This window comes from Vulpes vulpes, chromosome 8 (genome assembly GCF_048418805.1).
Source record: "Vulpes vulpes isolate BD-2025 chromosome 8, VulVul3, whole genome shotgun sequence".
Lineage (NCBI taxonomy): Eukaryota > Metazoa > Chordata > Mammalia > Carnivora > Canidae > Vulpes > Vulpes vulpes.
Window position 1 is genome coordinate 14461865 of NC_132787.1, and position 288358 is coordinate 14750222.

Genomic DNA, 288358 nt, shown 5'->3' on the forward strand with positions numbered 1-288358 from the left:
TTTAGTACATAGTTAGCAAAGGCATTTTTTTTTTTCTTCAGAGAGGGAGAGAGAAAGGCAGGAAAGGAGCAGAGGGAGAAAGAATTTTAAGCAAGCTCTCTGCCCATTGTGGAACCTTATGCACAATCCTGGATCTCACAATCCTAAAACCAATCCTGAGATCAAGACCTGAGTTGAAATTAAGAGTTGGATGCTTAACTGACTGAGCCACCCAGGTGTTCCTCAAAGGCATTCTTTTTTTTTTTTTAATTTTTTTTTAAATTTTTTTAAATTTATTTATGATAGTCACAGAGAGAGAGAGAGGCAGAGACACAGGCAGAGGGAGAAGCAGGCTCCATGCAGGGAGCCCGACGTGGGACTCGACCTGGGGTCTCCAGGATCACACCCTGGGCCGAAGGCAGTGCTAAACTGCTGGGCCACCAGGGTTGCCCCCTCAAAGGCATTCTTAAAGACAAATCCTTGCTTACTACTGTGATCCTGTTCATCACAAGGTATGTTATGAGATTTTTGGTTCCTTGTATTTATTTTTTTCAAACAAAACAAATTTAAAGTGGTGAAAAAATTAGATCAGCGTTTTGGTTTTTATTTTTTTTAAATGAGAGATCTATGATCATTTAAGCCTTCCCTGTATTGACTATTTTTCGTGGGTAGTCCCCAAAGATGACTTATGTCTATTCCTTCCTTCCAAATGTGTTCATGCTGCTCTACCCTTTACATCACTCAGCTACCTCCCTGCCCCTTTGAATCTGGGGTGGCCTTATGACTTGCTTTGGCAAACAGAAACCAGTGCAAGTGACACTGTGCCAGTTCCAGACCTAGCCTTTTAGAGTTCTGGCAGCTTCCACTTTGGCTGTAGGAAAGCCAGTCACCATGCTGTGCAGTTTGGGCTAGACTACTGAATGAGGAGAAACTACAGAGCATCCACTTTTAGGAAGGGCACTGAGCTGCCAGACGTGGTAATGAAGCCTTCTTGGATTTTCCAGGCCAGCTAGCCTCTAGCTGAATGCATCCTATGTGCATGACCCAAATTGACACTACATCGAGCAGAACTGCCCGACTGAGGCTACCCTAATTGCTGACCACAGAATCATGAAAACTAGTATAACTGCTGTTGTTTTGAGTTGGGTTTTGGACTGGCTTGTTACACAGCAATAAATAACTGAAATATTATCATTTAATCATAGTAAGATAGCTAACCCCAGTGTGATCACTTTCCTGATCCACCCCTCCCCTCACCCCAAGTTTAGGGCATCTCTTTAAGGAATAGGCAATGTAAGAGTCAAGTTACTTTGTGATAATGGAACACCAAATGTTATTCAAACCAACCTGAGACTTTCGACACAAAAACTTAAATATGTTCCACTGCATGTTTAAATATTAACTGTGAAATTCTGAAATTGAAATTTTCCTGTATTCTAAATGCTCTCTTGAGTGTAAAATTTATTTATCAAACGTGAAGAAATTATTTGCTTCAGGGGCGCCTGGGTGGCTCAGTTGGTTAAGCATTTATTTGCCTTCAGGGTTCTGGGGTTGAGTCCCTCATCCCAGGGAGTCTGCTTCTCTTTCTTCTTTTGCCCCTCCTCCCCTTGTGCATGTTCTCTCTCTCTCTCTCTCTCTCTCAAATAAATAAATAAATAAATAAAATCTTAAAAAATTTTCTTTTGCTTGAGAATACGTTTTCCTAAGTAATTATCCAAGATCCCTTACAAAGGTGTTACTTGATTGAAATATTGGGTTTAATGTTCCTAGACACTTATTTATGACATATCTTAATTTTGTATTATTTGTAAGATTTTAGAAACTGTTATCTTTCTATGTGCCTTAACCAGTGAAAAAGTGGTATTTATAGGACTGGTGAAATACTGATCTTTAGTCACAAAGGTAACTTCAAACTAAAGTTGGTAATATTGTTTTAATGTCTGAAATGATTTGAATTATCTGTAGATTTATCATTTTGAATAAATCATCTTCAAATGGTTAGCAAGTCAGAGAAAAGGTAAGTACTCAGAGAACACATTTTGGCCACTCATCATAATGTCTTCCCCGAGCTTCCATTTTTCCATAATTAAACAGTTAGTTGATTCTTTGCTATTATATGTTTAATTTTTAAGCTGTACTTTCATAGAGCAGGTCAAGTGGCCAAAGTGACTATACAGCTATCCAGAAGGGTTAAGTAATGACATAGCTATCTATTTTCTTCAATTTCCCAATGACATTTTGAAAGGGAGTACGTGGTAATGCTGGTATTTTTTTTTCTTTTTAAAAGATTTTATTTATTTATTTGAGAGAGTGTGCATAGTGCGGGGAGGAGTAGAAGGAGAAAGACAAGAGCTCTGAGCACAGAGCCCAAAGTGGGACTTGACCCCATGACTCTGAGATCATGACTTGAGCCCAAATCAAAAATCAGATGCTTAACCAACTGAGCCACCCAGGCACCACATTAATGCTGGTATTTCTGACTTATCCTAAGGTGCAATAGTTGTTGGGTCTGATAGAGCAAATTCTCCACTGATGTAGTCACAGTCTCTAGAACTGCCTGGTCCAGTTTGTTTTGGACTTCTGCATGAGCTGATATGCCACTTGCCAGATGAAGTAAATTAACTTTGTCTTATTATTATGAAAATACACTCTTTCAGGCTAGGTGATTCTTTTAATGCTATTTTATAAGTAAATGCTTCTTAAAAATAAGGTACAATGACAACTTAATTTACAAACTGAAGTCTTCTCTAATTTTGTGGAATAATAAAATCCCAGAAATGAAAAGAATTTGATGATTCATTCAGTAATATCTCTATGCGGTCATGCATCTCCTTGCCAGAAGGAGCTTTACGTCCTAGATGTAGCTCAGTGCGTAGCACACAGTAAACATGCAACTAATGTTTACTAAATCACTAACTTGGTGAGTAATGGCCTCTCACAGATTTTAGTAAATGAAATTTACCTTTGGCTTTTAGCAATTCTAAAGTCATTCATATTATTTAAATACACTTCAATAAGTATAAACTTTTTATTAAAAATTCTCCAAAATAAAAGTTTAAGGAAATAGACATGCCATATTTCAGGATGTTTATTAGGTTATTAAAAATATTTTTTAAGTTGCAGTTCTTTAAGTACCATGCTGACTATATTAACACAAAGTTTGAATATACTTTAAAAATTGTGTCATTTAAAGCTTGCTTCAATGGGATGAATTTCCAAATACTGAACTTGAAAAAAATCAGCAAAATTGAAATAATTAGTGTTATAATCATGCATTGGTTTTCTTAGGGCTGCTGTAACAAATTACCACAAGTTAGTTGGGTTAATACAACAGAAATTTATTCTCTCATGGTTTTGGGATCAAGGTGTTGGCAGGACCATGCTCTCCCCAAAGGCTCTAGGGAAGATTCCTTACCCAACTTGTGTAGTCTCACACAAGACTGGTTACCAACAACCCTTGGCATTCTTTGCTTTGTGGTAGCGTAATTCCAATCTTTGTCTCTGTCTTTACATGGCTTTCTTCCCTGTGTGGCTGTGTGTCTCCACATCTTTCTCTTTGAAGGACACGAATCCATTACTGATAGACATTAAAGAAAATCTAAATAAATGGACAGATGTATAATGTTCATGGATCAGAAGACTAATTTTCCACTCTTCTTTAAGTGGTCTATAGAAGCCATACAATCCTAATCAAAATCTTGATCATATTTTTTGGGTAGACATTGCTCAGCCGATTCTAAAATTTACACGGAAATGCAAAGAAACAAAAATGACAAAAGAATTTTTAAAAAATATTTATTTATTTATTTATGAGAGAAACAGAGAGAGAGCCAGAGACACAGAAGGAGAAGCAGGGTTCTCGCAGGGAGCCTGATGTGGGACTCGATCCCTGGACCCGGAATCATGCCCTGAGCCAAAGGCAGATGCTCAACTGCTGAGCCACCCAGGCATCCCTGACAAAAGAATTTTTAAAAAGATTGAAGTTGGTGAAGTTATACTACCTGATTTCACAAGATATTATAAAAGCTGCAGTGATTAAGACTGTGGAATTGGTTTAAAGAAACATAAATAGATCAATGGAGTAGGATAGAGTGAAGAAATGGACTCGTTTATGATGAATTGATTTTTGATAAAAGTACAAAGACTAGTTAATAGAGAAAGATTTGTCTTTTTAACAAAGGTGCCAGAACAATCTGATATTGATGTGCAAAAAAGAGAATTTTGATTAAAAAAAAAAACCCTCAAATTAATCATAGGTTTAAATGCAAAACCTGAAAGTTAAAAGCTTCTAGAAGAAAACATTTAAGATCATTTTTGTGACCTCAGATTGGGCAAAGATTTCTTTGATTCAACACCAACATTATAATCAATAATAGATAAAGTTGAATAACTAGATTCATCAGAATTATAAATTTCTACTCTTTGATAGACTGTTAAGAAAATGAAAAGACAAGCCACAGGCTGACAGAATTTATTTTGTAAATTGTATGTGATAAAGGATTTGTATACAGAATATTTAAAGACCTCTCAAAACTCAGGAATAATAAAACTAATAACCCAATAAAAATGGGCAAAAGATTTGAATGGACACTTTACCCAAGAAGATATCCAGGTAGCAAATAAGCACATAAAAATAAGTCATCAATCCACAGACACCTATAATGACAACATCATTAGTCATTAACCTACTCCAACACACCTATTTCAACTGGCTAAAATTTCAAAGAGTAACAACAATAAGTATTTTTTTTAACAACAAGTATTGATAAGGATATGAAGCAACTGAAACTCATATAATGCTGTGGGAATGGAAAATAGTAGAACTATCTTGGAAAACAGTTTAGTAGTTTCTTAAAAAGTTAAACATTCACACTCCTTTTGGCTCAGCTATTCTACTTCTAGGTATTTACCCAAAAGTAATGAAAGCATATGTCCACATAAAGACTTGGGCATAAATGTTCACAGCAGTTTTATTCGTAATAGTTCAAACTGGGAAGAAACTAAAATGTCCACTAACATGCAGATGGGTTAACAATTTGTGGCACATGTGTACAATGGAATACTAGTCAACAACGAAAAAGAAATGCACTACTGATGCACTCCCCAATGTGGGGATAAACCTCAAAAGAATTTTGCTTAGTGGAAGACGCCACACAAAAAAGAGTACATGTTATATGATTTCATATAACATTACAGAAAATGCAAACTTATCTATAATGATATAAAGATTTTAAAGTCCTCAACTTTTATTTATTTATTTTTAATTTTTATTTATTTATGATAGTCACAGAGAGAGAGAGAGAGGCAGAGACATAGGCAGAGGGAGAAGCAGGCTCCATGCACCAGGAGTCCCACGTGGGATTCAATCCCGGGTCTCCAGGATCGCGCTCTGGGCCAAAGGCAGGCGCTAAACCGCTGCACCACCCAGGGATCCCTCAACTTTTATTTCTTCAGTAGGTTTCTATGAAATAAAATCTGGCTACCTTAAAATATATATATGTAGGTTTAATGCCCCAAATTAATTTTGGGCAGCAGAAGAGAATGTCTGGAGTTACTATTTTAAAGTTCTCAACTTTTATTTCTTTTTTTTATTTTTATTTTTTATTTTTTTTTCAACTTTTATTTCTTCAGTAGGTTTCTATAAAATAAAATCTGGCTACCGTAAAAAAAAAAAAAAATATATATATATATATATATATATGTAGGTTTAATGCCCCAAATTAATTTTGGGCAGCAGAAGAGAATGTCTGGAGTTACTATTTTAAAGTTCTCAACTTTTTTTTCTTCAGTAGGTTTCTATGAAATAAAATCTGGCTACCTTAAAATATATATATGTAGGTTTAATGCCCCAAATTAATTTTGGGCAGCAGAAGAGAAATGTTGGGAGTTACTATTTTACAGTTCTCAACTTTTATTTCTTCAGTAGGTTTCTGTGCAATAAAATCTAGTTACCTTAGAAAATATATATATGTGGGTTTAATCCCCCAAAGTAATTTTGGGCAGCAGAAGAGAAATGTCTGGAGTTTCAGGACATTTCCAAAGAGTAATAAACTACAGGTTCATCAGTGATAGAAAAAGAGAAACCGAGAACCTCTGGATTTAAGGGATGACAAGGGGGGTGGGCTGGAGACCTGGAAAGATCCCCCAGAGTGACCCGAGGGCAGGATCTCTCCCGAGAGGCAAGGCAGTTGCCCACCCGTCCTCCGGGCCCCCCCGCGGATGCTCTAGTCAGGTGGCTGCAGGTGGGTTACCAGGTCAGCAGCGGCCGGCAGGTTCTTGGGGGGTAGGGGGTGGGGGGTGGGGGGTGGGGGGACACAGCTCCTGTGTGAGCTGGGCGGGCGCCTTAGGGAAGGTCCCCCTCCCACCCCCTCCCACCCCACCCCCCCCCCCCCCCCGTCTCCACGCCTCTGCCCCGTTCTCCGTCGCCGCCTGGTGGCAGGTGCCTGGGGACCCGCAGGCGCGCGGGGGCGGGGGGGTGGGTGCCGCCGGTCGGGACCTCCCCGGCCCCCTCGGGCTCCTGTCTCTGCTCCCGTCCGCCCCGTTTCATTGGGATCTTACCTGCTGGGAGTCGGGGTGCGCGAGCTGCGTTAGATGGCGGTGACCTCCGGGTTTCAGGACCTCCACGCATCTGCAAACGGGGGGCGGGGGGGGGGGGGCAGAAGAGTCCTGACCGTAGGACGACGGCCCCAGTTAGTTAGACCCGGTGTTTCGAGGACCTGAGGGGCGAGGGAGACCAGGTGGCCCTCCTAAATCCGGAATAGCACCCCCACCCCCACCCACCCGTTAGGGTCCGTCCTGTGCCCGCCTTGTCCCGGATACTGATGTGTCCCTTTACCACCGCGCACACAACCCTGGAGGTCGTCCTCGCGTCCCATGGTCCCAGGGAGAGGGCAGCCCAGGAGAGGAGCCCCCCGCCCCCCAGCCCGGCTCACCTGCCCGAGGGCAAGGTGGGAGGCCGCTCCGCGGGCTGCGGTGGGGACCAGCGGGGCGACGAGGGGTGCACCTGCCACGCGGGGCTCAGGAACACGCGGAGGCGCCCACACCTCCAGCTTCCAGCCGGGGCGGGCGAGCTGCGTGACATTCCCGTCCACACCTGATTGACAGGAGGAGGGGAGTCGAGGCCCTGGGGGCGGGAGGGGGTGTGTAGAGGCGGAGACACCCCCCCCACCCCCCCAAAAAATACCCCTAGCGGCGCGCAGAGCCCGGCTGTCCTAGACGGTGGGGCCGCCTGGAGACCCGCAGGCTCCTCGGAGCCCGGCCCCAGGGCCTGGGAGGCTGCACCAAGTGGCCCCCCCCGGGGCTGCCGCCCGCCGGCGGGGGAGGGGGAGAGGGAGAGGGAGGGGGCAGGGAAGCGGGGAGCCCCGCGCGCCACTTCCCCGCAGCCTCGGCCTGGGCCGGGACTGGCTCGCGGCTCCCCCGCCCTCCCCTCCCCTCCCCTCCCGTCCCCTCCCCTCCCCGCGAGCTGCCTCCGCCCTCCTTCCTCCGCCTCCACCCCGAGCCCCAGCCCCGTCTGTCGGGCGCTGGGCTCGGATCCCTCAGTCCCCGGGCTCTGGATGTGGGCGCCGGACGGGTCGGCGGCGCCCCGGGCCGCGATGGACAGCCGCTACACCAGCGCTGCGGGCCTCGGGGACCTGCACCAGCTGAGCGCCGCCATCCCCGCCACGCGCGTGGAGGTGTCCGTGTCCTGCAGGTGAGCGCGCCGCGCTCGCGTCCCTCCTCCCGCTCGCCCGGGCGCCCCGGGGGGGGTGGGGTGGGGGTGGGGGTGGGGGGCGAACGCTCGGGCGACCCCGAGGCTTTGCCGGCGCGCGGAGTTGCGAGGCGACCGGGAAGCCGTTGGGGGCGCCCCCAGCTCCGGGGGCACGGGGCGGCTGCTGCGCCTCGGAGCCCAGACTTTGCATTTTCTTTCTGGGAAACGCTGCAAAAGTTGCTGGCTGGGCTGTGACTCAGCGGCGGGAACCCCGGCCGCCGCCCACTTTGCAAGCCCGTGTTGCGTCCCCAACCCCGAGCTGTGCGGTTGGGCGACGGCGGGAATCCAAGGGGCCAGCGCTGCCCAAGGCGCTGGTGCGCGCGGCGCGCGGCGGCCCGGGACTCCCTCCGCCCCGCGCGTGCAAGCCCGGGGTTGCCGCCGTCCGCTCGCACCCGCCAGCCTCCTCCCCACCCACTTCCTGGAGCCCTCCAGCTGGCCTTCCCTCCTCCCTCCACCCTTCCGGGCTTCTCGCCTTCCCTCTGATAGGTAGAGCTTTCGGCTCCAGCCCTCTTTGCAGGCGACTGCGTGCCTGACCCCCAAAATCTGGGAAGTCACGACTTTTCTGCCTGCGAGTAGCCCCAGTCTGAGCGCTTATGAGAACTGACAGTCCGCCCGAGGTCTGTAAATTTCAACCCCTTTGCCTCACGTTGTTTGGGTCAGTTTTCCAGTAAAGAAGGCAGCATAATTGCTATATCGCGGAAGATTTTGAAAAGGAGATGGGCGGACCATACTAAATGGATAAGGGCCACGGGAGAGGGAGAATTTGCATGATACCGACTCTGAGTCCACTCCCTTGTTTGCATACTTGGATCTGTCCCAGCGGAGAACTCTCTTCTCTCTTGCTCCAAGATCGCGCTCAGTGCCCCGAATTGCCACCCTGCCCCCATTCCTTTCCTTAGCAAAATGTGCCCTGAAAGAAACGAACCTGGGGAATCTTGGATGTAAAGAAACCCCGAAACTGACAATGCTGTCACCCCAGTTGGATTCGATTTTTGCATTTTCAGAAGACGGAGTCTACAGCCTAAGGAATGGAATTTTCTTTTTTGTGTGTGTGTGGAAATTCAAGCACCGACAACCTCAGCAGAGGTGTTAATTAGGGGACAGCCTTCAGCTATCCCTGAAACCGTGTCCTCTGATCGCTTGCTTCCCCTTAAGGCTGACCTCAAACTGTGGAAACAGTGCTGATAAGGATAGCTAAGCCTGAGCTCTTGCCTTACCCGTGTTCATTGCCTTAAGGGCTGCCTGAGATTTCTTCCTGTCAATTGAACAGGTGAAGCTATATGGAAAACTCTCTGCAGACACTAATTTCTAGGCCTTTTTCTATTCTCTGAAGCTGCCTTTGGATGCTCAAGGGAGGTCCTTACTATCCACACATACTGCATGGCCAAAGTCCTACAATAAAAGCATTTTCTAGAGTTCTTCTCCTCTGCTGAACATGCTGCAAAGCTTGAATGCCATGTGGCGTGTTCCTGGAATGAATATAAAAATGTTACAAATTAAATCTGAATTTCCCAAAAGCTCTTTAGGACTGATGGGGATCAATTATGCCTTCCCTGGTCTTTCTACCAATGGGATCCACATTTAACCACTTTTGTGTGTGTGTGTGTGTGTGTGTGTGTGTGTGCACGCCCGCGTGCTTGCCGAGTGTGCTAGGAATCTTGTAGTTAATTGGCTTTAAGCCAGTTTGTTTTAACTTGATATCTTGGACTCGGGACATTCCCTTGTTTTAGCCTTTTCTTCATACCATTGATTTGTTGTCTTGTTTTTTGACTTTTAATTTTCCGAATTAAGAAAAATAAAGTCCTGAAATAGAACCCAAGTACTTAGAGTACTTACGTTGCTGGGAATTGAATCTTGTAAACATAGATGATGTCCTTTGGGCTTTGGCGTGAGGGGCCCAGTTACAGATTCTGGCTCTGTGTTACCTTGGAGTTTGTACTTACGCTGAGCTTCCTCTTCTCCAAAATGAGGAAAATTATGGTATTTATCTCATATAGAATGATAGCAGAGTTTAATACGAAGATGTCTGAAAAGTGCTCACACAATTGTAGGACACAAAGTGTTAAGAAATGTTAGCTATTGTGATTTGGACATAGTATTTATGGAATAAATGTATTATATATGCTTCAGGTGGGAATTCTGAAAATAGTCCTTCTCTTTCGTACTTTAGTAAGTTGGTAAAGAAGACAGGGACAGAGTCAGCCTTGGGAAGCCTGTTCTCTCTTTCTTCTTTGAGGAGGATAAAGAGTTTATATTCTAGGATGTTTTAGGGAACATTTCAGTTAGCAACAAGGCTTCATTGTAGGCCCCCCCTGTCTTACTGTGGGCAAGCAGAATGAGGAATTCCCTTGCCTTTCTATGTTAGAGACCTCTGATGATTTGCTGACACTTAAAAAGCAATCAGGAATAGAATCCCTTTTGATAACCTCCTTTCATTGTCCCCAATCTGAGACCTTTAAAAATCTTTATGACGTTTTCATCTTCATTTTGGGAGAGGCGAGAAAATCAACAATTGAAGCTTGAACCTAAATATAATTCATGGAGATCATTTAGTCTATTCACTCACCAAGTGTTTAATGTCTTTTATATGCCTAGCATTAAGCCATGCTCCATGACAAATGCAAGAGAAGTTCTCTGAAAATGTGAAGTGTGGTTGAGAGATGAGTTATTACCTAACACGTGATTATGTAGGACTGAATCCAAAGTTGAGGTTCATGCACTGAGAATCACTGTGCAGTGGGGTGCTTAGAATGTACCACAAAGAGGAGATGGGGCTTGAGGGGAGGCAGGATGGATGGGCATGGTTTGCAATAGGGAAGAGACAGTATGACATGGAGGTGGCTACAGGCTTGGTGTGTTAGGGTGACAAATCCACTTTTCTAGCTGTTTATGTAGAGACAAGCTCCTACTCTACGACTTCCCCTCAACCCATCGTTTCGTTCTCCTAGCATTCATTTTTCTTCGTTATGTTAATTCATCGATTTTTTTTTAAGTTAATTGGGTTACCTAATTAAAATGCCAGTAGCTGAGATGGTACAACTTGAGGAAATAAAATAACATTTACAACATTCTCATTATATTCTGAAGACAAGTTAATTAGAATGAGGTAAGACCAATGGGAAAAATAATATGTAGTAATCACCCATTTCCCTGGAACTTTGGTTTGGGGAACTATTTCTAACACATTATCCTGGTCATTTTCTCTGATTGAGAATGTAGTTTCTCCATTGAAAAAAGCTGTGAGAGCATTCTGTATTTCTAGATTTTGTAGGTTAGTCATCACATGTAAATCCTTTCACAGCAGTAATCTTATAAAGGTGGTAAAAGCAACTTTAAACACTCACATTGAAGGAAGAACACACAATGGGAGCTACTTTGTGCTGGACATTCTGTAAAGTCCCGCCTGACCTGGCCATGACTCTTGCCTAATTTACCACCACTCCTCACATGAACACTGTGACTGAACATGGTCTAACATGTTCTTTATATGCTAAGACTGATGACAGATAAATGTGGCTGCAAAACACAAGTAAGTGGTACAGTCCCAAAGCATGTGTTGCCATCCCAGTGGACTGAATCTTCTTTTCCTGTGGCGCTACACACGTGCCAGTCTCTGCCCTGAACCACCCCTTCCTCCCTTCCCCCTTGTCTTTTTTATTAGTTTGTGCTGCTTCTTCAAGACTCAAGTCAAACATTTCTCTTTCTCCCAAAGTGGATTTTGTTTTTCCAAAACAGCTCGTTTGTACCAGTATTATAGTTAGATTATAATTCTTGGTCTCTGATTTCACCTTGAGGGCAAGTTTTGTTTCTTTCATGTCCATGTTTTCTGAGCCTGGCACAGAATATGCAGTCAACAAATGCTGGATGCTGAATAAATCATCTGGCATGGGGAGGGTTGCTTGCCTATTAAAATACACAGACCTCTAGGTCCCCATACTAGATCTGCTCTCAAAATCTCTGGGACTGGGACCCAAGAATCTGGACTTTTAACAAATTTATCATGTGCTGATAATACACATTAAACTGGTTACCTGTTTAATGAGGAAATGACTGACTAGTTACTCAATCTGAACTAGCAATACCTGCCTTCCTCAGGTATTAGGAAATACTTTTCAGGGGTGTGCTGGAGCTGTCCTAAATGAGCTTGAGACTGGAATTTGCACACCGGTTGTTAAATAAAGCAATTATTAAAAATTAAATTATATAAACCTAAATTTAGATACATTACCTTTTTTTTAAATTAATTTTTATTGGTGTTCAATTTACTAGATACATTACTTTTTTTTGATACATTACTTTTTATTTTTTTTTATTTTTTTTATTTTTTATTTATTTATGATAGTCACAGAGAGAGAGAGAGAGGCAGAGACACAGGCAGAGGGAGAAGCAGGCTCCATGCACCGGGAGCCTGACGTGGGATTCGATCCCGGGTCTCCAGGATCGCGCCCTGGGCCAAAGGCAGGCGCCAAACCGCTGCGCCACCCAGGGATCCCGATACATTACTTTTTAAAACAAAGTTAAAACATACTCAAAAGTTGTCACTTCCTAATTATTTTACTACATTTTACTAATATCTATATTATCTATATTAATATAATCATATTATATTATCTTTATTGTCATCTGTGCTCCGTCTTTTTAATCAGTAAGGTGACAATATTATGCAGTCATGTTCTACTGCTCATCCCTTCAATTCCTGTTCAGTGAAGTCACATTGGTAGATGGAAGTTGGCCGTGGTGGGAATATTTACACCATGGAAACTGGCAAAAAACACTAAAAATCAGGGCTTGTTTTGTTGTTGTCTGCACTTAAGACATTCTGTGGGCATCAATTGGCTCTATGGAATTTACAGTAAAAATATGTACTATTATTATCCAGAAGTTGTGTGCTCAGCAACACATCCTTGATGTCAGTAAAATTTATAACAAATTATTCACACATGAACACACACATCTATGCTTTCAGCATTTTTTTGGAGAGCTCATTGTTAAGCATATATTGCTTGCATACACATTACTGTTGATAGGCTTTTTGTAAAAGATTATACAAAGGAAAAAGCTTGCTCCTCTTGGACTCTCACTGTTAGAAATGACAGTGTCAAGGTCAGCACAGTTGTGGTCTTGCTTCTCTTTTTGGAATAAGTGAGGCTGTCTGGTTTCATAATCCATGAAAAGTTGTGACAGCTTGTATTATTGTGAATGAAACAGGACGATAACTGAAGTTCTATATGCTCTTTGCCTTCTCCTTTTCACTTTTCTTTCCGCTTCCTTATTCTCTCTTACCTTGAAGACTTTTTTTTTTTTTTTTTCTGTTTCTCCATCCGCTGGTGGCATATACTTTGCCAGTTTACATGTTACAGTTCCAGTTCCAGACCACCTGGGAAAGCAAATGGGTATTGCAAGAGAGAGAGAGAATCTGCTTGGTCCGGCGGGGATTGGCCCAGTTTGAAGCAGATGCATTCACTGTTCTGATTATCTATGGTGAAAAAATGAAAGAGCTCAAATACAGCAATTGGGGTTTCCACCCCAGTCCCTGATGGTTTATCTCTTAGATGTAATCTACTTTTTAGTTGTTGTTTTTTTTTTTAAGATGTTATTTATTTATTCATGAGAGCCACAGAGAGAGGGGCAGAGACATAGGCAGAGGGAGAAGCAGGCTCCCTGTGGGGAGCCTGATGAGGGACTTGATCCCAAGATCCCAGGATCACGCCCTGGGCCAAAGGCAGACACTCAACTACTGAGCCACCCAGCTACCTCTCTACCCTTCTTTAAAAAAGACAAGAAGTTGGAGTTAGTGTGTAAATAGGTTTCAAATGATGCTGTTAACTGAAAAATTATATTGTTGCTATAAGCTTGGGAAACTAGGATGCCTGTTATCATGTTAATAATAGGTAAACTGAGGACCAAGTGTGGCATGACCTATTGGCCTATTCTTCTGGCTCTGTCATTCCCGAGGTCTTGTGGTTCAAAACTGTAGTGAACCTGCGGTACTTTTTCAGCCATTTGAGTCTGTCTTAGCCCCAGCCTTTCAGGAATATTTGTACTAGGGCACTTCTGGACTTAAAGCTTAAAGTCTCAATCTGAGAGTTGCTCAGGTAAGACGAAAGCATTACTCATGCTGTTGTTCCACCAATAGTGTGGTCTGCTCTGTGTTTTTTAGCATTTGAGGCCTGTGTTGTTCTAAAACAGCCCTGGGATATAAAGAATGTGAGTCTAGAAGCAATTCACAAAGCAAGGCCCTGAGAGAGGGTGTAAACGGATGTGCTCTTTTAGGTGATTTTTGTGGCATAACATTAGGCAGAAGCCTGCCTTTCTAATTTGTGTTTACTCAGAGCAAGGAAGAAAAACAGTTCCTCTCAAAGGGGTTTTATTCAGTTGTTGCCCTGTTTTATAATAATAATATTTGCTTATTAGAGCCAGTTTTACTTAGTCTTGAAGAGCATGGGTGTGGAACTAGACCAGTTCAACCACTACTAGTAGTGAAGCCTTGGAAAGTCACTTAATCTCTCTGTTCCTCAATTTCCTCATCTGTAAAGTGGGAGAACAACAGCCCCTATGTCTTGTATTTGTTTTGAGTGTCAAGTAAGTTAATATATCTATAGGAGTGAAAATACTACTTTTCGTTTTAGTTAAGCACTCAGAATTACAAATGAATATATATACAAAATAAAAATCACCCACTGTTCCATTAAACTGTGAATATTTAGTTCATTTCTCTTGTATTTACAAGGTCACATTTATAGTCCTCCCTTGTGTGTGTGTGTGTGTGTGTGTGTGCGCGCGCGCGTATACTCACACACATTATATAAAGGAATCATACTATATTTTTTTACAATTTATCTTCTGCACTTTTCGTTTTTTTTTAAAGATTTTATTTATTTATTCATGAGAGACACAGAGAGAGGCAGAGACATAGCTAGAGGGAGAAGCAGGCTCCCTGCAGAGAGCCCAATGTGGGACTCAATCCCTGGACCCTGGGATCCAGCCCTGAGCCAAAGGCAGACCCTCAAACCCCTGAACCACCCAGGCGTCCCTATCTTCTGTACTTTTCTGTTTGTTTTAAATTATGTATATGTAATGTCATTAGGTTTTGGAAAAATAACCCTCTATGTCTGTGAAGTAGTCTATTTTATGGGCATACTGTATTTATTTAACTTATCTCTTATTTTCCAAAATTTATTTCGAAAAGTTAACTATTCAGAGTCATGCTAATGAGCCTTCTTATTCATGAACACTTAACAACAACTATGTTTTTTTTTTTTTCCTGGGGATAGTTTTCTAGAGCTGCAGTGATTAATAAGCTATCTTCTCAAGGGGATTGTAATAGCTTATTTTGGTTGTTTTCCTCCTATTCCTCTTTAAATAAGCAGAGTCAAGTCTAAACTCCTGGCTGTGCCTTTCTAAATACTTTTATTCCCATGAGGAAGTTGCACTTAAAGATTAATGAGAATTTGGGGCAGCAGAGTATAGCGGCAAGAAAATGGAATTAGGAGTCAGACAAATGTCTTTAAATCCCATTTTTATCCCTTTTTGGAATGTTATTTTGGGTAACTTATTTCAACTTTTGGAATCTCATTTCCTAATCAGTAATACAGAAATGACTTAAAAACCAAATTTATAGGATTATTGGAGAAGTAAATGAAATAAAGTTTATGAAGTGCCCAGTATTGTGCCTGTCCCAAGAAAAGCCCGTAATAGCTGTTAGTTTTGTTTCAGTTTTTTTTTTTATAAATATATTACCAGGTGGCATATAAGCCACATAGAATACAGGATATCTCTATTTTGGACAAATTTATAATTAATTTGGGGAGTCATAGAAACATGAAATCCAAGGTGACATAAAACTGCATATTCAAGATGTTACGTTATAGTGCAGCCCCTGTACCTACATGTGGAGAAGGTACAGAAGAAGAGTGTGGATTTGGAAATTCATAGGACGTTTCTACAGATTCTACTACATGGCTCCCCCCACCAACACACCCAATTGGTCACATGGACCCAATGGGATTTGACAGATAAGAAGTAGTGTTTAACAACAAAGTTTATTTTATTTTATTTTATTTTATTTTATTTTATTTTATTTTATTTTATTTTATTTATTTTATTTTATTTTATTTTATTTTTTATTATTTTATTTTATTTTATTTATTTATTTTTTAAAGATTTTATTTATTTGAGAGAGAGTGAGAGAAAGAGCAAGCATGAACAGGGGAGGGGCAGAGGAAGAGGAAGAGGAAGACTCCCTGCTAACTGACTCTGGGCTCTATTCCAGAACCCTGAGATCATGACCTGAGCTGAATGCAGACGCTCAACTGGCTCAGCCACCCAGGCGCCCCAACAACAAAGTTTTAGAATAAAAGCACGTTCTAGCACATTCTTGTATCCACCAATAAAATCAACAAACTGACATCTAGACAGTTCTTTCATGTTGGACATGTGATAAAACATCCAAGTAGATGAGAACACCGGCTGAAGGAGGATGAAGCTTTTATTGCCAGTCATTAAGTAAGATGTATTTTTTTTAAGTTTTTATTTATTTATTCATGAGACACACACACACACACACACACAGAGAGAGAGAGAGAGAGAGAGAGAGAGAGAGGGGCAGAGACACAGGCAGAGGGAGAAGCCTGATATGGGACTCGATCCTGGGACTCCAGGATCACATCCCAGACTGAAGGTGACACTAAACCACTGAGCCACCGGGGCTGCCCTAAGTAAGATGTATTTAAAAGGTGCCCTGCCTCAAGGGCACTCAGTGTTCGTGACCTGACACACAATACCTTGATGTTTTCAAATGAATGACAGACATCAATGTTAATGCCTCTTCAGCCAGGGACATTAGCTCTTGGGTATTCTTGTTCAAATTATGAGACATTTTGTCTATTGTTTATTGTATAAAGAATAATACTTCAAACATTGAGGGAATTGTCAGTTAACTTTGTGAAACCCTGGGGCACTTGGGTGGCTCAGTGGTTGAGCATCTGCCTTTTGCTTAGGTCGTGATCCCGGTGTTCTGGGATCGAGACCTGCCAAAGGCTCCCTGCCTCTCTGTGCCTCTCATGAATGAATAAATAAAATCTTAAAAAAAAAACCCTCGTGAAACTCTAAAGAAACAAAATATCAGTGACAGTCCCCAGGAAGTATTTCTATTTCTTAGACTGTACAACGATTCAATCATAAGCTGTACTAATGAAGTCAAGACACAGGAAGGCCCTGGACCTTCGCTCTGTATTTTAATTAAAGTCAAAATCTAAATCTATGTGAGACAACCTGGAAAACACTTAACATGTGCTAATTTACTCAGCCCTCCCAACAGTTCTCTGAAACAGGTGATTTATGTCCTATTTTATGGGTGAGGAGATTGAGGTTCAGCCAGAGTTTAAATAATTTGGCCTAAATCCCACATCTAAGCCTGGCAAGGTTGAGTTTGCAATCCATGTATGCCTAATTCTTAGGTATGTACTTCTGTCCACTAGCCATACTCTGGCATCCTACTGTAAGTTATGTCTTTTAGGCTTTAAGGGTGGGATTCTTTTTTATCGGTATCGGTGTATTGGTGACTGAAGAGAAATGGGAACATCGAGAAACACGATTAGAACAGGTGACATAAATATCATCACAAAGAGGAATACATAATTCTTCTGTGCTTTTTCTATCTCCAGGTGGGGAAAGCTGTGGATAGAACAGTTCAGATGAGTGGCATAAGCCCTAACAATTTGATGTTTAATTTCCAGGTATTGATTCTTACCTCTTTTCTGCCGCTGAGTTACCTAATGAAGCTGTGGGAAATTAAGTAATGAGCGGACTATTTAACTAGGAATCAGCAGGCAGGGTGAGATGAAAGCTAAATGCCGGACAAAGGTGACGGACCAGGTAAATGAAAAGTAGAGGGAGATTAATTGAATTGACTATGTGACATTCATACTTACTGCTGGAATTGAGAACTGACTGCAGGCTCTGTGTCATTTCAGCCCTCGGCTTTCTTAGTAATGAGGAAGTCACCACTTAACTTGCTGGCTTTTCAGTAATAAATTCCAGGGTTCCTTTCGTGACAAACATGCTCCTTAGAATTCCACGTAAATAAAATAAGTATTTAGGTAGTGAAAACGTCAGCATGGTAGTCTAACTGAATTGTGATGTGACTTTGTACAGGTCAGTATTTTCTACTTTGCTAATTAGCTGCACATACTCTATATTTAAATAAAACAAGTGACACATTAATTTTATTAGGAATAATCTCAACTGGCAGAGAGTGCAGTCAACTAGGTATGATTATAATTGTCATACCTGGTTGAAACCAACACATTTCTCAGCCTTAGTAAGTCTAATAGTGGTTTTAGAATCATTTTGAGGATTTTGTTTCTCACTGCTCACAGATCCTCATTATTGTGTCTTCTTGAAGTGTATAATGCTGTGGGCATTCTTACAAATCTTTTTTTTTTTTTTTTTATCTAAATGTACTCCTGTAAAGGGAATATCACATTATTTGTGGTTGTCTAGGTAATTGAAAGCTCAATCATTCTTCTTTAATGTCTTCAATAGGTTTTTATGTTTCCCAGCTATAAAGCAAAGAATGACAGAGAGAGAGAGAGAGAGAGAGAGAGAGAGTTTTGAGCATAGCTCATTGTCTGACTTATCTGGATATCTCAACTTTCAAATTAATTGTGGAAGCTGGAATGCTAGAAAGTTGATTGCAATTGATTTTCATGTTAGAGGTTTCACCTAAAAGCTCTTTGTAGGCATTGGGAAAAGGAGGCCTAATCAATATTAAGCTGATAGTGAATGTTTCTCTTAACTGGTAATTTAAATTAGTGAGAATTTAAAATTGTTTTTGGAGAGAAGTTTGAAGTATACTAGCTAAAAGATGATTGATTTTCAACTCAGGGTTTGTCTTACAATGTAAATCAAATGGTTTTCATTTCTTTGTTTCACTTAGGTCATTTTATCATTTGAATGTCATTTGTGTGACGTCTTTCTTTTTTGTGTAATGTGTCAGTGAAGCATGGTGGGAATCCCCGAGAGCTTTCATTCTGTTTCTGACACTGGCTGTGTGACCTTTGACAATTCTGGCAGTTGTCTGGGCATAGCTTCCTATGAAAGGTTGAGTCCCTGATCTAGTTGACCAGGGATGTCACTCAGAGCTTGATAATTTAGTGACATTAGAAGTAGGACCTTGAAATACAATGTAAACATGCTTAGATTTAAGGAAATCTTGTGGTTGTCAATGCCTGTTTGAAAACTTAGACTTGAATTTCAGTATCTGAGTTTTTACAGGGATATTAAGGTAGACGATTTCTAATGCCAGTCACTTCCTACTTCAAAGTCCTCATTTCACTTCATATTCTCCCAAAGGGATGTCAACTTCTACTACTGCTGTTCTAGTTTTCCCTTTCAATAGAGATCTATAGTTCGCCTTCTTTATCTTGAAAATGAATAATGTTTGATATTAATAGATATCTCTGCCTTTCTTCCAATTCGCTTTTGTAATATGTTACCCCCCCCCCCCCCATCATTTAAATCTTAGCAAATATAGAGCTTCTAGTGGAGATGGCACATGGATTCGATTTTGTGTTTCCTGATTAGTTGTTACTAAGTGCTGGCTGCCTGCAGTAGCACCTGGAAAGGTTTGTAAGTTTTGTAGGAAGCATGTTATATTTGACTTTTGAAATAAAGTAACCCAATACCAGGTGACATGCATACTATTCATTTTCTTTCTTTTTTTTTTAAGATCTTATTTATTTATTCATGAGAGAGAGAGAGAGAGAGAGAGAGAGAGAGGCAGAGACACAGGCAGAGGGAGAAGCAGGCTCCATGCAGGGAGCCTGATGTGGGACTCGATCCTGGGTCTCCAGGATCACGCCCTGGGCTGAAGGCACTTCTAAACCGCTGAGCCACCCGGGCTGCCCTACTATACATTTTCTAATGTTACCTCCTTTAGCCTACTTACACGGTCTGATCAGTCACTGAAACTTTGCATTTGCCTCGGCTCTCCAGAATGTTTGCTGCATCCTTCTCCATCCCTGCTGCCAGCTTTCCTGTTCAGGAAGTTGTACTTTCCCCCAGAATATGAAAATATCCTCTGAACTACTCTTTATGACTCCAGGATTCATGTTTTTGGTCTATTCTTCACATATTGTGTAGGTAGCTTCCTAAAGACAGGTTGACTTGAGTGATTTTCCTTCATTTTTCTCTTTTCCTCACAAAATCAAATGCAAGCACCTTCACCTGGTGTTCAGGGTCTTCCCTCATCCTGGATGGACATCCCCTGCCAATCACATCTCAGACCTGGGATCCAACCAAAGTGGAGTACTTGCCAATCTCTAAATCTTTTGTGTAGACTGTGGCATCTCACCATTGTGGGTGCTTTCCTTCAGACAGAAAAGGCTCCCCCAACCCCTACCCCCCACCCAACCCACCCAGTTTCTGTGCCTGTCCTTGGCTGTGAACCTATACCTCAGAGATATAGGTTGAGTTTCAGACCACTGCAATAATGGGAATGTTGCATTCAAATGAGCATATAGATTTTTTTGGTTTCTCAGTACATAATGAAGTTATGTTTCTATAATCCTGTAGTCGATTCAGTATGCAATAGCATTATGTCTCACAAAATGTACATATCTTAATTAAGAATTTTTTATTGCTAAAAAATGCCACCCATCATCTGAGTTTTCAGCAAGTTGTCATCTCTTTGGTGGTGGAGGGTCTTGCCTTGATGTTGATGGCTGCTGACTGATCATATCAGGGTGGTGGTTGCTGAAGATTGGGGTGGATCTAACAATTTCTTAAAATAAGACAGTGGTGAAGTTTGCCACGTGGGTGATCTCTTGCCTCATTAATGATATCTCTCTAGTCGGTGCTGCTGTTTGATAGCATTTTATCCACAGTAGAACTTCTTTAAAAATTGAAGGCAATCGTCTCAAACCCTGCCACTGCTTTATCAACTAAATTTATGTAATATTCTAAATCTTTTGTTGTCATTTTAAGAGTCTTCACAGTATCTTTACTAGGAGTAGAAGTCATCTCAAGAAGCAACTTTCTTTGCTCATCCATGACAAGCAACTCCTCATCCATTCAACTTTTATCATGAGATTACTGCAATTCAGTCACATCTTCAGACTCCATTTCTAATTCTAGTTACTATTTACACCACATCTGCAGTTACTTCCACACTGGAGTCTTTAAACCTTCAAAGTCATCCATGAGAGTTGGAATCAACCTCTTTCAAACTCTAGCTAATGCTAATACTTTAACCTCTTTTCATAAATCACAAATGTTTTTAATGGAGGTTAAAGGAGGTTTTCGGTTTCCTCTGCCCAAATCCATCAGAGGAATCACTGTCTATGGCAGCTATCACCTTATGAAAGGCATTTCTTAAATAATAATTATTGAAAGTCAAAATCACTCTTTGATTTATGGGCTGCAGAGTGGGTGTTGTGTTAGTGGATGTGAAAACCACATTAGTCTCATTGTACCACTTTATCAAAGCTCTTGGATGTCCAGGTGCATTGTTAATAAGCAGTAATATTTTGAAAGAAAGCTTTTTTTAAGTGATTTTATTTATTCATGAGACACACACACACACACACACACAGAGAGAGAGAGAGAGGCAGAGACATAGGCAGAGGGGAGAGCAGGCTCGCTGTGGGAAGTCTGAATTAAGACTTGATCCCAGGACCTCAGGATCATGACCTGAGCTGAAGGCAGACACTCAACCACTGAGCCACCCAGGCATCCCGAAAGCTTTTTTTTTTCTGAGTAGTAGCTCTCAACGGTGGGCTTAGAGTACAAATAGCCATCCAGGCTTTTCTGTTCCTTACATAGAGCACAGAGTAGATTTAGCATAATTCTTAAGGGCCTTAGGTTTTTGGGAATGGCCCATGAACATGGGCTTCAAGTCACCAGCTGCATTAAAACCCCAATAAGGGAATCTACCCATCCTTTCAAGTTTTAAAGCCAGACAATGGCTTCCCTTCTCTACCAACAGAAGCCTAAATAGCATCTTCTAATAGAAGGCTGTTTCATCTACATCGAAAATCTGTTTTTTAGTGTAACCACCTTCATTAATTATCTTAGTTGGATCTTCTGGGTAACTTGCTACAGCTTCTACATTAGCTCTTGCTGCTTCACCTTGCACTTGAATGTTATGGAGACAGTTTCTTTCCTCATTAACCAATCTCTGCTAACCTCTAAAGACTTCTTCTTCAGCTTCATCATTTCTCTTCACCTTTATAGAATTGAAGAGAGTTGGGGCCTTGTTCTGGATTAGGCTTTGGCTTAAGGAAATGTAGCTGGTTTGATTTTTTTTTTAATCCAGACCTCTCAAACTTTCCCCATATCAGCAATATAGCTTTTATTGTTTCTTATATTTGTGTGTTCACTGGAGTAGCACTTTTAATTTCCTTCAAGAACTTTTTCTTTACATTCACAACTTGGCTAACTGGCTTCAGAGGCCTAGCTTTTGGCCTGTCCTGGCTTGACATGCCTTTCTGACCAAGCTTTATCATTTCTAGCTTTTGCCATAAAGTAAGAGATGTACAACTCTTCTTTTCACTTGAACAATAATAAACTTGCTGCCATTTGCTGCCTTATGGACAGATTGGAAGAATGAATCTGGATGCACATGAATTTGTGTAGGTCTATACTTTTTAAAATACTGGTTTGGATATTCAGTAAGCATTAAAATGACTCATTTTACTAGTACAATTTTATAAAAGCATTTAATTACTCAGTTTATGTAAGACATCCAATAAAGTTTTATTTGTGAATAAATGAGAGACAAATGAATAATTTTAAATGAATTGACTTTGCCTCTAAGTAACAAAACTAGTTTTAGAAGGGGACACGTAGGAGCACCTGGGTGGCTCAGTGGTTGAGCATCTGCCTTTGGCTCAGGTTGTGATCCCAGGGTCCTGGGACCAAGTTCCCAATCATGTTCCCCACAGGGAGCCTGTTTCTCCCTCTGCCTGTGTCTCTCCCTCTCTCTCTCTCTCTCTCTGTCTCTCGTGAATAAATAAATAAAATCTTAAAAAGAAGTGGACACTTAGTACATTTTTAACAGTAGCAGATGACTTGCTTATTTAATCTGGGATGAATAATATGCCAAAAAAGAGAAAAATGATTGAATTTGTATATATGATGATATCCAGTATAACATATCTAAACAAGAAGATGAGTGACCATATCTTTGACCTAAGGAAGAATTTGTTTGAGGAGAGATATTTATAATAAATTACTTGGTGAACTGATAAGTATAGCAGGACATGATGGTTTTACCTGGGTATAATCTAGGGTATGAAGAGCTGTTTAGTGGCCTAGCCTCTTCAAGAAGCAATAGGTTTTTTATCTGCTACTGTACTTTCTGTCTGACCATTGTGTTTTTGTTCCACCAATTTTAATTTTGGATCATAAAGTGGTAAAACAAAATTTTAGAAAAATCTAAATTCAGCTAAAAAAAAAGTGTTAAGAATGGGAAGATGGAACAGGAAACAGTAACTTCTTTTTATGTGCACAAGTAAAAAATGAGCATGTTTACTTAAATCAAGTCAGTGTCCATAAATCATGTTGTTTCTACCCTTGTTGGTTATAAAGTTTTGTTGGATGGGCTAAATAATTTCTGAAGTGCTTGTGACACAGCTGAACTATGTCAGTGTTCCAACTGATAGTATTTTGCTCAAAATGTTATATCCTGCCTAATTACACTGACTCTTTCCAGAGACACAGACCTCAATAGTGGTTCTTACTTGAAAAAAAAAATTTTTTTTTTAACTACTTTGAGCTACTTTGTTTCAGTGAGGGCCATATGTGGATTGAATTAGTTTAATTCGTGGTGGAATGATGATAATTGAGGAACATTTCTAGCATACATATAAAAAGCTGTGATTAAAAAAAATATTGGGTGGTTGTATCACTTTCATCTGGGGGGCATGATTTACACCAGCTATTCTAAACAAGGGTTATCATCATCAGAATTGCTTCAGAGATTTTTCAATCCCTGAGAATTCCAATTTGCTTCCCTTATGGGAATGAGTCCTCCCCACCATTTTCTCTATTCCCCCAAGCCCTGAAGAATTTCTACCAGTTGAGCCTCAAGCCTGGATCTACTTCTATGTCTATATCAGCCCTTTAGCCTACCTGACTTCTCTGAGTCTGACTGGGTCCAGGCCTGTCTGACTCCTGTGGACACTGTGGCCAAAGTTCTTTGACTCTCCCAACCCCACATCTTGCTCTGGTCACCCTCCTCCTTCTTGCCATTAATCCTGCACATTGGGCTGCTAGAGGCCTTTTCAGAAAGAGCAAATACCATCAGACTCTTATTCTCTTGTTTAAAAAACTTTAACTACTTGGGGCGCCTGGGTGGCTCAGTGGTTAAGCATCTCTGCCTTTGGTCGTGATCCTGGGGTCCTGGGATCAAGTCCCGCATCAGGGTCCCCATAGGGAGCCTGTGTTCTCCCTCTGCCCATGTCTCTGCCTTTCTCTATGTGTCTCTCATGAGTAAATAAATACAATCTGTAAAAACAAAACAAAACAAAAAAACAAACAAAAAACAAACCTTTAACTGCCTTTGAATCAAGTCCCTGAGAACCTTAGAAAACTTGACCTAGCTTTTCAGCCTCATCTCTTTCCCTTCATGTCCCATTGCCCTTTTCCTCCTCACCACTGGCCTCTGAAAACTCCCTCCCAAACTCTAAGTCTTTTCAGACCATCTGCATTTCTTGAGAGAACTGTGAGGCTCAAGCCTCAGTTCTTGCAGGAATAATTGTGCCTCACTTTGTTGTCTCAGGTTGTAGATCACTGATGGTTCAGGCATGACTCTCACTGTGAAGACTTGCCCGGATCCTTCAAATAGAACTCACTATCCCTCCCTTTCTGTCATCTGTAATGAATTCATTATACACATTCCACATTCTACTGTGCATATTTGTTTACAAATTTGTCCCCTTAATAGAATATAAATAATCTAGCGTCAGGAGCGCATGTGTTCACATCATAGTCTCCAGCACCAAATCTTTTTTTCTGTCACTTAGTAACTTAATGCTTGCTGAATAAACATTTGAAAGAATATCAGACAATTATTAAATTATAAGTTCCTGTAAGACAGGACCTGTGTCTTATACACCTTTCTGTCCATTTAGTATCTAGTCCAATGTTTTGCATATAGATAGTGTTTAATAATTGTTTTTTCAAGGTATAATTGAAGAAAGGAAGGTAGTGCCTCCCAGATGAATGGGAACCATGACTGGAAGGCATAAATACAGGGAAGAGTGTGACACCAGTTGATCTGAGGAAAAAATCAGTTGTATAAAGGCAGGAACAAGGAGACGTAGCTCAACAATTGCCTATACTTGTTTCATTCTGTTGTTTTTTAGGATTTGTAAAATATTGTAGGTAGCATGGGTTCATAATTGCTAATGAGCTATATTTGTTTATTTACTTATTTTTTTTGGACCCTAAACGATTGTTTTGGAGTCAGGGACAAATTTCTGGTCTAATCATTAGTGTCAAGGATAACAAATGCATATTAAAAAATTATTTTCAGTCTGCCTATCTCAAAGCTGGTCATTTATGTTTACAAAAAAATTTCCTTCCAGAATAATTCCTTCTGTTTAAACTCTGTTGTTGATTCTCAGGTTACTCTTAAGGACATTTCAGTGGTTCAGTGATCCGTGATCCAAAGAAATTGCAGAAGATGTTACTTAAAATCTGGAGGACCAATCAAAACAAAATGCTTCCAACCTAGTCTTACATTCATAGGCATGTTATTTTTTCTCATTGGCACAGCCTGTGCTTTGATTGATAAGTCTTAAAGAGAGCTGACTCAAGACAACCTTGCATATAAAGATTTTTCTTTTTTTGGAATGTTGAGCCTGAAGACACATTACTCTTTCCCTACATAGAAGCAATATGTTGCTCAACAACTAATAGTCAAAGAAATAGAGAGTTAGAAAACCTAGTCATGTGACCAGTATATTTATGAAGTGGTGCAGAAGGCAGCTACCCCTGAGCTGATGTTGACAGAGTAGTGTTAGCCTTCAGCTTTCTACTTAGGAGTGATTTGTGGACCTAACACAGCCACAAGCTCTGGTATTTGGACAAGTGATTGTCACCTGCAAACATGCTTCATGCAAGGACTCTGGGAGAAGTAATAAACCCTGAAAATTGTTTAAAATATGTGCAAGGTCATTTCCCACCTAGCTGAAAGCTGTTACTGCTTTTAGAGCAGGCAGGAGGAAGGATTGAGGGAAATGATGATACAAGGTCTCAAGTGTTGTATCATAATAAGGGAAACGGTGTAATGTATTAGGGAGCAGAGCACAAGCTTAGAGATTGAAATATCTGGATTTAAACTGCAGCTCCATGTACTGCTAACTAAGTTTAGATAAATTAGTCTCTCTCTCTCTGCTTTGGTTTATAAATCAAGATAGACGTTCCTTCTCAAATAGTTGCTATCAGGATTGTGTGGTATAAAATCATTAAAGTATGTCGAAAGTTCTTGTCACTTAGCAAGGGACTCTGATTTTTATACTGGCATTCAACAGGAATAGTTAAAAAACAATGGATCACCTCATGAAGATAGTGAAGGCTCTCTAAAAAAAAAGTCTAGAATTTTAAGAAGAGTGCTGTATGCTGATGTAAACACACACACACACACACACACAACCAGACATCATTGGAAAGAACAAAGGAAAATGTATAAAGCCAGAGCATATCTCTTTGTGCCTTTATTTAGATATATTTAAGGCATGTATCTATTAACATCCATATTCTGTTGACTTAGACAAAATGATAGTCCAGTTTTTCCTTGGACTTTCCATTCCAGATATCAATATAAGCCTGGTACCCCCTTGCCTAGAGAGGAACTCAGAGCACACATCTCCAAGTGGATGACCTCAGCTGCTTTTCTTTCTCTGCCCCCTCCACAGAGTCCTCTCTGATATTGTTAACATTCTGCTGTTGATATGGCCTTGGGAAGTTGCAACTTGCCCTTTTTGCTGCAGGGCTGGCATGTGGTCTTGCTGCCTGTTTGACCCCGGAGTCCTGCTTATTGCCTCATGGTACTGGTCTCTGTTGATTTGTTAGGGCTTTGTGGTTCTGTTCTTCCATAGCGTCAGCTACATTCCTGCCTCTTGGTTCCATAAAACATCTCCATATTTTCATCATAAATTTCCCTCATTTATGACACTTACAACCACATGAGCCTTGATTCGTACAAATATTTATTTATCTATATCACAGGAGAAAAGTATCCTATTTACTTTATTTGCACGTCATTACTCTTGAGTGTGAACTTCATTTAATCCGTTTATGAGTAAATGCCTATTCACTTCTTTAGCCCATTATTGAGAGATTGCTTTGTATATATTTATAGCTTTAACATTTTATCCAGCATATATGTAACTTTAATTATTGTATCATTTCTGTCTAGAAGTTGAAAATGCATTCATTGTCAAATAAGTCAGTCTTTTCTCTGAGCTTTGTGTAAAGCTTAGAAAGTATTCTTCTTGCCAACATTTTAAAAATAGTATGTTACATTTTCTTCCAGTCTTTTCTAATTGATTCTGGCTGATGTTATATTTTCCATAATTTGCTTTAAAATATTTCAGCAGAGACAGTATCATATAGATGTGTGTGTTAGATTGTAGAGTTTAATCTAAAATATCTTAGTCAGAACTACGTACTTTGGATGTGATCCATTAGTATCTGAGATTAATCAGAAGTCCACACTCCAGAAATGCCTACTCTGACCTGTTATACTGGTCAACCTCAGAGGATTCTATAATTACTGTGTATGTCAGAAATGGCTTTTTTTTTTTTTTTACTGGAATAATACATGGTGATCAGATTTGATTGGCCACTTTACCACTAGATGATTATAATGAAAAAAGACAGACAGTAATAGCACTGGAGAAGAAATGGAGAAATTGGAGCCCTCACCCATTGGGAATGTAAAGTGGTATGGCCATTTTGAAAAATAGTTTGGCAGTTTTCCAAATGTTAAAAATAGAGTTACCCTCTGAACTAGAAATGCTGCTCCTCAGTATATAGCCAGGAGAAATGAAATGATGTGCTCACACAAAAACTCATGTACAAATGTTCACGACAGCATTGTTGTTAAAAGCCAAAAAAGTAGAAACAGGCCCAAATGTGTATGATCCAATGAGCATATGGTATACCCATATCATGGAATATTATTGGGCATTAAAAAGGAATAAAGCACCGATACTTGTTGCAACATGCATGAACCTTAAAAACATTAGGCTAAGTGAAATAAACTAGTCACAGGAGACCATATGTTATATGATTCTATTTGTATGACATGTCCAGGATAGCCAAATGCATGGAAAGTGGATGATGAGTGGTTACCAGAAGCTGTGGAAGGTGGAATAGGGACAGACTGCTATTGGGTAGAGGTTTAATGAGGAGTGTAGGTGTGGGCCATGCCAATGTTTTCACCTTAGATAGTAATGATGATTGCAGAACTCTGTGAAATATACTATAAACCACTGAATTGTGCACATTAAAAGAGTGAACTTTCCAGTTTGGGAATTATATCTGAGTAAAGCTGTTATAAAAGAAAGATATGCATGTTAGCTAGAAATATCACACAAGTGAACAGGTCACACATACCTGGCATATCCTGTGATTCTCCCATTTGTAGTAGTGCTCTAGGCCTAAGGACTTTCTTGGTCATGGGCACAGAATGTTTAGATGATTCTCTAGACAGATTTGACCAGAAGGTTAGATGACTCTTGCTACCAGAATATTATCACATACGCCTTATGATTCAGCTTGGAATGCCTGAAAGCAGTGGAGAGCTGGAACTTGCTTAAAGATATAGAGCATATTGTGTGGCTGTTTTGAGTCCTGCTTGGTAACAAATGTTTCTTGGGCAATAATTTGATCTGAGACTTGGTAGCAAGGTTATCCTATAGCAAAAGAATTGCAGAGCCTGCATATTACTGCAGCAACTGAAGGCAACAGTTAACTACCAAAATCTACAATGGATAGGAGAACTATTAACAATTGATGTGTAAGACAATTATTGCCTTTTATGTATTCAACATGCCTCCAATTGAATTGCCTTATTAATTTTACTGAATTACCTTACTAATTTTGAAAGATTTTATTAATTATTTCTCTTGTTTTTTTTTTCTAGGTACAAAATTAAATCTACGAGTAATGATAATTTGCAGTACCATGTCTCATTTTCACTTTGTATCTTATTCCCTAGAGCTTCCAAAGTGATGAATGGGAGTTACTGTTCATTTCATTTTATTCTCAGGAATATCAACAGTCAATAGAACCAATACGAAAATAAAAAATCAAAATCAAAATTATAAAACAATAAAAAAATTTTACAAAAATGTACAGTAAGGGCTTACTATTCTTGTGACTTTAACCAGTTTATTTAACATCTCTAAATTTTGTTATCTACTCTAGAATATGGAGTCTGATAGTAATTGCTACTTTTTAGGATTATGTTCAGGGTTAAATGAAATGATTTCTTCAAAATGCTCAGCATAAAGACTGGCACGCGGCTCATTAAATAAATAAATAACAGGCACAGAATTGGTGTTTCAGGTTCAGGTTGGGTATGATGGGACACACGGGAGGGAATAATCAGTTCTACTTTGCCAGAGCACAGTCGTGGGAAGAGGCTGAGAAGGAGGAATGAGATTGATGAAGGAATTTTGGGAAAGAGGATGTTGTGGGTAAAATGTGAGTATAGAAACGTGAGTCAGTATTAGTTTAAGGAACTGCAAAAAAATCTGAAATGTCTGGAGCAGAGTCTGTGATATGGAAGATGGATAGAGGTACAGCTGGAGATAAAGCCATGTTCAGAATGTAACAGGTGTTTAGTACTATGTTAAGGAGTTTGGAGTTTCTGTAGGTAATGGGTTTTTATGCAGTGGGGCCATTTGATTAGGTTTTATGCAAAGAACTTTCTCTTGGAGGCATCTTGAATGAGCTGGGACATGGGGAACAAAAAGACCACTTAAGAGCTCTAACTAAGGTCTGGGAAGTAGTTGGGACTTGGAAGCAGAAGCCAAGGTGGAGGGAAGCATTAGGGTAGAGAAGGATAGGAAAAAAGGATTGGGGGGATGACTCTGGAGTCTGGCTTGGAAGAGAGAGAGGTGGTTGGACCATGTTGCTGTGTTAGGATCCCTAACTGTTGTGATAAATGACCACAAACTTGTTGGCTCACAGCAATGGAAATTTATTCTTTCACAGTTCTGGAGGCCAGAAATGTGAAATCAGTAGCAGAAACCAAGATGCTGGCCAGGCTGCTCTCCTTCTGGGGCTGTGACGGAGAATCTGTTCCTTGCCTTTTCCAACCTCTGGTGGCTGCTGGCATGCCTTGGCTTGTGGCTACATCACTTCGGTCTCCAAGGCTAGAGTCTTCTAATAGCTCTCTGCTTTGTTCACATCATTGTCTCCTGTCTGTGTCAGATCTCCCACTGGCTTCTTATAAGGATATATGTGATTGCATTTAGGGCTCACTCACATAATCCAGGATAATCTGCTCATCTCAGGATCCATAATTTAATCATGTCTGCACAGAATTTAGGTATGTATGTATATATGTATGTGTTTATTTGAGAGAGCAAGAACAAGAGAATTGAGAGCAAGAGTGGGAGTGAGAGAGAGAGCATGAGCAGAGGGAGGAGTAGAGGAAGAAGGAAAATCCCCCCTGAGCTTGGATCCTGATGCAGAACTTGATCCCAGGACCCTGGGATCATGACCTGAGCCAAAGGCAGACGCTTAACTGACTGAGCCACCCAGGTGTCCCTGCACAGAACATTTTTTCCCCCTCAAATAAGGTCACATTTAGGTTCTAGGGATGAGGACCTGCCTGATATGTTTGGGAGGAGGCATTATTTTGCCTTCCATAATTGCGCTATGAAATGGAGCTGCAAGATTGGGGAAAATATGGGATTAGCTTTGTGCATGAGATTTTGGTTTTTAAGAAGCCCCATATCCTGTTTTCGGTGTCTTTTTAATCCTGCCATTTTTTGTTAAATGTTACATACCTCTTCTCCACTTGAAAGAAGGGATTGGGTTTTGTACCTTTTTCTGAAAGCTTGTATTACCCCGAGTTAACCTTACATTACTTCAGACCAGTGGGTTCTTCTGTTTACCTTAATTTAGGCAAACCAGAGCTCTGACATGTCACATTCTGAAAAAAGTCTGGGTTTTCTTTTAAGTAATTTCCAAAAATATCAATCCTACTGAATGCCTTAAGAGAAACATAGAAGTTTTCACCATTAATTACCTGCCCCTATAATTTCTTTTTAAAATCTAAACTGAGTTCAACTCATGCAAGGTTGAAAATATATTTACTGACTCTTTCAGCTCAGCAGTACTAATATATAAATACTTTAAGCGACCAATTTTGGCAAAACTGAAAAGCAACTTAAAGTTTATTTTATTTCCAGTTTTTGTGGGGTAATGTGTATCACATATGACAGAGTTCTTGGTTGCTCAGGTTACAAGAGACAGCTGCTGAGCTGAATTTTTAGTTGATTTGCACAACTTCAAACCTGAAAGTCTATTCTTATTTTCTTGAAAGCCAGATAATCTTGTTAAGTACTTTCAATGACCCTATCCTTCAGAATTACTTGGTATCTTAGATTCTAGCTGACTTCGACTTTTTGGTAAGCTTCAGTTTCAAACTACTTCATTTTTTTTTCATTTCTAAAAGCTTTACTTCTTGCCTGGGCATAATTTGTTTCCCCTTTGCCATACAAATTGTAGTTTCAGGAAAAATGTTTTTTTGCCTTAAATTTCTGTGCTAAACTTCCAGTAATGATACTTGTTCAATGGATAATAATAATAAAAAGAATTGAATAAATGAGTCAAAGATGATTAAATACTATATTCAAATCACTTCAAAGATGGGATAAATTTCCTTTCATTTGCTCAAAAAGGTTTTGATTTCCTTGTCTTTGTATAAAAAAAGTCCTAAAAAAAAAAGTCCTCTGAAAACCATTTTGTGTGTATGTGCATTAAAATACATAAATGTATATATATGTGTTTTGTACATTAAAATACATATATGTGTATATTTATCTATATATACGTGTACAGATACACATATATTTATATGTATATAGAGGTACATGTATATAGATATATATCTCTATGTATATAGATATATATATGTCTATACAGACCCCCAAGAACTTCCTCATTTTAGTCTATAAGACAATATAATGCCCAAAGGAGGGGCTCTGGGCATGGCCTAGTGACATGGAACATGTTTATGATGCCAGTAAAGCAGCCGCTCTCATGTTTTTTCAGTTAATGGATTACTTATTAGGGCAAAGGCCCTAAATGCCACCTCTTCTTCTATTCTTTCCATGATAAGATACTCCACCATATGTACAGTGAAAAAAAGCTGATGCTTTTGACTAGATACTAAAACCATTCATTCATTCAGTGGGCGCTGGTTGAGCCTTTACTTGGATGCTTGGTTGGTTCTGTGGCTGCCTAAGCAGTAGTTCATAAAGACCTCCCAGGCATTCAGTGATGCTGAGACTACACTGAAAAACAGGTCAATAAAGGGCTCTGAATAATTTCTTAAATTTTCATGAAACCCAGAATCATTCTGTTCATAGATACAGAACAACTTTTAAGGGGGGAGACTGTATGATGCAGAGATGGGGTTCACTGCCCACATGTGGAAAATTTATACTGGGCTCTGTAAAGGGATTAAGCATTTTTAGGCTCTATAGGCTATATTTTTGCTCCTATGGAAAATTAAATAGAACAGTATCTTATTTGGCTCTATTTATAAGTTTCTGTTTTGTTCTTATTTAAAAATTAAACAATTCTGATCAGGTCCAGCAGTAGAGCCCCTTTAAATGTTTAAGCTTTGTTGACCACAAGTAGCAGTATGTTTTAGAACTCACTTCATATCTTCAATTTGAAGACCTATTTCCTAAAACAATGACAGTGTTTGCTTTGTTAAATTAGCACTTTAAAAGGTTACACGTAATAAAATTGTTTTTTTTTCTGTGAAACTATTAACTTTAAAATTCATAATACTTATCAAGTAGATTTTCTTTTCCAAATTACATCTGTGTTAGGATAATGATATTTGTTTGCCTTTGAAAATTTTTTTTAAAAATTCAACGTTTACCACACTATCAAAGAAGGATATTTATTGGTTATTTCATTTCCTGAATGGGAAAGAGAGCAGCAAGCCTAGAACCTTTGGGTTAACTCAGATCACTTTTACCTTAATAGTTTATGTTATTGTATGCTCACTATAGACATGAAGAATTAGAAGTTTTAATATTCTTTTTTTTAAATTAATCTCAGGATTAGTTTATTGTGTGAACAGTTTATTGTGTGAAAATCCTTTCCTTACTGTCACTTAACTTTCTTTAGAAGTTTTAATATTCTATTCATAAATCTTCATTATATATAAATATGGCAGAGAAGGATATTTGAATTTTTTAAAAATAAAATACTTATTTCAAGATATTTGTTTAGTTTTCAATTATAGAGACATACCTATACATTGTTTTTTTTCTTTAGTATATTTTCAAAAATAGTTAAGAGCTAAGCATTATACTTGATTTTTTTTAAACATTGTATCTTAATCAAATTGACTTTGTTTTTAGGTTACTGTTCTTTCTCTCCATAATAAACTGATATTTTATATATATTCCAATATTGCTATTTAGTAAGTTAGTTCATTTTTTTGAGGAGAAGGAGAGAGAGAGAGAGAAAATCTTAAGCAGGTTCCATGCCCAGCACAGAGCCCAATGTGGGGCTCAGTTTCACAACCCTGAAATCATGACCTGAGCCTAAATCAAGTTAGAAGTTTAACTAGCTGAGCCACCCAGGCACCTCTGCTACTTAGTTATTTCCGTGAGTTTGTCTACCCAGTACAGTTCAGACTTTTTCAAATAAGAGAACATGTCTTTAATATTTATTCTATCTTTGGTAGTGTTTAATTAGGTCTTGAGCTAGGGGATCCCTGGGTGGCGCAGCAGTTTGGCGCCTGCCTTTGGCTCAGGGCGCGATCCTGGAGACCCGGGATCGAGTCCCACATCCGGCTCCCGGTGCATGGAGCCTGCTTCTCCCTCTGCCTGTGTCTCTGCCTCTCTCTCTCTCTCTGTGACTATCATAAATAAATAAAAATTAAAAAAAAAACCCTTTAAAAAAATTAGGTCTTGGGCTAGAGTATTTGCTTGAAAAATACTTTAAAAAAATTGCACTGAAGTTTAAAGGGAATTGCTGTTTTCCAGTTAGAGAAAGACACAAGTCTTTAGCTTAGAGGTCATTTTTTTAAAAGATTTTATTTATTCACGAGAGGCACACAGAGAGAGGCAGAGGGAGAAGCGGGCTCCCTGTAGGGAGCCTAATGTAGGACTTGATCCCAGGACCCTGGGATGACCATCAGAGCTAAAGGCAGATGCTCAACCACTGAGCCACCAAAGTGCCCCAGTAAGAGGTCATTTTAAGGGTTTAACCAGCTGTTTAATATGAGTCTTAGAATGACATTTGAGAATAAAAACTATGATGGCCAAGAAAATGGTAATATTCATGACGGCCATTCAGTACAGTTCTGTCCTAATGATGATATGAGAACTATCTTAAAATCATTTATTTCCAATCACTTGGAAATAAAATGAGAGCAGGCAGGGTTATAGGCTGAGCTAACTATTGTCATCAAGGGAGGTTAGCTTGATGCATCAGTTTCTGTTATGAGGATTAAATAGTTAAGGGGGGAGTCAGGGAAGCCTTTTTCCTAGATGGTCCTGGAAAGGTGTTACTAAATTCTCGCTTATCTACATTCCTATTTCAGGTTTCTTGTAAAACACACCTCTTCCATTAACCTGGTATCTTCCTGTGGATTAGGGTTTAATTAATTGGGCCTCAGCTTTAGTGATGCTATTTCAATTGTATTCTTTTAAATCCAGGAATTTTTTTTAAAAGATTTTTTTATTTATTCATGAGAGACACAGAGAGAGATAGAGAGAGAGAGAGAGAGAGAGAGAGAGAGAGAGAGGGGCAGACACAGGCAGAGAGAGAAGCAGGCTCCATGCAGGGAGCCCGATGTAGGGCTTGATTCTGGGTCTCCAGGATTACGCCTTGGGCCAAAGTTGGAGCTAAACCGCAGAGCCATCCAGGCTGCCCTAAAAACAGGAATTTTAACTGAAATATGAGGATGAGTGATTACTAGAACAACTCAGGCAATTCACAGATTATAATTTTGATTAGGTTTCTTCTTCCTGTAAATTTTCTTACTCATATACAGTATTTTTCCATAATTTCTTTTCAGGACTGTACTCTCTTCCTTGTTTTGGCTGCAGATTTACAGAATAGAAAGATGCATTCAGGATTTCTAACCTACTGTTGAAGTACAACATCACATTATAAAATTATAGGCATCCTGGCTCTGGCAAATGACAACCCCCCTGGAAGGAAGAGTAACTTTCCCACATAAAAGCTAATGAGTGGTGTGTGTGTGTGTGTATGTGTGTGTGTGTGTGTGTGTGTGTGTGTGTTTACAGTGGCTCATGTAGGAAACAAAGATATTTTTCTGTGAATATTTACAGTTATGTTTGGTCTTCTATTTGTCCTGTAGTCAGGATTGCTCTTAGTATTGGTCTTTGGATGGGAATTTTATTTTATACTCTAGTGACTTAACCAATAGGTATAATGGGGTGGGAGGAGGCTTTCCATATTTCCAACACTTACAGGAAAATAAGTTGTTTTTTCTGGACTTTTCCAGACAGTGTGGCATTTTGTGAAGAACGGAGAAGTTAGGTTCATAAGGGCTGACTCTACTGGATGAATCTGTACTGGGATGAGCGTGTTCTTACTCATTTATTCAGTCTCTGATCCTCAGCTTCGTTTCTTGTTTATAAAACAGCCTTCACAGTAAGACCTGTCTTATTTTACTTAATGTGAATGTGCTGTATTCCTACTAGAATGTTGAAAAAGTAAAAATCTTCATTTCTATCATCAACCCAAACTTTATGACGCATTTTGATAATCACTGGTCTTTGATAGTATATATACTATTAAAGGATGTTTGCCTTTCCAAACTTCGACGTTTGAATTTTATTGATGAAATTTGTTGTCAAGCGGCAATGAGGAAGTTTAATTACAGATTTCACAGGCTAATTTATAAAGAGATTATGGAGTTTTATTTCCTGTCATATATAGGATCTAAGGGTTTTTTTTTTGTTTATTTTTCACCTTACCATGTATATTATGGGTCATAATGGTTATAAGAAACGATGTGACCTGTAGAGTCTATATGGTTAAAAATATTTATCTTTATTGTTGATAGAAATCCATTATTCCTTATTTGAGGTTAAAAATTATAGGTCTTTAAAAAAAAGATATATAGGCACTGCAATCACATTGTTTTTCTTTTAAATATGTGTATAACAAAATAGTTTTTAAGTCCAACTACATTGCAGTATTTTGCACTGTTATCTTCTAGATTATCATGAACTCTGAGAGAAAGAGCTGAATTACATTTTGTAAGGACACTAATGAGCAAGAGGCTGGGGATATGGGAGGGGTGAAGAACTTCCACTTAAATGTATAACCACCCTTGTAAATATATATTGGAGCAACTTTCCAAATGGAAATGCCTTAATTTACTGCTTGCTAACCATTGCTGGAGTCATAGTGTCTGCTTAGGGTACAGAAGGATTATTTTAATTTGATTTCTGACTAGTGGTCTTTGAAGCTGACTTAATTCCAAATATAAATATGTCTGATATTTTCTCTTCTTTTTAGTAATATTTCAAGACAGAATGTCATTTAAAACTTTTTTTTGGTCTGTGCTGCATTGTTCTGTTGACTATTTTTATTTTCTTACTGTATAGTGATTCCAGGGAAGCAGTAACTTTTGAGAACCTGAAGTAAGAAAGGATATCACATTGATATTAAAAAAAGCCTTTCAGGGATGCCTGAGTGGCTCAGTGGTTGAGCACCTGCTTTGGGCTCAGGTCATGATCCTGGGGTCCTGGTATCGAGTCCCCCATTGGGCTCCCTGCAGGGAGTTTATCCCTCTGCCTATGTCTCTACCTCCCTCCTCTGTCTCTCATGAATAAATAAATAAAATCTTTAAAAAGAAAAAAAGGCCTTTCAAATACCATGGGCAGTCCAGATAAGTGCACATGAGCAATAGTCCTGGGTGGAGGAATAAGACAGTTTAAACATGAGATTTTTAGTATAAGTATTATGCATAAAAATGTAATTTGTTCTTACAAGTTATTACTAATTAATAAAGGATGAATAAGGAGGACAAATTTAACTTTCGGAACATTCAAGTCATCATTCTAGGTTGCCAAATTTTTTCATACGAGGGTATAGCCTCAAATTATCACTTTTTAGAAAAAAAATCTGTCTTAGATGGAAATTTTTCCAATTGTCTTATTAATCAGGGCATACTGAATTAATTTTTTTGATTACTCAGGGTTATTGTTATGAGCATAAAGCGTAGGACTGCATTACTAGCATTGAAGGTCAACAGGATACCCCAATACCAGAGGAATCCAGACTTTCACAGCTTCTGATTTTCCATTTTTATTCTGGTTTAGATATGGGACTATCTGTAAATGAGAATAAATAGATGCTAATAATGGCCTCGTCTACCTTTTAAATTTTTCTTCCGCTGAAAAAAATCTTAAATAAAGATATGTAGGTTCATTTTAAATTCCCAAACCACAGTAGCAACATAAAACTCCTCCAAATTGATATCACAGAAATGTCAATAGATATTGGTGCTTCACTGCTGCCTTCTAATTGTGTGGACTAATGTGATCATGGGCTCTGAATCTCAAAGAATTTTGCATCAGCAACAACCCACAATTCAATTCAGGAAACATTTCTGACCATCTGTATACTGATTAATGAAGGAATAAAAGGAAACTTGAAACAGTTAAATCTCTCAGATTTTAATCTTAGAATGTGGAGAGTCTTGTCATCACCCAGCTGCAGTACAAGGCTGAGCAAACAGGCCTCCGTCACCCGGGCTTCCTAAACCTAAGTGATATGTACTTAGAATAAGTATAAGCAGATCTTTAACAAATTTTTATTTAGTCATGTATATATAATATGCATATATAACACATATAATACACAATCCAGACATCTATCACAGATATAATATATACTGTACATATATATTAAATGTATAATATATACAAAGTTGTATGTATATTTATGTATTTATAGAAATATTTTGTTCTTTTATTCATCTAACATTTTCCTTTATTCAACAGGAATCTTCTTGACAGAGACACATTCTCTAAATCTGATCCAAGTAGGTATCTATTACTTGCTTTTTGAAGCAGTCTACTTATTTTTCCTACTTGAGTTTTGCAAAAATTGTATGAAACTTACAGTCTTTGCTTAAATACTTGTTTTAAAGCACAGGAAGCAAGATGGGATGGTCTCAAGCCCTGCATTCTCATCTACGTGGGCAGTAGTCTAGCTAAGGAGAGGGAATCGCTTAGCACTTTGAGAATAAGATGGAAATGCAAATGTAAGACAGTTCACTTTGAAATTAAAACTTCATGGTATGGCTATCTGATAGAAATTATATTTGAAAGGTGATCACAATAGGCTATCATTTTAAGTGATTTAGCCCCAGTGTTAAACTTTTCCTTCTTTTTTGTAAATAAAAAGAGTATATAAAGGCATGCATAACTAAGGAAGTATATATCATCTTGGATGAACTGAATTTTTTTGATTCCTAATTATGTATATTAAAAAATTGGAGATAACCTGTAAAATAAAAAAGTTTAAATTAGAAAACAGCAACAGTAATGTGTAAATCAACAAAGTGTTTCAAATCTTCTAATAGTTAGAAATTTATATCCTGCCGCTCTCCATCCCCACAAATATGTGGGCAGATGTGGTTTAATTAGAGGGGGAGGTTTTGGGAGATGTTAGCATTCTTGAGGTAGTCACTGGGGAAAAGGCATTACAATTTGTGAGTTTTTAAAATTCCTGGGGCTCACTTGACAAATGAGTGGGACTTTTTTAAATCCCTTAATCTTTACCCTAAAGACTTCATTTATCTTTTTGTGAGTTCCTCTTGAGGTTGACAGGATTTCTTATGTGTTTACAGATATTGAGGGAGGGAGTTGCAAATATTAAATGTAGAGTATGATATACTCCATCCTCCTCGTTGTGATGGCTTTGTGCATTATGGATATCTTAGGAAGAGACTGACTTATGTCTAATTACATATTGAAATATTTCAAACTGTTAAATTATAGTTAAAAAGTTTATATATATATATGTAGCATAATGTAGATGAAGAAATTAGCAAATAATTATCATATGTTTTTGTGCCTAGGTCTATACATGTTAGGCTCTAAAGATCTGATGTAATTTTTTGTTTCTTTACACATTTTTTAGTTATTTCATGTTTTACTAGTGATTTTCTTACAAGAGTAAGGCTAGGAATTAGGAAATCATTTTGATGTCTCTTTTAGCTGAAAAATAAATTGTATCCATTCATATATTTATAAAAAGATATTCATATATTTACTTTTTGATCTTTTGTAGTTTGTGTCTTATATGTACAAGGAGTTGGAAATAAAGAATGGAGAGAGGTAAGCATTAAAAATTTTTAACATATCATTGTGCTGGAAAATATGGTATAAGTTACAATTTGGTCAGGATGGTACTTCCATGATTTTTAGTCTTCTTTAACACAAAGATTGCATTTTTTTTAGTTTATGAAAGTAATCTTTGTGTTTGTTTTTAATAACCCTCAATGTTTGTATGATTTATGACCTTCCTTTAGAATATTCTGGCCTTGAAACTTCTATTTTCCTCAGTCTAAAGTAAATGTAATGTGTTGCAATCCTTACAAAATTGAAGTCTAGACTTAGTCTCACTTTTAGAGGTCAACTGCTGATTTTTATGAAATATTGTGTTGTTTTAAGAGATTTTATTTATTATTCATGAGAGACACACAGAGAGAGGCAGAGACACAGGTAGAGGGAGAAGCAGGCTTCGTGCAGGGAGCCTGATGTGGGACTTGATCCCGGGACTCTGGGATCACACTCTGAGCTGAAGGTAGAAGCTCAACCACTGAGCCACCCAGGCTGCCCTAAATATTGCTTTAAAGGGTTTTAAGTGTGGTATTTGATATCAACTATCGCCTGAATTTTGACAGTTAGTAACTTATTATTTGAAAATAAAGTAGAAACGTAGTTTCCTAATACAAGCATATTTTGTTTAATGAAATAAAAGAAATAAAAGCAAGGAGGCAGAACCGTTATTTCAGTTAATTTATATTCTAGGATATCTCCATGTTCTTCAAATGGAAGGATGATTACCAAAGGGGAGGGGGACATATTAAAATAGGAGGTATTTCTATCTGCTTGTAGTTGCTGGTTATCCCAGGAAGTTAGTACATTGTTTTAATGAGGTTACAGTTTCTGGTGAGATTTCCCCAGTGAGATTTGTGCTATTTGTTGCCATAGATTGCTTTGCAGCCAGCCATCTTACCAGTGTGCCTCAACTGTGAGATAGAGGTAAGAATAGGTCATTGTAATTTATTCTCAAAACCAGCAGAGTAAACCAATTCAAAAATTGTCCCTACTGATAATGGGTCAGTGGGTACTGAGTACCAGCTTCCCATATTTAATTGCTTCTAGACATTTCCATATGGTTATTTGAGCTTTATGTCAAATTCGACATATCCGAATGTAAACTCAGCTCTACCCTATGGCTGTTGCTTCTTTGTTCCACGTATAGCTAATAATATCACCAGCCAAAATACCAAACTGCGACTTTTGCAGCCATCCTTGACTTTTTTCCCTTACCTTCCTTATTGATCAGTTTTCCAGGGGTGTGAATTCTCTTTGGTTAAAGAAAAAAAATCTCAAATGAGCCACCTCTTTCACCCAGACCTATGTTATCTTTTGTCCTCTCTGTTAGAACATTCTCTTGAGTCCATACTCCTCTCTCTTGTTTCTCTAATTATTCCTTTGATTATTTTTCAAAACAATATGGTGTCTCTTGTCATTTGCTCTAAAATTTCCTTTCTCTAAGCCCTGGGGCAATCCAGTGCAACTCCTGACTGACCATAGGGGTCAGGCTAGCTGGGAATGGACACTTGCTAGAAGTGTTCAGAAAATAACATTACTTGAGGGACCAATAAAGGAACTGAGATAAATATTCATAAGGTACTGGACCAGGCCTCTGGACCAACACAGATCCCTAGTGATGAGGTTTTCCTATCACCTACACAAGATCTTTGATGATAATAATGACTAACTACTATTCTCAGCCTTTTAGACATATTGACTAATTTCTTGTTTGCACAATAACCTTAAGAGAGGATGCTATTGCAATCCTAATTTTACACTTGAGGAAACTGAAGCACAGAAAGCTTAAATGACAGGATGAAAGTTACCCAGTTATCACTAACAAAGTGGGGATTTTAACCCCAACCATCTGGCTCCAGAGCTATTGCTGTTAGATCACCTTGCTTTGCAGACTTCTGATCTGATCCCAACATTCACATTCTGGTTTTATTAATGGAAGGAAATTCTGTAAATTGATTTTTGGGCTTTATTCTTACTTATTTAAGCTTGTCTCTGAATGATATAGGAAAGAAGGCCTATTGTGTAGGGAAAACAGCATAATAATAAAACAGAAAACAATATTCTGCTTGTTTATTTATTTTTTCTTCTCGAAGGAGTAAAAAGAGCTAGTAAGGGGGAATAATACTCAAAGAGGGTATAAAAACAAAGTAGAAATTGAGAAAGCAATGAGAAATAGGACCCAGAGTTATATAGTGTGGATAGGAACAGATGGATGAAGATGAAGAGAAACCAGTTAAGAGGCAATTTCAATAGACAGCATTTCAGAGGAATTAAAAGTGATAAAAACTGGAGCATAGTCTGGAAGAATAGAAAGAAAGTGGCAGATGTAAGAGACAAGCATTTAGGAACTAAATCCATTGTATTTAGCAGCTAATTGTGCTTGCTGGATGAAGGATAGGTGTGAAAAAAATTAAACACATTATATATATTGTTAAATCACCACAAAACCATTTGAGAAAGACAGTTTCCTTAGTTTTCTTTAAAGGCTTTATTTATTTATTCACGAGAGACACACAGAGAGAGGCAGAGACATGGGCAGAGGGAGAAGCAGCCTGCAGGAGCCTGATGCAGGACTCCATCCAGGGACCCCAGGACTACGCCCTGAGCCAAAGGCTGATGCTCATCCACTGAGCCACCCAGGTTCCTGACAATTTCCTTATTTTTAAAAAACTTATTTTTATTTTGATTCAGTTTGCCAACACAGAGTGTAACAACCAGTGCTCATCCTATCAAGCCGACAGTTTCCTTATTTTGAGACAAGTGATGTAGTAGTTAAAGGAATGCACTCGACCTCTCAGTGTCTGTTTCCTCATCTGCGGTGTGGGCAATGATATGATTTTAGCTCATATAGTGGTTGTAAAGATCCAGTATGAACCCTCTGATAACAGTGTCTGGCACACAGGAAACATTATATGATTAAGGATAGAGTGGGACTCTAAGACATCAAAAAACTTGTACAAGGATAACAAAACTAGTCAGGTAAGTAAATTCCTGCATTGTAAAATTCTGTAAAATTCATTGCACAAGCCCAGCAGTTGATGGGAAAATGACCTATGGGATTTACTTGGCCTCAAACCTAATATGAAGCAGTGGTGTTACACAGCTGCTAAAAAGCTAATGCAATCTGAGGATGCATTGATGGATGTGCAGTGCTTACATCAAAGGAGATAATGCTATTATGTTGAACTACATGAAATTGTCATTTTTGTAGGTCAAAAATGGTTGAGTGTTGGCAGTTTCACGTGATTCAATCAAATGCTATTGTATTTTGCTCTGGTGTGAGCAGATCTGCAGTGTGACTTGTTTAGTTCTTGAAGACCATCAAAACGCCAACCGTGTATTTTAGGAGGGCTAGCATCTTGAAGGGAGGGATAGAAGCTATCCCACATGAATAAAGGAATGTTGAATCTAAAAAAATGCAAAGACTCTGACTAGTCATAATAAATGTCTTCAAACTCTTAACGGTATTTTCAGTTAGAAACGGGAGTACACTCACTTGATATTGAAACAAAAAAGGAGGAAACAAAAAATGTGGCTGAGAGGATGAAGAGATAAAGAGATGTTGTTTTATCCACTGTGAGGAAGACCTTTGTAACATTTAGCATATTCCACGGTGGAATGGGTTTCCTGGAACTGTGTGCTGTTCCAGGATGTCCTGTTTCTGAAAGTATCCAAACAGGAGCCAGACTAATTAATCAGGAGTGAAACTGGACTCAATAACTCCTAATTTCCTTACAACCTGCTTTTTTTTATGAGTCTATAGAGTTCAAAAGAGTTTTCTAGTTGTTTTATCAGCTCTTCCAACTATTTTTCAAGTATTGAACATTATTTTACAAGATAACAGCAAAAAACCACTCTGGTAACTATGCTCAGGATATTTGGAATCAGACAAGTAAAACTATTATTAATACTTTATTAATAGCTTTAAATATATCCACCCATTTATCAATTTGATATTTTTTTGGGTACCTGTTATGTAGCTGCACTGGTGGAAAATGTTTTAAAACAGTATTCTTCCTCAAGGAGCATCTAATATATTTGAAGAATGTCACCAGCAACTCCTGTGTGTCTACACTATCACTGCACTGATTTAGGTTTCAACACTATGTCAGTAATAGAGTGGTTGGTTGTCTTTGTGTTTGAATTTAGTTGTATTCTGGAAAAGTATGTGGTAACGAGCTATATGATTTTATGTTCTGGGATAAATTACCTTTAGATAGTAAGAAGTAATAAAAAAAAGAAAAAAAAGAGCTGAAATTGTGTTGAAACAAAGGCTCCAAATGAAGAGGTAGAAAAAAATATTTAAAATTGATCTGTTGAAATCTGCAATTTTAAAATTATATCTGACACTGTTAGAATTACCTGCATGTCTTCTATAAATTCTAATGATTGTGAATTATCAAAAGCTCTTGAAGTAATTGATCTTTTAAAACTAAAATTATATTTCAGTCCCTAACAATTTTGGTGCTAAAAATGATACTTAAGTGCCACAAATCATGAAAATATGAAAACCTCTTAGTGGCAAGTGGAAATGGGAAAGTATTATCCCTGAGGATGCACACTTCACTTTGAGAGGTTCTGAAAATGTTGCAATTAACGTATTTGAGTTAAATTTTAGTTGTCCATAGGCACTCTATTTTGTGAATTACTCTTAAACATTGAAAATTATAGAGTTGGTTTTAGATTCTCTAAGTTAGTATGTGATGACAAAAAGGAAAGTGAAGTTTATATAATTCACAGCGATCATGGTTTGACGGTAAATCTACTGCCACTTGTTGATTACTGTAGTTTGACATTGTCTCTGCTTCTGAGCCATTCCTCTCCATACTGAATCATATATGTATAATATATAAACACACAAACATATTCAGAAAGGATGAGAATATTGTTCACAGTCCAGCTTAAATGGTACCTTACCTCTTAGACTTTTCTGTTTCGCGACTAGAACTTCCACCTTGCACCATTAAAATCCTATAATTTCTATATCTTTCTCATAGTCCTTGTCACTTTCTACTTTATATCATTCAACACACATCAAGGTCTTTTTTGTGAACTTATTCCCTTAACTTAGTGCTCCGTTAAGGTCAACCTCCTGCACTATAGCATTTAAGATAGGGCTTTGTTCTTAGAAGGTGCCAGTTAATATTTGTTGGAAGGATAAATTTGAGGAGACCCTCAAATTTAGGCACACACTTAACTCTCATGGTTTCAGAATTAGGAGTTGGAAGAAGGTCATTTGGTATGAAGGTCACGTTTTTCAAATGAGAACATATGTGTGGTATACTAACTAGTTATGAGAGCCCAGGATTTATTCTGCAGCTCCTTATCATGACTTTTAACTACATATTTTGGAACTTGAATTAAACAGCATCCATGTAAAATATATACAGTCCTTGAAGCTTAAGGGGCACTGATTTCATTCTATCCTCTTTGTCTTATAGGAATACTAGAGTGAGGGATCCCTGGGTGGCGCAGCGGTTTGGCGCCTGCCTTTGGCCCAGGGCGCGATCTTGGAGACCCGGGGTCGAATCCCACGTCAGGCTCTCGGTGCATGGAGCCTGCTTCTCCCTCTGCCTGTGTCTCTGTCTCTCTCTCTCTCTCTCTCTGTGTGACTATCATAAATAAAAAAAAAAAAAAAAAAAAAAAATTAAAAAAAAAAAAAAAAAGGAATACTAGAGTGAACCATCTAAGGTTATTGATACAGGACAGAAAACTCCCCACAATCTTAGGCAGGCACTGTTGCTCAGCCTCGGAGGAGGGTCCTGTATGACACTGCCTTCCCATATAGGATTCATGATGCAGAGCAAATGAACATGTCTGTTTTGTTTAGTTTGCTTTTCTCTTTTTTAAAAGAAATATCTTAATGACTGAATACTGTGAAACATTCAATCTGCAGGGATTATATTCTTCTCATAGACATTTAAAGGATTCTCACAATATATATCTTGACTTCACTGCAATTCACTGAGGCGATTGTAACAGGCTGGAGCTGGGCTGCAATAGAACACGCCAGTACCAGTGCTGACAAGAGCCTAACAAGTGCCAACTTATAGAGGATTACGCATTTTGAATTCTAATGAACTGTTTTAACCTTCAGGAAGAATTGTAAAGACCTGTACATAGCACAGCATGATCCCGATAATATATATACATGTACATCCACAAATACACCTTGTACCAAATAATGCTTTCTTGTAGTAGAATAAGAATCGTGTAAATTCTAAAAGATCTTAGCAGGTTTTCTTTCCCTATTCATTGTTTCTTATCAGTTTAAAAAGACTCCTTCAAGCATGTCAGATGAAAAACAATTAGGATTAAAAGTTTCCATTTAATTTCCTTTAAACCATTGAGGCTTCATTAAACTCTTTTCACTTATTTAAAAAAAAAAAAAGTTTGAAGTTCTCTTACAAGAACACTTGTGTGGCCTGTGGTTGAAAGAATTTTGTAATACCAATATCTTCTGTGATACATGTAGTCAGTCTTAAGGCATTACTATTTTAGCAAAAATATTTTGTGTGCCCCTCAGGAAAATACTCTATACATTTGCGTTGCCAGAGTCAGACATACTAGTTTTGGAAAGAGATCTTTGAGCCTTGAAGTCTCTTTGTTTAGAAAAGGACATGAAGTAGTTTTACAAATATTCCTGGCTACAGATGATTAGAAGCCGTGGCTTAATTTAAGTTGTCCTTTCTTTATATGACTCAGTTAAAGTCTTTTAACTCTATGAATATACTGTGACTAATTGAATGAGAATCATACTTTCAATAGAATTTTGCTGGTTATTACTTGAAAAACAAATCCAGAATAATTTTGGTCTCTTGAATTATTTTTTTCAGGAAAGAAATTATTGAGATATAATTGATGTGTAACATTATATAAGTTTAGAATGTACAATGTAGTAATTAGATATATGTATATATTGCAAAATGATTACTAAAATGAGTTAACCCATCTATCATCTATCATCTATCTATCTATCATCTATCATCTATCTATCTATCTATCTATCATCTATATTTTTGTGTGTGTTGTGGTGAGAACTTTAAAAATCTATTCTCTTAGCAGCTTTCAGATATTTAATATAGTATTATTAACTACAGTCACTATGTTGTACATCACATTTTCAAAACTTATTCATTTTATGACTGGAACTCTGCACCCCTTAGACCACTTTTGTCCATTCCTGCTTCCCCTGACAACTGCAAATCTGTCCTGTTTCTATGAGTTTAGTTTTTTTTAGATTCCACATGTAAATGAGATCACATAGTATTTATCTTTTTCTGACTGACTTATTTCACTTAGAATAATGCCCTTAAATTTCATCTATGTTGTTTTGCAAATGGCAGAATTAATTCCCTTTTTATTATGGCTGAATTTCTGTTCTGTTTTTAATATACCTTTTTATTGAAATTAAAACATGCCCAAATAAGGGGGAAAATAATACAACACAATAATTTATTAAATGTGAATACATAATGTAACCACCACCTAGAGCAATAAATAGAACCTTCTAGCAATCCAGCAATTCTGATTGTGCCCTTCTCTTCTCCCAAATTAAATCACTATCTTGGCTTCTAACACTATAGAGTAATTTTTTCCATTCTTATGCCTTATATAAATAGAATGACGTAGTATATATTTATTTGTGTCTAGTTTCTTTAACTCACAATTATGCTTTGATAGTCTTTCCATGCATGTGGTAATAAATACTTTGGTTTTATTTTTTGCCGTATGGTTTTCTATTTTATGAATATACCCCAATTTATTTATCCTTTCTACTCTGGATAGACATTTGGGTCGTTCCCAGTTGTTGCATATTATGATTAACTGATTAGAACATTCTTGTGCTTCTCTCTCTCTCTCTTTTTTTAAAGATGTTTATTTATTTATTCATGAGAGACACACAGAGAGAAGCAGAGACATAGGCAGAGGGAAAAGTAGGCTCCCTGTGGGGAGCCTGATGTGGGACTCAAATCAATCCCTGGAGGCTGGGATCATGCCCTGAGCCAAAGGCAGATGCTCAACCACGGAGCCACTCAGGCATCCCTATTTATATATTTCTTCTTCTTTTTTTTTAAAAAAAGATTTTATTTATTTATTCATGAGACACACAGAGAGAGAGAGAGAGAGAGAGAGAGAGAGAGAGAGTCAGAGACGCAGGCAGAGGGAGAAGCAGGCTCCATGCAGGGAGCCTGACGTGGGACTCGATCCTGGGTCTCCAGGATCATACCCTGGGCTGAAGGCAGTGCTAAACCCTGAGCCACCCGGGCTGACCTATATTTATTATTCTTATTGTTTGTATATGTAGGAGTAAAATTTCTAAGCCATAGGTTATATATATTTTCATTTTTAAAAAATTTAGATATAATTGACATATAACATTATATTAGTTTAAGGTACAGCATAATACTATTTTTATATATATTGTGAAACGATTACCACGATAAATCTCATTAACATCTGTCACCACATATAGCTACAATTTTTTCCCTTGTGATAGGAACTTTTAAGATTTACTCTTTTAGCAACTTTCAAATACACACATTTTTTTTGTTACTAACTATAGTCACCATGCTGTGCATTATATCCCATATCTATTTATTTTGTAACTAAAGTTGATACCTTTTGACCTCCTTCACTCTTATTTTTTCACACCCCACCCTTGCCTCTGCCAGCAACCACCAATGTGTTCTCTGTACCTATGAGTGTTTTTTAAAAATTTTAATTAATTAATTATTTTTTACATTTTTAAAATTTAAGCTCAGTTTGCCAACATACAGTGTAGCACCCAGTGCTCATCCCATCAAGTGCCCTCCTGAGTGCCCAGTACCCAGTTTACCCCATCCCCCCATCCTTCTCCCCTTCTACAATTCTTTGTTTCCCAGAGTTAGAAGTCTCTCATGGTTACCTCCCTCTCTAATTTTTCTCACTCAGTTCCCTTCCCTTCCCTTATAATCCCTTTCACTATTTCTTATATTCCACGTATGAGTGAAACCATATGATGATTGTCCTCTTCCGATTGACATATTTCACTCAGCATAATACCTATGGGCTTTTAAAGTTTATTTAAAAAATATTCTACATATAAGTGAGATCATACAATATTTGTCTTTGGCTTATTTAACTTAATATAATGCCCTCATGGTCCATTCATGTTGCCACAAATGGCAGGATTTCCTTCTTTTTTTATGGCTGAATAACATTCTAATACATGTAAATTAGAATATTATATATAGAGAGATATATACTATTATATGTAGAATAGTATAATATTAGATATAGAATATACAGATATATAGAGATGTCACTTCTTTATCCCTTCATTCATTGATGGACACTTATGTTGTTTTCATATCTTGGCTATTGTAAATAATCCTGCAATGAACATATCTTTTTGAGTTAGTATCTTTGTTTCCTTTGGGTAAATACCCAGAAATAAAATTGCTGCATCATATGGTAGTTCTGTTTTTAATTTCTTGAGGACCTTACATATTGTTTTCCCATAGTGACTGCACCAGTTTACAGTCCTACCAACGATGCGCAAGGGTTCCCCTCTTATCCACGTCCTCCCCAATACTAGCAATTTCTTAACTTTTTGATAAGACCATTCTGACAGGTGTAAAGTGATACTTGTTGTAGTTTTTATTTGCATCTCCCTGATGGGAGCCTTTTTTTGCACCTATTGGCCATCTGTATGTCTTTGGAAAAAATGTCTGTTTAGATAGATCCTCTGCTTATTTTTTAATTGGGTTAATTTTTTTTCTTTTTTACTATTGAGTTAAATGAGTTCTTTATATGTTTTGGATCCTAGTCACTTACCAGGTACATGATTTGTAAACATTTTCTCCTATTCAGTAAGTTGTCTTTTCAATTTCTTGATGGCTTCCTTTGCTGTGCAGAAACTTTTAAGTTTGATGCATTCCCATTTGTTTATTTTCGATTTTTTGTTTGATTCAAAAAATTATCACCAAGACCTGTGTCAGGTTGCTTACTGCCTCTATTTTCTTCTAAGAATCTTATGGTTTCAGGTCTTTACATTCAAGTCTTCAACTATTTTGGATTAGTTTTTGCATACGGTATAAGAGTTTCATTCTCTTGCATTTGACGGTCCAGTTTTCCCATGGTTTATTGGAGAGACAATTCTTTCCCCATTGTTTATTCTTGGCTCCTTTGTTGTAAATTAATTGATACACATAGGTTGATTTCTGGGCTCTTTATTCTGATCTATTGGTTTTTGTATCTGTTTTTATGCCAGTACTATACTGTTTTGATTACTAACTCGGTAATACAGTTTGAAATCTGGGATTGTGATGCTTCCATTGGTGTGCATATTTTCATTTTCAGTACATACCGCCAAATCATTTTCCATCTGCCATTCTCATGGTGGAGCATTCTTGTTAATGCTTTCTATTGTTAAGTTTTTTTTTTTTTAAATGTTTCCATTCTGGTTAGTGTGCAAAGGTACCTTGTTTGAATTTTAACTTCCTGCTATCTGACTGAGCATCGTTTGGTATACCTAGTGATCATTTGGCTATTTTTTATGATAGGCATGCTCAGCTGTTTTTCCAATTATTGATTTTTAGGAGTTATTTATATCTTTAGGATAGGAATTTTTGTTGCTAATATGTCTGGCAAATGTCTTGTCTCCTTTTGTAGCATTGTTTTTTACTCTCTGAGCTCTGTATTTTGGTGAACAGAAGTTCTTTTTTAAAAAAACATATTTTATTTATTTATTCATGAGACACACACACACACACACAGAGAGAGAGAGAGAGAGAGAGAGAGAGAGGCAGAGACATGGTCAGAGAGACGCAGGCTCCATGTAGGGAGCCTGATGTGAGACTCCATCCTGGGATTCCAGGATCACGCCCTGGGCCGAAGGCAGGCACTCAACCGCTGAGCCACCCAGGCATCCCAGAAGTTCTTAATTTTAATTTAGGTCAACATAGTAGTCTATTCCTTTATGAGCTGTGCTTTTGTTTTGTTTTAGAATACTTTCTTATTTGAAGGCCATGAAGATGTTCCTCAATGTTATATTCTAGAAGTTTTATTGTTTTAACTTTCATATTTAGATTTATACTTCCTCTGAGATTAATTTTTGGGTATGGCTTGAGGTAAAATTTACTTTGATTCCATGTGGTATCTAATTGACCCAGGAGCATTTATTAAAGAGATTTCCTTTTCCTACTGTGCAATCATATCACCATTATCATAAATGAAAATGACTATATGTGAGGGCCCTTTTTGATTTCTATTACGGTATACTTTGTTTTAATAACTAAATCTGGTGGTTGGTGCTTTGTAGTTTTTTTTTTTCAAGATTTTCAATGCCAAGGGTTAGCATTTTTTTTTCTTGTAAAGGACCAGATATAAATAAGAGATGCATAAATATTTTAGGCTAGATGGCCCTATGGTCTCTCTAGCCAATGTAGCATGAAAGCAGCCATGGACAATACATGAATGCTTGACTATGGCTATGCTTCAATGAATCTTAATTTATGAAACAGGCAGCAGGCCAGATTTGGCTCAGGGGCTGTAATTTTCTGAACCCTGCTCTAGGATATTCTTAGGTTTTTACCTTTCTACAGAAATTTTGGAATTTATTTCCTACTTCATACATACATATGCACATGAGCATGCACACACACAGAGACACACTGAGATCTAAGATTGTTTTGAAACTGTAGATCAAGTTCAGAGAATTGAAATATGTAAAATAGTATGCCTTATGATGTATGAAAATGGATATCCCTCTAATTATTTTTCTTTAGTTCTTTTAATATGTTATAGTATTTTTATGTAGAGCTCTTGTATATCTTTAGTTGGACTTCATTTTAGTAACTTAATATTTTTTATTTTAATGTAACAGCATTTTTTATTTTTTTATTGAGATATATAAAATATAATTTGTTTTTTGGGTAATAACTGAAGTGACATTGCTCAATTTACTAATGATAGTTTGTAGAGTCTTAAAAATTTTCTGCATAAATTATGCTGATCTGCACATTAGTTTTATTTTTCCCTATCTAATCATGATATTTATTGCACTATAAGTACTTCTTGTACAGTGTTGAATAAAGGTGGTATTAGGAAGCATCCTTGTTTTATTCCTGATCTTAAGGGTCAAGTTTTCATGTATGCATCTTTTGAGATGCTTATATGATTTTTCTTTATTTTGTCAATGTGGTGAATTACATGTTGGGTTTTCAGTTAAAATAAATATTATTTCTGGAATAAAACCCATTGATTCATAATGTTTTACCTTTTAAATATATTATGTGCTATGCTTTGCTAATATGTATTAGAATTTTGAATTTATGCTATGAGTGTTACTGATCTATAAATTTCCTTTCTTGTCATAGACTTCAGATTTTATTACTTAGGTTAGGCAGGCTTCATTAAATGTGCTTGAAAGTATTTCCACTTTTTCTGTTCTCTGAGAGAATATATGAAAGGTTAATGTCATCTTAATTAAAATGTTTAGAACATTTTGCTGTTAAAGCTTTCTTAGCCTAGATATTTCTTTGTGGGATATTTTAACTTCAGATTCATTTCCTTTCTTACGTGTATGTTTACTCAAGATCTCCATTTCCTCTTCTGTCAGTTTTGTATGCTATGTTCTTCCACGAATTCATTAGTCTTGCCCAAATTCTCAAATTTATTGGCACAGTTTCTTTTTTTTTCAAAGTTTCTTATAATATACTGTTATGTTTAATTTCTGTATGATTTATAATGATGCTCTTTTTATTTTCTGATATTGATAATTTGCATTTTCTCTCTCTTGATTAAAGTTAAGGTTTATCAGTTTTATTAGTCTTCTCAAAGAATCTACATTTGCCTTTATTGATTATTTTTTTTTAGTTTTTTTAAAGTTTATTGATTATTGCAATAATCTTTGTTACTTTTCCCCACATTTTGGGGATTTAATTTGTTGTTCTGTTTCTAAATTCTGTTTCTAAACATTTATTTTTAGTCTTCTGTCTTTTCTATTAAATGCATTTTAGGCTACAATTTTTTTGGTATGTTGTACTTTTGTTAACTTTTAGATTCAAACTTTTTAAAATTTTGAAACTATCTTATATTTATAGAAAGTTGCAAATATAAAAATGTTTTTTCCTTTGGACTATTTGAGAATAAGTTGCCAACATGATGACCCATAGCCCTTGAATACTTTTTTGCACAAAGAATATTCTCCTACATAGCCATAATATAATACTGAGACATAGGGAATTAACATTGACATGTTACTACCATCAAATCATAAGATCAGTTTTCAGCATTTGTCCCAATAATATGTTTTAAAGCAGACGGATTCCATTCAGAATTACATGTTGCAGTAGTTGTCATTTTTTGGGGTTTCTTTTGATCTTGAATACTTCTCTCATCTTTCCTTACCTTTGTTGACCTTGACACTTTTTTGAAAATGAAATGTCCCCTACATTATAGAATTTCTCTTATTTTGATTTTGTGGAATATTTTCTCTCATGTGCAACTTTGGATGAAATATCACAGAGGTGATAACTGTGTGCTCTTCTTGTTGTATCATATCTGGTGGCACAGGATTTTGATATGTCCCAGTTTTGGTTAGGTTAATTTTGCTCACTTGATTAAAGTAATGTCTGCTAGCCTTCTCCACCAAAAAGTTACAGTCCTTTTTCGTAGTTAATATTTTGGGGGAAGACTGGGAATTATGTTAGGAAAGTAGTTGATGAGTGTGTGGGGAGATGGGTTTGAGAGTATATAAATATCTCCTTCCTCATTAGACTTTTAATTTATTAATTTATTTTATAAGCATAGACTCACTGTTTATTCTTTTTCAATGGATTTTTATATATTACTGTTTATTTGGGAGTTCAAATTTTCACAAATTTGACAAATTGGAGCACCTTCAAGTGGGCTTCTCTGTGTTTTAAAAAATGCCACTAAAAAAAAAAAAATAAAATAAAAATAAAAAATGCCACTGTCAAAATACAAATCAAAACCAGTGGGATACCACTTCACACTGGTTAGATTGGCTAAAATGAACAATTCAGGAAACAACAGATGTTGGCGAGGATGTGGAGAAAGGGGAACCTTCTTCCACTGTTGATGGGAATGCAAACTGATGCAGCTACTCTGGGAAACAGTATAGAAATTCCTCAAAAAGTTAGAAATAGAGCTACTTTACAACCCAGCAATTGCACTACAATGTATTTATCCAAAGGATACAAACACATTGATTCAAAGGGGTACATGCACCTCAGTGTTTGTAGTGGCAATGTTCACAATACCCAAAATATGGAAAGAGTCCAGATGTCCAGTGACAGATGAATGGATAAAGAAAATGTGATATATCAAAAAAGAATGAAATCTTGCCATTTGCAAGGATATGAATGGAGCCAGAGTGTATTCTGCTAATTGAAATAAGTCAGTTAGAGAAAGACAAATACCATATGATTTCATGGATATGTTGAATTTAAGAAACAGAACAGATGAACATAGAGGAGGGAAGGAAAAATAAAATAAGATGAAAATTCAGAGGGAGGCAAACCATAAGAGATGCTGAACTCTAGGAAAAACTGAGGGGTACTGGAGGGGAGGTTGTAGGGGAGAACAGATAACTGGGTGATGGACACTAAGGAGGGCACTTGATGTAATGCACATTGGATGTTATATGCAACTGATGAATCACTACATTATACCTCAGAAACTAATAAAAAAAAAGATAAAGTCTACTTAATAAATAAATAAATAAATAAATAAATAAATAAACCCCTGTCATTCTTTCGGCAGTTCTTTACTTCCAGAAGCAGGATGTTTAGGACTTTTACTCTTTCTCTGGAACTATTTCCCAAATTCTACTTCACATGATATTTGAATAGTTAATCTGGCTTTCTTTTCTTTAATGTTTGCACAGTTAGTCTTTTTTCTCCTGGATTTACTTTTTAGTTTCTTGTGTTTTTGTACTTAAAGTGTGTTTCCAGTAAGCAGCAGACACTTGGGCTTAAAAATAAATCTACACCAATAATATTTATTTTATTGGAAGTGTTAGGTTATTTACAATTAGTGGGATTGCCAATATATTTCAGTTTATTTATTAATTTTTAATTTTTATTTACTTATGATAGTCACAGAGAGAGAGAGAGAGAATGGCAGAGACACAGGCAGAGGGAGAAGCAGGCTCCATGCACCGGGAGCCCGATGTGGGATTTGATCCCGGGTCTCCAGGATCGCGCCCTGGGCCAAAGGCAGGCGCCAAACCGCTGCGCCACCCAGGGATCCCTATATTTCAGTTTAAATCTGCCTTTTATTGTTTCTTTTTTACTTTTTAAATTTTATTCATGTCTTAAATTCCTTATCCCTCATTTTTTTTCTTCTTTGGATTTGACAATAATTTTTTAGCATTACTTGTTTTTCCCAATATTAGGCTGTTAGTTTTACGTTCTTTTACTATTTTTAGTAGTTACTCTAAAGATTTCAACATGTGCATAAAAGTTTCTTGATATTTTAGAATCTGATAAGTTAATTTTGTTACAGATTTCCAGAAAATGCTTAGTCCTAATACATTTTAACTTGCCTCTATTCCCATGTTTGGTATCATTATTGTGAATGTTAATTTTGTATGTGATGTAAACACACAGGATAGTTTATTATTATTTTACATCATCAATATTCTTTTTTTATTTTCCATGTATTGACTGTATGAGGTGCTCTTCATTTCTTTGTGCATTTGTGTGTTTCCTTCAATAATCATTTTAATTCTGTATGAAGAATTCCCTTTAAAATTTATGTTGGTGCAGTTTTGCAGTCATGTTGTCAATAATTGTCTCAGTTTTCTTTACAGGGAGGTGCCCTTATTTGACATTCACTTTTCTCTTTTGTTTATTGGGAACAAATAAAACCATACAAAAAATAAAAACCTTGGTGAATTATTAGAAGGCAAACACCCATCTAACCATTAACAAGGTCAAGAAATAGAACTTTGCCAGCACCCTAGAATTTTTTTTCATCGACCTTCCCAAACAGAGCACTCTGTTTTCAAAGAGTAATGATCCATGTGTGTGTGCATGTGTTTATGGTTTTATTATCCAAGTGTGCATTTTTCAGCATTATAGTTTAGTCACGCACATTTCAAAAAAATGGTATGTATTTTCTGTTTCTTTTAGTCTACAGCTTTCCCTCTGTTCCTTTGTTTTTCTTATAACTTTGCTTACAACTTAGAAACTGACCATTTTACCTATAGATTTCCACAGTCAGGATCTTATTGACTACATGCTAATGGTGCAGTTCATCATGCTTTTGCTATTCTCTGTATTTCTATAATTTGACAGTTGTATTAAGAGGTTGATCAGACATAAGTTCAATTCTTTTAGCAAATGTGTTAGTGATGGTGTGAACTTTCCATAGGACGCAAATGATGTCTTGTGTTCTCTCTATTTTGGTGTAGTACCCATTGATGCTTAGGACCTGGATCTTTGGGGGTTTTCCACTTCTTAGTTGGAATAATGTTGCATTCTGTCAGCATTATCAGATCATATCAATTATGTTGACATTGAATGCTTTATTTTCTCTCTTTTAGCCCCAGTGGGGTCTTAGTTCTATAAGTAATGCTTACCACCACTCCATACGTCAATATTTCTGTAGTAATTTTGGTTATCTAAAGCTCAGTCTCTAGTAGATTTTTTAGAAGAGCTCATGGGACCAATATTCATGTGGTTTCATTATGTCAACAACAATTTGTGCCCTTTGAATATGAAGAATATACAATTTTTTTGATTATATTTCTTTTGTTAGGTATATTAAATGTTATTCATTTTTTTGTCATAAAACATTTCTGTCAAAAACTCTGAAGAAAATCTAGTTTTGTCTTTCTTTAAGCCATGTGATGATGAATTGCAGTTTTTAATCCTTGTCTGTTCTTTGTTATGATTTTCTTCTTTGTGAACTTCTGTTATTATATGATGGGTCCAGTTTGCCTGTACTCAGTATTTGATACTTTCTCTCCTTTTTTTTCCCATTTATTTTTGGTTCTTAAAAACAAAAATATTTCTTTCCAATTTCTGTTAAGGTTTTATCTCTTGTGATTATTCTTGTGTCCTTACTAGTTTATTTCAGTTCTAAGATGCTGTTTTATTTATTTTACCTTCAGTTCCTCTTTGATTTATTTCACCTCCTTTCTCTGTGTTACTAATTCTGATTTATGCAATTGTTTCATGTCAGTATGTGTTTTGGCTCTACTTGAGATACTACAGTTTTAGTTTGGCTTTTGATTGTATCTTTTGGCATTCTTTCATTTCCTGTAGAGAAATTATTCTCTCTAATCTCTCTTTTTTTAATGGTAATTTCGTATGTAATTGGACCTTGACACCTTTAGTTTCCCTGAAATTTTAGTGAAATCTGGGTTCAGACAGTTTTTCTAACTTCACTAAGCTCCTACCTCTTCGGTTGTGTAGTCTTCAAAAGTATGGCTCATCGTTGTTGAGATTTTCTGGCTTTGCTTCTCTCTCCATTTTTATATGAAGTTGATCTTTAATTTGTCACTGTTTGTTCAAAGCAAAAGTTGGGGTCACATTAATTAACTTCCCTTCTCTCTAGAATTGGGCTTGTCAGCTCGTGGGTGCCTTTGCATCTCTACAATAATATCAAACATATTTTTGTATTTTATATACTACCTTTTCTGGTTCTCCACTGGAATGTTGGTCTGTTACAAGTGACTGCATTAGAACTAGAGGCAGAAGTCCTCATGCCTGTTAATAATTGCTGAATATTATGTAAGAAAATTTAGCCATATACTTGAGACTTTGGATGATTTTATATTTCTCCAGAGTGGGTTTACTTTTGCTTCTGGAGAGATAACTAGGCTAGAAAAAGTTTATCTTAATTCAGTTAAAGATTTCACTCACTCTGAGCTGAGCTTCATTCTTCTTAAGGATTGCTCTTCTGATTCATCTAGTGTAGCCTCTTAGGATTTCAACTTAAAATCTTTGCTTTTGTATTTTTTAAATCCCTCAATTAAAAAAAAAACCTTAAACATATTGACAAGTGGGAAGAAATATAGTGAACATGCATATAACTCCTTTGATGATTTTTAAAAACTTCATTGTCTTCTTCAGCTTGATGAGATTGCTAAAATCAGTTTAGTTTGCTTCTTTTTCAAATCCAGGGCCTCCTTTTTGGCTCCTCTTTCCTCCAGGTTTTTGGTTTCACATCTATAACTTTTTAGCTCTCTAGTAACTCTAAAAAGATTATTTTTAATTTTGTCAGATTTTTCTAGTCGTTCTCAGGGGAAAAAGTTGGTCTGAAACAACCTAATTTGCCATTGGCAAAAGCAAAAGTTGGTTCTGATCATTTTTGAGTGAAAATAATTCTCAGTCTTAGCTTTGCAATGTTTCCATTTTCCTTCTAAGCTCTCGAAACAATAACAACAACAACAACCCCCTCCCAAAAAACCCTAAAGTGAATAAAACTCACAAAAACAAACATTGAGAATTTAAAAATATCAGTGCTAAAATTATATCTAAAGGTGTATCATATAGAATTTTAGGAAGGAGAGAAAGTGTGTTGCAAAAGCTTATGAAAGACAGTAATAGAATATAATAATTCTTAAAAAAAATCTAGGAATTATTCCTTTGGAGGATTTTTAAGATAATAATCAAAAGTTAGTTTTGAGTATATGAAGTTAATAATTGCCTACTTTCTAATGAATGTGAGTCAACAGCATTCATTGTGCATCTGTGGTGTAGAACTGCTTTTAAATATTTAGAAATTTCAGGGCTAGTATGATTACATTTTCAAGTTCATTTTCAATTAAATTTAGATAACCTAAATTTAAAAATATAATTTAAAATAACAAGGTAAATTAAAATAATAATCTGCTCAATTCATTTAATAATATTTTGCATCACATATATGGAAATCTAACTGATACAGGATAAAAATTAACCCATATTCCCCAATAAAGACCTCTTTGATAAATTGACTTCATTTTTTTTCTCTTTAGATGATAAAACATGTCATTAATCACAGAATTAATAACAAGCAATGACATGGTTAACAGTTTCTTGAAATATTGTTATTTTTAGAGCATATTAAAATGTTTTAATTAAGATTTTAAAATACTATAATTTTAAAAATTGGTGGAGTTTAGTCCTTTATTTTATATGTGATCTTTATAGGGATGTGATCAAGGTGTCCTTTTTTTGATGGTTAATGATTTATGTTCATTCCTTAAGATTGAACACCCTAAAAAAGTGAATAAAAGCCACTTATGTGAAATATCCATTTTAAACAAAGGCTACTAGAAGAAAGTGGCTTTTCTTTCTTTCTGTGTGTATATGTATTTATATTCACATTTACATCTATAGATATGTCTCAGTGATGTATAATAATGTAAGACCTAGATAAAGCCTTCAGATTTTCCACTTGTCTTTTTATCATTAAGTGAATTTCAGACCTTTGATCCAAGAAAAAAAATAATCTTGGATAATAAGATACATGACCAAACCATATCTCTTTCCCTTGGAGGAAGAGGTTCATGGATTTTTTGGTAATCCAAGTATTTAACTTTCAAGAGGAAATGTGTACAAATAGTGTTGTATGTGCACATGTGTGTATGTGTGCACGTGCATGCTTGTACTTTGTAAAATCTTTATGCAAATTGGGTATGTATAGTGCTAAAGTGAGCTTTTTAAGTTGAATTTATCTTAATATTGTCTTTCAATACTCAATTTATTTAGTATTCTTGTCTACTTTCTGGAGACCATGCTCTGTATATCACTACCACTAAGATAGAATTGTAATATCAAATTATAAATGTGCACATCTGGACAAGTGCACATTGTCCAGATGACGTCTTTCTTTATCATTTTGACTTCATTTGACACATGAATATGACCTGTGTGGCTGTTCTGGGCCTTCACAATAAACTAAACCTTTCTGAACATTTTTATCAAAAACAGAATTCATCTGGTTGGTGCCATAAATAGATGAATGTTCTACTAGCACTGCTCCTTCAAAGCACTTTAACAATTAGTTGATTTAGAAATCAGGAATATTTCCATTCTATCATTTTCTGCAGGACTTGTTCCTAAATTGGAAAAGTAGGCATTTATCCGATTAGCTCAAGCATAAAATAGAGGAAAACTTTCAAAGACTTGATTGTGAATTTTTTTTGCCTTAAGTTTTAAAAGAAACAGTGTTTTGTGTTCCAATAAAAGTAATGTTTACATACTTTTTTCAAATGACTGAAAACTTTCATACTTGTTGAGTAAAAAAAAAACTTGCATACATTTTTCCTCACATTTTTCTAATTATGGGGTAATAAAACTTAATACAGTATAATTATGTAAAGATGCTTGATTGTCCACTTATTGGGATATATTCATTGTGCCAGAGATTATTGTAATCAGGTTTGTAGGTGCTTCTGACAATCCAGGATAGTTGATACTCAGAAGAAGACTTTTTAGGATATGAGTAGTTGTTTCTGGGTGTATGCCATGGATAAATGTGATTAATATTTGTCTTTACTTAAAATTTTAATCCTTTCTGATCCACATAGAATTATATGCAACTATACATTATCCAAGGAATTAGAAATTTATTTAGTAGTCTAAGGCATTAGCTGAGACAAATTTCATTTCAAGTCAAAAAGATTAATCACTTGGTTGATAGCTAATATATTCCAGCCTCTGGGAAAGAACCAACATATTTCCCATGAGCTTAACTAGTCATAATGTGATTTCTTATTATTGCCAGATTTCACTTTTCATAATAGAATGGATTAAAAACAGTAACACTGTTTAAAAGTTTTGTTTCTATTTTTTTTAAATATTTTATTTATTTACTTGAAAGAGAGATAAAGAGAGAGACAAAGTGTGCAAACAAGAGGGAGGGGAAGAAAGGGAAAGAGAGCAGGAGGGAGAGAGAATCTCAAGCAGACTGCATGAGCACGGATCCTCATGTGGGGCTTGATCCCATAATCCTGAGATCATGATCCTAGCCAAAACCAAGAGTCAGATGCCCAACCAGCTGAGCCATCCAGGTGCCCCTGTTTCTGATTTTAAAAATAAAACATACTCATTGTGAGAAATTAGGAAAGTCCAGAAATATATAATAAAAAAAACAATTAGAAGATAATTTTTACATTCTAGTAGATCTTCCTCTATTTTTATCTCTCTATGTATAAACATATATTTGCATCAAAATTGGTATTATACTATACATGATCTTTGATTCTTTTTTCTCTGAAAAATATAGATCTCCTTTAGTTAATCATTTGTTCAGTTTTGTACAAGTGTAGGTTAAAGAGGTATGTATGTCTTGTAATCTTCATGGAGCATACAATCTAGGGAGGGAAATATAAAACAAATAAATAAAAGTATAATTATAACAGGTAATTTTTTTAAGGAAAAAACAAGTGCTGTGAAGGAGAATAATTTTAGGAGTAGGGGGCCAACATCAGTATGAGTATTTAGCCCCAGAATGCTGACACTTAAATAGGGGCTTAAAAGATGAGAAAAATTCAGCCATGCCAGGATGGAGTTATGCACATACTAGAAAGAATAAATAACAGGTGCAAAGGCCGTAGGATGGAAAGGATTTGGTGAGTAAAGGGATCTAAAGGAAGGCCAACTGGCTTGGGTGAAGAGGAAGAGTAGATATTGGCCCATGATGAAGTCCAAGATGTAGAAAGGAGCCAGTCCTGCAGGTAAAAGAAAAGAGGTTTTATTTGAAGTATTATGGGAAACCATGAAATACTCTTTGGGAGGTTAAATTGCATGTCTGTGTTTATACTTTTTCAAAAGATTATTCTGGATCTTGTATGGAGGAAGAATTGAAGGGTAGTCCAAGAGGTAGAAAGGAGCCAGTCTTGAAGACAAAAGAAGTTTTATTTGAATTATTAAGGGAAGCCATTAAATACCTTTTGGGAGGTGAAATTGCATGAATGTGTTTACACTTTTTCAAAAGATTATTCTGGATCTTATATGGAGGAAGAATTGGAGGGAGACCAAGAGTACACAAAGATATGATTTAGGAGGGCCCTTAGATGGTCCATGATAAAACTGAAAAGCTTGAATGAAGCTGTGGACAGGAGATACAGAGAGAAGGAGATAGCTGGGAGATGTGTTTGAGGTTGGAATTGCCAGTGTATGAAGTGGTGATGGAATAGGAGTCGTGTTAAAAAGAACTCCCATTGATGGCCAAAGGAACCAAGGGGATGATGGTGTCATTTATTGACAAGGGGTAGAATTGGTAAGGACCAGGATTGGAGTGCTGGTTGTGGTATAAAATAAATATTTCAAGTTCTGTGATAATTCTGAGGGGCCTATTAGACAACCGCATGAATAAGCCAAGAAGGCAGTTGTGTGCATGAGCGTACCAGGGGTGTGTCTGGACTGATGGTTGCATTCATCATCATGTAGATGGGATTTAAAGCCAAAGGAACAGATAAAATAATCTAACAGGAAAGTGAAGCTAGGCAGATGAAGAGGGCCTAGAACTGGCTCTGACAATGAGAAATTGCAAGCCTGAGAATCTAGGATGGGAAGAGAAACAGGAGTGTGGTGTCAAAACCAAGAAAAGACTGCTTCAGAGAGGATAAAATGGATAGCCATGTCCCATGCTGCTGAGCAGTTTAGTGTGAGGGCCAAAGATTTCACAAGGTGAATGTTACTGGTGATGTCAAAAGCAATTTCAGAGCTATGTGTAGGAAGGCATATTGTAATAAATGTTCATAATATATAGATGATTAGCTAAAATTTTAATGACTGCCTATTAATCTTCGCTTGAGATAGCAGAGTATAAGCAGCCACCCATGTTGCTGACAAGCCAACAGTCCCTAGGGAAACAGGCTTGTGGGTGTTTTAATGACTCACAGGCCCTGGAAAATTGTCGGCTTGCAACTCATGGAGCTCACCCTGGGAAATTTCATTCTGTCTTCTCTGAGTGTGGGTTTGGGTTCAAATCCACAAGAGGGTCTTATGTGCTAGGGAATATAGATCTTGGCTGACTTTCTGTTGGAGAGTGTTGAGCATTTACTGGTTTGGTACTCTCTGTTCTCTGCAAACCAATAGGGAGCTTCCAGGCAGTAGAAAGGCTGGGAGGGCGTAGCTGTGTTTGGTTCAGACTCAAGCTTCTTGACCTCTGCACAGCTCTTTTGGGGTGCATGGCACTGCCAGCATATGTTTATTTGGGACATTCCCACCTTTTAAACATTAGTAATCATGGATAAGCTCATTGGTGGATCTTCTCAGGGCCTCACATGTTTTATTCTGAAATAGAGGTGAGTCCAAAAAAGAATGTAGGTTTTTTAGCCAAAGTGAATGTAGATTTTATAGCCAGAGGTTGTGAATCCTCTGCTTCAATTTCTTCATCTTTATTTATGTATTTTTTAAAAAAATTCTCATCTTTAAAATATGATTAATAATACTTACCTTTCATGGTTATGATTAAGATTTAAAGTAATTAGTGAAGGGATCCCTGGCTGGCGCAGCGGTTTAGCGCCTGCCTTTGGCCCAGGGCGCGATCCTGGAGACCTGGGATTGAATCCCACGTCAGGCTCCCGGTGCATGGAGCCTACTTCTCCCTCTGCTTGTGTCTCTGCCTCTCTCTCTCTCTCTCTGTGTGACTATCATAAAAAAAATAATAAAATAAAAATAATAAAAAATGAAATAAAGTAATTAGTGAAAAGCGCTTGAAACTAAGTACTCAATAAATGGTGGCTGTAATTATTATTATTCAAAGTAAATGTTGAATATTTTTTAAACATTGAATTAATTACCTCAGTTGCCTGTATGATTTTGGTCCATGACATAAAGCATTTTCAGATACATAAGCCTCTGCAAACTAGTTCTTTTTTGGATAATTAGTTAGCAATAACCATGGTAAATCCTTTGTCATCAGTATTTTGTACCATAGTTTTATTTTCAAAATTTATGTAAGCATGATCTTCACTTTTTAGTGGATTACCACAGTTCTCTTATTCCTATTAAAAAATAATATCCCCTTGAACTTTAATAAAAGTTGGTTCTCTGATAAGATGGTATGCATAATGCTGTTCAGAATCAAAGGTTAAAATTCCCTTACTAGAATTCCATAGCAGTAGGAGGGGAGGAGTGTAAGCCAAAGACAAAAAAAAAAAGGAGTTGTAAAATTTATATTACTGATATGACTTTGGAAGCAGACGCTGGTGGCCTTCCTTCACATTGAACAACTAGAAAATTTTATTTCTTGGTTTCCACTTTCCCTAAGACGGAGAAACTTATTTTTTTAAGCAAAAGTACAATTTACTAGCTTAAAAACTGTATGTATTATAGATCTTATCTTGGCTGTCTAGATACCATGAGAGTTAAAGTAAAGCAAAGCAAAACAAAACAAAAACCAAACGATTGAAGTGTGTAACAGATTATGAGAAACTTCTCCTCAAAATATGGCTACTAAACTATTTTATGTAGAGGACTTCTTGATCATGAATACTTGGACCCCCAGTTTTAAGATTGTACGTTGCTTGGCCGAGTTATACACTAGCTTAGGAAAAAATATTTGTGATACACTAAAATTTAAGGGAGAAATAACTTCCTTTGACTCGAATGGGATTTGGCTTTTAAGTGGGGCAAAGAGAAAATGTGGCTCAGCTTGTTAGAAGAATTTACAGAAGCTGCTTTTCTAATAATTTGAATGAACTCAGTGCTTCTTTTCAGATTTCCCTGAGTGAATAAAGGCAATGATATAGTCTCCAAAAACTTTTCTGCAAGGCTTTATTTTATCAATTATTTAGATATTTAGTGCTTATGTTTTCAAGGAACTATATTAATACTAAGTACAATGCTGTACAATAACTAACCATGGAGAGCCTGATTTTAACCTCTCTCTCTCTTTTTCTCTACAGTTTGGAAGGACTGAAGTGATTGATAATACTTTAAATCCTGATTTTGTACGAAAATTTATTCTGGACTACTTTTTTGAAGAAAGGGAGAACCTTCGTTTTGACTTGTAAGTTCTAGTATAACTTGCATTGTTAAAAAATTGATCTTTAAAGGGAAATTTTTAACATAAGGCTGGGTCTGGTTGCACGAATACTAGATGACATTCGTAGGAAACCAGACTAATTCTATGACCTCAGTGGCCTGAGCACTATCCCTAGCACATTTTGCATTTTATAGGTTTTTCACTGTATGTTTATTGAAAAAATTAGTGAGCAATTTAACTATGAGGAAATTTGTGGTGGTATATATGGATATTCTTTCAAACCATCTTTGACCTCAGTGGTTTCTTTACCATTTACCCCCATGGCTCATATCCCCAAGATCTTTAAGTTTCTCTCAGCTGTGTCTTTGTGTAGTATATGGATCTCTGCCTAACTATAGCTTCCTTTTATCTCTTGGTGGCCTCATATTTCCAAGACCGAGGAAGCTAGAGCCAGAATTTTTGATATTTTTAATATTCTTGTGATTTTGATGCTGAATTGGGCATATCATAATATTATCATTAAATTCAACTTCTTGTCTGCAGAGAATCTGAAGTCAGTTTGTTTGCAAGATATTACTTGTTATTGATTTTTTGTTTCACAGATGTAAACTCTGGTGATTGTTGAAGTATCGGTATGTTGTTCAAAGGAAATCTGTTGAGAGGGAAAAGTATAACATTATATAAAGTGTGTACTTAATAAATTAAAATGGAGTTTATGAACATTGCAAGTCATTAAACATTGTAAGAACATTAAAAATGTACATGTCTTTAAATAGCTGGAAACAATAAAATGTGCCAGGCTGTCACAATTTATAAATACTTTTTGATAAAAGCTAATCAATATCTTATTTGAAAAAAAAAATCTTATTTGAAAAAAATCCTAACTTGCTTCCTAATGTAAAAAGAAAGTTATTTAGCATTAACAGCAATTCTCATTTTCCTCTAAAATTGTACAATAAAATAACCTGCAGTGTTTTCATTTAAAAAAGGAGAATTTTATACCAGGCCCTTTCCTTCAAGAATTATAGGAGTTCTAAATATTCATTATATTTATCAAGCAAAATTTATTATGCCCTGTTTGTTTTTTATGTCCTTTGAAACTCCTTTTCAAACAATAAAAATGTTACTTCTGCGAAAAAACCCTGAAGTGGAATATAATGATTCCCTGACCATGTTTATCATGGATATTGCACATAGTGTTGTTATTTAGAAGTGACATAAATCTTGTTCTTTTTATTTCTCCTTCTCTCTCCCTTTCTTATTCATTTGCATTGTTTTCAACTTAAGAATGGCATATGCTTTTTAAGTTTCTATTTTAATTCCTGTTAGTTAACATATAATGTTATATTAGTCTCAGGTGTACAATATAGTGACTGAACACTTCCATACATCACCCGGTGCTCCTTATAACTAATGCACACCTTAATCCCCATTATCTATTTAACCCATCTTCCCATGTACCTCCCCTCTGGTAACCATCAGTTTGTTTTTTATAATTAAGAGTCTGTTTCTTGATTTATCTCCCTCTCTCTCTTATTTCTTTAACTTAGCTCATTTGTGTTCTTTCTTAAATTCCACATGTAAGTGAAATCGTATGATGTTTCTGATGTTTCTCTTACTGACTTATTTCACTTAGCATTATACTCTCTAGCTCCATCCGTGTTCTTGCAGATGGCAAGATTTCATTCTTTTTCTTGGCTGAATAATATTCTGTTTGATATATATGTATATATCACATCTTCTTTATCCATTCATAAATCCATGGACATTTGGGCTACTTCCATAATTTAGCTATTATAAATAATGCTATATCCTTTTGAATTAGTGTTCTTGTATTCTTGGGTAAATACCCAGTAGTGGGATAACTGGATAATAAGGTAGTTCTATTTTTAACTTTTTCAGGAACCCCCATACTGTTGTCCCCAGTGATTGCACCAGTTTGCATTCCCAGCAGTGCATGAGGGTTCCTTTTTCTTCACAACCTTTTCAACATCTGTTGCTTCTTGTATTATTGATTTTAGCCCTTCTGACATGTGTGAAGTGATACCTCAATGTAGTTTTGATTTGCATTTCCCTGGTGGTAGGTGATGGTGAACAATATATTTTCATGTGTCTGTTGGCCATATGGATATCTTCTTTGGAAAAGTATCTATTCATGTCTTCTGTCCATTTTTAATTAGATTATTTGGGTGTTGAGTTTTATAAGTCTTTAGTTATTTTGCATACCAACCCTTTATTGGATATTGTCATTTGCAAATACCTTCTCCCATTAAATAGGTTGCCTTTTAGTTTTGTTGATTATTTCCTTTGCTGCGCAGAAGTTTTTTGTTTTGATGTAGTCCCATTAATTTTTGCTTTTGTTTTCCTTGCCTCAGGAGATATATCTAGAAAGAAGTTGCTATGTCAAAGTCTGATGTTAAAGAAGTTATGGCCTGTGTTCTCTTCTAAGTCTTTATGGTATCAGGTCTCACATTTAGGCCTTTAATTCATTTTGAATTTATATCTGTGTATGGTGCAGGAAAACAGTTCAGTTTTATTATTTTGCATGTGACTGTCCAGTTTTCCCAACACCATTTGTTGAAGAGACTGACTTTTTCCCATTGGATATTCTTTCCTGCTTTGTCAAAGATTAATTGACCATGTAATTGTGGGCTTATTTCTAGGTTTTCTGTTCTGTTCCATTGATCTATATGTCCATTTTTGTACCAATTCCATACTGTTTTGATTCCTATATCTTTGTAATATAGCTTGAAGTCCAGAAATGTGATGCCTCCAGCTTTACTTTTCCTTGTCAAGATTGCTTTGGCTATTTGGGATCTTTTGTGGTTCTATAAAAAATTTAGGACTCTTTGTTCGAGCTTGTGAAAAGTGCTGTATTTTGATAAGGATTGCATTAAATATGTAGATTGCTTTGGGTAGTATAGACATTTTAACAATATTTGTTCTTGCAATCTATGACCAGGGGATATTGTTGCATTTCTTTGTGTCATCTTCAATTTCTTGCATCAATGTTTTATAGTTTTCCAAGTGCAGATCTTTCTGCACTTTCATCAGTGTTTTATAGTTTTCCACGTGCAGATCTTGGTTAGGTTTATTTGCAGGTATCTTATTATTTTGGGTGCAATTATAAATGGGATTGTTTTCTTAATTTCTTTTTTGGCTGTTTCATTATTGGTGTCTAGAAATGCAAGATTTCTGTACATTGATTTTGTATTCTGCAACTTTACTGAATTCGTTTATCAGTTCTAGCAGTTTTTTGGTAGAGTCTTTCGGATTTCCCATATAGAGAGTATCATGTCGTTTGCAAATAGTGAAAGTTTTACTTCTTCCTTACCAATTTGGATGCTTTTTATATCTTCTTTTTCTCTGATTGTTGTGGCTAGGACTTCCAATACTATGTTGAATAATAGTGGTAAGAGTGGATATCCTTGTCTTATTTCTGACCTAGGGAAAAGCTCTAAGTTTTCCCCCCTAAAGGATGATATTAGCTGTGGGTTTTTTCATATATGGCCTTTATTATGTTGAGCTTTGTTCTCTGTAATCTTACTTTGTTGAGGGTTTTTATCATGAATGGATGTTGTAGTTTGTCAAATGCTTTTTCTGCATCTATTGAAATGATCATGTGGTTCTTATCCTCTCTTATTGATGTGATATATCACGTTGGTTGATGTGCAAGTATTGAACCACCCTTGCAACCTGGAATAAATTCCACTTGATCATGGTGAATGATTTTTTTTTTTTTTAGTGTATTGTTGAATTCAATTTCATAGTATTTTGTTGCAAATTTTTGCCGGTATATTCATCAGGGTTTTTGGCCTGTAATTCTCTTTTTTGGTGTGATGTCTATCTGGTTTTGATATCAGGGTAATGCTGGCCTCATAGAATGAATTTGTAAGTTTTCTTCCCCTTTCTATCTTTTGGAATAGTTTAAGAAGAATAGGCATTAATTTTTCTTTAGAGTTTTATAGAATTCACCTGTAAAGCCAAGATCCTGTATGATTTGTTCTCTGAACTTGTTGCCTGTATGTTAGCCATGATTTTCAGAACTATTTTTATTTTGTTTTGGTTGCTATCTGCCAAAAGGCCCCTGCCACCATCACAAGCAGTTGCTACCAGGTGACTATCACTGTCCCTGCTTGGCCCTGGTTTCTTAAGCCTATGTCTTACTCATCCCTTACTGCCTATGTCATAACTGTGGCTGTTACAGAATTTCACAAGTGGAATAAAAAGAAGGGTACTTTCATTTTTTTTTAAATATTTTTTTAAAAATTCATTGGAGACAGAGAGATATGGAGGAGGGGTGGTGAGAGAGAGAGAGAGAGAGAGAGAGAGAGAGAGAGAGAGAATGAGCAGGGAGGGGGAGAGGCAGAGGCAGAGGCAGAGGGAGAAGCAGGCTACCTGCTGAGCCAGGAGCCTGACATGAGGCTTGATCTCAGGATCTGGAGATCACGACCTGAGCTGAAGGCAGATGCTTAAACCATCCGAGCCACCCAGGTGCTCCAAAGAAGGGTGCTTTCAAAAGGATGACAGCGATCAAATATCTGATTGACTTAGTCTTCAAATATTATGCCTGTTGGAATAGGTAGCATTTCAAGAATCACTCTGACAAATTAGTGAGTCCAAATGAGAATGTATTCGGTGAGGGAGGCACCTGATACTTATGTCATGTTTGTGAGCTTACTAGGTCTGCTTTGCATGAACAAGGGAACACTTAAAGGGAGGGAGAAGTTAGGGCATTGCTAGAACTTCACATACTTCTCTAGTATTTGATGATAAATCAATAATATTGTTTAATTTCACTGTATGTATTTCAGGCAATTGGAAAAAAGAAAACAAAACTTGAGTACATTTGCTGACAGAAACACAAGAGGAAGGAATGATAAGATGGTTTAATATGTTCGTTACTCATATATTCCAGTTACTTACAAAGGAGATAAATTTTTTTTTTTAGGAGATAAAATTATTATAGAAGCTCATGGAGTTTGAGAGTTAGTACGTTTTGTAGGCACAGACAAAAAGAGGTTATTTTTTGTTAGTAATACTACTACTCTTATTCACAGTTTGTTATATACACATTATAACTTGAACCCACCCAACAAGTTTCTGAGGTAGATTTAATCCATTTTTGTAAATGAGAAAACCAAGGCTCAGAAAATGTAATATGTTCAAAGGATCAGATTTTGCCTAAAATAGTTTCTAGTTAAATGCTACAAATCCTGAATTTCTAAAATTTTATGAAGTTTAAAATATCTAAACTGGAATATTTTTATTTTTGCCTTGGTTATTTAATACAGATGAAAGTATATGTTTAAAGTATTCTGCTGCACATTGAATATAATAATATGATAGAATATATTTAATCTGAGTAAACAAAAGTAAGACTGTGTAGGAAATTGTTATGTTTGATTGAAATGGGAGCATGTTATATTATTTTATCTCAGTGTGACAAGAAGAAATAAAGTGACAGAAATTAGTGCAGGTAAATTGGCGTGATTTAACTTCTTCAGCTTTCTCTTTTCTTCTAAAAATTATAGTAATTTTCACAGAAATTGTATAATGTTCAACATGTGAAAGCATATTGCAAAATTGAATTATGTATCATTTTGCCTTTGAATGCATTTGGTTAATTTCAGCAATTTGATTCAAAGAACTTTATTTCAATAGTAGAGCATCTCTGAAGAATTCAAACAATTAGGGCCAGAGAAAGGATACTTGGAGAAGATTACCAAGAAAAGCAACAAGAGTATTCTCTTAGTTCATGTAGTATTTTTGATATCACTTTAACTAATTCCTTTTGATTTATGATGTATTAGAATATCTCGCAAAACACCTTTAACTTGTGAGAGCAAGTTTTCTTTTTCTTCTTCTTTTTTTTAACTTTGTGATTTTTCCAGCATATCTACCCAAATAAGTGTGGAAAACAATGTATTTGTTCACTAGTTATGTGTATCTATTTATTCATTAGTATACCTAATTGGTTTTTAAATTTTGTCCTAGCACAAGCAATGTGTTATTCCTAGGAAAAATATTCATTGTAGGATATTTGGAAAATAAAAACAGGATCAAGTAGGCAATAAAATCATTCATAACCCCAACCTGCATCTTCCAGAGAACTACAGTAATATTCTAATGCATTTCTGATAACATGTCCCCTGGAGAGAACAACAGTGTTGAAGAATACAGTAGTCTAAATTGGCCAACAGATAGATATAAATGGTTTTCAGAATTGTGTTTTATTTAATCTGTCCATTGATTTATAAAATTCTAAAGAACAAATTAAGAACAAGCTGTGAAAGTGTATGATATAAAGAATTACCTATTATGGAGGATTTGAAAAATGGTTTTCAGGAGCCTTTTTATTTAAGTTTCAATGCTGATAGAAAATTATAATGACAGAGAAAGAGAGGGAGAGACAGAATGAATATGTCTTCCTGTCACAACTTGACCAAATTCCTATAAGTTCTGATTAATCCATAGTAATGATTACTGTTCCTGTAATATGCCTGAAATACATACTTGATTAGTTTATCAACTATGAATTTTAAAATTCTCCTGCCCTTTTGATTTGATGTGTACTTCTTTGTTTAAGAGATATGGTCTCTGTCATCATGCTGTGTATGTATTGCAGATAAAATTCTAAACTCTGGCATTTATTATATTGTTACAATTATCATGCTGATAATAGCATAGGTACCTATAAATCACTTTTTTATTCACAGCTGAAAACTATTATTGACAGAACAGCTGCACAAAAAATACCTTTGAGTGGGGCAGCCTGGGTGGCTCAGTGGCTTAGCGCTGCCTTCAGCCCAGGGCATGATACTGGAGACCCGGGATCGAGTCCCACGTTAGGCTCCCTGCGTGGAGCCTGCTTCTCTCTCTGCCTGTGGCTCTGACTCTCTCTCTCTGTGTCTCTCATGAATAAATAAATAAAATCTTTTTTAAAAAATGCCTTTGAGCAAGAGGTGTGGGTAGTCACATCACTAAATGGCATGAGCTGAAGAATAGGAGAAATGAGATACACTTTTTTCACTCCTGCTTTTCCACTTAGACTGGAACATCAATAAGATAGTTATGAGTGTAGGTCTAACTTACCTGGCAAATTATTTTCCTTCTTGATAAATCAAATGGTGATAATTGTGGAATGTATAATGTTATTGTATTTTATTTTTGAAGCATCTCAACACTGAGGAAAGTAAGTTTTTAAAAATTTCTTCCCAACATGGTTAATTCTAGTTTTTCCCATTGGTTAAGGACTCCCTTAACAATGTCAAGGTCTAATTTTGAGAGTTTTCAGGCACTTTTGTTTATTAGAATCATTTATTTTGTTTATCAAATGTACTCTTCTCTTTAAAACTTTAATCTCAAACTTCAAAACTTCACCTCCTCTACCCTCAAATCTATTGTTTTAGCTACTTGCAGAAGAGCAGGGGCTGGAAGAGGGGAAGGTAGATGAGCAGAAGGGGAACATGTGGATCCCTTATTTTCTGAAAAATCGACACCTTAAAGGTTGCACTGATCATGCACTCTGCTTGCTCCTCAGTTCTCAAAAGGCATTTCTGAGGACTGTCACCTGACATTGTCTTTTATTGGCAGCCACAGGCTGGACCTGTAGGCAGGTTCTGTAGCCCAGCAGCATCTTATGCTGTCTTCTTCAGGCACTTCAGATTTTGGAACTCCCCTTCACTTGGCTGCCCAAGAGGTAGGAATAGCCTATCACTTTTATGGGTCAGTTTGTGGGGAAGGATCTGACCCTCATGAGAGTGACCCTTGAGCACCTCTGAGCCAATCATAAGGGATATGTAACATCTTTGGTTTTCAGTTTGGAGTCTTAGTTCCAATTGCAGAGGTATAGGAACAACTCTGGTCAATATCTTTACTTCTAATTGAAAACGTGATCCTTGGGATCCACCCAAATCAGTTACTACCAATTTAGTACTTTGGTAATAATAATATTTCAGTAGTGGGATACCTGGTTGGCTCAGTGGTTGAGCGTCTGCCTTCAGCTCAGGTCTTGGTCCTTGGGTCGTGGGATGGAGTTTTGCATCAGGCTGCCTGCAGGGAGCCTGCTTCTCCCTCTGCCTGTGTCTCTGTCTCTCTCTGTGTGTCTCTCATGAATAAATGAATAAAATCTTTTTAAAAAATAATATTTCAGTAGCAGCTTCAAGTTTACAAAATTGACATGGGTAAATTTAGGTAGTGAGATGCACCCTCTTAGGGGTAAACTACTTCCTTCCTGCTTTCCACGTAATCTCTCCTCCTTAATGAAAGTATGACACTTATACACATAGACACACACACACACACACACACACACACATTCATTTTAAGTATTTAGAATGTCATGTTTATGTCTGTCCTCTAAAGGTGAGGACCAGAGTAGTCTTGATACTTTTATAAAAGTTAGAAGGAAAATTGCATGAAAGGGAAACTCATGGTAATTTCAAATGGATTATAATCAATGCATACCTAAAGCCCTTAGAAGTATGCTGTAAATTGCACATTTTTGAAATATTAGCATTAAAAAAAAGCTTTGTTAAAGGCAATGAAAGGGGATTAGATTTGAAGATACTTAAACTTTTTGTGGTGAAAACATCACCTCCTTTTCTTTTTGCTTCTTTTTACAGAACTGAACACACCATGTTATTTCTCCCCAGTCCACAGTAGACTCTTTATAGAAAGCAGTTTCTGATTCTTGAGAAGCCAGCACAGTTATTTTTCACCTTTGATACACTGTAGTTGCTAATTTCAATCTTACTCTTAAAAAATTGTTGTGAATAAGAAATATTTTTTTGTACTAACATCTGTAGGTTTTCAGTAGATGTTGGCAATTAGCCGATTGAAAATTCTAGGTTACAGCTGTTCAGAATGATCAGAATGCCCTGATGGGAAGGAGAGTATTTTGTAATTCTTTTGAGGCAGGTATTTTTGCATTGCACAATTTTGAAGCCAGTCTGTGGTAAACATACTTTGCTAAGGAGTAAGTAAGTGAACCTCTGGCCAGCATTGGTACATTCTATGAACTCTGTCTTTTATTGATTGAGATGCTTTGTTTCTTTGTAAAAGCATTCTTGCTATGTGAGAACGAAGACTTTAATTAATTAACCTTAAAAAAAGACAGTGGAATTTTGGTAGGAAGCTATGTACAAGGTGTGTGAAAGGAATATGATTTGGGACAAACACTGGAGCTGGTACAAATATTTCCCTACTGAAGACCTCAGTGATTTGAGGTTGTTTTGGCTGTTAGAGATCTTACTCTTCCTACAAATTCTTTAAAATGAGGAGCTCAAGTGATAGTGAGTGATATTTTCCCAGGATCTTTCTAAGAAATCATTTATTTCCAGTACCAACTGGTCAAAAACAGGATAGAATTAGTTCTACATGAATGCATTTCTCTTTCTGTAAAAAAAAAACCATGGCTTCCCTAACTCCAGTGATTGGGGAAAGGTAATGTCTCATTACTTTCACCAAATTTCAAAGTTAATGGTAGCATTTAAAATACTAAATAAAAATTAGAATATACACAAATGACACTTGCTTATTTTTAATGGTATTCTGTGGAGAGGAATTGCAGTTGTTGGGGAATTTTGAACAGCACTGGGATACTGCTGATTCACACAAAGAGAAGGCTCTTTTTGTTTTATTTTATTTTATTTTATTTTATTTTTAATTCTTAAACTTTTTAAATGATGGTACAAAAGAGAAGTTTTAAACTTTCTTTTCAAGTGCAGAATTGATGACTAAAAATATCGGGACCTCTACTTAGGTGTGGAAATAAAAGGACCCAGAGACTGTGAATTCGACCATTGGCATATATGTAACAGATTATAAGACACTTCTAAATTTGCTAGTTTTTCATAACTGATTTGATTTATATTATTTACGTTCTTTTGGTGAAATTCTGATATTTTTCTGTAGCTCTATTTTGTGGAAATAATTTGAGTTTTATATTTTAATCTTTTAGGTATGATGTTGATTCAAAGAGCCCCAACTTATCCAAACATGTAAGTTTATATTTTATGTTTTTATGATGATTACATAATATAAATTACGATCTCATGATTCATGATTTATATTTGTGTTGGCAGATTAATATTAAAGGTATATGTCCCTAACTGTTCATGTACTAATTGTCATAGAAAATAAATAACATTTTTAAGGGCTCCTAGAATAACATTTAGAGGAACTTATTAAAGCAAAGATACCTTCAGTATGTGAAAAGGATTAATCTTATTTATTATTTATTTACATACTTTTGAAAAGAAATGCTGTCAGTTCTCTGCAGTGTTTGGAGTTGGATCAGGTTAAGTAAGATGAAATAGTGAGCCCGTGTCATTTGGAATGGCTTCACTTCTAAGAGACTGAGAAGTGCTTGGGTGTAGGTAGTGTGATTTGCTATTCTGCTATGGTCCACTTGGTCAACAATATTTTCTACGTACCTCCTCCTGCTGGCACCATGTCAGTTTCTGAGGGTATAGTATGAGAAATAAGGATGGACATATAGAGTCCATCCTCAAGTTCACTTACAGTGTTTTTTTTTTTTCCTTTTGGGTACTGATCTTCCCGTCATCTACTCAGTGCTCTGAGTAGAATGCTACTTCTAAGGCCACAACTGTTCCCTAGGGACATTTCCAGGTTCAGGAGCAGCATGGGCATCAAAACTAGGCAGATATGGAGGTAGAGGTCTGGAGGGAGAGATGAGAGTGAGATTCTCTGCCCAAGCACCTGTGATCTGATCAGCTTGCTTATTGGACTATGGGAATGGAATTAGACCAAGCTAGTAGGAAGGGTTGAATGGAGGGTATATAGGGGGAGTGAATACAGCATTCTGAAAGGAGTTTAACTAGGTTCCAAGTGGAATTCTATGTGGATGTAGAATTGGCAGCTGCTGGGGTTGAGAGGTGAGAGGCTGGATGGAGTCCTAGTCATGCCCAGAGGGTTAAGGTGGGTAAGATTTTTCACTTCTCCATTTTTTTAAGCCTATTGACTAGAATAGATGGATATGATTCCAGGTCGTTTGGAGAGTGGTAGTGTCATAATTAAGAGAAGAGAGGATGCATGAGAGGTTATTCCAAGCTAAGAGGCTGATTTGAGGACACTAGAAAGCTAGTAAAAATGATGGTAAAAATCACAATATACTGTTCTTGTCCTTCATTGTAAGGAAGCTATAATATTTATTTCTGTTGTTAAGCATAGAGCAGAATCATTGAAGAAGCAAAGAATAGTTGTTCTAATTGACTTTTCTACAAATTGAAAACAAATAGTGTAATAAGCTCATAACTCTCCATATGTAAAGTTCATTTCAGTGGCCATGTCACCTTCTTGCTCTTCGTAAGACTTACAGGATTGTAGTTGTACATTTAAAACTTATTTGCTTAGCTTTGTATTGGAAGTTTTCCAAATTCCACTGGAAGATCAGAGAAAGAATTCCATTTTGTAGTCAAAATTTTGTTGCAAGAAAGAAAATGCATTCATTGATCTCACATGTAGGTGGTTAATATTAGAGATTTAGGAGCATCTCATAAATGTGATGTGTAGCTTGCCCTTAGAGGAACTCCAGCTGGAAACAGGCATGTGGATTGGGAGTGAGACAATTATTTTCTCAATTTCCCTCTCTGAAGGGCCCTGAATTTGCATTACGATTCTTCTCTGAGCTTCTGTTTCTTTCCAAAGACCAAGTCTCTGATTATTCATCTTGGTGCACAATTGAACTCCCTAAATCCTGAGTGGACACAGATTTTCAAGTGTTCACTCTCCCTGAATATAATTTCTGTTTCCCAGTTAAAACTACTCTTTAGAGGACATGGTAGTTGGGTAGAGGACTGGGTAGTTCAGGACTTTCCTATCAAGTGGGATATATTGAGGGTAAGTGTGAAGGTGGTAAGATGTGGTCCTTACCATTGTAGTTGCCTTGCATTCAGGACAAAGAGCAGTATATGGGATAGGAAAGTACCCTAAAACACGATTAATTATATTTTCCTTAAAAAATCCATAATTATTATTATATATGACTTTATGTACTACAGGAGTCCTGGATGTGTACATATCTTTTAAAATCTTTTTCTTCTGCAGAATAGCTTTTTATAATTTTCCATAAGACATATTTCTTGTCTTCCTCCTGATACCTTGACCCTGCTTTATCTCCATGCTCTCTTCTTTACCAGCTTCTTATCACCACAGTTCTTTTAAGAACAGCCTAAGTTTTTACCATCTTGCTTTACTGGATTCTATTTTTCATTTGTGCTTGAACTATTCTGTCATAGATTAGAGAAAAATTTTTGTGGCTTCTCTTCACTTTCTACTTTACTTGACCTCTCTTTTATTTTGGACGAAGTTGACTGCTGTGTTCTTGAAATCCTCTTATCCTCTGACCTCTCCAGAAATGTCTCTCTTGCCAAAATACCTTGTGGCTCAGTTGGTTGAGTGTCCAACTCTTGATTTGGCCCAGGTCATGATCTCAGGGTCATGAGATTGAGTCCCTCATAGGGTCTCACAGCTCAGTGAGGAGTCTGTTTCTCTCTCTTGCTCTCTCTCTCTCCCCTCCCACACACACCCCTCCTCCTGTGCACTCTCTCTCTCAAATACATAAGTTAATCTTAAAAAAAAGAAGAAATGTCTCCCTTGCTTCTTTTTCTACCTCTGTGTTTGCTCATTATTGATCTTTTTTTTTAAGTTTCTCTTCCTCTTCCTATTCCTTATTATTAGTGTTTCTCCTGGTTCTGTTTTCAGTTTTCATCTCATCTCTGTATCAGCTCTCCCTGGGAAATCTCAATCATTTCTATGCCTTACCCTGATAACTCCCAAGTGTCTGTCCCTCTGTGTACCTCAGCAAATGCAAGTTTCTGTTTGTTAGATACTGACTGGTAGATGTTCTGCCAAAGCCTAAAATGCAAACATATAAAAAAAATGTATGGCCTTTTCCATTTCAGTTCTCTGCTTGTATTATCTATTGCAAGAATTATCATCAATATAGTGTACTTAGTTAGAAAACTTGGTTGTATCCTTAACCTCTTTCTGGCTCACATACCACATCTTGTGAATGACCAAATCATGTTCATTCTAATGAAGTATTATTTCTCTTCTGTCTTCCTTCCTTTCTTACTGTTAGTTAATTCAGATTCTCATCACCTTCTCCTAAGGTGTTGCATGGCTTCCTATAGTTCCCATGCTTGTATTTCCTTACATTTTAGTATATTCTTTACATTACTCTGTGTTGTATTTCTTACATATCTTTAGTAAGCAATACAAATTACTAAGTGCCTGGGTTTATAAATGGATGAGGTGTCAGAAGAAGGAGGAAATGTGTTTTTGAATTGTTACAAGAATTGTTAGAGATTACTATCTTGAATTTCTGTTCAAAATGGAAAACAAGAGCCCTTCTTAATTTGAAAGCATCCAAGTATAGATTTTGAGTGGAAGAGCGTATAACTCATTCGACCCAAAAAGAGTTCAGGAGGCATTTAGATCAGAGGAGCCAATAAACAAACTAGGTCTACTCCCTGAGGATACAATTGTTTAAAAGTGTGGTTGTCTACCTGCCAAATTCGGAAAGTGAATAAAAACTGGAACCTTTTAGGAGAGACTGCTAAGTGCATGGGCTTGTGTGTGGAGAGCAGGCACTTACCTTTCTTAAGGGGATTTAGTAGCAAGAGACTCCTTGAGTCAATAATAAGAAAATCTTTTTTTTCCCCATTCTCATTTCTGATAATTTTGCCAGAAACCCCTTTCAGGATGGCTTTATTTGATTTCCAGTACTTAAGGATCTTGGGTCAAATTCTTATATTTTCAGAATGAATAAGAAAATGGAGATATAATACAGAATTTTACCTTAGATTTCTAACATTGCAAATGAATACAAGATGAGTGGATAAAGAATCAGTATCCTTTTAACTGATTTTATTGGTGGTAGAAAAGTTCTCAGTGGAGAAACATGCTCCGGGTGACTTAGGGAATCCAGGGACATTTTCCTTTGCAGGATTTATCCTTTCTATGATTCTCTAAGGAAATTACTGAAATACTATCCCCCTCAAATGTTAGATCCTATGAACAGAATCTGGCATTTTTAATTCTAGCTTTGTTCCCTAAGTTGCTGTTGAACCCACTAATCTTAATATCATTAGCAGAACTACATAGCATACTTTCATTTGCATAATTTAATTGCACCAGCCAAATCATTAATGAAAAGATTAATAACAGGCCCATAATTAGTGAATCTAGGATTCTGCTTGGTGTTCTGGACCAGATGATATCCAAACTGTACTTTGTGTACTAAATTTTGATACCCACCAGGCAATCCAAAATACATTTATTCATTTGGTTACTCTCAGAAGGTACCCAGTAAAATCTTTGTTTTAGACATGTTTAGACATGTTAATGGCTCACTGGATTATTTTGGCCACCTTCAGTGAAGGTGTGTATATTTTTAAATATATTTTCTAAGTATCATCTATATAAGCTTCCACATGTAGTAGATCAGTTGTATTTGAAAATTTCATTTGAAAGATAATTGTTTGTGGGGCAAGATTTTTTTCAGTGGAAGAAAAACCAGTTTAATCCATACATAATTGAACCGAATTCTAATGTATTTTTCATAAAATCAGGCAAGAAATAAATGTATTTCAGGTGGTGTTCCAAGTGCCGAGGAATGCAGCAATGGATAAGACAAACTAGGTCCCCGTCCTAAAACAGCTTACACTTTGGAATTGGGGAAGTAGAGTGGGCAAATTTATTTAAAAGAAACAAATACAAAATGATTAAGATAGCTTACTTCTTTATACACTTCTAAGCTATTGATACAGAGAGAGAGTGACTAATGAAGACCACTAGTTAGAAGCTTTGGTTTCTTTCATCCAGGATATTCTGTACCAGTTCTCATCCTGGGTATACTTATGAAAGAGAAGGAAGGAACTACTGAAAATCTAGAGGGAGAACATTCTGGGCAAAAAAGAACAGCAGTGCAAGGACTTTGAGTCAAGAAAGAACTTGGAGGGACGCCTGGGTGGCTAAGAGGTTGAGCGTCTACATTTGGTTCAGGACGTGATCCCCGAGTTCTGGGATCAAGTCCCACATGGGGCTTCCTTCATGGAGCCTGCTTCTCCCTCTGCCTATGTCTCTGCCTCTTTCTGTGTCTCTCATGAATAAATAAATAAAATCTTAAAAAAAAAAAGAGAGAACTTGGAATGATGATGCGACTGGAAGATAGCTATCATATAGAGAGCACTGTGAATTATGAGAGTGGAATTAAATAGTTTGAAAAAGTGCATAGAATTCAGATGATGTGAACATTTGTAGGCCATGGCTTACAAAGAACATTTTTTAAAAAATGGATTTTACCGGAGGATGATGTAATCTGATTTATACATTTAAATAACAAACAACTGGCAGCTGAAGTGGAGGATGGGGTTGGGAAGCAAGACTGGAATTAAGGAGACTGTTAGAGGAGGTCATTGAGAAGACATGACTGCGGGTTGACCCATGAGCTGGACCTGATCCCTCCCTCTCCTGACCTTGAAATGTATGTTCTACTCACTGTCCTGTTTCAAGGATATAGTCCTGAAAGGGTCATGTATTGTTGAGAACATCTGGACTGAATAGATGACTGAACCCTATTAAGGCCTCTATAAAAAAGTTTTAAGATTTTGGTAGGCTGGTGTGGAGATCTACTCACCCTGCAGCTACCCAAGATGAGTCTCATAAGCTAGTTCCTTTGCTTATGAAACTTGCTGTTTACTCAATCTGGAGTGGCCTGACATTTCTTCAGTCTTTCCTTGCTTTCCCTGTTTGGAGACCAGTTTCAGATTTCACCTGGGGAACACCCCTGACTGTGAATCAAAAGAGACCAGTTGTAAGGCTGCTATAATTTAGCTAGATGAACAGTATTTCGTGGGTATAGCTCTTGAAGGGCTAAGAAATAGGTTGATATGATTACTGATGAATTGGACATTTGGTGAGAACATAAAGGAAGTTAGAGTGACTCTTAGGTTATTGGCAAGAGCCACTGGGTAAATGGTTTAATTTATTGCAAGGAGCACATGGAGGAGGAAGAAATTGAAGTGATGGAGTGAAAAAAGACAACTCAGTGATCAGGGTGGGTTTACATTGTTTGAGACGCCAATAAGCATCCAATTGGAGATACTGACTAGGCCATGTCTGAAGAATAGAAAGATTGCTATGGGAACCATCATCCTATAAGGTTGGAACTCAGTAAAGTTTTTAAAAAAATTATATATAGGGCAGCCTGGGCAGCTCAGCAATTTAACGCCGCCTTCATTCAGCCCAGGGCCTGATCCTGGAGACCCAGGATCGAGTCCTATGTCAGGCTCCCTGCATGGAGTCTGCTTCTCCCTCTGCCTGTGTCTCTGCCTCTCTCTCACTCTCTCTGTGTCTATCATGAATAAATAAATAGAATCTTTAAAAAAATTATATATAATATGGAGAATCTATAGATAGATTTTAATCTATAGATAGATAAAATCTATAGATAGATTTTAAAGTATTATCATTGTTTTTTATTAATTTAATTGGGAATATTTTGCAGAATAGAACCAAAGCTAGAAACTTTGGTGAACTGAAGCATTTAGAAATTGGGGGGAAGAACATTAGGCAGAATTATCTTTTTTAGAAGCTGGTCAGGAGATGTCACTTTCCAATTCAAACTTTCCAGTAGGTTCTCTACTCACGATGGAATTCATAGTGCTTCAGGGGCCCCTAGTTCCCTCCCCTCCTTCTCTTCTCTTCCATGCTCATTCTGCTCCAGCCCCACTGGCCATCTTGCTTTTCCTTAAACACCCCAAGTATATTCTTATCTCAGAGACTTTGTTTTTGTTTTTTCTCCAACCTGGAATTCTTTCATGCCAAATAGTCACATGGTTCTTTTTCTCACATTATTTAGATTTCTACTAAATTATCACCTACTGAAAAGCCTTTTCAATAATAACTTTCTTTTTCTATGTAATATACTTTCAGATCCTTAATAGATGGTGAAAACTAGCCATATATGCATATTCAAGCTGAAGTATTTATGATTGATGTTTTATAAATGGATTATGTTTTCGTATGCATTTTCAGCAGGGTCTTGTGAATATTAGACTTTAAGACAGAGAGATAGGACAATGCCTGAATTAGGTTTGATGGCCATATCTTCAGCAATCATTAAGTTATGTTAGGTATGATTGTTTGCATGCAAAACTGGCCCTTATTCGGGATTCAGTATTTAATAGTGATCTTGACTGATAATATTACATTACATTTAATAGTATTATATAATATCTAATTATCTAATAATGCTATGATATACTTTATACTATTTAATAGAATATGTAGTAAATTTTCTTTTTACTTGACCTGTCAGCTATCTCACCATGAGTAATGGCTGTGAGAATATTTAACTTACTTTCTGTAAGCATATTAGATTTCTCATTCCTTTGCTGATGAGAATATTCTACATAAAGTGATGTGCCTCCAAACCTAAATATTTTGCAAACATTTGTTTTACCTTTGAATAGTATAGCTTTATTTTTTAATCTATATAATATGGTTTTCAATTACTAAATATATATGTTGTGGATAATTTAAAATAATTGGTTAATTTAGATCAATGATCACCCACTCGTTGGAAGCTTAATTTTCATTTAGTGACTTACTGAACTGCTTTCATTTGGACTCTTAGCACACAAAACCTATTTTGAAAATCAACATTTGTGCTGGGGGAAAAGAAATGAATACATTCAGCTTTAGAGTATAATTTTGAAATTGTATTTGTTTCTTAACCACTGATGTCTAAGTTTAGGAATTTTATTAATCTCTTGGAGGTAAATTAGCATTTTTGGTGTGTGGATGGATCCATCCATTAAAAAAGAAAAATCCCTGCTTTAAAAAAAGTTGTATTATTATGTTAAGATGTGACAAATTGTTTCTACTAAAATATTGAATCCAGTTGTTTCATTTGAGCTTGCCTTATTTCAAAATAGCATTCAGATGCGTTAACAACCATAAAGAAAGTGGAAATCATTATTGGAGCACAGAAGCACCATGTTTAGTTATTATAAATGATTGGCATATTAGTATATAGCTCATAACATAATTAAGTCACACCTTAATCTTTATAGTTGATGTGATTAGATGTGATTAGTATGAATTAATTAAATAAAAGGAAGTCAGCAATATTAGCAGAGTGTCAGCAATAAAATAGATAATTCTGACGATAAAATTTCACAAGTGATATAAGCTTTCCTCACCAATATTTTTCTACAATGGTCAAAATATTGTAAAAGCAAGACATTTTTTATCACTTAATTTCTCTTGCTCTTACTGGTTTAGCATGAATGTACTTAAGATTAGTTAAATGATCACAAATGGGCACAGGCAATAAATAGAGGCAAATCATGAGTCTGTCTTTTCAAGAAATAGGATGATTAACTACTGAACAGTTGACTGCACTCAATTACTATGCTGTGTTAAAATTTAGCTATCAATAAATCTACTTAATGTCTCTTAATCTAAATTATATATTAATTAGAGATATTATAGTTTTAGATACTCCTTGATCACTTCGTAAAACAGGAAAGCCGCATATAGATTATCTTTGTAGACCTTTTAGAAAAAAGATGCCACACTATTGAATACTTATAAAATTGTTTATGATGATGCTAATAATCAACTACAGTTAACTTTGTGACAGTATAGAAATCAAAATGTTCACTTACCATTAATGCCTCCTGATCACTATATCATTGTTTTAATAATGTCATTCTTTTACATATGTATGTTTATACGTATACTACTTAATATGTTAAGATGAGTGGGATAAAAGACAAATTTTATAATGACACATAAAATGAGCATCTGAATTGGCCATGAGTGCAAAGGAGACATAAAATATTTTATACAAGTAATTACAGTATCTGCAGTTCTGGAATCTAGTGGAAAGGGATAAGTTTTGAGTATAACCGCAAGGAAGTAGGGAGGAGAAGTATATATTTATCAAATGTTTACCATGTTGCAAGCATCTCTTCTAAGTGTTTTGCTTATATTATCTGTATATATTATCTTTTTAAGTGCTTTGCATATATTATCTTGTTTAGTTTTCCCAACAACTTAATATGTAGGCATTATTTATTATGTCTATTTTATAGATCAGGATACTGAGACATAGAGTCACTAATAAGACATAGTAATCAGTGGTCATTAGTAGGACTTGAATTAGTAAGTGGTTCAGCCAGAGCATAAACATGAGTAATATAGACACTCATAATTCTCACTCTTAAGGAATATGTTACACTGCTTTGCTGAATAAATAAATAAATAATAAATAAATACATGTATGCAAGTATGTAAAAGGTCTTTGAAAAAAGGTAAATCAGAATTAATACTGGTACCTAGCTAGCAAGCAAATAAACCAACAAACAAAACCACTTCATTTATTGCAAAGCAAACTACCTTTTTAATATGTGTGGGATTATTAAAGTACATAGTATTAATGTAACTTCTATGAATATAGATAAGTAGCTAGCTTCAGTATAATATAGAATGTAAATAGAGGAATTGATCAGTAAAAAATGTAATGAAGAAATAATGCAGTAATAAGTTTGAAGGAATTAGAATATTATGCTCATGCATGCAGTTAAAGAAGACACTCTCCTGAACATTAAAAAGAAAAAGAAAATAAATAACAATTGATCCTTGAACAACATGGGGGTTAGAGGTGCCAACCCCCGTACAGTTGAAAGACTGTGTATAACTTTTGACTCCCCCAAAACTCAACTGCTAATAGGCTCTGTTGACTGGAAGCCTTACTGATAACATAGTCAATTAATAAATATTGTGTATGTTATATACATTACATGCTGTATTTTTACAATGAGGTAAGCTAGAGAAAAGAATATTTTATTAAGAAAATCATGAGGAAGAGAAGAATAAATTTATAGTACTATATTTATTGAAAAAAATCCATGTAAAACCACACAGTTTAAACCCATGTTGTTCAAGAGTCAACTGTATTTGCATAATAATCAGGTAGAATGTGATGGTACTACAGTGCTTCCTTAGATTTTGAGCTACATTATATTAGTAATAAAACTAGATTTAGGTAGTTAATGGGAACAAGCCAGACTCCCTCTGATGTGCTGATAACTTTTTTAAACTACCTATGTATTACACATGCAAAACTCATAATATTGTTATAATGCTTTGTGTGCTGTGCTTTCTGCTGTTTTCTTGTCTCCTTTATTTTGTATTGCTTGGTCTTTCAGATTTAATAACAGCCTACTATATTCAGAATAATATTTGGATACTTTTAAAGAGGGTAGAATGTATCCTATATACTAACAACATGGTTTGTGTTCATTTAAATAGATTTCAAAACTAAGTTATATCTGTATCATTTAGATTATAAAATAATTAACTGATTCGGCAAATATTTATTGATCTCTTGGTCATTTTGAGGAAAGCCCAATAGTTAATGTGATTGAATAAAATGAAGCATTTCTCAACTGCCAGACACCATAAACTAGATTTGGTCTTTGTGTGTGGTAAAGCTGTGGAAACATGCCTGGATTTATTACTGGAAGTTCTATTGTGACGTAATTATAATGACTCATCAACTGGAACACAACACCGTAGTAAGAAACAATAAAGCAGTTCGTGTTAAAGGTAATTTTTATTTCTATCTTTAACTACACATCAGAATATCTAAAAATATCCACTAAAGGACATGTATTCTATTACTTTGTTTAAAATGCACAGAAGATGGGAAGCATTGAGAGAACTGAAAAATAGATTCAGTAGAAATTTCCAGTGCACGGCATAGTTGACAATCACTGTAAGCTTATTTTTCTACTGTGAGTGGTAAATGTGCTGCTCGATAGGGAATACATAAACACAGGTAAAACAACTACATAAATGCTGTAAATACTTAGGGGCAGAGTGTGCAATAACTCCAGAGATAATATGTATAGATGTGTACCATATCTTTTTGGTACACATTTTATTGATTTTATTGTTTTAATTTCCTTTTTGTTCAGCAATGATGATATCTGTTTGCTAATATGTCTACCCTAATGTGGATATACTCAATACTTTTGTTTTGTTTTCTTGTGTAATGACAGCACAGAACAGCTCTTAGCATGCACAGCTACCTACCAAATTTTTTAAAATTATTTATTTATTCACAAGAGACACACAGAAAGAGAGAGAGAGAGGCAGAGACACAGGTAGAAGCAGAAGCAGACTCTCTGCGGGGAACCTGATGCTTGACTTGATCCCGGGACCCTGGGATCACAACTTGAGCGGAAGGCAGACAGTCAACCACTGAGCCACCCAGGTGCCCCTACCTTATCAGTATCTTTATTTATTTTATTTATTATTTATTTTTTTTAAGATTTATTTATTTATGATAGAGAGAGAGAGACAGAGACACAGGAGGAAGGAAAAGCAGGCTCCATGCAGGGAGCCCGACACGGGACTCCATCCCGGGGCTCCAGGATTGCGCCCTGGGCCAAAGGCAGGAGCTAAACCGCTGAGCCACCCAGGAATCCCCCTATCAGTATCTTTAGAAAAGAGTTCTAGAATCCCTCATGTATTTTTCACTGCTTATCTCTTTCCAATAGGCAAACATCACCTGATGGAAGCCAAAACTACCCCTCAAGCTTTAATGACTGCTCTGATAAAGAATTCCAGAGTCCCAGACCACTCAGAAGAACAATGATCTATTCCAAATCTTTAGTATTCAGCACTGACTTTCTGCCATGAGACTTAGAGAAATTTGCGTTTTTTAACTCATAAACATATCTGTAATATCTGTTTTGAAATTGGGAAAGATATGTTGCTATTAAAGATATTTAATTTAAATATGTCAAAGTTTACCTAACATACTTTTTACCTACTTGGAAGCACAATTTAAAATAATATGCACTTTTATGAAGATCTCATAACTGAACTAACGTGAATTCACTCTTTGGTGAATCACAGATACACCCAAGGGGGGTTGTCACACAAAGGAAAATTTCTTTGCAGCAAATCAGGGGATCACAGGGAGTAAGAGCAAGGGTGGCTGGTTTCCTTCTATTTAGGGTTAGAGTGAATATTTAGAAAAGGGAACCTTGTCATCATATGTAGAAGTAGGCATAAAGTTTCATATGTACCTTAAGGAACTGTGCTTTAAACATACATCATATAGGGACCCCTTGGTGGCTCAGTGGGTTAGTGCCTGCCTTTGGCCCAGGGCATGATCTTGGAGTCCCAGGATCGAGTCCCACATCAGGCTCCCTGCATGGAGCCTGCTTCTCCCTCTGCCTGTGTCTCTGCCTCTCACTCTCATGAATAAATAAATTTTACAAATCTTTAAAAAAAAACAACAACAACAAAAAACCCATACATCATATGTTGTGTTAATGATGTTTGCGCTCTTCCTTGGGTGAAAGTTTTAGCATTATAATGAGGGAGAAGTTACTGTCCTTCACTCCATGGTCCATTTGCACATGTGTGAGTTCAGTGGTTAAGCTTAAACTGGTCTGGATGGTCTGGGCCTCTGGATTTCTTTGCCAGAGCAGTCATTAAAGCTTGAGGGGTAGTTTTGGTTCCTATCAGGTGATGCCTGCCTGTTGGGTCTTTTTTGCCTACATTACATAAGAGATAAGCTAGAAAGCACTTAAGGAAAAACCTGGGACAAAGGTTAATGAGTACAAGTAGGAGAGCAGTAAAGGTCAGGTCTTGGGTTTAGCTGGTGACATTTCCTTCTGTAAGCCATCAAGTTTCAGATCTAGAGTTATTTTCTTTTTTTTTTTTAAATTTTGTATTTATTTTTATTATTTTTATTTTTTTTTTATTTTTAATTTTTAGAGTTATTTTCTGTTTCACTCTTCCTGTCTCTACTGTACCCCCTGCACATCGTTCCATTGACGTAGGAAAAATGTTAGGGTTCAAAGCCAAGGGTCAAGAAAAAATTCTTGAGATGTCTTTGGTGCAAAGAGGTGGTCTTATTTATTAAAGCATGGGGACAGGACCTGTGGGCAGAAAGAGCTGCACTGGGGTAATGAGGAGTGGCCCATTATATACTTTAAAGGTGGGTGGAGTTAAGGAGAGTGTAAGTCTCTAAGGAATTTTGGAAGAAAGGTTTCCAGGACCTTGAGAGGGCTAGCTATTGTTGGGAAAAGTTCGCTTGTAAAACCTTAGTCATGAGACCCTTCAGATGTATATCGATGGGCCATATGCTTAGGGGATGGTGGCCAACATGTATCTTGGGGAGTAGAGAGATAAAGGAAGTTTTCAAAGGAATTTTTATATGTTAAAGTAGACTTACAGGATCCTGGGGGTTGGGCTAAGATTGCTGTTTGCCCTTAGCAAAGTGTTAACATCCAGGCACCTGAGTCCCAAGGGGAATGTTGCTCTGCCTATTTCAAGGATTTGTCAATGGGCTGTAACTAGTAAGGAAATTTGACAATTTTACTTCTGCCTTTCTTTCCCACATCACCACCATGTGCAAGTATAGTTGACACCAAATCCTGTCACTTTTCCCTGCACTATTTTGTGTAACTTGCTACAGCTGTAGTTTGGATCTTAGCACTTGGCTTGTTAACTACTGTAGCCTTCTGACTGATCCCTTTCCAGACTTTTCATCTTCCCTCAGTCCATTCTGCACACTGCTACCTGAGTGATCTTCTAGATGAAGAAGGAGAGCGAAGTTCTTGTCTCATGGAGTTGAAGAATGAATCTCATGGACAAAGGAAAATGAGCAAAGTGATAGAGTTTTATTAAGCAACGATACAGAAAAAGTTCTAAGAAGTGAGAGGGGTCCCAATTAGATTGCCAGTGAGCCCTTTTCATCTCTGGTCTTTTATTGGGACTTTATCAGGAAACTTGCCAGTGGTTAGGTCAGGGGTCTGGAACTAGACATGATGCTTACACATTGTGTGAGAGTTTTTGTTTCTGGGGCATCTATGATCTATAAATACGTATTGGTAGGTCTGGTTAATCTTCATAGTGAACTTTTCCTTTGAAGCCTGATTAGTTTTTGTGGTTATTTTTATTTTCTGTGCTTAACAATGTAATTATTAGGAAAACATTTTAACCTTAGTAACTGGAGTAGGAAGGGTCTAAATTTTCCTGATCTCTGTCTTTGTTCTGTCTCAGCATCTGAAGTACGTGAAATACCCTTGGAGCCTGGGTAGGGCCCCTATTCTTTTCCTTACCTAAAGTCCTATCCTTTCACTATTCATGAATGCACTATTCTTTTTTTTTTTTTTTTTTTTTTTTGAATGCACTATTCTAATGGTATCCTTGAATTACTAACAGGCTTCCAGTTGCTTCTGATTAGGGAAAGGCAACTTTTTTGTTTATTTGTTTTTGCCCAGCTAACTGGACCTTTCACCCTCCTGGGTCTTCATCTTCAATTCTGCCCTTTACTTGATGCCAGCTCTTTTCTCATTACATTCTTGCCTGATCTATTCTTTAGAACTATGTCAGGGAGGAAAAATAATTCTCCCTCTACCCGTCAAGATTCTTGGCTGACAACCCTCTGTAATGAAAAAGACAGATTAACAGGAGAAAAACAAATGAAAGTTTAATAACATAGTATACTTCTTGTAAAATGCCAGGAACAGCTGAGTAATTCCCTGAAATGGTCCAAATCTTATACCATCTCTACCTAAAGACAAAAGATGTTGGTGGGTGGGAAACCAGTTATGGGAGGTTTTCAGGCAAAGCATATTAGAGAGGGCATGATTTATGCAGATTTAAGTCTCTGCCTTCTCTGCTCAGATGAGTTCCTAGAGATTTAGTGACCCCCCCCCCCCACTTCCTAGTACAGTGAGGGAGACACAAATGCAAATTTCTTTTTAATGTAAATATCTCCTACAAAAGGGTAACTTCTAATCTGGTTTTCAGGGTTTCTGCTGTGTCTGCTGCTTCTTCAAAATATAATCCTTCTGCCAAGGAGGCCTATTTTGGGGTAGCCAATTCTGCTTTTTTAACTGAAATTGTAAATGAACTCCAGGGCTTCACTCCTTGGCATTCATTAAATTGAACACAACCCAAGAAAGTGTTGAAAGCATAGAAATTTCTATTACTTTTTACAAGTGAGAAGATGGAGGCAGCTGTCAAAGCCCTGTCTCCCTCTGGTGTAAGTATAGGAACCCTTTATTCAGTGTTTTGGGGGGCAGGGAACTTGCATATGCATTACATACACATTAAGGAGTTATAGATATTCTATTATTTAGGCACTTTGGTTCAATTAAACATCTCTAGCATGTCAACATGCTAGTACATGAATCTATTTTCAAAAACTGGCAGAAAATCCCACCTGTAGGAAGAGATCTGAGTTTTATAATGCGTTGAAGGTAACTATAGGAAAACTTAGGGAGGCTCAAGTCCTCAGCTCCAAAATGGCCCAAACTGGCTCAGACTGGCTCATGTAAGGTGAAAGAAACACCTACTAAGGGGCTAACAGATGAGACTCCTAGCCGATGTGTCTAAATGGTGTCTCTTGATTGGATTGGGGCCCCCAAATGTGGGCCTATTTTTGGTGGAAGCTGGTAGTAATGGGGCACTGGAGGTGAAAGAATGGACCTGAGGCAGAACAAAGGAGGTAGAAGTTTATTGAAAACACTGCAAGGGAGCAAGCGGCCTGATCAAGAGGAGAGGCTGTCTGCCAGGAGGCAGTGGGAAGGGGCTGTTTTTAAAGGGGGAAGATGAGGAGGTATGATGAGGTGTGAAATTCTCCCTTTTTTGGCAGCTGTGCCTGTTGTAAGTAGCCCATTGGTCAGTTAGGGCTTATGGATATTTTTAGGGGGGGGTCCTCTGTTAAGCCTGGTGGTCTCTGCAAGCCCTTTCTACATTCCATTGCTCAAAGTGGCCTCCTTGGTGGGAATGACTGGTTTTGCTAAACAAAACACATTCCTTCCTTGCTTTTGTCCATTACCCCTCTTCCCTTCTCCTATCTTTCAGCCCTGGGATCTGAGTAACTTCCCATTGCATCCTAGCCGAAGAATGTCCAACTCTCTTCTCTCCTCTGATCAGATTCCTACTTGACTCTCAAGGCTTACTTCCTTTGGGAAATGTTACCATGACTATCCTAGTCTGCAGTGTGGACTTTTTTTCTTCATGAGAGTTAGAACACTCCTCCTTAATTTTTTTAAAATGGAAGACATTGTTTTTACTTTTGTGACTTATTAGACATTGAAACATTTTATTTATTAAATACTTTAAAACAACATTTTGTTTGCCTTCATTCCTGTCCATCCTTCTTAGGGCTTCTCCTGGGCCAGTTCACTGGAGATCTTCCACCTTCTCTTTTAGGGGATTGAAATCATATACAAGCTAACCTGGAGGGTGTGTCTTTCTGAACTACTCTGAACTACTTCCGTATTTTCTTCATTCACAAAGATGTCGAAGCTCTGATTTTATGGGCATATGAAATTGCATTGTATTTACAATGTTTAAATTCTTAGTCAGCATATTATTCTAGAATCAGAACATCTGGGTTAGTCTTGACCGTGCTGCTTACTGACTGCTTTACAACATGAAAAGGTCAACCTCCTATATGATTAGGAGTTTCTTTATATGTGAAATGAAGATTAATAACAGACCTTACATTTTGCAAGGTTATCCTGGGTCTTGGAAATAAGTATACAGTTGTACTCAAATAAGATTCATCTAATTGTACATTAATGAACTTTATAATAATACTTTACCTATTTTTACGTGGTCAGTATATGCTAATATTAACTCATGTGATAACTCCTTCATCCTCAAAACAACTCTGAGGAGGACCAGTACATGTTAGCAAGGAGGAAACTGGAGAACTTAATTAATTGCCCCATCCCTGGTAATCAGTGGCAGTAGTGGAATACACAGACACCTGGTAGTGTGGTTTGGGGCCCCACCTGTAGCCACATCTCACAATCTTTCTGTAGGTAGTGCTGCTGTTTGTTAACCACCACTGCTCTGTGCTTGCACAGATTGCCTCAGCCCAAAGTTTACTAGGTTCAGAAATATCCAAAATCAAGCCAATTGTGAAATCAAATCCTGGAACTTTCCCCCATTTTTGTTGTATTTTCAAAGAGAAAAAAGAAAAAGAAAAGAATGCCTTGCTTACTTGCAAAAACAAGCCTGCTGTGATAAAAGGACAAAGGGTTTTGCAAACTTGCAGGAAAATCACATGCTAAAATTAATGCATATTGAGCTTAGTTTACTTACTATTAGAGGTTAGAGTATTCCAGCAATGAAAACAATGCAAATATGTTGTACAAAATATGTAGTGTAAAGACAGTTTGAGAACTTATGAGCTTTAATCCTCTTATCTATTTTAGGACTTTCTGGGACAAGTGTTTTGTACATTGGGGGAGATTGTTGGTTCTCAGGGAAGTCGCCTGGAAAAGCCAATAGTGTAAGTATTTTTTAATCCAGACAATGAAATGTTAACTCTTCAGTTTTCATTTTGGTAGTTTGGATTTGATGAATACATGGTTGTAGACCAAAGTGGTTTTAAAAATCTTATTGAAGTTTTTTTCTAACAAAGAGTTTTGACATGTTTGTAAAGAATCATTTCTATTTCAGCTGACATATGCCATGCTGTAAAATGTTCACAAAATGAAATAAGATTTTAAAAAGGAAATGTATTGTTTTCCTTTTTGGTTATAAGCATTAATTCTTAGATTTAAGAAACATTTTGAAAAGAGACTTTCCTACTTTGGGCCAGGGGCTACATATAGCACCATTCTTTATACCATATGCTTAATTATATGCATTTTTAGTGATTGGGATTTTAATAATGATTTTTACTACAATATTGGTTTGTAAAACACAAACGAAGTCTATAAATGTTAAGAGAAGGTAGTATCTCAGAATTTTGTATTCTTACTTCACTTTCAATCACTGGGCTCATGTTCCATTTTCAGATCATTTGTGTAGCGTGATCCTGTTTTCTCCAGTTCCAAATGAGATAGAAAACTGACTTTAGATATTTTTCCCCTAAATCTTCCCCCTCACTGTCTTCCTTCTTCTTCCCCTTACCCAATCTCAATTATTTGGATTCAATTAACTGTTCATAAAAATCAAATGATCTAGAGAGAATACTGAGAAGATTGCAGAGCTAACCACAATATCAAAAGGCTTGGGGAATTTTGAAGTGAATATCTTCAACAGTCTTTTAAGAATCTCAAATTCATAAAATAAATGTGTCAAAACTCTTCAAATCTATTCACCTTTGATATCCAAATACTTGAAATGTCCAAGGCATCATTCTCACATTATCGCTATAAAATTGAACTTCATACTGACTGTGTTCTTGTTACACTAATAAGAAATCTATGAATTCTTACTTCTTTTATTTAACTTGGTTTTCTTAGAAAATTATTACTGAGTGCCAATTTGAAGACTTTTGCATATCAATGCCTTTTCAACACTACTTTCACATATAATTTGTTTTCATATTTTTGTAAGATATATAAGCATATGATTCAAATATGTTTATGCTCACTTTAATATGTCAGTGATAAGTAATCTGTAAGGCAAATGTAAATATTTTCTACATTGTTGAGTCTACTGATTTAGGGCCATGAAAATTCTTGGAAGATCACTAACTCACCCTTTTTGCTAAAACATATCAGTCGTACATATAATACTTTGAATATTGATGCCCTGAATATTCTTTGAGTGAAAACGAAAGCAGTTAAAATATAGAATTTTTATTTCACATCAACAGAATAGAGATTTTTTATTTTATTTTATTTTATTTTTTTTTTCAGAATAGAGATTTTTATGGAACTTGCTCTCATACTTTTAAATTGGTCATTTTACTGGTTATTTTGATCTGGTGTTTTTTTTCTCCATAATGGGAAATTAGAGCTCTACTTTCAGAAAACTTTTAAGTTACATAAAATATTTTCCAGTAGAAAACTATTTTTATGTTAGTCTTGAAACATATTAAAAAGTTGATATTATACCGGTTAGAAGGTGTGGTAAATATAGTGTGAGATGTGTTTCTTGTTCAGCTGATTCAATAATTCTCACTAGATCAACAAAAACACATTCAGGCAATGGGTGAAGATGTCTAGAGTAATAATTATGCAGATATTGGGAATATTTGCTGGCAGTTGATTTATGATCATCTCACATAATCAGGAAAGATGAAATGCCCTTTATGTTTTTCCTCACTCCTGCTGAGGATGGGATAGCATAAATGAGACAAAGCCTTGGAAATCTGTGTAGGCAACAGGAAACTGTTCTAACTACTCACTTTGCTTCATCTATAGGGTCTTTGGTAATATAGGCAATTTTATTGGAAGTGTTGATATTATATCTCTCTTATTGACAAAGGTAGAATTCATTCAATTTTAAAAGTATATGTAACTAATGTTTTATTCAACCTTTGACTGTACTGGGAAGTCTTTTCAGGTAAGTAAATATTAAGAAAAGGGGTAAAAGGTGGACTTCTTGTTTGAGCAGTGAGAGTTCAAAAAGAATTTTTTTTAAAGTAAATTTAACAAGGCAGGCATGTGTTAATATTAAATGGGCAATGAAATATAGAGCTTGAGTGTAGCAAAGAGATTGGCGACAAAAGAAAGAAGCAAAAAATAAAACTGTAAGAATGGCAGTGTGGTGGCCTATTACACTAGGGAAACCTAGTTAGATACTTGAGATGAAGAGAAAAACAGAAAGAGGTGAGAGAGGGAAATCAAATAGGAGAGACTAATCAAAAATAGGAGAGTAAAAGTAAATATAATTGGTTTGCTGGGAGAATGATATTTTTGATTTATTAATTAAAGCATTCAGTAATATACTCCTCTGCCCTTACCTGAGCAGTTACTCCATCCCAGGTGAACAATGGAAGAAAAATGCACTTTTTAGAAAGATTTTATTTATTTATTCATGAGAGACGTAGAGAGAGAGAGGCAGAGACACAGGCAGAGGGAGAAGCAGGCTCCATGCAGGGAGCCCAACATGGGACTCAATTCCAGGACTGCAGGATCACACCCTGGGCTGAAGGCAGGTCCTAAACCGCTGAGCAGCCCAGGGATCTCCGAAAAATACATTTTTATTGTAACCCACCATCTTGTTTGATAAAATATTACTTTTTATTAAAAACACTAGCTATAAAAAAACAAACAAAAACAAAAACAAAAAAACACTAGGTATGAGAAGGTTGTGTGTATAGAGAAGGGAGAGCATATAGATGGAAGGACAGGGTCCACTGGGTGAGCGTGCCGTCTTGCTAAAGTGCTCTGAGAGAAGATTCATCTTCTGTTCAAATGGCATTTTATTCCCTTACTTCAACCTCAAATGAAAAGCAATGAAAATTGTTTATTGTTTTTGTTTAAAAGTGTAGTTTGGTTAAAGAAAAGAATGAAATGTTTGCATGGAAGTTTCGTCTGCCCACAATGTGGAAGTAGCCCTTCAAATCATCTGGTCTGCTAGATGGATGCTCTCAGGTTCCACACTCACCCCTGCTTGCCTCTATTCACTGATATTTTTTTCCACATATTTGATTTTTCAAACCAATCTAATGGAGAGATGGTTGGGGAGAGATGGGAAGGTTGGAAGGGATGAGAGAAAGGTTTTGAAAGAAAGGATAGAGCCAGGGAGAATGTCAGAGATGATACAAGATCAGGGAACTGTTTTCTCATAGGAAACTTGATGATGAACATGACTTCTAAGGGAAGATACCATGTTTTATCATAGAATATATAAGTAGAGTGGAATACATGAAATCATGGCAGAAAAAAATGAACTTCATGTTGGCAAATAATATGTATTTAACATGTAGCTCTTACATCTATTCCTCACAGTCCCCTCTGCCGCCTCCTGCCCCACCGAGTGAAACTGCTCTGGGCTTAGCTGTCTATCTAGTTAAAGATAACATTGTAAGATGGTCACTAAACATCACACTGTTCAGCATGGTTGGTTCCTCATGGCTGGAGATAGAAATAGAATTTGCACTCTCTCCTCTTGCAGCCATTACTTTAGCCAATCTTGTTAAGGAGTTGGAGGGTTTTTCCTATCTGGATGGGTATAGGCTTTGGAATTAGAGCATAGGACACCTCCTGAGGCAGATAATCCATCTTCAGTTAACAAAATTAACTCATCCTGAATTTAAACAATCTCCCTGTGTCCCAGATGTTATTTATCTTAAATAGCATTATCTAAGTGATTTAGGGCTTATTTACCAATTTGTTTTAGATTAGAGATTTATTTTCCAGTTAGTTTTCCATTTAAATTTTAAGTTCTTCAGGGATGCTTGGTTGGCTCAGTGGTTTAATGCCTGCCTTCGGCCCAGGGCATCACCCCAGGATCGAGTCCCACATCAGGCTCCCTGCATGGAGCCTGCATCTCCCTCTGCCTATGTCTCTGCCTCTCTCATTCTGTGTCTCTCATGAATAAATAAATAAATAATTTTAAAAATTTTAAGTTATTCAAAAGATTCCATTGTTTTCTTCCCTTTAAAGGATCTAATTTAGATTATTTTCTGTTAAGGTATTAAGAATAATTTCTTTTAGCTTTTTGATTGCAATTGAGTTATATCTTCTCAGAGGAGGAATTTTAAAAATGATGGTAACTATAAAATTTAGAGATTTAAATCAGATCTACTAGAGCTTTAAATTGTTTATTACTGACCAAGCCCTTGAAAACTAAGTTGTATTTATTACAAAGGAAAAATAGATTTCTAGTACATAGGCTCATGCTCAATTAAATACAGAATTTGGATTTAAAATCATCTTTTTATTTTCTGTGTTTCCGTTATTATCACTTTAAAAACAGATTTTATTTTATTATGAGAATAAAATTTATCTTTTAATGATTTGCAGGAACTTAGGTGAATTTTTTTGGAACTGATGTTCAAGAATTTTTAATTTACTTTTTAATAGCAGCTTAAGATTTTCACAATTTCCAACAGTCTGTTCTATTGAATTCAAGTTCTGAACAAATTTGGATTCCGGTTTTGAGCAAACACATTTTTCATATCTTAATTCCATCCAACATTTTGGTCTTTTCCCTGAACCCTCCTAAAATGAGTCTTGTGCTACTTAATTTGTCTGCAACATTTACTGTGTCTTCCTATGACTCATCGACTCCTCTCTTTAGATCGTCCCATTATTATTTACCATTATACCCACTCAGCAGTGTGTTTTCTCATGCTGGGAGATTGTATCCAATTTTCTGCGTGATGCTGTCAGAGAGTCTTACTTCTTCTATCTTTAGGGAGCTTAGTGATGGATTCAGCAAAGCCTTCCAAAATGCTGGAATCAGCACCAGTTTAAGAAAGATTGCCATTCTCTCCTCTGGGAGGAAAGCATTTATTATGTTCATCAAGTAATAGACCTGTTTGTTCCTGATTCGCTCATCCAGGCATGACTAGTTCCATATAAAAGGATGGAGTGAGGAGGCAGGGACTGGTTGTGATTAGAAAGAAGATTCTTACTCCTTAGAGAGGAGGGGGAACTCCATGGGAACTGAACTGGCAACTGTTTGGGCTAAGGGAAAAGACTATGTTCTTTGTAAGGTGGCTAAGCAGCTTGTGATCTAGGCAATCAGTAGTGGGTAGAGGATGAAGGGAGGGACCCAGGGGAAAAGAGTACAGAGACAGGGACTCAGAGCAGGTGATAAATGGAAGACCAGCTTGCAGTTAGTTGATTGAGGGACACCGGGATCCCAGCTCTGACACAGGGTTCAAGGACACAGCATACTGGGTGCTGAAGTTCAACAAGAGAAATATGGGGAGAGGAACAGAGCAGACAGGAAACTGCAGAATAAGGCAGAAGAAGATGAATAAGGCTTGTGGGGGACTTGGGGCAGAGCCTTAAAGATCTGATTCAAATGTGGCCTGATTCTGAAAGCTATGCTGTGGCTGTGGGTGCATGTAGATCAATCAGTGAGAGAAGGAACTGGAAGAGGAAGAATAGGAAAATGATTAGTCATGAAGGTGAGAAACGTAAACTTGCCATTAAGCAGAGCACGTCTTTATTGTGCAACATTTTGTATATGAAAATATAGTCAACTTTGTGGGCAATTTTGACCTTCAAAGTCATCTTCATTTTATTAAAGATCAGAGTGCAAATTAGAGTGATACTGTTATATTCCCGGATTTATTTGGTAGAAAGAACACTGGACTGAGAATCAGAATATGATGTTTTTAGTACCATCTCTGCTGCTAATTCTCTAGGTAACATGACAGAATTTGTATATCCGTGTTATGCTTTTATATCTGGGGGTTACATTTTTAATATGAACAACATAGCCTAGAGATAAATAAATAGCCAACCACAGAGTTGAGTTGACAATACATGGGCTTTGAGGGCAGTCAAATTTGGGATTGTAATTTGTTGGGTATAAAATTTGAGCAAATTGCTTTAAATTTCTGAGCTCCAGGTTTCGCATCTGAAACATATGAATAATATACTTTTTAAGAGAGTTTTAAGGAATAGAAATACTTTATATAATAATTTTGTCATGGAGGACACCAGAATTTCATAAACACCCAAATTGTGGTTATTATTAATGTTGTTTTTGGTGTTAAATATAGCCAGCGTCTTTTAGGAAAGACTTTTTAAATGAAATCACTGAACAGTCTCTCCCACCCCTCTCTTTCTCTCTTCTTTCCTTTCTTCCTTCCTGTCTTTCTGTCTTTTTGTCTATTTATTTTCCTTAGAGAGGCATTTAGCTAGGAATTCAGCAAGATTAGATAAAGGACAATTTTGAACCAAACTTAATTACGTTTGTTAAATGCAACCAAATATAAATATTAAAAATTGTTTTGTCTATTCTCAGTATAGAGCTGAAAAATCAAACTGTGAGGGAGTTAAATTTCTGCTTTTTATTAGTTTGGGTTTTATAAGATGGTGTTATTTTACTGGAAATGTCTTGAATTTTTAGAGCTTTGCCCACATTCATTTGTAATTGCAAAATGTCATCTAGAGTACAGTATCAATTAAAGATTATTTTTCTTCAGTTGCAAAGATTCCATTGAAGTGTATACATAGTAATTTTTATACACTTCTAACACATTAAAAATTGAACAACTGATCACACCTTAGAGAGATGTTGGGTGCTTCATGGATCTGGTGTAAAGCACTTACCAACCTCTGGGAGTCTATATGAAAAATTGTGTGTTCTCTAAAGACCAAAAGTAGAGGCAGTTATAGGACATTTCCTTACATATCTTGCACAAGATTATGAGTCTTCTATATAACGGAAACTTTAGTAAATGTTCAACTGGCCCACTTTCTTACACTCATTTGTCGATCTGAGCTCATGCTCTGGAAAAATCCGCAGAGATAAAATTGTTTAACCTAAAAGAGCAGACTGTATATAGCTGCAAGCTCCCACACTTCTCTGGTCTCTGCAGAAATTCCAGTAGTTATAGGTAAAAGCATATAAATAAAGAACTAATCTGAATAGATAGGCTTGCAAAGGATATGGCCAGTCAGGAGAGATATAGGTAAGATAACATTTTTCTCAAAATAGTCCTGAACATCATCATCAGAGGCAAGCCCCAGAATGGTTGATGTGTTGTTCTGATTTGGATGTTATATTTTCCTGTTCTTATGAAGCTTATTATATACAAGTAACTTCCAGGCATCCAAATTTAACAAAGAAAAAAGGCAAATCATTTTATGTTAGTGCTTCCTATATAGGCTATATTTATTGCCTGGATTTGCTTATTTTTCTATCAGACAGAACTTCAGTGTCGTAGAGGTTTTAAGGATTCTCTTTTCTTCTTCTTTTAATTCATTTATTCAATAATCTTTACTGAGAATTCATAATGGGCCAGAACTATTAGGGACTAAGCATACAATTATGAAAACAGAGAATTGTTCCTGTCCTCATGGAGTTAATCATCTTTTCATTAAATGAAGAGTCACACAAATAAATATAATTACATATTGATAGAAGCCCTTTGAAAATTAGAGTACAGGCTTGGACCAGAATATATAGGTATTTTTAGTATTTGAATTTTATCATAAACGCAGTGAGAAAAAGCATGGTTTTTGTTCAGAGAGGTTCTTTCACTTCTGTGTGCAGAATAATTGTGGGTAGTTAACAGAAAGATTAATAAATTAATTGCTGTTGAAATAATCTGGTTCGGAGAAGATGGTAGTTTGGGCTAAGAAGATGAAGAGGAGTAAGCTGATTAAAATATGTTTTTAAGATTCATTTCACAAGGATTAATGATAGGCTGATAGTCTTGATTAAAAAGGACTTCAAGGAAGACCTTCAGATCTCTTGTACAAGTAACTGAATGAATGGATGTATCATTTTCTGACAAGGGGAACATCATCCATTTCTGGGCTTTCCATAAGTTAACAATGTTTTAGGAAGAGGTGGGTCATTTTATTTCCATTTGTGAGTATAGACATTTGCAGCACTTTTTTAATTTATATTTTTCTAACCTCATTGAGTTGGATTGAAAACTAATGGAAAAATCTTAACTGAAGGAAAGAAATGATAAGATACGAGCTGTGTTATTTTGGAAGATGGCTTCTAAATTAAATAGTACCCACCTTTGTTGAATAAACATTCCTAGTTTAATTTAGTATCAGATAATTTTCTAATGGGTTATTTTGTATAGACAATGTTTAGAAATTAGGTTGAATAAAATCTTTCAGAGAAATTATAGGTTCCTCTACAATGAAATTCATTGTTCCTTTCTTTTTTCTCCCCTCTTAGGTATGGCATAATTTGCTGATTCTGGGACTCAAGATGTAGGCTAGGAATATTAGTTCTATAGTTAGGCAAACCATTAGGTGAAGAGAGGCCTTTATGGGCCAACCTTGGAATAAGCATCTTGGTCTGAGCTCTAACCCACTGATGAGATGAATGTTTGGAACAAACATTTGGACATTGTCTATATGTTCCTGTACATATACACAGTTGTTTCTTTTCTTCAAAGCAATTGAAAGGGATAAGTGAATTTTTTAAAAAATAATACCAGTGGCTAACTTGATTGAATTCTTATCATGTGTCAGTCACTATAATACCTGCTTTACACCTAATGACTTCTTTAATCCTTATAGCACCATTATAAAGTAGATAAGTATTCTAATTATCTCCATTCATCAAAGAAAGGAACTGAGACAAAGATTCTGGAGAAACCAAGCTTCATATGTGCTTAACTAGAGCATTATATTGCCTTCACAAATGAATATATTTATTTGGCTTTGAAGAAAATGTAATTTTTTAAATTTTATTTCATTTTAGTAATAAAAAACTATTTACTTAAAAGTCAAGAACATCTCTGGATGACAAAAAGAGCTTTCAAGAGCTTGACCCATCTTGACCTAGGTCGTTTCAAGGATGAAGTTCCTTGGCACTATCTCTTACCCACACAACTCTTAATGCAAGCACAGTCCAAGGTAAAATTTTTTTCCTGAGGTAAATAGGGCTTATCTCCAAAAAAAGTTTCTGTTTCTCTTGCTTTCATCTTGGGTCCTGAAGACTTATCTTCTTTGGGACTACACTGGGCTTCTGTAGGGTATGTGGTTGATTCTTCAGTTTCCTATGAATACTAAGAGGAAAACAATAGCCCTGGGAGTGCTAACCAGTCTCCATTCTAGGAGTACTGCCCCCATTCTCTCTGTGGTCAACCAGGTTGATAGCACTCTTCTCCAGGGGTAGCATTAAATTTTCTAGAGCCAACACAATCTATATAGGAAGGCTATTGGAAGGAATTTTAAAAATAAATCCATATCTAGTTTTTGAAAGAGGTAAATAAACAAATGAGATTTATTTTCCTGATCTAGAAAATCATCATTCTGAATTCATAGTGTGTTGCCAAGTTAAGAGCACCAGATACTTACCTTTCCTGGTTATTTCTTCCATTTGCTAATTCAGGATGACATGCTTCCATTTCTTTCTTTCTTTCTCTTTCTTTCTTTCTTTCTTTCTTTCTTTCTTTCTTTTTTTTGTGCTTCCATTTCTAAAAAAACAATGAGCTTTCTGATGCTTTCTTCTCTTCCAAAGTTCAGGGAGGAGAGATTAAACATATTGTTAATTGTGTATTTATCTTAAAAACCTTTGCGAATGGGATGCCTGGGTGGCTCAGGGGTTGAGCGTCTGCCTTTGACTCAGGGCGTGATCCCAGGATCTGGGGTCGAGTCCCACATCAGGCTCCTGCAAAGAGCCTGCTTCTCCCTCTGCCTATGTCTTTGCCTCTCTCTGTCTGTCTCTCATGAATGAATAAATAAAATCTTTAAAAAAAAACTTTTGTGAATAATTAGCCTTGATTGGGCTATGGTGCCATTCTTGCAATACAGAACCTTGCAGTACAGGCTGCTCTGAGAATAAATTCTAGTAAGTGAAAAATCTCAGTAATCTTTACAACTCACTGCCTATTTTGATACCAGTATTGATTAGACTCTCCCAATAATCATGTAGATAGAGCAACTGAATCTCAACTCTTTCCCGATTTAACTATGATGAAAGACTCAAAACATAAAGGACAATTTAGCAAACTGACATTTTCAAATACATCTAGATTCCAACATATATTTCTAGTCATTTGAATGAATGTATTCAGTTTTTTTAGTGTAAATATACCACTTCTAGCTAACTGAATTGTTAGCTTCTTCCAACATTTTGTAAAGTTTCTTACCCTCTTCCTTTCATACTATTTTTGTTTAAGTTCCCTATTGTTCTTTCTTAAGCAGGTCCACTTAAAAAATAATCAAAGGAATACACAGTTGATGTTCTTGTTCTGTTCTTATTAATTCTTCTGTTCACCATGACATATGTGGTTTCCACAGCGTGTTGAAGCAAAGTACCAGAACAGCCTCCCAAAATTCAATCAAGATGCTGAATGCTTTTCCTCCATCTTTTCTTCTTTTAACAATTGTGAAAAGACTTAAAAAGAAACCATTATATCCTGTGTATTGTAGAGACCTGTTATTGGGACTTGTAAATAGTAAGATTCAGTAAATGTTTATTGAACTGAATTTTCCAGAATAATAGTCACATTTATATGTTTTTTTTTTTCTTTTTTGTTAAGTACACTGTCTCTCCTGTACATTATAACTTTGCACTTCAGGACTTGGAACAGAATTTTTAGATTATAATAGTGTTGTACATCTGTATTCTACTACATTATGGATGCAGAGTGTGTCTTCAGTAATGCTAGCAACCTAATATTTCTAATATTTCTGGAGATAGATGGATAGATCTAGTTTATCACAGCCCAAGTAAAGTAATTGTTTAAAGTTTTTTTTTGATGTGGTATTTGAGGGCTAGGTTCAGATCATTTTTGCCAATAATTACTGTTTTAAAATTATTTATTTATTTATTTATTTATTTATTTGACAGAGAGAGGGAGAGCACAAGCAGGGGCAGCTGCCAGCAGAGGTAGAGGGAGAAGCAGGCTCCTAGTAGAACAGGGAGCCCAATGCGGGGATTGGTCCCAGGACCCTGGCATCGTGACCTGAGCTAAAGGCAGACACTTAATTGACTGAGACACCCAGGGGCCCCTATAATTACTTTTAAAGAAAATCTTAGGGCAGCCCCGGTGACTTAGCAGTTTAGTGGAGCCTTCAGCCCATGGCGTGATCCTGGAGTCCCGGGATCGAGTCTGATGTCGGGTTCCTTGCATGGAGCCTGCTTCTCCCTCTTCCTGTGTCTATGCCTCTCTCTCTCTCTCTCTCTCTGTGTCTCTCACGAATAAATAAAATAAAAATCTTAAAAAAAAAGAGTATCTTAGTCTCCAGAGATTATAAGTAGCTTACTCTGTTTTTATTATTGAAAAACTGTTTATCAAATAATTGTGTACTCATTATGATTCTGTATCATGATAACTGTCTTGCTTTACTTTTAATGTCAACATTTATATTCTGACTATAAAATGAGATCATATTTAATTTAATTATAATGTTAACAAATTATAGGGTAGCAGATGGATTTCTTGAGCACAGTCTTTAAGATTTTAAACAAAAGTTGCAGTTGCAGTTTTCTGACATTTGACATATTTTAACAGTAAAAGTAAAGTAGTATGTTTTTGTGGTAACTGGTATAGTAAAATCTTAAAAATGACACCTTGTTTGTATTTTAGAGACAAAGCATATTGCATGGAAAGATAAGATTGCAGGAGATATAAATTAAATGAATTATTAGTTTTGAAGAACTACCTGCATGGATGTTTTGTTTTTGCCTTTGGAAATGACGTAATTTTCTGCTGTAATCAGATTTCAAAAGAAAGCTGATAAGCTAAAAGTATGTTTCTTTCTACTTGAACATTAGTGTTAAAGTTTTCAATTATTGAGCTATTTATGTGGCTTTGATTTTTCTTTGTTTAACAAGAAACATGTAGTATCTTATGTCATCAACCCCAGCTATTTACCCTTCCTGCATCTACACCCCTGAGGCCTGAGCACCTCAGTGTCAGTACAGAACCAAATGGTCTGCTGACACCGCTGACTCCTGATCTCCAGCCTGGCTTCAGCCTTCAGTACTCTGTGACTTTTGAGGTGCATTTCTCCTTTCTCCTTAGGAGCTTTTTCAAAGGATATAAATACTTCCTTCAGCTGCTCTGTCACATAACCTTTCTTCTCCTCATTCCCAGCCTTTTACAACTTTACCTTTTGGCTCTCAGAGAAAATAATACCACAAATTATGGTAGTTGCTATATTTGTTATTTAACACTCTATCAGCCTTTGTGAGGAGCCTTCCATATATTGTAACATTTATTCTTTCTTCAACCTAGCAAAAATAGGGATTATTAGTCATATTTGTGCAGATGAACAGATAAGGCTTAGATAAATCAAATGCCTTGCCAGGAGCTGAACTGCTTTTTAAAAATCAGATCTGACCCCTTAATCATTTCTGTTTTTGGTTTACTGAAGAAGAGGGGCAAGATAGAGTTCACTTCTTCCCCTCTTGGTTTAGTTGAGCATACATTTCTCTTCTCTACCTCAACAACTGCCTCAATTTAAGCCCTGGATTGCAGTCCACCTAGAGACCATGCTTGTGTCTTCAGCTTGTCCTACAGACATGCAACTCCACCTGTACCTTGTGCGATAGCTCTGCCTCAGTTCTTCCCATCGTGGCAAATAATATTCAAAGACTCTTCTTGTACAGCTTCTCAACTACCACTACCTCTTCAACCCAGTCTTCATGAGTCTACTGAAATGGCTTGCTTGGGTGGCCCTGGTACCTCCTGTGTGCCCTATCCATAGGTGCTTATAATTTCTATCTTATCTGGCCTCTTTGTGACATTGGGTGCTATTGACCACTTCTTCCTTGAAGCTTCTCTCCCCTTGCTTTCATGACACTGTCTCTCTTAGTTCCCCCTTGTGGCTCCCTAGATAGTCCTCTTCACAGGCTCAGGAATGACCTGAAATTATGCACAAAATGCTGGGTGACATTTTTCTCCTGAAAGTGTTTCTGGCTTTTATTAGAGTCCCACATGTGTCTGTGATTCACCCTACAGGGTATGTTACTCTGGATGATGTCTTATATGTCCCTGATTTCAGCTGTCACCTGTATACCACTGAGGCTTACATCTTACAGCAATCATATATCTTTTGTTGGCTCTAGATGCATGTGTACAACTGCTTACTGATAATAGAATGTCTCCAAGAAACCTCTACTTGAATATGCCTCAAAAGCAAGTTTGTCATTTATTCCATCAAAACTCCCCCTTCTGTGTCCTTTCTCTGTGGTAGCACCACTAGGCAGTTTCCTAAGCGAGAGAGTGGGGAGTCCTTTTAGGCTCTTTCTCCCTCTCTTTATTTCTCAGCAGCCACACTGTCCATCTACTGTCTTGCAGCAACCCTTCTTACTTAAGTGTACATCTCTTCCTGAGTGGCCTTGAGGTCTGTGATTACTGTGTGCACCAATCTCATCTGCATGCAGTAGCTCCTACTGACCTTTTTGGAGTCAGATCTAGCATTCAGCCCTTTTCTCAATTCTTCCCCATAACCTTTGGGGGAGAAAACTCAACTCTGCAATGACACTCGAGACCCAGCAGTGTACTCGAATATTTCCAAACACACATCATGCTCCAAGCAACTTGAATTATCATCAGTAGACCATTTTCTTACATCACTGTGTCTTCTTTCTTACTTCACTATGCCTGACTCCTGTGTCTGGAAGGCATTTATGCACTTTGCCCCACTTGCCAGTATACACCCACCTTGTTAGTCACAGTTCCTATCACCTTCTCTATGAAATCTCCCTGGGCTCTGCAGACTAGGATTGGTACCCATTGTTAGTTGTAGCAACTGCTTATTTCAGTTATAATATTCACCCCCCTTTATTGTTACTGCATCAGTATCTGTATCAGTATGGCATCTTTATTGTGGTTTTCTTCCTACTGAGCTCCTCTAGGCTAGGGACTATATCTAACTTCAACTGTATCTGTGTCTTGACTACCTAGCACAATGCCTGTAAAAGGGTGAGTACTCAATACATCTTTTTCCAGTGATTATATTACAGAACCCGAGAGAATGCTAGTTGCCATGCCTTGCATATAAGTAGATAATGCTACAAATATTTGCTGCATAAATAAGCAAATCAATGATATTCTGTTTGTAATGCAATTCTGTTTTGCAAAGCTAAATAAATGATCTATCTATAGTTATTTCGTTCTTTGGACCTATAAATATGAAATACAAAATTTTATTTTCATCAGTATTTCATAGCAAGAGACCAATTTGACTTAGTATATAAGGTTAAGAAATATCATATGAGTAATTCATTTGGGATTAAAGAAGTATTTATCTATTAATAAGGAAAAAACATAGTTTTGTGTTAGGTTTACTTCCTATGTTAAAACCATTAATGTTGATGAATAACGAATGAATTTTTACATGTTTATTTCTGCATCACATTTTTTGCATTTCACTGCAGGGACATGTGGCAGTCAATTATTTGTATAGTGCTTCCGCCCCAAGCTTGAAGTCATTTCTCCCTCATGATTCAAGTATAAACAGAACTCTCATATATGAAGAAGTGTTGCCAAATTTTAGTGCAATATTACATAAATGCCTCATTGTGCCACTGGGTAACTTTGAGTATTGCATTAATTTTTTTTTTGCATTAATTTTTTTAAATTTCATTTTTTAAAAAGAGTTAATTCAGTTTGAGTTCTTCTTGCTCTAGTTGCAATAGATTTGCTTAACATGGAAAGAGGTTTTGATATTTATCCTTTATCCAGTTAAGAACTAGCTCTTAATAGAGCCTGTGTCCTTTCTCCAATGCCGTTGAATGTAGGGATTTATTACCACTGAAAGACTAGTCCATACATAGAAAAAAAGAAAAAGTCTAGTTCATATATGAAGTTGACATATTTGTATTGAGGATTATCTCTTAATTCCTTGACCTTAACAGTTTAGGTGCCTAACACTGTGTAGTGTGGACTGTTTTTTTCATAGTTAATCACCTCCTTCCCTCTCCCTACTCTCAATCAGTAAATATATTACATCTTGTTATCTTCTGGCCCACTCATCAAAGAGCTAATATAATGACCAAATCAGCACTAAGTTTGAACAGGAGGCATGCTACCAGTTTAATTTGTTAGTCTTCTTGTACATCCACATTGAGTATATGTTACTTACCTGAGGGCTTCTGAAGTTACTGTCTTGAATGCAGTGTAATTCAACAAATGCTTAGAGAACATGAATATCACATGTCTTTAGGTATAGACTTGCAGAGATGGCAGTGTATGATCCCTCCCCTTCTGGAACTCCGTGCTTTTGTGAATAATATACATAAGCACATAATCATAACTATAATGTATTGAATACTTGCTCTGTGCTATGTTTAAACACATAGGATATTAAAATGGCATTTATTATCTTGATTTCTCAGAGGAAGAGACTGAGTTTCAAGAAGATTAAACAACTTGTTCAAGGTCACAGTCATTAATTGATGTACCTGACATGTAAACTCAGCTTTGTGGGACTCCCAAATGCCTATGTCTTAGGCCTCATTGAATCACAGCAGGAGTATCTACAAGGTAGAGATGGGGGAGGAATCAACTCTAGTTATGGGAGTCAGAGAAGCAGCATTTGAGTGGGGCTTTGAAAAAATGTTCACCAGGTAACCAGTCTAAAGATGAATAAGAGATCCTAAAAATTTTCAACATTGAGAAAGGCTGATAAAGGTGATATCTTAAGGCAGGAAGCATTTTAAATTACTGAAGACATATCTCTTAGTGATATGACTTATTGCTTTCAGTTCAGCATAAGCATATTAATTTTCAGGGAAAATATGAAGCCTGATAGCAGCTCCTTCCTAATGTCATTAAATGTGATGTTTCATTTTTCATGTTTTCAACTTATGTAACTGAAATTATACTGTGTATATTTTCCTATGACTTGATATTTTGCTCAGAATTGTTTGTGATAACCCACTATATACTATGTGATGTGTGGATGTGTGAAACCATACTTTCCTCATTTATTTCACTACTGTATCAGTTTTATGAGTTACAAACAGATTTACCTAATGTTATGTCAGTGGGCTTTTTGTAGCTTCTAGTTTTTTTTCTATATAAGCGGTGCTACTGTAAAAATTATTATGTCTCCCAATTGTATATAAAATATAAAATTATTTGCTTATAAAAGTGACTGTATGTCTTCTTACTCTATGCCTAGGAATGAAATTCTGAGGTCATAGGGTAGGTAGAGAATAGAAGGAAAATTTAGGGCCCATGACCTTTGCAGTCCAGTGTCACACCAGTGGTCATGTTACTTATGTGTCAAGAAGAACTTTGCAGATGTAGTTAAAATTACTAATCAGCTGACCTTAAGATACAGAGATTTTCATAATTATCTCAGTAGGGTTGATGTAATCACATGAGCCTTTAACAGAAGCAAAAAAAAAAAAAAAACCAAAAACCAAAAACCAAACCAAAACAAAACAAAAAACCCCCCATAAAAATGGGGCAAAAATCAGACCAGGAAATGAGAGAGATGCAGGTGATGGGAATGGGAAGGCCACGGGGTTTCAAAGCATGGAAAAGACCTGACATACCTTTTCTGGCTGGAAGATGTAGAGGCAACATGAAAATCATGACCATCTGTTCTCTTTCATAGGTCTATTTGTCTGTTTTTGTTCTAGTACATTCTTTGATTACTGTAGCTTTGTAATAGGTTTGAAATCAGGAAATGGGAGTTTTCCAAGGTTGGACTTCTTCAAATTTGTTTCAGCTATTGAGGTTGCTTGAGGTTCATATAAATTTTAGGACGAATTTTTCTACTTATTTATGCAAAAAAATGACACCAGGATTTTGATAGGGATTATGTTGAATCTGTGGATTGCTTTGGGTAGTATAGACATCCTAACGGTATTGTGTTAAAATTCATGAACATGAATGTCTTTCCATTTATTTGTGTCTTCTTAAATTTCTTCCAGCAATATTTTATAGCTTTCAGTGTGAAAGTCTTTCACTTTCTCAGGTTATTTCTAAGTATTTGACTATTTTTGATGCTATTATAAGTGCAATTGATTTCTTAATTTCTTTTTTCGTTTTGTTCATTAATATGCAGAAACAAAATTGACTGTTTATGTTGATTTTGTTTCCTGCAACTTTGCTGAATTTATTAGTTCTAACAGTATTTTTTACTGTGAAATCTTTAGTTTTCTACATATAAGATTATGCCATCTGCAAAGAGGAATAATTTCACTTCTTCCTTTTCAATTTGAAGTCTTTTATTTCTTTTTATTACCTAATTGCTCCAGCTAGAACTCCCATTCTGGTGTTGAATAGAAGTGGCAAGGGTGGACATCTTGTTTTGTTTATGACCTTAGAGGAAAAGCTTTCAGCTTTTCGCCAGTGAGTATGAAGTTAGCTGTTGGCTTTTCAAATATGGCTGTTATTATGTTGAGGTAGTGTCATTCTATTCCTAGGTTTTTAAGTGTTTTATCTTGAAATGGTGTTGAATCTTGTCAAATGCTTTTTTGCATCAAGATGATCACATGGTTTCTGTCCTTCATTCGGTTAATGTGATATATTAAACTGACTTTTATATGTTGAGCCATCCTTGACTTCCACGAATAAATCCCATTTGGTCAGGTTTATAATCCTTTTAATGTGCTGTTGAAAACAGCTTGCTAGGATTTTCTGTGGGATTTTTGCATCAATATTTATTAAGGATACTGGTTTTCTCTTATATTATCTTTGTCTGGCTTTGGTATCAGGGTGATACTGGCCTTGTAGAATGAACTTGTAATTACTACCTACTCTTCAGTTTATTGGAAGAGTTTTAGGAAAATTGATGTCAATTCTTCTGTTTGGGAAAATTCTCTAGTGAAGCCATTTGGTCCTAGGCTTTTCTTTGTTAATAGGTGTTTGATTACTGATTCGATCTTCCTACTAGTTACTAATCTGTTTATATTTCTTATTTCTTCCCAGTACAATTGTTAGATTGTATTCTTCTTGGAATTTTTCCATTTCTTCTAGGTTATCCAATATGCTGGCCTATAATTGTTTGTGATATTCTCTTAGAATCCTTCTTATGTCTGTGGCATTGGATGTAATGTTCCCTCTTACATTTTTTATTCTTTTATTCTTTTTATTTGAGTATTCTCTCTTTTTTCTTAGTTTGGCTAAAGCTTTGTCAGTTTTGTTGAATTTTTTTTTTAAAACAACTTTTTGTGTGTGTTGTTTTTCTATTCTCCATTTTCTTTGTCTCTGATCTTTATACTTCCTTACTTCTGCTAGCTTTGAGTTTAGTTTGTTTTTATTTTTCTAGTTTTGTGAAGTATAAAGTTAGGTTGTTCATTTGCAGCCTTTTTTTAAAAAAAATCTATGCGTTTAAAATTATAAACTTTGTTCTTAGCATTGCTTTCATTGCATCCAATATGTTTTAGTCTGTTGTGTTTTCATTTTCATTGTTTCAAGGTATTTCCTAATTTCCTTTGTGACTCTTTCTTTGATGCCTTGGTTGTTAAGAATGTGTTGTTTAATTTCTACATATTTGTATATTTTCTAATTTTCCCTCCACTGTTGATTTCGAATTTCATTCCATTGTCATTAGAAAATATATTTTGTATAATTTCAAGCTGCTTAAATTTGTTAAGACTTGTTTTGTGACCTCATATATAGTCTCTCCTGGAGAATGTTCCATGTGCACTTGAGAAATATGTTCTGTTGTTATTGGGTGGAGTATGCTCTTTCGGTCCATTAGGTCTAATTGGTCTATAATGTTTCCCAAGTCCTATATTTGTTTATTGATTGTTGGTCTAGTTGTTCTATCCATTGTTGAAAGTGGAGTGTTAACATTTCCTAATATGTTAGGAAATATTGTTGTTGATGTTGTATTTTCTTTTATTTATACACTGCTGGATTTTTGTTTAATATTATTTTATTTATATTTTTTTGCATACAAAATACAAAACTAATAGAATCCCACAGGTGTTATTTTTATTATTGGGCACTCTAAGTATTCTTTCTTGTCCACTATTCCTTCTTTTAACAATGAGGTTTCAGAAATGTATTAAAAATTACCTTGTGTCAGGATACCTGGATGGCTCAGTGGGTTAAGTGTCTGCCTTCAGCTCAGGTCCTGTTCTCAGGGTCCTGGGATCAAGCCTGGCATCAAGATCCCTGCTTAGTGGGAAGTCTGTTTCTCCCTCTTCATCTGCCCCTCTCTCCTACTCATGCACCCTCTATTGCTCTCAAATAAATAAAATCTCTTAAAAAATTACCTTTTGTCATTAATTTATAACTTGATTTTTTTTTTTTGGCTGACAAATGTGATATACCTTAGTAAACATTCTATGACATAGTATGTGATCGATTTTAGTAAATGTTCCATATATTAAAGAAAAATTTGGAGAATGAGTAGAAATCACTGAGATAAAACAAGGGCCTTGAGTCGTTGGAAGGGTTACAGTAGTCCAAGCCAAAGTGTAAAGGTATGAACAAAGGCAGTGCTAAAGGTAATGGAGAAGTAGTAAGGAATATGGAAAAGTGTTAGTTAGGAAAAAAACCAACTGCAACAATCAACAAAATGCAGTATCGAATCAAACAAAAGTAAACCATCTAGTCTCCCAAAAGGCCATTTATTCCTCATGTATCAGTTTTGGAAAGGATTATCATCTTTAGTAATTCTGTTGAGATGTATCTTCAGCTCTCTTGGTGACGAGTTTTTTTATTCTTATATATTGCAAAATTTAGTAGAAGAATATGAGTATGTGAAACTACTTTCAAAATTGACTTTTTTTGGGTAACTTTATATTTTGATACAATTTCAGATATACAGAAAAATGACTAGAATAGTACCAGAAACTCATGGATGCCCTTTACCTAGAATTTTACTTGCAACAGATGTTAACTTTGTCCCAATGCTTTATCATTCTCTCCCCCACCTTCTTCTCTCTCATCCCCCTCTTTCATATTCTAGTTCAGAGAGTAAGTTGGAGATACTGTTGGAGACATTGTGTCTCCTTTCCTTTAAATTCTTGAGTGTGTTTTAAGATTTTATTTATTTATTCATGAGAGAGAGTCAAAGACATAGGCAGAGGGAGAGCAGACTCCCTGCGGCGAGCCTGATGGAGGAATTGATCCCAGGACCCTGGAATCATGCCTTGAGCCAGAGGCAGATGCTCAACCACTGAGCCACCCAGGTGTCCTAAGTGTGTATTTTTAAATGAGGAGTTGATGATCAAAATCAGAAAACTTCACAATGATACAAAGATGTTATCTACTCCATACTCCATATTAAGTTTTCAACAGATGTCCCAGTAATATCCATTGTGACAGTTTTTCCTTAGTCTAAAATTTAGTCAAGAATCATACATTGAATTTAGTTGTCCTGATTTTAGTGTCTTTTAACCTGGAACAGTTCCTCAGCCTGTCTTCCTTTCCTTTCTTCACATTGTTTTTAATAATCTTTTTATTTTGAAATAGCTTTTGATACACAGAAAAGTTACAAAGACAGTACAGGGAGTTCTTGTACATTCCTCACCCAGTTTCTCCTAATATTAACATCTTATATTACCAGTGTACGTTTGTCACAACTAGTAAACCAACATTGATACATTATAGTTAACTAACTCCAGACTTTATTTGAATTTTAGTCCTGTTTTTTCTGCTAGTGTCCTTTTCCTGTTATGCAATTCAGTTCAGGATACCACACTGCATTTAGTCATCTCACTTCCTAGTATCTTCTGTTTTGTGACAATTTCTTAGTCCCTCCATGTTTGGGATGACCTTGGCAGTTTTGGGAAGTATTACAGATATTTCCTAGAATGCTCCTCAATTTGAGATTATTTTTTCTAATGCTTTTCTCATGATGAGATTGGAGTTGTAGATTTGGAGGGAAAGGCCACAAAGGTGAGGTATCCTCATTACATTATATCAGCAGGACATGATATCAACATGACTTAATGCTGGTGATGTTAACCCTAAAAATTGGCCAAGTTAGTGTTTGCTAGGTTAAAATGGTCAATAAATGGTACACATATTCTTTAGTAATATGGTGAGTTTTTTATGTTTGGAGCTATAATGTTAGATGCATAGAGTATTGAGATTATTATATCTTCCTAATTAATTGAACCTCTTATTTTTTTTTTTTTTTTTTTTTGGCTGGAGCGGAATTGAACCTCTTATTAATGAAATAAGAACTATTTATTTCTAGCAGTCTTTTTAAATTTAAAATCCATATATTTGCTATTATATAGCAAAAAAAAAAGTGGGTCCACTGGCTTTTATTGTGTTTAGTTTTTTCCTCTTAGTATATCTTTGCATTTTTTCTTCTGAACTTTCTAAATCCTTAAATATTGATGTTTATTGTAAGTAGCTCATGGACGAATTTTAATTTTTTTTTATACAAAGCGACAGTATGATTTTAATCTGGAGCATTTATTTCATTATGATGTGCTTTAATAACTATTCCTCTGGATTTATTTCTTTAATGCTTTTTATCTGCTTCACCCTTTTTTCCTTTAGTTTCTTTTGAGTTGGTTGTATTTTTAAAACACTACTCCACAATTCTCCTTTTCTAAACTCTAGGTTCTAAAATCCTTTAAAAGTTGTAGTGTGGTGAAAGTATTTACACATATTTACTTAATTTATCAAATTCTGTTCACTTAAAATTTTTAAAAAAAGATTTTATGTATTTTTTCATGAGAGACACAGAGAGAAAGGCAGAGACATAGGCAGAGGAGGAAGCAGTCTCCCTGCAGGGAGCCTGATTCCAGACTTGATCCCAGCATCCCTGGATCACGCCCTGAGCTGAAGGTAGATGCTCACTCACTGAGCAACCCAGGCATCCCTCTATTCACGTTAAAGCATCTTTTACTTTCTTCTTGGACAATCAAAGAACATCAGAAGATTTGACTTAAATTTTCCCTCCCCTGACTAATGCTATCATTTATATTTGCTATTGAGTTTTTAACATTTGCATTCTTATAGTCAGTATTTATTAAGATTTCTATATTACCACCTCCTTTATTGTTCTGCTTTTATCGCAGACTTCCCATCTGTAATCATTCTCCTTCAGTTTGAAGTCCTTTAGAAATGCCTCAAGCAAGCATGCTTGGCTGTACATTCACTCAGTTCTTACTTGTTTAAAAATATTTGTGGGGCTCCCTGGGTGGCGCAGCGGTTTGGCGCCTGCCTTTGGCCCAGGGCGCGATCCTGGAGACCCGGGATCGAATCCCACGTCGGGCTCCTGGTGCATGGAGCCTGCTTCTCCCTCTGCCTGTGTCTCTGCCTCTCTCTCTCTCTCTCTCTCTCTCTCTCACTGTGTGCCTATCATAAATAAAAAATATATATATTTGTGGTTCATGATTGCTCTTAAAAGAGATGTACACTGTATATATTCCTAGAGTGGCAGTTACTTTCTTTTAAACCTCTGAAGATATTTTCACTTGTCTTTCAGCCTCAATGTTCCTTCTGAGTAGTCAGCCCCCATTTGATATTCCTTTCTTTTTCTTTTAAGATTTTATTTATTTATTCATGAGAGAGAGAGAGAGAGAGAGAGGCAGAGACACAGGCAGAGGGAGAAGCAGGCTCCATGCAGGGAGCCTGACGTGGGACTTGATCCCAGGTCTTCAGGATCAGGCCCTGGGCGGAAGGCGGTGCTAAACTGCTGAGCCACCCGGGCTGACCTGATATTCCTTTACTTGTAGGTCATCTGCCTTTTCTCTCTGGCCCGTTTGAACATAGGCCCTTCATTTCTGGTGTTTTGCTATGTCTGTCTCATGGGTATAGGTATAAACTTTTATTTTATTATATTTTTTATTTATGCTGCTTAGGATTCATTGGACATTTGAATCTGGAAATTGATTTTTTAAATCAGTTCTGAGGTTTCCCAGCCACTCTCTCTTCAAATAGTCTATCTTCTCTGTTCAATCTTTCTTCTCCTTCTAGACTTCTGATTAGATGTGTATTAAAACTTTTATCTTTGTTCTCCAGGTCTGTAAACCTCTTTATAATAGTTTCCATGTCTGCCTCTCTTTGTTGCATTATGGATAATTTACTTACAGCCATTTTTCAGCTTTACAGATCTTGCAGCTCACTAATTCTGCTGTATTTAATCTCTGTTTCAATCCATTCACTGCGTTTTCTATTTCTATTACTGCTATTTCCAGAATTTCCAAATTTTTTATCCAAGTATTCTTGATTATTTTTATAATCTTTTGCTACCTACTCATATTTCCATCCTTCTCTTTAAATTTTAGGTATCTTATACATGTTTACACTTCATATATTATGCATAATATTTCCAGTATTCTGTGTTTGATTTCATAGCCTGCTGTTTCTGGAGACTAATACCTGGGGCACTTTTCCTTCAGTGTTTTATGCTACTTTGAGATGAACTCATATGTATTTTTAAACTTTTAATGTGAGGATATACTGAGATGTAGTTTGAAGGCAAATTCTTCAAAGAGATTTTACATTTACCAGATACCTATGATCACTTTAATTAAACTGGATTCTTGGTTTGAAGTTTTTTTTTTTTTTTTTTTTGGTTTGAAGTTATTTATAACTACCCAAGACATTAAAATTAAGGCAGCAAGAATGGTTGAGTTTGGAATGATTAAGAGATTTTTTTTTCTCTTTTATTCATCACCAAGTTTTAAGGCAGGGATTTACTTTGTAGGTCTCTCCAAAGCAGATGCTTTTATCTAATTATGCTATTATTAGGCAGCATAGTCATTGTGATATAAGCTTTATGTTGTGTATTAGTCATTTATTGAATTGTCCACCTTGTGAGTACCCCCCCACACCTTTTTTAATCTCTCATTTTTATGTCCCAAGGAACCATAGAAAACAAACCCAAGATCAAATTCTACAGGGTCAACTCTGCTTGTCTTTCTGCTTTTCCGTCTTCAACTTCAAGTTGGTCCTTACTTTTTTGCCAGGTTATTAGAACATTTAAAAGATTTTTTAGCAAATTTTATTCAGCATTTTAAAGTATTTTCAGGTACATGTTCAGGCAGGGTGTTTAGTTTGTCATAACATTGAACATGTAAATCTTGAGATTCACAATTAGAAGAAAAAATGGTCTGGCTAGGTGAGAAAAATTAACTGATTACTGGAAGGATGCTAAAAATAATGTATGTAATATTTAAGAAAAAATGTACGTGGATAAATTACTTGATCTTTTAGTCATAAAGACCTGGAGAAAATGGAAAATCCTGACATGTACAGTTACCCTAATAGGGAACAAAGATAGAGGGAATACAAAACTTTGTGGTAGGCAGTTTCCACATAAACTATGAGATGGCATTCTTAGGTCGAGACCACATGATGCTCTCTTGAAGAAAATATTAGAATAGAAAGAAAGAAGGAATAGAGGAGTCTTACAATAAGTATAATTTTACATTAATACATTTACAGCTCAGATATTTTAACTTTTCATTCTTTTACTTTTTTCCCAGCCAAGATACTAAAGAGTCCAGTTCCTTTACACATGGAGAACAGGGAATTATGTATTTGATGCATACATACTAGCATAGATTATCAGAGATGAGTTATATTCTTGAGGGCAAACATACTTGTTGGGTTCTAATTCCATAACTTGTAGTTCCCAGGATGAACTGAAGAGTCTGAGCTATGATTTGTGATGAGACAAAAAAAGTATGAATTATATCATGAGAGTCTTAGGATTATTCTTTGGAGGATTCTCATGGACTTGTCTCTGTATTTCCTCATGTAAAGTAGGGAACCATCTTCACACCTTTCATTTTCCTGGTGGGCTTTGCTCTTGGTGTCAGTTGAAAGCTATATGAGCATAAATATACCAGCGTTTGGGAGTTTTACTTTAGTTATTTTTTGCTTATGTGTTATATATTCTTGTTATATTTGGAGCACCTGCTATGTGTAGACCTTTAACACTGTTGGCTCACAAGAGGTCTATATCATGAATTTTACTTGAAAAAAGAAAGAGAAAAAAATATGTGATTGTAAAAGTTAGGGATAGTTACATGCTAAATTTGTAGTACTGACTTTAAGTGGCATAGGAATGCAGAGAAGGCTGAACTTTGTATGAGATTGACCAGGATGAAGTTTCGTGGAACAAATGGAACTTTATTTGAGCATACGGAAGGTTTGAGGTGAAATAGGGAACAGTTAGTGTGCTGAGGTATATTAGGGTGTGGGAATGGCCTCAAAGAAGAAATAAGCACAAATAAGTAACCATGTTGATGACAGGAGAAAGAAATATTGTAAACCAAGATGATGAATAGGTTTTAATCACATAATGGAAATCTTAGAACCCCTGGGAGAAACTTTTATTATAGATATTATTATATTAATTACATATGGTAAGCAATGAGAGGCTATTGACTATTCTTGAGCGGAGCTTGACATGTTGAAAGTGATGAAAGTTTAGCTTTATTAGGAAATGTGGATCTATAGGATATACTCAAGATTGAAACTAGGAATATATTTTATTAGGAAAGCACCCATCAATTAGTAGCATGCTATTTATTCAGTTCCATTAAAATGAAATACATAATATTAGTTTATATAATAAATATTAATTTATATTATTAATGTATATAAATATTTTTTTGTTATTTTAGAGGAATTCCAGGGAGGAAGTGTGGTACAATCATACTTACTGCAGAGGAATTGAACTGTTGCAGGGTAAGTAAATATTTCTTTGATTTAAAAAGTATTTCCAGGGCACGTGGGTGGCTCAGTGGTTGAACATCTGCCTTTGGCTCAGGTCATGATCCCAGGATCCTGGGATTGAGTCCTGCATCAGGCTTCTCACAGAAAGCCAGCTTCTCCCTCTGTCTTATCTTTGCCTCTCTTTCTCTCTCTGTGTCTCTCATAGAGAAATAAAATCTTTAAGAAAAAATTTAAAAAAATAAAAATCATTTCCAAAACTTATTTGAAAAGGTATTTGTGAAACTGTATACTTAAGTGATTAATTCTTGAGTAATTTTAGCAAAAAAAAAAAAAAAAATTAAGACTACATTATATAATTCTGTAATCTTTAAAACATCATCTTACATAGTTAGAGAGACCACATTTATAGTCTAAAAGGGTTATTAGTTATTTTTAACAGTCTTTTTAAGGAATAGAAATTATTAAAATAAAATAACATCAGTATTATTGAGGGGGCATTAATATTAGGAATTATCAGTTGTACCAATCAGTTCAGTTCTTGCAAAAATTTTCAAGATTTACATGTAATTTTCTAGGATATTTCTGGTCACTTGACTTTAGTTTTTTTGCATGTCATACTTTTTTTTTCATAATTCTAATTGAATTAATTCAGGATTTATACAAGCTCCCATCTTTTATTAGCTTAGGAAGCTCACGTTTAAAGAAAGGACCAACTACCACTCCAATGAGGAATATGATAACATAGCGTAGCTCAGTATTTTTAGAAAATTGCTATTTTTAGTTGTGATTTGCTGATATAGCTATTGACTCATGTTCAGTGGTTTTACTATTGTCCAGAAATGAGGTGATGACTGTGACACTCCACACTGGAGGTAAAGATAGCTTCCTGAATCTGAAGTCAGTATTGTCTATTCATTGTGGCCCAGTGGATCCCTGTTATTTCTAGGGTGGGAAAAGAAGTTTGCCCTGATTGAATCTCTAGGGCTCTTTATTTTCAACTTCTGCTGCATGATTTTAGAAACAGAAGTTCCCAAAAGAATACTAAAAAAACTTAATACTTTGACATTATAGTTTTCATGTAGAAAACTATTATTTATTTATCTGAGTATGTAACTTGAATTTCTAGAGTTCTTTTCTTTAAAGATAATTACTATGGATTTCTATACATAATATATATCTGAGGCAATATGGTCAAAAATATGATACTACTTGCTAGCTAGTGATGGAAGCTGGATTTAGGCAGGGTAGGGTTGTTTGTTGAGATAACAAAAGTAAAGTATACTAACAGTGTTGTGGAGATGATTAAACAAAAATACTAGGATTTAAGTAGCTAAAATGCATCTAAATTGAGGCACTCTTCTTCCTCCACCATCTATGTGCCCATGGATGAGTCCGGCCACCTCAGTCTGTTTTCTGAGATGCCTGTAACCTACTCACAGTATAAGGGCATTAAAGACCATCAGACTGAGTTGAGTTCTAATTTTGCTCTGAATTTGTACTTTGTTTTATCAAATCACTCGACTGTTTTACCTTCCATATTTGCAGGGGGGAAAGAAGTCAGACATGTGAACCAGACTAGAATATTAAAAATTGTTAATTGACTCCTTAACATTAAATCTGAAAATATAACATATCCAAAAACATTTTACGCATACTAAGAATACATTACAAAAAGTACAACACAGTACAGAAATATTATCTGTCTTATTTTTTGATAAATTAGCACAACAATTTCTTATAATTCTATCATCTAACCATCTTTTATGCTTCTTCTCTCTAAATTTATGTATGTGCATATAATATGTGTTTTGTATAGCGAGGGAGAGAAGAGAAAAAAAGTTCAAGCTCAATAAGATACATGTTTTTTGTGTTGACATTAACGTGCTATTTTGTCAAAAATCTTGACATTTAGGTGATTGTGTATAAAAATGCCAATGAACACATTATTTTTAGTTGTATTTCAAAATAGAACCAAGATACCAAGGGCATAGATTGAGTATGGCCAGGTTGCATCTTAAGTATCTTCCACTTTAAATTCTGTTGTTTTGCTTGGAAGAATAGGAAGAACAGGAATGTTTCAATGCAAATGACACAGAATCTGTTACTTACTGATCTAGAAGCATTTTTACCACTCTTTCTTCTACTAAAGCTTTTAGAATATCTGGAATTATCTTTTCATATTTTTAATAAGTAAACACGTATTTATTATACTTTATAGTCTAATATTTAAGAAATACTGCTTAAATCTTGATCTAACTTAACTTACATATAGTATGTTCTGATTCTTAGCTACAACCTTATGATAATCAGCATCATTAAGATGTATAAACCATGAAATAATATTATTATGCTAGTACAGTAGAATAAACAAATATACTCAATGTTTATAGTTACTTCAGAAGAGAGAGTGCCTTTTAAATGAACATTTAAGGGTACCTTAAAAATATCAGGCATTATCCCTTAGAATCTTGAATCAAATAATTTTATTTCACATTTGACATCATATAAGTTGATGTTTTTTTTTTCCCCCCTTGAAAACACATTAACTTGAGCACAGGCTTTGGAATCAGGACACTTAAATTTCAGTCTTGTCTCTTTCAGTAGTCAGCGGAGTGAGGTTATAGTCTTGGAGCTTTAATTTCTGCATTTATAAAATGCTAGAAGTCTTAATATCTCCCCCAGATCATTACTTTTCAGAATAAAAAAGGGGCAGCACTGGAGAGATGCGTAAATGATAAATTTATGCAAATGTTTATTTTTGGTGTGATAATTTTAATTTCAACCTTGTATTAAAGTTTATTTAAAATGCAACTTTTGTAATATATCTAGTCAAATGCCAGTGTAACTAATTAATGTAATTTTGAAGTTATATTAGGATTATTTGTTTACTCAGTATCTTAAAAGTAGCTTGAAATTATCCACAAATAATATTTTTCATTATGATTAATTGATTGATTGATTGAGTCCATAATATTCACAAAATATGTGCTCATCCTTAGAATTGATGCTTGGAATACAATGGTGAGGGAAAGCAACAAACAACCTTGGTCCTTGTCTTTAATGTACAAGTAGTTTGTGGGAAAGACAGACATTAATCAGATGACTATGCAGGTAAATATGTCATGATATATACTAAGTGATCCAATATGAGAGAGTACAGTGGAGAGTCTAATTTTTATTGGGGAGGGGGTCACTGCAAACCTCTTTTAGAAAATAAGTTTTAAGCTTAGCCTTAAGAAATGGTTTGCCAGTCAAATGAGAGAATTCCAGTGGAATGCACTGGAACTAGCTTGTTAAGGTTGTGAGGAGGGAAGGAGTGTGTCTCGTGTGTGGTGGCAAAACGCTAGGACTGAGGGATAATTGAGACAAAACCTTGCCGAATGAAGGTGGAAAAGGCTATTCAGACCTCATTTGATGCTGAGCATTGTAGACCATCTGAACGATTCTGTGAATGATTCTGAGTTTATCCTAAATCTGAGAGGAAACCTTGGAGCATTTTAAATCATGAACAAGATTATTTCTTTTAGGGTTTGAGAAAATTGCGATGTCTGCTGAATGGAAAATGGGTTGGATGGTTGCAGGAGTAGAAGGGGAAGAAAGAATTATGCTATTGCGCATGGCCCAGGGAGAGAGGAGTTTGGCTTAGACTACAATAATGCCAGGGTAGCCAGAGTGAGGATTTGAGGAATGTTTTAGAAGGGGAATGATGTGACTTGGCTTGATAAAGGGTCAAGAAAAGAAAGGAGTCAAGGACAGCTTCTTGGAACACTTTGGGTGGATGATGAATCGTTAATTGAGCTGGGAAAATTTCAAGAGATGCAAGTTAGATTTGAATTAGTTAGAAGTGCCTGTGAAGCATTTGAGTGGATCTCTACCCTAGGAAGTTTGTTATACTGGTGTGGAGTATTGAAGAAAAACCTTAAAATTTTTTCCGGTGGCATGAAGCACAGGAGAATAAAATAAAACAAATTTGCAGTGATGCTTATATATTTCTAAAAGTAAGTAAATGCTTGTCTTCCTTCTGCCCCCCCTACAAAATTAGATTTCATTTGTATTAGGTACAGATAGAATCCCCAAGTTACTCACTTGGATAATCGGAAAAAAAAATTTCCCCTAGGTTTATTTAGTACATAAGGCAATAATTTTTTTTATTCTTAAATTTTTGCTATTTATTTATTTGTTTATTTATTTATTTATTTATTTATTTATTTATTTATGAGAGACAGAGAGAGAGAGAGAGAGAGAGAGAGAGAGAGGCAGAGACATAGGCAGAGGGAGAAAAGGCTCCCTGCAGGCAACCTGATGCGGGACTCCAACCCAGGACCCCGGGATCATGACTTGAGCCAAAAGGCCGACGCTCAACCACTGAGCCACCCAGGCTATTTTTTATTTTTAATCAATTATTTGTTTTGCAAATCTTAAGGAATATAATTTGAAAAATTACAACTTGGTATCATGTTTACTAGTGATGAAAACTTGTTTTAATGATATTTAATCTCTGTGAGGATTTATTCACAATCATTTAAAAACGTGTACATTTCGGTAACCTATTACGCATTTTGAGTATACCAGAATGTTTTTTGGTAGTTTGTGTTTTGTTCCAGGTGCTTTGGGAGAAATGTCTCACAGGAGGGATTTTTTTTTTTCCTCTGTTGCAAAAACAATGCCCTTGTCCTGTGTTCTTAGAAAACCATTCTCTCCCAAGGGCATTTTAATATATGTGAAGGTGAAAGGGCATTCAAACCAGACCAAAACAAAACAAAATTCAAAACCAGTCCTCCTCTTTCACTTTTGCTCTGATTTTATAGTTTGTCAGGGTAATTTTCTTACTGCTTCCTTAAAGAAGTAAGTAATTTGATCTTTCAACCTCAAATTTGAAAAATGAACATGGGTGAGACGTTTGAGGTGATAGAGGTGTTCATATTTTTCTTGCCTCTGTTCTTTTAATTTTCTTTAAAATGTATATTGGTTGCTATGCCTGCTCAGAAGTGAACTCTATAGGGGCACTTGGGTGGCTCAGTGGTTGAGCATCTGCCTTTGCTCAGGCTGTGATCCCAGGGTCCTGGGATTGGGTCCCTGCATGGGGTTCCCTGCAGGGAGCCTGCTTCTCTCTCTGCCCGTGTCTCTGCCTCTTTCTTTCTCTGTGTCTGTCATGAATAAATAAATTAAATCTTAAAAACAAAAAAAGAAGTGAACTCTATAATGAGTGTTCCTCTGGCAGAAGTTACCATATCTGTGCTAAATACCAAAGTAAAATGACACAGTACCAGTGCTTTGAAAACCAGAAATCTAGAGCTGTGAACTTTTCCAAAGGCAAAGATACCTTCTTCATCTGTCTAGTCCCAGATTCTAGCCTGGTTATTGCTTCAGAAATGTTTGCTAAGTAAGTATATGAATGAATGAATGAATGAGTGAGTGAATGAATGAATGAATGAAAAAGAGAGATAGTGTTCTTTTGTGTAGTGTCCCAGAAATGCTAAAAGGAAATAATGAAAATTTTAGTTGGATGTTTAATAAGTACTGCTGGACTCTGTGAAATTTAAGAAAAAAAAAAGTGCTGAATAAAAGTGCCTTTTAGTAGACACTTCCACTAAATAGTATTTAAAACTGCAACCTCTTGTGAATCTGAATTACTTCGACCCTCCATCTCTTTCTAAAATTGTTAGCATCTCCTTTCAGTTAAAAAAACAAACAAATCCAAGATACTGATTTTAATTGTTAAATTACCATATATTTTCCATCTCTTAAAGGTGCTCATCCTATGTAATTGAACAGTTTTAACTTCCTCAATTTATTATACTACAACTTGTTTACTTATAAGCTAAACTGTGTAGCTTACGAGTGCTTAAATATTTACACCAATAAAAATTTTGTGATGTGTTTGGCATAAAAATTAACATCCAAAGTCATAAACCACAGATAAGCATGGAAGTGCTTTACTTTCCTTGAAACCCAATATAATAGGAATTATTATTTAAGACTTTGTGATGGACTTGTGTATAATTTAAAAGGAACCCTTTTTTCTGTGTGTGTCCTTCATGAATAAAATAAATAAAATCTTTAAAAAAAATAAATAAGGGATCCCCGGGTGGCTCAGCGGTTTGGTGCAGCCTTCGGCCCAGGGCGTGATCCTGGAGACCCAGGATCGAATCCCACGTTGGGCTCCGGGTGCATGGAGCCTGCTTCTCCCTCTGCCTGTGTCTCTGCCTCTCTCGCTCTCTCTCTCTGTGTGTGACTATCATAAATAAATAAAAATTAAAAATAAATAAATAAATAAAAGGATCCCCCCCCCCCCAGATTGCAAACCTTGTGGTCAGTCTCTATCTGTCTTGAACTTCATTTAATGAGCAAAGACATATTAACATCTAATACATGGTAGATATGTAATTGATGCTTAGTAATTATTTCCAGAGAAATTAAAAAATACTTATGTTTTAAAAGTGTGTACTTGAATAATTGGAGATGGAATGAAGATCTTGTATTGCAGTATTGGATACCTATATTATCTACTTAGTATCACTTTTCCAGGGAGAAATGTTAGAGGTTTTTAAAAAGTAATAGTTCTCTGACAAGAACAAAACTTCCAGAGTCAATTTTTTAGTCTCACAATCCTTTAAAAAGTAATTTTATGTTGTCTGAGATTCTTGCACACTTGGCCATTTGCATTAAAGTGGTGAATTTGTTTTCTTGTCAAGTCTTGCTTGTGATCTGCAGTTTCTAGTTATTTATAACCCAGGTTTTGAGATATTTTATTAATTTTGTCTGTAGGATGCTGTTCTGATGCAATTTTGTGCGAACAAATTGGACAAGAAGGACTTTTTTGGAAAATCAGATCCTTTTCTTGTATTTTATCGAAGTAATGAAGATGGCAGGTAGATTTATCTTTTATGTATTTTTACTCTCTAGTAAGAATGATACTTGAACTATTATTTTTTTCTTACAGAAGCTCAGTAAATTGATAAACAGTAAAATATTTTGGTATTTTAAAAATTGATTTGATTTTACATCTAAATAACAATGTGTAATTTTACAAGCATCTTACATGTTTTGTATATTTAAAATGAATGATTGTCAGCTTCAAAGAAACCTCTCCTCTGTATTTTCCCTAAAATTATAATATTGCCTTAATAGTATCGAAGAATTATATTTTTGTGGAAATCTCAAACACTAAAACTAATGTGTTTAGTTATAAAATTGAAGTCTTAAACCATTTTCTTGGAGAAGGATTAGGATTTTATGGGTTGCTTTTTATACTGCAGGGTTTGGGAGGTTTTTTCCCAATAATATTTGTCTAGCATGCAATAACATTTTTCATTACATTTTAGTAATTTGAGTATTTTTATTCTTTCTTTCTTTCTCTTTCTTTCTTTCTTTCTTTCTTTCTTTCTTCTTTCTTTCTTTCTTTCTTTCTTTCTCTTTCTTTCTTTCTTTCTTTCTTTCTTTCTTTTTCTTTCTTCTTTCTTTCTTTCTTTCTTTCTTTCTTTCTTTCTTTCTTTTAATTAATTTTTTTTTCTTGGAGTTCAATTTGCCAACATATAGCATAACACCCGGTGCTCATCCCGCCAAGTGCCTCCCTCACTGCCCGTCATCCAGTCACCCCAACCCCCTGCCCACCTCCCCTACACTACCTCTTGTTCATTTCCCAGAGTTAGGTGTCTCTCATGTTTTGTCACCCTCACTGATATTTTCTAATTTGAGTATTTTTAGTCATCAAGATTAAACTGGTTTCTGTGTGATTTGAGATTGTATCCATGAGTTATAAAGTATAATATGTACAATTCTACCATTAAATATGTTTTATTATTTCTGTGATTCATGCTGTACTGTCAGTATCTGTGGGAAAGGTTAGTGGTAAAATTATGGGCCAACGTTCTATCACTTAGATTTCAATCATGACTGTGCTACTTAATAGCTATGAAACCATAGGCAAGTTTTTTAACCCATATGTGACTCAGTTTCCTCATCTGTAAAATGGGCTAATAATCATAGCTACTTCACAGTATTGTTGACAGTGAGTTACTGCAGAAGCATGCTTAGTACCTAAAATGTAATTGTTAGCTGTTATTATTATTAATCTTAATGTATAAGTTTTCCTTAACTGTATGCAATAAAATATTAGCTAAAAGGAAAAATGTTATTTTAAGGTTAAAAATGAAGGGAAGAAAGTAAAAAAAAATAAATAACCTGTCACTACTGCTACACTTACAAATGAAATTATACATGTTAATATTATGTAATAAGTATATAAAATGTTACATAAAAGTAGAAAGTTTGCTATTTAGGGTGAATACACTGGGCAGGATAAAATGATGCTTTACTTATTGTGAGATTGTTGATGCAAACTACTGTGCACACAGAAACTGTTGGTTATTATTGCACTTTTCCTACTTCTGTTCTATCTTTGTGGTAAAAATGTCAGAGTAGTATTTGCATCTGAACACTACTTTTACCCATGTGGAAAATATTGGACAATAAAGAAATTAATCATTTCCATAATTAATCATAAACCAGTCATTTAGTTTTCTCTACTAATGAGTGGTTCAGGATTTTCTAGTCACAATGCTGTCTTTTCCTGTCTGAACTACTTGTTTTCTTGTTTTCTCAATTTTATGTTTTTATTCTTATTAGTTTTGTTTATAAATATTTGTTGTACAATTATAGAATTTCAGTTTCTCACACATGTAATATTACTGGTGAGGTTTATATTATGAAAATTTATTATACTTATTATGCTTATTAAAGTGGAAGTAATTTATTCATTAAATGAAATGTAAATGTTAAAAAAGTATAATTAATAAAAAAAATCGCAAGTCATTTAAAAACAACTGTTGCTAAAATTTCATGACTCTCATTTCAGAAAACTTTCCACTTATATTTATACACAGAAAACTAGGTCACCATCTATATCCAAATATATATTTTAAAGCATATATATGAGTGTATTTATGTATATTTATGTTTTGTTTACATGAGTTTTGAATGAGTAAAAGTGCTTTTACTCCTTTTTATGTGTAAGTCTGTTTTCAGCTGCAAAGATTTTAGTTTTGTTTCTAATATTTATTTGAATATGAAGCTGTTTCAAAAATTGTCTGTTGCCTTGTTTGAAGCTTGTTTTATAAGATAGAGAAAAACTTAGTTTTTCCTAGGAGCATTACTAAAAATCTTTAACAATACATGATTATAAATTTATTTTCTTGCTGTCACATTTATTTAGCAACTTAAACTGTATTTATAATTAGGTAATAATTTTCCCTTAAAATACCTGTTTTTTGGCAAATGGTTTCATTTAAACTATTTTAATGAGGCTATTTAATAAAAATATTTTTCTTATAATACTATTTGTAATATATATGCAGTTATATTTATGCAGCAATAAATAAATAACTTGCCAAGGTGAGTCACTTAAGAGCAAAAGTTTTAAGTGTTAAAGTATTTAATTATTATGGCTGGTGATATGAAGAATATAATAGAAGTTTTGATTTAACCATGAATAAAAGGGTAAAAAAGTCAATAGATTTTTTTTGTTGAACATGTTCATTTGAAGATGGTCAGTTGGTTGTTCTATTATCTACTCCCTGAGGGGAGCCTGCTTCTCTCTCTCTCCCTCTCTCTCTGTCTCTCTCTCTGTCGCTGAATGAATAAATAAAGTCTTAAAAAAACTAGTACTGTTGACCTTGTACAAAATGGGTTTAAACTTCACAGGTCCACTTACACCTCGGTTTTTTTTAAGATTGTTTAAAATAACATTTTCTTTTCTCTAGCTTACTTTATTGCAAGAATACAGTATATAATACATATAACATACAAAATATGTGTTAATTGACTGTTCGTGTTACCAGTAAGGCTTCTGGTCACAGTCAGCTATTAGTAGTCCAGTTTGGGGAGAGTGAAAACTTAAATGCAGATTTTTGACTGTGTGGTAGACCCATGCCCCAAACCCCTGCATTGTTCAAAGGTCAACTATATATGTAGTTTTGTCCCTATGAATTTTTTAAAAATATTTTTGTGTACTATCTTTTCTCATTTGACTCCTTCTGTTTGTTCCCTGTCTGCTCCTCTTTTATTTCCATTGTTTTTCTTCTGTTTATTTATTTATTTGTTTGTTTGTTTTTCTTCTGTTTTAGGTGCTATATGATAACCCTTTCTGAGTCTGCTCAGTCTGTTCTCAATCTTTCTTTTCTTGCCTTTTGCCCCTAAATTGTTTTGGGCAAGTCACCTCTGAGAGCTTTTGACCACAGATACATTCTCTTGAGCTCTGTCCATTTAGCAGCAAGAGTTTGTTGTAATTGGGCAAGGATACTACCAGGGAAGAGGATGGCACTCATGACATAAATCTTTAATGAATAGTGGATCTTTTTTATCTTTCTGTTTGATCTCTTAATAGAAATAGACTCTTCTTGCTTGAGAGGAGGAAAATGGACTCGGAGTCTTTTCAAAATGAGAGTATTTTCTTGTGGATGTTAGGTACAGTATGGTCATTATGGTCCTTATGTAATATCCTCATGTTCATGATTGTTACAGGTGTCCCAGTGTTTGGAAAACATTACTAAGGTCTTAGTGAGGACTAGGTTTGCATATCATTCTGACCAAAATCATTTTGTAGCTCGTGAACTGCCACATGTATTTACATTAGGCCAGAACATTTTCAGCAGCTGATCCATGTATGGAGATTTAATGGTTTGGTAGAAACAATACTGAAATTTGAATCAGAGAACCAACTTTACCACTACATGGATTTTTTCTCATTGTGTATTCTTTAGATCTATAGAGCCAACAGTTTAGATAAAGAAAGAACCATAAACTGAGTTTCTCACTATAAATTCATGATGTTTATCTTAAGCCCTTGGGCCTCTCCAGGAATCCTACTTTTTCGCTTAATCCATCAACTTTTCCTCTCTCTGAGACACTTCACCACTTCTGCCCACTTCCTTTACTGAGGATCATGCTTCTCATTTCATAAGAAAATCGAAGAAAAAAAAATTGAAGCAGTTGGAGAACTTTCTCATGGTCCCTTCATAGCATCTCCCATATACTATGCCTTCTTGAAGGTTCCCAAGGTTGACTCCTTCATTGATGCCCTGGATCTCAAACACTTTCCTCTACTTAAGGACGTTGCCCCAGCCTTTCTTCTCTTTCTCTTATGTGTCATAAATTGTTTCCTATCTGTTGTATCTTTTCTAGCAAATAGTCTTGCTATTTTTTTTTCAATATTGGAGTGAAGAATTTAAAACAAAACCACAAACCTTTCTATGGATTAATCTACCCCTGAAGCTATTTGCACTTTCTCTTTATAGCTAAATTCCTCAAATTTATTCTTTATACACTTTGTCTCTGTTTCTCTTCTCTGTCTTAAATCCATCCCAACCAAATTTTTGTCCCCAGCTCTACAACAAGGTAATTTTGTTGAGGATGCCAATGACCTCTTAGCCAGAGATATTTTTCACTATTGTAATATGTCATCACAATTTTTATAGAGATCATTTATAAAGCAGCTTTAGAATTTATTGAATCTGCAAAAGATTATTTTTCATAAACTTACCCAAAATCTCATTGGTTTATATTGTAGTGAGCTTATCTTTAAAGTTTTAAAACCACAAGTCTATTTTTACTAAGTCATATACCAGCCACAGGGAGACTCACAACATTCGTTCTACACAAAAAAGAAAGAGAAAAATGACTACTAAAGCAATATGTCATAATCGAATTGTGAAAATAATTGAATACCCTTTTTTGTTTGTTTTTACAGTTTTACAATTTGTCATAAAACAGAAGTTGTCAAAAATACTCTAAATCCTGTATGGCAAGCATTCAAGATCTCGGTCAGAGCATTATGTAATGGTGATTATGACAGGTAAAATAAATGACAACTTTTTGGAGAATTTTGGATATTTACTGTAGAATTTGTATCTAAGAATCTAGACTTTTAAAAAATTAAGGTGGCTTCTTTACCTATGTGAATGTGTATTTAGCTTGGCATAGATGATTTATTCAGAATTTTTTTGAATAACTTTTTTCTTAATCCATGATGATTTGGGGAAGAGGGAAAATTTGACTAAAGTTCGGTGAACTGATTGATTTTCCAAGACTAAAATATGCAAAATGCTAAAAATAGATTAAATATTAGTTTCTTTTAATATATTATTCAAAAATTACTCTAGAATTTTAATTGCCTCAATGCTTGCATTTGGTATTATCTTTCTAGGGTGGAATAAGTAAATATACAAGAGACACCCTGAAAGAAAAGAAAATAAATTGAAAGTAAAAATCCAGTCTCTTTATTATTATTTATCATGTTACCTGAATATTAGAAAAATGCAAATTTATTCTATTAACTAATATCATAGAAGCAACTGTTGATTAGCATGTCATTAAATTTACTTTAAAACTTAAGTTGGCTGTCATTTTATTCATTTAAAGAGATCATAACTTTATGTAACTAAATTGTTTCTTTAACAAAGTGGTTCTTGTAATGTGGTTCATGGTTAGCACTACCTGGTTAACTTTGTAGAAATTCAGATTCTTAGGCCCCAACCCAAGCCTACTGAATCAGGAACTCTGGGCATGAAGTCCAACAATTCACGTTTTGAGAAGCCCTCCATGTGATGGGGATCCATGCTAACTAAGACTGAGAAATCCTGCAGGATTTCAATAAGATTTGAAAAGATATTTTAAGATATAAATCAAAATATAGTAATAAATCAACAAAGTCAACATTAAACTATTTTGTAAAAACTAAAAGTGTATATTTCATCTAAGAAAATCTATGACTTATTTTTTAATTATCAATGATGTTTTTTAATCTTACTAAGTAACTTTATGGATATGTTTTCCCTCTGGACAGAACAATCAAAGTAGAGGTTTATGACTGGGATCGAGATGGGAGGTAAGACAATGTCTTTTCTTTTATTCTTGCTTTTGAAACTTACTATGCTTGAAGAAGTACACTGAAATGAGCACATTTTTTAACTTTAATCTTAAGATTGCAGATTTTGTCTATTTTTCCAAATGTTACTGAAAGCTCTTATATGAATTAGTGTAATTTTTCAACTCAGAGAATAAAATAGTGGTCTTCCTCATTTCTAATATAGTACAGATTTTCAACTAGGACTTGATGATTTTTCATTGTATACCTTACAGATGTCTTGGAGTATATATTCATAGTAGTGATTCTGAAATGTCTATGTCTCATCATCTATCTGAAGATTCCTCTAACTTTTTATCCCATGTCACTCATGGGAGTCTGACTGGGTACCTGAGTATCTGTCCCCCCTAAAAAAAGACACATACCTCACAAACAAACAAACAAAAAAAAGCGAAACTCTCCACTCAGGAACTATGTCTGGTGATTGCCAATACAAACAAATATTCAGAGCTCCAAAATCATGGTTTCCCTCTGCATGTCAGTGATGTTAAATACTAAAAGAGAGTGGACTCACTACTTTTTCTTTATTTTTCCACTATTTCCACTGTTTTGAGGTGTTTTCAAATGGTGTTAAGCCAAGGGACCCAGAAATGCTCACATCTCATCTTGCCCTATATAGCTGCCTCTGCAGGTCATTCTTAAAGAGACAGAATGTACAGATGCCAGGGGAGCATGAATGACAAGTGGAAAAGTAAAGCACACTTAATTTTGCTTGGCTAATGCCCTATACTCCAAAATTTTCTGAAAAAATGGAGTTGAAGTGTGAAGTTGAAGCTCAAGATCTGAGCAAGGCCTTTTTCAGTGCATTTTATATAAGTCAGAAGCCTAGCCCAAAGAGTTAGGGTTTCTGAATACCTGAGCACTCTTGTTAATATAGGAACAAGTTTCTCTGAGATGTCTGGACTGTCCTGAGGGGGGACATCCCTTCTGCTACCTAGGTAGGAAAATGACTAATTGGAGAGCCACACAGAAGTACGTATGTGACATTTGCACACAGAGTTCAATTTGTGCCTTAGAATTTGGCTCAACTAGTATTTTCTCCTTTTCATGGATGATAAGGGAAGATGGAGAGAGGAATGAGGATACTATCTTACACTTCAGCTCTACCAAATAATTGAGTTCTATCTTCATATGATACCCCCAGCATAACTGTGCTAAAGCATCTTAACCCTGTTGGAAGTTACTCTGAAAGACAATCCGTGTTCCACCACAGATATTTATATTTCTGTAAGATTAATTAATTAATTAACTAATTATCTAGGGTTCCTTTACAAGAATTCTATATGCATTCTGGAGAAATCTCAGTAGAAAACATTTTATTTTCTCATAGGAGAAAGCAATCCTATAGGACACATTCCACTGTTTCATTAAATTTTATGCACTTAGAAAAGGAGTTTTGCACCTCAGAAATAATAGAAAAAGAAATAGTACCAATCTGAGTAAAATAGGATTTTGTGCTTTATATCACCTTCCCTGTTTTAAATTTTAATTGAGAATGAGCAGAATTACTAGCCTTTCCCTAGTAATTTTGGGAAATTAAGGAAATGGTTTTTTTTTTAACAGTATGAAATGAATGGTATAAATTCAGATTTCATTTGCATCTATGACCTTTAATACTAAATTTGCAGACATTGTAGGTATTTTATTGCCCTGTTTTGAAAAGTGAGATTTTATCACTCTCCTTGTGTCTCCAGTCTACATCTGAGCCACAAAAATTTTGAATAGTTTTTGAGGTCAGAATTATCTTGGAATTTTTCATGTTTTTTGTTTTGTAATTTTCACGATAAGAAATAGGTACTATATTAATACCATTTTAGAGATAGAGAAATCAAGGCAACAAAGTAAGGTACCTAAGGTCACACAGCTAATAAATGGTGGAGCCAGGACTTGAACTCTAGCACTATATTTCCAACAATTCACTCATGACTAATATACTATATTTCCATAACATAATTGTAAATTCTGGCAGTTAAATAAAAGGCTTCCCTTGGACATTGGTATTATTTGGACATTGGTCTTACTCTATGAGTCTTTGGTAGCTGATAATGTAATTAAGAAGAATGCAAGGACTATTTAGGAAACCTTTTAACATAAGTATGTCATTACATAACATTTTCTTTTACCTAGAGACGTGGAGGACATATTACCAGGTAGCAAGTCTTACCTAACGGGAAGTTAGGTAGAGAGAAATGAGTGTTACAGATTTTGAAAGAATCCTGATAGCTATTTAAAGAGCCAGTGAATTGTAGAAAAGAGCTGTCTTAGATTATGAAAATAAGAGGTACAGTGAGAATAAGAGCAAGAGAGAGAAAGAAATAAAAAAATGGGGGAATTAGAAAATGTAGTTACAAGAAGTGAAGGCTAAACCGGAAAAAAGAAGTGAAGGTTTGAGCCATTAGATTGGGGAATTTTTTTTTCAATATACAATGATTTATCTTTGAGAATATGAACTTAGATGGAAAGAAAATATTTAGATATTGAGATTTTATAAAGTCTTGTCATTAAATCTTTACCTATTTGGGGAGAAGATTGGTGATGGTACATCCTATGTTGATTTATTTTTGAATTTCACTTCAATATACCATCAGTGACAGCATGTTCAAAAGCAGATCTGGGGAGTTCAAGACTATCTGACAATAAAAGAGGATGAAGATGGGAGGGGAAGGATTGTTAGGGGGAACTTTAAATATTCCTCGGAGATGGATTATATGATTAGCAGAATAATTGAGGCAATGCACTGTAATTTTATAACTGATTTAATAATTTTTAATGTTAGGGTACAATGCTTCTTAATCTAGGATATAGGCCCATATTTTAATGTAAGAAATTTCAGTTTTATATAATCTGTGTGCACTAATTAGCCTTTTCAGTGGTAGCATAATCATGTTAGAGAAAGACATATAAAAAGCAAAATTAAAATCATGATTAAATAATTTTTGATAGATGTTTTACTAAATAAAATAGTTTATGAAACTGAAAAGGCACACTCTAATTACAATGATGCATAAATGCCATAAAATCAGATATTAATTTTATAATGCAATAATATTAGTCACTATGTGGATTGTTACACAAGTTTGTATTCCAGCTTGTGGTCACATGTGCTTATAATAATATACAGTTATTATACTTTTACATGTATTTTTGTTTATTTGACATGATTTCCCAATGTAGATATTCTTTCCTTAAATCACAGTGAATATGATTTGACGTTCATTATATTTCATGATATGATGTCATTATCAGCAGCTGTTTCCTATTCTTTGTCTTCCTGTCATCTTTAGTACCTGTCATAAATCTTGTACATGTATCAATTTTTAAATTCTCTGTCTAGATTGAGAATTTTTGTTTCCTTTATTTAGAAAAGTTGATTTACTCGGTGGATTCCTCCCACTTTTTTTTTTGACAGCTATACCAGCATTGTCTAGTATAAATATAATACAAATCACATATATAATTAAAATTTTTCTAGTAGCAACATTAAAAACTAAAAATAAACCAATGTAACTGATGTAATAATATATTTCTATATATGCAAAATATTATTGTAATATGGAACCAATATAAAGTTATTAATGAGACATTTTACATTTTTTATACTAAATCTTTGAAACCTGGTGTGTACTTTATTTTTTTTTATTTTATTTTTTTTAATTTATTTATGATAGTCACAGAGAGATAGAGAGAGGCAGAGACACAGGCAGAGGGAGAAGCAGGCTCCATGCACCGGGAGCCCGACGTGGGATTCGATCCCAGGTCTCCAGGATCGCGCCCTGGGCCAAAGGCAGGCGCCAAACCGCTGCGCCACCCAGGGATCCCTGGTGTGTACTTTATGCTTGCAACATACTGCATTCAGGGTAGCTCTGTTTCAAATGCCCTATTGCAACATCTCTTTGGCAACTGCTGTGCTGGATAGCATCATGTAGAGCTTAATAAATCTATACAAAATATATATCATAAGTAACTTTATCAATTATTTGTTTTAATTTTAAATCAGTTTTGTCTGTATTTCATAGAAGTTTAGAGGTGTCCCCTTATAAAGTGGGGAAAAACTGGTCAGATATCTATATTATTTTGTGTATCAATTTATTTTTTTATTTTTTTATTTATTCATTAGAAACACACACAGAGAGAGAGGAGAGAGAGAGAGAGAGAGAGAGAGAAGCAGAGACACAGGCAGAGGGAGAAGCAGGCTCCATGCAGAGACTGACATGGGATTCGATCGGGGGTCTCCAGGATCACACCCTGGGCCGAAGGCGGAGCTAAACCACCGAGCCACCCAGGCTGCCCTGGTGTATCAATTTGAACATGGGAAACCAATAAAGTAATCTGATCTTGGGATCCCTGGGTGGCGCAATGGTTTGGCGCCTGCCTTTGGCCCAGGGCGTGATCCTGGAGACCCAGGATCAAGTCCCACATCGGGCTCCCGGTGCATGGAGCCTGCTTCTCCCTCTGCCTGTGTCTCTGCCTCTCTCTCTCTGTGACTATCGTAAATAAATAAATAAATAAAAGTAATCTGATCTTTTGGTTAGAGAGAATATTTCAGTCAAAAATTTAAGTAAACAATGCTTGACGGTGTTTACTTCCTTACAATCACATTTTGTCTTACTAGCTAGGGCACTTCAGATAATTGAGGTGATAATTACATTCATAGATTAGGAACTTCAGGAAGTGGTGTGATCTTGGGTCAGAAATCTAATGGTATGTTTGACTCAGTTCATCAACTTGAAATTAATTCTGTAACAAACATCTTGTGCATCTCTGAAGCATACAAAAATTTGGCAATGCTGTTGAGCAAGTAACCAGTTGACATTAAAATGGGTATCCTGAGCTAATTTGGAACAGAGGAAATACAGTTATTTGTCTTTTTTTTTTTTTTTAAACACATTGGCAGTGGTCTGAGAGTGCAGAGACATTGCTTGACCTTGGTATGAATAATCAGTGTAAATGTACCAATTTTCAACAAGTTAAACCACTTTACTAAAATCATCTCCATAATTCCCACCATTTCGTCAAGGGATGTGAAGAAAGACTATTTAAACCTCATTTTAACAATTGAAAAGCTGAAGTGCTGAGAAACTGACTTGTCTGGGTTACAAAGCAATCAGTGGTGGTATCTTTGAAAAGCTTCAATTGCTTGAAGTAGCTTCAGCTGACTTTGTAGCTTAATTTAAAATTCAGGGAGCATTAACAGAGCAGCTCTGCATTAAAACCATGTGGCTTTAATGTGGGTCTGATTGTAAATGGGCCACCGAGTAGAGTAGATCGCTGTTGCCCGGAAGATGATTTGATGAAAAGGCTGAACTAGTGAACTGCCAATCATAAAATTTGACTGTTGAAGTCAGATGAGAAAGGAGACTAAAAGTTTCATTATTAGCACTTGGCATTGTATCTCATGGAGTCTTTTTAAATGGTGACACTTATTACAAGAAAGTGCAAACTTCATTTATCTGTGAAATGCCAGATAAATACCTTTGAAGATATTTGATAAACACACTTGGTGTCTTATTTCTGCAATTATGCATCATCATGGTGTGAAATAACAGTGATTCTTGATCCAGTGCTTCACTCAAGAACTTACTTGTAAGTAGTATAAAACATTTAGAACTCATTTAGGAGGAGCATGTATAAACCTTTAATATTTGTCTTATTTATTTTAAATTTCCTCACTTATTCTAATTAATCTTTCCCTAAAAGAAAAATTTAGCCCTCTCCTTGCTTGCAGTAACCTGAAGGTCCTAAATGTGTATTCAATAGACAAGATTCAGCCTGTTTTCTTATTCCCCTAACCACCACTTCTTTGAGACTTTTTAAAAAAGATTTTATTTATTTATTCATGAAAGACACAGAGAGGCAGAGACACAGGCAGAGGGAGAAGCAGGCTCCATGCAAGGAGCCTGATGTGGGACTTGATCCCGGTAATCCGGGATCACATCCTGAGCCAAAAGGCAGATGCTCAACCCCTGAGCCATCAAGGTGTCCCTTCTTTGAGACTTTTCAAAAATGTTGATAAATGGAATTTCATAATCCACATGTTAACTACTGACATGCTACTTTTACTTCCCACCTCCAACAAATTTAGATAGTTTGTGGATGGGTTTTGTCCTCTCTTGTCCCCTTTCCCTTCAGTATACAATTCTTAACCTTCATTAAAGACTCATTTAATTATTTATATATATTGATACCTAATGTGGGAATCAAAATTTTATTTTTGTATGTCTCTATGTTTCTATTTATGTTCTAATAGAAACTTCATTAATTGATTCTGGAAGAAACTGTTATTGAGCATTTCTGATGTGCTAAACAGTTTGCCAGGTTAGTGAAAATACACATCTCTAATCTTTACACAAATATATTTTAGTGTTCTTTAATACATTTTGTATATCCTTCTACTTCTGTGTTAAATTTTGCCTGTTGGCTTTCTGTTCAGGCCCAATATTATTTTTTTAAAGATTTTATTTATTCATGAAAGACACAGAGAGAGGCAGAGACATAGGCAGGCTTCTCTGGGAGCCAGATGAGGGACTCGATCCCAGAACCCCAGGATCACACCATGGGCCAAAGGCAGATGCTCAACCACTGAGCCACTAGGCGTCCCTGTTCAGGTTCAGTATAAATGCTATCAATTGTCTGAAAGCTTTCCCTATACCTCTAAACTCATTTAATCCCTCTGTTTTGTGTGTTTGCCATTTAGGAATGCTTATTACCCTGTCTAGAATATTATGACTTATGCTGAAATTTTGTTTCTGCCTTGTCTATCATTTTAAATTGTAAACCCTCTGAGGTCAAGGACTTTGTTTTGTCTTATTATTTCTTACAATGGAAGTTATAGTATTATCATGTAGTTGAATGTATTAGCTTCTTACTATGTTATTTCAATATTATGGAAGAGGGTATTTGAAATAACTCTGTTGTCTTTCTGGTGAACACACAGTCCTCCATTAATGTTTGTTATTTATCCTTTCATTTCCACTCTTTACTTGAAATTATGAAATTGTCTTGAATATTGGTGATGATATTTCTGTAGTGAAACTTCAGTCAGTGAATAATTAATTCAGCTGTCATTTTCTCTCTCTTTTTACCATTTCCTGACATCTTAGATTTTATATTCACATATCTATGATCTTCTCATCACACAGATTATTTTTTCTGCTTTATTCAATGTTCAAGGACTGATGATTTTCACTGACTAAACAGCACAATTATCAAATTCAAATCAACAAATACACTTTACAGTGTAACTTTTGATTTATGATCACCTTACTATTTTATTTGCCTCTATTAGAAAGTAAAGTCAAATTTAGAATGTAAGTTAATTTCTAGTTTTTATAATATAAGGTAATATTAGAGTCCCTAAGGGTCTTAGACTTAACTCTTTATTTTACAAAGAAGAGACCAAACATATTTATGTCCTACTTGAATTAATCATCAATTTCATCACTGCATCTGCCTTTCCTCTCATAGGTTTTATTCCATCATGAGATTACCAGAGGAGATATTCAAAATGTTTATCCACCATCAAAATAGATGAGAGCTGTATAATAGAAGTAGGTCCCAGAAACCCTTCTCTTTGCTAGGGTCAGCCTTTCATTGTTGGATTACAGGGTGGCCTGGAGAGCCCTGGGGAATGTCCTTGGAAACTGGGGTAGTAGGAAGCATACAAGAGACTCAAGAGTGAAGAGTATATAATAGGTTTAGAGTAGACTCACCATGTACACTGGGTGAGTAGACATATGTTTTTGTATTTTTACATTTACTTTGACTCTACTGGATTTACACCTCTTGAATATTATCTCCAGGCATTACCATAATCCCAGGTTTGACTCTACTGGATTTAGAACCCTTGAGTATTATCTCCAGGCATTACTATAATCCCAGGTTTACAGACTTGAAAGATCATAATTATATTGACCCTTCCTTTGCTCTCAGCTACCATATACAGTCAGTTTTCAACTCCAGCATCTCTAAGGAATAAATGAAATCATGCCATTATTGTCACTGGTGTGAATTCATTAGTATAGAATTAACTTTTATAAAGTTAATAATTTTGTACCTCCGGTGCCATCATTGGTAAATTAGGATTAACATTTTGGTATTGTTGGGAAGGAAAATTTTTCTCTACCCTTAAAGGTTCTTTTGGCTGGTCTATGACTTAAATTGACATGAGACAGATTCATGAGAGAAAATTTATTTTTTAAAGATTTTATTTATTTATTCATGAGAGGCACAAAGAGAGAGGCAGAGACACAGACAGAGGGAGAAACACGCTCCTCGAAGGAAGCCTGGTGTGGGACTCAATCCTGGGACTCTGGGACCATATCCTGAGATGAAGGCAGATGCTTGACCACTGAGCCATGCAAGTGTCCTTCACAAGAGAAAAATAAATGTAACTACATACATGTGGGAGCTCCATAAGACTATGAGATCCATAGGCAGCCAGGCAATTGAGGCTTATATGCCTTTCAGAGCTAAGGAGAAGTAAGTGGGTAGAGGTCTGGGACTTCAAAGGGAAGGAGACTAATTCACAGGAATAGAAAAAGAATAAATGTGTGGTAAGACATGTTTGCTGGCCCTACAGAAACAATTGAGACACAGGATGAATTTTAACAAACAGACTTTGCTAAAAGTTCCTCCCTGTTTACCATACCTAGTTCGTATTATAATAATCTATGGTGACAATTCCCTTCCTAGAGCAGGTCCTCTATCTAAATTCTCTTAGGCAATTAGGTGGAAGGTCAGAGGTTCTTCCTGAGAATTCTGTTCCTTGAAAATAATCTCTCTAGAAGCGCATCTGGTGGTAGAAGAACTATGTAGGTTCCTAAGAGGCCAAGCGGAGGCTGTGTCCCACAAACTCTGGCATCATGAACATATTTGATCGGAAGATCAACTTTGATGCACTCTTAAAATTTTCCATAACCCCTTGACACAGCAGTACCTGAAGAAGGTCTATGCCAGTTTTGCCCTCTGTATGTTTGTGGTGCCTGCAGGGGTCTATGTCCATGTGGTCACTCATTTCCTTCAGTCTGGCCTGCTCTCTGCCTTGGGCTCCCTGGGGTCGATGATTTGCCTAATGGCAACACCTCATAGCCATGAAACTGAGCAAGAAGACTGGGACTTCTTGCTGGATTTGCTTTCCTTACAGGAGTTGGCCTGAGCCCTGCTCTGGAGCTGTGCATTGTCATCAACCCCAGCATTCTTCCCACTGCCTTCATGGGCACAGCAGTGATCTTTACCTGCTTCACCCTGATTGCCCTCTATGCCAGGTGCCAGAGCTACCTCTTTCTGGGAGGTGTCTTGATGTCAGCCATGAGTTTGATGCTTTTATATTCCCTGGGGAACTTTTTCTTTGGATCCATTTGGCTTTTCCAGGCAAACCCGTATGTGGGGCTGGTGGTCATGTGTGGCTTTGTCCTTTTTGGTACTCAACTCATTATTGAAAAGGCTGAAAATGTAGATAAGGATTGTATCTGGCACTGCGTTGACCTCTTCTTAGATTTCATTACCCTCTTCAGAAAACTCATGATGATCCTGGCTATGAATGAAAAGGACAAGATGAAAGAGAAGAAGTGAAATTGCCCATCCAGCCTTTTTCCCATTTTGACCTCTCCTTCTACCCCTCATTTCTTCTTTGCACACATTGCAGGTGGTGTGTTCTGTGATAATGAAAAGCATCAGAAAAAAAAAAAAAGAAAGAAAAAGAAAAAAAGAAAAAAAAAGAATCAGCCTAAAATAATCCACATGCTAAAGAGACACATTTTGGGGTGGCAAAAGTTGCTCCCCTGTAGCATAGAAAAAGAACTCAAATTACCTGAAAATGTTACTTTTTAATTTGGTCTGTAGACATGATTTAGTATTAAAATCTATAACTATCAGAACCCAGTATTCTGCAGTAATTCAGGCAGAGATCTGCTAGGAAAGAAAGCTGTTTTTTTTAAGGCCAACCAAGTTTTAACTTAGAATGAGAATAGGAATAATCATACATTGGATAAAAACCAATCGAGCCTTTTATATGATTTGAAATTATGTATAAGATTTAAATTTACTGAAGAGTTAATCAAAATGCATATTATTGACCAAAACATTTCCATATTAACAGAAAGAATAAAACACAAAGAGAAAAAAATAAAAGACTATGAAATAATCTCTGGGGGTAACCCCGGTGGCGCAGCGGTTTAGCGACGCCTGCAGCCGGGGTGTGATCCTGGAGACCCGGGATCGAGTCCCACGTCGGCCTCCCTGCATGGAGCCTGCTTCTCCCTCTGCCTGTGTCTCTGCCTCTCTCTCTCTCTCTCTGAATAAATAAATAAATAAATAAATAAATAAATAAATAAATAAATCTTAAAAAAAAAAGAAATAATCTCTGAATTTGGAAGTTCTTTCCAAACATAAGAGATGGAGCAAAGAGGGTCCTTTTTAAAAATAAGCTTTTTAAGTCAATATTAATGTAATATAGAAAAGTGCACAAATCATAAATATGCAGCTCAATGAATTTTCATAAATGAAATATACCATGTATATTCAGCACCCACATCAAGAAATGGTTTTACTAGATTGCAGAAGCCTTCTTCTTCCTTCTTCCATTTATTATGGCCCCCCTACCAAGTAACCGTTTTCCAGACTTTTTTTTTAAATGCCTTAGTGTTGACTGTTTTTGAACTTTTTATAAATGGAATTGCATAGTAGGTACTCTTTTGTGTCTGGCTTTCCTTAACATTAAGTTGTGAGATTTGTTCATGTTACATGTGATTTGTTCATTCCAATACTGAGAGACATTTTTTTTTTTAAGATTTTACTTATTTATTCATGAGAGACACAGAGAGAGGGACAGAGATACAGGCAGAGGGAGAAGCAGGCTCCATGCAGAGAGCCCGACGTGGGACTCAATCCCAGGTCTCCAGGATCAGGCCCTGGGCTGAAGGCGGCACCAAACTGCTGAACCACCCGGGCTGCCCCTGAGAGACATTTTTTCAGTTATTATGATTAGTGCTTCATGAACATATTTGTGTATACCCCTGGATTATACATGGTGAAAATCAAACCAGTAGAATATATACCTAGAAAAGCATCATATGGTGTAGTGTGAATGAAGTGGCAAAAGTTAAACTGGCTCACAGATTGCCTGTTTATTCCAAGTTTCCAATTAATTTTTATAGAAACCACATTTTAATTTTGTCCTCATTCATTGAACTAATATATATTACACTCTTGTCTTACTAGTTGCAGAGACAAAAACATCCAAATCATATGCAAATTCAATCTGTATTTTCCATATGTAGGATTCTAGATCCTATTTCAAAATTGAGCAGTAAGAAAAAGGAAACTTAATTGCACTTATTCTCCAAAAAAATTAAGGTACCGCTTTCTTTACTGCTGATGGTTTTGATTCAAGTTCCTATTAACATCTTCATGGGTCCTTAGTTTCTGTCCCTAAAATTAAAACATCTCTGTTTCTATTATATGCAAAACATTCAAGAATAATTCCTTATAAAGATGCTGTTCACTAAAGAACAGTCTCCTAAAGAAAGGAAGCAGTTTTAAATACCATTTTGAGAGCTGTATGCTTCTGTAGATAAGATATTTAGTAATTCAACCCTGAAGCAACACAACATTATTTGTTTTTGTCATTTTTATTATCATCTCATGCCATCCTTCAGACTATTTCACAGTTTGTAATTTTAGTCTGAAAAAAAAAACAGCTTATATGTATTATAACATACATGAGAAATGTGTATTTTCAAGAGAAATAATAGGAAGGCTTACCTCTTTCCCCATTCATGGTAATTATTTTTAACCACTAAGTTACTGGATAAAATGTTGCCTTTATTAACATATTTGTGACTACAGGTAGTTTTATCAATTGTATCCCAAAAGGTTTTTGATTCATGTTCAAAAGAGTTTTCCCTTTGCTTATGTTGAAGAATATTTTGTACGTCTCTAGAATGATTTTAAATGTCACCTCCATTCTATGAAATAGAAAAAACTTTCATCTTTTCCTGTAATCAAGAATAAAATGTATTTTTCACTTATTGCCAGAAACACTATGGACCATTTACAGCAGTGGTTCTCAGCTCGAGTGTCCTGAGAAACACTTGGGGGCCCTTTTCTTACTGTGATACTTCGCTAGATACTGCTTCAATAGGCTTGGGATACAGTCTAAATATGAATTGCTTGAAAAAACTCCCTAGTTCATCCTAATACAGATTTGGGTTGAGAACCATTGTAAGATAACTCACTGTATAATGGAAAATAAAAAATCTTAGTTGATGAAACCATTATTTTTTTTTTCTGAGATTAGGAACAGAAGATCAATACAATTAAACTGAACCAATGTTTTTTTGAGCATCTATTAAGTGCAGATCGCTATGCTAGTTATTACAAAGTAATTAAAAAATGATTGACAATCCAGGTCATGGATTGAAGAACTGTACAGTACTTACAGAGTGTACGTATAGTTCCCAGGAGCAAAATAGTAGCCAGAGCATGTTTCTTGAGAAGGGTATAATTGTTAAATTTCCAAGAAAGGTAAGTTCATATTTCAAGTGGAAGTATCCAGATATCCTTATGACAAAGTATGATAGGTGATTCACCTGAAAGGAGAGTGGGAATTTTAAAAGCAGTGATTTTGTGAACCCAGAAAATGAAGGGTTTTGTTTTGGGCTTTTGGTTGGGAGTAAGTAATAATGTATTAGAAGGAATTAATAGGAAATACAGATGTACAAAGGCAGGTCAAGACCATATGATGGAAGGCCTCTGAGAGACAAGAGTATGTAGTGAATTCCCTCAGAACTTTGGAGCCATTAAGAGATTTTGTTCCTGTATCATGAACCAAGGACAATGTAGCATGATCAGAGCTAGGGGAAAATATCTGTAGGATGACTTGGATTCAGGGAGACACGTAAATGCAAAAACTTGTTAGGAGGTCAGGGAAGTTGTTGAGCTAGTAATGAGACCTCTATTAGGTTGTAGTAAAGGCAATAAAAAAATAATAAAACCCTTGTCATGAGAAACAACTAAATTACATTTTTAATATGCACAGAGCTTACAAAATACTTTCACACAGTTTCTCATTTGATCCTCACAAGAATCCTGTAGGCATTAATTACTTATTATCTTCTTGATCTTGCTGATAAATGAAATGGGGTTAAGTTTCTTGCTCCAGATTGACTGCATGGTTTGACAGCTTTTCAGTGCTTTACACCAAATGAGGCTAGATACTAGGGCCAGTGGTAAGGAATGGAATCTATGTTTTTAACAGCTGGATAATCACAGTTGGATACTGAAGTAGAACACAATTCTCAGATTCTGAATGTAGTTGACAATGAAAAATGTGCGTCATTAAGAGAAATAGGGAAATCGGGGATTGCTAACTCATCAGTTTGTGGGGAAAGAGGTGAATATTATGGGTCTGGTTTTGGTGTTGGTGAATCTAAACTTTTAGTAGGTTTTTCCTTAAAGTTTTTGGTCAGATTCCAGTTGGTGATCATATAGTGTAATATTAGTCAAGTGTACAATATTGTGATTCAGACTTCCATATACCACTGGTGCTCATCACAAAATGTGCATTCCTTCATCCCCCTTGCCTATTTAACACATCCTACCCACTCACCTCCCTTCTTTTAAAAAAAAAATCTATTTATTCATTCATAAGATACACACAGAGAGGGAGAGAGAGAGAGAGAGAGAGAGAGAGAGAGAGAGAGGCAGAAACACAGGCAGAGGGAGAAGCAGGCTCCATGCAGGGAGCCTGACGTGGGACTTGATCCCGGGTCTCCAGGATCAGGCCCTGGGCCGAAGGCAGGGGCTAAACCACTGAGCTACCCAGGCTACCCCACTCACCTCCCTTCTTAACAGCAGTTTGGGGGATCCCCGGGTGGCACAGCGGTTTGGCGCCTGCCTTTGGCCCAGGGCACGATCCTGGAGACCCGGGATCGAATCCCACATCAGGCTCCCGGTGCATGGAGCCTGCTTCTCCCTCCGCCTGTGTCTCTGCCTCTCTCTATCTCTGTGACTATCATAAATAAAAAAAAATTAAAAAAAAAAACCAGCAGTTTGTTCTCTATAGTTAAAAGTCTGTTTCTTGGTTTACCTTTCTCTCTTTGTTTTCACCTTTGCTCATTTGTTTTGTTTCTTAAATTCTCAGATGAATGAAATCATATGGTATTTGTTTTTCTCTGACTAACGTATTTCACTTCACATTTTACTCTCTAGTTCTATTCCTATCATTGCAAACAGCAAGATTTGCTTCTTTTTATGGCTAATATTCTATTGTATATATACACCACATCTTCCTTATCCATTCATTAGTTGATGACACTTGGGCTGTTTCCATAATTTGGCTATTATAGATAATGCTGCTGTAAACACCTGGTGCCTTTATCCTTTTGAATTGGTATTTTTATATTCTTTGGGTAAATACCTGCTACCACAATTGCTGGGTCATAGATAGTCCTATTCTTATCTTTTTGAGGAAACTCCATACTGTTTTTCCAAAAGTGGCTATACTAGTTTGCATTCCCACCAAAAGCACGAGAGGGTTCCCTTTCTACATATCCTCAGCAATACCTGTTTTTTCTTATGTTGTTGATTTTAGCCATTCTGACAGATGTGAGGTGATATCTCATTGTGGTTTTGATTTGCATTTCCCTGATGATTGAGATGGGCATCTTTTCATGTGTCTCTTGGCCATCTGTATGTCTTCTCTGGAGAAACATCTATTCATGTTGTCTGCTCATTTTTTAATGAGATTATTCATTTTTTGGGTATTGAATTTTATAAGTTCCTTATATATTTTGGATACTAACCCTTTATCAGATGTGTCATTTGGAAATATCTTCTCCCATTCCATAGATTGTCTTTTGCTTTTGTTGATTGTTTCCTTCGCTGTGTAGAAGCTTTTTATTCTGGTGAAGCTTTTGGTTAGTTTTGATGAGAAACTCCCAAATGTAAACCTAGTGGATGGTCTCAATCAGACAATACTAGAACTCATGATGAACTCATGTCAGAGGAACGAAAACATTTCAGATCACATCACCCTAAGTTTGTTGTGCTTTCTTCTACAAAACACAGCTCTCTCTCTCTTTCTAACAGATATAGATGTTTTCAGGACCTGGATAGGTTTTACCTTCCTTCTCTTTATCTCCCCCAAGATTACTTTTGTGCTTCCCTGAATTTCTTTTCTTTCACCTCCAATTCCTCTTTTTAAAGTTATATATCACAGTGGAGCATGTGTATCAGGCTATTAGAAATATGAAGTTCAGGAATTAGAGAGATGCTGGAGTGTAAATCAAAGGCATAGATTGAGAATCTTCTACTGAAAAGATCATTTGACACAAAAAGGTACATGTGATCACTCACTGAGAGTTTTGGGGGAAAATTCTATATACAAGTCTTACAGTTAAATGAAACTTCTAGATGTGAGTGATGAAGACATTCTGGTAGTAAAGATGCTGATCACTTATGCAAAAGAATGTTTAGATATACAATCATCACCCATTATTTTCTCTGTGATTCTAAACACCAAGGCAATTTGAGATTTTTGTGTTACCTATATGTGCTATATAGCCGTATAGTGTTTGTTAATCACCCAAGAGTATTCCAAACACACGTAAAACTAAGCTAGTGACAACTAAGTCCTGGGAAAAACAGTTTATTAAAATTTAGCAAGTGAGAAGTTAACTATAGACGTGAATTTGCCAAATACCTTTACTTTGTAACAATTTTAATATTTCATTGAAATTGGTTAGAAAGAGAGCGAAAATGAATAAGAAAGAGACAATGTGGTGGGTATGCAGTCTTTTTGTTATATAAATTGCATTTTGGAAAGCTTGGGAATCCAATTTCAAGATCGTTCATTATAAGAGCTTTAAATTTAATTAGATGTCCCAAGCAATTTTACATATTTCCTCTCAATTCTCAAAAAAATAAAGCCCAATAGGAAATATTATTATTGTTCTTTTCCAGACATGAAAATTAAGATTCAAAATGTGGAAATGATTTGTCCATTTTACATGACTCTTAAGTAGTAATTGGTTTTCAAACCAAACTACTGCTTATTCCTCTAATTATCTTTCTAAACACTGTCTTTATTTACCATTATCTTTTGATTCTTAGTATAGGAAAAATAGAACATGGTATTCAGAATTCCAGATCTTTTCTTTGAAACATAAGTTCTTACCTTTAGCATTTGAGATGACTATTGTAGACATAACCTGAGAGAATTGAAATAAGACAAAAATATATTGTAGCCATTTATTCATTCAAATCATGTTTATAAAGGAAAATTTTATAGTTGCTGATCTGGAGAAAAATTAAGACAAATAGAATAGTATCACTACCAATATCAATTTAGGTTTGGTAAATATTGGTATATATTTAAGTGCTTGGTGTTATTTACTTATTTTTCAAACATTTTTGGCTAAATTACTGACTGGTCTGGATAAAAGCTGAGTTCCCTAAATGATACAGATGATATTTTATGTCCAAAAGTTTGCTTTGCTGTTCCCCATCAAGCATTTCTATTCTAATTTTGATATTTAAGCTCTAAGTTCAGCTATGACATTCTTAGTTCCAGCTTCCTTGGGAACAAGTTTTGGTACTCATAATTTCTAACTTGTGTCTGTACATAGAAGTTGAAAAGGAAAAACAAAATCTTAAAAATAGTTTTATATGAAATAAGCAATCATATTTTGAATTGTCTAAACAATTGCCTTGATTGTCCACTTCATTAGAAATAGAAGACTTTCTTTTGTGTGTACATTTCATAATACTTGGAGTAATTTTTGCATTGTAGTTTAAACCAGATAATATAGTTTATTACAACTTAAGTTACTAAAAATCAGTAACATTTTATATTAAGCTGATCTCATCTAAAATTCACATTTTTGGCATTGCACTGAATTTGACACCATCAAAGAATATCTGAGAATAAACCATTCTTTTTCATTTTTCTAAGCTGTTCTTTGTGCATATTTAAACAAATTAAATATAATTATTTGGCATTGAGGTTCAGTTAAAGGAAGTACTGAGTAACTGTTTTAAATAAGGTCCTTAAAAATAACTAGATAAATTTTTGGTATCACAATTTTTCCTATGATTAGTATTTCTTATATAAAGTACCTAACGATGTCAAAATCTGTGGTTTTGGATTTTTAGGTTGATTATATACAACTATATGTATAGTTGGCATGTATTACAACTATATGTACAGTTGGCATGTAATTACATATGGCATGTATTCATTTCAATTGTATATACCAAGCTATGGGGTGTTACAAAGTTATTGGCAACGTTTTCAGAAACCAAATCTTCTAAATACCCAGATTGATATATACAGGAAAACACATGAAAGTGTATGAATATTTATAGATTATGCTACTTTAGTTGTTTGGTTTACTAGCACTATTCTACAATTATAACTCTAGAATAGAGAAAAAACTTATTAACACATTTTTTGGCCTCAATTTGTGATTTTGTACATAGATAAACATACAAACAAGAGAAAAAACTTACGATGTGTCATTTTCCTATGATTTATGCTTAAAGTGAATTAACAATTGGAAGGTTTATTTAGATTTATAGAAAAATAACCTTACATTTAAATCTTCACATTGCCTGTCTAAAGACATTGTTATCTACATAGTTCTTTAGTGTAATTTTTCCTAAAAGTATAGAATAAAATATTTAATATGTGGAAAAAGTCAATTGTACATGTACTTTAGATTACATGTTAATACATTTGTATATATTAGAGAATAGTGAACAAGCCAATGGGTTGTATGTATTATAAAAAAAATTTGACCTCTAAAATTAATTTTAACATATATGGAGATTAGAGCTGCATTTATGGCCATTTTCAAAGATAGTATTTTTCTTCAAAGACTCCAAAACAAGTTTGTGGTGTTCTGTTCAGAACAACTTCAGTTAGTTAACTCAACTTTTTTGGGGAAGTGAATAAGAAAATGTATTTATAGTTTTGAGAGGTGAAAAAAATTTTGCTAGAAAGCCTAAAGATTTACCCAAAGTCAGTAGATTCCAAAGGTAAAACTTACAGGCAGACATATTTATTGTGTTGCATAGATATTTCTTTCTTTTCTACTAGAAAATTCTGTTTTCTGAATTTTCAAATTAGTTATATTGTATGTATTTTAAGGACAAGATTTCTACTATTCTTATTTTTGAAAAGGAAGAGCTTCTACATATAAGTATTATCCCATCTAAGCAACCCAAACACCAATTCACTAAGTACTTTTAATTCTTTGATTAATCCCTTAGATTTGTATCTCTTGGGAACTCAATGTTTCTGAAATTCTGCTTGATAGTCTCCTGGAATCTCATTTGGTTAAAAAATATATTAATTTATTTAAATTACTAATACAAAAAATAACTTTTATGAGTTGGGTTATTCTATTTTCATATTTTAATATTTTGAAGATAATCATATTGTTAAAACCATTATCATAAAAGTAACATGCCTCAAAGCCACATAAAGAATTATAAAAGCCTCTCAAAATACCTAAAAAGTTTTTTCCTCCATAAATAATATAAGAAAATAATTTTCATTTCAAGAGTATAAAGGGTAATAATATAGGAATTCAAAGAAAAATTTTAAATCTTGAATGGCAATAAGTAGTTATCACTTTTGTATTAATATAAAAATAAGCACACAGTCTTCAGTGGTGAAATTCTTTCAAATCTGAGAGATTTGAGCTGCCAAATGAGATTGAAGTCCGGGTTTACAGTAAATTCTATCATTTCTAAATGTGAAATTTCACCCAAATGGGTGATTATTGTTAAAAATTTATAACGTTTTTTACTAACAATGCTTGGTCTACATGGCATAAAATAATTTTTTTAATTACTTGGTTTTATTTGAGATAAATAATTTAGTCAATTTGGTGGGGGCTGCTTTTTGGACTTGAATGATCCCAATTGTCTGTACATGTTAATTAAAAATTACAATGACAATATTTTACATAACTTTGTACTGGATACACACTTGTTTTTCCTAGTAAGTATATTAAATCTAAAACCTTGAGACTGACAGAAGAAAGTTCACTATTTGAACTATATGTTTGAAAGAATTTCAGTAGCAAATGTAGTTTAATTTCCTCCTACTTGTGGCTCACTCTTAGCAATTGATCGGTGTTGCCCTTTTGGTGTCCCTCAGTCTGTCAAGAGGATAAAGGACAGTATGGAGACTGGTGGCCAGGGAGAGTGTGTAAAGTAGTAGCCAGCTTTACAAGCAAGGTTGGCAAGAGAGCTAGAACATTTATGATGTCTGTTGGCAACTCTGGCATAACTGGGAAGTGGTGCCCCAACACCCATTGTGGACAGGATCTGCCAGAGGCAAAGAAGGGATTGTTTGCCAATGAAAAGACCGTAACTTTGGGTAGCAGTGGATAGTAGTGTACAGCTTACAAACTTTTACTGCTTTGGAATTTGGACTGGGAGGTTTTTTTGTGTGTGTGTGTGTATATGAGAGAGACAGACAGTGGTATGTGTGTGGGAGAGAGACAGACAGACAAGCAGACAGGCAGTGATGTGTGTATGTGTGTGTATAACTCCTATCATAATGTTTTCCTTGTGCCTTTTATTAAAAAATGAAGTTGGCAGAGAAGTGATAGAATCACTGTGTTCCAGTCTTCATCATTGTGAAAAAGCAAGACAAGATGATATTATTACCTCTTAATAATATACAATGGTAGTCAAGGCTTACAGAGATTATGCAAAGCTAGCAATATAATATGAAATCTACAAAGATAATCAGATTTATCTATGAACTGTGGCAACTTTGAGTGAAAATGTAAAATATAAACAAGTACTAACCTCTCTTCAGTGGCTAACCCAGAAATATATAAATGAATAATTTATAAATGCATCTGATGCATAGCTAAAATAAAAATTTTTAGAACTGTGAATTTAATTTATCTCCTTATAACTTAGCATATATATTTTAGAATTCTTGAATGAAGGTATCTGTTATTAATATGCTGGAAGAGAGGTAATTACTTTGAGTTGTATTTATGTAACTACAGACCAATGACAGCAAAAGAATGAAAAAGTACAAGAATAGAGATTTAATATCTCATTTTTTAAAACTTTGATCTTTTGAAAAAAAAAATTTAAAAATAAAAAAGTGTAAAACTGATCTTTTGGCCTTTATTTTATACTAATCCTGCTTCTGATATGTTGTTTTGCTTAGTATAATAATGCTAATTATTATTATTCTCATTAGTCTGAAAAAATAACACTTATGGCTGATAGTTTAAATTTCAGAAACAGGTTAGTGTATCACACAGACCTACCTTTCTAGAGATTAATATTCAAGGTAAAAACTAGAATTCAGTCACTTTGAAATTAGAGAGGAAAAAGTATGTGACATGGATGACATAAATATATAAAAGTTCATGAAATTGGAGGATATTTTAACCTCACATTATCTCTGTTAACTTTTTAAAAAATATTTTATTTATTACAGAGAGAGTGAGAGAGCACTAGCAGGGAGACAGGTAGGGGGAGAAGGAGGAGCAGGCTCTCCACTGAACAGGGAGACAGACTTGGGGCTGGATCCCAGGACCCCAAAATCACAACCTGAGCCCAAGACGGGTACCCCTCTCAGTTAACGTTTTAATTAATATAATCCTAGAAAAATATTCAAAGGTCCTGGCTAGCTAAAGAAACTTCATCCTACCTTTCAATGGATTAAATTGCATTTGTGAAACTGTTGCTAGATAAAAGTGATTTTATATTAAATAATTTTTGGCTATTTACAATTCACTTCTTCTTTAGGCAAATTTTAATTTGAATGAGAAATTTTTGCTTGATGATATTTTGGTGCATTAAGCTTGTTAGAGAAAATGGAAATAATTAAAGGTAATTATGTAAAAAAATTAGACTTTATGTGTAGTTAAAATTGACATTATATCTAATACATACACATGGAATTTAAATAATGTAACATTTATATGCATACTTTAAAAATATGTCTATAAGTTGTATTAAAAAATTGGAGTACTCCTGTAGGCATATAGTTTGGGTATAAATATGGTAAATCATTATATAAAACATTTTCTTTATAATATTATATATCATATTCTGTACCAATATAAACCACATTAAAAATATTGTCTTTGTCTTGGGGCACCTAAGTGGCTCAGTCAGTTAAGCGTCTGACTTTGGCTCAGGTCATGTTCCCAGGGTCCTGTGATTGAGGCCCTTTAGGGACTCCCTGATCAGCAGGGAGTCTCCTTCTCCCTCTCCATTTGCCCTTCCCTACTGTTCATGCCCTCTCTCCCTCTCAAATAAATAAATAAAATCTTTTTAAAATAGGTATTGTCTTTGTCTTAGGAAGTGTTGTTTGTCTCAAGTCTTTGTATAGATGTAATAAATAAGTGGAAATACAATTAATAAATGAAATATTAAATAACAAAAAACATATTAAAATGTGTGATTATGTAGACATATTATATGTTACTATATGATATTTTATATATATTTATACCCCAAATGACAATAGGACTTACGTTATACATATATATTATTTATATCTTTTAAAATTTCTATCTGTATTAGAAATGGATCAAGGAGCAGGTGTGGCTAAAACATAAAATTAGCCAATTTTCCTTCTGAATTATTAATATTGAGAGTGATTATATTTGCTTTCCTCTTGAAGGTCCAGAAATATTATAATCTATGGAGGGAGCAAAAATAATGCAAATCTCTTGAAATTATTTAAAATTATAACAAAGCTAGAGATAAATGATCATTTCTACAATGAATACATTCAGATAAATCTTGTATATAATAATTTCTACTGGTAAAAACATAAACTAGTACTTTCCAAAGAAAAAGTACTTTTGTAAAACTTTGTTTATAATCTGTGTTTACTAGCACAATTAATTAAGAATCATAATAGTTCTGCAAATTTACGTACAGAGAAGCTCATAATGTAGGAATACTTAAAGGTCATATTTCCTGATTTTCCAAAGTAAACTAAATTCTCCATCAGGATTAGAGGGGAAAAGAAAGATGAATCTGTTGAGATTTTGAAATAGAACTACTTCCTTTTATATTAAATCAGTGGATGTTAGGGGCATCTGGGTGGCTTAGTTGCTTAAGCTTCTGACATCAGGTCTGGTCATGATCTCAGGGTCCTGGGATTGAGCCCTGTGTTGGGCTCCCTGCTCAGAGGGAGGTCTGCTTTTCCCTCTCCCTCTGCTCCTCCCCTTGCTCATGCTCATTTTCTCTCTCAAATAAGTAAGTAAGTAAATAAATAAATAAATAAATAATCAGTGGAAGGTAGTATTTTCTTGTTTAAAAAAAAAAACAAAAAACAAAACATTTTTAGATGCTGAAAAGTCTTGTCAAAGTCAAAGGCTTTGAGTAGAATAAAAGCAAAGAAAATTGGCAAAATCAGAGACAGCTGATACATACTTATCTGGACTCATAAAGATGACTTTTTGTGTTGATCATGAGAAATCACAAATCCTCTGGCATATTTTACTTGTTTTGGAGTTAGTAGTTTAGTTTTAATCAGCTCTAAAAAACACTGCTGCCCTTCTACAAATACAGGTTTAAACAGTAAGAATGTTTGCAACCTATGAGTTGAATTAGGGTCACCATAACTGCACTTCATTTAAAAGTGTCTCTCATTGCTGTGACTGTTTAACCTCTAGTTATTTTAAAAAAATATTGCTATGCTTGGTAGGCCTGGCCCAGATTAGTCAAGTTAGAGGAACACGGGAAATCAGTATGTTGCAGTACAAATGGAGGAGTCAGTACCTATTTGGCACTGTTGTTTCAAGAAGGGAGCCTAATGTGGAACTAGATCCCAGGACCCAAGGGTCACTGAGTTGAAGGCAGATGCTTTGCCACTTAGCCACCCAGGCATCATGGCAGCTTTTGAGCTGTAATCTTTTCAACATTCTAAAGAAATTGTCTTTTATATGCAATTTGCTTAAAAATCCTTATTTGAGAGATCCTTTAGCACACACCTGAAACATGGCACACTGGGGATAAATCCAAAGGAGAGGAATGGCACTTGAATGGTAAAAGCCACAGATGTGTGTTTAACTCCAAAATAACACAACATATATCAATCCATAAGCCTATTACATCCACAACTTATTTTGGTAAAACTTTCTTAAAATTATATGTTATATATATATATATATGTATGTGTCTAGAATCGTAGTCTTAATAGTTGGAAAAATGTAGTTTAGGAGTGTCTTTTTCAAGGAGTTAAACACCTTTCGCAGAAAGAATCAAATGAATTCTCTGAGTTTATTTTCAAAATAGTAAGTAGGCATTGCCTCCAATTCTTAAGGGAAGACATAAAGATTCTAAAGTTGACTGACTTACTCCAGACCACATGGTGATAAAGGACTGAAATGGGTTCAGTACATACTTATCACTTGTATATATTATATGAAAAACGAGTTTAATGACCGTCAAGAATGTAAGAATCATCTGTTCTTCCCAAGGCAGGGTGGCCTTCAGGAAGATCATCAGAGATGCCAGCTAAAGGCAAGATTGCCTGCCTCCCTTTCCTATGCCCTAGGTGTGATTGTGTGGGCGTACTTCTGTGGGGGAAAGGACAGTTGTTTGCATTACTCTTGGAGTTGTTTTAAGGAAGTGGAGAGGATAACAGTGGTTAACGTGAATGGCACTTGTGCCATTCTTTTAGGCTGAATAAAATTTGAGGCAAATTTGTTAAAATTACTGTTAAATTTCCAGCTTTCTGGAAATTTTACCGTGCACACAGTGCCCATTGTGTACGGCCATGAGGTAGACGCCAAAAACATGGAGATGAGTCTATCACCTTTCTTACCTTCAACTATGTTGAAGGCTGAGAAGGGGAACCAAGTAAACAACAGGTATAATACAATATAGGATTTGTGATGGTAGAGAGATAGTGGCTTTCTTTAAGAGCAAAGAGGGAACAGCATGAAGCAGGAAGGCTTCCTGGAGGACATAATAGCTAGGCTATAAGAGAGAGGTGATGGTGGTAAAGAAGGTTCCAGAAATGGGGGGAAGTAGAATAGACACATTTGGTTTTTTTTTTTTTGTTTTTCTTCCTCATGAGAGACACAGAGAGAGGCAGAGGCACAGGCAGAGGGAGAAGCAGCCTCCCTGCAGGGAATCCTGATGCGCAACTTGATCCCAGGACCCCAGAATCACAACCTGAGCCAAAGGCAGACACTCAACCGCTGAGCCACCCAGGCATCCCCAACACATTTTTAAGTAAGGACCGTCCTACAGTTTTCAAATATAAATGTGAATATACATAATATGTTTTTCCACTATTCATAGAGCATAGAAATGATTGTAATATACAGATTTTTGACAATTTAATCACTTTGCTCAAACAAGGCTTTTAGAGCCAGATTACTAGCTTTAAATATCTTTTTAATTTTTTCCCTCAGATTCTAAGTAGCATATATCCATTATAAAAAAATATGTAGAACAAATTAGAGATGTAAACAGACACAAATCAGATAAACAGCCCTGGAGTAGACTTTATTTTGTAAATGCAGTCAGAGAGACATAACATAGAATAATTATTTTAGTTGCAATTAAATTAACAGGAAATAGCAAAGCAGTATTATTGAATCACAAGGAAGTTGTTGGTTGTGATTTATTATGAAAGTCTTTCCATCCTATCTCTCTGTATAGTGATAATTGTTTCAATATTACAGTATTGAAAATCAGGAACAGACAAAAATATTAAAACAATTTAAATTTTCCTTCTTTAACCTTGGTAAAATCTAGGAATAGGTGATGATAGGGGGGAAGAGAATTATAAGTCAGTGAAAATTACATATAATACTTTCTTTTAAGTATTTCTCTGTGGTTTACTAAACAGTTTTTGAAGCAGGACAAGTTACAAAGAAATCTATCAAAATTTCCATGTATTCCAAGAGATCTATGACAAAATTGATCTGGGAATCAATCCACTTATCCACCCAAATTCTTCAGATTGATTCTGGAGACAAAGCACCTTGTTTTTAGGATTGACAAGTTTACTGCCGCTTCCTCTTACCTGCCTTATGTTGATGACCTTTTGACAAATCCTCATTTCTTGATCATCTGTTTCTCTGGCTCTGAATAGATACAATGATGTATTTCCTTTATCTCACAGAAATGTTGTCTTGGAGGCTGAAATGCAATTTATGACTCATTACATTTCCTCCTCTACAGCACAGGATAGCATTGCATTTATATGACATGCAAATTCAGTATTTTATTCAAAATCATAATCTTGAACAAGATTCAGAAAGGGAGGAGCAAATATTTTATTCATTCTTTCTTTTATTTGTATCCTACCTTATTCTGAAAAGGATCCATGGTAATTTATAGAAATGCATGCATTAAGATATGACTGGGTGAGGAAATTGAAGGAAAGGAGAAATAAGAGTATGAAATTTGAAAAGTCTGCAGAGGACAGTGTGTCATGAAGACATATCCTGTAAGAAATGGGCCATAGATTTGACCATAAGCTCTCTATAAAACCTAACTCAGAGGGAGAACAAAAAAAATCTCTATTTCCTGATAAACAGAGTTCTTTCAGAATAGGAAATACCAGTGAGAAGCACAGAAGTGCAGATTCATACATTTGAGACCAGAGAGAATTGTACTTCATTGTTCATCACTCAGTTCTACAGAGAGTAACAAATTTACCAAAATAAAACAGGACCAAATATCACAGAATTGCTTCTTAGAAAGTTTCACAGTGACTTCAACAGGGGCACATCAATGTGCTGTATAATAAACCTGATCATTGCCATTGGATTCCAGATTTGCCACTCTGTTGGACTTATATTATCTGGGTGGGTATTACATGTTCTTGAGACTTGATTGCATAGTTGTATTTACTTGTGGCAAATTATACTGCTTTTTTCTACCAACTTTTTGATTAGTGTTGAATGTTGGAAATTTTAATGTTAATAGTATACTAGAATGTTTTCTTTCCATGGCTACAGCTTAAGATATTTGAAATATGCACAGAAATGGAGGATAGATTCCTCCATAAACATAAATTCCATAACTCAGGTTTTAAGATTGCAGTGAAAGATATCATGATTATGAGTTTGCGATTCTGAAGGCCAAAGAAAATTATTTCACTTATTGGAAATATGTAGTGCTAAAGTACTATTTTATAATTTTCCCCATGTCATTTCAATGTGTGAGGCCTAGGCGATTGGGTTCATAAATACAAATATATTTATGACTGTTTTCAGTCCCCTTTCCTTTCACATTTTCATGAGTGTAGATCTGCTTCTGAAAGTTAAATCTGGAAGAAGTCAAGGTGTTGCTACTGGTGTAAACAGGACTGTCACATTTAGAATACTATGATGTATGTACAAGATCTTTGAGACCATGGAAAACTGGGAGTCTGGAAATCCAAATGAGCTATGTTTTAAATAATGTTATAACAGCATATTGCAAAATTTCTGCTAAATTTAATGGTAGCTCATTTTTTCTTCCAAATCTTGTCTTTAGAAATCAATATTTTGGTTGGCTAGATAGCAGCTTGTTTATTGGTTGTCACTGGTCATCAGGTCTTCACAAGCAAGCATTAAACCTACCTGGTGGGTGGGGAAATATATATATATATATTTAATGGTAATGAACATCTTGCATTTGCAAAGTGAATGGGCCAAGCTGAAATTCTGTGATATACATAGCAGTGATATCCCTTATGGTGTGTTTACCATTCTAGTTCCTACAGTCTTGATCTTTTTTATCATCTTCGTCTCTAAGATTCCTTTGCTAAGCTTCAGTAATCACATTAACAGGATTTTATAGTGAGAACTAATACATGCTTACTCAATCCTTATCTGTCCCCATCTAAACTAGAAGTCACCTGTAGAGGTCTGCTTTCTGAGAAGTCAGTGATGATTGCTTTAAGGTGAAGAAACTCAGAATAACCATGTTGGTATTAATAATATACTTTAGAGCTCTTATTATTGAAAATAAAGCTTTTTTTTTTTTTGTGTGTGTGTCATCAATCCAATTTATTGATCATGTCCTCAGTGAGGTGGAGGAAGGGTCACGTCCTTCCACTGCAGACCTTGACCATCCTGACGGCTTCTACTGTCTTCTGTCCCTTGGCCCTGCCTTGGTTTACCGAGAAGCAGGGGGGAGAGGGGGTCTCTGCCATCCTACATGCCCTGAAACTAACACCCGAGAGGAGGCCTGGAAACCTGCAGTTTCCCAACTTCCCCCCACCCAAGGCACAGCCAGGGGCAGAGAGGTCATGAGGATCAGGACCAGGAGAGCAAGGCGGAGCAGGGATAGGACAGAGACAATTATCCATGTTAACATGGGATACTCTTGAAAAATAATGTCCTATTACATCCTGGTCATAAGAAAGTTTGAAGAGTTTTATATATTGTACTTGTGACTATTGATATAAATAACTTTTTGAGTGTCATAAATGTTCATTCTAATATGTTATTAATCATTTTGCTAGTATAGACAATGAAATGTTTTTGAGAAATGAGTTATTAAAACTAAAATACCTGTTTGAAATATTAATATTGGTTGGATAAATTATATATTTGAATGTTAACAAAATGTAATTTTTGAGTGAACATAATTTGGGGTTGAAGAACAATGAAGTTATGTATGAATCTCTTAAAATATAAGTTATTAAGTTATGTTCATAGTAATATTAAGCATTTTTTCCATGATTAAACTATACTTTATAAAAAGCTTTAAAGTATAGTTGACAAATGTATGAAAGCTAATACTACATATTTTTCTCCTTAAATTTAGTCACGATTTCATTGGAGAATTTACCACAAGCTATAGGGAACTTTCTAGAGGACAATCGCAATTCAATGTATATGAGGTAAGAAGAATTTTATTTTATTATTATTTTCCTCTGGAATAAGTAAATTTATGCTTTAAAAATATAGATTTTGCAAAGGGTAATTGGCAAAAGTTAACCAACTGCCAATATATGTAAGAATCTTTAAATTTATCGAACAGACTTGTTTCTGAGACTTGAATGATAGTATTTCTCTTCAATCCCATGGTCTTTTAACTCAATCTGAGAAATTTAAAAATTCTTGCCTATGAAACTTTTGATTATTTAAAAAAAATTCAATATGGACGCAAGTTCACTTTTCCATAAACTTCACCCTTTATGTTTTGCCTTCCTACCAACCTCCTCCCCAACACCTTTTTTAATAAAAAGAGAAAAATATGCATGCTCATTATGTCAGTATGGTGTTATACAATGAACTGTGGTCTGCTTAGTATGTTTGAGCACTTTTTTGTTATTTAGGTGAAGACTAAAGCTAATCAAAATATGATTCAGTCATTAAAGAAATCCAAGTTGTTAAAGCAGGCATAATCTTTCTTACGTTCTTTCCGCCTTAAACCTACCTTGCCAGTTAACTGGCACATGTATTGAGCACGTGGTATATTTTGGCATTGTTAATACTTGAGCTAAGTTACCTGTACATTCTCTATAATTCTTTTATTTTACAAACATGAATAACAAAGGAGAATATCTCAGTACTAGTCAATAAAGGTAACTCTTTTCCTGCCAGGTTGATACCTCTTTCCCCACCAGGTTGACACTAAAATTGACATCTTTTAAGTTAGGAATGGAATGCTATCCTTCTTTTGCCATCTTCTTACTAAGTTAAAGCAATAGCATTCCATTCATTCACTCATTCATTCACCTATAAATAAAATATTTGTTACAAGCCTTTTATATTACACATCCTCTGTTAAGGCCGTCGGGGTACAGAGGTGATTAAACATTTCAGTGTCTAGGGGCACCTCAGTGGCTCAGTTGGTTAAGCATCTGACTCTTGATTTTAGCTCAGGCCATGATCTCAGGGTTGTGAGGTTGAGCCCTGTGTTAGGCTCTGGTCTTGGTCTCTCTCTCTCTCTCTCAAAAAAATTCCATGTCTAATGGGAGACAAACACATGATATATGTTTAGTGTGTCTTGATAACAGCTACTTAGTAGAGTATGAGATATTAAAGGTCAAACTTCTCAGGCAAGGTCAAAGATGGAGTAATGGATCAATTTTTCTATCTAGGTCTTCCAAGGAAGGAATATTAAGGCTCTAAACAGGCAATGAAAGTAATATAAAACAGGTGGTACTTATATAGATGCCTGTTTTCTCTGCCTACCATTGTGTTTCTAGGTCTCCTGCAATATACTTGAGCTTTTATAAACTCCCTACAGCTTTACAGACTGGTTTTGGTAGATAAAGACCTTCTCTTGTCAGTTCCTGAGCTGATAGGATTATCTCCAAAACTGCCGTCATGCTAGATTTGAGCTGCTTTTGAAGCTGTAGGTCTGTAGTAGCATCCATGGTTGGGGATGGTTGTTAGCAGAAACTCAAGTGGGCATGGATTTTGTCTGGACCCTGGGTTAATGAGGCTGGCTGTACTTTATTCAGTAGAGGGGCACTGAACCAGGATTTCTTTTTCAGGGTGTACAAGTCCTTAGTCAGATGACCTATTACTAAGTGCAAAGATGTGTGTGACTCCTGCCAGTTCCCTTGGAGGACTCCCATCTGATCACTGGGTGGTCCTTAAGTAGGCAGGACTGGCTCTGCAACATACCTAAGAGGGTCAGCCACTGAATCACATGGCTGTTTCAGGTACCATGGTCAAGAATTTGGTCTGTAGACCTGGCACTGGAGGCACAGATGGGCATGTCTCCCACTAGGCCTCTGGGTGGGCTAGGTTGCTTCCTTTCCAAGGCCAGAGGGGCTGGGGCCAAATACATATAAATGAATATAAGGATATTTTGTGATCTCCTGAGGTAAGACATGAGTGCCTCTTGGTGGGTCCTTGTGCCAGCAAAATTTCTCATAAACTATACCTGGAAGGAGCTGGAACTAAGTATTGGTCCCTTTCAGGATCTAAATGATTACAGACAGGATTGTTTCCTACTGGGGCCCTAGACCCATGGGACTATTGGTGGACTGTGATTATGAGGGGGCTGGAGCAGAGAATAGGGCCCTTTGAGATCTCTAAGGTTGCAAACAGCTTTCAGGGTCTCTAGGTATGGAGACAGGAGTGTCTTCTGCTGGCTCCATGTACCTGTGGACCTTCAGGTTTGTTTCAATAATATGTATTTGCCCTCTGCTCCAACCACCTTGGGCCAATTACTTTTTCCTTTTTCTAGAATGTTATGTCTATCTCTTTTTATTGTTGCCTTAGTTTAAATTAATAAAGTTTAAATAATACTTATCATAAATTCTTTTAACTTTCTTTGCCTGTCAAAATGCTTCCTAGTGTATTTCGGATTGGGATGCGCTGAAGGATTTTCTTTTAAGGCACTTATGTGATTTGCTTATCCTATTAGATTGACAGGTCTTACTCATCTTTACGTTCCCTGTATTCTTCAATTTCTTGTACAATAATATTTCCTCATGGAATAAGTGGCCAAAAGCTAAATCTTAGGTCCACAAACCAGACCTTTACCAATTATTACATAGCCTTGGTATCTGGCGGAAATTAATATCCCTGACAGCAATAGAGTAAAAGAGCTCCTCTTATGTATGCACATATCTGGGTGATTTGCTTATGTTAGTGTTTTTAGCCTAATAACAAAAGTTATGTTTCTTGACCATACTTTTCTTTAGCTATTTACACAGTTTACTTCAAAGCAGTCATTATTATATAGGACCTAAATGTTAAAAGTCTCTTCTCACATCAAGAAGATACAGATGGATTAGGGTAATCAATGCATAAAGTGATTGAGAAGAATATTACTGAAAAAAATACATTTTTAAAAAAGATGAGCATATACACAAAGAAAATGGTCAGTAATAAATTTGGAGAGAAGTTTTGGCCGAAGGACTGTCCAGGAGTCATACTAAAGGCATTTGTAAATGTATAAATGTATCTGAAGTGAAAGCAGCAGTTTGAACTACATATTCTGTGAAAATGTGAAAATTTCAGTATAATACTAACAAATAATAATTGTTTTATCTGCTTTTCAAGGTGGTGAATCCCAAAAAGAAAGGAAAAAAGAAAAAATACACTAATTCGGGAACAGTAAGTCAGATTTTATGTTATTCATCAAGGAGTCAAATAAATGAATAAAAAAATGTATAATATTATATAGACTGTAACTAAAGACTAAGCTCTTTCACTTAAGATTTTAATATAAAGGTACATAATAGAAAACTGAACTTGCTGTGGGGATGGTTGTAATGGAGAATACCTTATAAAAAGTAGTGACCCAGCTTCCTGCAGGTTGTCCTCGGGATTGTATGGCCTCTGAGGGAAGCTGAAGTTTTGTTATGAAATCTTCATTCAGTGGAATCACACTAGAGAGAATCAAGTAGGTATGAAAAAGTTTAAGTGCTAGTAAGAAATACTACACTCTTTACAGGCTACACTTAACTGTTAAAACTCATGGCATGAGAAAGTACTTGTTAATATGGCATTAAAATTTACAACCTTGTTGGAAGTGGGACGAAATCAATACAGGAGGGGGATCCCTGGGTGGTTCAGCGATTTAGCACCTGCCTTTGGCCCAAGGCATGATCCAGTCCCACAACAGGCTCCTTGCATGGAGCCTGCTTTTCCCTCTGCCTGTGTCTCTGCCTCTTTTTCTGTGTTTTTCACGAATAATAAATAAAATCTTAAAAAAATAAATAAAAAATAAATCGATACAGAAAGGTGCAAAGATGAAAGTATCTTAAAATTGTGAAAAATCATCCTATTTTTTTTTTTTGGAGAATTCAGATGTGCTTTTTTTTTTATTGGAGCGTAGCTAATCAAAATGTCATAGTTTAGAACATACTGATTTAACAATCCTGTACGTCCCTCTGTGTTCACCACCATAAGTACAGTCACCAGATGTCACCACACAATGTTATTACAATATTACATTGTAATATTGTGTTTCCCATACTCTACTTTTCTTCCCTGGTGACATTTCTTCTATAATATACTGAAGATTTTATTGTATGATTAAATTTTCTTAGGAGAAGGAATATCTAAGTTCTCCTCAAATTTCCTTTTGAAGATTTCTATATTGCAAGACATTTGAAATATTCGAGAGCCTCATTACAAGACGATGACAAAAACATGCAGTAACACAATGTCCTTGTAGACAATTTTTATGCTATTCTTCAAAGGAAATAAACTGGTCATAGGAAGGAGTTAGTTAATTTTTTTGGCTCCTTTCATTCTTAATAATTTTATACGTTAAAACAGTCAGTCCTGGCAGATTTTAATAAAGAATTATATTGTTATTGATTTTCAAAATGTGATATTCCTCTCTAATATGAATATGAGTTCGTCTCTAATACTTAAAGTCCATTTGGGGTTGCAGTTAGTACTGGGAGGTAATTTTGCCTTGTTTTTCTTTTCTTTTTCAGGTAACTTTACTCTCCTTTCTGGTAGAAACAGAAGTTTCATTCCTTGATTATATTAAAGGAGGGTAAGTCATTGTCTGAAATTGTTTCATTGCTTAAACATTTCTTTTAGTGTATCTAGCAAGTGCTGCCACTAAGTAATAGGCAGCTGAAATGATCAACTTTATTATACTTTGAGGGCAGAACTTTTGCACTTTTGTTACAGACTTAGGGAGATAAACTTAAACACAATGAGCTATTACTTTGGGGGAAAATTGCAACTTTTCTTTGACGAAGAGAAAAGACTCTATTGTGTTAATAATAGTTGCAGATAAAGCTATTATATGTACTTCCAGAGAATATTTTCAGTTGCCTAACATATGGGACTTTTTATATGCACTTTTCATTATTTTTGAAGTAGAAGAAAAGCTTGAGGGCTTGTTATAAATGTATATTTGAGCTCCAGAATATTAAAGAATGTATCTTGTCGTAAAATCATAATGCAGAAATGGATGGTGAGTAGTCATTTTGTTGCTCCTTACGCTTCTGGGCAGGAATACATTTCAGAAAAAAATTGGTTGTTTTAACCATTCTTGAAATTTTCCAGAGTCCAGACAGAGCCTGTCTTGGTAATATATTGTGGATTCCTATACCCTAGTAAATAGGAAGGATTTTTTTCAATTTTGTTCCTATTTTTAACTGAGTTGCCCCTATCTTTTCAAAACCAAGCATCCCCAGAGATTGAAAACATTCATTAATATGCAGTCTAAAATGTCCACATATTCTAATTTATGTGCTATAACCTGTATTAGAATATACACAAATGGTGAGAGGTAAATTTGAATGTGGTTAGTAACTTCATGACAAAAAATAGCAGCCAGAGACAACACTCATGTAAATCTTTTCCTAATTATGATTTAAGATTTTTTTTTTTAAAGATTTTATTTATTTGTTCATGAGAGACAGAGAGAGAGAGAGAGGGAGAGACACAGGCAGAGGGAAAAGCAGGCTCCTCACAGGGAGCCTGATATGGGACTCGATCCCGGGTCTCCAGGATCACGCCCTGAGCCAAAGGGAGATGCTCAACTATTGAGCCACCCAGGTGCCCCTAGAATTTTTTTTTCAATACTAGTTCACTGGTAGAATGTCATGAAGTAAAAGAAAGGGATAAAAGAATGAAGAGGCTAGAGGAACAAAGACAGTTTACCAAAACACAGGGAGCTTGATCCTTTTGCTCTTAGTTAAGGAAACAAAAACAAACCCCAAAATGATAATTTGCTTAAATGCAGAATCAATGCTATATATGGACATCTTGCAACCTGCCACTTGGCTACAGAGACACAGAAGCTACGGTGGCTGTTTCAATAAAGTTAAAGGGAAAGGTACTAAAGTCCAGAAAAATGCTGTTAAAGAAAACTTCAGGAATGAGCCTATGAGTGAGGAAATAGGAGACAAATCTTTATTTCGGTTTATAAATAAGGGACAACCCAACTCAGTCACATTGTGCTTGACCAAAAAGGATGAGAGGAGGTGGTGTTTTTAAAACTTGAAACCACAGCGAGGAAGAAATTTCAGTTGGTGTGGTTTGCTCAGAGATTATTTGACCTCTTTTGCTCAGTATTGTGGGTTGGGAGAAAATTTTCCAGGTGTCTAAACCTCAAGATGATTATCATGATTCCAGGAAGTGGTGATTCTTCTCTGAACTATGCAAAAATGGTGGCAGTTGAGAGATGGACTCAGAATTGTTAACTTTCCTTTGCCCCTTTTCCTCTTCACTTCTTCTTTTTGATCATTGGTGTATAAAAGATTACCATGATCAGTTGTATGGTAGAGTCCTTTGTGGCCCAAGTGCAAGTGCTTGGGTACTTCTTGGGGTCCATCCAATCCATTGTAAGGGGCATAAGTGCATGGAGTTGGAACAGTATACACAGAAGGTTCAGTCATCATCATTAGCTTGGGAGCAGAAGAGAAGAAAGTGAGACACTTCTGAAACAAGCAAAAGGTATTTTATATGGCAACCAGATGCTTAATCCCCAAGTTAATAGTATCATCCAGTATTGTAGTCCAGATGGAAGGATGTTTTCTGTTTTCTCAGGTGACCAACTAAAGAGATTGGATGATGGTAGATAACTTTTAATGTAATTGCAAATTTCATTGAAGGTGGGATTGTTGATATGATGAAGCCAAGAGGCCTGTGTGAAAAATTTTTTTTAATTTCTAATTCTACTTTGGAGGATATAGTTATCCAGGTGCGGTAAGAGATATTAGCAAGAATACAGACACCCTCTTATTCATCCAGCCGGTAGGCCAGTGCTGTTTGATTGCCTAGGACTACTGAAGCAAGAGAGTCTAAGGATAATTGTAAGTTTTGTAGGGCTGAAGCAGTATTGTGGGATAATTCCTCTAGAATGTTTGTTGGATTACACAGCGTGGCTTTATGATAAGCAAATCTTCCCCAAGGGGCCAACATGCCTATGACCAGATCACTTAGTTGAGTTTGGATTATGCCATTAATGTGTTCAACTAATCTTGAGGATTAAGGATGATAGGTGCAATGAAAATGTTAAAAGATGGATTAGATTTTGCAGATCTCTTGGACAATTTAAACAGTAAAATGGATTCCTTGGTTACTGTGTAGCTTTTGAGAATATTCCAACTGGGGTGATTTTTTTCTAATAAGTTTTTGACCACTGTTTTAGCAGTTGGCTTGCCTGCAAGGAAATGTCTTGACCCAGTGAAAAAACATACAGATCATTATCAATACACATTTCTATTTGGTAAATGGAGGAAGCTGGATGAAATCAATTTGCCAGATGTCAGAAGGCCTGTTGGGAAGAGGAAATTGACCTAAGGCAGTGCAATATGGTTTTGTAGGATTGCACAAAATATTTGTTGGGCAACAGTTGGAGATGGCATTTAATAGAACTGTGTGTCCATTGGACCATTTTATTTGTGCTCCAAGGTGTCGTGTCATAGATACATTTAAAAAGAGTTCCTGGGCTCTTTTTGGTAGCACAGGTTTGTTATTTGGTCCCACCCAAACGTTGTCTTGGAGAAATCCTTCTAGGAACCTTGTTTCATCCATTTCCCCCTTCAGTGATGTTTTGAGGGTTTGTGTGTGTGTGTGTGTGTGTGTGTGTGTGTGTGTGTGTGTTGTTTTGTTTTAAGTAACAGGGTTAAGGGAATGAAAGTCATATAGGGAGATGTTTGTGAGTTGGAGGTTTGAAGTGCCACATTTTTGGCAGCCTGGTCAGCATGATTGCCCTTGGCTTCAGGGATATCAAATTTGGGATGAGCTTGAATTTTTATAATAGCTAAGCTGAGGGGAAAGAGAAGGTGTCAAGTAGTTTTAATATAGAAGTTTTGTTTTTATGGACTGTCAGAGAATATTCGAAACCCTGTTTCCAGAGCATACCAAAATCCTGGGCAACCTCAGAAGCATATATGCTATCTATAGACAGTGAGAGCTTTATTTATTAACAATTAGCATACACTTGTTAGAGAATGTAATTCAGCTTATTGGGCCTAACGAGCCTAGGGAAAGGAGCCTGCTTTGAAAATTTTTTCAGTGGATCCTATAGAGTGTCCTGCACTGTATTTTCCTTGTTCATTTTTATGTAACATCCATCGATAAACCAAGTAAAATGGGGACTTGGTGGGGGGGTTATGAAGGTTTAATTGGGGTAAATAATGAATCAGTGACAAGGCTGCAGTTGTGTTAGTTGAATCTTTGAGGGGTAAGAAAAGTATGACAGCAATTTGAGAGGAGGACAACAAGAGAGTGAAATGGCTAGAAAGGATAGATGGACTGGCAGAAGGGTGTTCTGTGTGGTGGGAATCTAAGAGGGTTTTAACTGTATATGGAACGAATACCTATAGGGGAGAGTCTAGCACTATTTTTTTGGTGGCAGTAAGGAGTGTAAAGGCGGCTGTTAGGGCATGGAGCCAGGGAGGAAAACCTTTGGCCACAGGGTCTAGTTGAAGATTATAATATCCTGCAGAGCATTCTTGGCCTCCATATGCCAACAATTGATCAGGATTTGGGTCAGGACTCCCAAAGTGCTACTGGAAAGTTCACGAGCAAAAAGGAAGAAGGGCAATTGGTAATGAGGGTGTCCTAGAGTTGGAAAAGAGACAAACTTTTTTTTTTTTTAAAGAAAAAACCTTCTTGGGTCTCTTTGAAGCCTTGGAATAGGGTCTGGAATGGTTCCAGTTAGGGAGGTTTAAGGGTTGAGGTATGAGGGAATAATTGGTAATCCAAAGGTGACAGGATCCAGTAAGGCCCAGGAAACTCATTATTGTCATTTAGTCTAGGATTGAGGGAAGAGGGTGGTGGTAGTCATTCTGTCTGGTTCTATTTTTAGCCCATCTGATGTTAAAAGGTGGCCTAGGAATTTGACAGAGGCAGAACAGAATTGAAATTTATCTTTCCGTTGTGTCATTTATTGGCTAATTGTTGAAGACGATGTTTAGTGTCAATGTGAGATGCCTTTAGGGTGGGGAAATATTAAAAAAAATTAAGATTTTATTTATTAATTTGACAGAGAGAGAGAGAGAGAGAGAGCACAAGTAGGCAGAGCACCAGACAGAGGGAGAGGGAGAAGCAGACTCCCCACTGAACAGGGAGCCCAATGCAGGGCTCGATCCGAGGGCCCTGGGATTATGACCTGAACTGAAGGCAGATGCTTAACTGACTGAGCCACTCAGACACCCCGTAAAGATTGCTTATATATTGTAATAGTATAGATTTCCCAGGGAAATTGAAATCTTTCAGGTCACCATGGAGGGTTTGAGAGAAATAGAGTTTTTGGTATATCCCTTCGGTACGGCTGTTCAAGTGTCTTTGTGATTGTTCTTTGTAAAAGCAAAAGGTATTGACTTTGGGGGCCAGAGGAAATGCTGCAAAAGGCACTGTATCAGTCAATGACAGAAAAAGTAGTTGTTTCAGTGGGCATATTAGAAAGGAGGATGTACTGTCAAGATGTAGGGTGATCGGGTATGAATATAGTGTTGATTGCCCTATGTTCTTGACCAAAATGCAGTCCTCTGTATGGGCTTTTTATTTGGCATGATGAGGGTATTGCAAGGTCTTGTAGTGGGGATGATCAATCTTCAGTTGGTAAAATCTTTTTTTTTTTTAAATCTTGAATAATAAGAGTTATTCCTTTAATGGCCATAGGGCTTGAAGGATACTGCTTAATACTGGTTAAGGGCTTTGGTGGATCAATTTGAACAGTTCTTGGGGAAATTGAAATCATATGTCTTCTATTGGTAGAGGAAGTTGCCTATAATTGATCAGAGAGTATATTTAGGAATGGGAGGGCAGTGGGCTGATTGGAGTAGAATTGGACAGATAGGTAGAATTAGGAATTCTGAAGGTTGAGAAGACAAATCTAAAAACATTTCTTTTCCTTTTTCTTTTTTGTGACTGATTACCATTAGATGGTAAATGCCTTTCTACTCCAAGGCAGGAGATTGGAAAACAGAAAGGGGTTGAGGACTGAATAAGTTATTGCAGTGTCTATAAGAGTGAAATCATCCTCATTTTGAATTTTTATAGAAATTTCTTTTGCAATGTTTGCTCGGAGAATGGGTAAAATCCCCTTTTTGTTCTCAAAGCATCCCTAATCTGTTAAGGGAATTGTGCCTGAGATTTATGGATGCTTTTGGAGCCATCTTTCATATTTCAGACATTCCTTTTTGAAATGTCTAGGCTTTTTGCAAAAAAAAAAAAAAAACAGGTTTTATTGAGTTGAGCTGAATGTTTTAACTTGTGAGAAGGATTTGGCTAACCTTTTAGCAGTGGTGGCAAGGGCAAAAAGAGTTTTGGTCTGTCGGTCGGGGTCATGTTGTTTGACCAGAGTTGAGAGTGAATCAAGGAGGCCCCCTAGAAACATTGAATTAATTGATTATGGAGATTGATCAGGATATTTACTTCATAGAATACCTGATGGGTTCTGATTATAAGAAAGGAAGAGTAGAGATTCATGTTCCTATCTTTCTTAAAAATCCCTAGTTGTGTAAAAACAACAAATTATAACAGTTTGAAAGGAGAACACAAATATGAAAACCAGGTGAAAGTGTAGCTACAAACATCTAATCAAAATATTTCAGTACATTATTTTTATTTTTCCTGATAGATTTTGTCAAATTTTTCCTACCTGCTTAGACATTGTAACATTTTGAGCTTTCTGCCCTTGCTAAATCTCAACCTCCAAGTAGATAAATGTACTACAATGATGGAAAATCATATAAAAAGCAGATATGTAATCGCACAAAATTTCTGAATAATAGCAAAGTAGAATATAATGAGCTGCACTAATTTCAAATTAGGATTAATTGTAATAAATGACAATTATCTATAGTTTCAGTAAATGGCTACTGACTTTTTTGAACAACATCAATCAGAATTCTTATCTCTTAAAATTTAAAAAAATTCTGAAAATTATTAAACACTTTAGTTATATTTGATATTCTTCATTGTTACTTTTTTTCAAAAATAATAAAATACTTTTACTTTATTTGTGTTTTATATTCATGTTTCTAGGAAAGAAGTGTTATATCTCCCACACTTTTTAAAGTCCTATTTATTTATTCATGAGCAAGAGGTAGAGACCTAGGCAGAGGGAGAAGCAGGCTCCTCCTGAGGAGCCTGATGTGAAACTCAATCCCAGGACCTCCCGGATCACAACCTGAGCCAAAGGTAGACGCTCAATCACTGAGCTACCCAGATGCCCCGTCTCTCACATTTTAATCATAAAAATCTTTATTTGTGTTTCACATTATAAACATAAAATGTGACATAGTAAAACGAAAAGTTAGGCAAAGTGGATGAACATAATTTAGTATGAAGCTAGATCCTCTGTAATCATACCTTCTAGAGATAAATAACATAGTTACATATTTGTTTATTGCAGAATGCATAATTATTTTTTGTAACATTGGTATAACACTGTGTACAGTGTTCTATAATGTATATTTTGTTCATTAAATATATTGTGTATATATATTTCCACATCAGTACTTACATATCTACCTTATTTTAATGGTCTTCCATCGTATGAAAGTACATAATTCGGTTTAAAATTTTTTGTGTGATATACGCTTTAGTTGTATCTATTTTATTTTCTTATTATAAATCAGGCTCAATGGTAAAACCCTGGTGCATACTTTTTATGCATGACATTAAGCATGTGTAAGGGGTCATTTCCTAGAAATAGTGTTGTTGGATAAAATGGTATGTGTATTTTATAATTTGTTAGAGATTTCTAAGTTGTGTTGCTGAAAGAGTAGTAATAATTTACACTCCTAACACTTTCATTTGTATATGAAAGTTTACTGTATCTTTACCTTAGTAAATAGTGGAACTCCTTTTTTATCTTTGCTAACTTCGTAGATGATATATATGCCATTGCCAGTTTTTATCTGTGAAACCTCTGTTCGTTAGCCACTACGGTGTCTTTTGTAAAAAAGCTCATGTCTTTGGAAACCTAGGTTTCAGAAACTTTTTTTTTTCTTTTTTTTTTTTTTTTTTGCTTTTCTTCTGCTCCTTCTTCCCCTGGTTCTACCTAAAAGAATTGAGTATTTTTAACTGAGGATACAAGATAGAAAGATAGCTGGCAGCTACATCTTTTAAGTGTAGTCCAACACTTCAGCTAAACTCCAATATTCACATTTCAGTCTTTGGTAGAACTCCTCTTCAGCACACATCTAATGAGACTCTTCTTAATTTAGCCATCTGGTCTTGCCTTTTATCCTATGATTACACTGAAGAAGAACAATGAAATAACCTGACATTTAGGACTGCAATCAACCAAACATCTCAAAGTAGTATTATGGAGGTCTTATTAGTACATTTGAAGATTTGTAGGTTTATCAAGGGTAGGTTTTTGAAGAGTTGCTCTACCATATTTCCGAAAAAGTATGTTATTTCAAAAGTGATTGGAACAAAGTGTTCAATTCCATTTTGTTTCTGTAATATATTGGAGTAACTACTCACTTTTAACCTAAAATACTAAGATATCAGTATTTGTGACCAGCTTTTGTGGATTGTTATTATTCCTAACTTGGGTTAGCATCACTGCTGCTAATTTGGGTGGCATCAGTTCAGGAACCTATTCACCATGCTCTTTTTTTTTAAAGATTTTATTTAGTTATTTGAGAGAGAAGTAAGCAAGGACAAGAGACAGCATGAGTAGAGAGAAGGGCAGAGGGAGACAGGGAAGCAGACTCCCCGCTGAGCAGGGAGCCCCATGTGGGGCTCCATCCCAGACCCTGAGATCATCACCTGAGCCAAAGGCAGACGCTCAAATGACTGAACCACCCAGGTGCCCCTACTGTATCCTTTCTAATCTAGGAGAAACTACTGTTAACTTATGATCATGCTGAACCCTAGCCAACAAAGGTAGAGATCTTAAAAAAAAAAAAAAAGGTCAAACAATCATCATATAAAATATGAATAAAAATTGGTACTCTGGGCTTTCCAAAATAGTTGAGATTTTCCTGCATTCATTTTGTGCTCTGCACTAATTTGGAGAACATTGCCATAACCCTCAGTTGTATGAGGAGCATGAGAAAAGGGAAAGAGGACAAACAGATGACTGATACAGCATATGTAGGACTAACTGCTTATGTTGAAACTCTTAGAAAGCAATCCTTAAATTGCCCTTTAAAATTTCACCTATCTTCTTGTTTCATCTCACACAAAAAAAATTCAATAGAAAATTATAAAAATGTTCTTTGTTTTCTCATGAATCCAAGTAGAAATTATGCAGAGTTAGGAATGAACACATTTAAATACTACACAGAATTGTTTTCAAAGTCCTTTAATATCTTCTCGTTTGAAGGAACGTTGTAGACCTAATTTTTAGTATTGGATATTCTAGGTTTCCATTATTTTAGCTGTTATTGATGTAGATATTTACATGAAAATATAACCCTGATTGTTTGTGAAACCATATTGTTAGCTTGTTACTTTTCATTCACAGTCTCAGTTCCTCAAACACTCTGTTTAGCTGCAATTATCTGGCTTACAATTCAGGTATACCGTGAGCAGATGAGACAGATGCATTCTAAATCAGCCAATTTTTATGCAAATATTCTTTGAAACAAAAATCTAATTTTTAGGACTTTTTTTGGTTAAGCAGGATGGGGCTTTTCCTGGAGCATAAGATATATTTTATAACTTCAGGTCAGAAAGAGTTTTATTTTCTAAATGATATCTACAAAAGAGCTATCTTTTTTTTTTTTTTTTTTTTTTTTTTTACAAAAGAGCTATCTACAGCTCTCTGTAGATAGTAAAAACTGGTTGTCTCTTTTGAATTGTTGACCCTAGGGCCATTTTTTATAAAAATTACACTCTTGTATATTTATCCCAGGGTCATGTATTTGTTTGCTTCTTTTTTTTGTAATATTTCTGTTGGCTTCTTAAGAAATAATTTTGAATATTAAAAGTCTGATATAATTGGGAACTAAAGATATTTATTCAGTAATCTTTAATCTATGGCATTGAGTACCTGATAACTAGTAATAAGGATAGTGTAGATTCATATAAAGTCATACTGTTCTGAAATCTAAGATTCTGCTTTAGATGATCATGATTATGATTACTAATATCTGTAAAAATGGGCTTATTGACTTCTAAATATTTATAAAATACATATTTCTATATTTCCAATGGCTTACACTATAAGTATCTCAGCACAGAATCATAAATACCATTTTGGCTAAGTCCTCTGTGTATCTTAAATCCTCATAAAACTTCACTCCACCACTAACATGATCAAGAATAAATATTTATAGTTTTATATATCTCTTTGACTGGCAGATGAAGGGGGAAACAGATCACAAATTCTGCATACTGAGTCCCTCTAAGTTACCAGAATTTTATGTCAACATGGAACCCTAGTCCATTATTTTTATCAGACTATTGAATATATTAGAAACTTACAGAACTATTAACTGTCTTTTCCTTCCTTTGAAGAAAGCTCAAACTTTCATCCAGCTGATTCCAATGAGCTGCAAAAGTCCCCATCACTTATATTAAGTGGCTGCTAGTTTTTTGGTGTCATTTTAATTTGTCCGTTTGTGACTTGTTTTCTCAAAGAGACTGGCAATTTTAAGATATTTTTGGACAGCTGAACACCAAGAACACTAAATAAATCCAGATGGATGAGAAAACTATTTTAAGGGATCCCTGAGTGGCTCAGTGGCAGCCCAGGGTGTGATCCTGTAGTCCTGGGATAGAGTCCTGCGTTGGGCTTCTTGCAGGGAGCCTGCTTCTCCCTCTGCCTGTGTCTCTGCCTCTCTCTCTCTGCATCTCTCATGAATAAATAAATAAATAAATAAAATATTATAAATAAAATCTTTTTTTTAAAAAAAAGAGAAAGCCATTTTAAACCTGACTTTCCTACCTTTTCCCCCAAATCTCTAAGTTTAATGAAACATTATAAACAAATAGGATTTTTAAATGGAGTATGCCAATTCAGTGAACTAGATTATAAACCTGTCTGTTTCCTTGACTTTATCATTTGTGACCTTCCTCTTTCCACAACGCATACCACAATCATCAAATAAAACAGAAGAACAAGGTTTCCTCTGCCAGAAATTATCTCCATTTAACTCATAACTGGGTTTGTAGTGACTTGGAGGAAAAGACAAGATCAAGATTAGAAGCATGGAACTGCTTGTTTCCCTCACATCTTACCAGACCATGAAAGAGGGTAATAGGTTAGATGCTCAGTGGACAAGTTCTGGGAAATTAATATTTAATTTTAAATTAAATAATCAAGTCAATTGCCAAATTGACTTGCCAAAATCAAGTCAATTGCAAAGATGTGGTTGCTGATAACTGAGGCAGTGCATAGTCATGACCAAGAATTCGGGTTCTGATATGAACTGCGTAGTTCAAATCCTAGATCCGCCTCTTTTTAGCATAACCTGTTTCCATTTACATTAAATAGGAATACAAAGAATAGTGTATATCATGGAGTAGCTATGTGGATTAAATGGCAGAGAGTTAACCCTCAGTAAATGCTAACTACTATTTTTCTCAATAATTTGAATTTGTTTAAAGTTCCAATGTGTCTTATCGTATTTGATCTTCATAATATTGTTGGTGGTAATTGTCCTAGTTATCAGAGATGTGGAGAGAAAAAAGATATATTCAAATTTACAAAATGTATCAGTAACAGTAATTTTTTGTAGTTCACTTCTCTTTGGAGGAATACCAAAACATTCCTTCCATTCCAATGTCAACCCAAACTCTTGATTCTGATTCTAAAATTTGTCTGAAATTGTAGATAAAAGGTTTATATTCCACTTAAAAGAAGTAAGAAGTCTTAGAGGAGAAAATAAAAAAGAGTTACCTCCCTATTATAAGCTAATTTTAAAGGCTGAAATGGGCTTTTTGATACCGCTTATTTTAAGGGTGAATTGAATATCAGTAAGTCCTGTTATCAGCAATCTCCATAAGGATTTCTTACCTTAAAAATACTTGAAGCGAGTGCAATGATATTGTAAAATATTTGCCTTAGTTTTATAAAGTTGGTGGCATTATTTTGGATAGGTGGCCTGAGGGAGCACATCTTGCCAGAACATGCAATACTGCAAGGTTTTTGAGTTTTTTTTTTTCCTAATCCAATTTCTTTTTGAAAACTGAATATACAAGTTAGGATATTTTATAGTGTTTCTTGTTGTGGCACCCAAGTGTTTTGCATTCATCAAATCAGTGGAGAGCTAAACCCTGCAGCGCCAAATAGGGGTAAATCTAATAAAAACAAAACCATTCTGCCTTCTATAAATACATTCACATCGAGTATTATCATATGTAAACTAAACTCATCTAAACTAAGATTTAGAAAAGAAACTTTTACAAATATTAAGACTCAGAAACTTTGTTTTGGTTAATGCATGATTTTCATTTTTATACATGTTTAAATGCATGCTTGAAAAGGCCAGACAGGTCCAGTTAAGTGTGGTTTCACTGACAGTTTATGTTATTTTTCAGATTATTTTCTTCAGAGACATTTATTTCAAAGTCCGAGAAAACTGCATGTATGCTTCATGATCAGAACTAGCACTCATTTAGCCCAAATATTGACAAGATGTTTTGTATCAGGCGGTTTCTTAGTTATGTTTTATGATCAGAGGGTGCATTTCCAGCCGCGCTATCTTTAGAATAGTTTCTCTCTGGTGGACAGGTTGTGGTAGAGCCGGAGAGTTTTATCACTTCTATTGCTTAGAATTGCTGGTTTGTGTTTACAGTAAAATGTAGACTGAAGATTGGAAGATTGCATTATTGTTTTTAAGTTATCTAGAGACAACGCACTTCTACTACCTATACTGGTTGGGAGTTTATTACCTCATCCTTAATAGGTCACTGACCAACACTATGGGAAGGATTAGTGAAAAAGAAATATGTGTTAATGTTAAGAGAGAACTGTCTCTGCTGACCCAACAGAGGAAAGGATTAGTATGAACCAGGAGAGGATGACATGGATTGCTCAGGAGATTTGTCCTCGAGCACATAGAAATTTGTTATTAGCAGGTTCTTCAGGGATTTATTTTTATTAATTAGAGGACTTCTTCAGCATACTTATTACCTCTTTATCATTTGAGAAAACTGGGGCTTAGAGATTAGGCAATTTTGCCGAGGACTCACAAGTAGCTAGCTAGTTGTGATTCTGGGTTTCAAGCTCCAATCTATGATTCAAAAGTTCGTAGTCTTTCTACTAGGGATGATCACCTCTTCCATGTCTACCTCACTTTAAATTGTGGAGAGTGCTTGCATTTTTTTTGTTTAGGGTGATGTTTCATTTATTTATTTTGATTAGGTCACCTATAAGATATTTCCTAAAGAGTTGAAAACAGGTTGGCCATCTTGCATATCTTTGTTGAGAAGAAGCTCTTGAACTGCAAGACCCTGTGAAGTTGTACTTTGGAACACTGTGTTAAAAACAAAAACAAAAACCAATTGAAATCAAGCATCAAAGTCCAATGAAAACACAAAGGTTTGGTAATTGATGAAAACTAGATTTAGTAAGGACCAGTATTAGTGTAAATAGTTTAAGAACCACATCATTTGTCTCATTGCTTTTTATTCTTTTGACATTTCACTGAGCTATCAGAAATCCAGACTGTTTGGAAGGATAGAAAAGAAAATTTACGGCAGGAGTCAAAGCTTACAGTTACTTCATACCAAGAGATTTAGTTGGAGGAAGTACCCAGATAATACCTCCTAACAAGATTAGATCATTCATACTGCGGTTTTGGGTTGGGCAGGTTAAGACCTTAATAGCTGGTAGGAAAGGAAATCTGACAAGGGAGGGTCAGGTTCTCAGAAATAACCTGAAACTCTGGTAGGTCCAGAAATTTGATTAGCCCTGCAAACTCCAGTTTTCAAAGAAGTATGCTAACTCAGATCCCAAAAAGCTAGCATAGATAATGGTGATAACAAGGAAGCGTAACAACTGCTTATTGACTACATACTAAAGGACAGGTACTTGTCCTCAAAACAATCCAGAGAAGGTTTTATTATGATTTACTTATTATAAATGAGCTGCAGGGTGCTTCAATAGCTTTTCCAAGATCATGTGGCAAGTAAGTGGAAGTGTTTATATTTGAATTTGCATTTGTGTATTTCAAAGTTTGCCATCATTCTAGATCTAACTTGCTGTGGGCACTTAATCCTGTGAGTAGTTTCTGGGCATGGGAAGAAGGAATTTTTAAGATGCAGCAAAATTTGGAATCAGGCAATTGTCTTTGTTGTCATTTAGGTAATCGAACTACCTTTAAGAAAAAAGGAAACAATTTAAGATTTAGCCCATGGTGAGCTAGGGGTAGAAATGATTGGCAGGATGGTGGTGCCTGGAGCGGGTAAACCCGGGATGCAGAGTAGATTCCAGAACTGAAGTCAGAATGAGAGTGCATGTCAGTATATCAAGGCAGAAGCATAGTCTTGGTGCTGGAGTGGCAAGAATAAGAGGAATCTTAGAGCCAAGTGGGCATCTCAGTTTTATTTAAAAGTTCTAAATTTCAGCAGCTGGTGGATCTGAACCTGAGTTTGTCAAGATTAATTTAAAGAAGGATGGTGGGGCAGCCCGGATGGCTCAGCGGTTTAGCGCCGCCTTCAGCCCAGGGCGGGATTCTGGAGACCCGGGATCAGGTCCCACATCGGGATTCCTGCATGGAGCCTGCTTCTCCCTCTGCCTGTGTCTCTGCCTCTCTCTCTCTCCCTCTGTGTCTCTCAGGAATAAATAAATAAAATCTTAAAAAAAAATAAAGAAGGATGGTGACAGTTCTTCTTTCATATTGATAATGTTCAGTTTGTGCAGCTGAACAGAATTTGAAATAAGGAAGAAAGTAAAACAGTCCTTCTGCACACCCCCATCAAAGTTGTTCTCAATAATTAATTCGTAATGACAGCCACAGAAAAGTTGTATAAGAGGGTATTACTGTGTGTGTGCATGTGCACAGGTGCTGCTGGCATATGTGTGGTTTTCTTTGACATACATATAGATACTCGTTTTTTATGGATCTTTGCTGTGCTAGTTAAATCTTTCATCTTGACATCTGATTTGTCATTTACAGCTTTTGGAAAGGTGGCAGAGAAAAATAAGGACATTTTCCAAGTATGCTTTTAGCAATACTAGGATATATGCATTGGGAAGTCTCATGAGATGTTACTACTAACTCATGAAATTTGGCAGGCATGCCTTTTTTATGCTCTGGAATGTAATACTCCTGTCTAGATTTCTTGAAATTCTGCTCCTTCTTGTCGGCTTCTAAAATGCAAAATGACAGCTAAAGTAACGCTTTCTGAGCAAAATATTTCAAGGATTTATATGTGATCATTTTATGAACATTTTGCCAGGAGTCATCTTGTGTGAATTCAGATTTTTTACTTTGATGCGTGATTAATTTTTTCCCTCTAACATTAGGCTTCATGCAATATTAAAGAATGAGAAAGGGTAACAGGATTACCAATGAAGATGTTTTGTTTGGTTTACTTTTATGATACATCATTTATCAAAGTCTACAAGAAATCTGTCTCATAGCCTAAAGTCATAGCATTGTTAGCAACTTTCTTTAACACTTTTATTAGTGGGGTGCCAGGATGGCTCAGTCGGTGAAGCATCAACTCTTGACTTCTGCTCAGGTCATGGTTTCAGGGTTGTGAGATCAAGCCCCATGTGGGGCTCTGTGCAGAGCATCGAGGCTGCTTAATATTCTGCTCTGCCCCATCCACTCCTGCCTCCACTTGTCCGCGAGGACACGTGCACGCTTTCTTTCTCAGAAAAACCTTTGTTCATTAATACTTTCAAAATAGCATAGCATGTGACTCCTGGTATGGCAAGTATACATTATAATATGAATGGGAACTCGGGAACCTTGGGAATGAATAAGCTGAAATCCACAGTAAACGCACAGTTGAGTTTTAGGTTATGCTATTGATTATGAATTCAATGATAACTGCTGTGCTATTTTTGCCATTGCTTTTAATGGTAGAAAGCTGGAATCATAAGCTCTAGGAGATCAGCATTGTTTTTGGTTTGCTCCTATTTTCTTAACACAGTGCTTGGCAATCAAGATGCTCAAAAAATGTTGAATTACAGTTTTTTAAATGGAAGACCCAAATAGTGTAATAAGAGGCTCCCCTCACTCTTTTTTCTTCTTTCTTTTCTTCCTTCTTTCTTTCCTTTTTAAACATTTTCTTTTTTTTAAGACTTTTTTTGGGTACCTAATCTGCTTGGTTTTGTAATTTAGTTTATTTAGCTAGCTAAACATTTTGTTAGCTAGAGGTTTCAGTAAAGCAGTTTAATAATAAATATCTCCTTTTTTTAGAATTCTTATGTACAATATAGTTCTTTAATTTGTAGCCATGCTTTTCCTTACAGTTTTGCTAGGCACAATTTTGGCTTTGAAAGGACCATTGTATCTCCGATTATCAAAACTTTTTCTCTGCAACTAATGCTTCTAAGAAGTTGGTAGTTATGCTACACATCTTGGACCATCCTGGAGACATAGTAGAAACCATCATAAAATGAATGCATTCATTCACCCAACAAATACAATGAGGTTCCAACATTGGCAAAGCATTGTGCAGACACTATTCCAAGAGACAATTGAATCAAGACAAGGTATCTATCCCTGCAGCCTAAGGGAGATTAAACCAAAGACTCAACACCTAAACTGACCTCTATAATTAGCTAAAACATATGTTCTTGAAGCTCAGAGTTATTGTTCATTTCTGAAGAGGTATCATTTGGGAAAAAAATAACATGAAAAGGCATTTGTACTGATAATTTTGTGATTTATATATTGAACAACATACTTGATAGAAGGGCTAATTTGCCCAACCACAAGAATGTACCCTGGCATTCTTACCATGAAGGATATTTGTATAGTATCATTTTTATGTTTGTAACATAATAATCACTCTCTTTTATTATGTTATTATAGTCAAGCAGTTTATAAATATTTAATTATAGAAATAGAGTAGTATGGAGTTTATGAATATGGTCTTTGAGGGTAGATGTGAATTCAGATTTCAATACTGGCATTTATCACTGGTGTCAAAGTTATTAAGCTTTGTGAGCATAGATTTCCTTGCCTGTAAAAGGAGAATCATAGTATTTTTTAAAAAATCATTATAAAGTTAATTGATATACACTAAGTAAAAACATTTTATATGCTTATGATATATAATATTTGTAAAATGTATTACAAATAAATATATAGAGAAAGATATAATATTTCATTTAATTTGTCTGTCAGGTCTTGCTATTATTATGTGCCGGGCACTTACCTCTGAGAATTTTGAAACTTGGCTAACGTCAGCAACTGGTTTGCTGGAATTCAAACCCTGTTCTTTCAGACTTAAAAGCTTTACCCTTTCTGATATACCTGTAATACCCTTTATTACAATCACTTCTTTCCCCGGCAGCAGAATTACGAAGCAATATACTGATGGTGGCTCTTCTTTTCAATTCTTCAAAGGGATTCATTATCTCAAAGTGTCCTCCCAAAAGTCTCACTATATTCATTTTCTAAAATTTTTTACTCCTTTTGGTTCATACTTGTTAGTGTTATGCTCCAAATTAGCCTATATTCTTAGCCTATAAACCTAATTTCTACTGAGAAAAAAATTACCTATAACTATAAAGAGACTCTATATTAGTTTTTATTAAATGTAAAGCACAAAAGGTTGTTCATTCCTTAGGGAAAAAATGTGTGAATTTGTTTCAATACCTGAATAGTATTAGGGATTTTGAAGCTGAATTTTTAGAAAAACAAGGAAATGTCACTATAATTTATACTAAGAGAACTACAAGGGATCCTATACTGTAGTACCCATTATCATCATCATCATCATTAGTGACAGTTTATTTTTTTTAATTTTTTTAATAAATTAATTTTTTATTGGTGTTCAATTTACCAACATACAGAATAACACCCAGTGCTCATCCTGTCAAGTGTCCCCCTCAGTGCCCATTAGTGACAGTTTAAATAGCAGTTCGAAGTGTTAAATAGCAAACTTCGAAGTGTTAAATAAGTTGTGCAATATGCCCAAAGTAATTTGTTTCTAAAAATAAGATGATTTATAGTACCATGTTTTCAAATGATTTACTTTTAAAATTATTTTTTAAATTATATATGATTGTAGGTGATCCCAGTAATCCTACCATTGTTGCTTATTTGTGTTTTTTTTTTTTTTGCCTTCATTGGTAAGAGGTGGAGTTACATATGCAAAGAGTATTTAGGTGTATACAAAAGTGAGGTTTTTTTTATATAAATGCCACCTCTTTGGTTTTTATCAGGAAAAAAAAAAGCAGGAACTAACCTATTCCATTAATATAAATGAAAGTTTATATTATATATAATCAACATTATCTATATAAATATTTATCTATGTCTATAAATTCACGCATCCAGGAATACTGTGAGTACTGAGGGGTAGACCTTTATCTGAAATACTTCATTTCAGAAGAATGCAGAAGAAAATCCTGTGTGTTCAGGGTTGTGAAAAGAATTAGTTTAAGAAAGATATTATTAGAGATGATTTTTCCTGTGTCATATTTTTAAGGGTATAATGATTCAACAATGACTACAGAACGGTTTTAAAAGCAAATTGATAGTAAATGCTGGTGTTGGTGACTGGCAAATCATTATTTGCAGTTTGACTTCTTTCTTATGAATCCCTAACTTAGTTATTGTTACCAAAAGGAGCTATTTTTATTCCTGACACTTTATTTCTTATTTTAGAGTTGTATGGTTATAAAAGTATTTTGCTCAGTTTTTACCTTTTAAAACTGCCTATCCTGATGCTATCCAGTGGGTACTGTAATTTCCCTGCTATCATACATATATTATTCCTATACATAGGAATAGTAACATTTAGGAAACTAAATGATGTTAAAAAATTTGATAACACAAATGGAAAACAAACATTTTTCTATGAGATTAGTTATTAATGATTCTCATTTACTTATATTCTAGAACGCAAATCAATTTCACAGTGGCTATTGATTTTACAGCATCAAATGGTGAGTATTATAACTATCACTAGTAAAAAATTTCAGCAGTTAATTGAGAAATAAATATTTCTTTTCATGAGGTTAGATATTTTATTCCTATATTTACATACTTCTGAAGTGTGTCATGTAAAATTCAGGTCAGTTTCCCTTCCTCTTTACTATTATGAAATAGGTATACAAATGACTAGAAGAAATTTTAAAAATGCCAATAGTCCCATTCAAATTTATTAAATATTAAGTTTTTAATTTTTGCTTCACATATTTTTAAAAAGAAAATTTGAAACCTAGTTAAGCCCATTGTGTACTTCAGCCTATTTCTTCTATTCTCCCTTCATCTTCATACATAACCTTAATACTGAAGTGTGTTGAATTATCTTCATTTTCTAGTATTTTTATATGTATTAATATATGTAAATGTAATTCAAATACATGTACTTTATGCAACTCAATTCATCTTTCCTTGACTATTTTTAAGAATTACTCATTTTAGCACATTTATATTTAATTCAGGGAAATTGTCATATAACACCCCATGTACAGATATTCATAATTTGTTTATCAAACATTTCAAGAAAGGAAAGATAGTCAACTTTTAAAATTTTATTTTGAAGTAACTTTGAAACAGAGCAATCATTTGACGTGAATTATTATGTATCATAAGAACAGGAATAGGAAGAAAATTATAAACCCTGAGGAAGTAATATTTCAGGAATGCAAGGTTGGCTTAATATTAAAAAATCAAATAACTTACCATGTCAATAGAAGCAAATGTAGAAATCATGTTGTCCTGTCAATTGATGCAGAAAAAAGCATTTGGCAATGTCTAACACATTTTCAGAATAAAAACACTTAACAAACTAGGAATAGAAGTTGACTTATTAACTTTATGAAGGGAAAATATGAAAAACTCATCCCTAACATAGCTTAATGCACTCCCCCTAAAATGAGAACTAGGGCAAGGATGTCTGCTTTTGCCGCTTCTATTCAACGTTGTACTGGCAGTTGTCATTATAGCAATTAGTCAAGAAAAAGAAAAAATATCCAGATTGGAAAGGAAGAATTAAAATGATTTCTATTTGCAGATAACATAATCTTATATGTAAAAAATCCAAATGAATTCACTAAAAATCTATTAAAACTAATAAATAAGCATAGCAAGATTGAAGGATAAAATATCAATATATAAAAATCGGGTCTTTTTCTATATAGTTCCAGTTAACAATCTGAAAGTGAAGTTAAGAAAATTCCATTTACAGTAGTATCAAGAGGAATATAATACATAGGAATAAGCTTAACAAAGTAAGTATAAAATTCACACTCAAAAACTATATTCTGAAAAAAAATCTTGAAAGAAATGAAAGATCTAAGTAAGTGGAAAAATATGCCATTTTCATGGATTAGGAAATTCAACTGTTGAGAGAAGAACATTTCTCAAAGCAGTGAACAGGATCCATGCAATCTCATTCAAAACCTGAAAGACCTCTTTTGCATAAATGATGACCCAGAAACTCATAGGGAATTTTAAGGGACCCAGAAGAGCCAAAGCAGACTTGAAAACAGAGAACAAAGTGAGAATATTCATATTTCCCATTTTGGAAACTTACTACAAAGCAACAGTAACCACGAAAGTATAGTGCTGGTGTAAAGATAGATGTATAGATCCATGAACTAGAATAGAGATTCCAGAGACTAAAGTTAACTGATTTACGAAGGGTACCAAGACAATTCAGTAGGGAAATAATAGCTTTTTCAGCAAATAATGCTGGGATGACAGGATAGCCACCTACAAATGACTGAAATTGGACCTTTTCTGCATATCAACAACAAAATTCACACAAAATAGATCAAAGACCTAAATATGAGGACTAAAATTATAAACTATTAGATGGAAACAGGGATATAACTTCATGACCTTGAATTTGGCATTGATTGTTAAATATGACACTAGAACATAAGCAAAAATTAATTAATTAATTAAACTATCAATCAAAACCTTTTGATGCTTCACAGAACACTGTTAACTAAGTGAAAAGACAAACCTCAGAATATGAGAAAATATTAGCAAATCATATATCTCATAGAGAACTTGTATCCTAGAATGTATAAACTCTAATAATTCAATATAAAGACCAATAACCCCATTTTAAAAATGGGTAAAGGATCTGAATAGACATTTTTCCACAGAAGATGTACAAATGATCACTCAATAAGCAAAGGAAAATATATTTTGCAAACTTAGACATCAGGAAATGCAAATTGAAACCATAACAATACTATGTCACACCCACTAGAATGGCTATAATCCAAAGATAACATGTGTTGGTGAGGATGTGGAGAAATTGGAAGGCTCACGCACTGAATGTGAGAATGTAAAATGGTATAGTCATCTGAGAGAATACATTGGCAGTTCTTCAAGTTGTTAAACATAGAGTAACCATAGGGCCCAGCAATTCCACCCCTAGATGTATACACAAGAAAGATGGAAACATATGTCTATACAAAAACTTATACAGAAAAGACAGTGTAAAGACTTATACAGAAAAGGCAGTGTAATAGCCATTATGTGGAAACAGTCCAAATATTCATCAATAAATGGATTTTTAAATGTGATATATTCATACAGGAGAATACTATTCAGCAAATATGAAGTACTGATATGTGCCATGACATAAATGAACCTTGAAATCGTTATGCTAAGTGAAAGAGGCTAGTCACAGAAGGCCACATATTATGTGAATCCATGTATATGTAATTTCTAGAAGAAGCAAATTAGTAGAGACAAAGATTCATCATTTCTTAGAGCTGAGCTGGATTGAGTGATAAGGGAGTGATAGTGAATAGGCACAAGTTTTCTTTTTGAGGTGATAAAAATGTTGTCAATTGGGGTGACTTGTACTTATCTGTCAATATATTAAAAATCACTGAATTGTACATTTTAAATGGTTGAATTGTAAGTTATGTGAATTATACCTCAATAAAGCATTTTTAAAAAAGAGTGTAATCAAGTGTGATTTTTTTTTATAAAGGCACAATGTACCTCTAAAACAAAATCAGATATGTTTGTTTGATAGTATCCAGTGTTTAAAATATTACAAAATCCTTAAGTATAAAGTAGTAGCTATGAATAAGGACTATGGAATCTGACTGCCTAGATTTACATTCTAGTTTTATCAACTTTTACTGTGTGATTCGGGGCAAGTTATTTACCCTGAAAAATGGATATAATAAAAAATACCTGTGTCATAGACTTGTTGAAAGGTTAAAAAAATATGAAGTAAGATATTCAATGCATGTTAGATTCCATGCTATTATAATTATCATGGATATTAGTTGGATCCCAGTGTTATCAACTTACCACAAGCTCATTCTTCATATGCATTGATGCAGGTACAGAGATGGCACAAACATGGTCCCAGATTCAAGGAATGGGCAGTCAATGTAGCAAATGTTTAATTGCCAAATTTTGTGGTGCAGAACACAAGAGTCCTAGAGGTAGAAGAGGAAAGACAATAAGGGTTGGAATAAGCAAGGAAGGCTGTCTGGTGCAAATAAAACATAAGCTGGAGTGGAGTCAAGTGACTTCTAGGACAGGGTGGCAACTTGAGAGGTAAAAATAGGAAGGAACATATCTTTAGTGATACAAAGAAGAGATAGTCTGATGAAGATGCTGGAAAGAGACAGGCAGGTCTTTGCATGGGTGGGATCCAGCCCTGCTATTCAGGATAGGCGAAGATGTTTAGACATGCTGGAGTATGAGTGATACTTGTATTTTAATTTTAAGTTACAGTTATCTTAATAAAATAGACCTAGTTGCCATCAGCCATTGGGTAACAATTCTTATTATATTTGAGAGTTATGTTAAATGACCACTCAGTAATGATATTACTCCACTGTGGCTCCAGTGGCTTTTGATCAAGGACAAAATTCTAACTATAGAAGAAGGTGTCTTTGGAAAATTGCACCAGATAATTTAAACAGACCAGGAAGACTTTATTTAGGACTGTTGCCATAGAGGTCAAGGTTACTGGGATGTAAGGGAAAATTTGAACTCAGTGCCTCCAAAACAAAAGGTGGGAGGGGTTTGAAGTGTTGCCTTGATCTAGTGGAAAAGTAATGAGGGACATTAGAGGGGACATCAGTCTGTTTGCTAATTAGAATTTATTAAAGTTAGGCTCCCACCTTTACAAAGAGACTAGGGGTAGAAGTACTATCTTTCTACATGATTACATTTCAACGGGATGGCTCCAGGTCCTGGAGAAAGATAGTCCTGGGTTGTAGAAGATTTATATCTCAAAGGTACAGAGAAAGAATTTACAATTGCAAGTTTTCTAAAGCAAATGCTCTAAGAAAAGGAGGGTCAGGAACCTGTAGTTATGAAGAATCCTTTCCAAAGTTTAGTCAAATTGAAGGGAATGAATGTTAAGGCCACTTTGTCAGGAGATCCTTTTTCAGAAATTTCGTCATGTAGAACCAGCCCTTGAATGCCAGTAACCCTTTGGAAATATAAATGTATTTATGCAATGTATTATTTTTAGACCAGAAATGTTCTGTGTATAATTATATGTATTATAAACCAAGGGGAGATCACTCCTTAATTTTGTTTCTCTCTGGATCTCAAGCGCTTATTATTATTATTTTTTTTTATCAGAAAAGGACTGTGCCCTAAGGCTTTCCTCCTTCAGGCAATGTTTTAATGTAGAATTGAGCTTTATGTGCTATTACAAGTCTCATTTAACTTTCTATTTTCACTTAAGAGACTAAATGGACTTTCAAGCAGCCTTTGTGCTGGTAATTAGGGCAACTCAATGTGAATCTCAATATGTTTGAGTGGTAGAACTTACATTACTTTCTCTTTCAAATTCATCTCTGATTGAAATGCAACATCCTACATAAGTATATTGAAATTTCAGAACCTTGTGGCTGACCCAGACAGTAATAACAGTAGCAGTTAAACCTTCTATTTCTATGGTGCTTTATTATTTTTAATCACTTTCACACATATAATCTCCTTTTGTCCTTCCAGTAAACACTGGGGTAGGGTTTATTGCAGACATTTTATAGGTATTGTCTTGAAAATTGCAAGACTGGACTTTGAGCCTTCTGGCTCCTCATTTAATGTCTAGTTAGAAACTCCAAATCATTTTTCAGAGAGAGATATTTAATTGGCTTGAATTTTAAAATCCCTATGCTTTCCTCTTTAAAGTGATTAAATTGAGATATTTTTCAAATATTCAATTTATGTTTGTAATAGAACTTTAGAAGCCTTCATAGTCCTCTATTTATAGGCATGAGGGTTCAGCTAAAGGTACATGATTTTTTTAAAAAATAAAGATGACTATAAAATCAGTTTAACAAATGTACTTTAATACTTATTCTGCAACTGAGATTCAAGAGTAGCCTGTAGCATTGACAATGAGGAATAATTTCTGAAAAAAAATCTGCATATGCTTTGGCATATCTTTGGAAAACCTTCCACATGTCTGATATAATGTAATGAATATTTTTATGTTAATATCCATCCAAAAAGAAATTATTTGACACAGTATGGTTGTAGGCAGAAAACATAATTTTAAGTATTTCATTCCAAAATAGGCATCAAGAAAAATGTCCAAAAAAATGACATCTTTGGCCTGATCAGTCATGATTGAAATATTTTTTCTGTCATCAGGCAACCCCGCCCAGCCCACATCTCTCCATTACATGAATCCTTACCAACTGAATGCCTATGGAATGGCACTGAAAGCAGTGGGAGAAATCGTTCAAGATTATGACAGTGATAAAATGTTCCCAGCTCTAGGTTTTGGTGCAAAACTGCCTCCGGATGGAAGGATATCTCATGAATTTGCTTTGGTAAGAATACGTCACAAGGATTTGATCTTTCGAAGAAAATAATATGTTGGATCTTTTAATATTGGTTCACCACTTACGCTTTAGTCAATTACGTAGCAATATTTTGTGACTGTAAACTCAACTTAATTTTGCTAAATGATTAATTTAGGAGTGAGGTGTTAATGGGAAAAAAAAGACAGTTAAAAATATTAGTAGGGATCCCTGGGTGGCGCAGCGGTTTGGCGCCTGCCTTTGGCCCGGGGCGCGATCCTGGAGACCCGGGATCGAATCCCACGTCGGGCTCCCGGTGCATGGAGCCTGCTTCTCCCTCTGCCTGTGTCTCTGCCTCTCTCTCTATCTCTCTGTGACTATCATAAATAAATAAAAATTAAAAAAAAAAAATTTAAAAAAATATTAGTAATAAGTATATCTAAAATGTATCACGTTTTAGATGTGGCCAAGCAAGTCACTAAAGCCAGCCCAGTTTTCAAACAACCATCACCTCTCAGTGGGAGGCTATCTCAAAGAATCTGTGGCTATCTTAATCTACCATCTAATAAAATGGCATTTCTTTTCAAATTTAAAGGAATAGTTATGGCTAGAATTAAATTTTTTAATGTGGGGCAGCCCTGGTGGCTCAGAGGTTTAGCGCAGCCTTTGGGCCTGAACCTGGAGACCCGGGATCAAGAGACCCGGGATCAAGTCCCGTGTCAGGCTCCCTGCATGGAGCCTGCTTCTCCCTCTGCCTGTGTTTCTCTCTCTCTCTCTCTCTCTCTTTCTCTCTCTGTCTCTAATAAATAAATAAAAAATCTTTAAAAAAATTTTTAATGTGAAGCAATGATTACAGCTATAGCTAATTATGATTTCAATATAATGGAGTAGATAAGACTGGAATAAATATTTATCTAGTTAATATTTACTCTACATAGATCTAGCCCATATTGTGTGATTTTTAGAGAAGCAATGTACTGCATTCTACCTTCAAAATAAACTCCACAGAGATAATGCTTATAGATCCAATCAGCCTTACTCTCACTGTACTTGTGATAAAATAATGAGAAAATCAATATAGGAATGGTTGGCTATCACTTTGAAAAGTTTTAGCTTTTCCTATAGAAGTGCCTTCCTACCCTCTATACATTTCAGAAGTTACCTCTTCCATCCCCATTTTTTTTGTAGGACTTTGTTCTTGTTACAAAAGCAATGCATAATTATAGAGATTTTTTTAAGTTCTCAAGCAAAGTAGACAAAAATAATAAACTACTATTTATTGAGTAATTACCAAATATCAAGCCAAATGCTTTACAATAATTTTCTTACATAATTTTCATAAGATTTCTATGTGGTAGGTATATCATGACTATCACATAGTACTACTCTTGCAAGTGCTACTCCTATCGAATGAATAATATAGTGAAATAGTGCCCAAGTGTTGTATAATTCAGCTCAGAGTAACAGGAATTAACAAGGTTCCAGAGGACAGGACTTGAACCCAGATCAGTCTTGTTTTAGAATACATGCTCTTTAACTGCTACTAAAGCACATTTTATAACAGTACCTACAATCAATCCTACCTCTGGGATATGTGCTTTATTAACACCATAGTATGATATTGATCATGATATACACACACACATACATCCAGAGCTTTTATATGATTAAATTTAAACTTCCTTAATTATCTTTTAAAGCAGTATTTTCACGTTTTTATTTCTATATCTTTCCTTGCTTTTCTGTTCCATTGCCCACGCAATTGCCGAAAAGGTTGCTGGAGGCTTTAATTCTTTCTTCCATGAATTAGCCCGCATGCGACATTCCCAGCGTCATATAAAAATGACTATTGGGATTTTGTTGTGTCTTAGAGAATTAAAATCTCCCAGAAACTTATAAAACCGTGAAAATCACTCATGTGACGCTAAGCCTTAAGTGCCTCAGGAAAAAGGTCATGAGCTATTTTAAAGCTTAAGAAAATGAATAATTATGTTAAACTAAATGAGGTTTATTAATTTTTCCTGCCATATACTTCTTCTCACCCTTGCTTATGATTTTTTAACTTTGATCTTTCTAATCTTCTCTTTTTCTGCATTTCCTACCTCTAAATTCATTCCTTATAACAAAACCTATGCAAATAATGCTATTGTTAAGGAAGGATTTTTTTTTTTTATTATTTGCATCTTAAAAAGTTCTTTGAACCCAGTTCATATACTTAAAGGATAGAGATCATACCTCTTTTAGGTTATGAAGAATAGTCTCCCAAATTGAAGATGGAAACAACCATGATGATGCTAATGAGTGAACTTTAACATCACTGATCAATTAATTTTTTTCAAACCACTTTTGTTTTCTTGGGTAAATAAAGGCAGAATTAAATAGGCCTTCAGTATTAGTATTTGATTTAATTTTTTGGTACAGTGTTCTGTTAACCTCATCCTAAGTAACTGCAATATGTATCTATAGGTGCTGAAATGGCAAATAGGAAAACCAGTCCCATGTCAATCTGGCAATTAGTATATTCTGTAATCCTAAACCCTCATATTTTCATGGTAATTTATGATACATTTTCATAAATTTTATCATACCAAGTTCAAATAATCTTTCAGATATCAAGGAAGGCCTTCTAAAAATTAAATAATCCCTAGTGGATGAGTTTATGGCTAGCAGAAAAATGTAATTTTTAATGTTTTCTTTGCTGTTAATCAAAAGGCCTCAGATAAACCCCAGTCTTCATATAAATATGAATAACGTAAAAGGGAATCATTACTCTCCTCCTGTTATGATTCTGATGACTCCTTAAGTTGTTACAACAAAATATAATAGTGTAGACCTTTAGGGGAGGTATTTGTAATGGTCATATGGCCAGTGACCCTTTAAAGAAAGGCTCCTGCAATGATCAATCTTGAAATGCTTACATCTGTCCAAGTGATTTCTCACTAGAGCTATAAAAGTGCTGGCCTACTTTTCCCTTATTTTGACATTTATAGAAATCTGCACAATTTAATATTTATATGTCTGTCTTTTCTTCCATCTAGATGCTAACAATTTAACAGCCTAGGGTCTTAACACTGTATGCATAAAATTGAAGATCAACAGATGTTTATTGAATAAAAAGGAGACTTCTTGTCGATCTTCCCCACATAAGCAATCGCTGGGCCGCAATGGATACATTTCAAAGAGTAAAGCAACAACTCCTTAGAGCTTGTCTTCAGCATTTTGTCAGCTTGTTAGCCTTGCTGAAAAATGTTCTAGGCTCTAGGCAGCAACAGAGACTACATGGCCTTCTGTCTTGGAACTGAATCTAAATCCTCAATACAATGCTTCAGGGAGCCAAATGGATGAGAAAACGGATGAGAGCCGGACATCCCTCCCCACTTAAGTCTGCGTGGTGGGATTAGTGCTCATTTTGAATTCTGTTCTTTATGTTCTACGCATTCTACAAAATTAACATTCATTATTTTATAAATGGGAAAGGTAGTAAATTAAAATGGAAATATAAAATAGGGCATCCACTGCACTCTTCATTAATAAACAACAAAATTGAATGCACTTATATTCAAAAATATCCTGTGCTTTTCTTTTGTGCTAGATCTACACATATGCTTATTTTAATTTGTTTTAACAAGTAAAATCTAATTGCTTGTTAGTAATTAGTAACTAACACACATAATTATTTTGTGAAATGAGTTTTTAAACAGGCTTTAAAAGTCTTTTTATAACGCATTACAACTTTGTCATTAAGAGGAAAATGTCGTTTTAATAGCTGTAAATTATTTTAAATAATCTGATATAATACAAAGCGTATATAAAAAAGAATGTATAATTTTGTGTCCTAAGTATTCTTGTCATCCAAAGCATATGAGGAATTCTTAGAGCAATTTATTACAGAATTAGGATTAATGCAGAAATCAGTGCTTTAAATATTCCATAATAATGAATAGGACATCCAATGATTATCTTTCAACAGAGAAATGAAATGGTGAGAAAGATGGTGACCTTGTTGTAATTTCAGTTCCTCAGGAAGAGAGAAAATGTATTATTTTCTAGAAATATAAACCCTTAATTAAAATGTTAAAATGATGATGAGAAAGTAGCTCAGAACCATCCTGGTTTATATTTCTTCCTCTAAGGCAGATATAGAATGCATTTTTATATGTTCAAAATCAATAATGAGTTTTAATTTTAATTAGCTTCATATCTTATCAAGGGAAAAGAATACTGTAATATTTTATTTAAAGGAAGGTTAGTTAGGTCAGCTCAGATTAATATCAAAAGCAATCATTAACTGCTTTGCACTAATATTATTTTTTTTTAATTTTTTTAAAAATTTTTTTATTTATTTATGATAGTCACAGAGAGAGAGAGAGAGAGGCAGAGACATAGGCAGAGGGAGAAGCAGGCTCCATGCACCGGGAGCCCGACGTGGGATTCAATCCCGGGTCTCCAGGATCGCGCCCTGGGCCAAAGGCAGGCGCTAAACCGCTGCGCCACCCAGGGATCCCTGTGCTAAATATTAAACTTATAATTTCAATCAATTAATGTAACCAATTTTATAATATAAAACTATAAAGAGGTCTTTATTATTATAAATTATAAGAGGTCTTTTATTATTTTTATGTTTTTCAAAATTTACATGATGGTCAATTAATTAAAAATTATGAAGAAAATACAAAATTAAAAGGAAAAAGTTGGTATATATCCCTCTCTCCCAAATGACAAAACTGAAGTAGTTGATAACATCTGCCCTAGTTTCCTAAGATCGCCTGTCTTTCAAAATGCTTAGAATTTTAAAACATGGTGGCATGGTGGTGTTTAAGTGATTCGTCTCTGAAATTAAACTGTGTAGGTTCAAATACTGGCCCTCTCATTTGTTTTGTGTAATTTGGGGGCATACTAAACTCTCTGTGCCTTAGTTTTTTTCATTTGTAAAGTGAGGAAAATGACAATATTTTATCTACTCTTGTTAGGGTTGCTATAAAAAAAAACTACCTAAATATGTAAATATTTTAATGTTAAGCTTGGTGTATAGAATTCAACAAATTTTAGTTACCAACTACCAGTCACTTGTGATTGTTCAGATAAAAATATGTATGCTGAAATTATTGTTAGCTATGTTTAAATGTAAATATGGCCTCTAGTGTTTTAAATATATCTTTTTTTTTTTTTTTTTTTTTTTACTTACTTTCAGAGATGGAGTCTAATTCCCTTTCCCTTGAGCATGGGCTATACTTAGTGATACATTTCTAGCAAATAGATTGAAGTAGAAGTATTGGTATGCATCTTTTGAGACTAGCTTATAAAAGGTTTTGGGGCTTCCTTTTTGCTGTTTTTCTTTGATTAATCATTCTAAGGAAGTTAGCTGCTATGCTGTAAGAACACTAAGCAGCCCTATAGAGAGACCATGTTGACCTCCTGCCAGCAGCCATATAAGTGAGCCTTCCTGGAAACAGATCCTGCAGCTCTGGTCAAGCTCGGAGATGCACAGGTTGGCATATTGATTGCCAACCCATGAGAAATGCTAAGTGAGAACCACCTGCTAAGCTGCTGCTGACATCCAAAAAATGTTTGTGATAATAGTCCTTGTTTTAATCCACTAACTTTTGGGATAATCTGCTACAAGAGCAATAGATAACTAATATTTGTGTTATTTGCCTTATTTATGTTATTTGCAAAATCTAGAGTAGGAGAATTAAACCTAATAATAGCAAAGCATTCAAGGTATGAAAAAGCTAGTCTAGGTCTCTAGGTATGAAGTGCCTTCTAGGTGCCATTTTCAGAATGAGAACGTGGTCACAAGCTCTATTTCCCTTGAACAACATGAATGCTTCTTTGATTCTTTTCCTTTTAACTTTTCTTGATATTTTCCACACCACATTACATTCCCCAAGAACCCTTCTCTCCTTGAGGTTATCAGTTGTGACCTAAAAATGCACATGTGGCAGATATTTTGTATTTTTCTTTCTATAAGGCTAAACTGAATGGATAGCGATTTTTTTTCTTGATTTTAATAGATGTCACTGCAGAAAACTTGGGAAATATTGAATAGTTTAAGGAATGAAATAAAAGTAACCAATTATATGTAATCACCCCGAGTTATCCACTGTTAATATTTTATTTACTTCTCAGGATTTTTATATATTCATCTCTACAAATACACAGACATGATAATGAAGACATTAATTATAGAATATTACGATATTCAGCTTCTCAAGATTATTTAGAATATCCTATAGTTCTTTTGAAGAGTATCAGTTTTAATGCTTATATATTAGATTCATCATATCACAATTTATACAATATATTGTAAACTATTGTTGACTACTTAATGTGTTATTTTTGCTCTTATATAAATGATTGTTATTCTAAAATATCTTTGAGTGTCAACCTATCTTTCCTCTTTTCCAATTGATCTGTACAGACACTACTAATTTCTACTCCTTTTTGCCTGTAAATTCCACAGAATGGGAACCCTCAAAACCCCTACTGTGATGGCATTGAGGGGGTCATGGAGGCTTATTATAGGAGTCTGAAATCTGTACAACTGTATGGGCCAACGAACTTTGCTCCTGTAATTAATCATGTAGCAAGGTAAGTGGAAGTAGACAAGATATTTATTCTAGTATACTAGACTGCAGTGAAATTATAGTATTAGTTACCATGATTCCACAAATGAAAGATGTTTTCTTCTAACATACCTCCAAGAAAGTGAGGAAAAAGATACAATGGAAAGAGTCTCCATTGAGCTATCATAATACATTGCTAAGAACTTTACATCAAAGTCTCAATCAGGACCTGTATTTGTTCAATCAAGAAAAGTGTTTTAGTCTTTGAAAAGACAGCCATGAGAGCAATAACATGATCAATTATGATCTCAACAATGTAAATCATTCAGTCTAAAATCACATTCCATAGTAACATAGAAGTAATAAGAGAACATGAAGACAACTAAAGCCTTTGAGTAATATATAGGACACATTATTTTAACCTCTCTGAAATTAATATAATAGCTAATTTTAAAAATTCCCAGAGCGCTACCTGTATATAGTACATAGTATTGAGATCAGAATATAATTGCTTATGATTCCAATTACATGTTCTGGAAAAAGTTTCTAAATGTAAAAATCTATATACATTTACTTATTTTTTTCGTGAGTGTATAAATAAGTAAATTAGACACCACTTTTAAAATCCTTAAAATGTTTGACCCAGTTGCAGATCCTATGAAGCATTGCCTTATTTTTAGAAAATTAAAAAAAGTGTAGCTTTTGTATCCTTCCTAGTATATAGTCAGAACATGAAAATATGCTGCATTGGGATAAGTTGATCATGGTGTAAAGTGATAAGAAATCTCAATTCTCTTTTTAAAGGTTCTGGTACTGTATCATCTCTATACTGGACATATTGAGTAACCTAAATGTGTTCTACTTTCCATTATCTGGGACATAGACAAGATACTAAAATACCCCTGTACCCAGGGCTGACCCCAGTAGAACACTCCTGTGGAAGTCCAACTCAGGTTGACAGTGATACATTGATGACCATTCTCTGAGTGTGACCCTTTAAGCTTAGGCTTTTGAAACATTTTCATCCATGGTCTGTTTTAACTTACGAATTTCACGTCCCAACCCAGAACACATACAACTAAAAAAAAAAAAGGATTATTTATGAAATAATACCTATCCTTTTCTTATATTTCCTCTTTATGTCTATGATGTCCTGTTCTTTTCTGTTATTCTTTTGTGTCTTGACCCACAAAATTGATTTCAGAATCCACTAATGGGTCATTACCTGTAATTTGAAAAACATATCCTAGCTAATTATATTAGCCTATATGATTAGCATTATCTGTACTCTATTTCCTAGTTTTTTTTGGTGGTTGTCAAAGCAGTATTAAAAAATAATATTATCACAAAATAAATTATAGTTGACTCTCATTCTCTTTCACACACTACTGTAGAGAATACTGATGTCTTTTTTTTGTATATTTTTTTATTGGAGTTTGATTTGCCAAGATATAACACCCAGTGCTCATCCCGTCAAGTGCCTCCCCTCCCTGCCCATCACCCAGTCACCCCATCCACCCGCCCACCTCCTCTCCCACTACCCACTGATGTCTTTTATAAAAAAATACAAGAAAAATGATAAATGATCTCAGGGTCTTTAGATCGAACGCATGGCAACACGAGGCCTGCTTACAATTTTCGTTCTCTCTCTGTTTCTGCATCCCACTTGCACGCTCTCTCTTTCTTTCTCTCTCTCTCTCTCACAAATATAAAATAAAATAAGTTTATAATAGAAACTAAAGAAACTATTAATGGTAGTGCTTAGTCAATTTTAGTGGCCTGTAGAAAATGTGATTGTGATTGATACCTACTGTATCAATCAGGGTCCTCAGGAGAAACATAACTAATGATAGCTAAATATAGATGTATAGATAAATTTATTTTAAAGAATTGGCTCATGCAGTGGCAGGCACTGGCAAATCATAAATTTGTAGGGGAATCTGATAGGATGGAAACTCAGGCAGGATATTATATCCTTGCAGTCTTAAGTCAGAATTCCTTTTTCTTTGGAAACCAATTGGTAAAGGCCTTCAACTGATTGGAATGAGGCCCACCCAAATTTTTGAGGATAATCCCATTTACTTAAAGTCATCCACTTGTAGATATTAACTATATCTTCAAAATACCTTCACAAGAGGCACCTGGGTGACTCAGTCAATTAAGTGTCTGCCTTCAGCTCAGGCCATGATCCAGAGTCGCAGAATTGAGCCTGGCATCCCTACTCAGTGGGGAGTCTGCTTATCCATCTGTCCCGCACCCTGCTTGTGCCCTCTCTCAAATAAATAAAATCTTAAACAAAGAAAAACAAAATATCTTCACAGGAATACCTTAATTAGTATTTAACTAAGTAACCTGCCGCCATAGCTGAACCAAGTTGACACATAAGACCATCGTACCTACCAAAAGATATGCATTACCATTATGTTGTACATTTAAAACAAATTTAAAATCAGAGAAATCCTTTCCATATATGAATTTATTAAGAGACCTAATGTCTATAACACTATGTTTAAATCTCTTTAGTAGTTAAAGAAGAACCATGTTAAGGAAATCATGTGTTTATAGACATGTGGTAATAATAAAGTGGGGTTTACTTATCCCCTTACTAACTCAATGCCCTCTCGGATATGGCAATTACTATGTTTACATTCCAGTTTAGATCATTTTTTTCAAAGGTTTCTCTTCATCTAGAATTCTACCTCAATAACTTCAAGATATTTGAAATATATTTTGTTGGTATATTTTACCAGCTTATTACTTCAAAATAATATAACAATGAAAATATCGATTATCTTTTCAGGCTATTGTGAAAATTTTACTATTTTCTTCAGTTGACTTAATAATGTATTTTTTTCCTAACTACGAGTCATTTGTTTCTTATGCCTAACCAATTGCTTGTTTTGGGGCTGTCACATTTCAGTTTTTAAGAAGGATCTATCCATTTCTAACTATTGACTAGATTTTTGTATCTAAATCTAGATCCAGATAACCAACTAAAATTAAGTTTCATTTTTGAGCCCATAATGTATCTCAGGCAACGTGTTCAGTGCTAATTTCTTTAAATCTTCACAACAACTCTAAGAGGTGTCAGTAGTGTTATTATTTCTATTTTGCTGATGACAAAATGGATATGTAAGAGTGGCCATTTGTGGTGGAGCTGAAATTCCAAACAGAATAATCTTTTTCCAAGTACCTATGTTATGATGCCTTACATACTTAAACCCTTTTATCTCAGTTCCAGAGGTAAACATACATAAATGAGAAAGTGCAACAAAACTACATATGATTGTGGACATGGTGGGTCACTTCATTATACTGCCAAAAATAGTTTGGGTAACAACTTAATAGCATAAAAATTACTGTGTTACTTTGTGTTGGAATAATTTAGATGTATCCCTTTATTTAGCATTAAGATTTAATTCATTGTGTATATCAAAATTAAACTACTTAAATACAACATTTCTGAGTCGGTTTCTTATCTTGTGTTGTGCTCCCGATTCCTATGAACTAATAATAAGCTAAGAAAATATTCCACAAATCTGAGCCAACCATTTATGAATTTTATAAACACAATCCCATAAAGTTGCTTGACAAAGACTCTAGTGGAATGCATTTGAATTCCAAAACTCTGACAAAATTAACCTCTCTCTCAGATTTACCATAGAAATATTAAAATATAAATTATAGATTGCCTATATTTGAACAAAGACATTTAGCAGGCTTTTAATGATAAGGGTTATAATTATGCAATTTACAAAAGAATTCATCATCAGGTTCCTTTAAGCAGCAAGCTTCTTTAATAGATTTAAAACATAATTTGAATCATAAGGCTATATATCAGTGTTACCTCCTGGAAGACAGATTGAGATGTGATCAGCTTCTACTTTCTACTTAACACATTTCTGTAGCATTTTAATTATCTTATTACAGATATATAATACATCAAAATAGACTAAATGAGAAGAAATGGTAGCAGAAAATATTATTTTGTTTGATACTTAGATTTATGTGCAAAGTGCAACAATATGCCAATGAATACTGCAAAAATCCCATAAAATCATGAAAAGTTTTAAAAGATTAATTCATGGTGCTTATGATGATAAAGACTAAAATGAAATTTATTTTCAAATTAGTGTATCTAGAGGTAGTGAGAGCCACACATTAAATTCATATTTCTTTCTGTAGCATTCAAAGTTAAGAAACATATAGCATTAACACAAGCACATACTTTTTATAAAATAAAATGTAAAGTTCCTATGAATTTTTAAGGTAAAACAGCAAACTTCAGAGAAATTCCAAGTTTTCCATATCTGCTTCAGATTCTATTCCCAACTCTTTTGGTGGTATGAATATATTTTCCCCTTCTCTTAGGTATACTTTCTGGTGAATCAAAAGAAAACCAAAATGTAAATGTATTAAGCTCAGCAGTCAAAAGACATGGAATGGCTGAATGGCTAAAAAAAACAAGACCAAACTATATGTTGTCTGCAAGAGACTCGACTTAGGTTTAAGGACATACATAGACCAAAAATGACGGGGATGAAAAAAGATATATTCCATGCACGTGATAACCAAAATAGAGCAGCCAGGGGTGTCTATGATTATACCAGAGAAGATAGACTTTAAATAAAAACTAACACAAGAGACAAAGAAGGTTATTACATAATAAAAGGGTCAATTTATATGATATATTGATTGATATGTACAGGTATCCTTCACTTTCAAAAGTTCACATTACACTTACATTAGGATCTGTTTTCACTAACCAAAATAAATCCAAAGATTTTTTGCTTTTATAGATTTCAGTGTTTGTTTTACAACAAGCTGTTATAAAAGTAGCCTGAATCACAAGCAGCAAGAGTCATGTCACTAAGCTCTTTCCTTAGGAACTACATTCAGCATCTAAGTGTCAAGGTGCCTTAGCTTTGAACTCTATCTGTGAGCATCTGTGCTCTATCTCCACTGTGCATCTGTTAGCAAGATGTCTCCTAAGGTATCAGAAAAGCCCAAGATAGGATAGGTTATTTTTTAGGTCTGGGAATACTCAAAAAACTTTCCATATAAATTAATGGTAATTGCTTTTTCATTTTATACCATTTCTGCTTATGGGGGCTTTCATAAGAATGCTCCGTTTTCTGATAGTGGGAGAAACTTTCATATCTATGAAGTATTATTCAGCCTTTAAAAAGGAGAGTCTACCATTTGTAACCAAATGGATGAACTAGACACAGAAAGAAAGAAAAAACTTCATGATCTCACTTATATGTGGAATTTTAAAAAGCCAATACATAGAAGCAGAGAATAGGGTGGTGGTAACCAAGGGAGGGGAGGCAGGGTAATAGGGAGATATTGGTCAAAGGGTACAAAGTTGCATTGTGCAGGACAAATTAAGTCTAGATTTCTAATATGTTATGTGATTACTATAGTTAAATACCATATTGAATACTGGAAATTTGCTAACAAAGTAATATGGGAACTATGTAAGGAGATGATATGATGATATCATTATTAGCTTGACTGTAATAATCGTTTCACTATATATATATATATCGAATCATTATTTTGTATGTCTTAAATTGAACTTTTATTAAGAATTAAATTTTTCTTAAAAAGTGTCAATTCAACAGGAAGATATAATCATTATAAATATGTATGTGCCCAATATCAAAGCACCTAAATATATAAAGCAAAAGTTGACATATCTGAGGAACAAATAGTGTAATACAATAATATTAGAAAACTTTGGTACCCCACTTTTAATAGATTTTTTAAAAAATTTATTTATTTATGATAGTCACAGAGAGAGAGAGAGAGAGAGGCAGAGACATAGGCAGAGGGAGAAGCAGGCTCCATGCACCGGGAGCCCGACGTGGGATTCGATCCCGGGTCTCCAGGATCGTGCCCTGGGCCAAAGGCAGGCGCTAAACCGCTGCGCCACCCAGGGATCCCCCCCACTTTTAATAATAGATAGGCCATCCATATCAATAAAGAAAGAGCAAACTTGAGCACCACTCTAGACCAAATGGACCTAACAGACATACAGAATATTTCACTCAATAGCCCCAGGATGCATATTATTTTCAAGTACTAATGAAACATTCCCTAGGATAGATTACATTATAGGACACAAGTCTAGTCTTAATAAATTTAATGATTAAAATCATTCCAAGTCTCTCTTCTGAACACAGTAGGAAAAAAAGAAGAAATCAGAAAAAGTCACAATGAGTGGAAATCAACATTCTCTCGAATATTCACTGAGTCAAAGAAAAAAATCAAAAAGGAGTTGGGAAATATCTTGAGATAAATGAAAACACAATATACCAAAATTTATGGAATACCACAAAGACACTATTAAGAGGCAAGTCTATAATGATAAACACCACATGTTAATAAAGGAGAAAAATCTTAAATGACAAAACTTATTATATCTCAAGGAACTAAAAGAAGAAAAAGTACAGGTTAGCAGAAGGAAGGACATAGTAATAATTAGAGCAAAAATAAATAGAGAATAAAAATCAATAGAAAAAATTGACAAAGGCTAGAGTTCGTTTTTTGAAAAGGTAAACAAAATTGACCAGCCCTTAGGTAGACTAAGAAAAAAAAGAGAGAAGACTCAAATAAATGAAATAAAAAATGAAAGAGAAGACATTGTAAGTGATGTCACAGAAACAAAAAATATCATAAGAGACTGTTATGAAAAATTGTACTCTAACAAATTGAGCAACTTAAAAGAAATGGATAAATTCCTAGAAACATATAGTGTACTAAGAATAAATCAAGAGAAATAGAAAGCCTGCACAGACAATAACAAATAAGGAGATTGAATTCGTTACCAAAAATCTTCCAACATAAAAAAGCTCAGGGCCAGATGGCTACATTGGTGAATCTTACCAATGATTTTAAAGAAGAATTAATACCAATTCTTCCTAAACTGTTACAAAAAATAGGAGAGGGAATACTTCCAAGTCATTTTATGAACATATGAAATCATACGATCATCTCAAGAAATAGAGAAAAAGCACTTGACAAAATTCAATACTTTTTCATGATAGAAACTATCAACAAACTAGGTACAGAGGAATTTATGTCAACACAATAAAGGCCACAGCTAACATCATACTTAATGATAAACACTAAAAGTTTTCCTCTAACATATACAACAAGGCAAGGATACCCACTCTCCCAATCTATTTAACATAGTTCTAAGACGTCCTAGTGAGAGCAATTAGATAAGAAGAAGAAATAAAAGCCATCCAAATTGTAAAGGAAGAAAGAAAGTTATCTCTTTTTGCAGAGAACATGGTCTTATATGTAGAAACCCTAAAGACTGAAGAAAACAAAACAAAGCCAGATAGAATAAAACAAAAAGAAACCTTATTAGAACTGATGATAAATGAACTCAGTAAAGTTGCTGGACAACCTATAAAAAAGTTGCATTTCCAAACACTAACAATAAACTATCTGAAAAGGAAATTAAATAATCCTATTTTGGGACACCTGGGTGGCTCAGTGGTTGAGCGTCTGCCTTTGACTCAGGGCATGATCCCAGGGTTCCAGGATGGAGTCCCACATTGGGTTCCTCACAGGAGCCTGCTTCTCCCTCTGACTATGTCTCTGCCTCTCTCTCTGTATCTCTTATGAATAAATAAATAAAATATTAAAAAATAATTCTATTTACAATAGCACTAAAAAATAAAATACTTAGGAATAAACTTGAAGTGAAAGGCCTTTGTAATGAAAATTATGAAACATCAATGAAAGAAATTAAAGCAGACGCAGATAGATGGAAAGACATCCTATGTTTATGGATTGGAAAAATTAATATTGTTTAAATGTCCTTACTACCCAGAGTGTTCTACAGATTCAGTGCAATCTCTATCAAAATCTTAATGGCATTTCTTGCAGATATAGAAAAACACAATCTTAAAATATATGTGAAACCATAAAGGACCTTGAATAACTGAAGCAATCTTGAGAAAGAACAAAGCTGGAGGCATCACACTGTCTGATTTTTAAATATACTACAAAGATGCAATAATTAAAACAGCAAGGTACTGATATAAAATAATGAGAACATATATGGATGCCTGGGTGGCTCAGCGGTTGAGCATCTGCCTTTGGCTCAGGTCATGATCCCGGGGTCCTGGGATCAAGTCCCACACTGGGCTCTTTGAAGGGAGCCTACTTCTCTTTCTGCCTATAACTCTGCCTCTCTCTCTCTCTCTGTATGTCTCATAAATAAATAAATAAATAAATAAATAAATAAATAAATAATAAAGTCTTTAAGAAAATAAGCATATATACCAATATAACAGAATAGAGAGGCCCCGACTAAAGCCTGCAGGTGTATGGCCAACTGATCTTTGACAAGGGTGTCAAGAAGATACAATAGGGAAAGGATAATTTCTTTAATGGTGTTGGGAAAACTGGATATACACATGAAAAAGAATGAAATTGGATCCTTATACTACCACTCACAAAAGTTAAAATTGATTAAATATAAGATCCAAAATGATAAAACTCCTAGAATAAAACATAGAGAAAAACCTTGATATTGATCTTGGCAATGATTTCTTGGGAATGACCCCAAAAACACAAGCAGCAAAAGCAAAAATAAATGGGTGGGACTACATCGAAACAAAGTTTCTACACAGCAAAAAAAAGTCAACGAAATGAAAAGGCAACCTTGGAGTATAAGAAAATATTTGCAAACTATATATTTGATAAGGGATTAATTTCCAAAATATATAGGGAACTCCTAAAACTCAATAGCAAAAATACAACTAATCTTATTTTAAAAACGGGCACAGGACTGGCATAACCTTTCTTCAAAGAAGGCATACAAATGGCCAACAGGTATATACAAAATGCTCAACGTTACTAATCATCAGGGAAATGCAAATCAAAACCACAATGAACTATCATTATCACTTCACACTTGTTAGCATGACTATAATAAAAAAGTCAAAACGATAACAAGTGTTGGCAAGGATATGAAGAAATTGGAACCCTTGTGCACGGTTGGTGGGAATTTTAAATTGGTGCAGCTGCTATGAAAAAAACAGCATAGACATTCCTCAAAAAATAAAAACAGAGCTACCAGAAATCCCACTTCTGAGTATACATCCACAAAAATTAAAAATCAGGATCGCAAAGAGATTTCTGCAGCATTACTCACAACAGCCAAGATATACTCATTGGATAACAATAAGATATTGGCACTTAAAAATTTGTTAAGAAGTTTGATTTCATGTCAGTTGTTTGTTTTTTTTTACCATGTGCACACATATAAGGGACACAAAGAAAATTTAGAAATGGTATATTTATTATTTTGATGGTTTTGACAGTAACATGAATTTATGTTACATATGTCCAAACTCATCAAACCATATTCCTTAATTATGTAGGGTTTTTTGTATACCAATTATACCTCAATAAAACTGGAAAAAATATGTAACAACTGAGACTTTCCTTATGGATGATCAGAAGTGTTGAAAGAAAATAAAAAATAAATACGCTCCCCCTCCCAAAATCAGTTAAGCCACTTGAAGTAATATTTATAGAAATGCATAATGTTTAACTTTCTGTATTGTTTTTAAATGTGGTAAGATTTTGCCAGTTAAGAGCATCATATGGTAAGGAAAGCAGAAAAGCCACACTCTTGTACTCGTAGTAGCTTTTCTTACTACAATTAATGGCCTTTCATTAATCACATGAAATATAAAACCCTGTGTTTCTGAAGTATAGTAAGAAATGCTTTTTAAAAAATAATGGGTACTTAAAAGTTAAAAAAAAAAATGAATACCTGAGGGAGATTATCTGAGTTCCTTAATTAAGAAAAAAAAGTTAATCATGAAATAGGAAATAGTCTCAGATCTGGTTGGGATTGTTTTTCATTGACTGTGTTACCATCACATTTATAAATTCTTTAATGTTGAAGGTCAGTTCAATATTGTGGGAGTATTTTTGGCTTGTACATTGTGGAACCAGTTCAACACCATCTTCATAGGATGTGAACATGCCACTAACTGTAGCCTCTTGATCTGTCTATAAAATTACCATTTTGTTAGCTGCATGAACAATTACTAGTTTCTCTAGTCTATGGCAAAGTTGTATTTTTTTTTTGTCCACATGGTTGTTAATTTTGCTCTCCAAGAAATGTTTTCCCTGTCATATTATGCTATTGGTCTGTCCTTGACCTGTTCAAACTTGATCCCTTTGGGTACTTCAAATTATGAAGGAGTTTCATGGTAATCAATGGACATGTTCTTGAACCCAGTTTTTCTGTGATACTTTTTTCCTATGATTCTATAATACATAAATACTCAATGGTTTTTTTTTTTTTTTACAGAAGTAGACCAAAGTCTTCTTGTTTATTATCTCCTAAGAATACTATAATGTTTGCTTATTACTAGACATGACCTGAATATTAATGATATACTAAAAATCATAAAGGTTATTATGATTTGTTTATAGAGGTTATATTTGTTGAGAATATAACCTAGATACCCAGAATGTAGAACACAATGGAAAAAAGAGATATAATGAAATAAAACATTCATAAAATTCTCCTGTAAATTACTATTATTTGGTGAGAACTCTGATAAACTTTAAGTACTAGAATATGTTCTTATATATCTAATTTTTGTCTTTGTTTGGCATCTTTTCCCCTTGTTTCAGCAGTTTAACAAATATTAAGAGCTTGAACTCTGGAGATGTGAAAAAGTGTTTCTTCCTTTGAATTTTTTTTATTCAGATGAAATTAACAGTAACCATTTTGAAGTTTAGTCGTGTGACATTCAGGATATTCACCATGATGTGCAACCATCACCTGCATCTATTTTAAAACAAAAAACATTTATGATTATTGCTACAATTTCTAAAACTGTATTATATATTGAGTAGCATGCATGCAATTTCTTTATTAGCAACGCAGAGGTATGTAATCTTGATTTTAAAGGCAAAGAAACAAAGTTTAGATAGCTTAAGTAATTTACTGAAGATCATACACATAATGTGTTGCTTAGCTAGGATATCTGTTTCTGAAAGCTATATCCATTCTATTGTGTTCAACATATCCACATCCAGCTCACCTATTATTAGTGAATGAATTTCCAAGGCAGATAGGCATGTCTGTGTGCTGGCATGCAGCAGTATGGCTGTTAGTCTAGTGTGCTATTTCAGAAAAATGTATTATTTGAGAGCTTGCATAATATAGACTCCTAGCATATGCTTAAATATTTCCTTGAGATTAAAGGTTTGTTGACTATCACAATATTTAGCAACCATCACATACAGAAGAACTGTTTTTATTTTCCATGGTATTCTTTATCTTTTCATTGCTTTAGATATGCCTCTTCTGTAAAAGATGGTTCCCAGTATTTTGTGCTCCTGATTGTGACAGATGGTGTTATCTCGGATATGGCTCAAACCAAGGAGTCCATAGTCAATGTGAGTAGGGGTCATTCAGTCTTGGGGGTGGCTAAATGACAGCCTGGTGCTACTTAGTTTGAATAAGCAGGGTTTACTTAATACTGAAACAAAATGCCCATGCCTTTGCAGTTGATTGCATTCTTAACTTTATCCAGACAACTCAAATGCATAAATACCATTCATTAATCCTTAAGGACTAACCTGAGCGGTGTGGATGACTGAGTTGTAACAAATTTATGTCCCTCTCCAAAAAAGATAAATAATAGCATCACTTTCATGTCCATGAGTGTATTTACCTCTACTAGTTGAATGTACTTGTACACAATGTTACAGTTGTCCAGAGTATTTCTTGTCTTAAAAATTCAAATTGAACTAATTAGCATATACTGTATTGTTTTTGGAAGTAGAGGTCAGTGATTCATCAGTCTTCTGTACTTATCATTTGTATTCACTCATTTACTATGAAAATTGCTTTTGTATCCATTGGGTGTTAATGAGGTAGAGTAGGGTATTACTGTTTCACAAATAGAGTACCTTTTTCTCCCATTTAGCAACTGAATGATTTTTGAGAGGAGAGAGAACACGAATAAAGTGACCAAAGATACCCAAGTCAGCTTAGGAAGATATTGGCTGAGAATAGCAAGTGAAAGCAGATGGGAAATACTTTTTATTTTTTATATTGTCCAAGGCTGGTCATTCCTGAAGAATGTCTCACTGAATAAGTGTGTGTACAGAGTTCAAAAAGAAGGAGTAAAATCAAGCATATTATCCTGTGTTAACTTCAAATGTGTCCAAGACTATTTTGGTGAACATCTTGAAAAAAATAGCAAAGCAGTATATTATTTTCTTCTTAAACTTCATTTTCTTAAGAACTCAATTTCTTAATTGTGAACTAATTGTGTATTTTCTTTGAAGGCTTCAAAACTTCCAATGTCGATAATTATAGTAGGTGTTGGACCAGCAGAATTTGATGGTGAGTAATAAAATTTCAGTACTATTCCATGGGAATTTATTTACTCTGATTCATTGTGCTCTAAGAGTTCTATCACTCTTTTTTGTATATAAGAATGTGAATATGAATGTGGATCTGTATATAATGTCCATGTACATATACACATAAAGATGGATATCTCATGATGAAATCTATGTTTAGTTGAGCAAATGAAAAGATCTAGACTAGAGCATTATCTCTTTTGTATAGATTAATTCAACATGTAGCTTTCTATTCCATTAGTGATAGTTTGTACCTCAAAATAATATTTTTTTATGACTGACAGAGTGATAAATTGAATTGTTCCCTGGGCAAAATACACTATGGGTTCACTAAAACCTTTGAGGATGAACCCTAAATTAATAAACCATTAGGTTGCAAAGAGAGATGTTAGCACAAGCATAATATGCTATTTTAATGGATTTTCAGACAACTGGCTAGTAGTTGACAGACATGTATAAGTTCTGTCGTATGAAAGAGCAAAGCAAAATGAAAATGGAACTGACCATATGAGAATTAATGACACTTTATAAAATTATGCTAAATTGAGTGACTGGGTAATTCTCTGTTTGGGTTCAGGACTTGTTTAAATGATAATTAAGTGACAGGTGTTTGTGTAACTAGTGATCTGGGTAAACTTCTTTAAGGATGATCTGTTCCCAGTCTTCTGGTGAATTCTTTCAGAGAGAACTCTATGCTGGATGGCAACTGCATGATCACATAGCATTCACCTGGTTCAAGTGTTTTGACAATGTAAACAATGATGGTTTATTTAGCTTGGGGCTGTGGAAATGAGAATAATTTTAGAATATTTGGAACAACCTTTGGTAATTACGGGTTAAGTTAGGCACATACGTGGTTAATTACACTATGATCATCACCGGGATGATTCTTGTTTAACCACCAGAACCACCTCCATGAGGATAGTATATAGATCTGCCAGTCTCAGGGAAAGCACCACAGGCAAAGTTGTTATATTGCTGACCCTGGAAATCCTTTTCTTCGATTCAATGCTTGATTGGTCATGCTTTGCATTATTAGAATCTTCCAATGTCTAAAGCAAAAGTCATTTAGCTCTGACTGCTGCTGCTTCTGCTAATATCTTCTCGGTCTCTGAATATTCACATCTGTGTGCACTGTGCTTCAGGCATGAATTTGCGACAACCTCTCTGGAGTCAAGAAAACTAAGATCTTTCTTGTTAATGCTTCATGTACTTGATCATCTGCATTAATCAGTGATAGACTGTGACTCAAGAACTTCACTGATGGCTAGGGTAAAATCACTCCCACCTTCTTTCATTACTGGCTTGCTTTTGCCTCAAGGATGCACCTCTCATTGGGTAGATCCCAGGTCTTTCTGGCTCCTGTGGAAGTCTGTGGTTAGGTGTATGACCTAACCTTAGTTCACTTGTTCCTCAAGAGCTGCGCACATCATGTGTGACTACAGAACCACTGACCCTTCCTGGTTGTATATTTCTGGTCATATATTTCTCTTCAGAGCAGCAGGCACAGCTCTTTGGGTACTACCCTCATCTAGCTGCCATAGCTATTTATTTTCTTCATTTGTTTTGTTCTCGATGAATTATTTATGAGGGTTCTGAGGTATGATCATTTATCATTTCCTTCTCTGACTTCCCAAACTGAAAAAAAAATGTGTAGGAATCATTCAGAGACCACAATATAAGGTTTTTATTACTAACAAGGCAGATTTGGAGGATTTGGGTTAACCTCTGCACAGAATAAGACTTGTCACTATTTTTCTGCCAAGGTTAAATGACCTCCGCCTTATCTCCTGGCCTCCTCTCTACAACGGCAGAGCCTGGCCTATTAATCACGGCACAGGGAGAAATTACATTCAAACTGAGGATAGGCTGCTCCTAATGAGAGGGATTTCAAAATCCATCCCTTCTCTTCATTTTAGTAATCCCACGAATCAGTCAGTCCTCTTTCCATTTGGAAAAAGGGAGTGAGGATTATAGACAAAGAGGAAAGTTGCCTTCCCAGTAGAATTCCTTCCTGGGAATTAGAGTGACACTTTCCTCTGGCAAACATGGGGATGAGGAGTCTGGGTCCTGGGACACATGACTGTAGCTTTCACCATGACAACAAGTTTTTAATAGGAAGGAAACTCTTCCAGGCCAGTACTAGGAAAGTGGACTATTCCACTAGGAAACATAGATGCTTCTCTATTTTTTTTCTCTCCTCTCAAAGTACCTCTCTTCTCTCTGTGGCTAGTAAGAAAAGGGCTGATACTCATGTGTCATATAGAAAATCTTTGACTTGCATTCAGATTGTGTTGTCCTGTTAAGAAGAGCCCTTCTCTCTGCACTTTCAAATCTACCGTAGAGTACGTTTATATATCATATCACAAACACAAAGTGACATAGGACAAGACAGATAAAACTTGAACAAGTTACCAGTTAACCACCTAAATCAACATCTATACATGTTTAACAAGAAAGACATTATTTGCCTGGGCAAGAAAGGCAATATCTTGTCATCTGTTCTTTGAGGTAGAGGAATTCAGAATAAACTATTAGATTAGTGAGTATTCAAAGGTCTCACTTCTGTATTTTAATAAGAACAATTTCAAACTTTCTGTGATTTTTCACTCCTCCATTAAGCACTTTTATTGAAAAGAAGGGTTTCTCAAGGCAGATTTCTTTATCCTTAAAAGGCAAAAAAGTCAAATTAGAGCAGCGTTGGGCTACCAGCTTTGATCTGAGTTAGTAGAAGGGGAAAAATAGAAATAGAAGGAGTTCAGGTGGGAATGTGAACTGGTAAAGCCATTCTGGAGAACTGTGTGGAGGTTCCTCAAAGAGCCAAAAATAGAACTGCCCTACGACCCAGCAATTGCACTGCTGGGGATTTACCCCAAAGATACTGATGCAGTGAAACACCGGGACACCTGCACCCCGATGTTTATAGCAGCAATGTCCACAATAGCCAAACTGTGGAAGGAGCCTCGGTGTCCATTGAAAGATGAATGGATAAAGAAGCTGTGGTGTGTGTGTGTGTGTGTGTGTGTGTATACACACACACACACACACACACAATGGAATATTACCCATTAGAAACGACAAATACCCACCATTTGCTTCAATATGGATGGAACTGGAAGGTATTATGCTGAGTGAAGCAAGTCAGTTGGAGAAGAGCAAACATTATATGGTCTCATTCATTCGGGGAATATAAAAAATAGTGAAAGGGATTAAAGGGGAAAGAAGAGAAAATGAGTGGGAAATATCAGAGAGGGAGACAGAACATGAGAGACTCCTAACTCTGGGAAATGAACAAGGGGTAGTGGAAGGGAAGGTGGGTGGGGGATGGGGTGACTGAGTGACAGGCACTGAGGGGGGCACTTGAAAGGATGAGCACTGAGTGTTATACTGTATGTTGGCAAATTGAACCCCAATAAAAAATATACAAAAAAAAGAAGTAGAAGGGGTTCAGATTTCATTATGTCTCCCACCCACAGAAAGAGGTATAATTTTCTCTCATAAACTTTTTTTTTTTCCAAAGACAAGTACTTGTGGGGAGCTGGGGCTCACAGTCTCAGGCTCCCTGTGGAGCAGGTGAAAACCTGAAGGGTCAATAGGACCCATCCACTGCTTCTATCCTGTATCTTTTCTCCTTGTTCTCAAAGCATAGCCTCCAGTTCTTGCTTCCTGCAGCATTTTAACTCAAAGGACATGCTGAAAAGTAGGAGATAGTTTAGAGGTTCCCATTCTAATACATGGTTTCCTGAATAACTGTAATCTGCCTTCTTTGGAATGAAACGTTCACAAAGGCTGATGGAAATTGTAGGGGATTGTGGAAGGTGAGACACAGATGATCATCAAATTCTTGTTTTCTATTTGAGTGAAGGAGAACTTCCTGCAATTGCTGGCTTTTCATGATCCCTGTGCATTTATATCTCAGTCATATGAAAAATTTGAAAGCAAAACAAAACCAAAGAAAGGAATTAACTATTGGAAGTATTTGAGCATGATTTCTCCTATTCACATTTCTAATAAGTATGGGAAAAAAATAGATCTTCTGTAAAAAAATTTTTTCTTCTTTTTCTCCTTCTTCTTCCCTTCTCTTTCTCCTTCTTGTTCTTCTTCTTCTTCCTCTACTTCATCTTCTTCTTTTTTTTTTCTTTTTAATTCCAGTTAGTTAACATACAGTGTAATATTAGTTTCAGGCATACAGTGTAGTGATTCAACACTTCCCTATTACAACCTGGTCCCAGCATGATAGGTGCACTCCTTAATCCACATGACTTGTTTTACCCATCCCTCCACCTACCTCCCCTTTTTAACTATCAGATTATTCTCTGTATTTTTTTTTAGATTATTCTCTTTAATTAAGAGTCTGTTTCTTGCCTTGTCTCTCTCTTATTTTTTCTCTTTGCTTATTTGTTTTGTAGATCTTTTGTATTTTCAATAAGTTAATTTCTTTACTATTGATAATATATATTTATTAAATTATGACATATTGCATATCTAAGCAAATTACTGAGTAGTGGCTCTATCAATTATGTGCACTAGCAATGTTTCAGCTCAGAAATTGACTCATGAATATGTGTAGAAAAGTAAAATTTAAAACAATGTTTTTAACCCAGATGCATTATCCAAACACTTAAGACAGTAACGAAAATTTGAGGATTATATTCTGACCAGTGGCCCTCTGGACTCTGGTGAATGTCATGTGTATACAAAATGAATTATCAGTAATAGAATTATACTTTAAACACAAATTAGCATTCTTCGTGTAATTAATTATTTGGAGAATTCTCACTGAAAACTTAATAAACCCTGGAAAATGCTCTTAATTGCAGCATAACATTACTTTATTACCAGCTGTCCATTTATATCACAATATTCACAAATACCAGCTGATCTGTGTGATGTTGAGATTATTTAACTAAGAAAAAAAAATCACACTTCCGAAAATCATAATCTAAACATGTAGGGCAGAGCAAATACCTCTTTGTTTTAAAATCCATTAAATACAAAGTTGGGCAATATGGATAGACAGCTTTGTTGTAGTTTCAATGAGAATAAAGTTCAAATTGTTATTGGGAATTCTGAGGTTAGTGCCACCTTTCTTAAATTGGAAAGACAACAAAAGTTGTGGAATGGATTAGCATCACTTGCCCAGTCACGTAAGTATACAATCCAGAATTGAGAAGCTCTGAGATGGGGAGATACATCTATACTACAGTGGCTCTTCCATCTTTCAAAGGGTCACATGAGGTCTGGGCTAGCTTTCTTCATTTGTAAAATTTTCACTCAGTCAAGTTTTGTGGCAGAATGACTGAGGAGGTGAAGGGATCAACAAGCTTTCTGCCTTGACATGGGACGCATTGCTACTTCATGCATCTTGATTTCCTATCACCTACATTGTTAGAGTATATGGATGAAATGCACTGAATAAATGGTCTTATTTTATTTTCAAGCAATGGTTGAATTGGATGGAGATGATGTAAGAGTTTCTTCCAGGGGAAAATACGCTGAAAGGGATATTGTACAGGTAAGAAATTTAATGGAAATTATTTTGCTCATTGTGAGGAACATGTCAGCTCTGATTTGTAAATAAACAAATTACATTGAAAGCAGGACTCTTAGGTTTTATTTATTTTAGTTGGTTGATTCTCTATGAAATGCATGGCAAGTAGGGCCTGAAATAAAGTGCCCAGTGACTCTCTTGTATTTCAGGCTCACCATTTATAAAATAGTATATGTCTTTTCCTACTTTCATATTACCAGAAAATATCATTGAGATCTTTGGTAAAATTAGAGGCTAGAAACATAACAGACTTTTTAATACTGCTTATCTATTCATTGTTCAGTCCTCAAAAAAGATTAAATATATTTTAAGACAGCTGATTATATTTCAGTGTAAATAAATTTAGTGGTAGGGGGATCCCTGGGTGGCGCAGCGGTTTGGCGCCTGCCTTTGGCCCAGGGTGTGATCCTGGAGACCCGGGATCAAATCCCACGTCGGGCTCCCGGTGCATGGAGCCTGCTTCTCCCTCTGCCTGTGTCTCTGCCTCTCTCTCTCTCTCTCTCTGTGACTATCATAAATAAATAAAAATTAAAAAAATAAAAAATAAAAATAAATAAATTTAGTGGTAACACTAAAACTTTAGATATTGTTATATTCCTCCGTAGATTACAGTTAGAAAAGTGGAGAAATAGATCTTATAATTAAATGTAAATATAGAAATTTATATTAAAATATAAATTATATATAATTTTGAATGTAATATGTAGATGATATATGATATATAATCATATATGATATAATATAACAATAATTCATATAGCATATATAACTCACAGTTGTTAAAATCAAGAAAAATTACATAACTAAAGCCTACTATTCAGGGAGTGAATAGAAGGAAAAAGTCAGCAACCAATCAATATAGTTCAAATTTATTATTGAAAGCAAGCAGTTAATTCAACTAAATGGCTACATATTAGGTTTCCATATCCTTTAGGTTTCTACATGAGAAAAAAAGCTGTGAAGTGCACTTTTTAAAGTAGGAAAGCAAAGGTCTCAACACATGCTATAAAAATTTTGAAGGAGCAAATAATGGACTTTAATATTATCCTCTTAATAAAAACCTATATATTCACCCAAAAAACAGTCATTAAGCAGGCTCCATGGAATTTGGAACATTGCAGAATTTGGCTCCAATCCCGAACTATCCACCGTGATGACTTGAATGAGTTTTCTAAATTTCAGTGTTCTGGCATTGTTGTAAAGATTAAGGAAGATCATGTATATAAAACCATTTCTGAAATAGAACTCAGTAAAAGACCACCAAAAATGGTTAAAATAATTTGAGGAAGAAATATAAAATAATCTATAAATATGTTAATATAAAGATTAATGTTGATAAAGATTTTAAAAAGCATTGTACTTTATTAGGCAGCAAAATTAAATTTTATAATAGAAACATCTGTATAACAGTTTTTTAAAAGAAAATAAATATGATTTAAACTTTTTAACTTAATGTTCTTGGTAGAGTAAAAAACACACGCACATGAATGATTAGGTTAAAAGCAGCTGAGAAAAGGAACATGATGATGTGGCCATTTATTTAAGTATCCCATGGTGTTTTGTTTTCATAATTAGACACATGATTGTTCACCTTAACCTTATTAGCATAATTATAGGTCTAAGTAATTACACTTTATCTAAAAGCTCTTCATAATGTCTGACTCATAGTTTCCAAAAAATCAAATTACTGAAGAGAAGTATGAATTTGAAGTTCTTTGGAATGTGTTATGTTGCTACTGTAATGCATTTTTACAAAATCGGTAGAAGCAGCCGTATGTCTCATAGCATCACCATGATTCTAAAGGGAAACTTATTACTATTTTTTTCTGGAAGAGGTAATTAAAATTGCCTGCATTGTTAAGATTTCCTTTGAGAGGGATGATCTGTTTTGCTAGTGACAAGCAACAGTCATGCCTATTAGCATTTATAAAATAAAAACATCCTTGATCATGAAAGTATTTAGTCTCTCAACAGATATACTACATTGGGCAGAATATTGAGATTGGACGCAGATCTCTGAAATTACAATATTGTTACACTGATCTTGAACAAATCTGTAAATCTCTTTGAGACTTCATTTTATTATCTCTAGACTTTAAATTCTTTCATCTCTGCTCTTTTCATGATGTTGTGAGTCTCAGAGGAAGTAGCACACGAAAATGCTTAATTACCTATCAGTATAAGGTATATATTCATATAATCATGTTTCTTCTTGAAAGAAGAGACGAGTGTCTCTTGAGACCAGTGTTCCACCTTACACACTGAGATCCCCAAATATCCTGAAGACTCCTGGGGATATAACTAAATACTCAAGGGATTTTACTACATAAAGTTGAACTGAGAGAGTCATTAAATCTTATATATACTGAATAGGAAATTAAAGTGTCCCCAGAGAATTAGTAGCCTCCTGAATGACTGTGACATCTTGACTTACATGCCTACATTTAGTTAAGGGAATTTGATAGACCCTGGTCTAATTTCACGGAGATGTTCCTAAATGGGGATTGGTCTTTTAACAATAGTAAGCAGGGTAATCATTTACATATTATATTGTATTAAAGAATTAGCATTCTCTCTCACCTGAAGTAAGGTTTTAAAAGCATTCCTGCATCCCAAGGGTATGTGGTTGGCTTCAGTCTGTTAAGCAGGTTAAACATCTGACTCTCGATTTTGGCTCAGGTCATGATCTCAGGGTTGTGAGACTGAGCCCCACATTGGGCTCAGCACTGGGTATGGAACCTGCTTAGGATTCCCTTTCTCTCTGCCCCTCCCCCCATCTAAAAGAAATAAAAAACATTCCACCATCACAGTTTTCCAAGTTCCACCATCCACTAAAATGTTCTTTAAATGACTTATTTTCAAGAATAGAAATACTCTAGAATATTTAGAATAGTGATTTATAAGGGCACACCAAGGACAATACTGTTGGTTAAAATATCACCAGAAAATAGGGTCTGTTTAAGCTCTTTTAAACTTTTCATTACTTCCAATTTCTTATATGTTGAAGCAAATCAAGTTAATGCACTGGAAATGAACCCAGTTTTTTTAAGTGGGCAAACAAAAGCCTAAGGGTGCAAATAATAACAAAGGCCAAAGGTAGCTGAGATTCTGCAGAAAGTTGAGGGTATTGGATGGAGTTCTCATTATTATGTCAAACCTTAAGTGGCTTCCAACTTCCTCATATAATAATAATATTGAGTCGTTTATTAGTTCTTTTTATGCTTGGCAGGCTAAGAGCTATAGTATCACTTCATTCAATCCTTACTTGACCTTATGCATGTACTTTGACTACTACATTTTACAAAAAAAAAAAAAAAGAAAGAAAGAAAGAAAGAAAGAAAGAAAGAAAGAAAGAAAGAAAGAAAGGAGGTTCAGTTTTTCTTGTCCGTTGTCATGTAGCTAATAAGAAATAGAGTCAAGATTTAACTTTAAAATGTCTGATTATAAAATTCTTGACAAAAATTATGTATAATTTTATTCTAAAACCTAAACACATAAGATTTTCCATGACCAGACCCTAATCTTCCTCTTTACCTAATATCACACACACACACACACACACACACACACACACACACACACACACACTTGTCTAGATAATCAGGACTACCAACTGCCTTTGCATCACACATTTCCATTGTTCTTATTTTTATTTTTTCTTATTATTTCACCTGGAATATGCTTCTTCCTTATCCATGCTGATTGAAATCCTACATTTTGAAAGTTCCCACTATATAGCCTTGTACAAAGTGCTCTCCGCACCCCTGAACTAATTTCCCTTCTTTGTCAGTTTATTCACAAACCACTTTATATCTTCCTCAAAATACTGGTCACTTTTTGTCTTGTAATAATTAATGAATAAGGAAACTTATAACAACTTGTGCAAAATTATTTAAGTCATAAATTGGTAGATCCAAATTTCTAACAGTTCCAATTCCAAAAGCAGCAATCTTTCTGTTATAACACATCTCCTCTCATAAAAGCCAATATTCTAATGCAGATTGTTAAAATCTATTTCCCTTTTCATATTACTATAATGGTTCATGTATCAGGGTTAGGTGAATTTAGGTTCAAATAGTGAATGATACTGGTAAGTATCTTATCTAAATTAACTAAACTCTCTTAAGTTTCAGTTTCCTCTTCTATAAATTGAAAATATGGGTAACATGCCTATAAAAATTTAATGAGATATTGTATAAATCTTTTAGCAGAAGGCCTGTTACGTACCAGTTGCTCAATAAATGCATAATGCCAATATTAGTTATTATTATTAGATAGTATGTTGGCATAGTCCAGTGCAAAGGCATTTTTATGTCAATATTTCATAGTAGCTGTACCTTGACATGGGACACTGTAGTCAGCCTTATGTGTGATTATATTCATTGCCTCAAGATTGAATCTCATGACTATAGTATAAACAGTAAGCAAGATGAGATCCTATGGTTGTTATTCTAAAACTTAAATGAGTTATTTTCATAGATCAATATATGTAAAGACTTTCTATTTGTTTGTTTGTGCTATGAATTGGCCATTGTGTATAATGCAGTGTCATTTCTTCTAGCTACATGCAGCTGTTGGCTAGCCTATCATTTTCTTAAAAATTATATTTAAATCATATTTTCCATTAAAAGGAGAATAATAACCTTGAAGGCTGAGACTTGAAAATCACTAATGGAGTTCTGCACAGTAGGAACAATCAAGTAAAATTGAGCAGAACAGCAACTAAAAGTCCATTTGCCCAAACTGACTCAAAACTTGTTTTCACAAATAGGCAAAGCTAGCCATTAGAGCAGCCATGTAGAACATTTTCCTTGTATTAGATGGATGCTAAAATAATAATAATAATGATGATAATAAAAATGTAGAGTATCAAAGATATAGTGTATTTCTACAGAACAGAATGCATTTATTGGCATTCTTCAGATGAATGTATTAAATCAGTGCAAAGTAAAAACTGATTTATCCCTTTAGATTGAACATTTTAAGGGTCCAAGTTAATTTGTGGGGACAGTCAATGAACAACACTTACCTACAAATATGTGAGCATTATTTTGAACCCCAGTACAGTGATCAGAAATGAATGATAAAAAAAAAAGACAATAATCAGAGTGGTCTGAGAAGTTGAATGGAAAATGATCGTGGAAGGATATGAGCGATAATGTTATAGAGGGCACATTTTGTCCTGACAGCTTTAAGATTTGACATTAAAGAGAGGTAAAGGAAATGAAGTCACTTGTCATTTTCATCTCTCACTTAGGAAAAGTTCCTTGTGAAATGATTGAAGAGCTGAATGTCCCGTGGGAAAGGTTTAGATAATTTAGGTTACTGAGTAGAAAGTTCTTAACACTTTTTGTCCACTCCCAGCACACAGGTCGGATGAGGTATACGCCTGTTAATAACAGGAACTCGCTATGGCAGTGATTCTCACCATGGAGGCAAGGTCCCCCAGTATTCAAGAGGAAGGCAGATTTTGTGGCCCCACTGAACAAATCTAAGTTAATTGTGGTGTATACTTTCCTCTTCAGCTGAAAACTAAGATTTCTTTCTTGCTCATTATTTATAAACATGTTTTAAATATGAGTAGAACTGCATGTATTATGAGAAGGGTGGTTGTGAATCTGAGTTTTCACATCCCAGAGCATCACATTCTTAAATGTGAATTTTAATTTACTTCAATAAAAAAAAAATTAGCACATCTCATAGCATTTGCTGGGGAGTTGAAGCATTGGGTGTTTTAAAATAACAAAAAGGCCAGGAATTACTTAGAAGACAACTGATATTGTACTTAAATTTGATAGGGCTAAATGGAGAAGGATAGTCCTTGTATTTAATGTTTGATGTGAATGTAAATAGAAAACTATTAAGAATATAGTTTCATATTTATATTGAATATATACATGTATAGGTTGATGAATAGTAATAGTGATGATTACAACTATCACATATAGTATATATTATGAGTTGAACACTGTTTTGAGCACTTTACATGTTAATTTATTTAATGTAGCAACCTGATGAAGTATTATTCTTATTATCCTCATTTTTAGAAGAGGAAATGGAGGCAAAAAGTGGAAAACCATTTGTCTAAGATCACACAGCTAATAAGTCGGAGAACCAGGCCCTGAACCTGGGCAGTCTAATTCCAGGGCTTGGGAGAATAGAGGGTCAAAAGATAAATGAGTTTAATGTCCATAGTGTGTAAGTAAAGGTAAAGAGTCAAAGAAAAATATAAGAGCAAAATTGAGGGGTGCATCGGTGGCTCAGTTGGTTAAGCGTCTGCCTTTGGCTAGGTTTGTGATTCAGGGTCCTGGGATCAAGCCCCAGGTCAGGCTTCCTGCTTAGCAGGGAGTCTGTTTCTCCTTATTCCTCTACTCCCCACCTGCTTGTGCTCACTTGCACTCTGTCAAATAAATAAAATCTTTTAAAAAATAAAAGAGCAAAGTCAGAGTAAACCTATAAACCGGTGAGATCAACTGTTTGGTGGAGGTACCATCCTTTCCCTCCAATGTATGTAATAGCTACTGATTTCTGAAAAACTGAACTCTTAAAAAGAAAGTTTAAGGAATAATTACTATATACTAAGCCTACTAAATGCTTATTTTTTAAATCGATGCCTTTTACAAGAAGAATGAAGTAAGCTATAGCAATTAGATATCTTTTTCTCATTAATCCTCAATCTTGTTGATTCCTATTTTCTCACTTTTCTAATTATAGTTTCAGAGAAAAAAAGAAAAACTCTAACCTTTTTTTGCACCTCTTTGATTTTTTGTTAAAAATGTCAAGTCTTGTCCAAAGTTAGATAATTTGACTTCACACAAGCTCACATCCCCTTCAGTTCTCTTCTCAGTTGAAGATTATATTCGCTCTGTTAGTTTCTCTTACCCTCACTTAGCTATCTTCAGGTGTAAGAGAAAGCTTTGTCACCTTTCTACTACACTTTTCTAAAAGCTGGGTTGAGTTTTCCTCCTGGTTTAGCAAGACAAGGTAAAATTATAGTCACATAGGTTGCTTCTGCCTACGGTATGTCTTATTTAAAAAGAAAAGAGTAATTTTGTACTCTTCCTTAAAAGAGATTGTGTTCACTGCATAAAAGGTATTATACTTGCTATTATTTGATTTCTCAAAATTTTAATTTGGTTTATCTGTAACAACCTGACCATTTTAAAGCCTGCTTACCCATAATAGTTTTTTTTTTTTCTGAAAGCACATCTTGAGTAGCTACTTAAATCAAATGCAATTTTTTCAAAATAAATTAAACATAGCTATGGTATAGTACAAGATGGGAGCGTGCTTTGTCTAGAGGAGAAAAAAACGATTTAATTCAACTGTTAAATATTACACTCAGATATTATTCAACATTCTCAAATGTGTTCACTGTGCCTTTTTCTCTAAGACCTAAAATTACTGGTTTCACAACATTAATGGTTCCAAACATTTCCAAGTTGCTTCAAGAATCATCATGTCTCTGAAGGGAAGTTGAACTAATGCCCTCAAGCAGCACATATTTATTAACTTAAGTAACCATTGTAAATGAAGATAGAATCAAGCAATTTATTGCCAGAGTATTTAATGTTGAGCTGATAGTGGCCCTCACATAATTCCTTAAGTAAAGATAGGGCAGTTATTTTTATATGATATAAAAACAAGAATGATGATATTTCAATAACAAGTATACCAACTCTCATGCTGAATTCTTTTTATTTTCCGTTCCAAATAATAGATTTTTCAAAAGCGACATCTGGGACATGTGACTTGACTTTTCTTTTTACGTTTTAATAATAATTAAAAATACTGCATATGTGTTTTATTTGTTCACAAGAGACAGAGAGAGAGAGAGAGAGAGGCAGAGACACAGGCAGAGGGAGAAGCAGGCTCCTCATAGGGAGCCCGATGCGGGACGCAATCCTGGAACCCCGGGATCATACCCTGAGCCAAAGACAGATTGTTCAACCGCTGAGCCACCCAGGCATCCCCAATAACATCTCTTTTTAGATAAAGGATATATATTAGAAACGTTTGGTCATTATAGTAGCTAGCTGTTGGCAAAGAATCAAATCTCTTTGTGACACCTGGGTGGCTCAGTAGTTGAGCATCTGCCTTCAGCTCAGCGCTTGATCCCAGGGTCTTGAAATCAAGTCCTCCATCAGGGTCCCCTTGAGGCTCCTGCTTCTCCCTCTGCCTCTCTCTGCCTATCTCTGTGTTTCTCGCTTGAATAAATAAATAAAATATTTTTTTTAAAAATCTCTTGAAAATGCATAGTAATTACTATCCATCTAACCATTCCTCCACAGTTAAATGTGTACATGTTTCGATTTTTGTGTCTATTAAATAGCATGCTAAAGTCTCTGAAATCACTTTTCTTTCACCTCTATTTTAGTTTGTGCCATTCAGAGATTATATTGACAGAAGCGGAAACCACATCCTGAGCATGGCTAGATTGGCTAAAGATGTCCTCGCTGAGATCCCTGAGCAGTTTCTGTCCTACATGAGGGCCCGTGGGATCAAGCCATCACCTGCGCCCCCACCATACACCCCACCTACACATGTGTTACAGACTCAGATATGACTGTGCTCTGAATTGCTCAGTTAACTACACGTCATTTAGAACTGCTGAGTCAACGCTTTGCTCCTGGTGCTCTGTAAGGAACCAGGGAATGAGATCCTTTTCTCAGTTTGGTTTCAGCAGTACTGGTTAATATGCTTTCTCGGATCCAAAATTAATTCTCTTTCTAAACCAAAACTGTAAATATAGTTGTTGCATGAGCAACAGAAAAATTGTTTAAATGCTTGAAGCAAAATATGGATGTCTTCTCTGAATCTTTCTCTCTCTCTCTCTCTCTTTTTTTTTTTTTTGGACAGAAACAGCTAATTTCCAATGTATTGTTGGGAAAAAGCACAATATGTTTTTAACTCAAATATTGTCCTCGACTGCTGTGTGTATAGGAAAGCAGTCTCTCTGTATCAATGTTTACATGTTACAACTTTTTAAATTTCAATACTTTTATAACTGTTCTTAAGAATAAGAGTTTTGAAAATTGAATCCTTTGTCTTCTAAATTGCAATAGCTATAATCACAAGAGCAATATCTCTTTGAATGACCGTCTGGACAAATGCAATTGCAAATAAGGGAAGGAAGAGATGCTTTCATATTTCTCAGTAAGTGAATTGTCTTATGAAGCCGCATCTGCTGAGTAATGAGTTCCTCTGCGTTGTTTGCCAAGTTTGGGAGTTTAAGCTTAGCAGATGTGTATCCTGTAAGAACATGCATTTTTCATGGAGTTTGGGTTCTAAATTTAGACTGCAGTCAGTTTATGTTCTGCAATTCTCAGTAGAAATAATAAAAAGTCAAACATCGTGAACTGTAAAATGCACAGAAAATACTTTGTGTACAAAGTAGCATCTTTATATTATAATGCTATTTAGAAAGACTAAAACCCAGAATATTTAACTGTGAACCATGTAGCAGCAGTTTTAAACTTTTTATTCCATTATACCTTGTCTAGATATTTTAATTCAAAGGGATACTGGCTCTCCTGATTTGGATTCCTTGTTATCACCTTTTCATGTTGCCCTGCAGGGTGCACAGGCTGGAAGTTTTTTTGTGAAATTCCCAGTTAAATATACACAACCATGTGACTTAGTGCACAACACATTTGTGAAATAACCTACTCCTACATACTGAACTGCCTGTCCACAATTAATTGTAAAGAGTTTTTGCATGTACAGTTTTTACAAGAATAACAGTTTTGTGATGTTGTGTCTAAATTAAAGCATTTCTTTAGAACAAATGGCCTTAAATTCTCACAAAATTCCTGGAAATGATTGTGAATTGCCTTCAAATAATCGAAAAGTGTATTTTTTTCTTTTGTGTCAACAATGTAACTGCTTTATAATATTTTTCCTTACTTATACCCTATTTATTACTTGGTTTATTTCTACTGTATGTTGTTCTCTCTGTCCCAAGTTGACTTAGGGTGACTTTTATAAGCATGAAACTATTTTATTGAAAAGAAAACTATATACACCCACATATCTAACATTATCAATTATATAACTATGTAATAATAAATTGTCCATTTTTAAGTATGTATTAAAATCTTTAAAGGGATAACTATTTGTTCTGGAAATTTTATGTGTGAGTGATATGGAATGTGATGATTTCCCTTAATGCTCATAAATATTTTTACTGGTATCGTTTATTAACCTACCAATTTTTTTTAATTTGCCTTCATTGTTTGTTCCAAAGAAACAAAGATGAATAAGGTTAGTATTCTTTCTTTCTTGGCAAACAGTTATTTTACTTTGAACTAATCAGAGAAAGTGAAGGATGCTTTCTTATCTAAGTAATAGTGTGCTCAATCCTAGTGGGGGCAGATGGCTAAGAAACAATCTTTAGTTACAAGCCTTGCCCTTTGTATGGCAGAGAGTGGTCACCAAAATGCTTGTGATGGGAGATTGATCAATCTATCATCTATCTATCTATCATCTATCTATCTATCTATCTATCTATCTAAGAGCATGTGAGCAGGAGGAAGCAGAGGAAGAGGGAAAGAATCTCAAGCTGACTGCTGAGCATGTACCACAACATGGGGCTCGATCTCACAACCCTGAGATCATGACCTGAGCCCAAATCAAGAGCCAGACACTTATAAATAAAATCTTTTTAAAAAAGGGAAGGGGGACGCCTGGGTGGCTCAGTGGTTAAGCCTCTGCCTTTGGCTCAGGTCATGATCCCAGGGTCCTGAGATCAAGTCCCACACCGGGCTCCCTGCATGGAGTCTGCTTCTCCCTCTGCCTTTGTCTCTGCCTCTCTGTGTGCATGTCTCATGAATAAATGAATAAAATCTTAAAAAAAAAAAAAAAGTCAGACACTTAACCGACTGATCCATATAGGTGCCCTGATGTTAGTTCTATATTTTATGTTTTAAAATACCCAGTCTTACCTCATCTCTGTGTAAAGAAACCAAATCTGAAGGGTTTGAGTGATTTATCCAAGTCCATGTAACCAAAGCAGAGCTGGTTACTACTGCAAAAATAACTACTTAAATCTTCTGAGGGATCCCTGGGCAGCTCAGTGGTTTAGCGTCTGCCTTCGGCTCAAGGCATGACCCTGAGTCCCGGGATCGAGTCCCTCGTCGGGTTCCCTTCGAGGAGCCTGCCTCTGCCTATGTCTCTGCCTCTTTCTCTGTGTCTCTCATGAATAAATAAATAAAAGTCTTTAAAAAAAATCTCCTGAACTGCCATTAGGGGCTTTGTAATGACAAATCCCAGGAATAAGATCCATAAATGCAAATGCACATCAGTGGTTGCACATACAAACTAGGTGTGCGGGATATGTGAACTTTAGGTAATAGACAAGAAAGGATGTGTTGGGAAAAGAGTGATAGCTCTAAGTCATTAACCTCACTGCAGAAAGCAGACTGTGACCAAAGGCTGTTGGTCCTGGATGTTATCCTCTCTAATCCTGTTCCTTTCCTCTCTGATGAGAATCATTTTAATTCCAGGATGAGCCATTGGATGTCTACTCAAGCATCTCTGTCACTGGTCTCACCCAGTTATATATTCCCATTGCTTCCCAAATAAATATTAAAATCATCCAGGCTTGTCTCATCACTTTTCCCAAACAATCTGAGTTCTTCTGAGGTCTCAGGCATAGTTCCTACTTTTTCCTTCCATCAGGCTCTCTCCGTAGGCCTCCACCTAAAATACCCTTTGCATCTTCTAGCCCAAGCCCCGATCTTTTTTTTTTTTTCCAAGCCCTAATCTTCTTAATCATGTTTTTTTTTCTTAAAAACTTCAGCTAATAGTGATCAGTAACTTCTGTGATCTCAAACATGCACTGCATGTTAGCATATCCATAGCCTCATTATTTATAAGCTATTTTACTTTGGGGCATCTTGATATCTCCCCAGCACCAGAGAATATGATTTAATGGTACCTGGATAAAGGTAAATTCTAAAAGCTTCCCAGTTTACTGTATTGAGTAACAAGGTTGTGAAACTGTTGCAATTAGAGGATATCAGATGGCTCAATCACTACTTTTAAAATCCTCTCCTCCAGCATGTAATATGGGGCTAAAAGAAGAGGTGGGTATTACTTTGAATGGTGGTATGTGTGGGGGAGAGAGTGGCAGTGGAAAAGTGTTGGAAGACAGGCTGTTCTGTTGTTCAGATGTAGTGAAGATAATTAAGTAGGCCGATGTACCTTTTATTGTTATTATGGTAGTTTATCACCTGCTAAGGATATAAAGACATTTCTCTCACAAGATGAGATTGATGTGGTTGTTTCTTAGAGGACCAGATCCTCTAAGAAAGATCTTACTGAAGAGCATGCTTTTTCCTTTCAACTTGTGTTTATTTCAACTATTTTATATCTTTGTGTTACTCAGATCTGTAATTGACACAAAATGGCGAGATACTCAATAAAAACTCACTTGAAGACTAATTTCTATCATTAGCATAAATCTGATACACTTCCCAATAATGAAACAGAGCTGAGGATCAAATTGATTTCCTTTGAGTGCTTGTGGTATCATTTAATAAAGATCAAAAGGATGGAAAGCTACTTGTAAAAAGCTAATACTGTGCAGAGCTTCCCTATCAGTGAGTCACAAATAACTTTCAGGTATATGCCATGCAGATGGGCTACAGGTGTATACCTTGCTGATGAGCTGTGGGGTATACAGCTTGGGATAATTGGGACTCTCAGGCTCCAGCATCCTTATTGGCTAACCTCAGGATATCTTACAAATACTTTTTTTTGTTAAAAAAAATATGTGTATCTTGACAGAAATGCTCTGCATTATAGAGATTATTTCTCAAATAAGTTATGAGTGCCCTTATGAGAATCTCAAGTTTACATTAATCATGTACCTCGTTTTACATTGAATTACTGAATTTCTGAGAAACCTTTCTTGCCTTGTCAATCATCTTGTTCATAAACATTCCACTACACCCAGAAAGAGTGGGTTCCTTAATCTATGTATTACTATAGGACTCAAAAGGCTTCAAAGCATAATAAAATCAAAGGAATTCAACACTTGTTTTTTTCTCTTAGAATAAACAATTCTAGATGCTCCCCCTCCTCCTCACCATTGCTGTGTTCCTCACCCCAACTTCCCACCAAATATTCTTCTGTTTGCTCTGATGATCCCTGAAAGTCATTGAACACTAGGAAAGCCTTTTATTCCCCCAAATATAGGAAGGTATTGAGATGAAAGACAAGGAGGTTTTGAGAATTAATAAATGCATTTATAAATGTACTGACCTAAGTGCACCATGATTTGTTTTCTGAAGCCTTCATCAGATTCCACATGATTTTGATGAAGGACGCTTTGGTATATCATGAGCATACAATTGCTGAAAGGGTTTCCTTGAAGATGTGAAAGGGGAAACAAGAGAACCCACAAACACAAGCCTAAGCTATGTTTATCACTCCTTCACACCAATGATTATGTTTGCAGCATTCACAGCTCAGATTTCAAGCTTCACGACCAGAATAAGAAGCCACCAAATAGAAATATTTGCCCAATAGATAAATGCCCCATAATAAAATCATTTTTTTTAAAGTTAATGTGACCCCAACCACTATTTCAACTGTATGGAAATATTTACTTGTAATAAACACAATATACTAACAAAATACACAGATGTCTCCAAACATAGTGATTGTACTAAGATTATTCCTTGATGGCAGACTAGTTCTGATTCCTAACAGACTTCTGAACAGTTTTAGGGGAACCATCTTTAAACCTCATAAGGCAGAGTTGTTGCTTATTTAATATTTCAACAAACCACCCCTGGCCCCATCATCTCCCATTGTTCTTACTGCCTGGACCTTGGAGATGCTCTTAAGGTGCATCTACGAGGAAGATGACCACTGAGCTCTTACCATGGAAAGAGCAAAAGCAAACTGTTCTCAAGATTTGCTCCTTTAGTTTTAAAGCAGCAATGGCCATGACCTTGAGATTTTCTCATCATAAAGTTATTCATTCATTTAATTTCCATGAAACAGGACTGCTGGACATTCCTAATATATTTAGATAAGCTGATTTCATACAGATAGGCTTTCCTATTAGTCAAAGAGGTGGATATCATTGACCTTACAAATTAGGAGGAAGGATGAAGGAAGGAATATGCTCAGGGCCTGCTTAAAAATAGCTCCTCAGGGGCACCTGGGTAGCTCAGTGGTTGAGTGTCTGCCTTTGGCTCAGGTTATGATCCCAGGGTCCTGGGATTGAGTCCTACATCGGGGTCCCTGGAGGGAGCCTGTTTCTCCCTCTCCTTATGTCTCTACCTCTCTCTCTTCTGTCTCCCATGAATAAACAAGTAAATTTTTTTTTTTAAAAAAAAGCTCCTCTTTCAGAGATCGTCCTCACCTTACAAAAGAAGTTAATAGAAATTTTTTTTTTAAAAAACTGGCTTAGTAATTTTGACAGTGAACAACCAGTTTGATAACTCCTACAATATCCACAAGATAATTCTGACAAGAAACACTAAATAAGGCATGGATCAAATCTTTGAGAAATATATTTAAATCTGAATCTACCTAAAAATAACAAAATTTTACTGTTTCACTTTCAAAAAATAACAAAAGGGATATCCTATAATTAAGAGATGGGCAATTTGCAATGCACTAATTCTGCATCATAAGACTTAAAAGAAAATGCAGGAACCCTGAGAAATCAAGTAGCAATTACTAGAAACCCCTTTGGGTTCATCAAGAACAAACTTTTAAGTCCCAAAAGTTATATGGACCTAACAACAACAACAACAACAACAAAAATCTATAATACTTTTTTCAAATTAGGTCATCAGATGGCAGTCTAAGAAGGTAGTTTTAATTTTTCATTTATTTTCTGAGGATGCATGGTAGTTTTAAATCCATGATTTGAAATCTAAATCCAAAAAAATTATATATGTGCTTGGCCTCCTCTATAGGCTTGTTATAAAATTACTAGAAGCTTCACCAGAAAGAGTATAACTCATTATGACACCATATATTAGAGCCAAAAGATCTGAGTTTATCTCAGCTATTTGATTTTTAAAAAATATCACTTAAATATCCAATTTTAATTTTTATTGTTAATGTAATGGGGTGCTATTTGCAATGGTCCGTAAAGCACTATCCTGTGGTTCCATCAACGACAGAAATGAATTCAATTGGAGCACACTCTGAAACTTGACCCTTTAAGAACCTGATGGGAGGATTTTATTGAATGAACCTGATATATAATAAGCTACCAAGGGACCTTCTGAGAGATTGACCAGAAAGAAAGAAAGCTCAGCTTCCTATTTAAAGTGGCAGGTTATTAGCTTAGCTATTAATCTAAGTCAGTCTTATTTTCACCATTCCCTTTGTCTGAGAATCTGGAGTATATAGGAAAGATGAGAGAAAAAGCCCAAGTCCCCTTGCTCTGTCAATGCCTTTCATCTTATGTGCATGTGCCCTCATGCCTGTGTCCCTGCTTTCACCCTCCTGTCATTGATCACATTTTCAATTACTTGTTTGTATTTCAGGTTTGTCTATGAGCTCCATGATAGCAGAAAGCAGGGCAGTCTTGTTCACTCTTCTCTCACACATAACACAGGGCCTAACTCTTAGTAGGACATCAATTGAATTAGTGAAGGGAGTTCAGTCAAATGAATGATCGCTAATAATGTTACATTAGTAACTTGGTGTTTTAAGATAAAACTGAATCACAGAATATCCAGACAGAGAGAAATCAGCAAAAATCTTAAAACAGCATCCAACCTCACTTTTCCCATATTTATTTATCCTTTCCTCTAAATCTGAACTGTGAAAGGGAATAAATAGAGATTAACAGCTTCCCTCTCTCCACCTGCTCTCAGGCTTAATTAGCAGGGAAATGGTCAAAAGGCAGGCAGGCAGCAGGAGGGAAGAGATAAATGAAGCTTTGACACAATCTGATAGCCACAGGTCCTGACTCTGGATAGTCTGGGGAGAAAGTATTCATAAATGCCAGATCCTATATAATTTCTGCTTTGACCAGGCATGCTAAATAAGCCAAAACAAAACAAAAGGCTTTTAAGCCTGCAACTTACCTTTAAAATGAAAATGGCAAGAATTTATATTTTCTATGTTGGGAAACTATACTGTAGCCTCACTTTGACATATTATCTATGTTTTGCATATTTCCAAGTGGATTATGCATGCTTGTGTGTGGGGTGGTGGTGAACATATACCTTCACTCATGCATGTACCTGCATTTATGCGTAGGCAACAGTAAATGTGAGGGCCCTAAACGAGGGTGTTTATTATAGAAAAAAAAATGACATTACTTTACAAGCATTTACTGCCTTTCCTGGGGCTGATTATCTATCCTGGGGGAAGTATTCCCAGCCTGTACAAAATGTGGACAAGAACACAGAAGGTTAGAACTTTGCAGCTGCATTCATAATAGGACAGGTTGACTTGCAAATCCTACTGTGCTAATATTTATGATTTGTAATGTATTCTTGCATCCTCTGCTTAGCAACAAGGGAAAAGGGTTTAATGAATATGAATTTGGCTGTGGGGAAGGAATGTGGAGGACTATAGTTATTCCATATTGGCATCTTAGCTCAGAATTTCACCCACCATTCAATCTAAGATTGAATTCTACTTAACTTTCTAAGAAGAAATGAATAAATACTCAAAATCCTACCTGCATCCTCCGTTAGATCATCTATCTCCTATAACTATTTCCTAAACCATGGTAATGAATTTGGTTTAGCATTTAATCACTTGCACAGCACTATCTCATATGCAATCTGTCTACACCTGTCAAAACTCTTTTCGCCCACAGAGATTCAGCTCAAATGCTGCTTTTCACCGATGCTGTTCTGCATTCCCTAGATTACTGGGAATCAATGCCTCTTTTTCGCCAGCCTGTATGTATATAGATAGTCTGCTCCGCATCTCTAGGGGCAGGCTATTTTGCAGTGGGGAGGTCTTACTGCCCTAACCCTGTAGGGGGTCAATCTAAATCTGAGGTTCTGTAACAGGAAGCCCATCTGCCTAAAGATGTGAGTCACATTCTCCGATATGATCTCTGTCAAAGATAAAGGTAATCTTTACCTCCCATTCACTTTACTTTTTTGTCCTATTTCTCACTGCTTCAGAGAAGAAGGGGGTGATTTATCCAGTCTCTCAAAGACCCCAACAGTCTCCCGGGAAGTTCCTGGCCAGCATTGTTCCTCAATCTCCTTCATGGCTCTGCACAGCCACCCTTGACTGGAGTTCCCCCTACCCTGCAGGATAGAATCCATAATCCTTAGTTTGTGTTTTCTCCTAAGGCAGAAACCCAGCCAAAGTCTTGGGGTGTATGCAGCTTATTAGGGAGCTAATCTCCTCGAGTGGGACTGAGAGATTTGGGAAAGGGACAGAAAGAGGAAATCCAATATAAGGGTGTTATCAAAGTCACTGAAGGCAGCAGGGCTCCTTCCTGCCTCCAAACTCCTAAGCATCATACAGAAAACTTCTCAGAAATCACCCACCTTAGGACTGACCAGGAGAACCATTGATCTGTAAGCCTCTGTCTCCTACTGGATGGAGCAGCTTGCATTTCTGGGCTGCTCACATGTGCTTGAGAAATGTGTACTCTGGCATCTATGGCACGGGAGCCTTTCCAGGGTGAAAAGTCAAAAACATGCAGTACAGGGTTAAGGTCAGACATCATCTGCACGACGTGGGGTGAAGCCTGCATCAAGCCAGCCAGGGCTAAAATTAGAAGTGAGGCTAGGAGAATGAGTGGGGTCTTCGGAGGCATATGAAGCACTGGGCCCTCGAGATTCAACCTTGAAGCAGGCATTACCTATATTTGCAGCTTCAAATCCTGCTGCTTCTCATTGGTGCAGGAAAGGCGGCTTGCATTCAGGTGCCTGCAGTTCTCCAAACACACCATTCCACTGCATATCCCCTGCTTTTCCAGGCGCACTTTCTCATCCTCACTCGTGCTTGTCTCCCAGAGCCCTGCTTAGCTATTTCTACATGAGTTCAGCTTTCCTTCCTTTATATTATTTCACTACACTGCAGTTATACATGTTATTTAATAGCACATTAAGTACCATGTTTATTTAAGGTCACTATTTCATTGAAGTGTAGTATGCGATAAGAAATGCAAAAATTCTAAGCACATTGCTTAATGAGATTTCCCAAGATGAACACATCTATGTAACCACCATGTAGATTAAAAATATAGTATTACCAGCAGCCCTCCCTGGGCCCCATTAAAGACACAAACTCCTCCTCAAAGTAACCACTATCTTGACTTTTATCACATTAGGTTATTTTTATCTTTTTTTCCTCCAAATTCTATATAATTGGAATAATACAATTTACATTCTTTTGTTGAATTTATTTCTTCCAATAACCCCTTCATGAGATTTATCCAAGTACTTGTGCATAGCAATTTTTTTCAATCTTCTATAGTATTCCATTGTGTTAATATATCACATTTTGGATTTCTTTATTAATCGGGTTTGGGGTTATTTTAAGTTTTAGAATAATATGAAAAAAGCTTTATGATTACAATCATATGTGGCTTTTGATACAAATGTGCCTCTATTTCTATTGGGTATATACCTAGAAATGCTCCTTGCCTTTAAGTGTACATGGGTTGAAATTAGTATAACTAAGCTGCTTTTGCTTCGTATTCTTCCGGTGTATGCTTTGTGTTTTTTGTTTTTATTTTGCAGCGTATTACTTTCAATCTTTTTTATTCTTGTGTTTAAGATTTCTCTTTTGGTAGCAGCATTTACTTGGGTATATATTTCTGTGTCTCCATGAAGAGGCTTTGAATTTTCAGTGGGTAGGTTTCCCTGAGGTAGTGCTCGTAGATGGCTAAATCTGTCTAATTCTGAGGCTGCATATTGGGAAGTCCTTCTGCCAGAAGTCACATTCTTCAGCACAGGACTGAAGACTCTGTTAGTGCTAACAGTATAGCTAGTGTTTCTAGGTATAGACATCATATTCAGTTAAATTTAAATTTAAGATAAACTGGGCAGCCTGGGTGGCTCAGCGGTTTAGTGCCTGCCTTCGGCCCAAGGTGTGATCCTGGAGTCCCAGGATCGAGTCCCATGTCGGGCTCCCTGCATGAAGCCTGCTTCTCCCTCTGCCTGTGTCTCTGCCTCTCTCTGGGTGTCTATCATGAATAAATAAATAAAATCTTTTAAAAAATAAATTTAAGATAAACAATGAATACTGTTTCAGTGTAGGTGTATTCTAAGTAGTGTATGGTACATACTTATACTAACGCATTTTTCATTGTTTATCTGAAATTCAAATTTCAGTGGGTATCCTGTATATTCACTTGCTAAATCTGGCAAACTTTGGTACATTCATTCTGATAATCGAATATGAGTATTTTGTCCATTAGCAGTTGATGTAATTATCGATACATTTAGGTAAATATCGGGCATCTTACTATTATGTTTCTTTTTTTCTTCTTGTTTTTTATTAACCAAGAGTTTATTTCATACTAAGAATACCAATCTGTTAGCCCCTTAGTTACATATTCTTTTACTATTCTTTCAGTGTTACTAGAGATTATATAGTATGTCCCGACTTATTAAATTCTAGGGAAATTAATACTTATACCATATCCCAGAATGCCAGAATTATAAACTCTTTAACTCTGAAATTTTGTAATTTTGTTGAAGCATATCTTAATTCTACATATATGTTAAACTTTTTAAGATACCATGACTAAGTTTGTTAATTTATACTTACCCACATATTTTTTTCCATTTTTCTTCATTACTTCTTGCATTTCAAGATTTCCATCTGAGATAATTTTCCTTTTGCCTTAAAAATTCTCTTTATTTTCTCTTTGTTTAGGAGTCTACGGATGACAAATTCTCTCAATTTTTTTTTGGAAGAATAGATTGTCCTGTATTCACTTTTGAAAGATATTTTCTCTGTGCAAGAGTTTTAGGCTGACATTTACTTTTTTGTTTTACACCTTAAAGTTATAATTCCCTTATCTTCTCCTGTCCATTGTTAAGAAATGAACCCATAGGACTCACAGTTCATTCTTAAGGGTAATGTGCATTTCCCCAGAAAAAGGTATTTGTTGCTTTTGGTATTCAGCAATTTTACGATGACATACTTTTCCTTGTTTTTGTTTTTATTAGAGCTTCTTGAAATTGTGAATCAATATTTTTTATAATTTTGAAAAATTATCAGTGATTATCCTTTTAAATATTGCTTCTGAATTATTCTTTTGTTCTTCCCTTCTAGAATTTCGGTTTCAGGCCCTATAAATTATTATACACTTTCAAACTATATCCCATCTGTCTTTCTCTATGTGCTTCAGCTGGATATTTTCCATTAATTTATTTTCTATTTGATTAATCTTCTCGAGTCCAATCTCCTGTTAAACTCATCTATTAAATTCTCAGTTTCAATTATTGTGTTCCCTATTTCCACTTGATTAATTTTATACATTTCAGTTCTTTAGTGAAAATTGCCATCATCTTTTCTACTTTTTCAGCATATTAACCACAGTTATTCCATTTTATTTTTTAAAGGTGTATTTATTCATTTTAGAGACATTGAGCCTGGGGGTAGGGGCAGAGGGAGAGTAACAGAGAGAATCTTAAGCAGACTCTGCCCTGAGCACAGAGCCCAGTGCAGGCTCTATCTCACAACCCTGAGATCATGACCAGAGCTGAAAACAAGAGTCAGACACTTAACCAACTGTGCCACCCAGGTACCCCTTCACTACAGTTATTTTAAGGTTTGTGTTCTGATAGCCAATATCTGGCATGTTGGTGGATCTATTTATATTTTTGTTTAGTCTCTTGTCCTATTTCTTGGTTTGTCTGTTAATTTTTATTTAGTACCTGAAACATGTATGAAAAAATTATAGAATTTCTAGAAAATTTGCTCATTTGTTCTTCAGAGACTTCTCTATGTCCAGTGTCCAGGGCTCAGTATTCCTCCTATCCAACACTGGAATGTCCAGTGCTCAATTCTCCTCCTATTCAACACTGGAGTTTTGACACCCATATTTTCTCATTTACAGATCTGTTTTCTTTGCCAAACTGTGAGATTCTTGGGGACAGGGATTGTATCTTTGTATTGATTATTTACAGCCAGCACAGAGCCTGGTGCATATTCAGTACTTAAATAATACACATTAAACTAAATTGAATGACCAGTGGGTTGAGACTATAAAAATGGTTGATTTGATGTGCATGAAATTTAACTGGAAGGGAAATTTTTAATATTTCAACTATCTATGAATTTTTCCAGATTTTCATATGTTTCTAACCCTTTTTGATATAATTAGTATAGCAAATAGCCTCACAAATTATTTCTTTTCCCCTGCTATATAATGGGAACCATTCCTCTAATCCCATTGGAAAGTGGCAAGCCAACACAAAGGAACTATTTTTGGGGCACAAAATATTGTTACAGATTAAAGAAAAATAACTGAAAACCTCACGCTGTTTTCAATGGTTGATGTTTCTTCACCCTCTGCTTAAAATAAACTACAAGATGAACACCTTAGTCTACCAGTGACCAGTCAACCCCATCTTCTTGAGCTTGCATCTGTGCTGCCTTTTCCCCATTTCCATGGCAGCAAAATGAAGGACCAACCTACCACTGTAGTGACTTCAGTAAATTCTTGTTTGCTTTTTTGTCTGATAGTGTCATTACTTTGGTTACTGTTTCCTAGATATTTTAATAAACTCTCAAAACAAGCATCTCTTCAGAACACTATGGTGTTCTCATTCCTGTTCAAAGATTGAATTTGTAATAACTTACATTCCATCAAATACTGGAAAAAAACTAATGTGTAAATATGGTATGTAGATTGATTTTATATAGTTCCAAAGGGAACAAAGTAGAATTAATGGTAAAGTTACAACAAAGCATATTTCATATAAATATGAGGAACTTTTTTTAAATTATAGTCTTTCAACTACAGAGTAGCTGGAACAATAAGATAAAAAATCTTCTCTTACTAAGTCTATTTAACAGCAGAGCTGGATGACCTCTTGAAGCTGTCATAGGAAATTCTTCAATAAGTTTTTATAAGATAACCTTAAATTTTTAATCCAAATAAAGTTGCTTCATTATTATATCCCTCAAGTCATCCTTCTTCTAACACAATGCTTATAATGTATATTATATATATAGTATATGATATTATTGTATACTAGGTGCAAAGAAGAAAATTAAGTGATATGATAGAAAACATTTGAGTGCTAATTTTAGATTGAGTAGTCAGGGGGTCAACTGAAATCTGATGGTAAAGAATCAGCTGTAAGACCTGGGAGAAAAAAGAGGAAACAGCTAACAACAAGGCTCTGAGGAGGAAACAGTTTGTCATGGTAGAAAATTAGAAAGAGAGAGGCCTGGGTGACTCAGTTGGTTAAGTGTCTGCCTTCAGCTCAGGTCATGATCCCGGGGTCCCAGGATGGAGCCCCACATGGAATTCCTTGCTCAGCGGGGAGTCTGCTTCTCCCATTCCCTCTGCTCCTGCTCACTCTCTCTCAAATCAATAAATAAAATCTTAAAAAAAAACAAGTATATTGAGATAAGTGAGTTAGATTGTTGCTTGGTCCACAGTGAACATCCTTGGTGACTATTTTTCCTGTATTGATAACTTAGCTTCACAGAATTTCAGTTCTTTGTAATTCTTTATTACTTTTCATTTGTTTCTTAAACAACTTCAGTGTATCCCTTTATTTTTAAATAAGAAACAGTGAAATAAAGAAAAATAAAATAATAAAGGAAAAATTAGAAGATATGGGGTTTATAGTTTTTTTCATTTATTTTCTTCTTTGTTCTAATTCCCTGTCAGCCAACTTTTCCTGCTATAGTTGTTTGAGAATATTTCCATAAAATATTAAATTTTATCACTTGCTTGAGTAAATGCATGCAATTACTAAAGAACATTGTTTGAATAAGCATATAACCTATTATGAAGGTGATTAGCATCATTTCAATACACAAGTTCCTCCATGATTACTAAAGAGTCATTATCTCTTGGCTAAATAGGATATGAAACTGAGACCTCACCACTTAAGGTATTTCTGTTATAAAACAGCCATAGTAGAAAATAATCGTGCCTGGAAGTGTTCCACACTGGCAATTAAATTGGAATGACCCTGTAAAACATCAGTACACTTTTAGTAATTTTTTTCCCTCAGTGTCTAGAATGAATATGACTACAGGGCATTTGCTGGGGATTAAAGTCTAATAGTAGTTTCCAAACTATTCACTTCAGCTACTTATTACACCCTGTAGGATACAGTCCAAAGACTGTTTGAGACATATATATATATATATATATATATATATATATATATATATATATTTTTTTTTTTTTTTTTAACGTTTTGTCTTCACATTGCTAGCAGTCTTCTTTACTTTTTGGAGTAGAGATCTGCTCCATCGCCAGAATGAGTTTACTAGTGCTTTATATACTCTTCACTTTACAAGGTTTATCATTCATTAAATGTGACCCCCACATATTATTATATTTGGTAGATCTTTGTAAGCAAAATTCTTCTACTTCTCAAAACTGGCTGTTGCTAGTTCATGTCTGATCACCTGCTTTCATAATATAATGCCAATTGGTTTGTGTCACTTCTCTGCTTAAAATCCTTCAACAATTCCCTGTAGCCTTCAGGACAATATCCAAAACCCCCTTTGCCTGGCAGACAAAACTCTTAATAACTTGCCTGATTCCTGTCCTGCTACTCCAGGCTCATGGCCCACGGGTATCCCCACACAACCTTTGTTTCTGTTATATGGAACTTTCTGTAGTTCCCACAGTCATCATGCTTAAGAGCCCACAGTTTTCTCACTTAGAATTTTCATTCTTCCCATTCTCCCCTTCTTCATCTAATGATTGCTAAAATATAGACTTTTCTGCCATTCTTCTGTACGTTCTTGATTGAAGTACTTATGACATAGTCCTGTCATTGTGAAGTTAATGGCTGTTCTCGTCAAAGAAAACTTCTGTTTTCTTGAGAGAAGATGCCAAGTATGACCTATCTTTAAACCCTAGATTCTAGCAATGTTTGTTCATATTGAGTATTCAATGGATGTTTGTCAAATAAATGAATGAATGAATGAATGAGGAATATTTGTACTTGACACAATAAATCAAATGAATACAGTTTACCAGCCATTTTGTGAGATCAAAATCTTGACAATAATTCCAAAGTCTTAGAAAATAATTCTAATGGCATCGACTAAATCTGCATTTTGCATGTGCTTTTATAGCTCTAGCCATTCTCTCCCCAATTACAATAGCTCAAATCTCCTTCCTCTTACCTGTCCTCCTTTCTTATCAGGCTGTAGACAACTTTTGTCTTAGTTTTAAACCCAATATCCAAACTGTAGAATCTTCGAGTGAACTAAAAGCTGTTAAATAGTTATGTGCCAAGCCAATACTTCATTTTATTATTTATTGAAGTACTGAGACAGAGTATGCTGAAGCATCAGTACATACAAAATTAAGTCAGTTTTATCTGTGTTTCAGTATCTGATGCATATAAATTTCTTTTGATGGACTCCCCAGAGACATTTTTAGTTTGAAATTAGTTTGAATGAAGCTATTTATAAAAGCATTCTCACCAAAATTTTCTTTGTTCTTCTTTGTTTTTTTAAAAGATTTATTTTTATTTTAGAGAGAGAGAGAGAAAGAGTATGAAAGCAGGGGGGAGGGGCAAAGGGAGAGGGAGAGAGAAGCACAGCCCACTGAGCAGGGTGCCCCATATGGGACTCAATCCCACAGACCTCAGATAATGACCTAAGCCAAAACCAGGAGTCAAATACTTAACTAACTGAGCCACACAGGTGGTCCATGTTCTTCTTTGATTTTTAACTATCTTAGTCATCCCCACTTCTTTGTACATCTCTTACTTCAGATTGATTTTTTTTTCAAAATACAGATTGTCATACCCTAGCACTCTTATGAACTGCTGTCTATCCAGGAATTATGATTTAATAAAAGAGGCAAGAGCATATTCTGAAACTGCTCTGCTTGTGTGTGTTTTTCCTGTGGATAAGACCTAGCTATGACTTTGTCAGTCCTTGCTACTGCCAAAATCAAGAAAATAATTACTAGCTAGCTCTGTAAACAGTGACACTCATATTCAATCCAGAAACCCAGAAATCACTTTCAACCTTTTTCTCCTCCATCCATCCATCTTGTCTGCATTATACCTTAAATACACCAATTTTGTCATTTTCTGCTGCTTCCATCCTATATGAATCCACCATAATCTTTGACTTGAGTGAGTATGACAGCCACCTAACTTGCTCGCCTTCCTTCCCTATCAATTGTTGCAAGACTTTATCCACACTGCAGCCTGGGTTCTTCACCAACCTGATGACATTGCTCCCCTTCATTAAATCTATCAAGACTTCTCTTGCTGTTAGAGGAAAGTCTGCAGTTATTATCATGGCCTATAGATTTCAACTGATATGTCCAGCTTGACACCTTTCATACCCTTCCTCTCTTCCCTAATTCCTTTTCAAACACACATATGTATGCATACACACACACACACACACACACACACACACCATTCAACCCTTCAATTATTTGATTGTGACACAGCTTTATCTCTTCTTCCTTTGCCTGGCTATTCTTTTTCAGATATCATTTGCTTTTGGGAAATCTTCCTGGACCCACACACTCTGTTAGATGCTCCCAAACTAACCTGCTACATTGTAATGTAATAAACAACTTTCTTTCTTTCTTTCTTTCTTTCTTTCTTTTCTTTTCTTTTCTTTTCTTTTCTTTCTTTCTTTCTTTCTTTCTTTCTTTCTTTCTTTCTTTTTCTTTTTTTTTCCTTTTAACTGAAGTACTGAGCCCAATGCAGGGCCTGACTCAGGTACTCAGCAAGCTATTATGGAATTTTTAAAAAGAACAATTCTATTCAAGGTTCAGAATCCATACAGGTTGGATGACTTGTCAGAATGAGACATACTTTATACAGTGCCCTGAATCTAATAGAACAATTAAATTTATCTCTTCTATAGCCACATGACACTCTTTAATCTGCACATCTAGAGAACTTACTCCTAAATTACTATGGAGGAAGAAATCAACAAGAGCCTCCATTAACATTTGATATCCATCACTTATGAAAAAGTTCTGCTTTAAATATTTTTAGTTTAAAATTCAATTTGCTATCAGACTTTTCAAACTCATCATGCAGTCTGCTTTGGAGGTTTTCCAATGATGATCTATCTAAATACTGTTCTGATCACAGAAGTCAACAATGTATAAAGTTCTGGAATGATCTCAGAAGGTCCTGCATCATCTTAATATACCAAAGTCCTAATAGAAAGAAAAAAAAATAAGAAACATTTTCAATTTAAGGGAAGGAAGGTGATCCAACAACATGAACCAAAAACCCCCTTGAAGGGACTGGTAGAGGATAATTTTTGATGTTTTCCCCTCACCCAGGACTCTGCTTCATGCATGGTAGTTATTTAGCAAAGACCTACTAAATTGGAGGCTATAGTACATTGGAAAATGAACACTTTTTCTCAAACTATTGTTGAAAAGTGTTCCTTGCTTCTGGTTTTTCATTAAATGTATTTCCCAAACAGTTCTGCTGAATATCCCTAAAAATATCTTAATGAAATTTTGCTCAATTGATCTTGCCTATTTTGGCTGTGTAATCTATTTTTAAAAGACAACCTAAAACGGCAACTGTGTAGATATTAGTGTAAATAGTGTTATGTATATTCTATTTGCTCTATTAACTATTTACCCTTATTGGATGGGGTAAAAAATGAATTAATACCTGTTTAACTCTATTGGGTGGGTTGTTCCATGCCCTCTTAACTCCTATACTTTTTATCCCAAAGGGTGCCATTCATTCACTACACAAACAAGGAGAACCTACTATTTGCTTAAAGCTGCACAAGAAAAAGGAAATCCAGCAGTGAGCAACCACAAAATAGCATACTCCTGCTCTCATAGAACTTGCTTCTTAGTGGGAATGACTAATTAAGTTTACAATAATGAGTCCCTGACTCCACCCATCCCAAAATATCAGTAGCATATAGTCATTATTGTTTGTATAATTAGATTTTCAATAACAAAGGAATACATTAGACAATTTGTGAGATGAGGAGGAGAGCAAATTTTAAGTAACTTACCCAAACATGTCTTTAATATCTTTTATTTGGGAGCTATAGATTTTTAACATTAGAAGGGCTTAACATTTTTTTGTTCACGTTACAGAACATCATTTCTGTATTGGCCTTGTAACAAAAATTCTACATAGATTACTTTTTCTTTAAATGAATAAAGTCCATCAAAATGTTTACAGTGCAACCATTTCCCTGAATATAAGGAGGTCTATGTATATAAAAAGAAATAGACCTTTTGAAACCAGTGCCAATACCACATAAAATCTATGCTACAATTCTCAGTTGTAAGTTTTTTCTCCTTCCCATAGGCCACTTTCTGTACTAAAGCAAGGCTTAGGTAATAGCTATAAAAGCACTCTTATCTTACTAAGCCTCTTGGGTAGATAAAAATAGGACACATTTAACTCAGGTGAATGAGAAAATCTTCAAACTTCTAGGTTTGAGTATTTTTATGTGTGGGAGGGATAAGCATTGACATGGAACAAGCAGATTCTCAACAAAACAGTATCTTATTGCTAAACAAATGCTATTTTCCTCATCATTGCAATAGGATCTAGTGTCTTTCACTCACAATTGTCTATGAAAACTGTTGAAAATTTAGCAGTCTCTAAAGTACCCATATAGGCAATTAGAATCACCTGATTCCACATACTATGAATGGATGAAATAATAGTCTGCATTACAATAGATGTAGAATTACCCTTCCTCTGAGATGTCCTTCTTAGAGAATCTGAAAATACAAAGCCTGGAAAGGGCTAGTACATTGGAAGAGATGCAAAGTTCTTTTCCAATAGAACTCCAACTGGTATCATTCATTCATGCACGCATGCATGCATGCATGCACTCAACATATATTTCTTGAGTGTCCATGTAAGGAAACAAATATCAATATAAGGAAACCCCCTAACTTCCTTAAAAGAATCAAGTCCAGATCCTCCCTAATGTGGAGGAATGTTAATGTTTCTCTTTCCTTTGGAAACTGCTCCCTGACTTTTGTTGCCACTGTTATACTGACCTCAGGATTTTCTTACAGACTCTCAGACACCATGAACACATTAGAGAGTACAAACATAAATTATATAAGGTCCCTACCCTCAAGGAGCTTATATTTCTGAGGAAGATAGAAAGAAGAGGGATGATAATTTTAGAAAAGTGTGATACATTTTATAAATGGGTATTCGCAGGAGGATTAATAGAATGCAGAACATCTTTTGCGTGGGTCCAGGTTTCCTGGAGATGGAGGGACACATGAAGCTACTTTCTAAAAATGTGTAGGAAAGAGTTAAGTAAATGAGGAAGGTAATGCGGAGAGAAGGATGCAGGCATTTCCAACAAAAAGATCCAGAGTGCAAAGGCAAGGAGGTATGAAACAACACAGCATCCTGGGAAATATAAGTACTTATGGATGGATGGAGCAAAGGATATATTTAAGGAAACAAGTAAATCTAAGGGAGGTAGATGGGAGAAAATTTATGAAAGACCTTACATCTGAAGATTGAGGAATTTGAATTTATCTTAAAGCTTTTGGAGGACTCCTAAGGATTTTGAGCAGTAAAGTCAAAGGATCAGGCTTATATTTTAGATGTTTGCTTTTGGTAGCTGTGGAGATGAGCTTTCTTTAGAAGACTCAAGTGGGATGAGTCTAGAGGCAGAAGGATTGAAGGGGAGATCACTGTATTTGTCAGGATGAGAAATGATGAGTGCCTGAACGCATGATGAAAATAATGATTGTTGAAGGAGAGAGGATGGAATAGTTTCAAAAGTGATCCAGAAGGAATTTGTGACTGAGTTTTGGAGTTGAGTGAGAAGAATTACAAGAAAAGCATCCATGCTTTTGCTCTGGGGGAACTGGGTGTATATTAATGCTTGGGATAAGATGCAGGATAGGGGATGGAGGAAGTAAAGCAATTATCTCATTGCCGAGTTTGAAATATCTGTGCTACTTCCATGTGCAGTAGGCCATTCATATCACAGATCAGATATTAAGGAGGGAGTTCTGGACTAAAGATGACTAGGTCCAGATTTAAGAGTTTTCAAGTGCTACCATTAGCTTCCTACACTGTTGAAAAATGTTATAAAATGTAAATTTTAACTAAACAAATATAGTACCATTTTGGAATTACTGTGTAGCATCTGTAGACCTACTGAATTTAAACACAATGAATTAAATTAAAAGGCACATAATTTTTTATAACTTATGAATCTGAAATGTGACTTTCTTTAAAATTTTTACACAGGATCACCGTAATGCAATTAAATCACGTTATAAAAGATGCTACTAGGCAAGATACGACAAGTACAAAAAGCTACCATTCTATAAAATTATAAAATTTTATTATGCATGAAGTGGGGAGGGGCCATTTTATAGGGGTTTTACAGTGATCAGTTAGTTCTTTTGGAAAACAAATGGACTGGCAGGCCATGCCAGGCAGTCTAGATTTTTAACTAGGTGATGGGGAGCCACTAAAAGGTTTTTTTGGGAGAAATAACATTACCAGACTCTACATTATATAAAGTTAATGCTAACAACAGCAGGAATGATGAGAAGAAATGAAAGAATATTGTGGTCAGGAAGAAATTTGCCATGTTACTTCAATAATCCAGATAAATTTTGAATCAGACACTTACAATAGAACAGGAAACTTTCCACAAACTACTAATAATAATAATATTAGTGTGTATGAAGAGCTAGTAGTTATTGAATATTGTTCATGAACCAGGCACTTTTTAAATCTCTATATGCATTACTTAATTCTAATAAGCACCCTACGAAATAGGTATTATTATTTTTTTCTCATTTTATATATGATGATACTGAAATACCAAGAGACTAACACACCCAAGATTATACAGTGAGTAAGTCACGATGCTAGGATTCAAATTAGATACTGTGATTCTAGAATCCTTGCTCTTGACCATAACACCTCAAAGGAAGCCTTGCCAAAAAAGAATAGGGCTTATGCAGTTGTTATGAACCATCGTGTGAAATTAAAACTTTGTCCAAACAATTTAGTTAGATTGTCAATAAAGACCTGGAGAAGGAAGAGGTAAAATAGTTATCTGTCTACATCTTTGAAAATTACTGGATTTCTAGCACCATCGTACTCACTGTTAATAGTGTTTGACTAGGAATTAGGAAATGTTAAGTTCAGCTCTGTTTTCACCTAGCTGAGTGACCAGACTATCACTGAGTCTTGGACTCCTAATTTACCAGATGAATGGGCTGGACTAAATTGTTTTTAAGGTTTCTTCCAGGTCTAACATTTTGTAATTCTGAATGTCAGCCAAGAGGGTGCTTATAAAGAAGCTATTGGTTTGGCTAAGGGGACAGAAATCCCTGAATAAGCCTGTCATCTGCAGCCCATGTGAAGCTTTGGCAGTAGTAATATGCTTGGCAAATGGTAGCTTGTACTGAGCACTCAGGGTAAATTCATCTGTTCTTGCCAAGAATTAATTGCCTCACTCTGTGGTCACCTTCATCTCAGGCTATTGGATTAGTTTGCTCGGGCTGTAGTTATTAATGCAAAAATGAAATTTGAAAAGTCAGGGTTAGCATCTACAAAAACATGCTTTATTGATGCAATTTATAAGCAATTCCAAGGCCAAAGAGAACGGTCAACCAAGGGGAAGATCTAAATAAAATATTTGAGCATAAAACATTGGGCAAAAGCAAAAGGACAATGTTGATTTGCTCTTCTATGTTTTCCAATTCCTTTTTATTTGAATAAAATAAAATAGTCGACCTAGGTTAAAGTAAAAATATGTCTCTCTCTCCTGTTTAAATTCCTTCAGTGTCACTCCTCAGGAGTAACCACTATATGCAGTTTCTTTCCTATCACTTCACAAAATCTATTCTACAAGTATCTTCGAAATTCTCTCCTTCTACACACATTTGATTATTTTATATTTGTTTTTCTGAAACTTGCTTTCATTAATGGATATATAAGACATCTCATCTACACATAGAAACAAATTGTTTATGGTTGCTGCTGAATCATACTTTATTTGCTTGCACTAGATTTTCTTGGCTATGCTATGACATAATAAAAAAATGTCTAGACATGAAAAGGTGCAGTTACTGGTAATTTGAAGAGTTCTTTACACATGCAGAAAAGTTGTAGTTTGTCTACATATATTGCAAGTAGTTTTTCTAGTTAGAATCTTTTTCTTATTGGTATTTGGCTATAAAACTATATGAGCAAAAAAAATTGTTATTCCTTTACTTTATAGCTTCAGTTTCCTTTATGCCTTTGCTTTCTCTAATACTTTACACAAATATTTGATCCATGTAAAATTTGTTTTGATATAATAGATGACAAAAGGAACCAGCTTTCTTTACTGGACAGCTATTTGTCCCAATAACATGTATTGAAGGCTTCAACTTTTCCCACTGACATTTACATGCTAAATTCCATACACAGTATCTTTAATCCCATTCCTATTTATCCACACTCTCTGTGTTTCCTTACACCAGTACCAATATTCCTTAATTGAACTGGCATTTTAATATGGGAAAATATCTTGTATGATTACACTCTATTACATTTTCTCTTTTTCTTTTTTAATTAAAAAAATCTGTGGGGATAAAAAAATACAACATAGCAAATATAGTCAATAACATTATAGTAACTTTTAATGGTGACAGATGGTAACTACACTTACCCTATTGAGCACTGTATAGTGCATAGACTTGTCAAATCACTATATTATCCACCTGACACTAATACAACATTGTATGTCCTCTATGCTTTAATAAAAAAAAACAGGAATGAAAGAAAAATACATAAAATAATATCGATATAGAAAACATCAGGTTAAATATACTACAGTTTGATATAGAATCAATAGATGAAAGACTTCTTTAAAGTTTGAGACTTCATTATTGGTATATAGGAGTGCAACAGATTTCTGTACATTGATTTTGTATCCTGCTACTTTACTGAAATCGTGTATCAGTTAGTTCTAGCAGTTTTTTGGTAGAATCTTTCAGGTTTTCTATATAGGGTATCATGTCATCTGCAAAGAGTGAAAGTTTGACTTATTCCTTGCCAATTTGGATGCTTTTTATTGCTTTGTGTTGTCTGATTGCTGAGGCTAGGATTTCCAGTACTATGTTAAATAATAGGCATGACAACAGACATCCCTGTCATGTTCTTGACTAAAGAGGAAAAGCTCTCAGCTTTTCCTCATTGAAGATGATACTAGCAGTAGGTTTTTCATATATGCCCTTTATTATGTTGAGGTACATTCATTCTATACCTACTTTGTTGAGGGCTTTGGCATGAATGGATGTTATACTTCGTCAAACACTTTCTCCACATCCATTGAAACGGTCATGTATTTCTTATACTTTCTTTTATTAATGTGGTGTATCATGTTGATCGATATGTGAATATTGAGCCACCCCTGTAGCCCGGGAATATATCCCACCTGATCATGGTGAATGATTTTTTTTAATGTACTGTTTGATTTGGTTTGCTAGTGTTTTATTGAGAATTTTTGCATCCATGTTCATCAGAGATATTGGCCTGTAGTTTTCTTTTTTAGTGGAGTCTTTATCTGGTTTTGATATCAGGGTAATGCTGGCCTCATAGAATGAATTTAGAAGTTTCCTTCCTTTTCTATTTTTTGAATAAGTTAAAAAGAATAGATATTAACTTTTCTTTAAATATGTGGTAGAACTCCCCTGGGAAGCCATCTGGCCCTGGACTTTTGTCTGTTGGGTTTTTTTTTTTTTTTGTGATTGCTGATTCATTTTCTTTGCTGGTTATTGGTCTCTTCAAGTTTTCTATTTCATCCTATTTCAGTTTCCATAGTTTATGTGTTGTAGAAATTTATCTATTTTTCTAGGTTGTTCAATTTGTTGGTATATAGTTTTTCATAATATTCTCTCATAATTGTTTGTATTTCTGTGATGTTTGTTGTTATTTCTCCTCTCTTATTGTTGATCTTATTTGGATCCTTTCTCTTTTTTTTTTTAATAGGTCTGGAAACATTTATTAATTAAGTTTTTCAAAGAAGCAGTTCCTGGTTATTTGATCTATTGTTTTTTTTTTTAAGTTTCTATATCATATATTTCTTCCTTAATCTATATTATTTCCTTCCTTCTGCTGGCTTTGAGTTTCAATTGTTTTTCTTTTTGTAGCTCCTTTAGATGTGTAATGTCAAGTTGTTTGAGATTTTCTTGTGTTTTGAAGTAGGCCTGTGTTGGTATATACTTCCCTCTTAGGAACATTTTGCTGCATTCCAAAGGTTTTAAACTGTCATGTTTTCATTTTCATTTCCATGTTTTTTTTAATTGTTTAGTAGCATGGTGCTCACCTCCATTTATTTGGTGTCTTTCCAATTATTTTCTTTGTGGTTGAATTCTAGTTCATAGTGTTGTGGTCAAAAGAGGTACATAGTATGATTTCAATCTTTTTATATTTGTTGAGGACTGTTTTGTACCTAATATGTGGTTTTAGAGGATGTCTAATATGTACTTGAATGTGTATTCTATCATTTTAGGACGGAATATTCTGACTTTATCTGTTAAGTCCATCTGGTCCAGTGTGCCATTCAAGCCAATTGTTTCCTTGTTTATTTTCTGTTTAGATGATCTGTCTATTGATGTTAGTGGGATGTTTAAAGTCTCCTACTCTTACTGTGTTATTATCAATCAGTTCCTTTATGTTTGCGTTAATTTTTTTATATATTTGGGTGGCCCGTGTTGGGTGCATAAATATTTTCAATTGTTATATCTTCTTATTAAATTGTCCTCTTTATGATTATATAATGCATTTCTATACACCAATAATGAAGTGGCAGGAAGAGAAATTAAGGAATCAATCCCATTTAAAATGCACCAAAACCAATAAGATACCTAGAAATAAACTTAACCAAAGAGATGAGAGACCTGTTCTTTGAAAAAGATAAAACACTGAAGAAAAAAATTGAAGGTGACACAAAAAAAAATTAAAAAAAGAATCACATGCTCATGAATTGGAAGAACAAATAATGTTAATATGTCTGTATTTCCCAGAGCAATCTATATATTTAATGTAATCACTATCAAAATACCAACAGCATTTTTCACAGAGCTAGGACAAATAATCCTAAAATTCATATGGAACCACCATAGACCCCAGATAGGCAGAGCAATCTTGAAAAATAAAATCAAAACTATCACAATTCTAGACTTCAAGCGATATTACAAAGCCATACTCATCAAAACATGTTACTGGCACAAAAATAGACTCATAGATCAACAGAACAGAATAGCAAACCCAGGAATGAACCCACAACTATATGGCCAACTAATCTGTCATAACACAGGAGAGATTATCCAGTGGGAAAAAGACAATTTCTTCAACAAATGGTGTTGGCAAAACTGAGCACATACATGTGAAAGAATGAAACTGGACTGCTTTCTTACATGATACACAAAAATAAATTCAAAATGGACTAATGATCTAACTGTGAGACTTGAAACCATAAAAATCCTAGAGAACACAGACAATAATTTCTTTGACATAAGCATAGCAACTTCTTTCTATATATGTCTCCAGAGACAAGGGAAACAAAACTAAAACTAAAATATTGGGACTACATCAAAATAAAAAGCTTCTAAACAGCAAAGGAAACAGTCAACAAAACTAAAAGGCAACCCATGGAATGGGAGAAGATATGTGCAAGTGACATATTTGATAAAGGGTTAGTAACTAAAAAATATAAAGAATTTATAAAACTCAATACCCCCAAAATGAATAATCTAAAAAAGGGGCAGAAGACATGAAGAGATTTTTCCAAAGAAGATGTACAGATGGCCAACAGACACATGAAAAAATGCTCAACATCACTCATCATCAAGGAAATACAAATCAAAATCACAATGAGATATCACCTTACACTGAATAGCTAAAATCAACAATACAAGAAACAACAGATGTTGACGAAGATGTGGAGAAAGGGGAACCATCTTGTACAGTTGATGGGAATGCAAACTGGTGCCGCCATTTTGGAAAACAGTGTGGAGTTTCCTCAAGAAGACAAGAATAGAACTACCCTATGATCCAACAATTACACTAGTCGGTATTTACACAAAGAATACAAAAATACTAATTCAAAGGGATAAATGCACCAGATGTTTATAGCAGCATTATCTAAAATAGACAAACTATGGAAATAGCCCAAATATTCATCAACTGATGAATGAATAAAGAAGATCTGGTATATATATATATATATATATATATATATATATATATATATATTCAATGAAACATTACTCAGCCATAAGAAAAAGGATGGAATCTTGCCATTTGCAACAACATAGATGAAGCTCGAGAGTATTATGCTAAGCAAAATAAGTCAGTCAGAGAAAGACAAATGCCATTTGATTTCACTCATGGAATTTAATAAGCAAAACAGATGAGCAAAGGGAGAAAAAAAGAACGGGAGACAAACCAAGAAATAGGTGCTTCACTATAGAGGATAAAATTATGTCTACCAGAGGAGAAATGGGTTAAATAGGTGATGGGGATTAAGGAGTGCACTTGTGATGAGCACTAGGTGTTTGATGGAAGTATTGAATCACTGTATTGTATACCTGAAACTAATGTTACTCTGTGTGTCATTAACTGGAATTTAAATAAAAACTTAAAATAAATAAAATAAGATGTGCAAAAAAGATAAACAATTTCAAATGTATGCAATTAGTTTGAAGAATAGTTGGAAGAACAAAGAAAGTGCTTTGATTTTTTCTGGACTACTTGAGAGTAAGGTGCTCTGTCTTTTTACCCAAAGTAATATGGAAAGACTTTATTGTGGATTTCCTACTAACAAGGACACTCAGCCCATAGATGAATTAGATTTCTTTTTGCTTGAATATTTATAAGTATTAAAGTAAGTTCTACTATGACAGATATACCCATATTTTATTCATTTATTTACTTATTTATTAAACAAATATTTATTGTGTGTGTGTGTGTGTATGTGTGTGTGTGTGTGTGTGAACACCTAGTGCTGATAATGTGGGTCTTGGTTTCATGGTTATGTTCATGTGATGAACAACATTCAAGCAGTTTACTTACATGTGTATGCATTCATTCTTTTTTAAGTTCTGAAAATGTGATTCAATTAAATTTGAAATAAAAGTCATGTGATGGTTGCACAAAAAGAAAAAAAAAAAGTTTGAGACTCCGAATGGCAGGTTGGATCTATAAGCAAATCCAAAAGTTCTATGTCTATATTCACCTATTTTGTATTTGTCATTTGTGAACAGAGGGCTTATGTCAAAGCTTCTGTCTTCCACACTTTTGAATGATTTCTGCCAGTAAAATATAGAAAGAGTTGCATCTTCTTTGGTTAAACTTTATGATGATACAAACTTTAAATCATACAGTGTGAACACCTATCTGTATATCAAATCTGCCTCTGTGGGCACAGCATATATATATATATTTATATATATATTTATATATATATATAAATTCAAGTATTTCATAGATTTATTTCTTAATAATTCCTGGTATTTAGCACTTCTAACTATGATTAATTTGCAAGAGCTTCTTATTTAAATTCAATGTCATCTTTACTATCTCTAGTAGACTCTAGAAGTTTTTCCGTTTGAAATGAGATTTTCTTTGTGTTTGGTAGGTCCTATAAAACAATCTATTTTCTGTTTGATTTGATAACTGCATCTCTGGTGGCAAATAAGAGAGAGATAGCAAATTTGAAGAGCTTAATCTTTTAAAAATGCCATCAATAATTGTTTTGATTATTAATTTAGCCCCTCATGATAGGAATTTTCTTTATGCTACAAAATTTAGACATGTATGTAGAGAGAGCTACTAAGCTGCCAATATCAAAGAGCCAAACCTTCTATTAGCACAGTAAATGAATCTGAACCTCATATAGACTCTGTTGCACTTCTACAATTACCTGGTACACTTTGGAAATAAAGAAGTGTGAATGCAATCAACATAATTATATGGCCGAGCTCTAGAGGAGAGATTTCAGAGTTAATGTAGAGCATATTTGGAAAAGAATAAATTAAAAATGACCTGAATTTACAAGAAAGGTAATTTACAGAACAAGTTACTTCAAGTAAGTAGTTAACTAAATTCCAAATACTTCTGGAGAACAGTAGATGTTGTCATAGGGTCATTTTGAGTTTAAATAAGAGACCATCTAATAAAAAGATGTTTCTGACTGACAATCAGGGAATAGAGAGTATATCGACTGTGCTGCTCTACCAACTTTGGCATTCTCCCAATCAGCTCTGCATGCACTAAACTTAATTGAGAAACAAAATTTGGAGCTGACCCTTGAAAAAGTACGGAGATTGGTCATCTGGATAAAAGTGAAATAATGTGTAAGGAGCGGGGAACCACAAAACGGAAGCAATAGGAGTTTTTAAAAATGTGTAGTTAGATTAAGAATAAACTGAATTAGATTAAGAGTTGGAGATTCATAATCTATAATTTGAGCTTTATGTTTTGGATGATTTTTCTTTTTCATAAAGATTTGTCTGTGCTATTCCATTTTCCTGGAATATGGAATATGTTCCTGGAATATCTACCTGGATAGTGGATGCTGGTTGTAGCAGCATAGGAATGTAAGTTGGGTACAGAAGTTAATAATATTTGTCTGGGGATTGACTGCCTGTGTGTGTATATGTGTGTATGTATGTGTAAAGTACGAGGCATTAAGGCAGATGCAGGGAGAAGATCAAATGGAAGTCTAGATGGACAGGGGCTCCTGGGTGACTCAGTCAGTTAAGCATCAGCCTTCAGCTTGGGTCATGATCCCAGGATCCTGGGAGTGAGTCTCATGTCAGGCTCCCTGCTCAGAGAGCCTGTTTCTCCATCTCCCTCTGCCTACAGCTCCCCCTGCTTCTGCTGTGTGTGTGTATCAAATGGGTAAATAAAATCTTTTTTAAAAAGGCAGTCCAGATGGCTGTCCCATTAAAAAAAAAGTCTTAAAAAGGGAGAATCTACATATAAGCCATCAGATGGAAGCAAGAAATCTTAAAAAAGATCAAAGATGAAATGGAGTGTTGGCATAATGGAGGCATAATTTTTCCTAAACCCTTGGGTAACTGGCATGACTTTTTGTAAGGAAACATTAAAGATATGGACACTTTCCTGGTACTGATCAAAATGCCTAATTTCTACTCTGCCATTCTGCTATGGGTTGGGTTTAATTATACTTCCTGTTTACATTACTGAAAATATTACTAATATTATTATTTTCAGTAATGAAAGAAGCCAGTGATTCTTAATAATGGCTGCACAACAGAATCAATGATGAGTTTCTTATGCTTGTTTATTTTTAATTCCAGTGTCCATATTGGACCCCCCAAAAGTCATATTGGGGTCTCAGGAGGTAGATTCTGGCTTTTTTTTTTGTAGTAGGAGTATTTTCAGAATTTTCTCAAATGCAGTCAGCGGTAAAGTTAAACTTCTCTGATCTCCTGTTTCTTTGAACTCCTACAACTAAAAGCATATACTATAGAATCTGATGATAAAGTGCATTTTTGTCAAATTTCCTTTAGTAATTATGTAGCTCTCTTATCCTATTAGTCAAATTGTAAGTTAGTTTGTTCTGAGTCAGTGTTTGTCTTTTTAAATTTTCTTTTAAATAACATAGGATAAGGTTGGATGTGAATAATACTAATTAATTGGCTGAAAGAATGAATGGTTCAAGTAAGGAACAACTATTAGCCTATGTTTGATGATCTTGATCCAATAGTCTTTTCAAAAGAAGGAATGCATTTTAAAATCATATATCCTTATTTTAATGGTCTTAGAACATTTGGCAGAAATGCCTAATTGAATCTTAGTATCCATTTTCTCCTTTTGCTATGGTAGTAGCATCTCTGGTTTTTAGCTGAAAATATGGCTCCGTCTAAGCAAAAGATGATATTTCCCATCTCCTAGCTTTGTGTAACCATGTAACCAAGTTCTGGTAAAGGTACATAGGCATAAATGTGATGACTTATGCCCTTAAGAGACTGTAACATGTTTTCTTTGCCCCTTCTTTGGAATCATCCTATATTTTGCTGCCTGGAATAAAGATATGTGAGATTGAAGCTATGCTATGGCAAAACCAAAATGTAGTCAAACTGTTGCCATTAATGTTTTGAAAGGTATTTCACATATCCTTGAAAAATAATAGGAAGAATTTAGTATGTCATCTATATTGGATGCTTCTGATCTCAACAAAGTATGGATGAAAGGATATACAGCTATGCTAAAACAGGCATTTTCTACCTATGACCTACATTTAAGTTGAGGGAGAGTCTATAATTTCTATGGTTAAAAAAGCCACTGAGTGTTATACACAACTGATAAACCATTGAACTCTACATCTGAATATAAGTATGTACTTTATGTTGGCTTGTTGAATTTAAATAATTTTAAGCCAACTACTTTGTATTCCAAATTAAAGCAGTTATGAGTGATGGTGGAAAATTCTTAATAGGTGATGAAGACTGATGCAGATTTTTAAAGTAGTTTCCTTTAATTCTTTGCCAAAAATGGAAGCAGCAAAAAGTGAATTGAAGATTTTTGCCTTCCTGCTCAAATCTGTGGTTTCAGATCGCCTCAAGTTTTGCTCAGTTTAAGTGAGAGAGGGGTATTGAGCAGAGCCCAGTGGTCAATAAGGAAGAGGCTAAAGAAACGATGTCTAATGAAATCTTCGGATTTAGTTACTCACACATGGAACAAAGAAATCTGTTGTTTACTATATTTTTGAGAGAATTTTTTTGCTAATGAAATCCAACTTCGGTCTGAAGTAGCCTATTAACTCCTAAAGTAATCCCTTAATCCTCAACCATCCGACACCACTGGGTGTTGAAAGCACTCTGGTCTCAAGAAAGATATCCAAAGAAATGTCTAGAGGCAGGTCCAAGGACTATGGGAGTCAACAGACAAGGAATATCACCTCAGAGCGTGAGCTAGAAGTTATCAAATGGGCTCTCCAAGGAACTTATTCCTCATACTTTGTGATGCCTGCCCATAGAAATTTGATGTTAATTAATAATCAGTGACTGCATGCTTTTCCCCATTCTCCTCTTTTGCATATGCAAGTTTAATTGCCCTTTTCTATGCTGCTTTAATATATTAAGTAAAAGGTTAAGTTTAACTTAAAGGATAGTCAGAAAGAGATACTATTGAATTAAGTGGAGAAGAACCTCCAAATCCTGGGTTGGGGCTGGATGCAGTGAGAAGATGGGACATCCAGATGTCTTATTTGAGGAGGAAGTTATTCTGTTATCTGAAAAGGAGGGAGTCCTGCTATTTTGGAGGCCAAGGAGGCTGAGTGTTTTAGAAGCTAACATTTGCCCTTCACTATTCATTATCTTACTTTTTGTTATTAGAACTTCTAATTTTTAGCCATGGCTTCTTGAATTAAAGACCATGTTTCATAGTTTCCCTTGTGCCTAAATTTTGGCAAGTAGCCAGTGATGCACAAGCTTAAATGTTTTCCCTAGAGAAAGAGCACATGTTCTCTTTACCCACTATTCATTTCTTTCTCCCTCCTATTTTCTGGGCTACTGATGTTGCATCTTGGACCATGAGGTCAAGCTTATGCAGAGTTTTAACAACATAAAAGATAATGGGCCCTTGAAACTGTAACCTATTTGGACCAACTTTTGGGATGTTTATGTGAGATAAAAAATATTCTTCAATGTTGCTTAAACCATTGTTGTTTAGGATATATGTTGATAACTACTGAACCTGATGCTAACTGATCACAAGACATTTGATTCAATCATATGATTCAATCATAGTCAAAATAGAAGTTTAACTTCAGAGGGAAAAGACTTTGATTTATATCTTAATTTATCCCCAGCACTTAGCCCTCAGTAAGCTTAATTGAATGAGTAAATTAATGCATGAATTAATGAAGAGATTTTACACTCGATACAAGAAGTCCTTCTATTAAATCAATAACAAGGAGGAATACAAATGTGGTACAGTGTTCAAGCCATCATAATCCTGGGGACCTCTTTCAGAAATCTCTATTATATTGCCAAATAGATGTTGCTTAAAGGGTGGTGTGTATCCAGTTCAGCACTCTATGTGTGATTAAACTAAGTCCACAATGAATTTATGACTGTTATTGACCTACATTTTATATTCTTATTAGTACATTTTAAAAGTCTGTGAGGTTTTCAGGATAATGACAAAATATTTCATCCTAGACAACATGGGGTCTCAAATTTCAGAAAACATTAGACAAATTAATGTGTTTGTTAAAAATTCACTATTCAATCTTTGAGACTCTGATTCTGTCGATTTGGCGTGTGGCCAGGATTCAGCATTTTAACCAATAACCAAGGTAGTTCTGATAGAACATGCTTAGAAATGTAATTCTATGTAAAACAATTTTATGAGATAAATGTTTAAAATATAGTATAGATATTTCAAGTATTTCAATAGACTGAAAATAAATTATTATTATTATTATTATTATTATTATTATTATTAAAGAGAGAGAAAGTGTGCATGTGCACAAGCGAGAGGGAAGGAGAGAAGCAGAAGGAAAGAAGGAATCCATGCTGGGTATGGAGCTTGTCAAGGGATTTGATTTTAGGTCATGATTTGAGCCAAAACCAAGAGTGAGACACTCAACCAACTGAGCCATCCAGGTTCCCAAAAATAATAAATAATTTTATGTGCTTTTTTAATCTTAAAAGACTTATTTCTAGCCATGTGCATAGGGTTGTTGATGTTGCTAAGTTTTCTTTTGTAGCTTTAAGCTTTAAGATTTTGTTATAACATCTATTCCTTACTTCTGTCCCCTGAATCACTAACAGAAGGAGCAAAAAATAATGATTATGACTATTTGAACTAGACTTCTTGGATTCAAAACCTGGCCTTGTCCACTTTTACCTCTGTGATTAGACATATTCTTAACTTTTCTTTTTTTAAGATTTTATTTATTTATTCATGAGAGACACACAGAGAGAAGCAGAGACATGGGCAGAGGGAGAAGCTGGCTCCATGCAGGGAGCTGGATGCAGGACTTGATCCCAGGACCCTAGGATCACACCCTGAGCTGAAGGAAGACACTCAACTACTGAGCCACCCAGGTGCCCTTAAACATATTCTTAACTTTTCTGTGCCTTAGTTCTCTTATTTGTAAAATGGAAGTGATTATGGTATCTACTTCATATGGCTTTATGAAAAGTAGACATGTTATTATTTGTAAAACATTCAGAGCAGTGCCGGTTACATGGAAACTATATCAAATGAATAAATACATAATTAAAGCCTTCTCAATTCTTCTGCATCAAACCTAAGTTGCTTATTGTATAGGTGTTAACATTTTTTGGATATTAACCCTTTATCAGATATGTCATTCGCAAATATCTTCTCCCATTCGGTATGTTGTATTTTAGGTTTTTATGTGTATATATATATATTATTTTCCTTGCTGTGCAGAAGTTTTCTTTTTTCTTTTTTTTTTTTTAAGTAGTCCCAATAGTTTATTTTTGCTTTTTCCCCCCTTGCCTCAGGAGACCTATCTAGAAAAAAGTTGCTATAATGAATGTCAGAGAAGTTACTGCCTCTAATCTCTTCTAGGACTTTCATGGTTTAGGTCTCACATTTAGGTTTTAATTCATTTTGAGCTTATTATTGTGTGCGGTCCAGTTTCATTCATTCACAGGTACCTATCTGGTTTTCTTATCACCATTTTGAAGAGACTGGTTTTTTCCCATTGCATATTCTTTCCCCTTTGTCAAGATTAATTGAAAATAATTATCGTGGGTTTATTTCTGGGCTCTCTATTCTGTTCTATTGATCTATGTGTCTATTTTTATGCCAGTATCACACTGATTACTACACTTTCACAGTATAACTTGAAATCTGAGATTGTAATACCTACAGTTTTGTTCTTCTCATTCAAGATTGCCTTGGCTATTCCGGGTCTTTTATAGTTCCATACAAATGTTAGGATTATTTTTCCTAGTTCTGTAAAAAATCCTGTTTGTATTTTGATAGGGATTGCATTAAATCTGTAGACTGCTTTGATTACTATGGACATTTTAACAATATTTTTTCTTCCATTTTTGAGCATGGAGTCTTTCCATTTGTCTGTGGCATCTTCAATTTCTCTCATCAATGTTTTACAGTTGTCAATGTACAGGTCTTTCATCTCCATGGTTAAGTTTATTCCTGTTTTTTTTTTTTTTTTTTTGGTGCAACTGTAATGAAATTATTCTCTTAATTCCCCTTTCTGCTACTTCATTTTTAGCGTTTAGAAATGCAATGAATATCTATATATTGATTCTGTAAACTTACAGAATTCATTCATCAGTTCTAGTGGGGTTTTTTATGGAGCTTTTAGAGTTTTCTATATCTAGTATATTATCTGCAAATGGTTAAAGTTTCCCTTCTTACTGATTTAGATGCTTTTTATTCTTTTTTGTGGTATGATTGCTGTGGCTAAGACTTCCATTATTATGTTGAATAAAATTGGTGAGAATGAACATCATCACCTCATTTCTGACGTTAGGGTAAAAGCTCTCAGTTTTTCCCCATTGAGGATGGCATTAGCTGTGGGTTTTGAGGTATGTTTCCTCTAGATCTACTTTGCTGAGGGTTTTTATCATAAATGATGTTGTACTTTGTCAAATACTTTTTCTGCATCTATTGAAATGATCTTATGGTTTTTATTCTTCTTCTTATTGATGTGATGTATCAGAACATTTGATATGCAAGTATTGAACCATACTTGGATCCTGGCAATAAATCCCAGGTGATCCTGGTGAATAATTTATTTAATGTATTGTTAAATTTGATTTACTCGTGTTTTGTTGAGAATTTCTGCATTTGTATTTATCAGAGACATTAGCCTGTTGTTCTCTCTCTCTCTCTCTCTCTCTCTCTCTTTTTATAGTGTCTTTATCTGGTTTTGGTATCAGGGTAATGAAGTCCTCACAGAATGAATTTGGAAGTTCTCCTTTCTCTTTTATTCTCTGGGAAAGTTTGAGAAGAACAGGTATTAATTCTTCTTTAAATGTTTTGTAGGATTTACCTGTGAAGCCATGTGATCCTGGACTTCTGTTTGTTGGAAGCTTTTTGGTTACTGATTTAATTTTAGTGCTGATAATTTGTCCATTCAAATCTTCCATGTCTTCCTGAATCAGTTTTGGAAAGTTATGTTTCTAGGAATTTATCTACTTCTTCTAGATTGCCAAATTTGTTGGCACGTAATTTTCTGTGATATTCTCTTATAATTCTTTGTAGTTCTGTGGTGTCAGTTGTTACTTCTCATCTTTCATTTCTAATTTTATTTGAGTCTTCTCCCTCTCTCTTTTGATGAGTCTGACTAAAGATGTATCTATTTTGTTGGTGTATTCAAGGAACTAGCTCCTGGTTTCAATGATCTGTTCTATTGTGTTTTAGCTTATTTTTCATTTATTTCTGCTCTATTCTTTATTATTTACTTCCTTCTACTGGTTTGGGGGTTTGTTTGTTCTTCTCTTTCTATCCCCTTTAAGGGAAAGGTTAAATTGTATATTTGAGGTGGGTTTTTTTTCTTTTTTTTTTCTTCTTAAGGAGGCCCTATATTGCTATAAACTTCCCACTTATAACTGTTTTTGCTGCATCCCAAAAGTTTTGGACTTTTATGCTTCCATTTTCATTTGTCTCCATGCATTTTTAAATTTCCTCTTTGATTTCTTGGTTGACCCATTTATTATTTAGTAACATGTTCTTTGGGACACCTGGGTGGCTCAGTGATTGAGCATTTGCCTTTGGCTCAGGTCAAGATCCTGGGATCCTGGAATTGAGTCCCATATAGGGCTCCCCTCAGGAATCCTGCTTCTCCCTCTGCCTGTGTCTCTGCCTTTCTCTCTCTCTCCGTGTGTGACTATCATAAATAAATAAAAATTAAAAAAAATAAGTTCTTTATAGATCTTGGATACTAGCCCTTTATCTGATAGATCATTTGCAAATATCTTCTCCCATTCTGTACGTTGTCTTTTAGTTTTGTTAACTGTTTCTTTTGCTATGCAGAAGCTTTTTATCTTGATTAAGTCCCAATAATTCATTTTTTCTTTTGTTTCCCTTGCCTTCATAGATGTATCTTGCAAGAAGTTGCTGTGGCCAAGTTCAAAAAGGGTGTTGCCTGTGTTCTCCTCTAGGATTTTGATGGCTTCTTGTCTGACATTTAGATATTTATCCATATTTAGTTTATCTGTGTATATGGTATAAGAGAATGGTCCAGTTTCATTCTTCTGCACGTGGCTATCCAATTTTCCCAGCACCATTTATTGAAGAGACTGTCATTTTTCCGGTGAATAGTCTTTCCTGCTTTGTTGAATATTTGTTGCCCATAGAGTTGAGGGCCCATTTCTGGATTCTCTATTCTGTTCCATTGATCTATGTGTCTGTTTTTGTGCCAGTACCACACTGTCTTGATGATCACAGCTTTGTAGTACAACTTGAAATCTGGCATTGTGATGCCCCCAGCTCTGGTTTTCTTTTTCAATATTCCCCTGATTATTTGGGGTCTTTTCTGATTCCACACAAATCTTTTTTTTAAGATTTTATTTATTCATGAGAGACACACAGAGAGAGACAGAGAGATGGAGACATATGCAGAGGGAGAAGCAGGCTCCATGCAAGGAGCCCAATGTAGGACTCAATCCTGGGACTCAGGGATCACCCCCTCAGCCAAAGTCAGAGGCTCAACCGCTGAGTCACCCAGGCATCCCTGTTTCCACACAAATCTTAAGATTATTTATTCCAACTCTCTGAAGAAAATCCATGGAATTTTGATAGGCATTGCATTAAATGTGTAAATTGCCCTGGGTAGCATTGACATTTTCACAATATTAATTCTGCCAATCCATGAGCATGGAATATTTTTCCATCTCTTTGTGTCTTCCTCAATTTCTTTCAGAAGTGTTCTATAGTTTTTAGGGTATAGATACTTTACCTCTTTGGTTAGGTTTATTCCTAGGTATCTTATGCTTTTGGTTGCAATTGTAAATGGGATTGATTCCTTAATTTCTCTTTCTTCAGTCTCATTGTTAGTGTATAGAAATGCCACTGATTTCTGGGCATTGACTTTGTATCCTGCCACACTGCCAAATTGCTGTATGAGTTCTAGCAATCTTGGGGTGCAGTCTTTTGGGTTTTCTATGTACAGTATCATGTCATCTGCAAAGAGGGGGAGTTTGACTTCTTTGCCAATTTGAATGCCTTTTATTTCTTTTTGTTGCCTGATTGCTGAGGCTAGGACTTCTAGTACTATGTTGAATAGCAGTGGTGAGAGTGGACATCCCTGTCTTGTTCCCGATCTTAGGGGAAAGGCTTCCAGTGTTTCCCCATTGAGAATGATATTTGCTGTGGGCTTTTTGTAGATGGCTTTTAAGATGCTGAAGAATATTCCCTCTATCTCTACACTCTGAAGAGTTTTGTTCAGGAATGGATGCTGTATTTTGTCAAATGCTTTCTCTGCATCTATTGAGAGGATTATATGGTTCTTGTTTTTTTGCTCGTTGATACGATCTATCACGTTGATTGCTTTATGAGTGTTGAACCAGCCTGCATCTCAAGGATACATCCCACTTGGTCATGGTGAATAATCTTCTTAACATAATGTTGGATCCTATTGGCTAGTATCTTGTTGAAAATTTTTACATCTGTGTTCATCGGGGATATTAGTCTATAATTCTCCTTTTTGGTGGGGTCTTTGTCTGATTTTGGAATTAAGGTGATGCTGGCCTCATAAAATAAGTTTGGATGTATTCCATCCCTTTCTATCTTTCAGAACAGCTTCAGTAGAATAGATATTGTTTCTTCTTTAAACTTTGATATAATTCCCCTGGGAAACCATCTGGGCCTGGACTTTTGTGTCTTGGGAGGTTTTTGATGACTGCTTCAATTTCCTTGCTGGTTATCAGCCTGTTCAGATTATCTATTTCTTCCTGTTCCTGTTTTGGTAGTTTGTGGTTTTCCAGAAATGCATCCATTTCTTCTAGATTGCCTAATTTTTTGGCTGCTCATAGTATGTTTTTAAAATCGTTTCTATTTCCTTGGTATTGGTGGTGATCTCTCCTTTCTCTTTCATGATTTTATTAATTTGAGTCTTTTTTCTTTTGTTTTTAGTAAGATTGGCTAATGGTTTATCTATCTTATTAATTCTTTCAAAGAACCAACTCCTGGTTTTCTTGATCTGTTCTACAGTTCTTCTGGTCTGTATTTCATTGAGTTCTGCTCAAATCTTTATTAACTCTCTTCTGCTGGGTGTAGGTTTAATTTGCTATTCTTTCTCCAGTTCCTTTAGGTGCAAGGTTAGCTTGTGTATTTGAATTTTTTTTCCAATTTTTTGAGGGATGCTTCTATTGTGATGTATTTCCCTCTTAGGACTGCTTTTGTTGTATCCTAAAGATTTTAAACAGTTGTATCTTTATTCTTATTAGTTTCCATGAATCTTTTTAATTATTCTCTAATTTCCTGGTTGACCCTTTCATCTTTGAGCAGGATGGTCTTTAATCTCCACATGTTTGAGTGTCTTCCAAATTTCTTGTTGAGATTGAATTCAAGTTTCAAAGCATTATGGTCTGGAAATATGCAGGGGACAATCCCAATCTGTTGGTATTGGTTAAGACCTGATTTGTGACCCAGTATGTGGTCTATTCTGGAGAAAGTTCCATGTGCACTTGAGAAGAATGTGTATTCAGTTGCGTTTGGATGTAAAGTTCTGCAAATCTCTGTGAAATCCATCTGGTCCAGTGTATCATTTAAAGCTCTTGTTTCTTTGGAGATGTTGTGCAGAGAAGATCTGTCATTTGCAGAAAGTGCTGTGTTGGAGTCTCCCAGTATTAATGTGTTATTATCAAAGTATGTCTTTACTTTGGTCATTCATTGATTGATATACTTGGCAGCTCCCACATTCGGGGCATAAATATTCATGATTGTTAGGTCCTCTTGTTGGATAGATCCTTTAAGTATGATATACTGTCCCTCTTCGTACTTCCTACAGTCTTTGGGATAAAGCTTAATTTATCTGATAAGAGGATGGCTACCCCAGGAGGTAGCCTTCTTTTCTTTTGAGGACCATTTGAATGGTAAATGGTTCTCCAACCTCTCATTTTCAGGCTGTAGGTGTCCTTAGGTCTAAAATGAGTCTCTGGTAGACAGCAAATAGATGGGTCTTGCTTTTTTATCCAGTCTGAAACTCTGCATCTTTTGATGGGATCATTAAATCCATTCACACTCAGAGTTACTATTGAAAGATATGAATTTAGTGTCACCATAATACCTATTCAGTCCCTGTTTTGTGGATCATTTCTTTGGGCATCCTCTTTGTTTTACAGAGTCCCCCTTAATATTTCTTGCAGAGCTGGTTTGGTGGTCACATATTCTTTCAGTTTCTGCCTATCTTGGAAAGTCTTTATCTCTCCTTTTATTGTGAAAGAGAATCTTGCTGGATAGAGTATTCTTGGCTGCATATTCTTCTCATTTAGGACTCTGAATATATCCAGCCAGCCCTTTCTGGCCTGCCAGGGCTCTGTGGAGAGGTCTGCTGTTAATCTAGTATTTCTCCCCATAGAAGTTAGAGATCTCTTGTCTCTTGCTGCTTTAAGGATTTTCCCTTAATCTTTGGAATTTGCAAGTTTCACTATTAAATGTCGAGGTGTTGAGGGGTTTTTATTGATTTAAGGGGGGACCTCTCTACCTCCTGGATCTGAATGCCTGTTTCCCTCCCCAAATTAGGGAGGTTTTCAGCTATGATTTGTTCAAATATGCTTTCTGGTCCTCTGTCCCTTTCAGCATTGTCTGGAACCCCAATTAAGTGTAGATTTTTCCTTCTGAGGCTGTCATTTATTTCCCTTAACCTTTCCTCAGGGTCTTTTAATTGTTTTTCTATTTTTTCCTCAGCTTCCCTCCTTGCCATCAACTTGTCTTTTATGTCACTACTCGTTCTTCTACCTCATTAACCCTGTCGTTAGGACCTCCAGTTTGGATTGCATCTCATTTAATTGAGTTTTAATTTCGGCCTGATTAGATCTAAATTCTGCAGTCATGAAGTCTCTTGAATCCTTTATGCTTTTTTTCCAGAACCACCAGTAGCTTTATAATTGTGCTTCTGAATTGGCTTTCTGACATTGAATTGTATTCCAAATTCTGTAACTCTGTGGCAGAGAGTACTGTTTCTGATTCTTTCTTTTGTGGTGAGTTCTTCTTTCTAGTCATTTTGCTCAGTGCAGAGTGGCTAAAATCAAGTTGCACTGGAAAAAGGAAGAAAAAAAGAGAAAAAGGGAACAAGAAAACCAACAAAACAAAAACAAAAAAACAAGAAGGGGTATCCTCTGGTTCTATATACTCTAAATCCCTCAACTTCCCCTGGTGCTTTCCAGCACTGCTTGGCCAAGAACTTGCTCTTCCCCTGTCCTTCCAGCTGGTCTCTGGGGCAGGGGCTTGCCAGTGGGAGGTGTTTATCCCATGTAGCCCCAGTTCCCTGGCAGCCCACTCCGTCCCAGGCACAGGGTGACACCACGAAGGACAACACCACTGGTGGTGGCCAGCTCCCCAGCCCTGTTGTCAGCTCCCCCAGTAACTAAGGTAGCTCCCATTCTGCACTGGCCTGGATGTTCCAAGGTGGCGGGGGGGCGGGGGGGGGGGAGGCTGACCTGCACAGCTCAGGGGCACCCGGTGGCAGGAGTGTCCTGGCTGTCCTGGGCCCTCCCCGCCTCTACCTGTCTCTTGAGGAAGTGCAGGATCGGGGCTGTGTCCCCTGGTGCCCTGGGCTCCAGGGCCTGTGCCGCTAGAATCGGGTTCCTGGGGCCGTGCAGCCCCCTCCACAGGAGCCACCGCCTGAGCTGCTCCCAGGCCCCACTTGATGGCTCCAGCCCTTTAAAGCCCTCGGCGCATGGGTGTGGCACGCTCTCCCCCTGGTGCCCCTCTTCTGTTAGTGACCCCCGGAACCTGGAGGCCTCACTGCCCCTCTGTGGTTCTCCCTGGTTTCCCTGCTGAACGCCTCTCCCTCTGGGAAGAATCGGGTGCGGAGTTGAAGTTCCCTCTTCTCTGGGGCTGGGCTCTCCTGTCCCGGGGGCTCTGGCCACCCCTCTTAGTCTGGCTCTTTGTGGGGCTCCTCCCCCACTGGAGTCTTTTCTATTTTATTTTTTTTTTCCCGCCTTCCTACCTTGTTAGAAGTGCAAACTGTTCTCTCTGTAGCGTTCCAGCTGTTCTCTCTATATCTCAGGTCGAATTCGTAGATTTTCAGGATGATTTGAAAGTTATCTAGGTAAGTTGGTGGGGACAGGTGACTTGGGAACCCTACTCCTCCACTATCTCACCATATTACTTCCTTTATGTATTTTATTGGCTGCTCTAAGAATTTGGGTGCTCCTATGTTGAGTGCATAAATATTTACAATTATTATATCTTCTTGTTGCATTGTACACTAAATGATTACATAGTGTCTTTCTTTGCCTCTTGTTATATTTTGTTTTAAAGTCTATTTTGTCCAATAAAAGTATTGCCGCCCCAGGTTTCTTTTCACATGATTTGCATAATAGATGTTCCCTTCAATCTACAGGCATCTTTAGGTCTGAAATGAGTTTCTTATATGCAGCATATAGCTGGGTCTTGTTTTGGCGATTTTGTGTGTGTGTGTGTGTGTGTATGTGTGTGTTTTAATCCATTCTGTCACCTTATGTCTTTTGGTTGGAGCATTTCCTTTACATTCAAAGTAATTATTATTATTTTTTAAAGATTTTATTTTTTTTATTTATTTACTCATGAGAAACACACACACACACAGACAGAGAGAGAGAGAGAGAGAGAGAGAGAGAGGCAGAGACACAGGCAGAGGGAGAAGCAGGCTCCACGCAGGGAGCCTGCTGTGGGACTTGATCCTGGGACTCCAGGATCATGCCCCAGGCCAAAGGCAGGCACTAAACAGCTGAGCCACCCAGGGATTCCCCTCAAAGTAATTATCGAGAAGTGTGTACTTATTCCATTTGTTACCTGTTTTACGGTTGTTTTAGTAGTTTTTCTCTGTTCATTTATTCCCTAGCTCTCTTCTCTCACAATTAGTTGGCTTTCTTTAGTGATATACCTGGATTCCTTTTTCTTTATTTTTTGCATATCTATTAGTGTTTTTCGATTTGTGGTTACAATTTGATTTGTAAAATTCTTTATCAGGCATATTACCTATCTCTGCTCACTTAGGTCTCTTGCTGTGGTTTTGTTCTGTTCCTTCATTTGGAACATATTCCTTTGTCTTCTCATTTTGTCTAACTCCCCATGTCTGTTTCTCTGTGTTAGGGAAGTCAGCTACATTTTCTGCTCTTAAAAGTGAGGCCTTATGAAGAAGAGGTTCTATAGTGCCCTGAAGTATGTTTCCTATTCACCAGAAACTGGTGTTTCTGGAGTGTCCCCTATATGTGTTGTATATATCCTGCTATTGTGACTGACCTCCTTTTGTCCAGTTTTTTGCAATGAGTCTCTTTGCCTGTTGTGAACAAGGTTTATTCTCTTTGTTGTTAGGGGGCAATCTGGGTCATCTTGTCCTTACATTGAGTCAGATCAGGTGTTTGCCAGAGATGCATTTGCACCAAACTACAGGTGAATGTGGGGGCAGGTCCCATGGTGCCAGCAAGATCTCTGCTCTCAGGAGGGGATGTAAAGCCACTGGGGATGGATGTAGGCCTGGTTAGGGGATGCAGATCCAAAGAAATGTGTGGGGGTGATATATGGAGTGTTCACCAGTTTTGTGCAATTCTGCTGTGGGAGGGGACCTGGACCTGAGGCCTGATTGGGGGGCATATCTGCAGGAGAATGCAGAGGTGGGTGGACTGTTAGAAATGGAGGGAGTGTTAGTGCTTCATTGGCTCCCAGTGGTGTCCTAGTGTCTAGTCTGGCACAGGGGTGGGAAGGGAAATGACACCCACCAGCTCTGTATTCTTGGAGGAATCTCCTAAAGATCCTTGTTCCTCAAGCAAATGTTCTAGTATTAGTAAACAAATCTATTTCCTGTATAACCCAGGTGATTTTCAAACTGCTGCTTCAATGCTGTATTTCCATGGGGTTGTTTATTGTGCTATCTCTTTAAAGATAGGATCAGTTTCTTCTCACCCTCCCAGCTCTCCCAGGAGACTACTGATTTTTTTTAAAAAGTTTATTTATTTATTTATTTATTTATTTATTTATTTATTTATTTGAGGTGGTAAGGAAGGGGTAGAGAGAAAAGGAATCTCAAGCAGACCCTGTGCTGAGTGCAGAGCCCAATGTGGAGCTCTGTCTCACAGCCCTGAGGTCATGATCTGAGCCAAAATCAAAAGACAGAAGTTCAATGAACTGAGCCACTCATGTACTACAGAGCCTGGTGATTTTTAAAGGTTCTGGGTTTAGTCCTGCTTGTTATAAGAACTTATGAAATTCAGTCCCCTGGGTTTTCAATGCCAAATGTTATAGGGATTCATCTTCCCTTTGGATTCCTTGTGTCTGGGGTGCCTGGTGTTAGGGTCAGTTCCTTTCCCTTGTATGCACCTGCAGAGTTCCTCTCTCCCACAGATAGTCCAATAGGCCCATTTAGCTCCTGATCGAGTCTCACCCTTTCTACCCTTCTCGATGTGGCTTCTCCATATTTAGCTGTGGAGTCTACTCTGACAGTCTTTGGGTCATTTTATGGGCTACTTACACTTTTTTGGCTATTATCTTGTTGTATCCATGGGACCAAGTGAGCTTAGAGTCCTCCTACTCCACCATCTTCCCTAGAAGTATAGAATCAATAGGAAATTAACACATCTCCTACCCAGTTCCAATAATACTTATAAATATCTTTTTTCCAGATATGCCAATTGATGAGCTCTATCTAATATTAAATACCAAATACATTTTATACAGTTTAGATTATACAAAGATACATCTCAAATACACACATATTTTATAGATGAGAAGATTGTCCTCATCTCTCCTATTCTGCTATTTTTTCTCTAGGCAAAAAAAGCTTCTTTCCCTGCTTATTATACTGTAAAAAATTCCCAACTTTGAAGAGGTGTTACATTTTTGTTCTTCCTTTTAGGATGGTCTACTTTCCTTTTAAAATTGTATCGTCTAGGATATCGAAATTGTCAGGATTTACCTCCCACATGAGGACTTTCCTGAAAAACATAGAACAGCCTACAGTTTTGACTGTCACTGAAGCAACTTATTTAAACTGTTGAAGCTCTATTGACCAAATCACCAACTTTAAGATTCAGTTCTTCTTGGTTTGATTGTATGTGCACTCTGGATTAAGCAGTGATGCATTTCATGTAACCCTAAGAGGCACATAATTAAACTTGGAAATAAGTAGGAAAGATACTTTTTAGGACTGTCAGACAATCAAATCAGTTAATCAATTGATAGCTGAAGGCAGTTTAGCTTCCCATTATCTGTGGGAGTAAAAATAAGACCTTCAAATCAAAAATAAGATACATTATCTGAAATCTGAAATATATTAAAATATCTGCTCTCTGTAGGCTACAATAAGCAGAAAGAAAATGCTATTTAAAAGTAGGACAAAAAAACCCCCAATGCTATTAAAAATAGAGTAAAAAAAGTAGGGTCCACCATCGGTTTATGAAAAAAAATCCACATGTCTTGACTGTAAAGATTATGGGGTTGATTTCTAATGAATAGCATTGACCTTTTCTCTAGGAAAATTAGCATTAGTAATCTAATTGTCCCCCTTATTTGTCTCTTTTAGCAATTTCTGTCTTAAAATTTGTATATTATTGTCAGGTTTTATGCATTGTGCTCTTCCTTACAGTTACTTTGTTGTTTTATTTTTTAAAATGTTTTATTCTGCTTCTTCTGCAACTTTTTAGTTATATCGATATATACTCAGTCTAATGGAAATAGAACACTTCTGAGATGGAAGAGAGTTCTGGAAGCTTTAAAGAATGCTAGACTGCCTCAGCTTTGATAAGCAACTGTAGCTTTTATAGTACTAGGGGCACTTTGGGGATTAGTTCCAACAAGCTTACCATAGTGTCAGCTGAGGTGACCTAATCACACTTGCAACCCCTTTTCAAGACTGATAAAGTGTTGTTTTTCAGGGTGCATTATGTTACCATCCACTAGACACCTCAAAAAAACAAAGATGGCAGCAAGTAATAGGGAAAGAGATGTTGGTTCCAATCACATTAATGTTTTTCTGAGAGCATAGAGATCTCATTCAAGATACAGTGCCAGCAAAGAAATTTGGTTCTGGCTCATCACAAGATTTTTTCATTTCCTGGGACATTCATAGATGTCAAAACCAAACAAAAAAAACCTATTTCCAAAAAACAAGGAAGCCCTTTTGATAGAGCTAAAACATTGCTACAGAGAAAGGAGAAGTTTGGTACTCTCACCTTTGTTAACTCTTTATTTGACTATTATTAGTTATTGACTAGAAATCTCCTGCTCTTTTTAGCTTTGTCATTATTTTATGTATATCCTTTGATTTTTTCCCACTGAATGTATAACAATTATATAATGCAATATTTTTATAAGAGATCGTTTATGAGAGGGGCATCTGAGTGATTTAGTTTTGTTGAGCATCTGACTTTGATCTCAGCTCAGATCTTGATCTCAGGGTTGTGAGTATGGCCCTTCACTGGGCTCCATACTGGGCATGGAGCCTCCTAAAAAGAAAAGAAAAGACAGAAAAGAAAGAAAGAAAGGGAAAAGAAAAGAAAATGTTTATGAGAGAGAAAAAAAATGGAAACAAGCCAAGTGTCCAACAAAAGTGATTTAGTTGTATAAATTAGGACACATAAATATAGTTAAATGGTCTTGAGGTAGTAAAAATAATACACTAGATCGATGACATATAAATATTCTAATGACAGAGTGAGTATAGTAGTTATATGTGGTAAACTTAGTTAATACTTTTCTGCTCTGTACTATTAAAAAAAAAACTCATCCTACAAATCCAGTACTTACACAGGAAAATTATTAAATTTAAAGAAAAATACTTTAGGAAATTACAATGCCAAATTCATCAGGAAAAAAGAAATGAAATTTTCTTATTGCTATCAGTGAAGAGGAAACAATAGAGCATTAGAGTGTTACTGATGTAGCTCAGAGGTATAGGAGCTGGGATAAAGTTGACAGATTAGAGTATTGTTGCTTACATTGGAATAGGAGCTGTAGTTTTAGCTTTACACAAGGTAATTAGTTGGAATCAAACCCTCTGCAAAGTAAAAAACAAAAACAAAACTGGATGCCTCTATTGGCTACAATATCTGTGGAAATTGGATTAGTAACACCACAGATCCAAGAAACATGCCAATTACTCAGATCCATAAATGGAAAAAAAGTAACCTTGGAGAAATGAAATTCCCAATCCCAAATCACATGCTGTAATGGTTGAATGTTTACTACTCATGAGGTAGGAAGCCCAAAAATGATAAATTAACAATGGTCTCAGCAGAAACTACTGCCCACAGTGCCTGAGACTCCCACAGAGAAAATCCACCCTTCCTGAAGATGAGATACAATGAAATAACTCTTCAAACTATGCATGAAAATTAATTGTAGTGCAAAAAGAGTCCACAAATGCAACAAATGTAAGAGTTTATATCTAAAAGGCTAAAAATGATATAAATGTAACTATCAAATATCAGTGTTTAAAGTTAAAGAGATACAAAAAAGGAATAAAGCCAGCAATGAGAGCAGTATAGTAATAAAAAAACCCAAATAAACAAACTAAATGTGCAATAGACCCAAATCAAATCTCTAAGGCTGACAAATATAATTATCAAAATTAAGAACATAGTGGACATATTGTATGGAACATTAAATTCAAAGGGTTAGGGACAGTAAACTTGGAAATAGATTTAGCAATTTATATAGAAGGAAGCATAGTGAGCTAAAAAAAATTACTTATGGACATGAAAAATAGCGAATGAAAATCTAACATCCAGTAATAGGGATTCCAGAATTCTTAATAAAGAGAAAGTTGGAAATATAATAGTCCAAGACAAGGTAATGGCTGATACTTTTCTAAAATTGAATAATATTGGTTTTCAGATTGAAGAAGCTCAAAAAAAGGATGAACAGATCCATGCTGATACATCTCCTAGTGAAGGATAAAAATCACATGGTAATCTCAATTAATACAGAAGAGGCATTTTACAAAATTCAAAGTCTATTTGTAATAAAAACACTCGACACATTAGGGCTAAATAATTAACATTAAAATCGTAAAAGCTATTTATGAAAAACCCAGAGAGAACATCAAAATGACTGAAAGATTGTCTTTCAAGATTAGGCACAAGGTAAGAATCTTCACTTTCACTACCCAGTCTCCTGGAAGAGATTCTCCTCCTCCTGGAGGTCTACTCAGATTTTCTATTTCTTCATGATTTCGCCTTGGTAGGAGTTGTATTTCTAGGAATTTGTTTATTTTATCTACTTTATCCAATTTGTTGATGTACAATTGTTTACAGTTCTCACTTACAATCATCTGTATTTCTTGAGAAAGAGTAGTGATGTCCTCACATACATTTCTGATTTTAGTTATTTGAGTAGTCTCTTTTTTCTTAGCCTATCTAGCTTAAAGTTGGGCAATTAATCTTCCTAAAGAATTAACTTTTGGTTTTGTTGATTTTCTTTATTGTTTTTCTATTCCCTACAACATCTATCTCAGCTTTAATCTTGTTTCCTTCCTTAAATAGCTTTGGATTTAGTTCATTCTTCTTTTTCTAGTTCCTTCAGTTGTAAATTTAGGTTGTTGATTTGATACCTTTCTTCTTTTTTCATGTTAGCATTTATAGCTGTACATTTTTCTTTAACACTGGTTTCACCATGTCACATAAGTTTTGATATGTTGTTTTCATTTATCACTAAGTATTTTCTAATTTTCCTTGTAATGTCTTTGTTGATCCATTAGCTGTTTAGGAGTATGTTGTTTAATTTCCATAAATTTGTGAGTTTTCCTGCGTTTCCTGTCATTGATTTCTAATTTCATCCTGTTGTGGTCAGAGAACTATTTTTCTATGACATTTCTTTTTAAATGTGTTGAGACTTACTTTGTGCTCATATTAATCTATACTGAAGAATGACCCATGTGCATTTGAGAAGAACGTGTATTCTGTTGTTGTTGGGTATGGTTAGATATGCTTGTTTCAATTTCTTCTAATCCTCTATTTCCTTGCTTATTTTGTTTGTTCTATCCACTACTGAGAGTGATATTTTGAAGTATCCAATTACCAATACAAAACTACTTCTCCTTTCAACTCTGTCAATTTTTGCTGCTTATATTTTGATAGTCTGTTATTGGTGTGCAAATACTTGGGGTTATACTTCTTGCTGTATTGAACCTTTTATTAACAGGTAATGTTCTTGTACTTTTGTACATTTTTAAAATTTAAAGTCTATTTTGTTTGATATTAGAATATTTATCCCTGCTCTCTTTTGGTTACTATTTGCATAGAATATCTTTTTCCATCCTTTCACTTTCACTCTTCTGGTGCCTTTGGATTTGACATGAGTCTCTTGTAGACAATATATAGTTGGATTATGTTTTTGGCTTCTTTAAAATATGTTCTACCAAGCTCTGTCTTTTGGAGAGTTTAATCCATCTACATTTAAAGTAATTACTGATAAGAAGAGATTTACTTCTGTCATTTTGCTATTTGTTTTCCATATGCCTTATAGTGTTTTTTGTCCCTCATTTTCTGCATTTCTGTCTTCTTTTGTGTTTAGTTGAATTTTTGTAGTAAAATGTTTTTATTCTCATTTCCTTTTATGTATATATTATAGCTATTTTTTGTGGTTACCCTGGAAATTATACTTAACATTCTAAAATAGAACACCCTGATTTGAATTTAAGCCAGTTTAACTTCAATAACATGAAAAAACCTTGTTCCTATGCATAGTCCCCTCCCATTCAGTTATTGAAATTACATCTTCATATACTGTGTCCAAAACATAGATTATATATAGCTTTCTTGTGCTTCAGCCTCAAGTAAAATAAAATTATTTTTTGTAGAAAATAAGAAGTGGAGTTACAAACCAAATTTATGATATTACTGGCTTTCAGACCAATGATATTTTTATGTATTAATCTCTTAAATAATGTAGAAAGCCAAAAGTAGAATTATAAACCAAAGTTACAATAATGCTAGCTTTTATAATTGCCCATCTATTTGTCTTTACTGAGTCTTAATTTCTTCATATGGCTTCAAAGTCCTCTCTAGTGTCTTTTCATTGCAATCTGCAAGACTTCCTTTAGCACTTCTTGCAGGACAAGCCGTGGTAATGAACTCTCTCATCTTTTGTTTTTCTGAAAATGTCTTAATTTCTCCCTCACTTTGAAGGACAATTTTACTAAATATAGGATTCTATTTACTATTGTGATGGATATAAAGAGACTATGAAAACTAATAGATCTGCACCAAAAACCATAGCGTTGTTATGGATAAATGATGCTAGTGTGTTTGAATTTTCGTTAGCTTCTAAAATAAGTTCTTCAGTAATAGGGATTTCAGGGACTGTCTATGCAGACTTTAAATGCTGAGGTGAGTCAAGTCATTACTATATCTATAGATCATGGCAATGAACCCTGCTGTTCATCATCAGTAGTGTGTTCCAAGCAAAGAGCTGAGCCCCAGATTTTCACTTATCCCTAACAGAGTCTGGACTGTCAGTTTGACCAAATGTTTATAGAAACTTAAGAATCAGTAGTTTTCAGAGACAGCAAGAACAGAGGAACAAAACACTCTGAAATGAGGATTCTAGATATATTTATAAGTAAAGTCTTTAAGCCCTGATGGTTTGTTTATAAAGCTGGCAACCAAGCAATTTATAGACCAAGCAACATCTAGGACAAGTCACAGTTCATCTTACCCCAAATATTCCACTGCCTTTTTATTCTGACTTGGTGGGGTAGCCAACAAATCACTGGCTCAGAGCCAGAGTAAGCACTAAAAAAGGCCAACAGGTATTGTTTGTTTTGTTTTGTTTGCTTTTTACACCAGAGACATTTATTTTTAGTGATTATTTCCACCTGGAGATCACAAACCTCTGTGAAAGAAATAAGTCCTGCTGCTGCTAAGACCAGTTAACTATGACACTTGTCAAAGGTCACAACAGCATGCAGAGAGATTTCTTTACTTCTTACTTTATTACAGAGGAATGTGGATCTTATATTCCTCAGAAGACATTAATTTAAGAGGGTATAGTTTTCAACTCAGACTTTAATATAGTGCAGAAAATTTCTCTGTTTATGGAATCCAACACACACATAAAATCAAAGCATAAATTCAATGGCATTTTCCTCTAATGTGACAAATCTATGTTGCATAAATTATCAGAGGGAAAATTCCAAACCCATGAATAGGATAATGGGCTTTCATCTCCCTTTTCTTTCAGTAAGAATCTTCTTGTGAACAATGAAGTGAACAGTAATTCCTGTGAAAATAAGAAACTGTATAATCTCTTCAACTTGTTTACAAGTGGAAGGATCGAATGATAGAATAAATGACAGGAAATTATTGCACACAGACACACCCTCCTATAACTTCTTAATATATTCTGGGGGACTACAAAATTGTTTATAATTTGTGAAGATGATTACAGTACAAAAAACATAATCACTTGTAGTATTCTTCTAGAATACATAGAGCTAATGGTCATGTACTTTATATTCAAGAAAAGGTTAATTATTAATAAGTATTGGTGAAAATAGAAATTATTTACTGGGTACTGCTTGAAGCTCAACACTTTATATACATTCTCTCTAATCTGTACAGAACCTTGGAATGTATTATAATCAGCATTTTACAGTGTGTCATATAATTAGTGTCATAGTATATCAAGCAGTGTTACATGCAGGAAATAGAAAACATTCCAATCAGAAAGAGATTCAATAGAGAAAATAAGGTGCTTGCAAAATTATTGGAAGAGTAGGAGAAATGCAAGTCTAGGTGCTAACCTAGGACAGCTGGTTTTCAGGTCATACCGCTGTAGCTGTGGTCGGAGGGGAGAAAGCTGTGATTGGTGCTTCTGTCACTACTGCTGATATCATAGCTGCCTCACCTCCTGTCACATACTCTGTGCTGTTAGATCACCCTTGTTAGCAAACACAGCCACTGTAAAATGGTCTCCATCTCGTTCCTACTTTCCAAAACCTTTGTGAATAAATCTCATTGGCAAAACCAAAAATGCATCTAGAAGTCTAGCTATAAGGGAAGAGTACTTTAACCTACCAGCACCCGTAACACAGAGGGGAACACAGGAGAAAGTGTGAATAAATGTGCTCCTACTTTATAATACAGTGACCTCCTCTGTTTGCTTAGCATTCATACATGTTTTTGTCAACAAAGTTCTCAATGCCAATAATAATAAAAACTAAAATAAATAAACACTCTTAACTGACATAATACAACTCTCCCATGTGTCTTACACTATCCTCAATAGGCAAAACAAAAATTCCTTCTATTATTGTGCTTATCTTAGAATTGATGTTCATTCTTCTTCCCTCTATAGCCATTGCACCTTGATATTCTATAATCTGAGGACTAAATTAAAAATTTCACCACTAGTGACTTTCTTCTGTATAGATTAGTACAGAAAAGGGAGAGGGGGAAATAAGTTTGTGATTATGCACATAACCCAAGAAATAAATTATGAGTAGCTCTTACAATCCTTGATCCTGCAAATGAGCACTAATGGAGATTAAACTACTAAAAATAGAGTACCCAATATAATGTAGATACGGAGCCACCTCAGGCTTCTTGGAAATGACAATGCTATGCCTTGAAGACACCGTGAGTAGCTGTCTTACATTGAGCAGAAAGCAGAGGAGGAGAGGAATATAGATTCCCCTAGGCCTATTTTTAGAAGATATTCCTGGCTTCTGATCTCAGTGTATTCACCTTATAGCATCAGGAACTGAATCAAATATATATTCAGTGCATGCTGGCATGTCCAAAAGAAAAGAATAATGGGCAGAATTCTGTATGCTTAGTTCTTCTCCAATTCCAAAGGCTCCCTTCCTTTAGGGAGGAGCGAATCGAAAGGATGATGGAAATTCTTCATTTAGTTAAAAAAGTGGAGCTTCCTACTTCAGAATACAAATGAGGCATTAGTGCAGATGAGGAGAGAGTGATTCCTGTACCTCAATGGTAAAAGCAAAATCTCACATGCAAATTTTGAAGACAAATCATCTGCTAATATCAGTAGTGCCATTAATAATCAGTTGATGGGAAAACACAGAGACTATGAATTGGTGACTTTCCTGTATAATTAAGAAAAGTAAAATAATTACTTAACTGGTGTTAAGACCACAGGATGGGAGAGGAGGGGCAAGACGGCGGAAGAGTAGGGTCCCCAAGTCACCTGTCTCCACCAAATTACCTAGATAACAAGGATCAAATCATCCTGAAAATCTACGAATTCGGCCTGAGATTTAAAGAGAGACCAGCTGGAATGCTACAGTGAGAAGAGTTCGCGCTTCTATCAAGGTAGGAAGACGGGGAAAAAAGAAATAAAGAAACAAAAGGCCTCCAAGGGGGAGGGGCCCCGCGAGGAGCCGGGCTGAGGCCGGGGCGAGTGTCCCCAGGACAGGAGAGCCCCGTCCCGGAGGAGCAGGAGCTGCACCAACATTCCCGGGCGGAAAGGGGCTCGCAGGGAGTTAGAGCAGGACCCAGGAGGGCGGGGATGCCCTCGGGCTCCCGGGGACACTAACAGGCACCTGCGCCCGGGGAGGTGCCCCGAGCTCCCTAAGGGCTGCAGCGCGCACGGCGGGACCCGGAGCAGCTTGGAAGGGCTCGGGCGGCGGCTCCACGGAGGGGGCTGTGGGGCGGGAGCGAATCCAAAAGCGCAGGCCCCGGAGCACAGTGCCCCGGGACACAGCCCAGGATCCGGCCTCCCCCCGGGACAGGCAGAGGCCGGGACGGCCCAGGACAGCAAGGACGCTCCTGCCCCGAGCTGAGCAGATCAGCAGCCCCGCCCCGGAGCCCCCAGGCCCTGCAGACGGAGAGCCCCAGAGCTACTGCGGGAGCTGACTCCAGGGCTCCAGAGCTGCCGCCGCCACTAGGCTGTTCCTCCTGGGGCCTCATGGGGTAAACAACCCCCACTGAGCCCTGCACCAGACAGGGGCAGAGCAGCTCCCCCAAGTGCTAACACCTGAGAATCAGCACAGCAGGCCCCTCCCCCAGAAGACCAGCTGGACGGACCAGTTCCAGGGGAGTCAAGGGACTTAAAGTATACAGAATCAGAAGATACTCCGCCATGGTTTTGTTTTTGTTTTTCTTTTTGATTTCTGATTGCTTCCCCCACCCCTTTTTTTTCACCTTTCTTTCTTTTTCTTTCTCTTTTTCTTCTCTTTTTTCCTTTTTTTTCCTTTTTCTTTATTCTTTTTCTCTTTTCTTTCCTTCTTTCTCTCCTCTCTTTTTCTCCTTTTCCCAATACAACTTGTTTTTGGCCACTCTGCACTGAGCAAAATGACTAGAAGTAAAACCTCACCTCAAAAAAAAAAAAAAAAAAAGAATCAGAAACAGCCCTCTCTCCCACAGAGTTACAAAATCTGGATTACAATTCAATGTCAGAAAGCCAATTCAGAAGCACTATTATACAGCTACTGGTGGCTCTAGAAAAAACCATAAAGGACTCAAGAGACTTCATGACTGCAGAATTTTGATCCAATCAGACAGAAATTAAAAATCAATGGAATGAGATGCAATCCAAACTAGAAGTCCTAACGACGAGGGTTAACGAGGTGGAAGAACGAGTGAGTGACATAGAAGACAAGTTGATGGCAAACAGGGAAACTGAGGAAAAAAGAGACAGACAATTAAAAGACCATGAAGACAGATTGAGGGAAATAAATGACAGCCTGAGGAAGAAAAACCTACGTTTAATTGGAGTTCCCGAGGGCGCCGAAAGGGACAGAGGGCCAGAATATGTATTTGAACAAATCCTAGCTGAAAACTTTCCTAATCTGGGAAGGGAAACAGGCATTCAGATCCAGGAAATAGAGAGATTCCCCCCTAAAATCAATAAAAACCATTCAACACCTCGACGTTTAATAGTGAAGCATGCAAATTCCAAAGATAAAGAGAAGATCCTTAAAGCTGCAAGAGACAAGAAATCCCTGACTTTTATGGGGAGGACTATTAGGGTAACAGCAGACCTCTCCACAGAGACCTGGCAGGCCAGAAAGGGCTGGCAGGATATATTCAGGGTCCTAAATGAGAAGAACATGCAACCAAGAATACTTTATCCAGCAACGCTCTTGTTCAAAATGGAAGGAGAAATAAAGCGCTTCCAAGACAGGCATGAACGGAAAGAATATGTGACCTCCAAACCAGCTCTGCAAGAAATTTTAAGGGGGACTCTTAAAATTCCCCTTTAAGAAGAAGTTCAGTGGAACAATCTACAAAAACAAGGACTGAATAGATATCATGATGACACTAAACTCATATCTGTCAATAGTAACTCTGAACGTGAACGGGCTTAACGACCCCATCAAAAGGTGCAGGGTTTCATTCAGACTGGATAAAAAAGCAGGACCCATCTATTTCCTGTCTACAAGAGACTCATTTTATACAGAAGGACACCTACAACCTGAAAATAAAAGGTTGGAGAATCATTTACCACTCAAATGGTCCTCAAAAGAAAGCAGGGGTAGCCATCCTCATATCAGATAAACTAAAATTTACCCCGAAGACTGTAGTGAGAGATGAAGAGGGACACTATATCATACTCAAAGGATCTATCCAACAAGAGGACTTAACAATCCTCAATATACATGCCCCGAATGTGGGAGCTGCCAAGTATTTAAACCAAGTAATAACTAAAGTGAAGAAATACTTAGATAATAATACACTTATACTTGGTGACTTCAATCTAGCTCTTTCTACCCTCGATAGGTCTTCTAAGCACAACATCTCCAAAGAAATGAGAGCTTTAAATGATACACTAGACCAGATGGATTTCACAGATATCTACAGAACTTTACATCCAAACTCAACTGAATACACATTCTTCTCAAGTGCACATGGAACTTTCTGCAGAATAGACCACATACTGGGTCACAAATCGGGTCTGAACCTATACCAAAAGATTGGGATCCTCCCCTGCATATTCTCAGTCTATAATGCCTTGAAATTAGAACTAAATCACAACAAGAAGTTTGGAAGGACCTCAAACACGTGGAGGTTAAGGACCATCCTGCTAAAAGATGAAAGGGTCAACCAGGAAATTAAGGAAGAATTAAAAAGATTCATGGAAACTAATGAGAATGAAGATACAACTGTTCAAAATCTTTGGGAGACAGCAAAAGCAGTCCTGAGGGGGAAATACATCGCAATACAAGCATCCATTCAAAAACTGGAAAGAACTCAAATACAAAAGCTCACCTTACACATAAAAGAGCTAGAGAAAAACCAGCAGATCGACCCTACACCCAGCAGAAGAATAGAGTTAATTAAAATTCGAGCAGAACTCAACAAAATCGAGACCAAAAGAACTGTGGAACAGATCAACAGAAGCAGGAGTTGGTTCTTTGAAAGAATTAATAAGATAGATAAACCATTAGCCAACCTTATTAAAAAGAAGAGAGAGAAGACTCAAATTAATAAAATCATGAATGAGAACGGAGAGATCACTACCAACACCAAGGAAATACAAACGATTTTAAAAACATATGAACAGCTCTACGCCAATAAATTAGGCAATCTAGAAGAAATGGACGCATTCCTGGAAAGCCACAAACTACCAAAACTGGAACAGGAAGCAATAGAAAACCTGAACAGGCCAATAACCAGGGAGGAAATTGAAGCAGTCATCAAAAACCTCCCAAGACACAAGAGTCCAGGGCCAGATGGCTTCCCAGGGGAATTCTATCAAACGTTTAAAGAAGAAATCATACCTATTCTACTAAAGCTGTTTGGAAAGATAGAAAGAGATGGAGTACTTCCAAATTTGTTCTATGAGGCCAGCATCACCTTAATTCCAAAACCAGACAAAGACCCCACCAAAAAGGAGAATTACAGACCAATATCCCCGATGAACATGGATGCAAAAATTTTCAACAAGATACTAGCCAATAGGATCCAACAACACATTAAGAAAATTATTCACCATGACCAAGTAGGATTTATCCCCGGGACACAAGGCTGGTTCAACACTCATAAAACCATCAATGTGATTCATCATATCAGCAAGAGAAAAACCAAGAACCATATGATACTCTCATTAGATGCAGAGAAAGCATTTGACAAAATACAGCATCCATTCCTGGTCAAAGCTCTTCAGAGTGTAGGGATAGAGGGAACTTTCCTCAACATCTTTAACGCCATCTACGAAAAGCCCACAGCAAATATCATTCTCAATGGGGAAGCACTGGGAGCCTTTCCTCTAAGATCAGGAACAAGACAGGGATGTCCACTCTCACCACTGCTATTCAACATAGTATTGGGAAGTCCTTGCCTCAGCAATCAGACAACAAAAAGACATTAAAGGCATTCAAATTGGCAAAGAGGAAGTCAAACTCTACCTCTTCGCTGATGACATGATACTCTATATAGAAAACCCAAAAGCCTCCACCCCAAGATTGCTAGAACTCATACAGCAATTTGGTAGCGTGACAGGATACAAAATCAATGCCCAGAAATCAATGGCATTTCTATACACTAACAATGAGACTGAAGAAAGAGAAATTAAGGAGTCAATCCCATTTACAATTGCACCCAAAAGCATAAGATACCTAGGAATAAACCTAACCAAAGAGGTAAAGGATCTATACCCTAAAAACTATAGAACACTTCTGAAAGAAATTGAGAAAGACACAAAGAGATGGAAAAATATTCCATGCTCATGGATCGGCAGAATTAATATTGTGAAAATGTCAGTGTTACCCAGGACAATTTACACGTTTAATGCAATCCCTATCAAAATACCATGGACTTTCTTCAGAGAGTTAGAACAAATTATTTTAAAATTTGTGTGGAATCAGAAAAGACCCCGAATAGCCAGGGGAATTTTAAATAAGAAAACCATAGCTGGGGGCATCACAATGCCAGATTTCAGGTTGTACTACAAAGCTGTGGTCATCAAGACAGTGTGGTACTGGCACAAAAACAGACACATAGATCAATGGAACAGAATAGAGGACCCAGAAATGGACCCTGACCTTTATGGTCATCTAATATTCAATAAAGAAGGAAAGACTATCCATTGGAAGAAAGACAGTCTCTTCAATAAATGGTGCTGGGAAAATTGGACATCCACATGCAGAAGAATGAAACTAGACCACTCTCTTGCACCAGACACAAAGATAAACTCAAAATGGATGAAAAATCTAAATGTGAGACAAGATTCCATCAAAATCCTAGAGGAGAACACAGGCAACACCCTTTTTGAATTCGGCCACAGTAACTTCTTGCAAGATATATCCACAAAGGCAAAAGAAACAAAAGCAAAAATGAACTATTGGGACTTCATCAAGATAAGAAGCTTTTGCACAGCAAAGGATACAGTCAACTAAAAGACAACCTACAGAATGGGAGAAGATATTTGCAAATGACATATCAGATAAAGGGCTAGTTTCCAAAAATCTATAAAGAACTTATTAAACTCAACACCAAAGAAACAAACAATCCAATCATGAACTGGGCAAAAGACATGAAGAGAAATCTCACAGAGGAAGACATGGACATGGCCAACATGCACATGAGAAAATGCTCTGCATCACTTGCCATCAGAGAAATACAAATTAAAACCACAATGAGATACCACCTCACACCAGTGAGAATGGGGAAAATTAACAAGGCAGGAAACCACAAATGTTGGAGAGGACGTGGAGAAAAGGGAAGCCTCTTACACTGTTGGTGGGAATGTGAACTGGTGCAGCCACTCTGGAAAACTGTGTGGAGGTTCCTCAAAGAGTTAAAAATACATCTGCCCTACGACCCAGAAATTCCACTGTTAGGGATTTACCCCAAAGATTCAGATGCAATGAAACGCCGGGACACCTGCACCCCGATGTTTCTAGCAGCAATGTCCACAATAGCCAAACTGTGGAAGGAGCCTCGGTGTCCATCGAAAGATGAATGGATAAAGAAGATGTGGTTTATGTATACAATGGAATATTCCTCAGCCATTAGAAACGACAAATACCCACCATTTGCTTCAATGTGGATGGAACTGGAGGGTATTATGCTGAGTGAAATAAGTCAATCGGAGAAGGACAAACAGTGTATGTTCTCATTCATTTGGAGAATATAAATAATAGTGAAAGGGAATAGAAGGGAAGGGAGAAGAAATGTGTGGGAAATATCAGAAAGGGAGACAGAACATAAAGCCTCCTAACTCTGGGAAATGAACTAGGGGTGGTGGAAGGGGGGGAGGGCAGGGGGTGGGGGTGAATGGGTGACGGGCACTGAGGGGGGCACTTGACGGGATAAGCACTGGGTGTCATTCTGTATGTTGGGAAATTGAACACCAATAAAAAATTAATTTATTAAAAAAAACCAGCTTTATTTGTAATAGCCAAACCTGGAAACAATCCAAATGCCCATCAACAGATTAAGGGATTAAAAAAGTGTGGCGTATTCATACAATGAGGGCATTCACGAGTCAGCAATAAAAGAGAATGAATAATTGATACATGCATAAAAAAAAAAAAAGACCACAGGATGAATGTGATGCTTTTTAAACTAGTTAGCAAGGTGAGATTGAGAATTGCATTATATAGGGAATACTTTAAGAGTCCAGATTACTGTATGATTTTTTAGTAAATAAATTTGCAAAAGGTGCTACAGTTATTAAAAGCCAATGGTAGACATAGATCTCTCTTTTTTTAGAAAATAGTTCTTCAGGAATTAGATTCTTCTTATCCCTGAACCAATGCTTTAAAAATCACTCTCAATCTTTAGTTTATCATAACAAATTCTAAACATTTATAATTAACTGGAATTCTGTTAACTCTTACCCTGAAAAAGCTTTTTTCCCCCACTATATTCCCCATGAGCATAGGTTGGCATACTCTTGGATACTTTACTTTTTTGCTTATGACTTGGGACATCCTGTCCCCATCCTCCTTGACATATATGCAAAGAATTAATGCAACTTCTGGTCATCAGTTTTAGTACCTTTAATCCCCAAATTGATCACATCTGTAACCACCTGGCTTCACACTAAGATCAGTCATCTTCATTCTTTAGCACTGAGAGAGATGCTTTATAATCTGGAATTATAGCATCTGAGTGTAACAGTGCCCTTATTATTTATTTTAAATGAACTAGATATGAGCAGAGAAATTATGTGGAAAGAGGCTTTCAGCTCTTGCTTGCCAATTTCAAGAAAAATAAAGTCATACTCTGAAGCCATGATCTCTACCTCCAATTACACGCATTTTGTTGCAAATAAAAAGAGACATGAAATTTACAGATAATAATGGAGAACAATCAATTTCTTTATACAACTCAAAAAAGGAAATATTGTAAATTGATGCCTCTCATCAAGGAGCTGTTCTGGTCCTGATGAGATATTCATATGTTTCCCTATCAGATTTACATGCACTGCTTTGGCTTTATCAAAGGCATTTACCTGACTAGTTGCAAGCACACTATACAGTAACAAAGAGGCTGTAACTGTCTCCACACATTTTTATAGTTCTGTCGAATAATTCTGTGTGTCAAGCAACTATAATATTCCCCCAATAGTCACAATGTTTCTAAAGCCCTTAACCTTCCTTCTAAGCAACTTTCCTAGCTATTAATAACAAACAACAAATCTTAAAAGTGGACAGCCCAGAGAAAGCAGGAAGCAGTGATACAATTTAACAAATAAATAGCTAACTTGATAACTAGATGGTTGTATAGGTAAGTAGATAAATAAGTTTGATAGGGAAATAATTAGATGATAAGTAGGTACAAACATACATAGATTAGATTTACTAGAGAAACTTTCACTCAACCAAATGTAATGGAGGATGTCATTACATTTTTTCTTAAGAAAAAGATTAATGAACTATTTTGGGTGGATGGCGACATGGTCAGAGTCAGTTAATTTCCCCCAAATATCCCTTTCTCCCTTCTTGAAATAGAACCCTCAGTTTTTTACTGGACTCATGGTTGCACTGAATTATTTTTCAGGTTCCCTTGAAGCTATTGTGTGACTAGAAAAGAAACACTAGAATTAAGCAAAAGTTTACTTGTAATTTCTTGGGGAGACTCTTAAGGAGAGGTGAGAAAGGTCATTCCTTTCTTTTGTTGCCTTGTCTGTTGTGCTGATTGGAATACAGATGTCTGGAGTTTGAGCAGTCATCTTGAAGCATAGAAGAATAGGAGTCAGGCATTGCTGATGGCAGAACAACAGGTTTGGGAATTTTGATCACTGTTCACCATGGCATATCATACCAGCCTGATACTAAAATAAGAGATTTTTTCTTATAGAGAATGAGATAAACTTATATCTTTTTTAAGATCTTGCTATTGTGTCTTCTCCATTACAGACAGAATAAGGAAAGCCTGACTAATAGTGCGGGTTGCTAAAAACATATTCAAATAGCAAAAGTATGATCACAAACTGTCTTAGAAGAGTATAGATTTCTGATACTTCAATATTCTTCCCAAAAGTGCACAGTGCTGGATGTGGGTCAATACATTTTGAGTCAGGGATACCTGGGCGGTGCAGTAGTTGGGCATCTGCCTTCACCTCAGGTTGTGATCCCAAGGTCCTGGGATCAAGCCCCGCATCAGGCTCCCCACAAGAAAACAGTTAGACTGGACAGCAGGAAAGAATGAGAAAAGACTGAGACATAATGAATACAGATAATATTTTGGAAGAATTTTGCTATAAATGGGAGCACAGAAATTGGGCTATAGCTAGAAGGGGACCTGGGATCAAGGGAACATTTACTTTTTTAAGGCATGAAGAATGATAGCATCTTTTAATACTAACGGAAATAATCAAATGGAGAGGGAGAAAATGATGAGTTGGGAGAGAAAAGGGAGACTTGTGTTAATAACAACCTTGAGCTGGGAGTGGAATCCAGTGCAAAACTTGAAGACTTAGTCCTAGTAGGACATGGGTCACTGAACCACAGCAATAAGGGGGAAAAAAGATTATGAATATACAGATGTAGATGGTCTGCATATGTTTGATTGTAGCAGCATGTGAAAAGAGCACATAGTACATTTGAAATTATTTTGTTTTGTGGTTAAGGGCTGTCTTCCCCCATGAGATTTCAAGCTTTCTCTTAGTTTAGAAAAGGTGTGCCTAATCCATCACTGTATTCTCAGCATGAAGAATGGCAGCCAATATTCAATAAGTGCCCAATAATGGTTAAGTGAATGGATAATGCCGATCCCCACCCCACACACACTTCCCTTATATCATGCTTCTACCTGGTTAGGATGTAAAGGTCATCATTGTAGGAATTCTAAAATTCTAAGGTATTATATTTCTCAAATTCTACAGAATATTCATTATATATGAACAAGACAAAGCTTTCTGATTTCCTGCCATGTTTACAACTCTCTGTTAGGGGGGGAAAGCCACAGATGTTTCCTTTCACATTTGTACTACATGAATCCACTTCCTGGTCACAGTGGATTGGGCATAAAGGTAGAGAGCAGAGGCTCTGCAAGGTCTCTCTTCTATATTGATGAGAAGAGGGCATCTGTATTGGATGTAGCTGCCATGTGCTCTGGTTCTCTTCCTGTTGGGGCACATGGAATAAAGATACAGAAAAATAAGGCAAAAGCCAAAATACAAACAGATAAAGCACTAAGAAGAAGCCTTGAGGCAGATGGCAGCGTAGGTAAAATAGGTAGAGAGCACCTGAGTGACCATGATGTCGGTGTCATTAGAGTAAGGATCAAGGGAGGTCTACTGGGGAGCTTGCTGAGTTCAAAGGTCACCAGTCGGGGATCCCTGGGTGGCGCAGCGGTTTGGCACCTGCCTTTGGCCCAGGGCACGATCCTGGAGACCCGGGATCGAATCCCACGTCGGGCTCCCGGTGCATGGAGCCTGCTTCTGCCTCTCTCTCTCTCTCTCTCTCTCTCTCTCTCTCTCTCTCTCTGTGACTATCATAAATAAATAAATAAAATTAAAAAAAAAAAACAAATTCAAAGGTCACCAGTCACTATAATAACCTGAATGATGGTTCGATGTTTTACAACATCTGGCTGTGCAACTCCTTGTTCTTCCTTCCTACAATAATACCCTTTGAGTTAAGTTAGTAAGAGCATGACTCTGTCAGTCTTTAATATACTATTCTATATTATTTATAGTGAATTCTATTTTTCATGGTACATAATCTTTGGTGACATTATTAAGCTTTCCATTTTTCTTATGAATATATTATTGTCAAATCATTCAACTCATATTGTGAAAAAAGAGCCAGTGTCCAGTTAATTTGAAACATAGAGTATATGGTATAGCTATATAGAATAGTTATAAATTTACTAAATTTGTGGGTATTTTTATTATTTAAAGTAATTTTTATTATTAGATAGCTATTACCAAATGCACAGGTAGTATGAGTAATGTATTACTCATGGAATGCATTGAGTAGAAGGTAACTATTGAGTGGAAGGTAACTATTATTTTAGTGTAGCAAATAAGTTTTAACTTAAAAGTTTATTTACTTATAAAATCATATTTCTAGTTCTGGACTGCTTATCAGGGCACACAGATTAATTGCTCACTAATATCTTCCTTTTTTTCTTTGGAGCTTCCTGTTCTATGTTTATCTACTTTAATTTTATTCAACCAAGATTAAATATGACTTACAGTCTTGAGCTTTCAGCCTCTATATATTAAGTATATCATGATTCCTTCAAAGAACTCTATTTATGTCTTCATTATGGCTTGCTTTTAATAGTCTTTTTCAAATACAGGATTTAGTTTCAATTTAGTTTTGAAGACCTTCTTAATCCTCTACGGTTTCTTTCCAAAGACTAGGATCTCTTATCCTCTCCTTTGATCTTTTCAAGAACAATTGAATATAGTAGAGTAGATTTTTAGCAAAAATTAATGATAGTTTCAACATTATTTTTGATATCAATAATGATTTTATATCACTTCACTGCCAAGAAGATGGCAAATGTACTTGCAATCGCTTGTGCCCAGCTTGGCACCAGAAATATCTTGCAGGCCTATTTCTAGATCAGTTAAGTCAACAGTGAAAATCTTTCTACAATATTTTGTTGGGTTTACTTAAAAATATACTATGAAAATTCTGAAAGTGTTCTTTGGTAGTATATATTTTAAAAAGAGGTGGCCAGGATAAAGTAAAAATGGTCTGATATGCAGCATTTCCTTTATGTACCAAGAGGAGGAAGATGGTAACTTTAACTTATATTTAAATCTGCAGAACTTGACTAGAAGAGGTCTTTCTTAATATCCTTGGTTATCTCAACCTCTGGCCTCCTTTAAGCCATATGTTGTTTACAAGTGGGGTTAAAAAAGTTTCATTACCAGGTATGTGAAGCAGAATAATACCCCCCCCCCCCAAAGAAGTCCACATCCTAAATCTTGGAACCTAGGAATATGTTAGGTTACATAGCAAACTAGAATTAAGTTTGCAGAAAAAGTAGGGTTTCTTATCATCTGACCTTAAAATAGGAAGTTCATCCTGATTATTCAGAGTGACACAATATAACACAGGTGTCCCCCAAAGCAAAGGAAGGAGGCGGAGGAGAAAGTTAGAGAGAGATGTGACAATGGAAACAGGGCTAAAGAGTTGCTGTGTTGCTGACTTTAAAGATGGTGGAAGGTGAGACACCTGGGGGGCCCAGCGGTTGACTGTCTGCCTTCAGCCCAGGGCGTGATTCTGGAGTCCCAGGATAGAGTCCCACATCGGGCTCCCTGCATGGAGCCTGCTTCTCTCTCTGCCTATGTCTCTGCCTCTCTCTGTCTCTCATGAATAAATAAATAAAATCTTAAAAAAAAAAAAAAAGAGAGAGAGTGGAATGTGCCACCAGCCAACGTATATGGGTGGCCTCTAGAAGGTGGGAGAAAACACAAAGAAATAGATTTCCCCCCTTAGAGTCTCCAAAAAGAATACAGCTCTATTAACTCTTTGACATTAACCCCATGAGGCCTTGTTGGACAAAACTGGCAATAACAAATTTGTGTTGCTTTAAGCCATTAAGTTTGTGGTAATTTGTTATGGCAATATATCAGAACCTAACACACCAGGTATAGCAGTAAAGTAGTAATTCTTTTTTATTAGAGTATTTATGTGGTGTGTTGGCCAGCAATCTTCACCTTAGTGGAGAAAATGTTGAATCCTGGGTCACTCGAGTATTAAAATTCAAAACAGCCAGGATTAGCTGAAAAGGATGGTTTTAACTACAAATACAAAGGCCTATGAAATATGACCACTTAATCACAGAAGTTTGGTAAGAACATACTCCCATGTACAGTTACCACCTGAATTTCCAGCATTCCAAACACACCAGCTTATCTGCCTTATGGCAGCTTCGGCTCCCTTGCACAGTTTTTGACTGCACAAACTGTTTTTCCATTTTTTTCACCCTAATCACCATTATTTTGAAGAAAGATATTTATGATTTGAAGACCTGCATTGTCTATAAAGCTTTCTTCTCTTTGAATTTCAAGGTCTTGAACTGTTCGTAAGTTAGTCCTGTTGGGGCCTTGTGTCTGCCTCCCTGAGCATCTTTTTATTCGAAGTCTTTTCTTCCTGTGCTTTCATCAGATTCAAGGTCTCTTCCTATTATTAATTCCTGGATTTTGTATCTGAATTATATGACTTACAATGGAAAGTAAGGCCATTTTAAACTGTCAAATAATATGAAAAACATATTGACTACTACCTCTGAAACACAGTACTGAGTCCTGAAGAAACAAGAATAAATATGTCATGATACATTCTGTCAAGGAGCTCAGAATTTAATAATGGGGTATTCAAATGATTTAAACAATTATAGAAGTGGGCTAACTGGGGCTTGCATAAAGTGTTATGAGAAAGCAGAGAATGAAATAGGAAGGATTGGTTGGAAGTTCTTCAGCAGGATCAGGGAAGGGACATTTGAGGCTGAAGACAGCACAGATATGATGGTGTAGAGGCTTGTGAGACCATGAAAGATTTGCAGAATCACAACTAGCAATAGGGTATATGGTAGAGATGAAAAAAGAAAACACTCTCCCCCAAAAAAACAAAAGAAAAAAAAGAAAACACCCAGATAGGATTCTGAATAACTCTTTCTTAGCTTTAATATTCTGTGAAGTAATCCTCCATATGAAATTCTATTGACCACAGATGTTCCACCCCTATGTTCAAAACTTAACTGAGAGGGCCTAAAAATCTCATGCTAATTTCTAAAAGGAATGAAGTGAGTCATTATGTTAACACCATTCTATATCTGTGCCTGTGACTTAAAGATCTACTGTTTTTTTCAAAGAAATCACTCTGCAGAATAATCCAGGTTACTTAAAGTGAGGATACTCATGACAGTGTCCCTAGAAATTAAGCAAGTTAATGACATGTAATATCCTTTTATGAGGCTCCACTACATGATAGAAGATAATTTCTTTTAAACTCTTCTATGAAAAGATTATCTTCTCTTCAACTGAGAAAGTGAAGAGGGTCTATTAGGTACTGTGTTTATTAGGAATATTTTTTACGGGGATCCCTGGGTGGCGCAGTGGTTTGGCGCCTGCCTTTGGCCCACGGCACGATCCTGGAGACCCGGGATCGAATCCCACGTCGGGCTCCCGGTGCATGGAGCCTGCTTCTCCCTCTGCCTATGTCTCTGCCTCTCTCTCTCTCTCTGTGTGACTATCATAAATAAAAATTTTAAAAAAGGAATATTTTTTGCCTCCAAATTATTTTAGATATCAGAAAGTGATGAGTTAGGTTTGATGTTCTTTAAGAATATTTAAAACTGTGAGTCTGTATTATTTTGTATAGTTTGTTTTTAATTGAACCAAAGGAGAGGGCCCTTAGGTATTCTGAAAATCCATAGCTTAAAGTTTAAGTTGACATTCAAGATTTTTGGCTAACCTGACACCATTTGTTGACCATGTATTACATAGGCTTAATGTTTCTGGTTTGCCATATATTACACTATTTAAATCTCACTAGAACTTAATCAATTTGGTATTATTATCCCAGTTTTAGATTAATATACCTAGACAACATAAATATCTTATCAGTAGAACCAAAACTTGAAAACATGCTTTTGCGTAATTTCAAATCCTTTCTACGTCTCTGTAGTCTTATTACAAATAAAGTTCTGAGTCTTTGGCCTTAGAAATCCTTATTACTTATTTTTTTCTTGTTCTTAAACTATGGATAGAAATGCTCAATTTCTTTCCTTTTTTAAAAAGATGTATTTATTTAAAAGAGAGAGAGAGAACACATGCACATGTGTGAGGAGAGGAGCAGAAGGAGAGAGAGAATCAAGCAGACTCTCCACTGAGTGTGGAGCTTGCTGCAGGGCTTGATCTCACAACCCTGAGTATTGCCCGCTCTGCCGCAACACGATCAGGGTCCTGAGGGTAAGGGGATGAGGAAAATAAAAGAAAAGTAAAGAGATGGGGACAGGAGGGACACAGTGGGTGATGTCCAAGCAGTGCCAGCTTTATTCAAGGTTCTATAACATTTTATAGCATGAGCAAAACAAAGCTAAGGAGGTATCTATTTTTAGCATGTTTGTGAAACCCTCCAAAGTTCCCCTTTCTCAGCATGCAAGACAGACCCACTGGTGCCAGAAGACCTTGGTAAAAGATAAGCTTGTTGCTCCAGATGTGCATACTTCAAAGGAATATTAGATATGGTTAACAGACCAGTAAGGACAGCACAGACCCTTATTTACATTTATGACTAGGCCAGAATAAATTGTATCTATTGTGTTATGTGGGCGACCACGTACAAGCGAGCTCTGAGAACCATTGCTCAAGCCCTTTCTCAAGCATCAACCAACTATTCACCCTTTAGGCTCCGAGCCTTTTGAGTGAATGAGGGACGCAAGTCCAGGCCTGGTTTGGTTTAGTTACTCCAGCTAGTCCATGGCCGCCCACACTTGAGATCATGACCTGAGTCAAAATCAAGAATTGGTTGACTGACCCACCCAGATTCCCCCACCCCCAAATTACTTCTTAAAAAAGATTTGAATTTATATTTTTCCAGCATCTTGAGAAATTATAAAAGTCACACATGTGTACATATTTAAATGGCAATTCAGAATGTGAAATACATTGTATTTCTGACTTGAGGTAGATAGAGAATATATCCTCATGCCCATTTTAAACCCAAGGTAATTGAGACTCCAAGACGTTAAGGGGTGAATTCAGGTTAAGGAGCCAGTCTTCTGTCTTTTCATCTATCACCTGACAGTATCTTCATGATAACATTCACTTTAGAAATGAAAATAAATCAGTCACACCTCCTCTTGGCTGTAATGTGAGCTCCCTTCTCTCTGTCAACTATCTGGCTGTTGTACTAGAAATTTCAAATGCATTTTTATCAAGGTTAACAATGAATTTGGGTTGGTATTGAAAAGTCTATTTTCCCTTCTATTACTTTCATTCTGGTACTGGTGGGGTATATATTTATTTGTACTTATCTATAAAATTAGAGTTTAGCTCTTGTTCATGAGGCATCCCTAGTAAATCTGAGTTCCTTCTATTTTCCTCATATGAACTGAGACAAAACAAAAGCCAGCCTGACTGCAAGCTAACACATAGATGGTTTCCTTGGTAACACATATGTGAAAGACTGCAAAATCTCCCCAATTTCCATTCCTGCTTTCACAGAGGCTCTTCAGACTGCTAATATGGGTGTGCCTGTGTGAC

At 35.7% G+C, this 288358-nt stretch overlaps 1 protein-coding gene and 1 pseudogene across 1 annotated transcript; both read left to right on the forward strand.

Annotated features, from left to right (window-relative positions):
* The first annotated feature begins 7412 nt into the window (after positions 1 to 7412).
* CPNE8 (copine 8) lies at positions 7413 to 221562 on the forward strand. The gene is made up of 20 exons (XM_072765596.1): positions 7413 to 7669; positions 37990 to 38030; positions 39284 to 39330; positions 64202 to 64305; positions 74246 to 74285; positions 91584 to 91660; positions 117235 to 117298; positions 124055 to 124158; positions 129033 to 129137; positions 130128 to 130169; positions 157986 to 158061; positions 161189 to 161242; positions 162577 to 162638; positions 181051 to 181097; positions 186757 to 186938; positions 193372 to 193499; positions 204823 to 204925; positions 205823 to 205880; positions 211342 to 211415; positions 219829 to 221562. The coding sequence occupies exons 1-20, from the start codon at positions 7533 to 7535 to the stop codon at positions 220015 to 220017; spliced, it is 1734 nt and encodes a 577-aa protein (XP_072621697.1). The 5' UTR covers positions 7413 to 7532; the 3' UTR covers positions 220018 to 221562.
* On the forward strand, positions 139022 to 139877 carry LOC112921051 (bax inhibitor 1 pseudogene; annotated as a pseudogene).
* Positions 221563 to 288358: the final 66796 nt, after the last annotated feature.

Excerpts from the sequence above, each read along its gene's own strand:
- CPNE8 (XM_072765596.1), top strand. The coding sequence starts at position 7,533 with ATGTGGGCGCCGGACGGGTCGGCGGCGCCCCGGGCCGCGATGGACAGC. Across the intron at positions 124,159-129,032 it reads CGAAGTAATGAAGATGGCAG|TTTTACAATTTGTCATAAAA; the intron begins GTAGATTTATCT and ends TTGTTTTTACAG. Across the intron at positions 130,170-157,985 it reads GACTGGGATCGAGATGGGAG|TCACGATTTCATTGGAGAAT; the intron begins GTAAGACAATGT and ends CCTTAAATTTAG.